The sequence below is a fragment of the Ylistrum balloti genome, unplaced genomic scaffold (genome assembly GCF_031769215.1).
Source record: "Ylistrum balloti isolate Yb309-2 unplaced genomic scaffold, AGI_CSIRO_Ybal_v1 Utg369640, whole genome shotgun sequence".
Classification (NCBI taxonomy): Eukaryota; Metazoa; Mollusca; class Bivalvia; order Pectinida; family Pectinidae; genus Ylistrum; species Ylistrum balloti.
In genome coordinates, this window is record NW_026781901.1 from 1,738,474 (window position 1) to 1,962,309 (window position 223,836).

General features: G+C 35.6%; 8 protein-coding genes and 4 non-coding genes across 12 annotated transcripts; 7 read left to right on the top strand and 5 right to left on the bottom strand.

Annotated features, from left to right (window-relative positions):
* The first annotated feature begins 9,230 nt into the window (after positions 1-9,230).
* LOC132553739 (uncharacterized) lies at positions 9,231-30,351 on the top strand. Its single transcript, XM_060218014.1, has 5 exons — positions 9,231-9,494; positions 10,074-10,164; positions 10,657-10,785; positions 29,990-30,147; positions 30,295-30,351. The coding sequence occupies exons 1-5, from the start codon at positions 9,231-9,233 to the stop codon at positions 30,349-30,351; spliced, it is 699 nt and encodes a 232-aa protein (XP_060073997.1).
* Positions 12,459-12,530, bottom strand: Trnac-gca (transfer RNA cysteine (anticodon GCA)). Its single transcript has one exon. It is a non-coding gene; the product is annotated as a tRNA-Cys (tRNA).
* Trnac-gca (transfer RNA cysteine (anticodon GCA)) lies at positions 19,372-19,443 on the bottom strand. Its single transcript has one exon. It is a non-coding gene; the product is annotated as a tRNA-Cys (tRNA).
* Positions 26,493-26,564, bottom strand: Trnac-gca (transfer RNA cysteine (anticodon GCA)). The gene has a single exon. It is a non-coding gene; the product is annotated as a tRNA-Cys (tRNA).
* A 2,507-nt stretch (positions 30,352-32,858) lies between the features above and the next one.
* Positions 32,859-32,930, bottom strand: Trnac-gca (transfer RNA cysteine (anticodon GCA)). Its single transcript has one exon. It is a non-coding gene; the product is annotated as a tRNA-Cys (tRNA).
* Positions 32,931-37,729: 4,799 nt separating this feature from the next.
* Positions 37,730-38,666, top strand: LOC132554383 (uncharacterized). The gene is made up of 2 exons (XM_060218693.1): positions 37,730-37,999; positions 38,544-38,666. The coding sequence occupies exons 1-2, from the start codon at positions 37,730-37,732 to the stop codon at positions 38,664-38,666; spliced, it is 393 nt and encodes a 130-aa protein (XP_060074676.1).
* A 13,876-nt stretch (positions 38,667-52,542) lies between these two features.
* On the top strand, positions 52,543-98,869 carry LOC132553769 (uncharacterized). Its single transcript, XM_060218045.1, has 6 exons — positions 52,543-52,951; positions 61,163-61,280; positions 86,040-87,251; positions 88,389-88,488; positions 94,376-94,495; positions 95,529-98,869. Exons 1-6 carry the CDS (start codon positions 52,544-52,546, stop codon positions 95,719-95,721), a joined length of 2,151 nt encoding a protein of 716 aa, XP_060074028.1. The 5' UTR covers position 52,543; the 3' UTR covers positions 95,722-98,869.
* An 11,493-nt stretch (positions 98,870-110,362) lies between these two features.
* Positions 110,363-145,756, top strand: LOC132554393 (atrial natriuretic peptide receptor 1-like). The gene is made up of 20 exons (XM_060218704.1): positions 110,363-110,475; positions 113,571-113,680; positions 116,967-117,329; positions 118,569-118,762; positions 126,666-126,779; positions 127,159-127,294; positions 128,538-128,662; positions 130,920-131,099; positions 132,684-132,869; positions 138,430-138,534; positions 138,870-138,941; positions 140,219-140,384; positions 140,610-140,759; positions 141,460-141,661; positions 143,008-143,148; positions 143,385-143,577; positions 143,834-144,023; positions 144,465-144,548; positions 145,278-145,369; positions 145,667-145,756. Exons 1-20 carry the CDS (start codon positions 110,363-110,365, stop codon positions 145,754-145,756), a joined length of 3,006 nt encoding a protein of 1,001 aa, XP_060074687.1.
* A 3,475-nt stretch (positions 145,757-149,231) lies between these two features.
* LOC132553786 (uncharacterized) lies at positions 149,232-154,856 on the top strand. Its single transcript, XM_060218067.1, has 2 exons — positions 149,232-149,252; positions 151,425-154,856. The coding sequence occupies exon 2, from the start codon at positions 151,452-151,454 to the stop codon at positions 153,648-153,650; it is 2,199 nt and encodes a 732-aa protein (XP_060074050.1). The 5' UTR covers positions 149,232-149,252; positions 151,425-151,451; the 3' UTR covers positions 153,651-154,856.
* Positions 154,857-161,120: 6,264 nt separating this feature from the next.
* LOC132554580 (amiloride-sensitive sodium channel subunit gamma-like) lies at positions 161,121-175,660 on the top strand. The gene is made up of 10 exons (XM_060218908.1): positions 161,121-161,929; positions 169,113-169,183; positions 169,451-169,608; positions 170,374-170,430; positions 171,147-171,255; positions 172,409-172,481; positions 172,592-172,708; positions 173,722-173,794; positions 174,706-174,847; positions 175,137-175,660. Exons 1-10 carry the CDS (start codon positions 161,121-161,123, stop codon positions 175,658-175,660), a joined length of 2,133 nt encoding a protein of 710 aa, XP_060074891.1.
* A 4,204-nt stretch (positions 175,661-179,864) lies between these two features.
* LOC132554550 (BOS complex subunit ncln-like) lies at positions 179,865-191,689 on the top strand. Its single transcript, XM_060218878.1, has 14 exons — positions 179,865-180,121; positions 180,526-180,716; positions 182,105-182,249; positions 182,580-182,674; positions 183,676-183,759; positions 184,019-184,211; positions 184,681-184,805; positions 185,457-185,647; positions 186,078-186,195; positions 187,331-187,494; positions 187,798-187,851; positions 188,219-188,297; positions 188,436-188,524; positions 189,227-191,689. Exons 1-13 carry the CDS (start codon positions 179,947-179,949, stop codon positions 188,499-188,501), a joined length of 1,680 nt encoding a protein of 559 aa, XP_060074861.1. The 5' UTR covers positions 179,865-179,946; the 3' UTR covers positions 188,502-188,524; positions 189,227-191,689.
* A 4,753-nt stretch (positions 191,690-196,442) lies between these two features.
* On the bottom strand, positions 196,443-207,541 carry LOC132553608 (uncharacterized). The gene is made up of 5 exons (XM_060217868.1): positions 207,512-207,541; positions 206,692-206,746; positions 205,912-206,010; positions 202,886-203,138; positions 196,443-196,992 (listed from the first exon to the last, which is right to left on the bottom strand). Exons 1-5 carry the CDS (start codon positions 207,539-207,541, stop codon positions 196,443-196,445), a joined length of 987 nt encoding a protein of 328 aa, XP_060073851.1.
* Between the last annotated feature and the right edge of the window lie 16,295 nt (positions 207,542-223,836).

Genomic DNA, 223,836 nt, shown 5'->3' on the forward strand with positions numbered 1-223,836 from the left:
CTTTAGGGACCATGTCTTACTGAAATGTTATGCTAAAATGACCCTATTGCATTTTTGTATCATTTATCATTTATTTTATGCAAATATCGTAGGCATACACGTGAAAAGCAGTTTTAAACAAAAATAAAGAAGAACTGGTTTTTCTTGTGTAGAATTTTTATGTCGTCATAGATACTAGAATAATGGCGCACCGTACTGAACAAGTTCATAGGGCTATCATGCTCAATGTTAAAAGTTGCCGTGATATTTGTAGTAAGTTGCTAGGACTATTATGTTCAATGTTAAAAGTTGCCGTGATATTTGTAGTAAGTTGCTAGGACTATTATGTTCAATGTTAAAAGGTTCTGTGATGTTTGTAGTAAGTTGTTAGGACTACCATGTTCAATGTTAAAAGGTTCCGTGATATTTGCAGTAAGTTGTTAGGACTATCATGTTCAATATTAAAAGGTTCCGTGATATTTGTAGTAAGTTGTTAGGACTATTATGTTCAATGTTAAAAGTTGCCGTGATATTTGTAGTAAGTTGCTAGTATCCCTATGGGATGTGTCAATGTTAAAATGCCGTGATATTTTAGTAAGTTCCTTCCCAATGGGACAGTGTCCCAGGTGTACAATGCTTAATAAGGCAGTGATCCTTTCTAATGGAACAGTGTTCCATGTGTACAGTGCTTAATAAGGCAGTGATCCTTTCTAATGGGACAGTGTCCCAGGTGTACAATGCCTTGATGAACCAATACTCCTTCCCATTGGGATACTTACACAGGTGAACAATGCTTGAATGAAGTAGCACTCCTGCCAATGGGACAGTTTCCCAGGTACACAATGCTTTAACGGGACAGTGTTCCTCCAAATGGGACAGTGTTCCAGGTGTACAATGCCTTAATTGGACAGTGATCCTCCAAATGGGACAGTGTCCCAGGTGTACAATGCCTTAATGGGACAGTGATCCTCCAAATGGGACAGTGTCCCAGGTGTACAATGCCTTAATGAGACAGTGATCCTTTCTAATAGGACAGTGTCTCAGGTGTACAATGCCTTAATGGGACAGTGTTCCTCCAAATGGGACAGTGATCAAGATGTACCATGTCTTAAGATGCAATGCTCCTTCCCAATGGAGAGCAGTGTCCAAGTGTTCATAAAGCGAGTCACCCCCCCCCCCCCCGATGTGATAGTGCCCCAGGAGTCCCCCCCCCCCGATGTGATAGTGCCCCAGGTGAACAATGCTTTAATAAAGTAGTGCTCCTTTCCAATTGGACAGTATCTCAGTTGTTAATAAAGCGAGTCGCCCCAAATGTGATAGTGTCCAAGGTGAACAAGGCTTTAATTAAGCAGTACACGTTCCCAGTGGGACAATGTCCAGGTGTACAATGCCTTAAAAAGCAATGCGTCTTCCCAATGAAACAGTTTCACACGTGTTGTTGAGGCAATATACTCTTACCAATTGGACATAATGCCTTAATGAAGCAGTGCTCCTTTTCAATGGGACAGTATCTCAGGTGAACAATGCCTAAATGAAGCGGTGCACGTTCCCAATGGGACAATGTCCCAAGTGTTGATGAAGCAATGTACTCCTACCAATGGGACATAATGCTTTGGTGAAGCAGTGCTCCAGAACTATTTACGAAGGGATTATAACTCAAAAGAAATGAACATTTATACACCAATAATTCCACTATATAAAGTCTCTTTGCAGTGTTGTTGAAAAATATAGGTTGCTTAAAGTGGACAGCATAACCCTGTTTCTTTAATGTCGATCTTAGTCAGTGTTCCGGCTTCAATACCATGATTATTATCAAATGGGCGCGTTTAAACAAAATTATGAAATAACCATAGTATTTTAGTTTTGTAGAGGAACTTTAATTGAATGTTTAATCTTGTTGCTCACTAACATTAAATCATGAAGAATCCAAGAGGTTTGAGCGATGATAATTTTCTCATCTGGAAAATAAATAAACAATAGTAAAATGTAAAATCAATGAAACAGACAGCTAAATGTCAAAATGTGGGACGTTATTAGAGATCGAAACACTCACCGTTAACGTAGAGTTATTACAGTTGTCAAGGGTTTTAAATACATCAGGATTTTACACTCACCGTTAACATAGAGTTTGTACAGTTGTCAGAGTTTTGAACAATGCCTAAATACACTCACCGTTAACATAGAGTTTGTACAGTTGTCAGGAGTTTTAAACAAGTCAGATTTTACACTCACCGTTAACATAGAGCTTTGTACAGTTGTCAGAACTTTTAAATACATCAGGATTTTACACTCACCGTTAACATGAACAGTTAGTACACAGTTGTCAGGAGTTTTAAACAAGTCAGGATTTTACACTCACCGTTAACATAGAGTTAGTACAGTTGTCAGGAGTTTTAAACACGTCAGGATTTTACACTCACCGTTAACGTAGAGTTTGTACAGTTGTCAGGAGTTTTAAACAGGTCAGGATTTTACACTCACCGTTAACGTAGAGTTTGTACAGTTGTCAGGAGTTTTAAATACAAGGATTTTACAACCGTTAACATAGAGTTTGTACAGTTGTCAGGAGTTTTAAACAAGTCAGGATTTTACACTCACCGTTAACATAGAGTTTGTACAGTTGTCAGGAGTTTTAAATACATCAGGATTTTACACTCACCGTTAACATAGAGTTAGTACAGTTGTCAGGAGTTTTAAATACATCAGGATTTTACACTCACCGTTAACATAGAGTTTGTACAGTTGTCAGGAGTTTTAAACAAGTCAGGATTTTACACTCACCGTTAACATAGAGTTAGTACAGTTGTCAGGAGTTTTAAATACATCAGGATTTTACACTCACCGTTAACATAGAGTTTGTACAGTTGTCAGGAGTTTTAAACAGGTCAGGATTTTACACTCACCGTTAACATAGAGTTTGTACAGTTGTCAGGAGTTTTAAATACATCAGGATTTTACACTCACCGTTAACATAGAGTTTGTACAGTTGTCAGGAGTTTTAAATACATCAGGATTTTACACTCACCGTTAACATAGAGTTAGTACAGTTGTCAGGAGTTTTAAACACGTCAGGATTTTACACTCACCGTTAACGTAGAGTTTGTACAGTTGTCAGGAGTTTTAAATACATCAGGATTTTACACTCACCGTTAACATAGAGTTAGTACAGTTGTCAGGGGTTTTAAACACGTCAGGATTTTTTTAGGTCTGTGTGATCCACGAATTCATACTGATACATGACTTCCGGGTCGTCCGGAAGGTTCTGGAACATGACACGGAAGGGAGGGCACACTTCTTCTACAACACCGAGGACAGGACTTCATTGTTTTGCATTATTTAAGGTCATTTAGCATTAACAATGATGAAATTACCAAATTATATAAGTATAAACTATATAAATAAATAAACTACACACACGCATCGAAAACATTCATTTGGAGATTTATAAGAGTAGTATTTACTGAAAGTTTCACACATAGCGAGAGTTTTTAAAAAGGTACAAAATGGATTTGCACACATATTCATTTATCTCGCATAAAAATAGATCAATACGTTTTAAAAGGCATGAAATAACATATACCTATGCTGACATCCATGACAACACGAACACCTGGGTAGGTAGGGCCATCATTTATTACCAAGATGTAAAGCCACCCAGATCTCCAAAAGTGTAGGCAACTGACGAAGCTGTAACATAAAATCATATCAAAGCCTTATGACAGTCCATTTTATACTGTGATATGGTGAAAAGATATTTTAAAGAACTCGCTGTATCAATACCAATTGTACCAGTATATACTCTAACTATATATCAATATCTAATGTAAAAAACTGCATTAATATATATTGTGTCAGAATACACTATATAGTATATATATCTACACACACTATATCAATATACATTGTATCAAATATCACTGAAATTGTTGTTTCTAAATTTACAGTTGGTATCACATCTCTAATATAGAGAGTAAGTTTGTGTAGTTTACAGCATGTTGATATGGTATATACTTGTTGATTTATCAGTAATTGACCGATCTGATTTATTGACATAATTAGTATTTTACGATACAGGTCTTCGAAGTAGTGAATTAATCATACAATGCACCGATCTGTTGCTTAACGATGTAACATTTTATAGTTTATATTTTTTTGAGAACTTTCTACTATTTAGATACAAGAATATCTACATCTAGTTTGTGTGGCCCTACCTCTGGTCAAATATATACTCACAATACCCGTTAAACCTTCCCACTGATGTCCTATATACTTACCGTGTACACCTTCCCACTGATGTCCTATATACTTACCAGGTACGCCTTCCCACTAATGTCCTATATGCTTACCGTGTCAACCTTCCCACTGATGTCCTATATACTTACCACCTTCCCACTGATGTCCTAAATACTTATCAGGCACGCCTTCCCACTGATGTCCTAAATACTTACCATGTACACCTTCCCACTGATGTCCTATATACTTACCACCTTCCCACTGATGTCCTATATACTTACCAGGCAAGCCTTCCCACTAATGTCCTATATACTCACCGTGTCAACCTTCCCACTGATGTTCTATATACTTACAACCTTCCCACTGATGTCCTATATACTTACCAGGCAAGCCTTCCCACTGATGTCCTATATACTTACCAGGCACGCCTTCCCACTGATGTCCTATATACTTACCAGGCACGCCTTCCCACTGATGTCCTATATACTTACCGTGTACACATTCCCACTGATGTCCTATATACTTACCAGACACGCCTTCCCACTGATGTCCTATATACTTACCAGGCACGCCTTCCTATCGATATCCTATATACTTACCAGGCACGCCTTCCCACCGATGTCCTATATACTTACCAGGCACGCCTTCCACTGATTCCAAACTGGATCTATGCCGTAGGTTATCTCACAGAATTTTGCGTCATAATCGATGTAGTAGGATGCTTGCTGTCAAACATTAAACAGAATGGTATTGTTTAAGTAATGATAAAACAGTGTCTTCCTGACATGGAACAAACTTTATGTAATATATTACGACAAATTTGTGTCTGTTTATTATACTATTATTGTTTGTGGTTCAGTATTTTGGCTTATTTAATTTTATTTGTTGACCAATTTAGCATACCCATTGTGCCATTGAATTTAACTTTTTGAAACGTTTTCAAACTGACAACCAGGAAAGACAAAGCAACCAACACGACATATTAACGCATCCATTTCGCGCATGTAAAGACATAACCTACTCTGGGAAATATGATGAAAATCACAGATTTACTCAATGGGGAAGATTCTAGTATGTCTAGTGTTTCCGTTTGTGTCAACCGTGTTCTCATTTGGGAACATGACTTATTTGGGTTGACCAAAATTTAGAGAACAGATGTAGTCTTTTGAGCGATAGACACTTTACTATCCCGGAAAAATGGCCTTATTTTTCTTGAACATTCCATGTGTCTCAGGGAGAATTTTTTGTTTGTTTTCTTTTGTTTCGTTTTTTTCTCTTTTTTTTCTCTTTAATTTGACATTTTGCGAAAGTTAAGATTAAAACTGTGTTAACATATTTTTATTTTCTCTTGTCTTCAGCAGCGAACATCTAAAAAGTCTTACCGTAGGTGAAATCGTCAGAAAACATTCATTCTCTTAAATTTGGATTGCCATGTCTAACACGTTGATAACTGGAAAGCACCAGTCTCATTAGACTGCTAAGGTAGTTCTGTTCTGATGAAGTACTTTTCCAAGTCTATGTCCTTTGTTAGTGACAAGACGATCGATATCATCGATATAAACTTCGAATTTTAAATTAAAAAGGATACTTCATGGGTAACATTTAATTTACTCTTTTGTATTACTTTCTATTTTAATTCCTCTTTTGTTTATATTTAAGTATTTTATCAACACATGTACTGTTTTCGAAACATAATGTTCACATTTATTTACTTACGATCTTGTAGGCACTTAAAATGTAAGTATTCAGGTGTATGTCCCTACGTAATCTTGTCCATCATATTTCTGTTTTGTTATATACAGTGTTATCCAGCCTAATTAATTGTATAGTTTGTGGTGTCTCAGAACGGAGGTCTGTCATTATCCTAGTCGCTTCTAATCGTATAGATTCAAGAAAATGTGTGTTTCTATAGAAACAATCAATCACAGAAAGAATATTTCTCAACAAGTGATTCACTGAAAATTGTAACTTTTGTGTGTTTCTACAGTTATCTTCAAAAGATATCAACGAATATCTATACATATATATGTTTTGATAGGGCTACATTAAGTATGTATTCGATGATCGTTAGTATGACTGATGATTTCCGTGTTTTTAACCTTGTCCTCATTTGGGAACGTGACATTAACTACTTTGATTGACCAAGGCTTTATCGTCAGTGAAGCCGAAAACGTCAATCCTTCCGGAAGACTTGATCTTATCGTTACACAGTATCAGACCCTGTGTATACATCTTTAATGTTTTGTCCTCGATTTGTCGACTTGGAGTCCGTTATCATAGTCGTATTGTCTTTTTGTTCTTGCCGTTGGTAACATAACTGAACACATGAATGTTTTTATTAACTTATATCCACTAACCTCATTAAAATGCCGCATGAAAGACACCGTGAGGTTTTGCTTGTCTGGAGCTTGTTCCGTACCTTTGAGATCTATCCTCATGCGTCTGTTCGGATAATCGTAATAAAAAGTTCCGGATGCGCGTGCATGTCCTGCTACACCGTAGATCAACATTCCGTAGTCTAAAAACACAGTGCTTTGCCATTGTGGAGGGAACTTACATTGTGTATCTTTATGTTCCGCCAAACTCCCAATTACAACAACAAGAATCCCTGTAACGAGCAGGCTGATTTTCACCGCCATCACTGCCGGATTTGATAATGTGTTGTAGTTAGATAATAGAACACACACATGACGTGGATTAGGCCACAGCGGTATAGTCGTGTTTAAACGATATATATACAACTGCACATATATTTTCTGACTTATACAATGTGTCTCAGGACACTCTGGCTGTCACCGCCGAACATTTTGTTGCAGATTTGTCACGTTTTATATTGGCCTGTTTGATACTCATTAGAAACGTTTTGTTTCATGAAATTAATTTCTTCGCAACATTTAACACCAGAAGCACAAAAGGTCGAAAATAAAAACCAAAGCTCTCAGAATTTACATTGAGGGTAGCAAATCTAAGAAGAGGACACAGAAAAAAGTCTCAACACTCTGTCGGAGACCATTGCCACAAAGTGAGATATCAATAGGTAGTTCTATCAATTCCATTCTGAGGTTTTCATTTGGTCAACCTCATGTATAATAGAAATCAACAACAAAACACCAACATGTCAACATCATCATAATCCAAACTCAAATGCAATAAATATATAGGGCTAAATATGAACACAAGAAAGATTTACACAGCGACTCCAGCGAATAAGACTATGTGTTCCTGAAGAGTAAGCGTCTTCAGCTTCATCTACGACACCAGTCATGTAAATCTTGGTCAATCCAAGTAAATAATGTCACATTGAGAACCAAGTATACAAAAACGGAACCAGCCGGCAAATTAACGAGCATCAAACACGTCCAGCTTCATATCACACAACGAAATAAAACATTTCTGAATGAGATCGCTATGACGACCGATGTAAGAAAAGATTGAGATATGCGGCTGATGTAGAAGAGTCTGTCCTATATTTGATTATCAATTCTGTTAGGTATATACAATGGACGTGGTCAATAAATATCTTGTCATTTCAAGACAAGACGTCATCAATATATCTGAAAATGAAATTGAAAGACTCTGTAAAGTCTTTGTGACATGCTTTGATAAGCTCTTATAAATAAATAAAATAAATTCAGCCTCGTATGAAAACAAAAGCAAGTCAGTCAACAGAGAGTTCCCATAGGTAAGCCAATAGTTTGTTTGGTTGATTTAGTCCTGCATGTATTTCTTCTTTAATTTGGACGTATATTTCAGGAACAATGCTTCAGTATAGTTCTTAACCTTACATTTATATCGCTGTTTACCTTTCTTGGAGAAGAAAACTTTCATAACAAGAGTACAAAGGCGTTCCTTCATTTAGAATGCGGTATGGTGGTGTACAGGGTGGAAAACTCAAATGCTCTTATCGAAGAAATGTTTTCGAGAAGAATGTGTTCAAGAAGCCCTTTGGAAATCTTTAAAATCATCATACTATTGATCTACTTCTTGAATAAACAGTATTACAATAAGACTGTAACCCAGATTTACTAGTGTTAAAAATGGTAGTTAGTAGTTTTGACAAAGGTTTGGTTGAGTAGATAGACGAGTCAGCAACAGAACGTTGTTTATATGGATTCTTGTGAAGTTAAAGAATCGAATGTAAACGGAGAATGTCCATCTCCTTTTGATTAGAAGGCAATCTAAATGTAAACACCATAGGCTGAGAATGGAGAATTATTGCTATCCAGAAATGGATAATTCAAAATAGGGAAATTGAAATCACCACGCTTACCATACAGCTTAGTGGAAAACTGACCATGTTTGTTGTAGAAAAAGATCGAGATAAGTGGCTGATTTAAAATAGTCTAGTATGACCCCTGGTGGAGAAATAAGTATATAGATTTTGACAGTTGGTTGGTTGTTTGATAGGTTTTTCGTCTCCGTGACTCTTCTTGTGTCCGGGTAACGTCTTATCACCGACGGACGTCTGTGTTCTGGCGTCATGAGGGAGCGACATGTATCCCCCTTATAGGGGTGGAACCGTCTGTAGCTAGTATGCTAGTTTTAGAAGACGGCTTCAGAGCCTACTGATGCCTTGTCCTAACCCCAGGGGAAAAGTAGACTTTAGGGCCTAAATAGATTTGGGTTAGGGTAATTTTGAAGTTCGTCAAATGCCTTAAGATAATTGTATAGCCTAACACTATCCCTAAACCCCTGGAGCGGCGTTATAACGCCTACTTTTTTTCCCTCGAAAAGCCACAGAGGGATCTGCAGCGTGCCAGAGTTGACAGTTTTCACACGGATTTTGACAATCTTTAATGCGATTTGCATACCAATTACCCTGGGTTGGAATCTGCGGAGGATTTGAGCAAAGTTAGAAATAATTTGTAGTCACTGAATATTTGTAGTTATACAATATGCTTTAAACAGGATTGTGACGACAGATGCTGACCACGGGAGTGTGTAACTGGTTCACCTTATCTGAACTTTGATGAGATTAGGGTATCCACTTAGATAACGTGTGTGTTAGAAGTAACAACATGGAGTTCGTTAAACTGATAGTACTGTTCTTATGTTTTGGAACTTTTTCTACCTCTAGTAAACTGCTATGTAAGTTTCCAGCTCAATGGCAAAGTTCTGTTTTCTTCGATTTTGGACTGATGTTCACTGTACCTACCCAAGCACGTGCGTCCGGGATTTACTACTACGACTACACCAACAACCAGACGAGACTGGACCTGAAGGGTATAGATCTGGCTTACAATCAGTCCTATGATTACACTTACCTGTGGAAGTTCAACGAAGTAAGGACATGGTGGCAAACATTGTATATAATTTTGAGTCAGTTTTCATAAAAACAAATTGAGCATATTTATCAGATAAAAAAACCCTGAAATATATTCTATAATTACATTAGTAATGGTGCGATCAGGATCGCTTTGGGTAATGTACCATCATTTATCCTGGGTTATTTCTGACATGCTTAATCTGGTTCTTCTACAATTTCATTTTCACTACGAATACTTGACAAATTCTATAGACGAGGAATTGTCACCAAAACTGTAGAAAATTATTTTTACTCTTTAGGAACATTTGGTCTTCATTATGTTTTCTCCTTGTACATTAAGTTTGTCCTTGAAACTTTTTGTATGTTTTGTTTTCATATTTAGCGTCATCTTTTTAACCATATGTGTGGTATTAGAGAGTAAACATCAAAGTAAGGGATGCGGTATGAAAGGATGTTATTCTCGATTCTAAATACTTGGGATTCATATGTTAGAATTGTTACAGAAATATATCCTGTCAGTTTACAAACGTCTGACACTGTCCTATAGGGACTTATTGTATCTATATCGACAATAAAGTTAATGCTCTTTGTCTAGGCCTCAGTTTACACTATCGACTATATCAACAAAAGCTGTGACCGAGAGGAAACCCATGGCGACTTCTGGCACCAGTGGCAAGGTGTGCCTGGTACGTACTGGAAACATCTTTGTACAATAGAAAATTGCTGTTAAATTACGAGTGTTGATTACGTCTGTAGATACAACCATTATATAGCGGTGCATTTGGAACATATGTTTCCTTATATGGTATAAAAGACCGACGTCTTCATTGGTCGTTAGTTTGTCTATTGGCTTGATGTTGATGGCCCTGAATAACTTTTCTCCTCAATCTCAATTGAATTAGGAATCATGTGACATGTCGATATTTTCTGTTAATATCGTTGTACTTTTAACTTATAGCAAGTGTTCATCTCAAGTTAAATATCACTATTGAATGAAGAATGTTCAAGATTGTGGTAATTGCTTGGAAAATTCTGTATCCCAAGTCACATTTCTCTGCGTCTTTATCCAACGAAAATATATGCTGGACAATCGCTTAGATTTCAATGTTTGAAAATTTTATGTTAATTGGATTGTTTAGTTTCGGATCAAAGCGATTATTTGATGTTTTCTTGTCTAGATAAGGCGTCACTTTCATCTCACGGAAATATAGGAGTTTCTCAGGAACATTTCCAACAGTACCAGTTTTTAAAAGATGTTGATCATAGTGACAATGAAATTGTGGCGGTGACTATCGATGTCAAAGATGGTAAGTAAATATAATCCTCAGACTTACACTTAAGTATACATACTTACACTAAACTAAACTATATAAACTAACATTAAACTATGTAGACTTACACTAAACTATATAGACTTACAGTAAACTATATAGACTTACACTAAACTATGTAGACTCACACTAAACTGTGTAGACTTACACTAAACTGTGTAGACTTACACAAAACTACATAGACAAACACTAAACTATATAGACTTACACTAAACTATATAGACTAACACTAAACTATACAGATTACACTAAACTATATAGACTTAAACACTAAACTATATAGACTTACACTAAACTATGTAGACTTACACTAAACTATGTAGATAGAGTTACACTAAACTATAAAGACTTACACTAAACTATATAGACTTACACTAAACTATGTAGACTTACACTAAACTATATAGACTTACACTAAACTATATAGACTTACACTAAACTATGTAGACTTACACTAAACTATGTAGACTTACACTAAACTATATATACTTACACTAAACTATACAGACTTACACTAAACTATATAGACTTACACTAAACTATACAGACTTACACTAGACTATATAGAATTACACTGAACTATATAGACTTAAACTAAACTATACAGATTTACAATAACTATACAGACTTACACTAAACTATACAGACTTACACTATAGACTTACACTAAACTATACAGACTTACACAAAACTATGTAGACTCATTAAACTATGTAGACTTACTCTAAACTATATAGACTTACATTGAACTATATAGACTTACACTGAACTATATAGACTTACACTAAACTATACAGACTTACACTAAACTATATAGATAGAGTTACACTAAACTATAAAGACTTACACTAAACTATACAGACTTACACTAAACTATATAGATTTACACTAAACTATATAGACTTACACTAAACTGTGTAGACTTACACAAAACTACATAGACAAACACTAAACTATATAGACTTACACTAAACTATATAGACTTACACTAAACTATATAGACTAACACTAAACTATATAGACTTACACTAAACTATATAGACTTACACAAAACTACATAGACAAACACTAAACTATATAGACTTACACTTAACTATATAGGCTTACACTAAACTATAGAAACTTACACTAAACTATATAGACTTACACTAAACTACATAGACAAACACTAAACTACATAGACAAACACTAAACTATATAGACTTACACTAAACTACATAGACAAACACTAAACTATATAGACTTACACTAAACTATATAGACTCACACTAAACTATAGAAACTTACACTAAACTATGTAGACTTACACTAAACTATATAGACTTACACTTAACTATATAGAATTACACTAAACTATATAGACTTATACTAAACTATATAGACTCATACAAAATTATATAAACACAAACAAAAATATATACAGCTAAAACATTTTGTTTCCATAGAATTATGTAGGTCTTTATTTATACTAGATATGTAGCAATAGTGTTATTTTGATATCGAATTATGATATGGATGTAGTGAGTTTGGTATAAAAAATGAATTCATAGATAGAATTACACACAGAATGGTAGAAATTACATCACAACATGTTATAAAACAGAAATACGCATATAATTGTTTAAAAGAAGATCTAAAATTAAAACATTAGGGGACACCCGGGTTCGAACCAGGGACCTCTCGATCTGCAGTCGAATGCTCTACCACTGAGCTATATCCCCACTTACTTCCTAATCGATCGATGATATAATACAAGAAAACCGTTGAAAGTTATAACGAGCAAATAACAGGTCTGAGTTTCGATCACAGCGTAGAATACTGAGTTTGAGACGTCGACCTTTTATATCGTTATAATATAGAGCATTGTTTAAAAAGTCATTGTTATCGCTCGTCATTTTTATCAGCTTCTGTTAGCGTGTGAAATGTGTATCTATTGATAACGGAAATTCTAGCGAGAAACGATAAGTTGTTATCATGTCAAGCGTTAACCTTACAACTATACAAGGCCACACATTCCTGATGATTACACAACACAGAACATATTTCCCTAAGGTTGCGATCTTTTGTCAAGAACATTGGTAGTGAATACGACATATTCATTTTACACTACTTTAAAAAAGAAAAAAAAAAAAAAAAAAAAAAAAAAAAAAGTGTAGGTGGGAACGGAATAAGGACGATTAAAAGTTTTTTCCCCTGTAAACAGTCCAACATACATGTGTGCAAAACTATAGTCACCACGCAGACAAAATATAAACATAGAAATTACTTATATCCTTTCACTTGTATAAAATACAGTTATATTGCATTCTAGAAACTTTGATTTAATTTGACTATTGCACTATATATTTGAATACTGATTTATGTCACTGTATTAAATGATGTAGATGTGGTGTTATATGGTCATCATCAAACTTTATTTCCTCCCAAAGGAGATATTGGTAATACAAGAAATCGACAGGGAAAAGGATATATAAATGTATATATAAACAAAAACAGCTCAATTAACGCGAGGAAGTAGAGGATTTACCAATGTAAATCCTCAATATCGCGTGGAAACGTAAAAAATAAGAATCATTAAGTTAAGGAGCACGTAGCACTTACAACGAATCTTGCGCCTTTCATCAGGAAAAGTTTCTGGGCAGCAGCATCAAGCAGCTGGAGGCCTGATGTCGTGGTCTCTGGACATTCGAGCTTTTAGAGACGAATTTTCAGCACAATTTATGGCAGATTTAACAGCTGCTTTCCATTGTATCTTGGAGGGGAATGACACGTGAAAGTTTCGAAGATACGAATTTTCAGCACAATTTATGGCAGATTTAAAGGTTCCAAGTTATATCTTTGTAGCACATTTACGATATCCGGGAAGTACCCTTTGGAGCAGTAGTTATCACAGTTGCCAGAACGCGCTTTCAAAAAGGAATATAAGCGAACGGTAAAAATACGCATTGCTAGGAAGGATTGATCCAATGATATAAGTTTTTGCAGATGAAGTAATTTTCTCTTGTCGATTTCCGCAGAATTGAGAAATAACCCTAGCATAGGTTTGACAATATCTGAACGAGCGCGTCGAGGGACTCTGAGCATGAGTTTAGCTCCGTAATGCTGGAAACGACTTGATAAAGTAAGTTCTTTTTGAGCCAAGACGACCCCAATGTTCACACCAATATAACACAGAAGGTAAAACTACTTTCTTGTAGAGGCTGGCCTTGACAGGAGCACTAATTAAACTGGACGATGGGTCAATCCCAATAATAGAATGCAGCTTGCACGCGTTCAACGTTCGACATCCGAGAGGATACTACTGTACCGAGGTGAGTTTGAGAAAGGGCGATACCAATGTGGTCGAGACCAAGCATCCAGGTGTGGCCTGGCTGACTAGGTATATACTTCCCAACCACAACAATTTTACATTTAGAGTTATTAAATTCAAATTTCCATTTTACTTTGTATCTGTGGCAGATGTGCAGGGGTCTTTGAAGTGAGAGTGAGGAGGTACTTATAAGAGCTATATCGTCTGCTAAGGTTGGGTTTCCGGTATTTAAGATCTCCACCTTTGCGCCGTGATTACTATTTTCTAAGAGAAAGAGCAGATTGTCGATGAACGTTTGATATAAAAACGTAGACAGGACCCCTCCTTGCCTTACCCCCGATCAAACAGGAAATCATTGTGACGTCATCCCAAGCCACATCACGGCACTTGTCATGTCATTATAAGAATCGCGGATTGTGTTGAAGAGGTGACCTTTGACTCCGAGATGGAAGAGTTTACGCATGAGACCTGATTGCCAGACGGTGTCAAAAGCCTTTTTTATGTCCAGAAAGGCCAAGAAGACTTCACTATTTAATTCGATATTGTGGTATATTGTCTCCTGTAATGAAAACGTTGCCGTCGTGCATCCTAAGCATTTACGAAAGCCGTTCTGTTGTGCGTTTGGAAAGGGTCGAACAGTAGTGTCAAGGCAATCCTGTAAACGAGTACTGATGACCTTTTCAAACAGCTTATACATACAACATAAAAGGGTGATTGGTCTGTAACTAGAATGGTCACCACGTGACTTTTGACCACCTTTGAAATAGGATGAATTATTCCTCTTTTCCAACTTACAGGCACATGTTCCAGCTCAATACATCTGGTGAAGAGTTTCTGTATACATAAGATAAGCGTACGGCCTCCGTATCGTAAATGTTCATTTTGGATACCATCTACACCTGGTGCTTTCCGTAAACTTCAAACTTCTAATAGCTCGCTCAATTTCAGAGAAAATCAGCGTCATATTCAGAATATCAGAGTCAAGACAATTAGTTGGAAAATCAGACATCTCAAGGTTAACTGGGTCCGCACAACCGGCATTTACTTGATATATATTCCGAAAGTAATTACCAAATGCTTCTGCGACGTCGACGGGAGATCTTAAAGTTTCACTGCCAACTTTCAATGGCGAACAGGTACTAGGTGAGTGACCTTTGAACTGCTTCAGAGCTTGCCAAAAGGTTTTATTGTCACAGTCTGCTGCATCATTTAAATTTTGCAGTTGGGAACGTAGGTATGCTTCATAAGCACCGCGCTGAGCATTTTTGAACTCGCGTTTTGCAGTCTTGTATTGTCGAAAGGCAGGATGCATGAAGCCACGCGGTTTTCCATTTTCTATCCATTCTTTCCGACGTTCACGTGCAAACTTGTGAGCAGCTTTAACATCCCTGTTCCAGCACGGTTTTAATCGTGGATTGAAACTCGATAAGGGAATATAATATTGCGCACAGGAGATCAAAGTGTCCGTGATAATACCATTGAATGTATCAATATATGACGGCACACTGATGACAAAGTCAGTATACGGCTGTAACATGTTATCCACTGCTAGCTGATACTGTATCATGCTATCAACATTGCATTTCCGCCAGTTAGGGCGCGAGCCAGGGATCGGAATCACTGAGTGTAGAATCGCTGGCGAACGGATAGAGCATACCAAACCAGCGTGGTCAGACGCTATGTCTGCATCGGGAGAGGAGAAAAACCTGATTGACTCAATACAGCCAATCATAGTGTCTTTAACTAAGATATAGTCAAAAGTAGTTTCAAGTGGTACGAAGGTGTATGGAAGACCAGTACACATATCCGATTTATTGAGAGCAATAAGTTTATGGGAGGAAGTGAACTCATAAATCAGAGTTTTCTTGCGGCGCGCTGAATGCAAGATTCGAATCGTATCATGTTGGGCGTTTAGATCACCAACTATCATAACATCACCAATATCAGCGTAGAATCGAACGATGTCTCCAAGGACATCGACAGCTTCTGAGAATTCTTGTACATTTGAATCATTTGGCAAGTAAACCCCAAACACAAAAAGAGGCGACGAATTGACACGATGGATACTCAAACCAATGACACGATTTGATTAACTGATATCTAACCCCTCTATAGAATAGCACAGATCCTTACGGACTAGAAATATAAGCCCATCATTGCCACAACATATGGAACTATAGTTCTTATCCATAAGCGTTGGGAAGGTATTGTAATTTTCATGAATACTGCATGGAAACTCGGCACAACTAACCGGGAGTCGAAGTTCACAAAGAAGAGCAATGTCACACGCGTTAGTTGACAATAGTCTATGAATACAAAAAGACGACGAGATTATCCCTCTTACATTCGACGTAAAAACAGACAAGGACATGATGAGCCACAGAGTTACCACTAACAGGAGAATGTTACAAGTTTTCCGGTTCATATATATCTCTGAATGAAGAAACCGATTGTTGCTCTACTTTATTGCACCATAGCTTGTTGCGGAGCCATCTTCTGCACTTAATTTTTCTCGGCCAGAAATCTTGATTTTCGAGAACATGCGCTTGGGATCTCGGTACGACAATTTTCGCAGAAAGCAGGCCATTCCTGGAATTGAACATGCCGATTCTAGAGACCGAAACTCCAGACGAAGATAAGTATTTAACAATACCCGATTCCGTGGAAGATTCACCAATGTTACCAATGTAAAACTGGGCCGCCTTGGACCTATATGCCCCAACAAAAATGTCATTATCCGCCGGGGTCCTCATGGATGGTGGGAGGCATTCGCGCTGACCAATCCTGACCGGAATTTTACGGACAATATCGACATAATTACGAGGAGGATCAGGCGTGACCAGTTTATTGTCTGTGCCAGAACTAAGCACTCAGTTACTAAGATTATGAGTACTAACTGGATGAACGTTTCCAGACCTATCGGCTCCGAGATCAAGTGTCATATTGGGGGCGTCATCCACTGGGATGTTACATAGAGCAGGTTCGTGATGGGGGATATTGTCGGGCTGGATATTGCACTCGCAGTTCACCGTAGTAAAGGATTCAGAGTTGTTGTGAGTTCGCGCGTATGCCTGGCTTTTGTTGGGTGCGAGTGACACAGTACTGGCTTGGTTTACCTGTTCGGCAGGAATATCAGGGGTACCAACTGGGGTACTACAAAATTGTCTCGAGAAAGATCTTTGGTTTTTCTTTAAATCACTTACAGTTGAGGAGAGTGAGTTCACTTTAGACGATATTTTTTTTTCGATGTCCTTTCTACAAATCACATGAGAACTTCCATCTGATGGAAACGTGGTGCCAGAAAGGGCCTTGTAGCTTGAGCTTAGCCATGTTAGTTTGGAACGCGATCCTTCTACATAACCTTCTAACTTTGTTTTAAGGTTCTTGTTTTCCAACTCTAGGTTAAGAATTTTTATCGAAGAGTCTTTTTCACGCTTAAGACATTGTTTCAGGTTAGTTTCAAGTGATGAAACTCTCTCGACTAAACTACTGAACGGTACTTGCTAAATCGGCCACGCTATGAATGACTAAGGCAGTGTCTGGTGTGGTGGAGTCTAACTTCTGTCTCTGACGAGTAAATATAGACCCAATGTCAGTTTTATCACCATGGAGGAACTGGTACAGTATGTAACAGTCTCTGGCATATTTTTTTAGCGCTAGAACCCCTTCTTTGGGTGCTTTTCCTGGCAACAAGATCTCCTTCGGGGCACCTCTCAATAGTTCTCGCTCTGTTCAATATACCAAGTAATGGAGTTCAATGAGCTATTTGTAAACTTCAAAAGTTTAGAAATGTACGAGTCTTTTGCCAAATTAAACAGACCGTCGTCCAAACTTTGAATAAACGCCTGATCAGGAATACACGAGTTTGGAAAGGGATCATCAGGAGACCGGGTCATTGAGCAGTCAAGTAGAGTACTATCCAGATCATTATCACATTCATGCATAGAGCTCACCTGTGTATCCGTATCAAAACAATCGGTAAATGCATCAAAGTCCTGAGAATTATTGTCACAACTAGGGTCCAAAGCACCGACAAAGACTTGTAAGGGAACTGGTTGGAGTTCATAGTACTCCTTCGGACTTGTATCTTCGCAAAACACAGAATTTTCAGGAGACGATGAATCGTCGGCGTCTACCAGGTTCGCCATCTTCTTTTCTCTCCATACTAACTAAACTAAATAGACTCACACTAAACTATATAGGCTTTCATTAAACTATATAGACTTACACTAACACTTAACTATAGAGACTTACACTAAACTATACAGACTTACACTAAACTATACAGACTTACACTAAACTATATAGACTCACACTAAACTATATAGACTTACACTAAACTATACAGACTTACACTAAACTAAACTATATATACTTACACTACACTATATAGACTTACATTAAACTATATAGACTTACACTAAACTATATAGACTTACACTAAACTATATAGACTTACATTAAACTATATAGACTTACACTAAACTATATAGACTTACACTAAACTATATAGACTTACTAAACTATATAACTATTTACTATATAGACTTACACTAAACTATATAGACTTACACTAAACTATATAGACTTACACTACACTATATAGACTAACAATTAACTATATAGACTTACACTAAATAGATAGATTTACACTAAACTATATAGACTTACACTAAACTATACACACTTACATTAAACTATATAGACTTACACTAAACTATATAGACTAACTTAAACTATATAACTACTATAGACTTACACTAAACTATATATACTAACAATTAACTATATAGACTTACACTACACTATATAGACTTACACTAAACTATATAGACTAACAATTTACTATATAGACTTACACTAAACTATATAGACTTACACTAAACTATATAGACTTACACTACACTATATAGACTAACAATTAACTATATAGACTTACACTACACTATATAGACTTACATTAAACTATATAGACTTACACTAAACTATATAGACTTACACTAAACTATATAGACTTACACTACACTATATAGACTTACACTTAACTATATTATGTACGTCTATATTTATACTAGATATGTAGCAATAGTGTTATTTTGATATCGAATTATGATATGGATGTAGTGAGTTTGGTATAAAAAATGAATTCATAGATAGAATTACACACAGAATGGTAGAAATTACATCACAACATGTTATAAAACAGAAATACGCATATAATTGTTTAAAAGAAGATATAAAATTAAAACATTAGGGGACACCCGGGTTCGAACCAGGGACCTCTCGATCTGCAGTCGAATGCTCTACCACTGAGCTATATCCCCACTTACTTCCTAATCGATCGATGATATAATACAAGAAAACCGTTGAAAGTTATAACGAGCAAATAACAGGTCTGAGTTTCGATCACAGCGTAGAATACTGAGTTTGAGACGTCGACCTTTTATATCATTATGATATAGAGCATTGTTTAAAAAGTCATTGTTATCGCTCGTCATTTTTATCAGCTTCTGTTAGCGTGTGAAATGTGTATCTATTGATAACGGAAATTCTAGCGAGAAACGATAAGTTGTTATCATGTCAAGCGTTAACCTTACAACTATACAAGGCCACACATTCCTGATGATTACACAACACAGAACATATTTCCCTAAGGTTGCGATCTTTTGTCAAGAACATTGGTAGTGAATACGACATATTCATTTTACACTACTTTAAAAAAGAAAAAAAAAAAAAAAAAGTGTAGGTGGGAACGGAATAAGGACGATTAAAAGTTTTTTTCCCCTGTAAACAGTCCAACATACATGTGTGCAAAACTATAGTCACCACGCAGACAAAATATAAACATAGAAATTACTTATATCCTTTCACTTGTATAAAATACAGTTATATTGCATTCTAGAAACTTTGATTTAATTTGACTATTGCACTATATATTTGAATACTGATTTATGTCACTGTATTAAATGATGTAGATGTGGTGTTATATGGTCATCATCAAACTTTATTTCCTCCCAAAGGAGATATTGGTAATACAAGAAATCGACAGGGAAAAGGATATATAAATGTATATATAAACAAAAACAGCTCAATTAACGCGAGGAAGTAGGGATTTACCAATGTAAATCCTCAATATCGCGTGGAAACGTAAAAAATAAGAATCATTAAGTTAAGGAGCACGTAGCACTTACAACGAATCTTGCGCCTTTCATCAGGAAAAGTTTCTGGGCAGCAGCATCAAGCAGCTGGAGGCCTGATGTCAGGCCTAAAAGCGTATTGACAAAAGTGGCATGATCCTCACTTACAAGCGATCGGTACATAATTGGCCCAAAGCCTGAGAGGACTTCTTGTAAAAAGCTTCTACGGAGCTCATTGGTATTACCACAGGAACAACAGAGGTGAGACAATACGTCATTGACGGGCTCGGAACAAAGAGCGCACACAGTACGGGCTGGAATAGCTGGTGTGGACAAGGTAGAGCTTAAGGAGTAAAGCACGCGAATGTCTGCTAGCGATTCTGCTGCAAGCCACATTATGTACGGTTTGTAAGAGGAATGACACTTGCTAAAGATCTTGAAATCGTGGTCTCTGGACATTCGAGCTTTTAGAGACGAATTTTCAGCACAATTTATGGCAGATTTAACAGCTGCTTTCCATTGTATCTTGGAGGGGAATACGTAGTTTCGAAGATACGAATCCAGGAAAGGTTCCAAGTTATATCTTTGTAGCACATTTACGATATCCGGGAAGTACCCTTTGGAGCAGTAGTTATCACAGGTGCCAGATTGCGCTTTCAAAAAGAAATATAAGCGAACGGTAAAAATACGCATTGCTAGGAAGGATTGATCCAATTATATAAGTTTTTGCAGATGAAGTAATTTTCTCTTGTCGATTTCCGCAGAATTGCGAAATAACCCTAGCATAGGTTCGACAATATCTGGACGAGCGCGTCGAAGGGACTCTGAGCATGAGTTTAGCTCCGTAATGCTGGAAACGACTTAATAAAGTAGGTTCTATTTGAGCCAAGACGACCCCAATGTTCACACCCATATAACACAGAAAGTAGAACCACTTTCTTGTAGAGGCTGGACTTGACAAGAACACTAATTAAACTGGACGATGGGTCGATCCTAATAATAGGATGCAGTGTTTTTTCTGCCTATAACACATGCAGCTTGCACGCGTTCAACGTTCGACATCCGAGAGGATACTACTGTACCGAGGTGAGTTTGAGAAAGGGCGATACCAATGTGGTCGAGACCAAGCATCCAGGTGTGGCCTGGCTGACTAGGTATATACTTCCCAACCACAACAATTTTACATTTAGAGTTATTAAATTCAAATTTCCATTTTACTTTGTATCTGTGGCAGATGTGCAGGGGTCTTTGAAGTGAGAGTGAGGAGGTACTTATAAGAGCTATATCGTCTGCTAAGGTTGGGTTTCCGGTATTTAAGATCTCCACCTTTGCGCCGTGATTACTATTTTCTAAGAGAAAGAGCAGATTGTCGATGAACGTTTGATATAAAAACGTAGACAGGACCCCTCCTTGCCTTACCCCCGATCAAACAGGAAATCATTGTGACGTCATCCCAAGCCACATCACGGCACTTGTCATGTCATTATAAGAATCGCGGATTGTGTTGAAGAGGTGACCTTTGACTCCGAGATGGAAGAGTTTACGCATGAGACCTGATTGCCAGACGGTGTCAAAAGCCTTTTTTATGTCCAGAAAGGCCAAGAAGACTTCACTATTTAATTCGATATTGTGGTATATTGTCTCCTGTAATGAAAACGTTGCCGTCGTGCATTCTAAGAATTTACGAAAGCCGTTCTGTTGTGCGTTTGGAAAGGGTCGAACAGTAGTGTCAAGGCAATCCTGTAAACGAGTACTGATGACCTTTTCAAACAGCTTATACATACAACATAAAAGGGTGATTGGTCTGTAACTAGAATGGTCACCACGTGACTTTTGACCACCTTTGAAATAGGATGAATAATTCCTCTTTTCCAACTTTCAGGCACATGTTCCAGCTCAATACATCTGGTGAAGAGTTTCTGTATACATAAGATAAGCGTACGGCCTCCGTATCGTAAATGTTCATTTTGGATACCATCTACACCTGGTGCTTTCCGTAAACTTCAAACTTCTAATAGCTCGCTCAATTTCAGAGAAAATCAGCGTCATATTCAGAATATCAGAGTCAAGACAATTAGTTGGAAAATCAGACATCTCAAGGTTGACTGGGTCCGCACAACCGGCATTTACTTGATATATATTCCGAAAGTAATTACCAAATGCTTCTGCGACGTCGACGGGAGATCTTAAAGTTTCACTGCCAACTTTCAATGGCGAACAGGTACTAGGTGAGTGACCTTTGAACTGCTTCAGAGCTTGCCAAAAGGTTTTATTGTCACAGTTTGCTGCATCATTTAAATTTTGCAGTTGGGAACGTAGGTATGCTTCATAAGCACCGCGCTGAGCATTTTTGAACGCGCGTTTTGCAGTCCTGTATTGTCGAAAGGCAGGATGCATGAAGCCACGCGGTTTTCCATTTTCTATCCATTCTTTCCGACGTTCACGTGCAAACTTGTGAGCAGCTTTAACATCCCTGTTCCAGCACGGTTTTAATCGTGGATTGAAACTCGATAAGGGAATACAATATTGCGCACAGGAGATCAAAGTGTCCGTGATAATACCATTGAATGTATCAATATATGACGGCACACTGATGACAAAGTCAGTATACGGCTGTAACATGTTATCCACTGCTAGCTGATACTGTATCATGCTATCAACATTGCATTTCCGCCAGTTAGGGCGCGAGCTAGGGATCGGAATCACTGAGAGTAGAATCGCTGGCGAACGGATAGAGCATACCAAACCAGCGTGGTCAGACGCTATGTCTGCATCGGGAGAGGAGAAAAACCTGATTGACTCAATACAGTCAATCATAGTGTCTTTAACTAAGATATAGTCAAAAGTAGTTTCAAGTGGTACGAAGGTGTATGGAAGACCAGTACACATATCCGATTTATTGAGAGCAATAAGTTTATGGGAGGAAGTGAACTCATAAATCAGAGTTTTCTTGCGGCGCGCTGAATGCAAGATTCGAATCGTATCATGTTGGGCGTTTAGATCACCAACTATCATAACATCACCAATATCAGCGTAGAATCGAACGATGTCTCCAAGGACATCGACAGCTTCTGAGAATTCTTGTACATTTGAATCATTTGGCAAGTAAACCCCAAACACAAAAAGAGGCGACGAATTGACACGATGGATACTCAAACCAATGACACGATTTGATTAACTGATATCTAACCCCTCTATAGAATAGCACAGATCCTTACGGACTAGAAATATAAGCCCATCATTGCCACAACATATGGAACTATAGTTCTTATCCATAAGCGTTGGGAAGGTATTGTAATTTTCATGAATACTGCATGGAAACTCGGCACAACTAACCGGGAGTCGAAGTTCACAAAGAAGAGCAATGTCACACGCGTTAGTTGACAATAGTCTATGAATACAAAAAGACGACGAGATTATTCCTCTTACATTCCACGTAAAAACAGACAAGGACATGATGAGCCACAGAGTTACCACCAACAGGAGAATGTTACAAGTTTTCCGGTTCATATATATCTCTGAATGAAGAAACCGATTGTTGCTCTACTTTATTGCGCCATAGCTTGTTGCGGAGCCATCTTCTGCACTTAATTTTTCTCGGCCAGAAATCTTGATTTTCGAGAACATGCGCTTGGGATCTCGGTACGACAATTTTCGCAGAAAGCAGGCCATTCCTGGAATTGAACATGCCGATTCTAGAGACCGAAACTCCAGACGAAGATAAGTATTTAACAATACCCGATTCCGTGGAAGATTCACCAATGTTACCAATGTAAAACTGGGCCGCCTTGGACCTATATGCCCCAACAAAAATGTCATTATCCGCCGGGGTCCTCATGGATGGTGGGAGGCATTCGCGCTGACCAATCCTGACCGGAATTTTACGGACAATATCGACATAATTACGAGGAGGATCAGGCGTGACCAGTTTATTGTCTGTGCCAGAACTAAGCACTCAGTTACTAAGATTATGAGTACTAACTGGATGAACGTTTCCAGACCTATCGGCTCCGAGATCAAGTGTCATATTGGGGGCGTCATCCACTGGGATGTTACATAGAGCAGGTTCGTGATGGGGGATATTGTCGGGCTGTATATTGCACTCGCAGTTCACCGTAGTAAAGGATTCAGAGTTGTTGTGAGTTCGCGCGTATGCCTGGCTTTTGTTGGGTGCGAGTGACACAGTACTGGCTTGGTTTACCTGTTCGGCAGGAATATCAGGGGTACCAACTGGGGTACTACAAAATTGTCTCGAGAAAGATCTTTGGTTTTTCTTTAAATCACTTACAGTTGAGGAGAGTGAGTTCACTTTAGACGATTTTTTTTTTCAATGTCCTTTCTACAAATCACATGAGAACTTCCATCTGATGGAAACGTGGTGCCAGAAAGGGCCTTGTAGCTTGAGCTTAGCCATGTTAGTTTGGAACGCGATCCTTCTACATAACTTTCTAACTTTGTTTTAAGGTTCTTGTTTTCCAACTCTAGGTTAAGAATTTTTATCGAAGAGTCTTTTTCACGCTTAAGACATTGTTTCAGGTTAGTTTCAAGTGATGAAACTCTCTCGACTAAACTACTGAACGGTACTTGCTAAATCGGCCACGCTATGAATGACTAAGGCAGTGTCTGGTGTGGTGGAGTCTAACTTCTGTCTCTGACGAGTAAATATAGACCCAATGTCAGTTTTATCACCATGGAGGAACTGGTACAGTATGTAACAGTCTCTGGCATATTTTTTTAGCGCTAGAACCCCTTCTTTGGGTGCTTTTCCTGGCAACAAGATCTCCTTCGGGGCACCTCTCAATAGTTCTCGCTCCGTTCAATATACCAAGTAATGGAGTTCAATGAGCTATTTTAAACTTCAAAAGTTTAGAAATGTACGAGTCTTTTGCCAAACTTTGAATAAACGCCTGATCAGGAATACACGAGTTTGGAAAGGGATCATCAGGAGACCGGGTCATTGAGCAGTCAAGTAGAGTACTATCCAGATCATTATCACATTCATGCATAGAGCTCACCTGTGTATCCGTATCAAAACAATCGGTAAATGCATCAAAGTCCTGAGAATTATTGTCACAACTAGGGTCCAAAGCACCGACAAAGACTTGTAAGGGAACTGGTTGGAGTTCATAGTACTCCTTCGGACTTGTATCTTCGCAAAACACAGAATTTTCAGGAGACGATGAATCGTCGGCGTCTACCAGGTTCGCCATCTTCTTTTCTCTCCATACTAACTAAACTAAATAGACTCACACTAAACTATATAGGCTTTCATTAAACTATATAGACTTACACTAACACTTAACTATAGAGACTTACACTAAACTATACAGACTTACACTAAACTATACAGACTTACACTAAACTATATAGACTCACACTAAACTACATAGACTTACACTAAACTATACAGACTTACTCTAAACTATATATACTTACACTACACTATATAGACTTACATTAAACTATATAGACTTACACTAAACTATATAGACTTACACTACACTATATAGACTTACATTAAACTATATAGACTTACACTAAACTATATAGACTTACACTACACTATATAGACTTACACTAAACTATACAGACTTACACTAAACTATATAGACTTACACTAAACTATACAGACTTACACTAGACTATATAGAATTACACTGAACTATATAGACTTACACTAAACTATACAGACTTACACTAAACTATACAGACTTACACTATAGACTTACACTAAACTATACAGACTTACTCTAAACTATATATACTTACACTACACTATATATACTTACATTAAACTATATAGACTTACACTAAACTATATAGACTTACACTAAACTATATAGACTTACACTAAACTATATAGATTTACACTTAACTATACAGACTTACACTAAACTATACAGACTTACACTAAACTATATAGACTTACACTAAACTATATAGACTAACAATTTACTATATAGACTTACACTAAACTATATAGACTTACACTAAACTATATAGACTTACACTACACTATATAGACTTACACTTAACTATATTATGTACGTCTATATTTATACTAGATATGTAGCAATAGTGTTATTTTGATATCGAATTATGATATGGATGTAGTGAGTTTGGTATAAAAAATGAATTCATAGATAGAATTACACACGTAGAAATTACATCACAACATGTTATAAAACAGAAATACGCATATAATTGTTTAAAAGAAGATATAAAATTAAAACATTAGGGGACACCCGGGTTCGAACCAGGGACCTCTCGATCTGCAGTCGAATGCTCTACCACTGAGCTATATCCCCACTTACTTCCTAATCGATCGATGATATAATACAAGAAAACCGTTGAAAGTTATAACGAGCAAATAACAGGTCTGAGTTTCGATCACAGCGTAGAATACTGAGTTTGAGACGTCGACCTTTTATATCGTTATAATATAGAGCATTGTTTAAACAGTCATTGTTATCGCTCGTCATTTTTATCAGCTTCTGTTAGCGTGTGAAATGTGTATCTATTGATAACGGAAATTCTAGTGAGAAACGATAAGTTGTTATCATGTCAAGCGTTAACATTACAACTATACAGGGCCACACATTCCTGATGATTACACAACACAGAACATATTTCCCTAAGGTTGCGATCTTTCGTCAAAAACCTTGGTAGTGAATACGACATATTAATTTTACACTACTTAAAAAGAAGGTGGGTGGGCAAGGAATGACGAACGGAATAAGGACGATAAATTTATCATTTTTTCCTGTAAACAGTCCAATATCCATGTGTGCAAGACTATGGTCACCACGCAAACAAAATACAAACGTATTAATTACTTGTATCCTTTCACTTTCCCTACCCCATCTCCCGAGATAGATTGATCTAGAAGTTAAAAAAGACTGTTCACTTAACATTTTACTTCGTATTATGCCGCCCTCCTGGTTCTCTCTGTTCTTCCTGTGGAGGTAGCGTGATTATTTTTGTTCTTGGAACATGTTCCATGTTTTGTAAGAATTACAAAAATAAAAAAAATATAGTCCCGGTGTTCTAGTACAACTTCGAACGTGTTTTTCTTCTTTCTTAAAGACATCTGATTAACAAACACTGAGAAATATTTAATGTCACGTGATAATGATCCTCTTTCAATGTGTTGTTTCTTGTATCAAAGTTTACTTTCGATTTCGCTTTGTGACGTATTACAAATAAGTTAATCAAATAAGGATTTCCATACTAATCAATTCAATATCCCTTGCTTATATGTTTGATAAAAAAAATTGTCATCATACATCGTGGGACGTAGCTGGTAGAATTATTGGGATGATCAAATACAGTTATATTGCATTCTAGAAACTTTTATTTAATTTGACCATTGCACTATATGTTTGAATACTGATTTATGTCAATATATCATATGATGAAGATGTGGTATTATATGATGTAGATGTAATGATGTAGATGTATTATATGATGTATTATAATGATGTTGTATTATATGATGTAGATGTTATATATTGATGTATGATGTTGTATTATATGATGTAGATGTGATATTATATGATGTGGATGTATTATATGATGTAGATGTGGTATTATATGATGTAGATGTATTATATAATGTAGATGTATTATATGATGTAGATGTGGTATTATATGATGTAGATGTTGTATTATATGATGTTGTATATATGATGTAGATGTGATATTATATGATGTGGATGTATTATATGATGTAGATGTGGTATTATATGATGTATTATAGATGTTGTATTATATGATGTAGATGTTGTATATATATGATGTGTAGATGTATTATATGATGTAGATATGATGTAGATTATATGATGTATTATATGATGTTGTATTATATGATGTAGATGTGATGTATTATATGTATGTTATTATATGATGTAGATGTATTATATGATATAGATGTATTATATGATGTAGATGTGATATTATATGATGTAGATGTTGTATTATATGATGTAGATGTGATGTATTATATGATGTAGTATTATATGATGTAGATGTATTATATGATGTATTATGTATGATGTGATGTATTATATGATGTAGATGTTGTATTATATGATGTAGATGTTGTATGTTTATGATGTAGATGTGTATTATATGATGTATTATATGATGTAGATGTATTATATGATGTAGATGTATTATATGATGTAGATGTAGATGTTGTATTATATGATGTAGATGATGTAGATGTGGTATTATGATGTAGATGTATTATATGATGTAGATGTATTATATGATGTAGATGTTTTATTATATGATGTAGATGTATTATATGATGTAGATGTATTATATGATGTAGATGTTGTATATATGATGTAGATGTTGTATTATATTATATTATATGATGTATTATATGATGTAGATGTTGTATTATATGATGTATGTATTATATGATGTAGATGTATATATATGATGTAGATGTTGTATTATATGTAGATGTGATATTGATGTAGATGTTGTATTTATATGATGTAGATGTAGATGTATTATATGATGTAGATGTGTATATATGATATGATGTAGATGTTGTTATATTGTATGTATTATATGATGTAGATGTATTATATGATGTAGATGTGGTATTATATGATGTAGATGTTGTATTATATGATGTAGATGTTGTATTATATGATGTAGATGTTGTATTATATGATGTAGATGTTGTATTATATGATGTAGATGTATTATATGATGTAGATGTGTATATTATAGATGATGTATTATTATATGATGTAGATGTTGTATTATATGATGTAGATGTGGTATTATATGATGTAGATGTATTATATGATGTAGATGTGGTATTATATGATGTAGATGTTGTATTATATGATGTAGATGTGGTATTATCTGATGTAGATGTTGTATTATACGATGTAGATGTTGAATTATATGATGTAGATGTTGTATTATATGATGTAGATGTTGTATTATATGATGTAGATGTGGTATTGTATGATGTAGATGTATTATATGATGTAGATGTGGTATTATATGATGTGTATTATATGATGTGTATTATATGATGTATATATTATATGATGTAGATGTTGTATTTTATATAGATGTGATATTATATGATGTAGATGTGGTAGATGTGTATTATATGATGTATTATATGATGTTGTATTATATGATGTAGATGTTGTATTATATGATGTAGATGTTGTATTATATGATGATGTATGATGATGTAGATGTATTATATGATGTAGATGTGATATGTATATATGATAGATGTTGTATTATATGATGTGTATTATTGATATTATATGATGTAGATGTTGTATTATATGATGTAGATGTGATATTATATGATGTAGATGTAGTATTATATGATGTAGTTGTATTATATGATGTAGATTTATTATATGATGTAGATGTTGTATTATATGATGTAGATGTTGTATTATATGATATAGATGTTGTATTATATGATGTAGATATGATGTAGATGTTGTATTATATGATGTAGATGTGATATCATATCTTTAATCTTGTATTGTATGATGTAGATGTGGTATTATATGATGTAGATGTATTATATGATATAGATGTATTATATGATACAGATGTATTATATGATGTAGATGTAATATTACATATCTTTAATCTTGTATTATTGGTATTGTGATGTTGTTGTTCACGTTTTTACATGTTATGTAAGTTTTAAATCATGTACTTTTATTGTTACCAGGTGATGTGTGTCCTCCCAGCAGGTTAATCATGGAGCAGTATGGATTAGATCCTTTAGGGACATTTGCGTATAATTACGAATTTTTAGACCCAACAGAGATGATAAAAAATCCTGCAGTATTCAACAATCCCTCCAATTGTAAAAACATAACAACATCGGTGTGTATTAGTTATTGTATTCATTATCAATCATTTCTAAATATTCCATAGGACATTTATGAAATTTTAATATGAGAAAATGAATTTTGTGGGTTTTTTTTATAAAATAATATATACTTTAATATCATCAGTATCTGTCTATTTTAGGAGAACGTCCGGAGGAACCATCTCATTCATAGACGTTTCGGACCGTTAATGGGATAGCCCGGCTGTAGATGAACACTAAGAAAACAGAAATCAGAAGAAAAAGTTAAAACCAGAATGAACAATGTAGAAATCCAACTAACGCGAAATTCGCATTATTAAACAAAATCTTATTGTTGTATATGTTTGTGTTCACTGGATGTTGCTGAAGACAACATGCCCTAATGTTCAATATATTGTTTGATGTTTTAGCCGTCCGTTAGTATACCTTGTTCTAATTTAGGACTGTGACTTTGCTTGCATGGATAGACCGAGATTTACATGGCGGATGTCGTTGATGAAGCAGAAAACGCTTCCCCTTCCGTGCCTGGTATTATTCTACTTGGTATTTCTCTCCTAGTTAGTCCTTTTTTTGTTCTTGGTTTTTGCGTCAATATCACAGTATTTGTGTTTGAATGAAGATTTTGTTACCATTTCGTTCATCATCGATACTCCAGGACTTACGGTCATTTTCGTTCTATGCACCCCTGGAACATTTCATGGCAAAAATGAAGGCACATGCAGACTGATACGCTCTATTGAAGATTACAAAAGAGCGACATCCAACATCAAAACAAGTACAACATACCGTTATGTGACCTCAAAATTCTTATAATTTACATTAAAAGATCAACCTAGTCTTCTCTATATTTCCACAAGGAGTCGCACATAGCACTTCGAACTTTACCATGCAATGTTATAATGGTGCAGAGAGCGATAGTTGGCGACCCCATGGCCTGGAGTATCGAGGATGCATTTCAGTATCATATTTGTTGCCTTTAACACAATTTAAACAGTTTTAGTTTTATATTAAGTTTTATAACACAAACAAAAGTCTCAATGAACACATTATTTCGGTTTGCATCCAGTTTAAAGTCACTATGTTGACTGTGCATTTGCATTCTTTTTTGTTTCTATCTAACTTTTTATATTTGTTTATTTTGCACAATGATGGGGTTTAAACGCAGGTTTTTGATATTCAAAAAGCAATAGAAATATCGACATATTAACATAAACTTAATTAAAATTAAAAATCGATGAAATAAGGGCAAAACTTGACCAAAAGAAAAAGCATAGACCGTGATCTCTGAGAATAGGACCAGGTGCTCTGGGAAGTAAAGCGTCTTCTGCTTCATCGACGACACCCGTTATGTCAATATTTGTCCAATCAAGCAGATAATGTCACATTTCCAAATAAGAACAAGGTTGACAACATTTGGAACACCACCCAACGTCATATCGCACAAGGAAATACCATGCTTTCCCGATGAGATCATTGTGACGACTATAATACTTAACCATTATCTTCACCAACTTACAAAACCCTGTGTCAGATATCGACATCTTGCATAGAAGTCGTGATGTTTGGAATAAGTCTTTGATTAGTAAATCAAAGGCGACATGTAAACAAGTTTGGAAATAAAGGATTTTACCATATAGAAATGGAAAATTCACAATTGGGAAATTGCCTTCGCGCGTATCATACAACTTGGTGGAAACGCTGTGCCTTTGTTTTCATTGTATTGAGATAAGCGGCTGATGTAGAAGAGTTTATCTTGTCCTTGATTTCTAAATCTGATGGGGATAAAATGTATGATGGATATGGTGAACAAATTTCTTGCTATCGAAGAACAAGGCATCATCAATATACAATGTATTTAAATAAGAAATGGAAGGACGTGGCACGGTCTTTGTGACCAGTACTGATAAACTTTCTGATACGCCCAGAGACTTATAAAAGCAAAACCACGTCAGTCAAGAGAGAGTACAGTTTGTTCACCAAATTCGACAAGATATTGTCAACCAGAAACTTTGTATGATATCCACAGCGCCTTGGCTTGTACTTTTTACACAAACGTGAAACACTTTTTACCTTTTTTGAAAGGAAACCAATAATAATCATAGCATGAAGGTATTCTCAAAGTTTGAAATTGGGCAAGGTGGCGCATAACGTGGAAAAATCTCATTCTCTTGTTAAAGAAATGCTTTTCAGGAGAGTATGTTTAAGATTGCTCCAAAATCCTCCTGAGTTCTTTAAAACCAACAAACCACTTCTCGAGTAAACAAAATCACAATAAGAGTGTAGCTCTGATTTGATAGTTAACACTCGTAAAAATATGCTTTGAAACAGGTTATCTTGAGCAGCGATAAAATGCTGATCATATAAATACGTGTGAAGTTTAGAAAGAAATGCAGGAGGCCCGGCATCAGAAAGAATAGTAATAATGAAGCATAATAAGTCTGTGTTTTTCCTTTACGATGATAATGCGTGGGTTTCATTCGTTACTGATAATGTAATAAAAATTTGCAGATAACCACTCGGGTTTGTTGTACGAGCATTTATGCGATTGCTATAAACATAATTTTTTGATTTGTAATCAGCGTTCATACATCTCATAAAACATTTTCTATTGATGATCATTTTATAGTTTGTGTAATGATAAAAGGAACAATACTTTTTAGTTTAGTGAAATATAACTATTTCAAACTGCCGGAGAGTAAAACGACAATAATATATATCAAAAGTTAGGGGACACCCGGGTTCGAACCAGGGACCTCTCGATCTGCAGTCGAATGCTCTACCACTGAGCTATATCCCCACATATATACTCTCACCTCTCTCGTGATTTAAGTCCCTAGTAAAATCTATTGGCAACCACTACAACAGCTGTCCACAAAAATATATCTAAGAAAATAAAACGATCATACAGCAAATGATAATGTAAATCAATAACCCACTGGCAACATTTGTACATACCGACGGACATGTAGACAGGTATCTACTAGTCCAGAGCGATAGTTAGATAAGGTAATGTACTGCTGGTGTAAGACTTCTATGAATAGATGGTCACATGAAAAAAATCCATTCATAGAAAACAAGTGGTAGGGTTTTCTTTTTTAGCACCCATTTAGGAAAATATATTTAAAGAGTGACCATCACTTCACGTTTCATTTTTTTAACAATCAGAAATATTTAGTGATGTTATAATAAATTTTGTGAAGTATATTCATGCTACATATCGTTTGTTTTTTTTAAAGGTATTTATTTAAGATATCCAAAATATTAATGGATAATATTATGTATTCGAAGTATTGGTATAAATGTACTGGAAATACCTACTGGTATAAATAGTAACACTTATGTACCGGGGAAAAATCATCGGTATAAATAGTTTGACTTACGAACTGGAAAAAATCTATCTGTATAAATGTTAAAGACCTGCATACTGGGATTAGTTATTGGTATTAATTTTTAAACTGTTACATCTTAAACGTTCATGAGGCTCACAAAAAAGAAATGTTTGGATATAAATGTAACACAAAAGGTATGTATCAATGTTATCATCAATGTAAAATACAGCTGTTTCACTACATTCCCATCTCACGGTCGCAGTATTTTTCATCAGTCATATCTCAGTATAGTTGTTATCTCCCCCTGATCGTGTTGGCTATAGATAATCACAGGTAAAAGTACATTTACATCTAGCCACACAACACTGGATAGTGATCATTCCGTGACCACAGATAAGTCCCTTCCTTAGTCACACATTAAGATAAAACGAAAGCATCGCTTAAATCACTTGTTCAATAAAAACTAAAATACATTGTAATCCAAAAATAAGATACGGAACGATTTTAAGAAATTTAACACCGATTTGACATAAGCGATGACACAGTATTGACCGCCGCAGCAAACAATTAGTTTCGGAACATGGATGGAAAATCAGTGTTTCAACAGAAAATAGCGTGAAGCCCAACGATCTCCAAAACCAATGTGTTAAATCCTTGATATTGAGCTGTAAAATTTGCTGTCCTCAACTATAACTGTTGGTGTTGCTTCTGGATCTCTCTGAACTAGAACTGATGTCGTTACTTCTGGATCTCTCTCAACTAGAACTGCTGTCGTTACTTCTGGATCTCTCTCAACTAGAACTGCTGTCGTTACTTCTGGATCTCTCTCCTCAACTAGAACAGCTGTCGTTACTTCTGGATCTCTCTCAAAAAGAACTGCTGTCGTTACTTCTGGATCTCTCTCCTCAAAAAGAACTGCTGTCGTTACTTCTGGATCTCTCTCAACTAGAACTGCTGTCGTTACTTCTGGATCTCTCTCAACTAGAACTGCTGTCGTTACTTCTGGATCTCTCTCTCAACTAGAACTGCTGTCGTTACTTCTGGATCTCTCTCAACTAGAACTGCTGTCGTTACTTCTGGATCTCTCTCCTCAAAAAGAACTGCTGTCGTTACTTCTGGATCTCTCTCAACTAGAACTGCTGTCGTTACTTCTGGATCTCTCTCAACTAGAACTGCTGTCGTTACTTCTGGATCTCTCTCAACTAGAACTGCTGTCGTTACTTCTGGATCTCTCTCAACTAGAACTGCTGTCGTTACTTCTGGATCTCTCTCAACTAGAACTGCTGTCGTTACTTCTGGATCTCTCTCCTCAACTAGAACTGCTGTCGTTACTTCTGGATCTCTCTCTCAACTAGAACTGCTGTCGTTACTTCTGGATCTATCTCCTCAGAAAGAACTGCTGTCGTTACTTCTGGATCTCTCTCAACTAGAACTGCTGTCGTTACTTCTGGATCTCTCTCAACTAGAACTGCTGTCGTTACTTCTGGATCTCTCTCTCAACTAGAACTGCTGTCGTTACTTCTGGATCTCTCTCAACTAGAACTGCTGTCGTTACTTCTGGATCTCTCTCTCTCAACTAGAACTGCTGTCGTTACTTCTGGATCTCTCTCTCTCTCTCTAGAAGAACTGCTGTCGTTACTTCTGGACTTCTGGATCTCTCTCTCTCTCTCTCAACTAGAACTGCTGTCGTTACTTCCTGATCTCTCTCTCAACTAGAACGTTAGAACTGCTCGTTACTTCAATAGAACTCTCTCTTCTGGATCTCTCTCTCAACTAGAACTGCTGTCGTTACTTCTGGATCTCTCTCTCAACTAGAACTGCTGTCGTTACTTCTGGATCTCTCTCTCAACTAGAACTGCTGTCGTTACTTCTGGATCTCTCTCTCAACTAGAACTGCTGTCGTTACTTCTGGATCTCTCTCAACTAGAACTGCTGTCGTTACTTCTGGATCTCTCTCAACTAGAACTGCTGTCGTTACTTCTGGATCTCTCTCTCTCTCGTTAATCTCTCTAGAACTGCTGTCGTTACTTCTGGATCTCTCTCTCAACTAGAACTGCTGTCGTTACTGCTAGAACTGCTGTCGTTACTTCTGGACTGCTGTCGTTCTCTCTCTCTCAACTAGAACTGCTGTCGTTACTTCTGGAACTGCTGTCTCTCTCTCTCTCAACTAGAACTGCTGTCGTTACTTCCTGGATCTCTCTCTCAACTAGAACTGCTGTCGTTACTTCTGGATCTCTATCTCTCTCTCAACTAGAACTGCTGTCGTTACTTCTGGATCTCTCTCTCAACTAGAACTGCTGTCGTTACTTCTGGATCTCTCTCTCAACTAGAACTGCTGTCGTTACTTCTGGATCTCTCTCTCAACTAGAACTACTGTCGTTACTTCTGGATCTCTCTCAACTAGAACTGCTGTCGTTACTTCTGGATCTCTCTCCTCAACTAGAACTGCTGTCGTTACTTCTGGATCTCTCTCTCAACTAGAACTGCTGTCGTTACTTCTGGATCTCTCTCTCAACTAGAACTGCTGTCGTTACTTCTGGATCTCTCTCTCAACTAGAACTGCTGTCGTTACTTCTGGATCTCTCTCTCAACAAGAACTGCTGTCGTTACTTCTGGATCTCTCTCTCTCTCTCTCAACTAGAACTGCTGTCGTTACTTCTGGATCTCTCTCTCAACTAGAACTGCTGTCGTTACTTCTGGATCTCTCTCTCAACTAGAACTGCTGTCGTTAATCTCTCTCTCTGCTGTCGTTACTTGATCTCTCTCAACTAGAACTGCTGTCGTTACTTCTGGATCTCTCTCAACTAGAACTGCTGTCGTTACTTCTGGATCTCTCTCTCAACTAGAACTGCTGCCGTTACTTCTGGATCTCTCTCCTCAATTAGAAGTGCTGTCGTTACTTCTGGATCTCTCTCTCAACTAGAACTGCTGTCGTTACTTCCTGATCTCTCTCTCAACTAGAACTACTGTCGTTACTTCTGGATCTCTCTCCTCAACTAGAAGTGCTGTCGTTACTTCTGGATCTCTCTCTCAACTAGAACTGCTATCGTTACTTCTGGATCTCTCTGAACTAGAACTGCTGTCGTTACTTCTGGATCTCTCTCTCAACAAGAACTGCTGCCGTTACTTCGTTGAACTGCTGTCGTTACTTCTGGATCTCTCTCTCAACTAGAACTGCTGTCGTTACTTCTGGATCTCTCTCTCAACAAGAACTGCTGCCGTTACTTCTGGATCTCTCTCAATTAGAACTGCTGTCGTTACTTCTGGATCTCTCTCAACTAGAACTGCTGTCGTTACTTCTGGATCTCTCTCTCAACTAGAACTGCTGTCGTTACTAATGATCGCTAACCACAACTAGAACTGCTGTCGTTACTTCTGGATCTCTCTCTCTCAACAAGAACTAGAACTGCTGTCGTTACTTCTGGATCTCTCTCAACTAGAACTGCTGTCGTTACTTCTGGATCTCTCTCTCAACTAGAACTGCTGTCGTTACTTCCGGATCTCTCTCTCAACTAGAACTGCTGTCGTTACTTCTGGATCTCTCTCCTCAACTAGAACTGCTGTCGTTACTTCTGGATCTCTCTCAACTAGAACTGCTGTCGTTACTTCTGGATCTCTCTCAACTAGAACTGCTGTCGTTACTTCTGGATCTTTCTCCTAAACATGAACTCAAAGGAGCACTGCAGACGCTATTTCCGGTATTCTTTCCTCAACAAGACCTCCTCTTGTCATTTCTTTTCTTTTTTTTTCTACCAGTACTTCTCTCAATGATTTCATCAAAGAACGTGCAATGGCTATAGTTTGTTGGGGTCATGCCTTTTCATTCTGGAAATCACAATCAGCTAGGCGATAGTTGTTCAGCTACTACGAGTGTTATCTGAAGACGATGGCGTAGATCAACATGGCACCAAGCTGACTTCATACTATTGTTTTGTGATCAAGACTGTATTACAAATCTGGGTTTCTTAAAGGAACCAAAAGGGTAGAGTGTAGACAAAAGCTGTTTTGAATCGCTGTAAGGGCTCGACTTTACAGTACATTAAAAGCTACAGATATGATGAAAAGGTTACAGTACATTATATTTTTATACACTAAAGTACAGGTTATCTTCTAGGTTGGAACGACCCTGGTGAGTGAACTTTTGATGATAATGTGTATACTACTGACACAGAAACTGAATTAGGTAACAAAATCTAGGTGTATCTTCAGATACAAAGGAAAATATCACTCAGCATTTTATGTAACCTTTTCCCTGTGTAATAGTAACATGGATATATTAAAACTACTTTTATTCTGCTATTGTGTCGTCGGGTTGGCCTACACTGCTGATGAGAAACCGAAATGTATGTTTCCAGCACAGTGGCAAAGCAACGTGTTCTTTGATTTTGGAATGATGATGGTTGTACCAGGACAAGCTAATGCCTCCGGAGTTTTCTACTATGATTATACCAACAGACAGATGAGGATCGACTTGGGTGGTAGAGAGTATACTAGCAATGTCTCATTTGATTATACCATAATATGGAAATTTAATGAGGTAAGACGCCTTGTAATGTAGGATTAGTCAACTTCCTTCATTCTTTGAGATTTTGTAAATAAAATACAGTGAGATTATTCGATATAGGGAGCCATATGTATGCTGATACATCGTACATAATAGTTGTTACACTGTTGTGCTAACACGGAAACTAATTTTTAATTAGCTGTACATACTTGTTATAAGCATATTTGTTATTACATTGTGTTTAATTGTTATAACCCTGTACATAATTGTGTTACAATGTACGTTCTACATCATCATTATGACGTTGTTTCTGATGTCCCCTCTACAACATGAAGAACGTACTGATGGTAGGTAAGGTACACCATCCCTATAAATACCAACGTTAATAACAGTGGAATCTAGTCACTATGTTTTGACAAGTGAAATAACACTAATAAACAAATGAGAATGTTCTAACCTCTCTATTTTCCTGATTTGATATCGATATTACCTGTAATTCGAGACGATAAAGACTTCAGGCTGTCCAGGTTTAATTTTTATAAGCGTCAATATTTTAAGTGTCCTGTCTAATTCACAGTCTGCTTTCTACACCGTGGATCACATTAACAAAACTTGTGATCGAGACGTTGGTATCAGTGATTTCTGGGAACAGTGGCAAGGACTGCCGGGTAAGAGGTGCAGTTATTATCTCATTTTCTGAAAGAGAAATTATAAAGATATACCAGATACGATGTTTATGTACTCGGTTTCACGGTAATATGAATGATGTGACGTGTATATCAGGATTCCTTTCATATGCATTCATAACGGTAAAAACACATCTGTTTTATATACAGTGACGGCAGTAACAGGTTTAGAGACTGTTTAATGTACGTCCAACACCTCTACTCATTAGTGTTGTTCTCTCAATCAGGTGACTCTTCGCCACAACATTTTGGGAATTTGGGAAGTACAAAAAAAGTAGTACACCAATACTCTCTGGTACGAGATATAGGAGAACCTACAGGAAACGTCTCCATTTCAATCGATGTCCTCGCAGGTCAGTGTATATTCTGTTAGTCTTAAGCGATGCATCGCTACAGTACAATATTATTCGGGTTCATCTGAAATGTAACACGATATGTGATTAGCCAGTGAAAAAATGTGCAACATTATACCCGAGTGTACCATCTGCAGAATATTCATTTGCATATCAAAGCCGTATGACGATTATTAATGACGTCAATGACCACAACTAGCCTCGCCACGTCAAGAAAATGACGTCAATGACAACGACAGGCCTCGACACGTCACGGAAATGACATCAATGACCACGACTGGAATCGACACGTTAAGAAAATGACGTCAATGTCCAAGACTGGCCTCGACACGTGAGGGAAATGACCTCAGTGACCACGACTGTCTTCGACATGTCAGGGAAATGACGTCAATGACCACGACTGGCCTCGACGTTGACGTCATTTCCCTGGCGTGTCGAGGCCAGTCGTGGTCATTGACGTCATTTTCCTGACATGTCGAGGCCAGTCTTGGTCATTTACGTCATTTTCCAGTCGTGTCGAGGCCAGTAGTGGTCATTGACATCATTTCCCTGACGTGGCCTCGACACGTCAGAAAAATGACCATGACTGGCCTTCGACACGTCAGGAAAATGACATTAGAAACAGTCTCTAAAGGTCTAAAAAATGTTATTTATGTCATGAATAAAAAACAAACTTATGATATTATGCACAAAAACGGTTCTGGGTCATCGTGTTTTGCTTGGTTGAAACTGTCTTGTTTCGGCGGTCTAGCATAATTAAACTGCTCAAAGCACACACAGTAAAGTAATCCCCTGAAAATATATCAATGGATGAGCATACACGCTTTTTTACCGATGTGATATTTTCTTGTCTCAACATATTGTGAAATGGGGGATTCAACTGTCATGACACAATGGTATGACGTCACAATTACAATTTAGCCTTTCTTTGACATCATTAAAAAAGACCAAAAAAAAATCCAACATTCTTATAATCATTGACACACAGGTTGGTGAGATCGATGTAGAAAACGATTAAGTTAAATTGGAGGTGAGGTATGGCTATTTTAGGAAACACGAAGCTTACCGAGTATTTGCAACTTAATAATTTTTTCCTGAGGGTAGAGATCCCCCTATCTGACCAAAGAATGGGCTAAAAGATTACTTTTCTCTCACCCTGTAGGGCTTATTACAAGTAGGTAAGTGTTTTATTGCCCAAGTGTTTGGCGACTTTGACGTGACGTCAAAGATTCGAAAGGGTTATTGAATTGTTGACGTCACGTCATGTCATTGTCTTGAAGGGGAATCCCATTTCTCAGTTTGGATTAATAGAATCTTTCATCCCCTTTAGAGTGAGATTAGGGTGTTTCTCAACCCAAGGTGAAAGATTATTAAGTTGTCTCACCCTGTTTGCCTTGTCCAAGTGCATGTGTGTAAACAAAAACATGTGGAGGCTTGTGAATAGTGACGATGCTCGCACCTCGGGCATTGTGAACATCCTACTCAAAATATAATTCTAGTGTACATGCCTATAAAAATTCAAATAAGATTATACTCTTGATATTTTACATACGTGTATATTTTTATCAATAATGTTGTGGATTAAGATGAGTTTAAATCTTGATGATAACACAAGGTTTTCAGGGGAAAGATTATCAAGCTCTCAAACACTCGGCAAGTCCGTATTTGACAGCTTAATGATCTTTCCCCTGGGGTCGAGATCCCTCAATCTCACTTAGAGAGGATAAAAGATTCTATTAATCTCGCACCTGAAAAAGGAATGTAACCCTGTGAAAGATTCTACTAGTCGCCTACATCACGCTACAGAATTTCTCCTTTATGGTCTAGGGGATGTTTGTCCACCTCTTCGGTTGGCCCTCAGCGATCTGGGAATCGCTCCTTTCGGAACATTTACATATTATTATGAATTTGTGGACCGAGCCGATATCAAAAACCCGAAAGTGTTCACACCTCCACCCCACTGTCAGAACATTACATTACCAGTAAGTACTAACCCGAAAGTGTTCACACCTCCATCCCAATGTCGGAACATTACATTACTATTAAGTACTAACCCGAAAGTGTTCACTCCTCCATCCCACTGTCAGAATATTACATTACCAGTAAGTACTAACCCGGAAGTGTTCACTCCTCCACCCCACTGTCAGAACATTACATTATCGGTAAGTACTAACCCGAAAGTGTTTACACCTCCACCCACTGTCAGAACATTACATTACCTGTAGGTACTAACCCGAAAGTGTTCACACCTCCATCCCACTGTCGGAACATTACATTACCAGTAAGTACTAACCCGAAAGTGTTCACACCTCCATCCCACTGTCAGAACATTACATTACCAGTAAGTACTAACCCGAAAGTGTTCACACCTCCATCCCACTGTCGGAACATTACTTTACCTGTAAGTACTAACAGGTATGTGTTCAAACCTCCATCCCGCTGTCGGTACATTACATTACCAGTAAGTACTAATTCGAAAGTGTTCACACCTCCACCCCACTGTCAGAACATTACATTACCGGTAAGTACTAACCCGAAAGTGTTCACACCTCAATCCAAATGTCGGAACATTACATTACCAGTAAGTACTAACCCGAAAGTGTTCCCTCCTTCTCCACCCCACTGTCAGAACATTACATTACCTGTAAGTACTAACCAGAAAGTGTTCACACATCCATCCCACTGTCGGAACATTACATAATCGGTAGGTACTAATCCGAAAGTGTTCACTCCTCCATCCCACTGTCAGAACATTACATTACCTGTAAGTACTAACAGGTATGTGTTCACACCTCCACCCCACTGTCAGAACATTACATTACCTGTAAGTACTAACCCGAAAGTGTTCCCTCCTCCTCCACCCCAATGTCAGAACATTATATTACCTGTAAGTACTAACCCGAAAGTGTTCACTCCTCCACCCCACTGTCAGAACATTACATTACCTGTAAGTACTAACCCGAAAGTGTTCACACCTCCATCCCACTGTCAGAACATTACATTACCAGTAAGTACTAACCCGAAAGTGTTCACACCTCCATCCCACTGTCGGAACATTACATAATCGGTAGGTACTAATCCGAAAGTGTTCACTCCTCCATCCCACTGTCAGAACATTACATTACCTGTAAGTACTAACAGGTATGTGTTCACACCTCCACCCTACTGTCAGAACATTACATTACCTGTAAGTACTAACCCGAAAGTGTTCCCTCCTCCTCCACCCCAATGTCAGAACATTATATTATCGGTAAGTACTAACCCGAAAGTGTTCACTCCTCCACCCCACTGTCAGAACATTACATTACCTGTAAGTACTAACCCGAAAGTGTTCCCACCTCCTTCATCCCACTGTCAGAACATTACATTACCAGTAAGTACTAACCCGAAAGTGTTCACACCTCCACCCCACTGTCGGAACATTACATAATCGGTAGGTACTAACCCGAAAGTGTTCCCACCTCCTTCATCCCACTGTCAGAACATTACATTACCAGTAAGTACTAACCCGAAAGTGTTCACACCTCCACCCCACTGTCAGAACATTACATTACCAGTAAGTACTAACCCGAAAGTGTTCACACCTCCATCCCACTGTCAGAACATTACATTACCAGTAAGTACTAACCCGGAAGTGTTCACACCTCCACCACACTGTCAGAACATTACATTACCAGTAAGTACTAACCCGAAAGTGTTCCCTCCTCCTCCACCCCACTGTCAGAACATTACATTACCAGTAAGTACTAACCCGAATGTGTTCCCTCCTTCTCCATCCCACTGTCAGAACATTATATTATCGGTAGGTACTAATCCGAAAGTGTTCACACCTCCATCCCACTGTCAGAACATTATATTATCGGTAAGTACTAACCCGAAAGTGTTCACTCCTCCACCCCACTGTCAGAACATTACATTACCAGTAAGTACTAACCCGAAAGTGTTCACACCGCCATCCCACTGTCGGAACATTACATTATCGGTACGTACTAACCCGAAAGTGTTCCCTCCTCCTCCACCCCACTGTCAGAACATTACATTACCAGTAAGTACTAACCCGAATGTGTTCCCTCCTTCTCCATCCCACTGTCAGAACATTATATTATCGGTAGGTACTAATCCGAAAGTGTTCACACCTCCATCCCACTGTCAGAACATTATATTATCGGTAAGTACTAACCCGAAAGTGTTCACTCCTCCACCCCACTGTCAGAACATTACATTACCAGTAAGTACTAACCCGAAAGTGTTCACACCGCCATCCCACTGTCGGAACATTACATTATCGGTACGTACTAACCCGAAAGTGTTCCCTCCTCCTCCACCCCACTGTCAGAACATTACATTACCAGTAAGTACTAACCCGAATGTGTTCCCTCCTTCTCCATCCCACTGTCAGAACATTATATTATCGGTAGGTACTAATCCGAAAGTGTTCACACCTCCATCCCACTGTCAGAACATTATATTATCGGTAAGTACTAACCCGAAAGTGTTCACTCCTCCACCCCACTGTCAGAACATTACATTACCAGTAAGTACTAACCCGAAAGTGTTCACACCGCCATCCCACTGTCGGAACATTACATTATCGGTACGTACTAACCCGAAAGTGTTCCCTCCTCCTCCACCCCACTGTCAGAACATTACATTACCAGTAAGTACTAACCCGAATGTGTTCCCTCCTTCTCCATCCCACTGTCAGAACATTATATTATCGGTAGGTACTAATCCGAAAGTGTTCACACCTCCATCCCACTGTCAGAACATTATATTATCGGTAAGTACTAACCCGAAAGTGTTCACTCCTCCACCCCACTGTCAGAACATTACATTACAAGTAAGTACTAACCCGAAAGTGTTCCCTCCTCCACCACCCCACTGTCAGAACATTACATTATCGGTAAGTACTGACCCGAATGTGTTCCCTCCTTCTCCATCCCACTGTCAGAACATTATATTATCGGTAAGTACTAACCCGAAAGTGTTCACTCCTCCACCCCACTGTCAGAACATTACATTACAAGTAAGTACTAACCCGAAAGTGTTCCCTCCTCCACCACCCCACTGTCAGAACATTACATTATCGGTAAGTACTGACCCGAATGTGTTCCCTCCTTCTCCATCCCACTGTCAGAACATTATATTATCGGTAAGTACTAACCCGAAAGTGTTCACTCCTCCACCCCACTGTCAGAACATTACATTACCAGTAAGTACTGACCCGAATGTGTTCCCTCCTCCTCCATCCCAATGTCAGAACATTACATTACTTGTAAGTACTAACAGGTATGTGTTCACTCCTCCACCCCACTGTCAGAACATTACATTACCAGTAAGTACTAACCCGAAAGTGTTCACACCTCCATCCCACTGTCAGAACATTACATTATCGGTAAGTACTAACCCGAAAGTGTTCACACCTCCATCCCACTGTCAGAACATTACATTATCGGTAAGTACTAACCCGAAAGTGTTCACACCTCCATCCCACTGTCAGAACATTACATTACCAGTAAGTACTAACCCGGAAGTGTTCACACCTCCACCACGCTGTCAGAACATTACATTACCTGTAAGTACTAACCCGAAAGTGTTCCCTCCTCCTCCACCCCAATGTCAGAACATTATATTATCGGTAAGTACTAACCCGAAAGTGTTCACTCCTCCACCCCACTGTCAGAACATTACATTACCTGTAAGTACTAACCCGAAAGTGTTCCCACCTCCTTCATCCCACTGTCAGAACATTACATTACCAGTAAGTACTAACCCGAAAGTGTTCACACCTCCACCCCACTGTCGGAACATTACATAATCGGTAGGTACTAACCCGAAAGTGTTCCCACCTCCTTCATCCCACTGTCAGAACATTACATTACCAGTAAGTACTAACCCGAAAGTGTTCACACCTCCACCCCACTGTCAGAACATTACATTACCAGTAAGTACTAACCCGAAAGTGTTCACACCTCCATCCCACTGTCAGAACATTACATTACCAGTAAGTACTAACCCGGAAGTGTTCACACCTCCACCACACTGTCAGAACATTACATTATCGGTAAGTACTAACCCGAAAGTGTTTACACCTCCACCCCACTGTCAGAACATTACATTACCAGTAAGTACTAACCCGAATGTGTTCCCTCCTTCTCCATCCCACTGTCAGAACATTATGTTATCGGTAGGTACTAATCCGAAAGTGTTCACACCTCCATCCCACTGTCAGAACATTATATTATCGGTAAGTACTAACCCGAAAGTGTTCACTCCTCCACCCCACTGTCAGAACATTACATTACCAGTAAGTACTAACCCGAAAGTGTTCACACCGCCATCCCACTGTCGGAACATTACATTATCGGTACGTACTAACCCGAAAGTGTTCCCTCCTCCTCCACCCCACTGTCAGAACATTACATTACCAGTAAGTACTAACCCGAATGTGTTCCCTCCTTCTCCATCCCACTGTCAGAACATTATATTATCGGTAGGTACTAATCCGAAAGTGTTCACACCTCCATCCCACTGTCAGAACATTATATTATCGGTAAGTACTAACCCGAAAGTGTTCACTCCTCCACCCCACTGTCAGAACATTACATTACCAGTAAGTACTAACCCGAAAGTGTTCACACCGCCATCCCACTGTCGGAACATTACATTATCGGTACGTACTAACCCGAAAGTGTTCCCTCCTCCTCCACCCCACTGTCAGAACATTACATTACCAGTAAGTACTAACCCGAATGTGTTCCCTCCTTCTCCATCCCACTGTCAGAACATTATATTATCGGTAGGTACTAATCCGAAAGTGTTCACACCTCCATCCCACTGTCAGAACATTATATTATCGGTAAGTACTAACCCGAAAGTGTTCACTCCTCCACCCCACTGTCAGAACATTAATTTACTGTATTTTTGTTCACGTAAGTTTTCCCTCCTCCACCACCCCACTGTCAGAACATTACATTATCGGTAAGTACTGACCCGAATGTGTTCCCTCCTTCTCCATCCCACTGTCAGAACATTATATTATCGGTAAGTACTAACCCGAAAGTGTTCACTCCTCCACCCCACTGTCAGAACATTACATTACAAGTAAGTACTAACCCGAAAGTGTTCCCTCCTCCACCACCCCACTGTCAGAACATTACATTATCGGTAAGTACTGACCCGAATGTGTTCCCTCCTTCTCCATCCCACTGTCAGAACATTATATTATCGGTAAGTACTAACCCGAAAGTGTTCACACCTCCACCCCACTGTCAGAACATTACATTACATGTAAGTACTAACCCGAATGTGTTCCCTCCTTCTCCATCCCACTGTCAGAACATTACATTACCAGTAAGTACTAACCCGAATGTATTCACACCTCCATCCCAATGTCGGAACATTACATTATCGGTAAATACTAACCCGAAAGTGTCCACTCCTCCATCCCAATGTCGGAACATTACATTATCGGTAAATACTAACCCGAAAGTGTCCACTCCTCCATCCCAATGTCGGAACATTACATTATCGGTAAATACTAACCCGAAAGTGTCCACTCCTCCATCCCAATGTCGGAACATTACATTATCGGTAAATACTAACCCGAAAGTGTCCACTCCTCCATCCCAATGTCGGAACATTACATTACATGTAAGTACTAACCCGAATGTGTTCCCTCCTCCTCCTTCCCACTGTCAGAACATTACATTACCAGTAAGTACTAACCCGAATGTATTCACACCTCCACCCCACTGTCAGAACATTACATTACCAGTAAGTACTAACCCGAATGTATTCACACCTCCATCCCAATGTCGGAACATTACATTATCGGTAAATACTAACCCGAAAGTGTCCACTCCTCCATCCCAATGTCGGAACATTACATTACCTGTAAGTACTAACCCGAAAGTGTTCACACCTCCACCCCACTGTCAGAACATTACATTACCAGTAAGTACTAACCCGAATGTGTTCCCTCCTTCTCCATCCCACTGTCAGAACATTACATTACCTGTAAGTACTAACCCGGAAGTGTTCACACCTCCATCCCACTGTCAGAACATTACATTACCTGTAAGTACTAACCCGAAAGTGTTTACACCTCCACCCCACTGTCAGAACATTACATTACCAGTAAGTACTAACCCGAAAGTGTTCACACCTCCATCCCACTGTCAGAACATTACATTACCAGTAAGTACTAACCCGAAAGTGTTCACACCTCCACCCCACTGTCAGAACATTACATTACCAGTAAGTACTAACCCGAATGTGTTCCCTCCTCCTCCATCCCACTGTCAGAACATTACATTACCGGTAAGTACTAACCCGAAAGTGTTCACACCTCCACCCCACTGTCAGAACATTACATTATCGGTAAGTACTAACCCGAAAGTGTTCACACCTCCATCCCACTGTCAGAACATTACATTATCGGTAAGTACTAACCCGAAAGTGTTCACACCTCCATCCCACTGTCAGAACATTACATTATCGGTAAGTACTAACCCGAATGTATTCCCTCCTCCATCTGACTATCAGAACTTACCCGAATATGTTCACTCCTTCGCCTCACTGGTACGTTGCTTGTAGGGTTCACTTAACTCGTCGCTTCCTCGGATTCTAAGTGTCTGTACTGATGTCATCCCATAATTGTTTTGTTATTTCCAACAGAATGTATGATACAGTATATAGATATGAATAAATCAATTATATAAAAACCTTTTACATTCGTTGTTATGTAATAATTACGTACCTAATATATTTGTTGTCTTACACTTAAATAAATTCTTTTTTCAGTATAACTCCCACAGGAAACGGAGGTTTCCAAGACATATTGGTCTTTTCATGGGATAAAGAAGACTGTGCCCTGATGAGTAGCTTATCACGGTGTACAAAGTTGTTCCTTTCATTAAACGATAATTGTAAATGAAGTTTTGTTGCTTTTTTATATATATTTTCAAGAGAAATACTCATTCAGTTTCTTCGGTTCTAAATTGATCATGTTATTGAGTGACTGTCCAACTGACTGACTGTCTGTCTGTCTGTCTGTCTGTCTGTCCGTCCGTCAGTCCGTCCGTCTGTATGTCTGTCTGTCTTATCATCAACTTTTCATAGATTGTATAATAAGTATGGCTTTTCTTATTATATAAAAAAACTTGTACAGACAGGACGGCAGATCGGGACAAAGCACTCAAAACTAAAAAAAATTACTAAAACTGAATCCTTAGTTCCAATCTTTAATTTCATATATAACATATACATTACCTTTGACTTTCAGTGTGTATTCACCTGTAAGTACATGTATATAACACGTGTAAGTACATGTATATAACACCTATAAGTACATGTATATAACACGTGTAAGTACATATATATAACACTTGTAAATACAGGTATTTAACACGTGTAAGTACATATATATAACACTTGTAAATACAGGTATTTAACACGTGTAAGTACATATATATAACAATTGTAAATACAGGTATTTAACACGTGTAAGTACATATATATAACACTTGTAAATACAGGTATTTAACACGTGTAAGTACATATATATAACACTTGTAAATACAGGTATTTAACACGTGTAAGTACATGTATATAACACCTGTAAGTACATGTATATAACACTTGTAAGTACATGTATATAACACCTATAAGTACATGTATATAACACGTGTAAGTACATATATATAACACTTGTAAATACAGGTATTTAACACGTGTAAGTACATATATATAACACTTGTAAATACAGGTATTTAACACGTGTAAGTACATATATATAACACTTGTAAATACAGGTATTTAACACGTGTAAGTACATATATATAACACTTGTAAATACAGGTATTTAACACGTGTAAGTACATATATATAACACCTGTAAGTACATGTATATAACACGTGTAAGTACATGTATATAACACCTGTAAGTACATGTTTATAACACCTGTAAGTTCACATTACTGGCCATGTTAATAAGTCGTTGTGTTAAGTAGTTTCAATGTTGATGAGTGGTCAGGGTTACCATGGATCGTGTTATTGATGCTCGTGTTATCTAGTGCTCGTGTTACCCAGTGTTTATTCGAATGACCAAGTGAACTGACTGATCACTTAACGCGTTTCCTGGTCGTGTTTCCATGTCACGCATGATTGACGTCATTACTTAGGTAAGCTATTGATAATATTAATTTACATACATATCATCGTCATTGATATTGTTTTCTTTTTTATTTTCAAACCACTGACAAAGACTTAAAATTGGTGGTGCTGACAACACTGTTTCCCGTCGTGTTGTACATGTTCCTTGATCCGTGCCATTCTAAACGAAAAGAAATGGTAGTTGTTGGTGAATTATAAAATAAGGCTGAAAAAGGATGTGTAATATACTTATAATTCAATGAAGAATGTAAACTATTACCTTTATTATGTAATTGTTTCCTCTGTTTTCAATATGGTTGCGAAACAATATATTTCAATGCCGAGGACATAGCAGAAAATGTATATTTAGAGTAATATCACTAAGGAGATATCTAATTACCAAAGGTTGGTTGAAACTGATTAAAACGTGATGTTGTGTTCTCAAGGAGGTTCGTGTAGAATTATATGAATGTAATTGACTTGAAATTAAGAAATAATCATTGCTGTACATGTATTATTCTTTAACAAACGATATCCTAGATACGTATCTACGGCGTTCGTCGTATCAGTTACTTATATCCCCATCCTCTACCTGGGCGGTGGAGGGTGAGTAAGGTGTCATGTCAGATTCTTACCTTTACTGATTATGTTTTCATCGTGATCTGTAACTTAACAACGAGTAATTGTTTCCCTCCAGGTTTACACATATCATTGTCATCCCTTCACTCCACACCACTGTATACAAATTATATGCCACTCCACACCACTGTATACAAATTATAAACCGCTCCACACCACTGTATACAAATTATATGCCACTCCACACCACTGTATACAAATTATATGCCACTCCATACCACTGTATACAAATTATAAACCGCTCCACACCACTGTATACAAATTATAAACCGCTCCACACCACTGTATACAAATTATATGCCACTCCACACCACTGTATACAAATTATATGCCACTCCATACCACTGTATACAAATTATAAACCGCTCCACACCACTGTATACAAATTATATGCCACTCCATACCACTGTATACAAATTATAAACCACTCCACACCACTGTATACAAATTATATGCCACTCCATACCACTGTATACAAATTATATGCCACTCCACACCACTGTATACAAATTATAAACCACTCCACACCACTGTATACAAATTATATGCCACTCCACACCACTGTATACAAATTATATGCCACTCCATACCACTGTATACAAATTATAAACCGCTCCACACCACTGTATACAAATTATAAACCGCTCCACACCACTGTATACAAATTATATGCCACTCCACACCACTGTATACAAATTATAAACCGCTCCACACCACTGTATACAAATTATAAACCGCTCCACACCACTGTATACAAATTATAAACCACTCCACACCACTGTATACAAATTATATGCCACTCCACACCACTGTATACAAATTATAAACCGCTCCACACCACTGTATACAAATTATAAACCGCTCCACACCACTGTATACAAATTATAAACCACTCCACACCACTGTATACAAATTATATGCCACTCCACACCACTGTATACAAATTATAAACCGCTCCACACCACTGTATACAAATTATAAACCACTCCACACCACTGTATACAAATTAAAAACCGCTCCACACCACTGTATACAAATTATATGCCACTCCATACCACTGTATACAAATTATAAACCACTCCACACCACTGTATACAAATTATAAACCACTCCACACCACTGTATACAAATTATAAAGCGCTCCACACCACTGTATACAAATTATAAACCACTCCACACCACTGTATACAAATTATATGCCACTCCACACCACTGTATACAAATTATAAACCGCTCCACACCACTGTATACAAATTATAAACCACTCCACACCACTGTATACAAATTATAAACCACTCCACACCACTGTATACAAAATATAAACCACTCCACACCACTGTATACAAATTATATGCCACTCCACACCACTGTATGCAAATTATAAACCACTCCACACCACTGTATACAAATTATGTACCATGATTTTTAAAAAAAAATGTTGCTGTTGTAATTAGCATTATTCTTAATTAAGATTTCTGTTGACATTTCGGGAGATTGTTGTTACCACATCTGTTATCAGATCCTACGTCTTTATGTCTAAATTGAAGTAATTGTACACTGATGTAGTAATTATACTAAATTTGTCTGTCCTCCTTCCGTCAATTTATCTTGTACGTGATAATAATTCTAAACATTTTGGTGATGCAATTATTCCTATATTTGGTAACACTCATGTTTCAATAAATCAAGTCGTAAAACTGCTAGTGAAGTAAACATTTGCACGGTCTTGCTAGTTTCCCTCTTTGACCATTACACGTCCAAAAGAAGCTTAGTACGCAATTAAAGGGGCATAACTCCGGCGGGCTTGATTTCTAAAGTAAACTAGACACACAACCGGGTTTGACGAAGATATACACGGATATTGTTTCCAGTTTCCAATGTGATATCTTTATAACTGATAGTCGATATCAGTGCATAATTATGATTAACTGCAATTGATAACTGATTCTGAATGCATTGACGAGGAGATCAATGTGTTTTTTGAGAGATGTAGAAAATGCATCCGAAAGATAAACTGAATTTAATTAGTTAATGAATGAGTGATCTGGTGGTCTTGAATGCAGACCTTCATCGCCAATTCTTCATACATCTACAGCGATCTCGAATTTCTATTTCATTTTCATGACTACATTATTGTTACTATTTTTAGAATTTTGAATCATTTGTAAATAAAAACGTAATAGTATATGTATGATAGAGGTACACGTCCATGTACAGGGGCGACGCACCATAATTAATGTTTCTAACGATTTAATTGACCGAGTTTCTATATTTATATCCCTCCACTTTCACTTACTTTATCGTGATGCAAACTCCTTCCGTATATCAAATAATTATACAGTATATTGTCCGTTTATATAAGAAACACGAAAAGTTATAAAAAGTGTCTTTATCATGGCTTCAAATTACAGACTAGGAGCAGCATTCTCTTATAATACAATCCATACTTTGTACACAGCGACTGAGCCTTATCGATTGTTATCAAGGGGAATAGCCCCTGTAATCCCGCCCCTGAAAACGGCCCCATGATAAATAGTGATTTTCTGCCAATCAAAATTCACAAATTTCTTCATGTGCGGCGACGAACCAGGAAGGAAAATGTTTGTCGTTGTATTTAATTGTGACTGACAAAAGATAGGGATTGGATAGGAAGATGATATTTGGCCCTTACCGCCTCATCCTGTCACACTCAGTACAGCCTGTAGCACGTGCGTGTTAAGAGGGAAATTGCAAACCTACTATTAATGATGTTAGCAGGAAAACACACCGAGAGCGATGATGTGTATTCCGAGCCCTTCAGTCGACTGGCTCCCGTGCAGACTGCAACACAACCGTTCTCAACAACAAGTGGCTCAGTTGGGCAGCCCAAAAGGAACTCTCAAACTCGCAAAGCTTATCGTAAGGGAACAAAGGACAGAACCGAGAACGTTAACCGTGAACACTTTCATTCACAGGCGGGATGTTTACATGACACTATGGGGAACAGTTACAGTGAACCTGTTGAGATATATAACCCTAGTTCTGGATCAGTGACTGCGGGGGAGTTTACACCTGTCAATTCGGGGTTACCCGAGCGTGACGTTACTCACGAACGTGAAATTATCTCATATGATTTGGCAAAGTCTCCAGAACAGGTGCCACCGAAACAAGAGGTAAATACCTTCTCTAATATTAAGGTTTGTTTTTTGTCACTTGTTTCTGAAGATTTATCAGTTATGTGATGTAATACCAGATAATATGTCGACGATTCTTGACGATAACATACCACATGTAAATAACACTTCACCAGACAACTGGCGTGATCCATGATCCGCCGATTTGTTTACTAACACGATTCTGGTGTTAATTAAGTTTTAACTGATACTGTAATGAAATTGTGACCAAATACCTTTATGTTTTCATGTTTACCAGGATAACAAGTTGACTGTTAACCACCGGAACTCGTTAACCATAATGACAAACTGTACTTTATATACCTTAGTTCATACTAAATTTAACATGTCACACAGGTCCCTTTGGGCGACCTGGTGAATAACACATTACCACAATCTGTAATCTCTGTGTTATAGTGCTAATAACTTCATGTTCAGCATGGAACATGCACACACAAACAGTCTGGTAAGTGGCAGACCTGAGATTATACAATATGTCTTCACCTGTGTGTATTGTACCACAGACTTATCTCTGGCGGTGATTGTATGAAAATGTTTATAGTTTACTTGCATAAGTATCACTTCTGTACATTTATAATCTATCTTCATATCTGTTGGAATGAAGTCAGGATAATGAATTTTCTATATCAACATTCAAAATGATAAAATGCTGACAAAGCTACTGAGCACAATAATTTATATACATTTCAATAAAGGTTGGATTTATTTTGATTTTTGAGTGCAATATATTTTTCTGTGTGTATTCAGACATCTGCAAGTTACACAATATTTTTTTCTGTGTGTATTCGGACACCTGCAGGTTACATACTATTTTTCATCTCTGTATGCTTTCCTGGTCAAATAAAGGGGAGTGATATAATTTTATAATGATAATGAACCAGAATTGTTCCCATATGTATTTATAACATTACATCTGTATATCACAGATGGATTTATTATTTGTCACAAAGAATGTGTAGATTCTGTCATTGAATCACACAATATTCACATGAATCATGCTTCCACGCAGAAGCAAAACCTTCACGTTTGGCCACCACTGTCGCGTTACAACTGCAGCCCAAGACAACCACTATAAGACCTCTGTGATGATGAGATTTGAATTTTTCACTGTATGATGATGTCTCTGTGATCTTACTGGACATTCCATGTTATGACTGTTTTCAATTTCAGCATAACGCTTAAATACTAGGTTTGGTTTTACACTCATTATAACCTGATACATTCTTAATACTCCTGGTCATAATATTATTGCTTATACAAATATATGATGAGGTACTTATAGTCAATATAGTTCCAAGATGCCCTACTGGCAGATCTTTAGGAAACCAACTAGGATGGGGAGGGAGGAAAGAGGTCCCCTGGGGAGGGGAGGGACGGAAGAGGTCCCCTGGGGAGAGACGGGAGAGGTCGCCTGATCCATGATTACTCGAGATATATAAGCAGGTTTTGATTTTATTGTTAACAATGATGTGAATATACATGTGTTCTGTTAATGAGGTCATTTTCATTATGTCATTTTAGGAAGAGGAATGAGACGGGGTAGCTTTAACAGTCAATAATATATGTTGTATGTCTATAAAGATATTATTTCTTCTTACAGAATATTATGTCCTGTGACTAATCTAACCTTTAACATGTTTTTTGCGTACTTACCTAACCGTTAAGTTTACCTAACCTTTAACATGTTTTGTCCTGACTTATCTGCCTTGGGCAGTGTGTATTTTTTACTATTGCGATTGTGGATTTTGATCGTGTTTTGTAATGACAGGTTTGATTAAGTTGTGTGTATATGACACACTGATGACCTGTTCCTACTGGTCATGTCTTACTTTGCCCCTAAGTAACCTAGTATCAGTATAACCATGGTGTCAGCAGTTCTCTCACCTCATGTGAGTGGTAAGCTACTAATGCAGGTATATTAAAAAGCTTGTGATTAAAAGTAAACTCATTCACCAATGATTATTAATGCAACTTTTTGAATTGGTAACAGATCAAATGAATTAGGGATAATTTCAAATACTTTATGGCGCAATGAAAGTGTGACTGATCAGAAGAAGTGTTGTGAGTTCTGATAGTGTTGTAACTAGAGAGAGAGATTTAATTGTTAATTGAGGAACAGTTTTCTTTCTAATATGTTGTCAAAAATTTGAGTAGAATTTTTTGGAGATGAAAAGCTATATTGGTCATAACTATTTAAGGATATAAATTCTAATGGTTATGAGATGGTCTTAATTGACACTGAAAATCTCGGAATCAGCTGTATTTGATATAATTAAGGCAGGATGTGATCTATTTCTATACTATAATATATTCCGACTTCACTTATATTGTTTCATGTAACAAGAATCCTTTTTCCTTTACATTTCATTTGTGATTTGTTTCTACCAGGAACTATTTCTTGTTTCCTCATTGCACAGTGAAGCAGTTGTTATGTTCAGGCATTTTATAAGGTGATATTTTGTCATGATCAGGTAGACAGAGCTGCTGAATGGAATAACTGCGTGATAGAAAGTCATAAAATTTAAATGATTTGTCTCGGTGAGCAGCTCATTGGTCTTAATTTGTTTTACCTGGAAGTATTTTCTGGATTGAAAATTATCTACTGCATTCATTAACTCACATGAGCCTACTACATGACAGATACTAGACTTCTGATTCTGTGAAAAGTTAGGATTACAAGACTGACTGTAATATTTATATTAAGTGATAATTCAACTTATTTAGATCAACTGTAAATTAATCAAAATTTATGAAATGAGAATAAACTTATAAACAAATACATAAGAAAATGTATATTAGTCTGCTGTAATGTCTGTTTATTCTATGTTCTGTCACTTCTAGGTACAGCCATTAATTATCTGTTCACTCGGACTGGAGAAATAAGATATTGTGGATACCATCTTTATTGGATTTTGTTAGAGTCGTTTTAAGTTTTTCGTTGAGTGCACTCAGAAATGTATTTGTGTCTTTGTGTCCCTGTCAATTCATTTACAACAAACCTTTATAAAAATCGTACTAACAGCCAAATTAATTTTCACCTTATGCAAAAACTTTCAAACACAAGTTAATTTAGTCACCGCTGAAACAAGGACCTTTTAATTGAAAGAGGCTTAATAATCATGTTGGGGAAAACCATAGATTTACTTATGTCAGCCAAAAAAAAAAATTAAATTGAAAAGAAAAAAAAGGATTTTCTCTTGAGAAAGTATGGACTTCCTGGGGATATGGACTTTTATTACTAGTTACAGCTACTATAGTGGTGACTGTTACCTCAAGTTTCTAAGTAGGCAGAACTTTCATTAAACATTTTTTTAGTAAGAAGTTATTTACCTTGTCATATATTAATGTGACTTTTAAAGCGGCTATTACCTTAGATTTCAATGTCGGGAAATGGAGAATTCAGCTTGTGAATGATAAAATATATCCATAATAAAGCAATACATGCGCCTATAATGTCAAATTTGTTGGGGTTTTTTCCACATGTTTTCAGCATTGGAACATTGTTTATCTTGACTATTGTTTATAAACATGTTCACGCTTGGTTGATTACGAAAAAAGCAGAGTGGGTCACATGCCTTGTCACGTGACGAAGTCATTAACTTCTGCCTCAAAGAAAAGACAGCTTACAAGGTAAACAAACCCACATGTCTTATGTGTGACACTTGCTTTTGTGCCTTTCTTCTAATTCTTGTTCGCAGTAAATGATTCTATAATGTTATAATATATGATTTTTAACAGTCAATTATGGCACTTTCTGTAAGGTAACTTTTTGGTCCTCGTCACTTTTTTGTATTTGCGTCTGCCATATTGCTTCTTTCTAGACATATAAGCATGGGCAGCATCAGGGTTACGAGTGTTAATGTATGAATTAGATCAGGACCGCAATATTTACATTTTTATTTTCTAGATATCAATAAAAAATGGTTGCAGTGACATTTAATTTTAGTAATTAACAGAAAGTCTTAGTTTTGTAACATACTATTGGAAAATAGAACGTTTTATAAAATTTTCTCGTCTTATTTTACATTATAGTCGCTTTCATGATGTATTGAAAAAGTTACTGCTAAAATGATTTTGGCTATTTTTAGTAACAAATCCAGTTGGCGTAAGATGGGCCAATTCGCATCTTATACAAATTTGTGGATTTCCTTGACCTGTTAATGTGTAATCACCAAAATTGATATGTTTTTCCATGTGTCCAATACTGAGTCAAACACCCCAACAATGTATATTATACAGAATACCAAATAGTGCAATAAGTTGTGATGCTTTCTCTGACCTTACCATGATGTTGAGGGTGTGTCCCCACATCCAAGTGTTTCTGATCATGACTCATCCCCTTCCACCCATAAACCTATCATATGCAGTCTCTCAGAATCACCTCTCCTTATCACACAGAATATACCAGCTAAAAAATTCAATAAAACTGAGTTCTAGAACCCTGCGCCCAATACCACCAACCTTCACTCGCTAGTAATTTGGTAAGGACGAAGTAATGAAGGCCAAATGTAGTAATGAGCTTGTCACTGGCATTTCTCGTCTTGTTAAGACAAGTGACTCCAATAAAAACAAGATTTATATAAGTGGCTGCCTGCAGTAACACCTCATTTTCTAATTCATCATAGCACTCTATATAGTATAGTTGGTAGTAGATGTGTTTTAGGGAGCCTCTGCATACTGATGCTGTAAATAATATGCCTAGGTCATCACTATTAAATAACTGAACACAGTATTAGCAGTCGATGTGCTTAACAATCAGTTTAGAATACTGTTATTTCAGGCATTTTTTTTTTTTCGTTAACTTTTTTTTTTCATTAACTATTTTTTTTCGAATGGCACAAATATTTTTATCTTAAAAGTGTGTGGTTGCCAGAAAAAATTGTAAACAAATTTAAGGATATGCACCTAATACTATCAACAGCTTGATGATAAAACGGAATTTTGTCATTGATCATCACTTCCTTTCTACTTTGATTGTCCTAAAAGTTGATATACCAGATTGAGACCTTACATCCAACACATGAACAGATCTAGTTCATGTTTCAACGCTGGTTATGGTATAAAAACAAGTATTATTCTTCCTTTTCCTAACCTTCCTAACTGGATAATGTTATGGGACATTTATTCCCATTTATCAATTATCGTGCTTTCCTTAACTTCCTGAAGCCTTTGCTCCTGTTATAGACTTCAGCTCCTCAGAGCCTCCAGTTATCTCCCTCCACTAACAGCTCTTCATAGCCTCCAGTTATCTCCCTCCACTAACAGCTCTTCAGAGCCTCCAGTTATCTCCCTCCACTAACAGCTCCTCAGAGCCTCCAGTTATCTCCCTCCACTAACAGCTCTTCATAGCCTCCAGTTATCTCCCTCCACTAACAGCTCTTCATAGCCTCCAGTTATCTCCCTCCACTAACAGCTCTTCATAGCCTCCAGTTATCTCCCTCCACTAACAGCTCCTCAGAGCCTCCAGTTATCTCCCTCCACTAACAGCTCTTCATAGCCTCCAGTTATCTCCCTCCACTAACAGCTCTTCAGAGCCTCCAGTTATCTCCCTCCACTAACAGCTCCTCAGAGCCTCCAGTTATCTCCCTCCACTAACAGCTCCTCAGAGCCTCCAGTTATCTCCCTCCACTAACAGCTCTTCAGAGCCTCCAGTTTTCTCCCTCCACTAACAGCTCTTCAGAGCCTCCAGATTTCTCCCTCCACTAACAGCTCTTCAGAGCCTCCAGATTTCTCCCTCCACTAACAGCTCTTCAGAGCCTCCAGATTTCTCCCTCCACTAACAGCTTTTTTCCCTGTGATTGTTGTCTCTTTCTTCCCTCCTTTCATTCAACATTGTCCTCATCCCTTCAACTTTGTCATTTAACATCCTTCTTCTTCTAATTGATAGTCTTTTACAAGTACTTGTTCCCTGGAACATTTGAATATATATATATATATATATGTGTGTTTACATGACCTTGAGTTTCTGTGAATGATATTAAACTGCACCACTCACACAACCTGAAATCAAGGATCTAGTCTAGACGTGCTGATGTAGAAACTGAATTTATAAAGACGTTTATAGGATCAGGTGTCATGGATATGTTACGTCTGTGATGCCAGCCACTGTATCGGTAAGAAATGGGTCATCAGTACACATCTCTGTTTATGACTAATGTTTGGGCACATTGTATTAATTGTCGTACATGAAAATGAACAGTCATTGCATTTGTCAGTAATTTACAATGTACAAGTGATAAAGAATGACTAATTCCATTTTGTATCAGGAATTTTTGATACATAGCAGATGCTTAACAACCCCAAAATTTTCTGTTCTAAATGAAAGTCATTTGTCATCTTGGAATACAGTCTAACATTACCCTGGTAACGTTGGGGTGCCCCCTCCCCACTGCTTTTATCTTGGTCTAATCATTTGTCCACCTAATTGGATGTTCATGCCAGTTCCTTATGCATTACATAACAATAGAGTAAAAAAAAAATTAAGGCTTGCAGCACTTTTGAAATTTCATAGCAAAACCTACAGATACAATCTTTGTACATGTAAATCAAAACCTATTAAGTTTAAGTTGAAGTGCATAGTTAAAAAGGTAAGAAAAAAAAGACAGAATTGCAGATTAAACTGCAAGGGGCATCATAATGTTATTTCTTTGGACTTTGTTACATGGATAAACTGACTCCAACAATCTTATACGATATACATGTATATAAGTCTGTCAAGGTAACCATCACTGGAAAGTTTATTTAGTAACTTGTCAATAATCTTTGATAAACTGATAAACTATAAACAGAATATTGCTAAAGTTACAACCAATGAAAATACGTCATCATATTCAAGCTTATACTTACGTTGAATAACATGTATTTGATTCCTGATTTATTTAAACTTTGATGGCCCTAATGACCTTTTGTGTGTTGGCAGGCCATTAAGAATGTAATAATAATAATAATAATAATAATTATTTAAACTTTGAAAATGAGAGTATCTGTTACTCATTTTATTTTTGATATGAAAATGAATGCATACAATACCTGTTTTATTTTTATTTTGAAAATAAAAGCATTAACTGGGAAATACTTTTTTTTTATTTACCTAAGCCTCATCATTATTTCAAAAATTGACTTATTATATTTACATAGATTTTCATCATATCTGGTGTTCAAGCTGATAATCTTGAATGTCAAGTGTCACCAGCATGTTTAAAAAATTCAAAATTTATCTGGAATGATCTGTAAAAAAACGAGATATCAATAGAGACAAACAAAACGTTGGAGGAATGCTTATATATACAAAAATCTATACCTATAGACACCACTGTGGCTCGTAAGTGTGTGAAGTATTTTTTGACACATTTATAGAGGTAATCTTGAGTTGGTATGGGGTCTTTAAATTTTTGTTGATATAAAATTTGATTTTGTGATTCAGAGGAAGTAGAAATGAGTCATACTAAATACAAAAACACTTAAGATGAAGAGGAATGTTCAGAGGTTGTGATTTATGTACATGTCAAATAGAAATGTGGAAGGATCTGATGTACACAATGGGTATTAGAGCTAGTCCTATTTCAGGGTGCTGAAGGAGCTGACAACAACAAAACAAAACAAAAACAAAAGAATTGTATTTGTTTAAGATTCAACATAAAAATGGTATGTTTATTTGAATCAGTGACTGAAGCTTCAGCATGCTTTAAAAGTATACACATATGAAATTAAATCCACATATATTATGTCTTTGTGTAGAAACACAACTTGGCAAAATAACAGTTGCTACATTTATGTTGTCTTGGTGAATTCACAAGTACCATATTTCTTACTCAGTTTTAAAATGGGTAAGGCTACAGACTAAAGCATTGTTTATACTGCAGGATATTTTTGTCTGATTCCAGCACAAAAAAATTAAGCAAAAAGGATGTATTTTTCACCAAAAAGAAAAAATTAGAAAAATGAAACTTGCAATAATTTTAGTTCAAGGTAGCTGCATATATTTTTCAGTTTAGTTCTATTGTCTAAAAAAAAAAAAAAAAAAACAGTGAAAAGAGAAATTACTCTTTCTTCACAGAACTAGATTGTAAATATTTTTACAAAAGTGGGTTTACATGTTATTGTACCGGTATACCAATAACATGTTTATCAGTATGTTAATGTACCTAGTTATAACTGCATGGTACAAGATTTTATCTGGATCCATTACAGATACAGCTAGGAGACTACACAGAACCACCTGATAGAAAAAAGGACAGTGTTGGAGGCATCCCTCGTCCCAAACCAGAGGAATACTCGGACCCCTATGATGTGGACAAGCTACTTCACGGTATATGTTACAGCTGACGACTAGGAATTATGTTGACATAATCCTAAACATTACATGCTTCTCTGGCTTGTTACTAAATAAGACAGGAGTTTAATTCAATTCCCTTCGATATTGATAAAAAGTTTTCACCATACGATATGCAGTTTGTATGTATGTAGTACATTTTTTGAAATCACTTCATATGTGATTGTAAGATAGTCAGGCTCCTGTCTAGACAAAGTGCTTTATTTATTCCAAACTTGTCTGCTTTTGTACCATGTAGTTGTATTTTTGATATTGACCTTTGATAAGCAGTATTATTCCACATTGATTTATATTAATTGGGGGTTTAAATGATTGTATATGTCACTGCTTTTTTCCACTCATTTGGGAATAGGCCTTTTTATCTCATTTCCGGGTAAAATGGTCATTTGGAAAGGAAAGTTTTAGGAGTAAATTATATATTTCGTGAATTTAGCAAATTATGAAATAAATTCAATTCAGAATGAGGCCCATGTTAAGCACAGAGTTGAGAAAGAAGCTTTCATGTATAGTATACAGTAGTCTTTGATAACATGACTCTGGATGTCTGAAAAAGTTTTAGTAAAATAAATGTACATTAAGATTAACAGAACAAAACAATAATACTAACATCCCCCACAGAAAGGAAGTATAATGACAAAGATTTAGTAAAGAAAGCATCATGTAAGCAGTATTTTAATCAACGATAATTCTGGATATTTCAAATTTAATTGTCTAAAATTTTGTAAATGATATTACTGTAGAAAAGTTGACAATCCAGGATAGCAAAGCACCTGGCATCAGACTAATACACAGTTGGTATGAATGAGAAAACGTGGCAGCTAGTGCTTGTTATGTAAATGTTTGTTTGTAAATGATAATATAAAATGGACACCTGGCACCTGCTCTTAACAGTGTATTTACCAATAATCAGATATTACACACCCCCTCTCCCCCTCCGTTACTAACCCATCACATCTAGAGCTTGAACTTCTCTTCCCCTGTTTTCCAAACGATGTGCCATATTGTGTAGAGCATCTCTTTACATGTATTAATTAGCAATTAGACACTGAAGTGGTTCACTAATGAGCTATTGTGTACAGACTGTTTTGTTTTACAAGTCTGAAGTGCTACACACATTATCTGAAGCGCTCTGTCTAGAGTACATGTAACATTGTAGTGTTATTTATGTAGACTGGCAAATCCAATTACACCCAGTACAAATTTCCTCCAGGATCTACTGCTACAGAATCAAGGGTAAGATCTGTTTCTTACTCTTACTGAGTCTGAAATTTTCACATTAAAGATGTATGATACACCTGTTCAACTAAAAAAAAAAAAAAATGAAAACAAACTTGATATTGCTAACAAGTTTAACGAATTAACATAAGCTAGAGTTTTTAGTAAACCGCTGCTGATGGCAGTAATTTGTTGTGAAGGAAATAATTTTTACACGTTGTAAAAGGAAGCAGTATCTAAGCATATTTAATAAAACTGCAGGATGTTACTTTATTCAAATTCTGTCTTACATGATAGTTACTTCCTTAAACATAATGACATTCGGATCTGCAGGCTTATGTTTGTAGATGAGGGAATTAAGTGTATCTTTCTCAGTTCTGTTTGACATTTTCTTGATTAATCTGGTAATCAGTTGCACCTGGAATTTATACTGACATGTATGAACTAGAGAAATATACATTAAAATAAGACCAAGTGAAGTAATCATTGTTTTATCACTGATACATGACATGAAAATCTATAGATATACTCCATGTAGGTAGATAAAGGGGTGTTAGTCATTCTTGTTAGGTCACGTAGCACTGGGTTTAAATAACAACGTCACCAGACATACTAACAAACATCGATCAAATCTAACTTCATGTTGCATGAACAGGTAGAATATTTCTCAAAGAGATCTGATGGTTATGACAACCATTACACTTTCCTTTTAAGTCTTCATCAACCTTTATCTCTTGCAACCTTGTCTTTGAAATTTTTCAGTAGCTGTCTTCACCTATGAAATCGTTATATGGCAACAGTTAAGCCTTAAGAATGTCCACCAGCTGGGACTTTATAACACAATAGGTTTAGAAAGCAAGAAGGAATGGAATAAAAATAGAAAATACTCCATAGAGAATTCCTACATTTGTAAGTGGTAATGCAGTGTATTAAATGCCAGGTCTATATCTAGACAATCAATCTGGAATCATGTTGTCCGTCCTTCTGACCGTTCTTCTGTCTGTCCATCTGTAAACACAATGATGTACTGGCTACTCCTCCGAAACTGCTAAATTACTATCAACAATATTTGCTGGCTATAATCCCTATAAACATTGTAGATGTGCATAATTTATATCATGTTGAGTTATTTTCCCTTTTCAGAAGGTTATGCCCGTTTGAGAACGTAATGATGTACTAGCTACATCTCCTATACTACTGAGTGGACTTCAGTGAAACTTACTGGCAATAATTCATATACATTGCAAATGTGCGTCATCAATATCGAGATGAGTTATTTCTCCTTTTTACAAAGTCGTGCCTTTTTGCAATGTTTTTGACATTTACAAAGGACTCTTTCCATTGACAATTTCTTACACTGCTGAATTGGCCAAACATAAGTTGCACAATGACATCAGCTTTTTTTTATGGTATCGGGAGATAACATAAAACAATTGGCCAATAAAAATATTTGTCTCATGTAACATTCAGTTATATTTATATAAACAGACAAACTCAAATTATCATACACTATGAGTTGGTCCCCAGGCAACAGTTTATTGTTACTATAGTTATTATAAATGGTAGAATTCAATGGTAATTTGCCACACGTTTTAAGGGTTGAATTTGGGCAGTAGAAAATGCTCATAGTACATATGACCTAACTATGTACTGATATACTGAGTATACATGATTAACACTATATAGTGTATATGGTAGTGTACATGATTCATCTGCTGTTGTACTTTGTACAAGATGTTAATTAACTTTATAGGTCCACCTTGATGATAGTATGGTGATGTAAACACCTACAGGACGGACAGGACATGAGGCCTGTTCCTGGCGGTGTATACATAGGCGGTTTTAAGTGTTTTATAAGATCACATGCCTACTAGGTGCTTTATCTTGTGACAAATTCAATAATCTGTGATCAATTGAACTTTGTTGTTTGTGGGATGATTGTTGTTCTGCACTGTTTGTACTGGATAATCATACACACAAAAAGATACTTGTGTTTACTAAATGAAATGGGATGGGTTATCTGTAACACAAATTAGACAGGACTGCGAGGATGTTAGTTACATCTTCTGATTTTCTAACCTATTGACGTAAACAAATTTGTAACAGGATGTGATTATTTATGAGGTTTGTAAGAAAGTCTTATTGTGCCCCTACAGATAATGAAACTTGAGATTTATTTTTCTGTTGAATAACTGACACAATGATAAATCTATGATACTATTAGAAAAACCTTGCCTTTAATCAGTATTTACAGATTGTAGGGAATTATATATTTAATGACCTCTCCCAATCTCTCTGTTAATTTTTTGATTGGGAAAAAATCTTGTATACAGTTGATATATCCTTCTAAAACATAGTATTCATAGGGTTATGAATGTCATTGAATTAAAAGAATTTTGTCTTTCCTACCATAACCCTTTCTGGTGTAACATGAGACCATCATGCAGAAACAACATTTGAGATACATCAAATTGTATCTAGGAGAGGGGCCTGTGTAGTATAATATATCAGCCCCAGAATATCTAGTTGCTCCTGGGCTGATTCAGAATAAAACTGATTGATGATAAAGAGAGACTTATGGGTTAGAAATTATAGCATCATGTTTAGAGGTGTATGTAGTTTGTATGGATGTATAACAAGAACTCATCTAATAATGTAGTATTATTTCCTTATCCAACAAATGCCATTATACAGATTGCTGCCTGTCTGTTTTAGTGTAGACATATACTAAGGGAAATAACTCTTGCTGATGATGCATTGTTATTAGTTAAAATGACTTTAAATATTGTAGTCAAGACATATGCTAAGGGAAATAACTCTTACTGATGATACAACATTTCTTTATACATGTGTAAGTGTGAAATGGGTGATAGATAGGTGATTGACTTTTACAAACATTTGGGAAACAAAATCCTGATTTCAGATTGTACATTGTATCAGGTGTCACAAGATGTCACCAGATACTGCAGGACCTATACATGTATATCAGAGGTCACAAGATGTCACCAGATACTACAGGACCTATACATTATTTCAGGTGTCACAAGATGTCACCAGATACTACAGGACCTATACAATATATCAGGTGTCACAAGATGTCACCAGATACTACAGGACCTATACATTATATCAGGTGTCACAAGATGTCACCAGATACTACAGGACCTATACATTATATCAGGTGTCACAAGATGTCACCAGATACTACAGGTTCTATACATGTATATCAGGTGTCACAAGATGTCACCAGATACTACAGGACCTATACATTATATCAGGTGTCACAAGATGTCACCAGATACTACAGGACCTATACATTATATCAGGTGTCACAAGATGTCACCAGATACTACAGGACCTATACATTATATCAGGTGTCACAAGATGTCACCAGATACTACAGGACCTATACATTATATCAGGTGTCACAAGATGTCACCAGATACTACAGGACCTATACATTATATCAGGTGTCACAAGATGTCACCAGATACTACAGGACCTATACATGTATATCAGGTGTCACAAGATGTCACCAGATACTACAGGACCTATACATTATATCAGGTGTCACAAGATGTCACCAGATACTACAGGACCTATACATTATATCAGGTGTCACAAGATGTCACCAGATACTACAGGTTCTATACATTATATCAGAGGTCACAAGATGTCACCAGATACTACAGGACCTATACATTATATCAGGTGTCACAAGATGTCACCAGATACTACAGGACCTATACATTATATCAGTTGTCACAAGATGTCACCAGATACTGCAGGACCTATGCATGTATATCAGAGGTCACAAGATGTCACCAGATACTACAGGACCTATACATTATATCAGGTGTCACAAGATGTCACCAGATACTACAGGACCTATACATTATATCAGGTGTCACAAGATGTCACCAGATACTACAGGACCTATACATTATATCAGGTGTCACAAGATGTCACCAGATACTACAGGACCTATACATTATATCAGGTGTCACAAGATGTCACCAGATACTACAGGACCTATACATTATATCAGGTGTCACAAGATGTCACCAGATACTACAGGACCTATACATTATATCAGGTGTCACAAGATGTCACCAGATACTACAGGACCTATACATTATATCAGGTGTCACAAGATGTCACCTATACATGTTTATCTAAATAGTGGATATTTAGTGGTGTCCTCAATCATAACAAATATATTCAGAAGTGTGGCTAATATTTCAGTATCTATCACGAGTGAAAGATACAAAAAATGTTAAGACACACAAATGAAATATATTTGTTATGACTGAAGACTATAAGATATTCTTGTATTATATTTTCACATGTAAAATAACCAGATTACTGGCATATTTAAAACAGATGTGAAACAAAGAAGGTGACTTGGCTTTTCATGGACAATACTCGCTCGTTACAACAAGTTAGTTTTTTTTTTAGATCATTAAAAATATGTTGACACAAAAATAGATTCATGGTGAATCAATTTTTATTTTCACTTAGAAAATGTTCCTTATTCATGTCACTAACAGACAAAATCTTTTTTTATAAAAAGTTCAGAGACAGTTTAACCTGTGTCAAATTACTGCTCGACTGAAAATAGGACTGTAACCTACAGCTGTCACAATGATTCTTCATGAAATGTCTTATGTACTTGCTTTACATCAAAGACATTCAGTTGGGGATTGGGTTTGGTTTCTGATAAGGTAATCTGCATTACATTGCTTGCTGGTTTTCATGGAAATGAAAGTTTACCATGGAATTGAAGGTCACATTACTAGTACACAACCCCTTCAGGTTTCTGGTTTTGTGTTTTTTGTACCAGACATTCCAATATGTCAATTTTAAGTGCATGTTTTTAACAGTGAAAAACACCACTTTTATCAATGAGATATTTCTCTATATCTTACTGGCTTAAATGTAATACAGTTTACTTAAACCAGCGGTTCAATAAAATCTGACAAATTGATTTGTTTTTTTGTTGAAATGTAGAACTCATTTGAACGTAAAACTATATATCTATCAAAGTAAAACACAGGCAAATACTCAATATGTAAAAAAATTAAGCAGAACTAAAGGCTGTTTTGTCATTTATCATTACTGACAAAATGAATATGGATGAGATTGGCTGACTGTGTATTAACAGACTTTGGTGGTAATAGTCTGTGCTGACAAGTCACAATTTGTTTGTCTATTACTTGTAGCAGTCAATAAAACAGCAGACGTTCTTACAGTAATGATGACATGATATCTGAACTACCTTGGGGATCCTTAATATTCTAACCATAGAAAAAATCAACTCTATTCTTATAACTGTAAATATATGAAATGGGAGATAACTCTTACTGAATTAGAAACCATGGCTTGTGTATCTATTTTGAAGTAAATCCTTGTGATCTGTATATGGATATTTCTGACTTGGCTCTCCCTACTGCTCAATCACCCTGCATAGTCCTTGGTATCCAGCTGAAGAGTACAGGAATCTACAACCGAATCTTATAATATGACCGGCATCGGCTCTACTTCCTCAATACAGGATTTTATCTTATTAGTTCAATCTTGCTTGTTATCTTCTGATGTCAGGATATGATAATAGATATTCATGACAGATTGAAAACAGATGTAAATGAATCGTACAGTGTATAAAACAAAAACGATACATATATACATGTATTATGAAAACATATTTCAAATTATGAAAAACATATTAGATGTACATGTATTAACCAAATTCTGTTGTTATACATGATATAATTGATATAAGATTCCTTCACAGTACGTTAACTCTTCATTTCTAATGCCAATCTTCATGAAGACTTATCAGTATTGTATGTATGATCTGTACTTTCATAAAGATGGATATCTGAATATCAAATATGTTGAAAATTACCATGATAATTCCATACACAGGCGATACAAATTATTAATAACAGGAAGAACACCAATGATTAATAGGACACTTAACCTTGAAAATGCCACATTCTATTTTCTAGTCTTACATCTTGGTTCTGAAAAGAATTAATTGACACATGTCTTGTTAGAAGTGGAGTAAAACTCTACCTTTAACACAGACCAATATCAGTAGGCTGTTGATGTGGCAGTGTGTGTGGTCGGTACCAGATAACACTGTATTTGAAGTAAATTACAATAACACGCCTCTTTAAAACTGGATAAAACACTAAAAGGATTATTGTTTCAGCTATAAAGCTGACAGTGTGTTATAGTTCTCTGCTGTTGTGTATGTTTAAAATTCTGGAAATAGTTGTACACCTTACAGTTTAATAGGAGAAGTTCATGCATGAATTTTGAATTGCATCTAGTTACACGATACAATGATAATGGTGGTTTTATTGGCAAATTGACACAGTGCTTTCTGTTTAGACGAAGGCAAAAGCACATACTTGAATTAATTATCCTTATCTGAATTTTGATTGGATAAGTTAGATTTTCACTTATCTGTTAGCCCATGTGTGAATCTCTGGCAAATGTTTTTGGCTCTGTATCATAAGAGCAGGGCAACTTGTTGGAGCTGTCTTATCACAGTACTTAAACACATTCCCTTACACAGATCAGGCCACTAACTTGGGCAGAATCATCGTAAGGATGCAATTTTAACTTTCATCATTCAATTTATCTGAGGATATACATGTATATATGTGTGGTTCAATTTTGCAATGTCCTTGAAAATCGTTTTACCTTGATCAGCCTGCTGCACTGTGGAATATATTAAGAATATTTAAGGTAAGCTAGCAATTTTTGTCAGTTTGTGAACATCATTTTGCTGAAATGCTGTATTTCACAATTATGATATTCTGTTTTTATTAAAAAGCAGAAGTTTAAGACTGCAAAACATATCTTTAAAGTTTCAAAGTAATTTCATGAAAAACTATAATTTTGAAATATTCAAATTGGTAACAAACTGTTCTCACTTCAGAAGCTTACCTCCATCATTATTATGTTTGCTGACAAAGCTTTGTCATTTACAACATCAATAAATGCCATAACAAGAAGGTTCAATGCTTAATGTATATTATGTACGGCAATTAGTACAATCTGGCCTAGTGTTATTACAACCTTCAATCAACATTGAAGTCAGAAGTAACAATCTATAGAATGTCAAATATTACCATGAGAGACCACAGAGACTACCAATATGTCTCATTATATGGTGATGAACCTGATGGTTCTTGCTGTCAATATTACTGCTGTGATTTTCCTGGTCAAAGAGACTGTAGCGTCTGGTGAAAATGTTTTTCTCAGATGAAAACCTGAAAGGTGTGCTTCATCCTCTATGATATGGGGAAGTTAAAAATGTGATTCTCTGGTGAAAATCTTAAATGTTTGACTCATCCTCTGTAACCCGGGGCAGTTAAAAATGTATTTTCTCAGGTGAAAATCCGAAAGGTGTGGTTCGTCCCCAGTAACCTGTGGCAGTTAAAAAATGTGATTCTTAGGAATGTAATTAGATCAGAGACAATACCTTATTGTATCACTTCATGTGTAAGAAACTTGGTTAATGCTGTTGATTTACATTTAGTGGTCCTTCCGTATGGTGTTCAGTAAAGTAGCCACCAGCTATTACATGGAAACCCCTCCTCAAAATGACCCTGGCTTGGATGTTACATCCAACAAATAAACCCCAATGTTTTGCATTTACCATTACTGTACTAGCTTTCCTATCCAGCTGAGTGTTATATAATCCAGAGCCTTTCTTTCATCATTCAGTGTACGGATTAGTCTATTCTGTGACTGGAATAACTGGAATCTTCTTGTAAGGAGATTTATTTCTTAAGTTTATTTGAAGGAAATGGTTTTGTATAGATCAAGATGTCCTGAAGATCCTGTTTCTTCTAATGGAATGTCTTGGCTTACTGTAGATGTTCTGGGTATTATCTTTATAATTCTGCTCTATCAATGCTTTTAAATGGTAAGACTTACATTTGTGTTAGTTTTGTTTTTTATGTACACTTTTTTCTAGCCCTGTTGCTTTTCGTGTGTCACAGGGAACAAGGATTTGGTTTTGTAATGTGTTAATTGTGTGACCGATGGCTCTGTATTACTTCTGGTGTTATTTGATAATTATGGTCTTCAGTTATGGAAACATTAATGATTTGAGCCAGGCATTCTGTGCTAAGTCATCAAGGGTCTGTTGTGAATACAACTTCATACATGTCATGGTTCTGGTCAGATCAATACCAGATGTACTATTTACATATCGCAAGTGGTAGCAAGAAAGTGTTGACGGTGCGTTAAAACAAAGCTGAGGGCAACAACACCTAAGAAAGGAAGTGTTACACTCCGCGTGCTGTAGATGAGGGCCAAGTTGTTTCCCTATATAGATGGATTTTAAATGTGCATAATATAACATGACACGGGCTGATACAAAAGGTCACAATATCAGCTGAAAACTATATTACTCAGGGCATGGTTTCAACAGGATTATAGGACAATTCAGTTATCATGGTTTGTATTATTTTTATAGTCATTATGACCAATGGATAATGCTAAAACACAATATCATCATTTTAATTGTAACTTGAATATTAAAAACACAACGTCATTCATTTCAACTTTTATATTTTAATTTCAAATTGAAATTGTTTCATATTTAAGAGAATAAAAGGGTAATATTTCTGTAAACTATTAATTACTTGTGTCTGATACATTCTACAGTGGTTTATATGCAAAGCTAGATATATATATATGGGAGTCATTTGATATTCAATCCAATATGTCATATTCATTTATAATTCTACTGATTGATGGAACACTTTTCACATAGAAGACGAGGTTTTTGTTGAGATGTAATTGTGTGGTTATAATGTAGGAAGTAAGATGGCTACTTACTAAACTTGTTATCATAGTGATCTTAGTAGTGAAATGTAAGTAACACTATAGAACTTAGATTTCTAAAACAGTACACAACAAAGGTTAATGATCCATACTTACACTGCTGGAGAAAACCATCACTTAGTAAAAGATCCATACTCACACTGCTGGAGAAAACCTTTACTTCAGTAAAAGATCCATACTTACACTGCTGGAGAAAACCATCACTTAGTAAAAGATCCATACTTACACTGCTGGAGAAAACCTTTACTTCAGTAAAAGATCCATACTCACACTGCTGGAGAAAACCTTTACTTCAGTAAAAGATCCATACTCACACTGCTGGAGAAAACCTTTACTTCAGTAAAAGATCCATACTCACACTGCTGGAGAAAACCTTTACTTCAGTAAAAGATCCATACTCACACTGCTGGAGAAAACCTTTACTTCAGTAAAAGATCCATACTCACACTGCTGGAGAAAACCATCACTTAGTAAAAGATCCATACTTACACTGCTGGAGAAAACCTTTACTTCAGTAAAAGATCCATACTCACACTGCTGGAGAAAACCTTTAATTCAGTAAAAGATCCATACTCACACTGCTGGAGAAAACCTTTACTTCAGTAAAAGATCCATACTCACACTGCTGGAGAAAACCTTTACTTCAGTAAAAGATCCATACTCACACTGCTGGAGAAAACCTTTACTTCAGTAAAAGATCCATACTCACACTGCTGGAGAAAACCTTTACTTCAGTAAAAGATCCATACTCACACTGCTGGAGAAAACCTTTACTTCAGTAAAAGATCCATACTCACACTGCTGGAGAAAACCTTTACTTCAGTAAAAGATCCATACTCACACTGCTGGAGAAAACCTTTACTTCAGTAAAAGATCCATACTCACACTGATCCATACTCACACTGGAGAAAACCTTTACTTCAGTAAAAGATCCATACTCACACTGCTGGAGAAAACCTTTACTTCAGTAAAAGATCCATACTCACACTGCTGGAGAAAACCTTTACTTCAGTAAAAGATCCATACTTACACTGCTGGAGAAAACCATCACTTAGTAAAAGATCCATACTTACACTGCTGGAGAAAACCTTTACTTCAGTAAAAGATCCATACTCACACTGCTGGAGAAAACCTTTACTTCAGTAAAAGATCCATACTTACACTGCTGGAGAAAACCATCACTTAGTAAAAGATCCATACTTACACTGCTGGAGAAAACCTTTACTTCAGTAAAAGATCCATACTTACACTGCTGGAGAAAACCATCACTTAGTAAAAGATCCATACTCACACTGCTGGAGAAAACCATTACTTCAGTAAAAGATCCATACTTACACTGCTGGAGAAAACCTTTACTTCAGTAAAAGATCCATACTCACACTGCTGGAGAAAACCTTTACTTCAGTAAAAGATCCATACTCACACTGCTGGAGAAAACCTTTACTTCAGTAAAAGATCCATACTCACACTGCTGGAGAAAAACTTAGTAAAAGATCCATACTCACACTGCTTCAGTAAAAGATCCATACTCACACTGCTCCATCAGTAAAAGATCCATCACACTGCTGGAGAAAACCTTTACTTCAGTAAAAGATCCATACTCACACTGCTGGAGAAAACATCATTTAGTAAAAGATCCATACTCACACTGCTGGAGAAAACCTTTACTTCAGTAAAAGATCCATACTACACTGCTGGAGTAAAAGATCCATACTCACACTGCTGGAGAAAACCTTTACTTCAGTAAAAGATCCATACTCACACTGCTGGAGAAAACCTTTACTTCAGTAAAAGATCCATACTTACACTGCTGGAGAAAACCTTTACTTCAGTAAAAGATCCATACTTACACTGCTGGAGAAAACCATCACTTAGTAAAAGATCCATACTTACACTGCTGGAGAAAACCATCACTTAGTAAAAGATCCATACTTACACTGCTGGAGAAAACCATCACTTAGTAAAAGATCCATACTTACACTGCTGGAGAAAACCTTTACTTCAGTAAAAGATCCATACTTACACTGCTGGAGAAAACCATCACTTAGTAAAAGATCCATACTTACACTGCTGGAGAAAACCTTTACTTCAGTAAAAGATCCATACTTACACTGCTGGAGAAAACCTTTACTTCAGTAAAAGATCCATACTCACACTGCTGGAGAAAACCTTTACTTCAGTAAAAGATCCATACTTACACTGCTGGAGAAAACCTTTACTTCAGTAAAAGATCCATACTTACACTGCTGGAGAAAACCTTTACTTCAGTAAAAGATCCATACTCACACTGCTGGAGAAAACCTTTACTTCAGTAAAAGATCCATACTCACACTGCTGGAGAAAACCTTTACTTCAGTAAAAGATCCATACTCACACTGCTGGAGAAAACCTTTACTTCAGTAAAAGATCCATACTTACACTGCCACAGAAAAACATAACTTTTACCCATAAAATATTTGAATTATTTATCATACAGTTAACACCACTACTCTGAAACTGAGTTAACTATTAACAGTGTTATGGCCCTTTATTATTTCTGATTCAACAAAATTGAACTATAGATCATCAGCAAAACATCGGTTTATGAAGGATTATTTAAGATTGAAAAATAGGGTTAAAACATCAGACTGGATTCACTGATATAAAGGGTAATGGCTCCAGCAGTTTTGATTGCAGTTTGAATTGAATACATATATATAGAGTTGAAAAAGGTCCTGTAGCAATAGGGTTATTGTTCATATGTTTATGATAGTTGCCAGCCTTTGTTTTAATATTACTGTATGTATCTGACAATAAGCCCTTCCATGAACAAACACTTTTTCATTTTTCTTGTAAAAATTTGTATATTGGTTTCCTTGGCTTATTGCAGAACAAACATAGGTTGAATTATACAGACCAGTGCTGCTAAATATTATTGTTAATATACCTAATGAATAGCCATATGCTGTACTCTCCACCAAAACTATTACGCTTTTTTTTACAACCACTACAGAAAAGATACTGATACATGCAATTTAAGTGTACAGCATACCTCTGAGAGTTTAACTTCAGTTCCCAATGACGCCAGTACTTTACACATCCTGAAATGAGATTTTTAGCTCTTCAGATGATGGACTATTTAAATTGCCCTGCGTCTGGATGGATGTTTCTCAAATTTCATATGTAGGTTCCCCTTTGTCCCTAGTTGTGCCCATTTAAGTTTTTGACTGATCAGTTAAAAAACAAAATGGCCAACAGGTGGTCATCTTGGATTTTGACTTGGAAAATTTGTCATGGCCATTTCTTGAGAAATATTGCATCGATCATTCTCAGATTTCATGTATAGGTTCATCCTCTTAGTCCCTAGTTGTGCCTGTTGGAGTTTGAGAGTGATAAAAAAAATCAAAAAGGTCAACAGGCAGCCATCTTGGATTTTGTCATGTAAAGATTGTTATCCCTATTTCTTAAGAGGTACCCAATGGATCTCTCTCAAATTTTATATGTATGTTCCCTTTCGTCTCGTCTTCGGTCTGTTTGATTTTGGGACTGATCAGAAGAAACAAAATGGCTTTCAGGTGACCATCTTGGATTGGGCAGGTATAGATTATCATTGCTATTTCAGAAAATGAATGTTTAAATTTCTTATCATTAAGAGCAAAACAAAGAAGAGAAGAGAAAAGAAGGGAAAAGATCCAACAATTAGAGAGCAAATAAAAATCAAACAATGGTGGGCACCAAGATCCCTCGGGGGTCTCTTGTTAATGCTTTAGCATTGTACTACATTGTATCAAGGTTTGTGACAAAAAGAACTGAAAATACTTATTAATTTTTATGCCATATTGGCACTTTAGAATTTCTTTAAATCTAGAAAAAGAAAGAGGAAAATGTGTAAAACAAATTGTTGAAAAGCTTAAAATTTGAAAACAATTAACTTCATTGTAAATTGGAATTCCACCCGTTGTCTTTTTCATCATTTGTCCTGTTTACTTGATGAACTTCCTTGTCGTGTGTGTCATGCCACGACGGCCATCAAGAATTTTGATCTACCTACCCTGTTGTCTTCTTAACGGGGTAGGTGTTCACTGATTCATAGCAATCTAATCTTATATGGAAGTATATGTTGGGTATTAGATCATTTCAATTTTTTGCTCTTATCACATGCAACAATGACTGTTACCACACCCCTGGGCTAATTGGCGGAGAAATACGGTAGTATATTGTATCACTATACAACATGAACTATGTAAGCTACATAAAATGTCAGGAAGGAAGAGGTAAAACTCACCTTTGAACCTTTTAAAGCTTGGGTATGTGTATATAAGATGAAATGTTTCAAGTCACGTCCCAGAAGAGAGAGAATCACTTTGTGTAAGATGTACATGACTCCTGAAGTGTATGTGGATAGAGGAGAGATTTACGGTAAATTCATGGTAATATTATGACTAATTGTGAAACACTTTGTTAGTGTGTAGGCCTATATACACTGTACTACAATATAAAGGTCTTGTCCGGAGGCCCACTGGCCAGGGATTTTAGAGCAACCATCCAGGCTTACACACAAGTACTTCATACAAGAGGTTTAAATTCGTCGTGGTGTTCTATAACTTGTAGTGAATGTGGTGGTAGGATTACCACGCTGTTGTTGTGAGGACACTATAAGGACAGTGAATTTATGTTCCTTGGATCCAGTGGGATTAAGTTTTGTTTTTGTTTCAAGTCTTCCTACATGTAAGTAGTCTTGATATACATCATTCTGAATTGAACCTGTTATAAATTGTTCAGCTGTATGTGTGGTGATGTGGAAAGAATATCTGTAAATCTGTAACATAGTTTCTAGTATTCTGGAAGACAATAGAAAATAGTTTCTAGTATTCTGGAAGATAATAGAAAATAGTTTCTAGTATTCTGGAAGACAATAGAAAATAGTTTCTAGTATTCTGGAAGATAATAGAAAATAGTTTCTAGTATTCTGGAAGATAATAGAAAATAGTTTCTAGTATTCTGGAAGATAATAGAAAATAGTTTCTAGTCAGAAATAGGAATACAGGAATAGAGGTTGTTTTTCTTTAGGAGTAGAAATAGATTGGCAAAAGTTGTTCATATTCAAAAGTAGAAATCTACAGACAAAGGTTGTTCATGTTCATTAACAAAAATAGATGGACAAAGACTTTTACAACTCTTTATGTTTTGGTCAATATAGCACACATTTTTACTGATAGATATACTTTAATGGATTGTGATTTGTAAGTTTAAGTAGGTTCTCATGTGTATGATCTTCAAGATGTATGGGGATATTTTCAGAAGATTGTTAAAAGAATGCAGATGTAAAGTAGACACTTGACATCACTTAAGTCTGAGGATAGGATACACCAGTGTGTGTTTATCATATGTCACATAGCCCTTTGGTAACCAATTAACTGGACATGCATGTAATCTTCCATGTTTGAAGCTGAGGTATACAAGGTTGTTTTATATATATATTGTTGTCAAATAAAAAGTTTTAGGGGTTAAGTTTTTGAAGTTTTGCAGAGAAAAGGGCTATTTTGTGAACATTTATTTTCATGAACTAACACGAAAAAGAAAGGCCGGGTACACTAAATATACGACAAATGATTTATTGCTTGGCCTAGAATAATGACACTCGGTCAGGTTGATGTGTTGTTCGCGGTCCGTGCGAGGCACGTGCTAAAATACAAGAATCCTGTGCAGGGGAAGGTCATTGAGTTCGCCAATGGAAATTTTAAGTCTATTTGATACTGTTCAAGTATTCGGATTGATTTTTCAAAGTTTGATTCGAATTAAGCAATTTACATCCATGCCACGATTGACGGGAGTCCAGCGGGGACAGGCTATAGGAATGCTTTTGCAGGGTTAGGGCCAACTTCAGGTTGCTGCACATTTTGGTGTGCATATTCGGAAAATTCAACGTCTTGTCCAACGTGTGTGAGTGACGGGGAGGGTCATCGACAGACCGTGAAGTGGACGTCCGTGTGTCACGACGCCACATCAGGATCGGTTTATAAGACTTTCTCACTTACGTAATCGCCATCTCACAGCTACCGAAACTGCAAATAACACTAGGCAGTCATGACCGCCATATTCATCCTGATACGGTTCAAAACCAATTACATGTCAATGGCCTAAGAGCCCGACGTCCCTATGTTGGTCTGCCCCTAACTCCTGCGCATCGCTAACGCCGATTGGCTTGGTTACGAGCACACTTACCCAGAAATTTTCCTATGAGGCAATGGAGACGGGTATTCTTCACTGACGAATCCCGGTTCACTCTCTACCGTTTGGATGGGTGACGTCGTGTATATCGACGTCGAGGGGAACGTTACACCGACGCGTGCGTCGCTGAGCGGGATAGGTTTGGCGGTGGTTCAGTATGTGTTTGGGGCAGTATCTCCTATGGGTTTAAATCACCCCTGATTGTGATTGACGGTAATTTAACCGGCGTAAGGTATAGAGACGAAATCCTTCGCCCAGTTGCCGTGCCATGTGTGCAAGCACAGAACCTGATATTCCAGCAAGACAATGCCCGGCCCCATGTCGCTAGAGTTTGTCAGCAATTTCTTGCCAACAATAATGTAATCCCAATCGATTGGTCAGCATTCAGTCCAGATTTGTCTCCAATTGAGCATTTGTGGGACGAATTGGATAGGAGAGTTAGGAGACGTCCAAATGCCCCCACTAATCTGGTCCAGCTCACACGTGCCTTGCATGAAGAATGGAATAACATTCCCATTGCAAGGGTTAACACCCTGATGAATTCCATGCATAGAAGAATCAGGGCTGCGACAGCTGCGCATGGAGGACACTCAAGATACTGAAATGTCCGGCCATGTTGTGCAATACAAGTAGGGTCATCGCTAAAAGGGGGATATTTTTGGCATAATTAGCATTGATAATCGAGAGAACCTTCAACAAATGGTTCCAAACAGATGAAATTGTATACAAAAATGAATGAAATAATGTTTAAGGTTATCATCGCTATTTCTGCAAAGGAATGTTCAAATTTCTTAGCAATAAGAGCATAACAAAGAAGAAAATTAGGGAAAAGATCCAACTGTCAAAGAACAAATAAATATCAAACAATAGTGGGCACAAAGAACCCTCTGGGATATCTTGATTTGTATATATACAATACAGGATATTATCGGAATTACGAGGAAGTCATCTTTTATCTTCAAATAAAAACTGTACAGTAACAGGAAGATATTAATAGTAGACCTTATGTTTACTAAAAATTACCCCTGACCTTACCAGGAAGCCGGATGCTGGAAGCCAACGTCATCAAAAGATTTGAAAAGTACAGAATTTTTTATTGTTTTTGTGGATTTTTTTTCATGTGTATATTTCTCTCAAATACAAAAAAGTATTTCACAGCAACAGAGGCACTGCAACTGTTTAATTCAATAAACAAATAATTTTCAAACACAAAATGTTTCATGAACAAAAATGCATATAGATGTATGCACCTGCAAGAAAACTGCATTTAATAATAAATTAACCATAGAAACTGATTGATGGTGAATAGAAACTGAGAGATGGTGAATAGAAACTGATTGATGGTGAATAGAAATTGAGTGATGGTGAAAAGAAACTGAGAGATGGTGAATAGAAATTGAGTGATTGATGGTGAATAGAAACTGAGTGATGGTGAATAGAAATTGATTGATGGTGAAAAGAAACTGCGAGATGGTGAATAGAAACTGATTGATGGTGAAAAGAAACTGAGAGATGGTGAAAAGAAACTGAGAGATGGTGAATAGAAACTGAATGATGGTGAATAGAAATTGAGTGATGGTGAATAGAAACTGATTGATGGTGAATAGAAACTGAGAGATGGTGAATAGAAACTGATTGATGGTGAATAGAAACTGATTGATGGTGAATAGAAACTGAGTGATTGATGGTGAATAGAAATTGATTGATGGTGAATAGAAACTGATTGATGGTGAATAGAAATTGATTGATGGTGAATAGAAACTGATTGATGGTGAATAGAAACTGAGTGATTGATGGTGAATAGAAATTGATTGATGGTGAATAGAAACTGATTGATGGTGAATAGAAACTGATTGATGGTGAATAGAAACTGATTGATGGTGAATAGAAACTGATTGATGGTGAATAGAAACTGATTGATGGTGAATAGAAACTGAGTGATTGATGGTGAATAGAAACTGATTGATGGTGAATAGAAACTGATTGATGGTGAATAGAAACTGATTGATGGTGAATAGAAACTGATTGATGGTGAATAGAAATTGAGTGATTGATGGTGAATAGAAACTGATTGATGGTGAATAGAAACTGATTGATGGTGAATATGGTGATGGTGAATAGAAACTGATTGATGGTGAAAAGAAACTGATTGATGGTGAATAGAAATTGAGTGATTGATGGTGAATAGAAACTGATTGATGGTGAATAGAAACTGATTGATGGTGAATAGAAATTGAGTGATGGTGAATAGAAACTGATTGATGGTGAAAAGAAACTGATTGATGGTGAATAGAAATTGAGTGATGGTGAATAGAAATTGAGTGATGGTGAATAGAAACTGATTGATGGTGAATAGAAACTGATTGATGGTGAATAGAAACTGATTGATGGTGAATAGAAAATTGATGGTGATAGAAATTGATTGATGGTGAATAGAAATTGAGTGATGGTGAATAGAAACTGAGTGATGGTGAATAGAAACTGAGAGATGGTGAATAGAAACTGATTGATGGTGAATAGAAACTGAGAGATGGTGAAAAGAAACTGATTGATGGTGAATAGAAACTGAGTGATTGATGGTGAATAGAAACTGAGTGATTGATGGTGAATAGAAACTGATTGATGGTGAATAGAAACTGATTGATGGTGAATAGAAACTGAGAGATGGTGAATAGAAACTGAATAGAAACTGAGAGATGGTGAATAGAAACTGAGTGATGGTGAATAGAAACTGAGAGATGGTGAATAGAAACTGATTGATGGTGAATAGAAACTGATTGATGGTGAATAGAAACTGATTGATGGTGAATAGAAACTGATTGATGGTGAATAGAAATTGATTGATGGTGAATAGAAATTGAGTGATGGTGAATAGAAACTGATTGATGGTGAATAGAAACTGAGTGATGGTGAATAGAAACTGAGTGATGGTGAATAGAAACTGATTGATGGTGAATAGAAACTGATTGATGGTGAATAGAAATTGATTGATGGTGAATAGAAACTGATTGATGGTGAATAGAAATTGAGTGATGGTGAATAGAAATTGAGTGATGGTGAATAGAAACTGATTGATGGTGAATAGAAACTGATTGATGGTGAATAGAAACTGATTGATGGTGAATAGAAACTGATTGATGGTGAATAGAAATTGATTGATGGTGAATAGAAACTGAGAGATGGTGAATAGAAACTGATTGATGGTGAATAGAAACTGATTGATGGTGAATAGAAACTGAGTGATGGTGAATAGAAACTGAGAGATGGTGAATAGAAACTGATTGATGGTGAATAGAAACTGATTGATGGTGAATAGAAACTGATTGATGGTGAAAAGAAACTGATTGATGGTGAATAGAAATTGATTGATGGTGAATAGAAATTGAGTGATTGATGGTGAATAGAAACTGATTGATGGTGAATAGAAATTGAGTGATGGTGAATAGAAACTGAGTGATGGTGAATAGAAATTGAGTGATGGTGAATAGAAACTGATTGATGGTGAATAGAAACTGAGTGATGGTGAATAGAAACTGAGAGATGGTGAATAGAAACTGATTGATGGTGAATAGAAACTGATTGATGGTGAATAGAAACTGATTGATGGTGAATAGAAACTGATTGATGGTGAATAGAAATTGAGTGATTGATGGTGAATAGAAACTGATTGATGGTGAATAGAAATTGAGTGATGGTGAATAGAAACTGAGTGATGGTGAATAGAAACTGATTGATGGTGAATAGAAACTGATTGATGGTGAATAGAAACTGATTGATGGTGAATAGAAATTGATTGATGGTGAATAGAAACTGATTGATGGTGAATAGAAATTGAGTGATGGTGAATAGAAACTGATTGATGGTGAATAGAAACTGATTGATGGTGAATAGAAACTGATTGATGGTGAATAGAAATTGAGTGATTGATGGTGAATAGAAACTGATTGATGGTGAATAGAAACTGAGAGATGGTGAATAGAAACTGAGTGATGGTGAATAGAAACTGATTGATGGTGAATAGAAACTGAGTGATGGTGAATAGAAATTGAGTGATTGATGGTGAATAGAAACTGATTGATGGTGAATAGAAACTGATTGATGGTGAATAGAAACTGATTGATGGTGAATAGAAACTGATTGATGGTGAATAGAAACTGAGAGATGGTGAATAGAAACTGAGTGATTGATGGTGAATAGAAACTGATTGATGGTGAATAGAAACTGCGAGATGGTGAATAGAAATTGAGTGATTGATGGTGAATAGAAACTGATTGATGGTGAATAGAAACTGATTGATGGTGAATAGAAACTGAGAGATGGTGAATAGAAACTGATTGATGGTGAATAGAAACTGAGAGATGGTGAATAGAAACTGATTGATGGTGAATAGAAACTGATTGATGGTGAATAGAAACTGATTGATGGTGAATAGAAATTGAGAGATGGTGAAAAGAAACTGATTGATGGTGAATAGAAACTGAGAGATGGTGAATAGAAACTGATTGATGGTGAATAGAAACTGAGAGATGGTGAATAGAAACTGATTGATGGTGAATAGAAACTGAGAGATGGTGAATAGAAATTGAGAGATGGTGAATAGAAATTGAGTGATGGTGAATAGAAACTGAGAGATGGTGAATAGAAACTGATTGATGGTGAATAGAAACTGAGAGATGGTGAATAGAAACTGATTGATGGTGAATAGAAACTGAGAGATGGTGAATAGAAATTGAGAGATGGTGAATAGAAATTGAGTGATGGTGAATAGAAACTGAGAGATGGTGAATAGAAACTGATTGATGGTGAATAGAAACTGATTGATGGTGAATAGAAACTGAGAGATGGTGAATAGAAACTGATTGATGGTGAATAGAAACTGAGAGATGGTGAATAGAAACTGAGAGATGGTGAATAGAAATTGAGAGATGGTGAATAGAAATTGAGTGATGGTGAATAGAAACTGATTGATGGTGAATAGAAACTGATTGATGGTGAATAGAAATTGATTGATGGTGAATAGAAATTGAGTGATGGTGAATAGAAACTGATTGATGGTGAATAGAAACTGATTGATGGTGAATAGAAACTGAGAGATGGTGAATAGAAACTGATTGATGGTGAATAGAAACTGAGAGATGGTGAATAGAAACTGAGAGATGGTGAATAGAAACTGATTGATGGTGAATAGAAACTGAGAGATGGTGAATAGAAACTGAGAGATGGTGAATAGAAACTGATTGATGGTGAATAGAAACTGATTGATGGTGAATAGAAATTGAGAGATGGTGAATAGAAACTGATTGATGGTGAAAAGAAACTGATTGATGGTGAATAGAAACTGAGTGATGGTGAATAGAAACTGAGAGATGGTGAATAGAAACTGATTGATGGTGAATAGAAACTGATTGATGGTGAATAGAAACTGATTGATGGTGAATAGAAACTGATTGATGGTGAATAGAAACTGAGTGATGGTGAATAGAAATTGAGTGATGGTGAATAGAAACTGAGAGATGGTGAATAGAAACTGAGAGATGGTGAATAGAAACTGAGAGATGGTGAATAGAAACTGATTGATGGTGAATAGAAACTGATTGATGGTGAAAAGAAACTGATTGATGGTGAATAGAAACTGATTGATGGTGAATAGAAACTGAGTGATTGATGGTGAATAGAAATTGAGTGATGGTGAATAGAAACTGATTGATGGTGAATAGAAATTGATTGATGGTGAATAGAAATTGAGAGATGGTGAATAGAAACTGATTGATGGTGAATAGAAATTGATTGATGGTGAATAGAAACTGATTGATGGTGAATAGAAACTGAGAGATGGTGAATAGAAACTGATTGATGGTGAATAGAAATTGATTGATGGTGAATAGAAACTGATTGATGGTGAATAGAAATTGAGTGATGGTGAATAGAAACTGATTGATGGTGAATAGAAACTGATTGATGGTGAATAGAAACTGATTGATGGTGAATAGAAACTGATTGATGGTGAATAGAAACTGAGTGATGGTGAATAGAAACTGATTGATTGATGGTGAATAGAAACTGATTGATGGTGAATAGAAATTGATTGATGGTGAATAGAAACTGATTGATGGTGAATAGAAATTGAGTGATTGATGGTGAATAGAAACTGATTGATGGTGAATAGAAACTGAGAGATGGTGAATAGAAACTGATTGATGGTGAATAGAAACTGAGAGATGGTGAATAGAAACTGATTGATGGTGAATAGAAATTGAGTGATGGTGAAAAGAAACTGATTGATGGTGAATAGAAACTGAGTGATGGTGAATAGAAACTGATTGATGGTGAATAGAAACTGATTGATGGTGAATAGAAACTGAGAGATTGATGGTGAATAGAAATTGAGTGATTGATGGTGAATAGAAACTGATGGATGGTGAATAGAAACTGAGAGATGGTGAATAGAAACTGATTGATGGTGAATAGAAACTGATTGATGGTGAATAGAAACTGAGTGATGGTGAATAGAAACTGATTGATGGTGAATAGAAACTGATTGATGGTGAATAGAAACTGATTGATGGTGAATAGAAATTGATTGATGGTGAATAGAAATTGATTGATGGTGAATAGAAATTGAGTGATTGATGGTGAATAGAAACTGATTGATGGTGAATAGAAACTGAGAGATGGTGAATAGAAACTGATTGATGGTGAATAGAAACTGAGAGATGGTGAATAGAAACTGATTGATGGTGAATAGAAACTGATTGATGGTGAATAGAAACTGATTGATGGTGAATAGAAATTGATTGATGGTGAATAGAAATTGATTGATGGTGAATAGAAATTGAGTGATGGTGAATAGAAACTGAGAGATGGTGAATAGAAACTGATTGATGGTGAATAGAAACTGATTGATGGTGAATAGAAACTGATTGATGGTGAATAGAAATTGATTGATGGTGAATAGAAATTGATTGATGGTGAATAGAAATTGAGTGATTGATGGTGAATAGAAACTGATTGATGGTGAATAGAAACTGAGAGATGGTGAATAGAAACTGATTGATGGTGAATAGAAACTGAGAGATGGTGAATAGAAACTGATTGATGGTGAATAGAAACTGAGAGATGGTGAATAGAAACTGATTGATGGTGAATAGAAACTGAGTGATGGTGAATAGAAACTGAGAGATGGTGAATAGAAACTGATTGATGGTGAATAGAAACTGATTGATGGTGAATAGAAATTGAGTGATTGATGGTGAATAGAAACTGATTGATGGTGAATAGAAACTGATTGATGGTGAATAGAAATTGAGTGATGGTGAATAGAAACTGATTGATGGTGAATAGAAACTGAGTGATGGTGAAAAGAAACTGATTGATGGTGAATAGAAACTGATTGATGGTGAATAGAAACTGAGAGATGGTGAATAGAAACTGAGAGATGGTGAATAGAAACTGATTGATGGTGAATAGAAACTGAGAGATGGTGAATAGAAATTGATTGATGGTGAATAGAAACTGATTGATGGTGAATAGAAACTGATTGATGGTGAATAGAAACTGAGAGATGGTGAAAAGAAACTGATTGATGGTGAATAGAAACTGAGAGATGGTGAATAGAAACTGATTGATGGTGAATAGAAACTGATTGATGGTGAATAGAAACTGATTGATGGTGAATAGAAACTGAGAGATGGTGAATAGAAACTGATTGATGGTGAATAGAAACTGATTGATGGTGAATAGAAATTGAGTGATGGTGAATAGAAATTGAGTGATGGTGAATAGAAACTGATTAATGGTGAATAGAAACTGATTGATGGTGAATAGAAATTGAGTGATTGATGGTGAATAGAAACTGATTGATGGAGAATATGCTTTCCAAATTACTAACTGCGTCACTGATTTTTCATAATTAGATTTTAACTACAAATCACATCATCAGCTGGTGATCACTTTCAGTGAATATTTAAAAAGAAAAAAAATAGAACAGAAATGTAGAATGTCTGTCAGCTGCTACTTGTCACCTCAATGACACATACAGGTAATACACCATATAAATTTACACTTACATATCATAGATCATCACACCATCTATTAGTGAAGCATCATAAAGAAAATAATTCCAATCTAGCTAATTCTATCTGGTCAAAAGGATGAAATTATATATAATCCTGACTAAAAAACTGGATCTTGTGGTATATGGCAAGTTTAAATTTCTCATTATACTGTATTTTCCGTTTGAATTTGTATGTGTTTTTAATCAGTCAAGACACAAATTTTTACAGAAGAAAAATACCCACATCTTTCGTATGACTGACAGTTTGAATAGTATTGAACAGAATCATTGGTCATTAGTTCTTTCATTATGCTAATTATATATAACACTACAAGATGTAATCAATTTATTGTTTGTTGTAATAATTATGTTTTTTTTTTCCTAAGCTGGAAGAAACCGGAAACAGGAAGTTCAGAAATTAAGATATTCAGCACCTGCCAAGGGAACAGAGGAAAGTGTATATGAACTTGCTCAGGCTGCCCCAGATACGAGTAAACATATTTCTTCATCAAAGGGAAACAACCCTGTGAATACCAAAAAAGTGCCATTACACCGAGCACAATCGGAAGGATTGACTTATGATCATGTGTTTAACATAGCTGGAACAAGCTTTGATTCAGGTGTTGACACTGGTGTGGAGACTACATGTGAAATTCCAGAATCAGAACTGGATGATTATGATCATTTAAGTACGTGGAAAGGTAGTAATCCGTCCAGTCCGCTGAAGTCCCCTAATCACACACACGGTCAAACTTTTGAAGTAGGTGAAGAAAAAGTAAAAAGTCCCAAAATGAACACAGTATCCAGTGCTTTTACTGCAAGAGGTGCAACTAGGTCCTCTCCAAAACAGTCTGCAGGTCGAGTAGAAGAGATTTATACCGGTGCATACGAAGAACCATGGGATTCCAAGCAAAGTCAACAACATTTTTCAAACATTGTTGGGAAGGCAGAAAGCAAATACCCAGAGAGTAATGATGATAGAATCATTCCAGGAGTAGTTATACAACCGAAAGTGAAACAGCCGGAGGTATCTGTATATGAGGATGCGTGGGACACAGAGGAAAAACAAAAACAGTTTGAAAACAGAGTAAAGGAAGCTTCAAGGAAGCAAAGTGAAGGGGTTTTACCGAAAAGTGATGAAAGTGCTTCATCAAGTGCAACTTATGATGAACCATGGACAGACATAAACTCTATGCGAACAACACAACCACCAAAGTCAATACCAGGACAACCGAAAATGAGAGTGTCCTCTTCACCAAGCCCTGCTCAGCGACCTCCGCAAGGCCTGCCACCTTTGAATAATCCTGCTCATCGACCACCTCAAAATCTACCCGGTGCCTCAGGCTCTTCTGTTCCAGCTGAGTCTAACACATATGAGTCCCCATGGGACACAAAGAAACGAGAACAGGAGCTGGAAGACAAAGTCCACATGTTAAGACACAGTAGCCCTGTTAACCAAAGAACAGTAGTAGACTCACCTCCTCCACTGTCTCCAGGATCTCCTCCCAACTTTTACCCTCCCCCACCCCCTGTGTCACAGACCTATGAAGAAGCGTGGGATAGGAAACGACCACACCTCCTTGCTAAAGCTCAATCAGGTCAGTCTTTAATCTAGTATAGATAATACTATGAAGATCTCTTATTTAAGATATTGTACAAATGGCAGATATTTCCATCGTGTTAGATTATTCTGCATGTATTTCAAAATGGTTAAAACAAACATTGGAGAGTGTAAGTAGTAGACCAGTATTTTTTTTCATTGGAAATGCTTTTCCAAAAGAAATTGAATAGCTTAATTAGTAAAATGAGTTTGATTATTTTAGCTGCATGATAAAGTTATAGGGACTTTTTTCATGGTTATCACTTTGTATAAGTTCAGCTACATTACAAAATTAAAAGGAATTTTTTCATGGTTATCACTTTGTATAAGTTTAGCTACGTTACAAAATTAAAGGGAATTTTTTCATGGTTATCACTTTGTATAAGTTTAGCTACATTACAAAATCATAGGGAATTTTTTCATGGTTATCACTTTGTATAAGTTTAGCTACATTACAAAATCATAGGGAATTTTTTCATGGTTATCACTTTGTATAAGTTTAGCTACATTACAAAATTATAGGGAATTTTTTCATGGTTATCACTTTGTATAAGTTTAGCTACATTACAAAATTATAGGGAATTTTTTCATGGTTATCACTTTGTATAAGTTTAGCTACATTACAAAATCATAGGGAATTTTTTCATGGTTATCACTTTGTATAAGTTTAGCTACATTACAAAATTAAAGGGAATTTTTTCATGGTTATCACTTTGTATAAGTTTAGCTACATTACAAAATTATAGGGAATTTTTTCATGGTTATCACTTTGTATAAGTTATGACATTTGCAGTATTTTTATTGTTGTATTTTTGTAACAACACATCGAAACCCTATTCTGTTACAGCTTCCTTGTTGGAAGTTATAATAACTTCCTGAAACAAGTGATTGGTTAATCGATTGTTGATTCAGGTAGTTACACATATTACACTGATGAGACAGGAATTTCCACATACAGGTGTACCTTTGGTGAGGGGAACAATTTCTAAAAGGTTATATATTGTAAATGATAATTGTACATCGTTATACATTTTATCAGGTATGTGAGTGGAATAGTATGGAATGACATTACAGATTCCTTGTTTTACGTTTTTCTGCACTGTTTATTTCATTTTAAATACTCTTCTCAATCCAGAGGGACACAGTATCGCTTCTGGCCAGATCAGAATGCCAGAAGTTCCAGGGAGGGAACGTGCTGAGCCAATAGACTCTGGCCTGCCATTGGATATACAGAAGTAAGACAGAGATATATAAAACATTGTGTCGTTCAATTTGTTTGATTTGATTAATTTTTCTTGTCCTATGTTTCATGTGTAATGACTGATTAATATGTTCTCTAGTAGACACTTCATCTTTGGAAAAAAAACAGTTAATTTTGATTTCTTTAGATTTAAGATAGTTTGGTGAATTTTTAAAAATTTTTTGTTTATCTCCAAAACAATTTCTTGAGAACAAAACTTTTGAAGAGTTCTATCTTCTTTGTGATTACTACACCATGAACTATAGGATTTGGCTGACGGAGTTCCTAATGTTAAATGTATTTATAACATGCATGCCCCCAGAGTAATAGAGCTTTAGAAAGGAAACATTAATATTGTAATTGGTAATAACTTCTCTCTGAATTTTTGAAATAATATTTAAGTTAAAAGAGTAATTAAGATGTGCAAGGCATTTTTATTCTATAAATAACTTTGATAATTGGCAGATATGTAAATGGGTTTTCATTTTATGTCACAGTAAATCTGTTTGCCCAACACTTTGACTAATTGAAAAATGATTGAACCATCACACTGATATTGAAATGATCTGTGTAATGATAGTTGGTGTGAATAAGTATGAAGACCAACACAACAAACTACATATATGTTTTGGCCTGCAGTCTTTAGGAACAGTTCGTTTGATGAAATCTCATTACATGTAATAACAAAGTGATAAGTCATAGTTGTGAAACTATCACACTTTGAAGGGGTTACTTTAAACTCATGCACATAACTTTTTCTCTTAGCTAACCGAGAGATGTCAATGGCCACGGTTCATCTTGTTAAATCTAGTGGTAAACACTGTCGGTGATGGAGTGTATCTTATACAGGACTGGTGTTAACAGTGTGTGGTACTGTAAACATTTACTATAGGAAGTGATGATATTTGATGCACACATTGTTCTAATAAATTCATGCAGATGACTGTTCATAAATATTTCCAAGTAAATTTCAGTCACAACACACATCAAAAAGTCACCAGTAAGTGCGATACTTAGTGGCTGACGGGTTTTTCCTCTGACGGGTTTTTCCTCTGATGTTAATTTCTTCCTTTTTATGTCAAGATCATTACTTGTGATATATAACTATTGCTGTGATTGGAATAGCTTTCCGTACAACAACAAACTGATGTTGACTGATGGTTATATGTTCAGCTGACTATTTGAATATTTAATTTTGTAAGTTGTCATTATGATCCGTCATTAATAATCAACAGACAATCATATTGTATAGTTCTAGGTCTGTTAATATTTCTATGTTGTTAAATTTGTTAAAAATTACATTCTCAATCAAGAAAGAACAAATGTAATTTGGTTTCGTAAATATTGCTGGCATGTATAATTGGATAGGTAATGAGATACTTCTTTTGATTAAATCCTACATCTACAGAACTAGAACTCTCCACAGTACACTATCACCTACATCTACAGAACTAGAACTCTCCACAGTACACTATCACCTACCTCTACAGAACTCTGCACAGTACAGCATCACCTACCTCTACAGAGCTCTGCACAGTACAGCATCACCTACCTCTACAGAACTCTCCACAGTACAGCATCACCTACATCTACAGAACTAGAACTCTCCACAGTACACTATCACCTACATCTACAGAACTAGAACTCTCCACAGTACAGCATCACCTACATCTACAGAACTAGAACTCTCCACAGTACAGCATCACCTACATCTACAGAACTAGAACTCTCCACAGTACAGCATCACCTACATCTACAGAACTAGAACTCTCCACAGTACAGCATCACCTACATCTACAGAACTAGAACTCTCCACAGTACAACATCACCTACCTCTACAGGACTAGAACTCTCCACAGCACACTATCACCTACCTCTACAGAACTCTCCACAGTACAGCATCACCTACATCTACAGGACTAGAACTCTCCACAGTACAGCATCACCTACATCTACAGAACTAGAACTCTCCACAGTACTGCATCACCTATCTCTACAGGACTAGAACTCTCCACAGCAAACTATCACCTACATCTACAGAACTAGAACTCTCCACAGCACACTATCACCTACCTTTACAGGACTAGAACTCTCCACAGTACACTATCACCTACCTCTACAGAACTCTCCACAGTACAGCATCACCTACATCTGCAGAACTAGAACTCTCTCCACAGTACACTATCACCTACATCTACAGGACTAGAACTCTCCACAGCACACTATCACCTACATCTACAGAACTAGAACTCTCCACAGTACACTATCACCTACCTCTACAGAACTCTCCACAGTACAGCATCACCTACATCTGCAGAACTAGAACTCTCTCCACAGTACACTATCACCTACATCTACAGGACTAGAACTCTCCACAGCACACTATCACCTTCATCTACAGAACTAGAACTCTCCACAGCACACTATCACCTACCTCTACAGAACTCTCCACAGTACAGCATCACCTACATCTACAGGACTAGAGCTCTCCACAGTACAGCATCACCTACATCTACAGAACTAGAACTCTCCACAGTACAGCATCACCTATCTCTACAGGACTAGAACTCTCCACAGTACAGCATCACCTACATCTACAGAACTAGAACTCTCCACAGTACAGCATCACCTAATTTGGTTTCGTAAATATTGCTGGCATGTATAATTGGATAGGTAATGAGATACTTCTTTTGATTAAATCCTACATCTACAGAACTAGAACTCTCCACAGTACAACATCACCTACCTCTACAGAACTAGAACTCACCACAGCACACTATCACCTACATCTACAGAACTAGAACTCTCCACAGTACACTATCACCTACATCTACAGAACTAGAACTCTCCACAGTACAGCATCACCTACCTCTACAGAACTCTCCACAGTACAGCATCACCTACATCTACAGGACTAGAGCTCTCCACAGTACAGCATCACCTACATCTACAGAACTAGAACTCTCCACAGTACAGCATCACCTATCTCTACAGGACTAGAACTCTCCACAGTACAGCATCACCTACATCTACAGAACTAGAACTCTCCACAGTACAGCATCACCTAATTTGGTTTCGTAAATATTGCTGGCATGTATAATTGGATAGGTAATGAGATACTTCTTTTGATTAAATCCTACATCTACAGAACTAGAACTCTCCACAGTACAACATCACCTACCTCTACAGAACTAGAACTCACCACAGCACACTATCACCTACATCTACAGAACTAGAACTCTCCACAGTACACTATCACCTACATCTACAGAACTAGAACTCTCCACAGTACAGCATCACCTACATCTACAGAACTAGAACTCTCCACAGTACAGCATCACCTACATCTACAGAACTAGAACTCTCCACAGTACAGCATCACCTACATCTACAGGACTAGAACTCTCCACAGTACACTATCACCTACCTCTACAGAACTCTCCACAGTACAGCATCACCTACATCTGCAGAACTAGAACTCTCTCCACAGTACAGCATCACCTACATCTACAGAACTAGAACTCTCCACAGTACAGCATCACCTACATCTACAGAACTAGAACTCTCCACAGTACAGCATCACCTACCTCTACAGAACTAGAACTCTCCACAGTACACTATCACCTACCTCTACAGAACTAGAACTCTCCACAGTACAGCATCACCTACCTCTACAGAACTAGAACTCTCCACAGCACACTGTCACCTACCTCTACAGAACTCTCCACAGTACAGCATCACCTACATCTGCAGAACTAGAACTCTCCACAGTACAGCATCACCTACCTCTACAGGACTAGAACTCTCCACAGCACACTATCACCTACATCTACAGGACTAGAACTCTCCACAGCACACTATCACCTTCATCTACATAACTAGAACTCTCCACAGCACACTATCACCTACCTCTACAGAACTCTCCACAGTACAGCATCACCTACATCTACAGAACTAGAACTCTCCACGGCACACTATCACCTACATCTACAGGACTAGAACTCTCCACAGTACAGCATCACCTACCTCTACAGAACTCTCCACGGTACAGCATCACCTACATCTACAGAACTCTCCACAGTACACTATCACCTACCTCTACAGAACTAGAACTCTCCACAGCACACTATCACCTACCTCTACAGAACTAGATCTCTCCACAGTACAGCATCACCTACCTCTACAGAACTAGAACTCACCACAGCACACTATCACCTACATCTACAGAACTAGAACTCTCCACAGTACACTATCACCTACATCTACAGAACTAGAACTCTCCACAGCACACTATCACCTACCTCTACAGGACTAGAACTCTCTACAGTACACTACCAGACATGGCTTTAGTTAATGTGATAAAAAAAACCAAGTTCAGACAGACGTATATATCACATATGTGTTGTATGTCTCTGGTTCAGATGTATGTTTACAAATGTTTCTAAATGAATGGAAGAAATGGTTTATATTGCTTAAACTTCAGTGTCAATGGAACCTTATTTTAACGCTGAATCTTTTCAGTAGCAATTAGTTACTGAATAACAATCAAATATTATGTACGTATTTTTATTCTTATAACACAGTTTCTAAGGATGGACTCGTCTGATGTTTTGTCCGGAAGTAATTCATACATGTAATTCAGTATAAACTGATTTCCAACATACTATCTCACACTTTTTCTGTTATATACTTCGTCATATACTTTAACCTTCACTGGTGTGATTGATCTGGTTTGAGAAGTAGGGTTAATTAATAGAAGTGACAAACATAACATATTTTGGAATCTTAAACCAAGTGTATATTGAATTAGAACTGTCACTTTATTGAAAAAAATTCTCTTTTGATAATGAAACATTTACTTAAATACAAACAAAAAAAACATGTTTATGAAACACTATGTTCCTGGTAGCAACAAAATTCTGAGGTGGGACATTAAAGCTGTACTATGTAAGGCATGTGCCAGCTGCATGCACACTTTGTGAAACACTTATGTCTTCATTGTGATAGTAACTTGACACTTTTATTTCAATAGTTATGGCCATAGATAAAATTTTTCAAATGTAGGTCAAAGGTCAAAGTCAAGGTCACATGATCAAAAATTTTGGTTCCACCACAAAGGTCTTGTCACGAGGAACGCATGTCAAATACAAAAGCCCTACCTCTTACAGTGCAATAGTTATTGGCAAGATTAAAGTTGACAACAAACAAACAGAGCGCAAGAACAATGTGTCTCTGATCATTCGATCCGTGGGCATAAACAGAAATATGTACTTATATATTATAAACAAAAATATGTACTTATATATTATAAACCTACAATATCCTTATATAATTAATGTCTATATATATGTTACCCGTCTATCAATATGTCTTTGTACATGTGTATTTCAAGCTTATATATCTGTTGTTCTGAATCTATGTATATATCTATGTACTTGTATATCAAAAATCTATCATGTGTAATTCCTTTTTAATATATCTATGTATCTGAATATTAAAAGTCTATAATATGTTATTCCTTCTAATATATCTATGTATCTGAATATTAAAAGTCTATAATATGTCATTCCTTCTGATATATCTATGTATCTGTATATTAAAAGTCTATAATATGTCATTCCTTCTAATATATCTATGTACCTGTATATTAAAAGTCTGTAATATGTCATTCCTTCTAATATATCTATGTACCTGAATATTAAAAGTCTGTAATATGTCATTCCTTCTAATCTATCTATGTACCTGAATATTAAAAGTCTATAATATGTCATTCCTTCTGATATATCTATGTATCTGTATATTAAAAGTCTATAATATGTCATTCCTTCTAATATATCTATGTACCTGTATATTAAAAGTCTATAATATGCTGTTTGTTACAGATTCTATCATGGCAGCATTACAAGGAAAGAGGCAGAGGAGCTGATGCGTATACATAAGGAGGGTAGTTACCTGGTGCGGCGCAGTGAAACACAGAAGAATGTCTTCTCCCTTTCTATAAAGTATGTTTCACTAGTAAATACTGATAATTTGATAAAATTGCTAGTAAATTGAATTTCGTTGTACTGCAAGAAGCCCATTCCCTATGTCAAGGGAACATACTTTTTATTGACATCCGAAATTTCCAGATATAGATTCAGGGATATGGCAAATTTCTGGTTTCTGGAGACAAGGTGGTTTTTTTTGGTTTATTTATTTGTTTGTTGTTTTTTTTGTTTTTTTTTATTTGCATTCTAATAATATCCCCTTCCCCTAGAGAAATTTGTATTTTTCCGATTTTGTGATCATATTTTCCCAATCAGAAGTCATTAAAATATCTGTAGGTATCAATTGATGTGAAAAGTCATACAGAATGAAAATGCAGAAAAAGTGTTGATAAATGATCAGTAAACATTAAACAAAAACCTGTTGATGTTATCTTTTTGGTTTTCAAGAAAGAACATACTTCTCTTATTAGCAGAAAAATACTGCTGTATTTTCCAAATGGAAAAAGTGCAGGTCTCTGTTGAAATAAGGGGTTAAAAAATCACTGTCCTGGAAAAAGTCCTAGGGTGGGGAACCGTCAAATTGCTTTAGCCATCCATCTCCACAACTTTATCTGTTTTGTGGAACCGTTTGAAACTGGAGGGATAAATTTTATCTGAGAATGTTTGCAAAACTTCAGATATATGACTATGCCCCAACTGTCTGTTTGATGGTAACATGACTAAATGCTAAGATTAACCAAAGACACTGCATCAGAATTAAAAGAGAAAGTATCATCTGCACGTTACAGGCCAGTTTGGTAACGTAGCTCACTCTACATCCAAACTCACTTACCCGTATGAGCAGGTCGCCACATACATTGTAAATATCAGATCCTATATTGAATAAGAATGTTTTATTGCTGGAGAATGCCAGCACAGAAACAGAATATATATAATTGCATATTTGCTATGATACACATTTTTGAGAATGATTTTGATGATTACCTTCATATCCAGAAAGTTCGTCCAGGATCACATAAATGGTACTATTTTGTTTATCTTTTTACAGAGGTATAAGGGGCATGCCAATGCATATAAGGATTGGATTAAGTAACGGAGAGTACATCCTGGGAGAGAATAGCCAGCCATTCCCGACCGTTCCTGAGGTCATAGACTACTACACCCGACATGAACTCCCGGTACAGAACGCAGGCCGTCTTCGACTCCTCTATCCCATCATGCGCAACAAACATACAAACTAACTTTAATAAGTTTTAAAAAGGATTGGATATTATACATGTAAATGTACGATATATGTAAAATGTTTCGCAATTTGTACATTAATGACTGTAAATGATACTTTTTTTGTTTTTAATCAGACATTTGTGTACATGTTACATGAATAGAGTTTGAAATGGAATTATGTCTGTGATTGGTTTAAGAGAGAGACACATCCTGAACAGAGTTGTTTCACTGCACATAGATTGTCTTTCATTACAATACTTATTGATGTATTTAATACCTTGTAATCAACAGATTTTGGATTAAATTCCATTCTCTGTTAATCTCCTTTTACTTTGATCAAAATCTGTAAAATACAAGTAAAAGCATTGAGGGACCATTTTATAATAACAGAAAACAGTACTTTTTTCGTGTCTTAAAATCCTGTGTGCTGAGTTGAAAGATTTATGGTCCGAAGTACATAACAGTTTTCATATTATAGGCGGACATTATCTCCTCGTACTCTATAAGTGATGATTAAGATTCAACATTTGTAAACCGGACTCAGATGATCCGAAATATATGTACAGTGCTGGAATATTGATAATCTTGTTTAAAAATCTACACAATTTCAATGTAGCTGTTGATATTATAGATACTTGTAGTTGTATCGTTTTAATTCTGTGTTCAGATGCTGAGTCTGCTGTATAGTGAGGTTAGTTTGATATGAACTAACATTTTGATGATGTTACTATCCATGGATATGTAGATGACAATCATTGTGTTGATAGTGTAACCAAGGACAACCTGAACACTTATCTCCCTTTTTACCCACCTGTTTGTGACAGTGTTTTCATCACTGTAAAAAGTCTTTTTTTCGTGATTTTACCAAAAGCATGAAAGACATGGTTTTCTCAATTGAATTAGATTTCTCAGAATTTTGATTTTTAACAATTTCATGCAATCTTTAATATGAATGAAAAACAGAAGCCGTAAAAAAACCAACCACTTTTATTATAATTTTCTCTCTCAATCTTATGTATTAACAATCACTAAGTTGTAAACATTTGGATTAATACAAACATATTGGTTGATATTGTTCATTTTTCTTAAAGTCCTTTTCTGAAATACCACGATGATGTAATTAATTGATGTTGAAGTTGATGCAAAATACATTGTTATCTATGGATATTGAAACATACATGTACATAATCATTATATGTAATATATATCAGAGGCAACCCATATTAAACAGATATGACTGTACATACTATTTATCAAACTGTATATTGACTCCTAGTTTGTCACATATGTTGAAGACAAATGATGTTTTGAATTTGAGGCTCTTAAGCCTGATCATGAGTAAGTTCTGTGATAATTTGCACTTGTTTCAAATTTTCACAAGTGTGGGAGAGGCAACAAGAGTTATTCCCCTTCGCCCTTATCATTGGGAATGTTTTGTATGTGTACATCAATCACTTGCTTTAAGTTCTAATTAAAAAGCTTAGTTTGAGCTACAATTAACAATTTCATCAAACACATCCTAACTGTACCATTAACAAAATGGCTTTACTTCTTCATGAAGAAAAAAATCTAAATGTTGGAAGCTTCATTTTGAAATCAAAGATAATTTACCAAAGAAAAATACAACTTGTAAGATTATGTGATTAGTATGTACTTGTCCATTTACTCAAACAAAATAAGTATAGATGTTTTAGTTCTGTGTGTGATTCTCCTTACAACATAGATGAAGTAGAGCCCAGTGATAATATTACTTCTCCAGGTGTGGCTGATTTCTTATACAAGTTTATATTTACATTAAATCTGCTTGAAAGCATTGATTACTTTTTCATTCATACAAACATAACAAAACTGGCATAATCATAGTATTTAGTGATACACAACCACATCACCTAGCTGTACCTGTCCTCTTAAACTGATGTTACAAAGGACATGACTGTAAGAAGTAAAAAGAATTTTTTTTAATATCTTGTCCTGAAACTATACTTCGGTAACAATGTTTGATATTTTAGAAGAGAACAAGTGTAAACATGCATGTCTATAGATATTACTAAATACATTATTATATATGGTATGTTACACAATGTAACATTACTATTACAAAGATATTTATGCAATCACTCTTAACTGGACTTGTTATATACACTTAAGTATTTGATATTATTTAAATCTTTGCAATATTTCAGATTCATGTGTTCCTGTATGAAATAACAACACCTAATATGGTATGCTGTACTGTATACATTTGTAATTTGATACTCTTTCAGTTATTGAACAAAAGAATGCATTTTATACAGTATCTATATAAAACATTATTTAGTTACCTGAATATAGCATAACTATTAACATTTGTGACACAACACTTTAAGATACAGCTGTATAGATATTATGATATATAAAACACACTTTTTTAAAAAGCTGTTTACAATCTTAAATGAACTTTTCTCTGTTTCTTGATTCATTCAACTGTTTCAATTTGCTCAAATCTGTCTATACAAACTCTTTACAGCAGTGTCTTTTTTTCTTTGGTGTATTTGTGTGTGGGTCCTGAGCAGAATGTATGTGCTCTTGAAGTGTCCTACATCTAGGTAGATATAACATATGTAAGTTTTGTTGAATATCTGTATATGCTGGTGCTAAGCCTGTTATTTTTCAGAAGGTGCTGTCTGTATTTATGCTTGTATGATTTCTGTGATAATGGATATAAGTTTTTGCAAAGTTAGAATATCTAAACTTTATCATTTAAACTGATGGATATTGGGACAGACACATCTCTTGTAGTGGGACAGGGAGATTAGTGATGGATAGTGGGACTGACTGATTTTGTGGTTGGACACCAAGAGTAGTGATGCTGGATAATGGGACAGACTGATTTTGTGGTTGGACACCAACAGTAGTGATGCTGGATAATGGGACAGACTGATTTTGTGGTTGGACACCAAGAGTAGTGATGCTGGATAATGAGACAGACTGATTTTGTGGTTGGACACCAAGAGTAGTGATGCTTGATAATGAGACAGACTGATTTTGTGGTTGGACACCAAGAGTAGTATGCTGGATAATGAGACAGACACATCTCTTGTAGTGGGACAGGGAGATTAGTGATGGCTGGATAATGGGACAGACTGATTTTGTGGTTGGACACCAACAGTAGTGATGCTGGATAATGGGACAAGAGTAGTGATGCTGGATGAGACAGACTGATTTTGTGGTTGGACACCAAGAGTAGTGATGCTTGATAATGAGACAGACTGATTTTGTGGTTGGACACCAAGAGTAGTATGCTGGATAATGAGACAGACACATCTCTTGTAGTGGGACAGGGAGATTAGTGATGGCTGGATAATGGGACAGACTGATTTTGTGGTTGGACACCAACAGTAGTGATGGCTGGATAATGGAACAGACTGATTTTGTGGTTGGACACCAACAGTAGTGATGCTGGATAATGGGACAGACTGATTTTGTGGTTGGACACCAAGAGTAGTGATGCTGGATAATGAGACAGACTGATTTTGTGGTTGGACACCAAGAGTAGTGATGCTTGATAATGAGACAGACTGATTTTGTGGTTGGACACCAAGAGTAGTATGCTGGATAATGAGACAGACACATCTCTTGTAGTGGGACAGGGAGATTAGTGATGGCTGGATAATGGGACAGACTGATTTTGTGGTTGGACACCAAGAGTAGTGATGCTGGATAATGGGACAGACTGATTTTGTGGTTGGACACCAACAGTAGTGATGCTGGATAATGAGACAGACAGAAATTTGTGGTTGGACACCAAGAGTAGTGATGCTGGATAATGAGACAGACTGATTTTGTGGTTGGACACCAAGAGTAGTGATGCTGGATAATGGGACAGACTGATTTTGTGATTGTTTTGATACTTGATACTTCTTGCGGCTTTAAAGCGGGACAGTTGCATTAGTTTTGGCAAGTGCTAGCTGGTAGTGTACAGAGTATCAATGAATGTATGGTTGTGTGGACGGATAAATAGTGGATGGATGTGGAGATGTTAGCAATGGATGGATGAATAGAAAAATGCTGGGTTAGACAAATAGTTAATGGATGGGTGAACAGAAAAATGCTGGGTTAGACAAATAGGTAATGGATGAGTGAACAGAAAAATGCTGGGTTAGACAAACAGGTGATGGATGGGTGAACAGAAAAGTGCTGGGTTAGACAAACAGGTGATGGATGGGTGAACAGAAAAGTGCTGGGTTAGACAAATAGGTAATGGATGGATGAACAGAAAAGTGCTGGGTTAGACAAATAGGTAATGGATGGGTAAACAGAAGAAAATGCTGGGTTAGACAAATAGGTAATGGATGGGTGAACAGAAAAATGCTGGGTTAGACAAATAGGTAATGGATGGGTAAACAGAAGAAAATGCTGGGTTAGACAAATAGGTAATGGATGGGTGAACAGAAAAATGCTGGGTTAGACAAATAGGTAATGGATGGGTGAACAGAAAAGTGCTGGGTTAGACAAACAGGTGATGGATGGGTGAACAGAAAAGTGCTGGGTTAGACAAATAGGTAATGGATGGGTAAACAGAAGAAAATGCTGGGTTAGACAAATAGGTAATGGATGGGTGAACAGAAAAGTGCTGGGTTAGACAATATGGATTGAAATTTAGACAAATAGGTAATGGATGGGTAAACAGAAAATTGGGTTAGACAAATAGGTAATGGATGGGTGAACAGAAAAATGCTGGGTTAAACAAATGGCAATACAGAAAATATTGTTAGAATTAGAAGCTGAGCTTGATACTGAAAATAGAAAAGTTGAAGTGAATGTTCACACAATTGATAACACATGGTAGATTTAAAAGCTGATGTGGTATGTTTATTTCTGTGTGAAGTCAAGTCGAAGACTGCAAATTGACCTGAAGAAATATTGGAGATACAAACCATAGTGTTAAAAAATAAATACAGAACATCATTCAAGCTTCTCCTCATGTTTTTAAACAATAATCTAACTCAAGAAAAGGGAAACACAGTAGCAATATCATCATAACAGGACTATTTTTTATAGATGAATCTTGTTACGATATCAGGTCTCCATTACACATCATTATAAAATGATTGAGAGGGTTCCTAATATCAGACATTATTACCATTGTGGCTGTTAACAGAGGTACTCATCGGTCAAATCATTGTCGCTTCTGTTTTAAAATTTAATAGTGTTCAGGTTCTATTTAACCGAGGTACTCATCGGTCAAATCATTGTCGCTTCTGTTTTAGAATTTAATAGCGTTCAGGTTCTATTTATTTGTCTTGTTTTGTTTATGAAAGTGAAGCGACTGTGATGAGGTTCTGGCAGTACACCTTTGTTTTAGCACCAATCAGAACATGTCATTATTCCTTATAGTCAGACTTGTTTCATTGTTGATTCCATGGTGGAAGAACTAATTGTTTTATAACCAAATGTTTAAAATTTTATGCGAGTAGAGAGGAACAATAAATTCCAGCAGATTATATATATTTGTGTTTGTTTTTAGTTCACCTGGTCCCAAAGATTATTAAGGTTGCACATGGAACGGCATCCGTCCTTTAACTTTTTTTTTTTAAAAAAGTTAATACTTATCATCAATGTCTGAGTGGATTTTGACCAGATTTGGTCAAAAGCTTCCTTGTGGGAAGAGGGTTAAAATTTGTATGACTTAATGGTCTCTGCCCAAAGAGGCCAAGGAGGCAGGATACAAAGTGGACAATTGAGCAAATTTTTCACAATCTTTTTTCATCAGTAGGAGTATTTGGAGTTTGTTCAAAGTTGGTCTGAGCACCCTTGTGGAGAGGAGAACCAATTTTAAATGAATGGATTACCTGGCCTCTTGGGATCAAAAGGTAAGAACCCAGATGAAGATCTAAAGAAAATTCTGAAACATTATCCTTCTTCTGTTGGAGTGACAGTATTATTGTTGACATTTATTCAGAGGAATCTCTGGAGGCAAGGGAGACTAACTTGGTGTAAAAAGGGGGTCTGAGCCCATTGGCAGGGCCAGAACAGGAGATAAATGAAGAACTTCAAAACCGTTCCGTTGGGATGAAGATATTTCAATCGAATTTGGTCAGAAACAGCCTAGGGCTAAGAGGAATAAGCTTTGTATAAATTCTAGGTCTTTGCCAAGTGGTACCGGAGAGCTGGGACGAAGAGGGGAAATGTAGTCAATTCTGAAAATTCCTTCATCTTCTGGTGGAATAACAAAAATTAGTTCAAACTTTTCCCGAAGAATCCTTTGGTAAAGGGAACTCAATACTGTGTTAATCATGGGATCATCCTACTGAAAGTAGAGACATTTTCATGTCGGTAATTTTAAAATAGGAATATACAAAATGTTTTTTCTGTGCTTTGAAATGTAAAAAAGTAGGTACTCTATTTCAGTAGATTAAAATGAGTTTACACATCATGCAAGTTCCATGTAGTTAGACTATCCATTCTATAACGATAAAACACTCTACACGTAATCACTACAAGTCGTTACCTCGCCAAGATTTCTATACCTAAAGGATAAAGGACTTCTTTAATTTAAGATATTTTGTATTGACATAGCCGTTTAAAAAGTAAGAGGAATAGAAGGGCACCTTACCTAACCCCCAATGGATTTTTTAAATCCGTCATCCATGACAAAAAACTTGTCTACAGCTAGTGCGCCTAAACTACCAACAAACCGTGACAGAACAAATGCATGCTTTTTTTCCCATTCAAACTTGTGTCAATAGTAGCTGATGGCCAATGTATTTGCAATCTATCTTTTTCATGTCACGCTTATCCCAACTTGATAGAGGACGGTCTCTCAATGTTCATGGGAGGTAGCACTCAACAGTAGGTCGGTAATCACTTTGGAGCTCTCACGGGAAGAAGAGTTGATGGTAGACTGAAATCCGCATCTCCATGTGTACCGTCAGGACGTCAAGTCTGGTTCATTACAGGCGATTAACGGCAGCCGAAACGGCACGAAATATCGTTAGTAATGGAAACCGTCGGATCCACCAAAACTGTGAGAAATACACAGCGAGAGGCAAATTTATGCCCACGTCGCTAGTACGTCGATTTGCCATTTACATCTCAACGTGTGCCCAGACGTGACCCTATGAGGAATGATTCTCGGTTCATGTTATTTCGATCAGATTGTCGTCAAAGTGTGTACAAGCATCGAGATGTCTTACAGCCGCTTCAGTGTTTGAGTACGACAAATTTGAAGGTGGATCGGTTATGGTTTTTGCGGAGAAAAGACACCTTTAGTGATCAGAAATGTGAATTTAACGGTCATACGCTATCGAGATGAGAAGCCTCATCTCGTGCCTTTCATTATAAGACACCATTTCACCTCTCAGCATGATAACACTAAGCCACATGTTTGTATGGACTTTTTTGCAACCAATAACATCGTCCCTATCGATTGGCCTCCATATAGCCCAATCGAACACTAGTGACGCTATAACTGTTCGGGGAGGGCACGCACGAAATATGGATCGCTCTGACAACTACCGTTATTTCAACATTGTGTTAATTAGAGTACCCAAAGTCATGGCGGCCTGATAAGGACCTCATTTGTTTAAAGTCTCAGAAAACAGTCAATTCGAATTCACTATTGCATTTTACATTCAGGCATATTGTACATAAACGACATTTCACTGAAGTTGGCGTTGTATCTCCTTTTCCACTTATTATACAACTTTATAGTAACACCTGACATAACGTTATACCTTAAGTGACGATATCTCGTGTCCATTCTACAACTGTATACATACACCTTACGTGACGTTACCTCGTGTCCATTCTACAACTGTATACATACACCTTACGTGACGTTACCTCGTGTCCATTTTACAACTGTATACATACACCTTACGTGACGTTACCTCGTGTCCATTCTACAGCTGTATACATACACCTTACGTGACGTTACCTCGTGTCCATTCTACAGCTGTATACATACACCTTACGTGACGTTACCTCGTGTCCATTCTACAACTGTATACATACACCTTACTTAGCGTTACCTCGTGTCCATTCTACAATTGTATACATACATCTTACTTGACGTTACCTCGTGTCCATTCTACAACTGTATACATACACCTTATGTGACGTTACCTCGTGTCCATTCTACAGCTGTATACAAACACCTTACGTGACGTTACCTCGTGTCCATTCTACAACTGTATACATACACCTTACGTGACGTTACCTCGTGTCCATTCTACAACTGTATACATACACCTTAAGTGACGTTACCTCGTGTCCATTCTACAACTGTATACATACACCTTACTTGACGTTACCTCGTGTCCATTCTACAACTGTATACAAACACCTTACGTGACGTTACCTCGTGTCCATTCTACAACTGTATACAAACACCTTACGTGACGTTACCTCGTGTCCATTCTACAACTGTATACATACATTCTACAGTCCATTCTACAACTGTATACAAACACCTTACGTGACGTTACCTCGTGTCCATTCTACAATTGTATACATACACCTTACGTGACGTTACCTCGTGTCCATTCTACAACTGTATACAAAGACTTTACGTGACGTTACCTCGTGTCCATTCTACAACTATATTCAAACACATTACTTGACGTTACCTCGTGTCCATTCTACAACTATATACAAACACCTTACTTGACGTTACCTCGTGTCCATTCTACAACTGTATACATACACCTTACGTGACGTTACCTCGTGTCCATTCTACAACTGTATACATACACCTTACTTGACGTTACCTCGTGTCCATTCTACAACTATATACAAACACCTTAAGTGACGTTACCTCTCTTCCATTCTACAACTGTATATAAACACCGTACTTGACGTTTCCTCGTGTCCATTCTACAACTATATACAACCACCTTAAGTGACGTTACCTCGTGTCCATTCTACAACTGTATACAAACACCGTACTTGACGTTACCTCGTGTCCATTCTACAACTGTATACAAACACCTTACGTGACGTTACCTCGTGTCCATTCTACAGCTGTATACATACACCTTACGTGACGTTACCTCGTGTCCATTCTACAACTGTATACATACACCTTACGTGACGTTACCTCGTGTCCATTCTACAACTGTATACAAACACCTTACGTGACGTTACCTCGTGTCCATTCTACAATTGTATACAAACACATTACTTGACGTTACCTCGTGTCCATTCTACAACTGTATACATACACCTTAAGTGACGATATCTCGTGTCCATTCTACAACTGTATACATACACCTTAAGTGACGTTACCTCGTGTCCATTCTACAACTGTATACATACACCTTACTTGACGTTACCTCGTGTCCATTCTACAACTGTATACAAACACCTTACGTGACGTTACCTCGTGTCCATTCTACAACTATACAAACACCGTACTTAACGTTACCTCGTGTCCATTCTACAATTGTATACATACACCTTACGTGACGTTACCTCGTGTCCATTCTACAACTGTATACATACACCTTACTTGACGTTACCTCGTGTCCATTCTACAACTGTATACAAACACCTTACGTGACGTTACCTCGTGTCCATTCTACAACTATACAAACACCGTACTTAACGTTACCTCGTGTCCATTCTACAATTGTATACATACACCTTACGTGACGTTACCTCGTGTCCATTCTACAACTGTATACATACACCTTACTTGACGTTACCTCGTGTCCATTCTACAACTGTATACATACACCTTACTTGACGTTACCTCGTGTCCATTCTACAACTGTATACAAACATCTTAGTGACGTTATCTCGTGTCCATTCTACAACTGTATACAAACACCGTACTTGGCGAATAAGCGAAAAAACGCTACGTTAAAAAACGTAAAAGCGCCAGGCGAAAAGCGCTAGGCGAAAAAGCGCCACGCGAAAAAGCGCTAGGCGAAAAAGCGCAAAAAGCGCCGAAATTTTACGCGAAAAAGTTTTAGCTATGTCGTTTTTTATATTTTTCGCCAGCACTTTTTCGCTTTTTCGTTTTTCGTGCTGTAATAAATACGCGAAAAAGCGAAAATGGAATGCTTAATTTTCGCTTTTTCGCGTTTTGAACTGCGAAAATGGCACTGATCAGCCACCATAGGCATCTGATACAGACTTAATGGACAGCATGAACCTCATCATTATGGTAATATCAGTGATTGGATAGCATGTTCACAATGACAGAAACAAGATGGATGTCTGAATTCGACATTTAAATTAACAACATCAGAGACGTTTAATAAACGTCACTTACATGTTGTGAGGCTGAAAGTGAATAAACAGAACAATACATGTTCGATATCACCAGGAGTCGATTATACATCGTAATTACCTGAGCTGTAAGCTGAATCCTAAACAGCTGTACATGTGGTGATTAATCAAAAAAATTCCAGGTAACGTGTACAGGATAGACGCGTTTCTTGGGGAAGCAAGCAGGCATCATTGCTATCACAAAACATTTCTATTTAATGCATACAATTTTGGTTTGACATCGTTATTTCGTGTGTCTCTCCAATTAGATGCTTTCTGACTTTTAAGTACAAACTTCTGTATCAAGCTGTAAATCAAGCATTACATTTATAATGAGAACAATTTCTACGAAAACACAAACTGTAAAACTACAGACAGGTATATTTCTTGTAAAAGGCAATCATATTATGCATACAAAAACATAAAAACAATATTAGATATACAAAACACTTTATTTTAAAGAACATACAAACGGAACGGCACAAACAGACAAAAAGCCATGTATAAATCACATGGACTGTAAGCTTAGGTGATCACTGCAGGATTCTAACGATAATGTAGGTTGATAAAGGATGTCTACTGTCGGGTAAAACGGGCTTCAACTCATGGGACTAAAACATATAGTTAAAACGTTGGATTCAAAAGACAATTATCAATGCAAAAAAAGGTTATTAAAGCAGTCAGGAATGAGTGATTTCGCGATGATAACTCGAGGCGCAATCAGATAAAAGGTCATTGACAAAGAACATCCTTCTGCCAGTGTCAATATAAAATCTAGTATGTGTCTCGGCCTTGGTCATTGATTGTTTAACTGTATGATTAAACATCTACAACTCTACGATACATGTAGGACGGGTTGTCAAGGTATCGCACGGAAAATACCAGGTATACAAGTAAAAAGAAATAGGTGTGATTTGGTTTGGTTTTATCATACTGACTATCCTATAACGATCATAGGACTGTCTCCTGTAAGCGAGTCTTGTGAGAGACTGCGATATGTTTGTGTAAGCCTCTTTGTGATAGTGCACACCCAAAGCCGAGTTTATAGTGTCAGCACAATGAAATGACAATGCTTTGCTGCAATAGTTGTTGCTAAGATTACATTGCATATCTTGACACTAAGATGATATAGACAAAAACAACGATGGATGACCATAATACATTTATGAACTCATACTATCCTTTGGGAACAGGTGTTGGGCGAGTGGATGGACACATGTCAAATGTCATTTAACGTGGCCAGGGAAACGAAATGGATCTGAACGAAACTGAGAAAGCAGGAATAATAAAAAAAACCATCAACAATTATCATTAAGTAAGCTGTACATGACCGACTTGCTAACAGGAGTATAGATGTATCTTCGGTTTAAGTCCCTCATGGGAATTTAAACCTAGACGACTTCAATTATGTCATCCAACGAAATCCCAATGTCCCAGTACAAGATTCAATGTAAATATAGCGACCTTGGAACAGCCAAACAATCAATATTTCAGTCTAGTTTTACATTGGCAAAATCTGTATCCTGAATTTTGCGAAACATTTCCAATGTTTCGGTTGGTAGCGATTGGATGCTTGAAATATCTTTTTGGGGAATTTCTAAAATTCCAATACCAGAGTCTGGTCTGGAGATGTTGCTAAGCAATGCGTTCAACAGACAATGCATGTTTGAATTGTGTCGTAACGTAGAGGGAACCACAGCTAGGCCACTGTTGTTATATACTTACTGACACCCTGGTATCACTGTGATGATTATATGATATAGTTTCTTGTTCAAATTAACTTATTTAATGCTGTTATAGTATATACAAATACGTGAAACAGACGGGTGCTTATAACGTTTAGTAAATAGTACTGGAAGATACACGATATCAAATAATTTGTCACAAGGCTTCTATTACGGTGAAAATAATGATCACATGTACCCGGAGAATCAGATGATTGTGGCACTATAGATAAAACTGTTCTTATTAAGAGTACCTTTAAGACCAGAATTACCCTGAAAGGCGTGGCGATTTGAATTAGTGTTTCTATATTGCGTTTGATGACATCAATTAAATAGGTAACGAATAAATGAAGTGTCAACTTGGCACGCGAGTACAAGATCAATGACTAAAGAGATTGAAGATTTGAAACCTGACATTGCAAGACTGATTATCAGCAAATTGTATGACATGACAATGTATTCAGATCGTGTCTTTTTCCGAAATATGATATTCTAAATGAGTAGTTAGTTGCTAATATCTTCCATAGAGATAGAAAAATATAATCAGTACCTGATACTTTCTATTAATAAGAATTAATATCTATAAGTTAATTCGGTTTATCATATGAAGATCAAATCTATAGATAACTTATTTTTGAGTTGTCTCCCTTGTTCAATCGGTTTTGGAAATCTTCTATAAGGAGAATGGATAAGTTTCACGCGCCATACTGAGGTCACGGCGACCTTCAACCAAGATCTGAGCCTTTTCATCCAGGAAAAGTTTAAAAACCCAACCCTCCCACCCCTTATTCAACTTAAATGTTGTTTATGACTGTCAGTGTCTGCTGTCCTTTTTCTCCTTTTGTCTTTTCAGATATGGTCTTGCCAGCTTTTCCTTGTCATGGCTTCAACGATTAGTTCCAGGCAGATTTTTGCTTACCACAACATATTAGGCTGTCTGTATCTTTGTTGTTAGTAATATCAAATAATATTTGGTGGAATTTTCTGTTCCCAGTTTCCATCAAATTTTCAGGCTATATATATTTTTGAAGCCTTGGCCAATAAATGCCAATCACTAAATTAATAAATCAAGTAGAATTCTATGTCTGTGTGTTTGTCTTCTGTTTGATAAGTGATGGTTAACAGAACGTCCACACAGGAAATATCAAAAGATCACCACAAATAGACAGACAGAGAAGTCACACAGATAAACATTCTACAACACCTGTTCAGTTCGAACAGAAGCGACCTCTGGATCCTCTTCTATCATTGTCTAACCTTTCCATCACACTCAATGATACTACAATAGCAAAACACGGTTAAATTCCGAGAGTGATCGGCGATTCATGGCGATATCTGGGCAGTAGAGTCTAAGAATTTTTTTACAAGAAACCAAACTGACAGTGAAGATCAAACGGTTCCGTCTGTCATCTATCAGTAAATCAATGAAAATATAGCAAATAGTGTGTAAGGCCTGTAGATATATTTAATTGGCAGTAAGAATACAGTGTACTTAGTCCGTATTTAATGTATAACAAACAAAATAAGACAGATTCTGATACATTTCTGGATGTACGGTGGACAAGAAATATTACAAGGTTTCAACGAGAATTTTACCGGGATAAGTTATAATCATTTTTCTGCGATTTACAGCAGACAACCGTTTAACGATACCGACACACATTATTACGGTATCAGATTTGATACAAATACGCTGAAATTAGTAGCATTTCGCGGTATCGTCTCTGGTGACATATTGATCTGACATCTATCTAACGAGACCAAGTGTGTAGATTGGTGAAGTCATCACAGCTGTAGGACACCATAACACCTGGACATTTAGGATAATGAATACCTATACAGCATCCCACCAGGAGGTATAGGTCTGAGTATATATATACACCATCACACCTGGAGGTATAGGTCTGTGTATATCTATACACCTGGTGGTATAGGTTTGTGTATATATATACACCATCACACCTGGAGGTATAGGCCTGTGTATATCTATACACCATCACACCTGGAGGTATAGGTCTGTGTATACATCATCACACCTGGAGGTATAGGTCTGTGTATATCTATACACCATCACACCTGGAGGTATATGTCTGTGTATACACCATCACACCTGGAGGTAAAGGTCTGTGTATACATCATCACACCTGGAGGTATAGGTCTGTGTATGTCTATACACCATCACACTTGGAGTTATAGGTCTGTGTATACCTTTACACCGTCACACCTGAGTGTGTAGATCGCTGTTGTATACTTGTTCATCATATCTGAATATACAGAGAGATGTTTACCGATATATCCCACACGGCTGTTACCGAAACATCACTATCTCAGGCATCAGCAGGGGAGTTCACATAGAACAGTCCAATGGAACCCATTGTAGGACTTTCCAAGAAAATCCAGATCTAATGATTTATTGTATGGATTCTACAGAGAAAAATCATTACATTAACTTCATTAACAGGATCTAGATGTTTCTTATTTTTACAATGCGTTTCATTTCGCAAATTCAACATATATGGGATTGTTTGGCGCTTACTTTCAGAAACTCAGTGATGTGAAATTACGATACAGACTTAGACACTACGCAGGTATCATTGACATCTAGTGGATTATGAAGATACTTATTTCCATAATTACTTTACAACTAACCATATGTGGTGGAGCGGATTACCGCTTAGGGATGCTGAGTCCATTAAAGCACCCTCGTTTAGGATGGACCAACAATGCAGCCGCCGCGACCATTGCTATAGAAACAGCCCAATCAGAGGGGATTCTGACAGGTCATAACATAACGTAAGTTTATTGAACAAATGTCTGTTGTCTTAGAGCCGTGTGTAGTTATCACTTTGTCTGATAAAAATATCAGTTGATTGACTATGATAATGATGTCCGAATTTCATCATCATGGTAGACTATGGTGGTAAACTTGTTACAAATCTTATCAAAAACACGTGACTGCACTTGTTCTTTTTTCAGTCAACAAAACTCGGGTGCATTTTTCTAGTTATGTTTATATATGTGTTAAGCCAACATATTTTGCCATAGGTTCTCCGATCATGTCCTGGCTCTTTATCCATCACACACATTATATATAGAACAAGAATGTCTATTAGAATTTTTGAAATAATATGTAATATGTTAGAGACGAGGAAAGTTAGGGAAAATGACGAGAACTAATAAAGATTTGTGTGGCTATGTAGGTGTGTATCTTCTCTGTGTAATATTATACCAATATTTTAATGTACTTTATAATTAGCGGGCCTTGGTCATATGTGTGTGCTTTGATTTTCGATTCTCTGTAATATTGAACAATTTTTAAAAAAAAGTTCAGTTCAAAGCCAAACTGGTTATATCACAGATTTATATATAAAGAATAACACATTCATTACAAGGAAGATATTTTACATGAATGTAAAACATCGGAACAGTACACACTTTACATACAGATATTGTAGGGTACACTAAGGCAGTAGTATACAAAAAGTTCAAAAACTGAATAAAATGAACTTACCACTATCATTTGAACGACCCGGATGATGTGGAGAAAGTGGAATTAGCACGCCTAATAATATCTAACACGAAGAAACTTTACAGCATCAATACTGTAAATAATGGTATCAGTCCACTAACAGACAAGCACCAGTCATTTAATCAAAATATCTTTTTATTCTTTTTCCTAAATTTCATTCAACTTTGTTGTTTAAGTATATTTATTTTTGATCAAGGTAACACAATGGATTAGTTGCAAGTAATCACGCCTTAGAAACGTCCCGGAAATCAAATTATATATTAAATATCAATAGTTTTAAAGAAATTAATTCAAACTCACATTCGATGAAACTAGTTAAAATAGAAAAACAAAAAACAAAAAAGCAAAAAAAAAAAAAAAAATTCTTCTGCGTCAACGACGATACCCAACGTGTAAATCCTGGCCAGTCAAAGTTAGTGATATCTCTTTCCCTAATAAGAATAGGGTAAACGACAATGGTCCAGTAGACATTCTCACGAGCATCAAACAATCCAGACTTCATGTCGCATGATAAAGTAGAGAATTCACAATCGGGTATTTGTGACAACATTCAACCTTAATTTGTATAGACATCTGTCAGTTTTTGATATCTTAATCCGACATTGTGATATCGATAATGAAAATTTAATCATCGAAACATCTGCGCCATGTAAACAACATAGATTGGGGAAGCTAGAATGTTACTAATAAGAAATGGCAAAATTCACAAAAACGAAATCGTAATTTATGTTCCGTAGAAAGTTGTTTTTGGTTTCCTTGTATGAAAAGATCGGGGAGAGCGGCTGATGCAGAAGAACACATTTTATCGCTGATTTCTGATTCTGGTGTGTCTATGCAATGGACATAGTCGGTACCTTTCTTCTTATTTTAATACAATGCATCATTGATATATCTAAAGGTGGAACGGAAGGAAGTGTCATGGTCTTTACGGCGTTTTCATAACTTCATGTTATGAATACAAAAACCGGTAAGCCATAAGAGAGGCACAGTCCTTGACGAATAAATTGTCAACAAGAAAATCAATCATTTTTATTACATCCTCCATTTCTTTCTTTTATATATATATATTTTTTATTTTCATTGTTACCGCCATTGATCTTTCTTTGAGCAGAAAAGGAAAGCTTCTTTAGTTTGGAAATAGGTATGATGGTGGGCAAAATTCTGATAGAAAAATGTTATTTAAGACGTTCTAGATTGCTGAAAATTTTTTAGAAGTCTTTAAACTCCACATGGCGTTAATTTGATGAAGAATAGGTGAACAAATAGACGAGCTAGCAATAAAAAGCTGATTCTAGGAAATCTTGTAAGGTTTACGAGTACTTTAAATAAAATCATTTATTATTCATAAAATGGTATTCTGAATAGTTGTATTACTGAAACGATTTTGTTTTCATTTTACATTTCAACCTCCTAATTCTTTGCAATGATGATAAATGACTGGATTTAATCCACACTGAAAGTGAATCAAACGCAGCGTACCCTCATTTTACTCATTCTCTCGCATACTTTTCCATGCAATCTACAATTACCTTACACTTCATATTTCTATCTATCAATGTAGGAAGTTTCGTGATAGTTTCTGCCCTTCTTAGAAACCTCTTATCGTGTAAATACGACTTCTCTTTCGGATTTAAAATATGACGGTTGTGTAAGACAAGAGGCCGTGTGATACCGTTTCCTATATGCATATCTCCCCATAATGTTAGATATGATATTTATAATGTTAGATATAGAGGATATTTGGTTGTTTCATGTTCGATAACAATATTTCACGAGTGCGAAGCCCCGATTAATGTTTAGTGACGGAAAACAGCTGTATTTCAGCACGTGAAATGATTCGACAGAATTAATTTCTCATTTACTTAATCGTTTCATTCAAAATTATATATATCTATAAGTTCACTTGTTTGTTGCAACAACGAAATTTATTTTCGAAAATTTAAGAAATTGCATTTTATATATCTATTGATGTATGGAACTATATTTCCACGCGGAGCAATTATTTTGAATGTGAGTCATTTGGTGCCATTCAACTTCAACGTCAGGTACACGAATATTACATATCCCTAACAAACCATAGAAATTTCAACAATCTGAATTTTCATTTAGTGTAGATAGAATTTATAACCAATGTCATAGAATATAAGCTGCATTTTGGCTCGGTACAGAAAGACAACCATTGCTCGCCAATGGCTCGCCTCTTGTGTCTTTTGTCACCATCATCAAAATACAGCTTATCTTTTAAGACACTAACCATGAATTCTTCATACAACACGTAAATATGATGGTGGTATAAACACTTTCTGTTGACCGATTCTCTCGTGATGCATGACTTGACGGTTGTTTTAATCTGTTGTAGCGTTGTATGGCGAGACGACAAGTGTAGTAGTCTAGGTGGTGCAGGGAATGCAGTGTTGCTGAGGGACGTAGATGATGTGGATGTTTACATTGGACCGCCGTGCTCAAGTTGTAGGTTACCCACAGAATCTTGTTGTCTAGAGAATGTCATTTGCCATGTTATTAAAAAAGGAAATAACATACTTGGGGATTTGTAGAATTATAGTTTATTTACAGATTAAATAATTAAACACATCAACAACATGATTAATTTAACTATTGAACTATCGTATTCAAATGTCAGACATCAACTGAAAATATTAACGAGTATATTTTATCAAATTATGAAGTTTTTTCCCTGTTTTTTCATTATTAGAAAGAGTTTTCCGAAAATCACAAGCATCTAGGAGATCTATTTTTTTTTATAATTTTTTATTTTTCAAGATTTTACACGTTGAACAGGACAAATACACTCACACCCTCTCACACATCCAACCACAGGTGCACATATAGTCATTGCGTGTCAAACAAGTACACTCCATTCAAAAGAATCATCAACATCATCATCAACATTCAAAAATGCATGTGATCATTACTACTATTATTATTATTATTATCACCATACATGATAATCCTCATATATCACAATCAATATTATTATGTTACACACTAAATAATGCATCATCATCATCATCATCATCATCATCATCATCATCATCATCATCCTCAAAAACATGATAATCTTCCTCATCATCCATTTCAACATATATATCATGATCAATATTACTATCATGATTATTGTACATACTAAATAATGCATCATCATCATCCACATTCAACAATTCATTATCATCATCAAATCAAGATTAATACTTTCATAACCATTATGGAACCTTCTGATTCATAAATATCACAGTAAACTTTTGTTTGAAATGCACCCATGCACACATGCATAAACACACACACAACCATAAATTGACATCAACATACAGAAATGAGGAAATGAAATAGAACTTTATTAGGGATAAGAAATTTAAAGAGAAAGAAATTGAAGAAAATGAAGAAATAGTAAAGTGGATTGTTGGGTGAGATGGTAAAATAGGTTAGAGTAATTTAATCTTTTAATGTTTTTCTTTCTTTATATCTGATTACTCGGTATGTTCAAGGACTGTTATGTATATAATTATAAAAAATTATAGAAAAAAAAAGAAAAAAAGAAAAACTAGTAATGCGATGGGTAATAGATCAAAGTGTGTAGATCAAAACTGTATTAATTTTTCCCATTTTTTCCATTCATTCTCAAATTTACGTTTTACTTTATCATCCTTACCATTAGCTATATATTTTTGTATCATATAATTATCTTTGATTGTATTAATTAATGCATGCAAGTTTAGTGAACGGTGTAAGCATCTCATTTTATAAATATACTGTTTGATAATAATTATAATCTCATTGTCTACTCTGTTACTCGGAAGGAAGTTTTGATGTAGGAGACCAAGAATGAAAGTTTGCTTGTTTACTGAGAAAGGGATAAATAGAGCTTCTAACAAAATATCAAGACTCTGTAATAGTCTTTGTACTTCCTGACATTCCCACAGCAGATGACTGATTGTTTCGTGCTCAGAGTTACATAACACACAAAGAGGGGAGATAACTATTCTAATTTTAAAAAGAAGGGAATTTGTTGCTAATGCATGGTGGATTACCCTATACTGGAACCACTGGAACTTTGTATTTTTTGTTACATGGAATGGCATTAAATAGTACTTATCCCAAGTTTGTTTATCTATATTATCAAATATACTATTCCATTTTTTGGTACCCGATGGTAACACGTTACATTTAATTAGAGTATTATAAAACCTTTTTGACCCTTTTTTGTCTTGAAGAAAGATACGTAAGGTGATTGGTATGCAAGGATAGATTATAGAGGGGTTAGATATAGTATCTGATGCAATAAATTTTTTGACTGCAGAGACCAGACCCTGGTATTGTAAAAAAATTGTATTTATTTGATATTTTCGAATAAATTCTTCCCTTCCATAGAAAACACATCTGTTGGTATCTTTGATTAAATTAGCTATGATAGTTATATTCTTCTTAAACCAACTCTCATAAAATACTGTTTTACCTCCTATCTTTATTTTATTGTTATATCAAATTGGGACAGATAATATATTACTCTGAAATAGCTTATCCTCATATTTTGTGCTAAGTGTACCCCAAGCTTTGAAAACATCACACCAAAATTTGTTTTTGCACTTTTTTATGCATAAATGAATATAATTATTACCACAGTTTGCAAGAAGGTCAGTGTCAATATAGGTTTTTAGAATTATCTGCCATTTCTCAGTACTGCGATAGAGTCTCCTTATCCAAGTCAGTTTCAATGCATTTATAAAAGCTACAAAATTGACCATCTTAAGACCACCATTAGCATAGTTTTGCATAACTGTATCCCGTTTGATTTTATCTGGTCTTCCATCCCATAGAAAGTCAAAAAGTAGAGAGTTGAGTTTAAACAGAAACTTCTCATCTGGATTAGGTAATGAAATAAAGAGATGATTAAATTGTGATATAAGCAACGACTTTATAATGTTTATTTTTCCTATTGGAGTTAATGATCTTCTATTCCATATTTTTATTAGCGATTTCAGTTTAGTGAGTTTTTTTATCAAAGTTTAGTTTCGGTATTTCATGTAGATTCACACTAAAATCAACTCCTAATAATGTAAATCTTTCTTTGCCCCACTGTAGGTTAAGTTCAGGTAAAAGTTTATCCTCATTATATTTTTTACTTCCTAGGAGATCTATTTAAGGCTATAGCATGTGATATAATAAAGCGTCGACGTAACGTTGTTATCAAGATACCATAGTGACGTTGTGTTATTGTCTTGTGATCTAGACTGTATCTATACTCTTATGAGTATCAAGACCGCATCATTTTTTCTGTTCCGTTTATCCGTGTAAGATAGATACCAACATTGGTACACATACAGCTACAAAACTAATGACGGCGTTATATAGTTTCTGGTTTGTCGACATTTCTAGGATCATATTGACTATCGTCATATGAAATTATTGACAAAAAATGCATGAAAATGTTCATTGTATTCGAAATGGGCCCGAGTTTACTAATTATGTATCAAAGTTTTGATATAACTACACATTTACAGTTTCAAAAGTAATGGTCCAAGTATAAATTATTGACTTACTTGGCCATGCCATCAGTCCTACCTCATCCCATTCTACTGTATTAAGTACATTTTTACATCTAGTTAAAATCCATGTCCATGGGAAAGAAAGATCCGTTACTTTATATACTGATACAGCCCCAACTCAATCGGTCTAGTTTTTATATTACCCGTTCCATATAGTTTAACATGCATGTTTTATCACTGTATGTTTATATCAGCCACAGAGCCTGTCGGATTGCTGGCATCGTTTTGGAACTTTCCGATTCTTTCTCAAGCGTCTTCTGATCCAGGTCTTGCTGACAAAAGTGTATACAAAACTCTTGTAAGACTAGGACCTCCTTTTAACAAACTTGGCAATGCAATGGTAGAACTTTTCGAGTACTTCCAATGGAGAAGAGTTGTGGTTATTTCCAGGCGAAAAATTGACAACAAAAAAGTCTTCTGTGACTTCTCTTCAAGATCCTACGAGATACCGTTCCGCGCGAACAACATCACGATTGCTGACAGGATCATAATCGATGACGGGATATCAGAAGCCGAAATAAACGATTTACTCATCCGAGTAAAGCAAAGGGGGAGAAGTGAGTATACACCAGCGTTATGTCTGGTCAGTTAGACAAAACGTAAGATGACTGACATAGATTATGATAATTATCTTGTAAGGCATTGCCTTAATTTGTTGATTTTATCAACCAATGAAATTTAATACACTTCTGCCAGTTTTGTTTTTTAGGTTGTTTGCATATAACTGTGAATACGATTTAAAAAAAAACTATACTATACATTTCAGACTGACTCACAAAATAAGAAAACACAAACAGTTTGAGGGGAATGAATGTTGTAAATACTCGATTCGATGATAAGTATCATAAGTGTTTATATCTAAACGAAAGGTGTCCTACAGACGGGGACCTTCACTAAATTTGTTTACGAGAAATATAAACTAGAATTACCATCCGGAGGATAACTAATACTTTCCGCCCCTTCAGGTGAATAGAGTTTATACATCAATCAGTTTCCAATGATCCATATGCAACTATTTGACTAATATCACCGATATAGCGGTATAAAATTTGCAGGCACATGTACATAATACTGGCGTGCAGTTTCATTGAATTCGGTCCACAACTTACAATTTCTTCCGTCGCATTTGGGCATAATCGGAAAATATCACAACCTGTGTATAATGACCTGGTCACTATGGCGATCAAATGCAATTTGACGGTTCTGGAAACAATTTGTTAAGTCAATTCATAGGCTTTCATGAGTGAAATCATTCGACCAGGTTTTATTAAAGGGAATCTTTAACGACTGATCAGCTACAGTGTTATGGGTCATCACAGAGAAAAAAAAACTTGTGTTTAGAGAACTGATTACTATGACAACCATTTTTACACGTCAGATGTTTTGGGAAAATACACCATTGTAAATTCCATTCTTCAAAGCCCTTACGTATTTATTTCATCATAATCTGACTATATCTCAATTTTGACCAATCAAAAGTATACATTATATTTCCATAGTTTCGGCTCCGGAAACAAATGGATTTGATACAGTACACCATTTGAATAAGTTTACTAAAGCTGATGTAAGGCCATTTGAGTTGTAGGATACACATAGACTTGTGTATAAGGACCTTGTTATCGTGACTACCGAACTTTCTGGAAAAAAAATCTGTAGACGTATCTACACAGGGTCTTTAACATTCGTAATAAGGTATGACAATAAACATATTTTATTGATATTGCAAAACAGATATATTGGTGAAAAAGTAAGACAAACTATTGAGATAATCTTCTATCTTACTATCATATCTTCAGTTGTGATCCTGTGCTCGGAGAATTTGGAAGATAAACGTCGTATTCTGGTGAAGGCCTATCAGAAGGGTATGATGAATAGCGAGTATGTCTATATCACACCAGATCACCTTCCGCCCTCAAACGTGGAAACTCCATGGGTACGAGGTGATGGGCTGGATGACATAGCAATGGAGGCTTACAAATCCGTGTTTCAGGTATGTTATTCACTTCGTTTTTACTACTGATATAACGAACCATTGGTTGTGTTCACTGCTGAGAGAGCCACAAAAATAAATATTTACATACGGAACATTTGTATACTTACTGCATTATTAAAAACATGAGATATGAGTGTTGTAGAATTATCTCTTAATGTGTAATCCCAGGAGGAATATGGTATGTTAACACTTGTCATCATAGTAGGCTTATCTTTACACATGTAATCCCTGTAGAATCATCTTACCTAATGTAACCCCTGTACAATTATCTTACCTAATGTAACCCCTGTAGAATCATCTGACCTAATGTAACCCCTGTAGAATTATCTTACCTAATGTAACCCCTGTAGAATCATCTGACCTAATGTAACCCCTGTAGAATCATCTTACCTAATGTAACTCCTGTAGAATCATCTGACCTAATGTAATCCCTGTAGAATCATCTTACCTAATGTAACCCCTGTAGAATCATCTTACCTAATGTAACCCCTGTAGAATTATCTTACCTAATGTAACCCCTGTAGAATTATCTTACCTAATGTAACCCCTGTAGAATTATCTTACCTAATGTAACCCCTGTAGAATTATCTTACCTAATGTAATCCCTGTAGAATCATCTGACCTAATGTAACTCCTGTAGAATCATCTTACCTAATGTAATCCCTGTAGAATTATCTTACCTAATGTAACTCCTGTAGAATTATCTTACATAATGTAACCCCTGTAGAATTATCTTACATAATGTAACTCCTGTAGAATTATCTTACATAATGTAACCCCTGTAGAATTATCTTACATAATGTAATCCCTGTAGAATCATCTTACCTAATGCAACTCCTGTAGAATTATCTTACATAATGTAACCCCTGTAGAATTATCTTACATAATGTAATTTCTATAAAATTAACACATATTATCCCAATCCCTTACAACACCAACGAAAGGAACACATGTAGACTGTTTAGGATACCATCATTGTAGCCAAATTACCAGTATTTATTACTGACGTCACATTAAATGTACCTGTACATCGAGAACACGCCCATAGTTGAGAAGTGAAAGTAACATTTATATCCATAAAAACTCATATAATTATTTTCCGGATGAACAAACACTAATACAAATAATAGAACAGAAAAATAAGGAAATACCATCTTGTTTGACAACAAATACCTTTTTCTTCCAAGAATCTGAAAATGGCGTAAGCTATTTATAGAAGTGCAATGTAGAATACCACACTCAGGAATAGATTGGTTTTCAAGCGTAACGTCAAGCTATCTGACGTCATAAATAATTTCCCGAACGTTTTGTCCATGTAATTGATTAATTAATTATCATATGTATTTCACTTCATACTCGTGAAAAAATATATATTCTGTCACATTCGTGAAACACGTGAAATGCGTGTAATATTAAAAAGGAGCCATTAGATATATCTTGTATAACATATAAGATTTATACTTTCTTATTCTTGTTGTTAGATGTTGTTAAGGATTTTGTCAATCAGTCTTGTTATTAAATGCTATTCTTAAATGAATATTTTACGACTTACTGCTTATATTGGTGAACCGTGATAATGAACTGAAATTAATTATGTTTCCTGCTACAAGACTGATGTCCGACTAATTATTAAACAGAATACTTCATTATCATCACGGAAGGCATCGTTAAAATGATTTGTATACATTAATCTCCATAAAGTTTACAGGCCAGAATGCCCAATATCAGGTATCAATATAACCATGACTGCAGTCATGATATCAAAGATAGTTTGATTTTACAGAGTAAATGGCCATCGTCTTTATATTTCGCATATTTGGAACAGAATTTTAATAATAGATTAATAGAGGTTACACATCGAATGGCTGTTTTTATGGTTTTTCTTTCAATCGTGTTAGTTATTTCTCAAAATTACAAAAAAACACGACCTGTTTCTTCTACCATGAAAATTATATTCTGAGGATGAGCTGACATTTTCTTCACCAATACGTGTTTCAACCAACCGTCAGCGTACCTACTGCAATGGTATGAGAGTGAGAAAGCACAAGTATTGTGGTAGAAATACAACTCTAGATGAAGCTCCACTGCGTATGATCGTAATAAAAAAAGTCGCGATTGAATCATTTTATTTTTAACCCTAATTCAGAAATACCTCCGTCGTCCATACACTCACCGGCGGTTTCGTCGTCGGTTGAAGAGAATGGTGTCAAAGACACACAGGTGTATAACACTCTGCAATGCAATTTTAAATCGAGATACAGTGCAATCAAATAATTAATGGAAATGCTTGATGCAGCTGTTTTGTCCTTCTAGGACTCGTCATTAACGCGAAGACCTGTTTTTAAATTCTAGAGGTGACTGAGGACAATCAAACTTGGTCGAAAGAAATGTAAGATTTTTCACAAACATATATATATATATATGTGGATGAGGAGGCGTACTGGTCCAAAAATTCCGGGGAACTTAACGTCCAGCAGTGTCTACCAAATGTACTCTCAAAAATTGTACAAAAGGCACGAGAGTGAATTGCACCTTTCAATACAGATCAAGTATTAGATGGAGTAGATTTACATAATTAATGAAACTGTATTTCAACTCTTCACACTGTATTTCAACTCTTCACACTGTTTTACTTAACCACTTACAAATACCAAATTAAATGACTATTTGACATAGTTCTCACTGGAAATTCCTTACTTCAGCCTTTCTGATGATTAGCTTAATTTTCCTGCGTGGACCCGTCACCGAACCGAATCATAACACCTAGACTTATTACAGGTATCGCAGCCAAGCCTACCTCATTCTTCATTATCGATTTTATGAATATTTCTTGGTAGAACATCTAATGACGGATAATTATTTACGTTAATGCAGACTTGTAAATACGATAACGGATATGACAGTGCACTGTGGTTTGTTTCACAGGCTATATAATGTATATCCTTCAATCGGATGTGAGTAGACATCTATTTGGGTTGGTATAGGAAACATTTCCGGAGGGATCCATTCCATTATATGAACATATGATTCCGTAAAACATAATGGAAACAAAATCAAAACACATTAAGAACTTCTATCAAAAACGATTATGTCCCCAACTGATAGATTAATGTTAAAGCTTGATGATATGTTATGGGCATGTTGTTAGCGTTAAAACTATTAAAAATACAAAGCTTAAGTTTTGTATCGATATTTCATGATATAACGACTTTAGTCTAGTGTTGGTAAATGGAGTAAGATCCATGCCAATTAAGAGGTAAATAACGATATTGAATATTAATGATATAAATATTGATAATATAAATATTGCCCAATAGTGATATTACAGACCAAGACGGAGCGTCGTTGATAAAATTGTGAAACGGGGCTGTCAGCATTATTTAGCATCATACATATTTAACATTACTATTCTTCATGTTCCCTAATTTAATTATAAGGTATATGTCATACGTTATCAAACTTACTGTTCTTTATGTTCCCTAATTATAAGGTAAATGTCATACGTTATCAAACTCACTGTTCTTCATGTTCCCTAATTATAAGGTAAATATCATACGTTATCAAACTTACTGTTCTTTATGTTCCCTTATAAATATCATACGTTATCAAACTTACTGTTCTTTATGTTCCCTAATTATAAGGTAAATATCATACGTTATCAAAAACTAATTATAAGGTAAATACATGTTATTCTGTTTTATGTTCCCTAATTATAAGGTAAATAAATATCATACGTTATCAAACTTACTGTTCTTTATGTTCCCTAATTATAAGGTAAATTTCATACGTTATCAAACTCACTGTTCTTTATGTTCCCTAATTATTAGGTTAATATCATACGTTATCAAACTTACTGTTCTTTATGTTCCCTAATTATAAGGTATATGTATCTAATTATAAGGTAAATATACGTTATCAAACTTACTGTTCTTTATGTTCCCTAATTATAAGGGTTATCAAACTTACTGTTCTTTATGTTCCCTAATTATAAGGTAAATATACGTTATCAAACTTACTGTTCTTTATGTTCCCTAATTATAAGGTAAATCATACGTTATCAAACTTACTGTTCTTTATGTTCCCTAATTAATTATCAAACTTACTGTTCTTTATGTAATTATAAGGTAAATATACGTTATCAAACTTACTGTTCTTTATGTTCCCTAATTATAAGGTATATGTCATACGTTATCAAACTTACTGTTCTTCATGTTCCCTAATTATAAGGTATCATACGTTATCAAACTTACTGTTCTTTATGTTCCCTAATTATAAGGTAAATATCATACGTTATCAAAATCACTGTTCTACATGGTCCATTAAAAAAGTCATAAGTTATCAAACTTACTGTTCTTTATGTTCCCTAATTATAAGGTAATCATACGTTATCAAACTTACTGTTCTTTATGTTCCCTAATTATAAGGTAAATCATACGTTATCAAACTTACTGTTCTTTATGTTCCCTAATTATAAGGTAAATATACGTTATCAAACTTACTGTTCTTTATGTTCCCTAATTATAAGGTAAATATACGTTATCAAACTCACTGTTCTTTATGTTCCCTAATTATAAGGTAAATATACGTTATCAAACTTACTGTTCTTTATGTTCCCTAATTATAAGGTAAATATACGTTATCAAACTCACTGTTCTTCATGTTCCCTAATTATAAGGTAAATTTCATACGTTATCAAACTTACTGTTCTTTATGTTCCCTAATTATAAGGTAAATATCATACGTTATCAAACTTACTGTTCTTTATGTTCCCTAATTATAAGGTATATGTCATACGTTATCAAACTTACTGTTCTTCATGTTCCCTAATTATAAGGTAAATATACGTTATCAAACTCACTGTTCTTCATGTTCCCTAATTATAAGGTAAATATACGTTATCAAACTTACTGTTCTTTATGTTCCCTAATTATAAGGTAAATATCATACGTTATCAAACTTACTGTTCTTTATGTTCCCTAATTATAAGGTAAATATACGTTATCAAACTTACTGTTCTTTATGTTCCCTAATTATAAGGTAAATGTCATACGTTATCAAACTTACTGTTCTTTATGTTCCCTAATTATAAGGTATATGTCATACGTTATCAAACTTACTGTTCTTTATGTTCCCTAATTATAAGGTATATGTCATACGTTATCAAACTTACTGTTCTTCACTGTTCTGTTTTCATGTTCCCTAATTATAAGGTAAATATCATACGTTATCAAACTTACTGTTCTTTATGTTCCCTAATTATAAGGTATATATATCTTATATGTTCCCTAATTATAAGGTATATCATAATCAAAATTACTGTTCTTTATGTTCCCTAATTATAAGGTATATGTCATACGTTATCAAACTTACTGTTCTTCATGTTCCCTAATTATAAGGTAAATATCATACGTTATCAAACTTACTGTTCTTTATGTTCCCTAATTATAAGGTATATGTCATACGTTATCAAACTTACTGTTCTTTATGTTCCCTAATTATAAGGTAAATATCATACGTTATCAAACTTACTGTTCTTTATGTTCCCTAATTATAAGGTAAATATCATACGTTATCAAACTTACTGTTCTTTATGTTCCCTAATTATAAGGTATATGTCATACGTTATCAAACTTACTGTTCTTTATGTTCCCTAATTATAAGGTAAATATACGTTATCAAACTCACTGTTCTTCATGTTCCCTTATAAATGTCATACGTATTCAATCTCGCTGTTCTTACTGTTCTTCAATTATGGGAGTAATAATTTGTTTTGTTTTAGTTTGTTTTAGACGATATAAAGTTTTCCTAGCGATCATTTCATTTTGACTTCTAGCTTCACTAATATATATATAAAGACGGAAGAGCTGTTTGATAAATTTTATTCATATATGTATGGGTGAGAGAGAGAGTGCATGTGTGAGTTAGTGTGTGTGTAGTGGTGGTGGTGGTGGTGTGTGTGTGTGTGTGTGTGTGTGTGGTGGGATGTGTGAGGTCTGTAACTATGTTTACACTGCAGCTTATCATTCACGTTTGTGTATTTTATACATTGAGTAACAGTTATTCATATTTAGTTTTTGTCAATGCTTTTATCGGGAGACACATACTTGGATGTTTGTAAAGTTGCTTAGTAGGTGTGTACGCGAATTTAATATTTTGATACATGCGCTGTAAATACTATAACGACGAAGAAACAGTTTTCTTCAAAACATAAAAAAGTAACCAATTCATTACCTAGAATAGAAAACGGAGAATTTTCTATTTTTCCAGGATTAGCATGGAAAAAATCTACATTTGTAATTTATGAACATGGAGTATGTATGACTATTCCTTTTTAAAATCTTTTATATTTGTTGTAGACTGAAAAAAGGCAGTTGTAATCATACAAGTCATGAAATGATACCAAAATAGATTGTATTTCGACATCTCGTCCAATGATATCAACGTCGATTGTATCTAGACATCTCGTCCAATGATATCAAAGTCGATTGTATATAGACATCTCGTCCAATGATGTCAAAGTCGATTGTATCTAGACATCTCGTCCAATGATGTCAACGTCGATTGTATCTAGACATCTCGTCCAATGATGTCAAAGTCGATTGTATCTAGACATCTCGTCCAATGATATCAAAGTCGATTGTATCTAGACATCTCGTCCAATGATATCAACGTCGATTGTATCTAGACATCTCGTCCAATGATGTCAAAGTCGATTGTATCTAGACATCTCGTCCAATGATGTCAAAGTCGATTGTATCTAGACATCTCGTCCAATGATGTCAAAGTCGATTGTATCTAGACATCTCGTCCAATGATGTCAAAGTCGATTGTATCTAGACATCTCGTCCAATGATATCAACGTCGATTGTATTTAGACATCTCGTCCAATGATGTCAAAGTCGATTGTATTTAGACATCTCGTTCAATGATACACAATAATACAAAAGTCGATTGTATCTAGACATCTCGTCCAATGATGTCAAAGTCGATTGTATTTAGACATCTCGTCCAATGATGTCAAAGTCGATTGTATCTAGACATCTCGTCCAATGATATCAACGTCGATTGTATTGAGACAACTGACCTGACTGATACGAAAAGCTCTTTGGATTTCATTGCAATCGCACATACTATCGATTTCACTTATTGAGTAAACTATTTATTAATATGACGTAACTGAAACCCTGATTTGCTACCTGTAAGACTATTAGTAAGTTCATTATACATTTTATTGTGATGAACATCTAGACTAGCAAACAATCAAACGCTGCTTGCATGGACTTTTTGTGATGTTCAAGAATCTGATATAAAAGATAGAGTTTTTGACATTAACACTAACAGGCAGTCTAAATGATATTTATACTGAAGTATGATTAGACGATATTTCTTCTTTGTAAAATTGGTTTATGTGAAGGTAAGGTTCCTTCGTTAAAGAGCTAACCTGGTTCTTTGCGTATACAGGTAAAGTAATAATGTCTGCAGACAAGGATAAAGTGATTGGATGCCATGTGTTTCAGGCAAGATCAAGAAATACAGAGCTGTGTTCTTTTTTTGTTATTTATTTATTTATTTTTGTAAGAATGATAGCTCTAATGGTTTTAATTCACTCTGAAAGTGAATGCAATCCAGCATGCTCTCTTGTTACAAATTCCGAAATCTAAAAAGTATCTTGAAATCAACAAGGCAAATGGTGGATTTCACGATAGTTTGAGTTCTTCATAAAAAACTCTCGATGCTTAACGTTTTAAATAGTGATTAAATCGCAAGTAACTATATTCCCAGGCGGACCATAATTACAGGATAAGAACATATTCCGTTGTAGCATATTAACCTGGCTGAGTGATGGGAGAGTTTGGATAGCACTTTTATCGATATTTAAAATGATTGTCCTATGTTATAGATAACAGTGTCTGATATGGGTAGTGAGGAGGTGGAACAGTTCCGTAACAATGTATCTATTAAAATGGCGGAACCTCCGTGGAATTACAATGAGACACTCGTGTCAGGCATAAAAGTAAGTAAAAAAAAATGAATAAATAAAAATTTACATGTCAGAAGAATCTTAAATTCATGTCAAAATCGATGTAAAAAGGTCAAAATATATCAAAAATATAGATTGGAGAAATATCTACTTACAGACCTCGGCATAAAGAACATGATGGTGATGAACATCTTCCAAATAGTCCCCATCAACCTGCATTCCATGCAACCATATACTGTGTGTTTACCTGTCAGCTGTTCACCTATTGCATCCAATTCATGATATTGGGTACTATTTAGAGATAATTCATTGTAGGGAAAACGAAACCATCAGGCTTTTTGTTTTGTTGTTGTTTTTGATATTGTAACATTGTAATGTACAACAACCTGTTTCGTCAATTTTATGTATGCAGGGATCGGAATATTCACCTTTTCTACATGATGTAGTGTATCTATACATGTTGATACTGAATGAGACGGTAACAGAGGGCAACGACCATCGTAATGGAACTCTCATCTTCGACAAAGCCAAGGGCAAGATATTCAGAGGTAGATACCAACATGTTGTTGAAGCGAGTAAACAAAATATATCAATCAACATATTACCCATCAATTAAACAGAATAATTAGTTTTATTTATTTTCCTGTTGTAAAATATATCTGTAATCTCATTGTCTGAAAATATATGAAAAAAAATGTAAAGATAAATATATATCTGCATGGGTAAATAGACGTAATATAGACCGTGTGTATAAGGAAATCATTAGTTGTGGAGGACAACATTTGTAGCCATTCTTGTAACTGCTTTGTTCAAGAATAGTAACCTATTCATTTGATAGCCTATTTTCTCCGTAATTAATTACAACTACTTTGTTCCTATATAGAAACCTATTCCTTTGATTGCCTATTTGCTCCCTCATTAATTACAACTACTTTGTTCCTATATAGAAACCTATTCCTTTGATTGCCTATTTGCTCCCCCATTAATTACAACTACTTTGTTCCTATATAGAAACCTATTCCTTTGTTTGCCTATTTGCTCCTTAGTTAACTAAAACTACTGTGTTCTTGTAAAGTAACCTATTCCTTTAATTGCCTATTTGCACCCTAGTTCACTATTTTACCTTGTGACTGATACAACTCAATTATCGATTTATATAGTTACCCATTACTTAAAGGTTTATTGTGTACAGCCAGAATGCTCTGGTGTCTCATCATTGTCTTCAGTGAAATCGTCCATGAAACCCTAGTGGATTTCATGACATTTGTCAATAGGTCATTTGCAATTTTATCGATAACATTCAGAAAACGCTTCATTGTTTGCATTGAGACAAGGAAGTGGGCGAAATTAATTTGTTATAGCTTAGTTACCTTTGATTATGTGTTAAGTGCATTTTTGTTGAGAATGTTCGACTTGTTGTCGCTTTTAAAGACAATACGTGTTTCAATGCCGAAGAATTCCATTTTTATTGCGCATGTAACTTGTAACTGATTATGTGCGAAGAATTCCTTTATTGATGCATATGTAAATTGTTACTAATTATGTGTGAAGAATTCCTTTATTATTGTACATGTAACTTCTTACTAATTATGTACGCATCAACATTGAAAATAATTAATCAATAAACCGTTAATACCTCTAGATATAAATACATAAGTATAAGTACATTTTATCTCTGCTGATTAAAATCGATCGTAACTATAAGAATAGATATAAGATATAAGTAATTTGGCAGTTTTCAGTGCAAAGCTTAATTAAAATCATTATGAATAATTAATCTACAACATCTAGGTATTACCGGGAATGTGAAAGTAGATTCTAACGGAGACCGAGAGCCCGATTATTGGATCTGGGATATGACTGACACTCGGTTCGAAGTGGTTCTAGAAGCTCAAATGACCAGCTCAGATATACAGGTAATATTGATTAAGTACATTTCAATAATACATCGAAAGGTTTATTCCAACTATATCCTGTTTTTGTATTTCCATTGGTATTAATGATGGCTTAAGTTCAACAACAATAAGATTTACAAATACTGTAGTGATGTCCTCGACTCCACGATAAGTACATGCTTCGTGATGAGAAGAATACTCTTACTACATGATATATATATACCACATGCATTGGTAAAATCTGATTTTGTTTGAAGACATTTTAATGTCTTCTGGTCAGCAGTAAACTCTCATTTATCTTGTCTGGTATCCAGTAGGCTTGGTGATATAGTAAAAACGTAAGAAAATAAAAAAATATTGATTAAAGGAATATTGGGTCTTTAATGTGATGTCAAGGATTATGGAAAATATCTTTATTGTGTCATAAGGATATCAAGAACATGGTGACACAAAAAAGGATATTTTCCCTACATCCTTGACAACAAAATAAAGACACTATTCCTTATATCCTTGACAACACAATGGAGATTCGACAGCTTGAGTCATATTCCTCTGTTGGTGGATTTTTTAGGTAACATGTTAATCACAATATTTGAATAACATTCAATTTAAAAGCATTTCCATGTAAATGTCATACAAATATATTTTTATTAAGATGTACTGATCTATCGTAGAAAATTCGCACATTGAAGACGATACGATGGAGTACAACAGACGGCCTACCTCCTAAAGATAGTCCTGTGTGTGGTTTCTTCGGTGAACTATGTCCTAAATCAACAAGTGGTAATGCTACTGCTGTATTGTTTCTTGGGGAGGGAACGATGTCTAGTGGTAATGATATTGTTGTATTGTTTCTTGGGGAGGGAACGATGTCTAGTGGTAATGATATTGTTGTATTGTTTCTTGGGGAGGGAACGATGTCTAGTGGTAATGCTACTGCTGTATTGTTTCTTGGGGAGGGAACGATGTCTAGTGGTAATGATATTGTTGTATTGTTTCTTGGGGAGGGGACAATGTCTAGTGGTAATGATATTGTTGTATTGTTTCTTGGGGAGGGAACAATGTCTAGTGGTAATGCTGTATGTATATATTAGGCATACAACATGCTGTATTGTTTCTTGGGGAGGTCAGATAGTGGTAATGATATTGTTGTATTGTTTCAGGTAAAGGTATATATATACAACATGCATAGATCAGGTATATTATGGGTTTGGAGGATTTTACTAACTTGGAACGATGGTGAGAGTACATTGAAAGTGGTTGGTTTGGAGAATGGAGTACTGTTTTAATTAATAGTGCCTTGTGTGAACTAGAAGTAATGCTGAAAAGTATATCATGCTTAATATACGAATTTGGTTTGGAGAACGACCACTGTGTCAACTAGAGACAACACGTGTAACGCAAGCAATTACATTGTATGTTCTTTAATTAAGGTTACTTAAATGGGTTTTGAGGATGTGGATATATAAATATATGAGCATCTGTTTTTACTCTGTTCGTTCGCTGAAAGGCCGAAAGGTCGTCATAGTAGACGTAAAAAGCAGTTAAATGAACAAAATAATAGTTTACTCTTACATGTTTGTTCTCCCTTTGAACTATTATATTGACTTGTCCGAGTGTTTCTCTTCAATTTCTTAAGTATCCATTTTGTAACTTAAAAAGACTGGGGATGGAGTTTACCGAATTCTGACAATTGTTTGAAATGTTCCATCTGCTTTTCATAGAAGAGAAGAGAGATGTGTAGACTTATTTGATTGTTTTCTTTCTGTGATAGTTTTTCTTCATTAACTGTTACTTGAATTTATTTTATTTCCTTGTTTATTACTCTGAGAATCTGAAATGAATATGATTTTTAATTTCAATTGCCATGGAGTCTGCAGTCGATGAAGTAAAACACTCATTTTATTTGTACTTACATTTTCAAAAGATTTTCGTAAACCATAATATCATTCATATTTTGTAGTCCTTGTATCGTCGAATCGGTTTTTTATAACATGGAAATTGATTTAATTCTCGGTTTATCTAATCCCCAGGTACTACAGTCTATATCATTGCTGGTGTGATAGTGGTTTTGTTGGCAGTAGCTGGCTTAGGACTTGGACTTTTTCTATATAGGTAGATACTAAAATATCAATACAATGTTATACAGGGAAATACTGAAATATCTTGTCCAGGTATATACTGCATTATCAATAATAAATTTTTATAGTTAAATTATGAAATATTAATATAGTCTTATATATCTAAATACTTAAATATCGATCATTATCTGATACAGATAAGTCAATGCAATGTCAATGTCAATTATCAATCAAGTGTAGAAAGGTATTGTATGAAAACCGTTTTTACATTTCTCAGACGTGCTCGATACGAGAAAGAGCTTGAACTTCACCTTTGGAAAGTGGATTATGAAGAAATCAAAATCACCAAGTCGCGAGTTATTGGAAGCATTAGCCAGGTAGGCACGTCTTCTATATACAATCAGCATGCTGTACAATCAAATTGTCAAATGAGCCCCTAATGAAGTCGTATACAAGATCCCGAACCTATAAATGCATGACCATTTCGTACACTCACACATCAGACATTAGCACCGACTGTTGAGATTTAGTTTTCTGCGTTGACATCCCTGGTGAGAATACTTGCTTTGATTTCCACATGTCGTGGTAATGGCTCAAAGTCTTTTGCGGAACATTATTCGTGGCATAATTTGAACATTTTATGTATTTATTTATGTTGCGGTAAATTTTGCTCTGTAATATATTCCTATTAACCCATCATTAGAGCTTTTCATCATGATGTCATTGGACAAATTCTACAACCATCCAAAACTCAATAACTGTTGACTATACATCATGTCATTAAATTGTTTGTAGATTACCAACGAGGTAACTATATGTTATCACGAAAAATGTCAAATAAAAATCATCGCTGTTGGGTTAAAGACTACAATTTGAAAAAAAACCTTTAATTTTCAAAATTTTTCAAAATTTTTACTGCAATCAATGGAGGACGCCAATGAATTGGATATCTTCAGTTTTTTGTGCTTTTTACTTTTAAGATTGTATACCCATTTTGATTTTTCCTTTGATCTTTGTTAATTGCCGAACATCAACCACGTTTATTATATTGAATCATAGTATAAAGTGTTTCCTAGATGTCCTTTAACGTATGGTAGCAATTTTGGATTTAATTTTCAAAACCGAAATGGCCGCTATGACGCCATTTCAGGTTTACCTGAATTGCCATAGCGACTGTTGAATTCAGCTTTGGACATGTTTTGTACATTATAAAGAAAATACTATTTACAAAAGAGAAGTTTATGAATACATCAACTTTTGGATTCTGGTAAGGTTCATAGATGAAAAGTGCTATTTTGGGTAGCTTTGAAATACTTCTCAAGTTCCATCAGTGAGATTCAGTTGAATTTGGTTTCCAGTAGGGGCAAAATTCAGAAGTCCTATTTGGATAGCAAATTAACAAAAAGTCTAAAGATATACAAAGTCTAGAGTCTTGAAGATAAAATATAAGATTTCTAAGATTACAAAATTGTGAAAATGAATAACACAATAACAGAGAGTCAAAGGATGATGCCAATGGTTATAAATTATGTCAATGGTTAATTTTGAAAATGTTTCTTCGGGTAAAAAAAAACCGATATAAAGTTCTAGCTAGAATCTCGATATGTAATTGGTAGCTTGTTTACCACGCTGATGGAAAAATTTATTTTTTGAAATGAGGTCGAATTGATGGTCAACGATTTCTAGTTTGTGTATCTGTTTTTGTGACCATGGTTATTATCTCTATTGAATCCGGTTTGCTTCATAAGATATGTTGTATTCCTTTTTGTCTGTAACAATACCATTTTCCCCGAGTAAGCAAGGGATGATATGATAACAACGTTTTAATAATTAGACGTATAACTGACTGCTGAGTTCCTTATTTTCACGTGTGCATTAATTAACATTGACTGTGTGGTATATCTGGTCCTTTTGATTTGCTAATGACAATACAGAGATATAGGTCTCGTCTCCTTTTTCAGCTCAGTCTCAATACGATCACCTCCACAAACGTTTATACTAGCCATCCATCGGAGTCCTCATTAGTTGTTGACCAGCAGGTGTTCTCCAAGATCGGCATGTATAAGCACACTGTTGTCACTCTCCGGTCTCTGCCCAACAAAAACGTCATCAGCCTCGAACGTCAAGATTTAAAGGAACTGAAAGCTGTAAGAGTGATTTCATATTTACCGCACACTGTTTCGTATTTGCCGCACACTGTTTTGATTTTACAGTACACTTTCGTATTTACCTCACATTATTTCGTATCTACCGCACATTGTTTCGCTTTAAGCGCAAACAGTTTCGGGTTAACTGCACACTGTTTTTCATATTTCATGTTCACGGTTTACATGGTTTCGTATTAACGGTACGTTGCTTCGGATGTAATATACACTGTTGAGTTGCATATTTATTGTGGCAAACAGTTATGATTTGCATGTCACTCCAGCTTATTTTGACATTTTGTAAGATATACAAGAAGAGTGTGTGTGTGTATTAATGTATGTATGTATGTATGCATGTATGTATGGATTGTATGTGTGTTTGTGCGTGTATGTACGTGCGTATGTATGTATGTATGTATGTATGTATGTATGTATGTATGTATGTATGTATGTATGTATGTATGTATGTATGTATGTATGTATGTATGTATGTATGTATGTATGTATGTATGTATGTATGTATGTATGTATGTATGTATGTATGGCTGCTCTAGAGGTAACTTGATTACATGGTTGCCTAATGTACTTCTGAAAATAATATTTAAAACCTTAGACATTTTGTTGATTTTTCAACCTGTTTTAAACTGGACACTTATAAGACCATTCCACTCAGCAAGTAATGATCTGTCAGAGAACGGACATAAACTTGCTGGTTCTTGTCCTAATCTCATGAATCTTCTTTACCTTATGGAAATTACTTAAAATAGCCCTGAGGAAAGCATTATATAACTTAAAGAAATTTCCTTGAATTGCTTTTTTAAGTTAACATACTAATGCTTTCCAGTGGTATTTTAGATCCTTAAGGAAAATTAATGAATACAGGGCCTAGCCTAATAATGGATAATTGTAACATATAGCTATTTCTGAAGATTTTTAAAGTGTCCCGCCAATCAATAAATACAATCAAAATAAAACACAATTACAGGTGTCATGATATACATTCAAATGGCCGATTTACAGACCGTCGCCCGGGGTAATATCAATAACATTCAATTCTACTTTGATGTGATGATTGAAAATGTTTCTGTATTGTCAGGCACTTAGGAAATGCGACAGAAGACCTTTTTGTATATACATTATACGCGTTTTTCTCTAATGATATACCTTTCTGACATAGCACAACGACTTCGATCACATTGGATTAAAGACCACCACTTGACTAGATATTGCGTGCATTATAACAACCGCAGAATGGTAAAAAAAGGGACAAAATCAAAATTTCATAAATTATCGAATTAAGTTATTTTTACACCGAAAACATTGATATTGTGCTATTTCAGACGTTGGTTTGAAATTTTCTAACTTATCGCAGTGGGTTTCCGTCAACAGAGATGTAGTTTTGGTTCCTGACTGCTTCGTCCTTGTAATAGTATTTAAAAAAATACACTTCAAGATGAAAATACGTTTGTTAATGGGAAAAGCCTAAATCTGATATTAAACACCACCACCACACAAGGTTGAAACTTTATTGATAGGTTTGAAGGTTCCATGTGTAGCTACATGAATGACTATACCAATGTACCGATGAAAACATGCATTGAAAGAAATTCTATAGAATAGAAAACTTATGTGTTTCGAATGCTATTTGGCAGGTGTCCTCGCTGAGAAATTGGACACTAATTCCTCTGGAACACCTGGTCCTATTGTCCCTATACTTTTCTTAATGTCGTCCGTGTGATTTTGTCTGTAGTATTTCCTATGTGCAATCCATTGCTGCTTTCTTCCTAGACAGACAATGCTATAAAATTACTCACCAGCTTTATTTACGGTATGATATCAACAATGCTACAGAAATAAACTGATAGAAGTAAACATAGCATGAACAGTTTACATGAATCGGAATCGGAGAATAATTCTCTCTAAAGCTGCAAGAAAACAAGAAAACTTTACCAAAGAATCACACGGATCGAATATTCTTGTAATCTGTCGGTAGTCAGTATTTGCCTCCCAGATATATTCAAGAAAAATTATTGCATTATCTTGTCTAACATGCAATAATCACGAATGACAGTTCTCCAACAAGATTCAAAAATTATAAATTTTCTAATAATTCTTAAAAACGTTGCATGTCCTTCTTTTAAGACATAATATTTATTGCATTTTCTCGACGCCGGGCGCTTGATGGAATCCACAAATTTCTGAAGCATAATTGTTTTTCAGTATTTATCTTTACTATTGATCCGTAACCTTTTTCTGGGTTTGACTGAATTCACCATTAAAATTCAGTGACATACAATCGAACTCATTTTTTCTACTCTTAACCATTACGAAAATCATTCTTCATTTTCTTAAGAATACCACCTTTTCTAAAAACTAAAACTTTTGGTTTTATTGATATTGATCGTTAAAGCCCGTTTACTTGTCTAATAATGTAGGGAATAAGATTTGTAAACTTTCTGGACATTGAGCTAAAATAACAGCATAATCAGTGTACATAAGCAGAAACGGATTTACCTCTTGTAGTTATAGACTTTATAACTAACTTGCATTTAAAAATCGTTACCATTTAAAGAGTATAAAATGGGGGTTATTGCTTCTCCTTGAGATAATCCGTTTTTACATTCAAAGAAACGTGTAATCAACCCATGTATTTTACACAGTATCAGATATTTCCACATAATGATCTAGTTATCGTAAACATTTGGCCGTCTGACGTCTTTGATTAACTACAGTCATACTTATTGTCTATGAATCAAGTCGAAAGCTATTTGCTGTAAGCAATAAAGCAGTAATATAGTCTTTTCTATTTAATTAATCAATTATAGTGTGTAGGGTGAAAAGGACATCCACACTCCATAAGTCTTTGCGAAAAACAAACTGTGGGTCTATTATAATACTACAGTACAACTCACTTGTGTCGAACGTGCTTGAATTTAATACATCGGATATGTCGAATGTTTTGTTCGTTCCCGAATTTTTCTCTTCTTCATCTTAGTAAGTTAAACAAGGCTGATACGAACACTGTTGGGTCGAATACTGCACTTGTGTCGAACATATGTGGTCCATCCCTTCTAAATTCTACCAACATTTCCATTTTTGTGTCGAACATTCAGGCGTCACCTTGTCTCAGGTAGAAATTTCCTGTATATGGTCTATTATAGATGTAAATACCTTTCTAACACAGCTTACCAATGTGGTCCCCCGATCATTATTGGTTTCATCAAATATACAGTAAATCAAACATAATGAGATACAATACGTACCGTTATCATTGTTAAATAAACAAACAATAATGAACTTCTGTCAACAGTTGTTACCGTTACAAATATATGGTGTAATTAGGGAGTTAACGGTGATGATCCCATTGTATGTGATTATTGATATATAATGATCTTATCTATAACATCATGTTTTCTGATTTGTGTAGTATTGACTTGTCCAGTCATTAATGAGTACATGAATACTAATAAAACAGTATATTGTGTATGAGGTCGGAGTTAACTAACACGTAGAGAAGCATGAAGGGACATATCTTATCTAAGTTGCTAGATCTCCTTCACACAAAATTATATACGTTTAATTATTGCTGGTTTACACAAAAGGCGAAGAAATGACAGCATCCCATCATTTCAGCGTTAACAATGTCATTAATTGCGAACATCCCAACATCGTTCTAGACAATTTGTGTTTGGCGTCAGTTTAGTATAATCAAATGAGATATCGTGATGTAATCAAGCCACCTAAACGAAGTCATGTGTATCCTTTCAATTTAGAAGTTTGTTATTTAGTTGAGACTAGATTAAAATGTGTAGGCGTATTTTGTTTGTTCACTTTATTGGTCGTGGCGCTCTTTTATCGTGTGTCAATGTTATTAAAAGAGTATGATTATTTTGTTTCTTTATATTTTAAAGTAAGTCACTGATTTTAAATGTGTAGGCTTATTTTGTATTTATTTATCTTTTTTATGATATTTGTTTATTGAAATAGTTGAGCGATTTTTAAAAATATGTTATATCATGAATGTAGCATTGAAATGACAAGGCCAGATTGATTTTGTTTATCTTTATTAATGAGATACTGTTAACACATTTGTATATATATTATTTGTCCTGATGTGTCCTGTCACACGGCCTCGTCATAAATGTCTTAAGACACGTGCATAACAATACTACTGTGACGTCATTCATACGTCACGTCTTGACGACGTCACATGGTTGTATCGGTTGTGAAATACCTTCGAAATGAGGCGGGCTTATCGGGAAATTTTATTGAGAGTTTTCCCTTATTTTTTCAGAAATACGAATAGCATGATAAATAGAATATTTCACTTGTCCCGGTGTTATATTGAATTTATGAAACTCGTTAAATTATTGGATGACATATCAAGTGATTAAACTCGTTTAGCAAATCCCACATTACATCAACTCTCATGTCAGATCTACTAATTTTACAAATTGGAAAGAAAAAAACACCTCACAATATCATACATTGCGTGTAATCTATACTACTTCTCTCTGCTTTGAGTAAATCCAATGATAAATTGGATCATTAAACTCACTTAATTCTAGAACATATTTCCAACATGTTATATTCCGGTATGTCTTAGTGTGCCCTAACATTAACTAGCTTTTACATCATTAGTGAAAGCCAATTGATATTTAATGTCTATACTTAATGTTGGTCGCTTTTGATATACTGGTTTGATGTAATCCTGTTTTTGTGTTAACGTTGTCATGTTTGCTATCTCACTTGACATATTATGTTTCCAAACACAAAGGAGGTTTATTGAAGTGACTGATTAGAAAGGAAGTTGATTCCATAAAGACTTATCAGATGGCATTAGGTCAGCGAATAAGTAGAGAATATGATCATCTAGCAGTACTTTCTAGTAAACAGAAAGTGGTGAGATCATGTAGAAATTCTGATTAGCCGCTTTCTTAAAATTGATTGAGTTTTTGCAAAATGAATAAACGTTTATGTGGTATCAGGGGACAGCTATACAATCTCGATACATTGAACAATATAGAATCAGTCGATGTCGTTTAAGACATCAAATAATACATACATTTGTAATAAGCTTTTATTTAACGTTTGATTCAGGACAAACCACCTGTGTCACGTGACCCTGACTTAATGTGAAGCCACAATTTAATGTTAGAATGTAGTACTACACAATGTCGTTTTACTTGACGATTTAATGTTACATTTTGATGCCAGGTCACTTGATTGCATCATTTTATTTGATGTAATATCACCACCAGATGTTATTCCGTTTATTCCATGATGTCATTTTACTGCGTGATGTCATGTTACGTCATAACATAATAACATTATACAATGTTATTACAATATTTACAAAATGGAATTTTATTCTATGAAGGGTTATATTTTATGATGTAAGAATACTGATAACATCATGTGAATAAATATAATGTAACTCTGTGGCACCACGTGACTAAAGATAATGTAATTATATGAAACTTTAATGTAATCACAATACTATGGCGTAAATCCCTTATATACAGTTTCTCCTCAAATTAATTCATATATTCATTTGTTTCAGATGTGGGATTTAAGACAGGAAAACGTCAACGCTTTTGTCGGTTTCTGTCTTGATGAGAGAGGGCCTTGCCTTCTGACAGTTTACTGTAGTAAGGGCAGCCTTCAGGTTTGTGTGACAAAACAAGTCTCCGTTGGTGGACAGAATTTAGACATTCATTCGAAACTCATAAGACCATTTTGGATAGGCTACAACAACCTTTTTTTTATATTTCTTTAGTTTAATTTAGATAAACATGTATCATTTTCAATTTTTTTCATACTTGCTCAAGAAATTGTCAGAAAATTTGGTGTTAATATGCAAGATATAAAACTAAACTTTACATAGTTACATGTTACGTTTTAAAATGAAAACCCGTCAGTCTGGAATGATTATGTTTTCCTTATTTTCAAACTTCTGTAACACTTATCAGTTGTAAATGTATGATGTAATTTTCATTACAGGACATCATTGAAAACGAAGACGTCAAACTCGATTGGATGTTTAAGGTGTCACTGATAACGGATATAATCACCGTCAGTATCAGCATCAGTACTGTATAATACGTGGTTGGTCTTGAAATGTTCCGGTTTTTGTTCCCTCTGTGTTCTTATTAGGTGTACTTACAATATAGATGTATTTACAATGGAGATTTTGGCAGAAGCCTTTTCCGTAGCCGTAGGGAAAATTCACAAACAAAACAAAAACAAAAAAAAACCCAAAAAAGACACACACGCACACACACACACACACACACACACACACACAAAGTTGCCGAAAACAACAGTAGAGAACATTAACGTTATACATTATATTTTTTAAAAAATAAGATATTTATAGCTAGGTTTGAAGCGCTTTTGTTCATTCATAGTCAGCAATACACAGACAAATGATATCTGCTTTGATTTCATGTGCCCGTGACTAGCCTGTCAATCAATCGTTAGCTTGGAGAGAAACTATTGATTTTTTATGCACATTGATCAGAAATAGGAATTGAGAAATAAGACGATAACCTTGATGAAGAATGGTTGTTACTTTCCACATGTGTATACTAACGTGCTTACGTATAACGCTTATTGTAAACACTTCTTATAAGTGGTGTTCGTGTATACATAAGAATGCGGATATGTATTTATGCAAGCTCATCAGGAAATAAAAAACAGATAATACCAGTAGATGTCAAACGTCAGATTTACCAAAACCAATTAAAAGTTTCCTTCCAATTTTTCCTATCAGAGCTCTTGTTATCGTCCCCTAAGTGCTCGTATCAGAGCTCCTGCTATTGTCCCCTAAGTGATCCTATCAGAGCTTTCTTTATCGTCCCCTAAGTGTTCCTATCAGAGCTTTCTTTATTGTTCCCTAAGTGTTCCTATAAGAGCTCATGTTATCGTCCCCTAAGTGCTCGTATAAGAGTTCCTGCTATTGTCCCCTAAGTGCTCCTATCAGAGCTCCTGTTATTTTTAACGCTCCTATTTTTGTCCCCTTGGCGCTAATATTGTTTTCCTGTAGTTCTTAGTATTTTGGTACTTTTGTCTATTCAGTTTTTCTGTTGATGTGTCCTCTGTCACCTTTGTTGTCCCCTATATTTTCAGTATCCTTCCTATCATACCCTTCATCCATGAGCGTACCGACTCTGTTTCTTAACTTTTAGGCTGCAGTTGCTTTAGACCCCTTAACATTACCCTAGATGTACTTGTTATTTGTGTTTCTTAGGTGTAATATCATTTCCTCCATTGATTACTTCGACTACGTTAATCAGAACATGATTTATGATTTTTAAAATTGTAATCTAGAATGTTTTTCTCATCACAAGGGGATGCAATATATTCATAATTCGCCATTGAAAGTTCACGGAAATCTGAAAAGCAGTAACTGTGTGGTGGACAACCGGTGGATGCTAAAGATTACAGACTTTGGAGTTCTCCGGCTTCGATCGTTGTATCAACAGGCTAATCTTTCGGAATACCAGCAGTACAGCAGTAAGGATATAACTTCCATATATATATATATATAATCTTTGTACAGTGTTGTACGCTTCCTAAAACGTAACAACTCTCTACCATGATTATCCCTTTGATTAAAATTAATATAAATAAGTCTATTATAAAAATTAACGTCTAAAGCACTGATATAATTGACTTCTAAAGAATGGTGCTTTTTTTCAAATACCAGAGCTATCGTGAATTCTATTCTGTATATTTCAGGGAAATTTTGGACAGCACCAGAATTTTTAAGGTTGCCCGAAAACCAATGTCATTCTTCTCAAAAGGGAGATGTGTTTGCCATTGGAATCATCCTATTTGAAATCCTGCATCGATCTCAGCCGTACGACACCGCTTCCGATACTCCACAAGGTTTGTCTGATGGAACTGGAATGATAGGTTTGATGTCAAAGAATCTGTTATAGTAGGTATAAATATAATACCATTTAGGCTTTTGGAACAGAAACAGAAAACACGACAATACACTTACACGACTAAAGAGATTTTCTTCGTTCCACTTAACCGTAATCAATTTGTATTGCCATTCCTGACTTAAGGACAGAAGAGAGATATTAGTATTTCACGGTGGATCAATAATACAAAGTTCAGGGGATTATTTTATAGACACGTTAAGTCATGACCATTAACAAAAACTTAATAATTGGAAGAATTGTTTTTAGAGATAATAATATACCTGATTTTCTCAAGATTATGAGTGGTAACCTAAATGGACATGATGTAGGCGGCCATACATTTTAAGCCGATAAAATTTTTACCTGAGTGTGACATAAATTAATGAAGGTAGGTCAAAGTGAGACTGCAAGATACTGCAAAAGCAGCAGTTTTGGACACTTGAATATTTTGGATAATCAAGCTGAAAAAAATATTTAAGTTTTTATAAAGCGACGAATCAGAAAGCTGCATTTGCATACACGCAACGAAAAATCATTAACATACTATTTCATAGATTAAGTGTACCCACAAAGTCAATGAAAATTAAAACCCCACGAGTTTACAGTACATATTATGTATATCAAAGCTAACACTATGATATATGTCGGATTTTCCTCAGAAATTGTTGCACGTATCAGAAAAACGGAAAACCCGCCATACCGACCACATGTAGCTTATCAAAAGGACAACATTCTGGAAAATATGGACGATGTACCTTCGGAAATAACACAGATCATGACGTCATGCTATGAGGAGGATCCTGATGACCGTCCCAGTATCTCCACCATTAGGAGTTATGTATCCAAGATAAATAGAGGGAGGTATACATGAAACTTTATTGATATAAATCATGATTAACATAACTGTATGTAATTTGGTGTTATTATACTAGTGTATATCATAAATGAGATCAGGAATGAAATTATGTCTCAAATCATTTACATGAAAATGAAGGTCGAATCCGATTGAAAACATCTAATGAATGATGATAGCAGAACACAATGAACATAATAATGCACATTTATTAACATAGTGGAGACCTAATTTGGTACATACACATAATTAGCTTTGCTATGCTTAAAAGAGTGCTATTATAGATCTTGTTTTCATGTGAAAACATGGCATTACTTATTTAAATACACTATGTAAATCAAGATTTACATCGCTGGTTTCGTCTATAAAACAGAAGACGCTTAACCACCTCGTTGACTCTTTGTACTTTTTCATTATTTTCCATGTTAAGTTTTCGTCTGTTCGGATTTTGCTCGCGTTTTTTGAAAAGAATAGATAAAATTTTTTTAAAAATAATTTATTCGGACTTCTAGGTAGGAGATTAAAGGTAATTTACTCGCAAACAAAACCTAATTCAAGATACATTATTTTTATGTAAAGGTTTGATTCGTATGTCTCAGCTGAATAAAAACTCATGTTTCATCCTCTGTTTTTGCTTGATTGAAAAATGAACATAGAACTTCTTTCAACTAGATAAAATTGACGATTCTATAAATCATTTTATTGTGATAAGATTTTGTGAAACTGTTAAATAACAATTCAGGAGAGTGTACTTGAATGAAGTGACATATCTTTTCCTTATTTTATTGATTTTCATTTCATTTTGAATCGGTCTATTCGTGATTATCGGTATGAAAATGAAACATGTTGTCCTTATAAGGAAAGAAAAACAAAACTTTACTGAAACTTTTTAATAAAAAATCGAACAAAAATAAGAGGAATATTTCAATTAGTCAAGAGGAGAAAAGACAATGTATTCCTGGAAAACCTTTCTTTTGTTTTAACGGCTGAAATAGTTCCTAAAACAAGACAAAAATCAGTTTAGTAATTACATGAGATAACGCATACCTGATATGGCCAATGCGAGCAATGTTATGAAAGTCACGTCACATTGTAAAAAGATACATCTATGTAGTTGATGCGCACTGCCAAATTACCCGACTGATAGGTCAAATTTCTATCTTGCTGTTTTATCAGTGTAATACCTCTCAGGGTAACCCATTTGAATATAAGTCTTTGATATTAGGAAAATAACGTTATAGAATACCATGTCCAAAACCGTTTATCTTGTACGATAAATGTTGTGCGATTCTGATATAATGATATAAACTATAAAACATGTTGCTGATACCGTTTTGTCTTCCATTTACTACAGACGGACCAATATTGTTGATAACATGATCACTATGTTAGAGAAATACGCCAACAATTTAGAACAAGTGGTGGAACAAAGGACATATGCACTTCTTGACGAGAAGAAAAAGACTGACTCTTTGCTTTACAGAATGTTACCGCGGTAATTATACACCGTTAGGCATATTCTCCAAGTAAAAATGATAGATTTGGTTCCGGTTTAAATATCATTTTCTGTTTACCTTATCACTTATTGTTCCTCGCACAAAATGAATTGACAAACTATCATTCCAAATATATCTCTAATGTGGATATTATTACATCTGTAACATGGAGAAGACATTCTTTTTATTTGTTAATCTAATCAGTCATTTCAATTGTGCCTCATTTATTTGACAGAGTTGTGGCAGAACGACTTAAATCTGGTGAAAACATCTATCCGGAAATATTTGAATCGGTTACTATCTTCTTCTCGGATATAGTCGGTTTTACGTCACTTTCCTCCAACAGTACACCAATCGAAGTGGTGGACTTTCTAAACGACCTCTACACTAGCTTCGACATGATCATAGCCCAGTACGATGTATATAAGGTAGGCTTGTGATATGCCAGGCAATATAAGTAAACACTTACAAACCATAAAGACCTTATTTCAATAAAAACAACACCAATGAGTAACACTGTAAAATAAACATTAAATTTCGTACGGAACATTAGTTTATCATTTTAATTTTTTCATGATAAAGATGCAAATAGCTTAATTAATATATATTTATACATATCGAGTTTTAAAAGAAATAAAAATGCAACACTATTATTGAAACTGCTGTCTTGAATGCTGATAATAGGTAGAAACCATTGGAGACGCCTACATGGTCGTGAGCGGACTTCCTGTAAGAAACGGTAATCTTCACTCCAAAGAAATAGCCAACATGGCGCTATCTCTGTTGGCGTCCGTGGATACGTTTAAAATAAGACATCAACCGGACATGAAACTGCAACTGAGAATCGGCATCCACACTGGGCCTTGTGCTGCAGGTATGATAGAGAACTAATACTAAAAAGACAGCATAAATATCCAAAACATCTAATGTAGAAAGATTAATTTTCGTGGGAGATTTATATCAATTTGTTTTGTTTGTACTCTTTATTCACGAATTAACATGTCCACGTACTAGGAAAATAAATATGAGTAGATATATCGAGCTATATCTATCAACGAAATCAAAGGTCCGCTAAAAAGGATTTTTTTTGAAAACCCACGAAAATTAAGCCCCGTAAAAATATAAGATATATTTTACATACGCAGTTCGACAGCAGATGTTACAACTGTGTCCTTGTATGCATCAGGAAACATTTCATTGTCTGTCCTCGCATCTTATAAGTGGGAAAATATCGACTTCAACCACCCCGTGTGGTCGATTCCATGACACTCTCTCTAGATAAATGTTAATGCCTGAGTGTGGTCTACTCCTTTAGGGGTTGTAGGTCGTACCATGCCAAGATACTGCCTGTTTGGGGATACAGTCAATATGGCATCCAGGATGGAATCAAATGGAGAAGGTAAAAATGTTGTTTCTGAACTATAACATAGGAAAGTTAATCTGTTTATTCGAAAATTCAAATAGGAAATTTAAATATACTGCTTTTTCTTATGAACCAATGTTCAAGGTCAATAATGTTGGGTTAGAGTCCATTATGAAACTACCAGCGTTGGTTCATTTCTAAGAAGTCAAATCAGGCAGGCTTATCGTCAATCTCTGTATTGTTTTGGAAAAGGTATTTGATGTTCTTATCTTTTGGATTACATGAAGACTACTAAGATGTAAACTTAATGTTCTGTGTTTGCTAAATATCTTAAAAGGGTTTAAAATTCCAAATATAGTGTACTAATATCTATCACAACACTGTGTCTACAAATAACACAATGTGCAACCCCGTAGTATCACAACAAACACCTGGTCTATTCAAAAGTTAGAGAAAAAAGAGATTATAAAAGGAAAATTGGTATCTGTATGATTCCGTATTTTAAATGTTGCTCCGGGGATGTATGATCCAATAGGATTGGAGTTTCATGCATGTTATACCTTTGATATATTCTCATAATTGTTATTTGTTTCGTATGCAATTAATGGTGTTTTTTTATCTATAGATATCAAATTAATCATGATCCTCCTAATTCGGTACACTGTACAAGCCAAAAATATAACTTTTCCTTTTCAGTATAGATTCCATATCAGGATGATTATCGATTATTTGTTATTTTTTTCTTTTTATACATTGATTTATCAGCACTAAGAGTGCACATGAGTAGCGCCACATACAAGTCGATGTGTGAACACCAAGGATATGATATTCAGGAGAGGGGTAACATAGAGATCAAGGTAAGGATTGGTAGATGATAGTCAAAGTTACTTATTTCTTTAGTTAAACATAAATATCCCTTTTTTCTTCTGTTTTCGAAATGAAACAGTATTGATTATGATAATTCTCTTCTTTATTCGATCATTCCACCCTCACATAGCCCACCCCTTCCAAAAAGAACAATTAATGAATAAAATTATATAAAGCGTGTGAAGTACAACAGTTCCAATCTTACACATTTTAGTTTGACAATTTGAACAAGAGAACTGTATAAGTTGTAGAATATAATGAAATCTAATCATAATAATGTTTTCCAGGGGAAAGGGACGGTTAAAACTTACTGGCTGCTGGGAAGGTCGTCTACGAAATCGACACTACCATCACCATTATGTAATGGGCTTGCGTAAATTTTGTCGCTTTACTTACCAGTGTTGTGAGTTTACAAACATAATGTTACTTTACCTGGATACACCATCTCAACTACATTTCTATGGCGTCTGTATAGCGTTTTATCATTGCGTCTTAGAAAAGGTGTCTCACACAATATGAAAACCAAATATATTTATGTAAATATTGATCATATTGTGGGTAAGGTATTGTAAAAAGCTTACTTTTTGCTTAGTTAGAACGACTATATCAATCAAATGGCTTAACTACTGGACACCAATCAAATTTTGCTCAATAGACTCGTTGGCAATGTTAATCATCACTTGCTGTGTTGACCATAGTATTGAAACATTTATTATGTCATATTAATGTCTAAACATTTTTTTAAATGTCAATTTATATAACAATGGGCTTTATCAATGTCATGTGAATGCTTTAGGACCAGTAGAACTTTTGCATCCTCGAGGACAAAATGAACAAACATGAACACGTTTGTTGTAGTAATATGACCCATTGTAGAGGAGTTACTTGTATTATGATAGTATGTGTCGATGTAAGAAGTCATGGCTACCATTTTCATATTATCAAGTTTGGTTATAAACAATTGTGTTCAACGAAAATGTACTGTGTATGAATTATAGGCTACCGAAATCAATTGATATTCCATTACAAGACGACACATATTTAGATAAAAAATATTTCAGACTTTAAATTATTACGTATAATCTAAATTGTGTAAATATGAAGCTTTTGTAAGATAAACAGGCTGGTCAAGTACATGATGTGATTTTACCGATGATAATGGTATAATATGTATGATTATCATTCTAAGAATGAATTTGCTTTTTTATTAATATTTCACCTATGATATTACCAAGAATGAAGATAGGTTATGATTGGGTTAAAGTTTGATTTTGATCAACAGTAGGGATGTCAACATATTTTTTCTTTTAATTTTAGACAAAAGAGATATAAGTTATTATCTAACGCATCCAGCCACACATTCTGTGGTAATGCCTTAGGACTACATGGCTGCTAAAACTATTTACTCTATCAATAAAGACAGAAATGATTTTACAGTTGTCATCACATGACACACAGCCATGTTTGAATCCCTGAACACTCTTCGAAGAAACTCGGTAATATCTGACAACTTTCTTTTCTTTTTGCCCTTTTAATGAGTTTCGAAACGAAATGAGTTTATACATTTTCAGTGAATAGTTTGTATTTTGTTATGTTCCTTGCCAATAGTTTGCTCAACTTTCTTCAGGTTTTAAACATTTGTCATATACTGCTAGTATAGAGCTACAACGGTCTACCGATGTATGGGCAGAATGTGAATGGCCATTGGTCTGTACACAATTATTTGTTGTACTTCTTCGTTGTCTTGCAGAAAATAAAGAAAGCTAACATAATTTGGTAGTATTATTTTTTTATTTGATATAAACTTTTCCTTGGAAATAAAGTCAAAGGACTAGGTTAGCATGTCTATTACAAATATAGTTACAACATAAACACGACAAAGAAAATACCAACATTGCAACATAATCATTATCCAAACTCAAATTTATTAAAACTAGGGAAAATTAACAAAAGAAATATTTACACAAAGGAGACTCCAGAAAAAGGTACAAGGAGAGTAAGACAATGTGTTCCGGAAGAGTAAGCACTGAGCATCAAACACGCCCGGATTCGTATCGGCACTCGAAATAGAATATATTTTTGTATTTCCCATCGAAAAAAATGCTATGGTGCTATAGAATATGTACTCAATCGTAATTCAATTTATAGATATTGCCCATTTATAAGGCGAATTCTCCGTCAAACACGTTGCATTCGGTGCCCCTTTCCCGTAATTGATTGGTGCTGAATTAATTATGACTGGGTTGTTTTATACCTGATGTATTTCTACCACAAAACAATGTTAAATGCTTAAAATACAGTGACGTGCCAAAAGTATTCGGTCACAATGACATTTGCGTTATTTTTTAATATTAGCTAAAGTTATTCTCGTAAGAATACGTGATATCAATTTGTCAGATGCGTGTAAAATGGTCATATGGTACCGCGCGTAATTTTCATGACACAATGCTTGCATATTACAATTTCACTGAAAAAGGGCTCCGAATGCAACAAAACTAAAAGTTCATACAACACTGAAAGTGACTTAAATATAGAAACAACACGAAAATATCATACTCTCCTCTAGTTTTACTTTATATATCAAAATACTCCATTAACAGTATTCAATGTTGAATACCCAGAAATTAAACGTTATATTTTATGATAGAGGCTCCCTGTATGATAATGAAAATCTACAAATAAAGATACCACGTTAGAAGAAAGTCTTTAATTATCATACAATAAATATCCCTGTCAGATATGTACCTATTTAATACTACAGAGACTTTACAAGTAGTTATAATCAATTTACTGATCGAGAGATGTTTTCATATCTAACATGCCCAACAAACTCTGGAGAAAGTGCAACACCATTGACTGTTGTAGGCTTTGGAGAGTTAAAAGATATGGCAAATATTCGATTGATGAAAAGGTCGTCTCTTCACCATTTTCGGAATTATTCTAACAAATACAATTACCTGGGCACACAACAATCCTTGATTCAAAGTTGAATGTTCTGGCTATTTTCAAGAGGAAATTCACGGAGGCGTCCTCTTCATGGATCAGCATAACTCAGTTGTTGGATTAATCTTCCTTTCTCTTATAGCATATCTAATATATTCTGTTGTGAAATCTGGGGCGTTTTCCCACCTTTCGCTTGGACACAGCGATGGTTTAGATAGTGTCCATCAGATATACCGGCAATGATAAATGTATCTACCAAGGAAGCGTGTCTCTTTTGTAGGACCTTTCGGCATTATCCCATCACTAGGCTTGTAGCTGTCCATCATTCAACAAGCCTATTATGACAACTGCTGTTCAACCATCCCAATCCGATATAATCCAATAATATCCGGATCTGGCCATCACCGTCACGGTTTTAGTATTTAACTTCTATTCAAAGGGGAATAACTCTGAAATAGATAAACAATGTCACGTTTGAAGCACGTTTTTTTCTGTTACATGGAAATGAAAGAGGTCATGTTGGATGTTGTTTTTTCTTTCTACATGCTGAAGTAGACCCACCAAGGAGACACACAGGTAAGATTAGAGAAAAGAAACCTTAAATCGGTAGAAGTGTCGAACACACTTTTGATAATTAAACTGTGAAGCATGTTTAACCCTGTCGATGTGGTGCCAGATGTGTATATAAAGTCTATGTAAATCATATGAATACCGTTGTATCTATTGAATACGTCTTAATTCATGCGATTGAATAGTTCTGTGCTGTTATAGAAGCTCAATAATATATGTATACACAGTCCTACAGCTTTGTGTGAGTAGCATCTGTGTTCGTGTAATTGGGTGGTCGGTTACACAGCTGGTTACAAAATCTACCGTCTCCCCAGTTGTACCGGAGAAGGATGGCCGGGCTACCAATGGAACAGCGACGTGGTAATGTATAAACGGATGTTTATCAGATAAGAATATCGGTGACATTCCTTTGTAAATAGTATATAACTTTTCTGGATATTTATATACTTTCGTTTTAAACAACAGTGTAGTGTATTCCATGTATTTGGTTCACTGCGCAGTGAATATGTAAATAATTCTCTGCAGACCCAGAAGTTTATTACACGGTGCATGCTCAGAGCAACTCACGCGGTTAAGAGTAGTCAAAGTGATAGACCGTTCAGTTTCCCTCTCAAAAACTATAAAATTAGTTCTAGTAAAACAAGTACAGAAACCAGACCTAATGCACACTTATAATATATATTTGTATATTTCCAATCTTGTAATACCTATGTTTATCGGGACACGCCCACGGCTGTACTTCTAATCCTCGAGTTTCTCGGATTACATACACGTATTACATACACGTAACTTTCGGTTCGACATTCCTTTCTTTATGAAAATATAAAATTTAGATGGTATCGAAATGTTTTATATGTCCCAACATTATCCTAGCAGTAGAAAGTACTGTACGTTTTATATAAGTGTCTTAGCTATCATTTACAGACTGATCCCCCCCCCCCCCCCGACCCCCATGTACGGGTCCTTCAAATTCCGTTTATGTATTTATTTGTTTATTTTTGAGAAACACAGTCCTCGATAGAGCATCAGAACCTTTCGACAAATCAGAAGTTGGGACAAAACAGTATTATAATAAGATAACCCTTACACAACATAAGAAAGCGATGATGTCCATGTTCTTGGCCACTAAGGACCAACAGATACTAACAGTGATACACCGGTCAGGGGCGTAGCTTCCATAGAAAGAAAAAACCCGGGGTTACACATAAAAAAATCCGTGCATGAAGTATGTCGGACAAAGTTACAAAACTAAGGTTGAAAATAAATATTAGGGGTTGAAGTTTGTTGTTAAATAAATAAATAAAAACTGTCTCAGAAAACGATTCAAAACATCTTTGAAATCATGAAATTCAGACCCCTCGCCTGGGCTTACACATTTCTGCTGGGCTTGCTACGCCCCTGCCGGTAATGTCACGCGCTGAGATAATGTGGATATAGTGACCATCGTCTGTTGGGGGGAAACCAAGAGGGTAGACTTATCGGTAGATAAAGAGTAACGGATTTACTGAATGCTGAATACCTAAGTAACCTAGGCGAACTCAAGAGAAAAATATTGTATCGAATCAGTGGTTTACATCATTGTTGTATGTAAAACAATACTTCATTAGGGTGATCATCCAAATTATATAATGCACTGGGACACTTTAATTACTGAACGATTTTTTTCATTGCTGTACTAGAATGAATGACCACACTCAGGTTGGCCTTAATTAATTACGAGACAACCTCCAGGATTATGTTAACGTAAAACTCCAGCCACAACATATGGGTAAAATTATTTGATTTTGTTGATTTTCAACATATTCCCACGTCATATACATGCTTTAGGTTAATAAATTCTGTCTGCTGTTAACAAAATCCTCAGTCATGTTGGCACTGTTGTAATTCACCAATGAAATGTTTAAATATAAACTTTTGTCAAAGTATGACAGAACTTGTATCTTTAACGATCCTGTCTAGCATCCTTATAAAATTACACCTGATAGCTATATAACTATACACATTGTTTAGATTGTTCCATGGTGTTATAGGTATCAATAGTGCTTCGTAAACAAGTGTCGACAAAATATGTAAATTTGAAATCATAAAAAATATTATAAACTATTTGGTTTTCAGCGTGTGTAATTTGGTTGGCAGGGACTTTCGTGCTTCTGGGGTTAACAATACGTAAATCATCCCCAATTTTTGCACGTTCTGGATGAAAAAACTGATCCTGACATCATCTCATTACGTATTCTGAGTGTCTCGACACGATACATTTTTGACTTTATATGAATATAGCACATTTCTTTCGAAAAATGAAACACATGCGTATGTACTATATTGTTTCTAAATTCCCTACCAAATTGTGTATAAATCAATTTGCTCAAAACTGAAAACGATGATTTTTTTTCCCCGGAAACTAATCGATATCACTATTACTTTTCAAAACAAACGACATGTGTTTCATTCCGAAGACGAAGGGAAAGTCATTAAAATTCATAGCGCTTTTGATTGATTTAGTGTTTTAAAATCGTTTTGTTTTGATTCTAGGGCACGGTTGCACAAATAGAACAGGATATGATACAAGACATCAGCAGAGGAGTTTTCAACAGCACCAACTTCTACAAGGTATTTTTCAAGGTCAACCTCTGGTTCTGTACAATAAACCATGATTCACGCCGACATATGGACAGCGGTCAACAGACCAACAAAACGTCATTTTGGGATGTCGGAAGTCAGTATTTGGCGGAAACCATTCAATATATGTTTTCAGTCGCGCAGACTACATCTGTGGAAGGTCCACGGGCAAGCGATGACAACACATACTGTGAGAAAACGATTGACTCTGTGATAGAGCATAGATTACCTGTACCCCTCCTATTAGCCGTAGTCATAGCAACGCTTTGTGTTGTGTTTACGACCATACTTGTAGGTTGTTGTTGGCGGGTGCGGAGGAATCGCTCGGGAAATAAAACGATTGTGAGTACTTCCGTAATACAGCACGACAATGACCAAAAAGATACCACAATTCTTAATGACGACTCGCATACGGAAAGGGACCAGCTTCAGACCAAATGTGAATTGTATGACGAATACCGAACAGGGAAATGCAAAGGGGTCCTTTTGATATCTCCTACCTGTATTCATCCGCGGAAGAACGGTGTAAATATATATTCTGCCGATTCAGATATAAGTTGGTTCCTGAAAAACAGCGTGGATTATGTGTTTTCTGAGTTAGATAAATACTTACTTGACCGTGCTTCTCTTAATTCACCTACATCTAACGGACCAAGTACGTCACTGCCCGAAAACATGACGTCACCACGGTTGAGCACACGAAGAGTCGTACCTCGCTCGCGCCAGGGAAGAGGGAGTTCACCATTGTTAACCAACCACGATCGCGTGGACGAACCTAGTGAACGAAGAGCTTGGCAGGAGTTCCAACAGAAGGTTATCCCCCTTGGGAAATTCCCTTACCACAACGTGGCTTATCGGAACACCGATAAGATTGCAGACGTGAAAGTGCGAAATCTTATTCAGTTTTATAATGCACAATGCATAGTGCGTTTTGAACAATGGAATGGGGCGTGTCTAATAGCAAACTACACACTTGTTCTTTTAGAAAAGGCGATGAAGACCTTAAACATCGATACAAATGGGGTAAGTTTTAACAGACTCGAAATGACCGGAAGTATAATGAAAGGCTTGAAATCTTCTACCGCTGGCCAGTTTGATGTATTGATGATTTTTCAAGGTTGTGGTTTCAAGGTTACTCATGCTCTCGATCAAATAAGTAACACTGGTATACCCCCGGGTAAACTGGTTCTCACGGCTGAGCAAACACGCGGGCAACAAAACGAATGTCTGAAAAACTGCAATCTAGACAATAGCAATTTCCTTTGCGTTTCTTCTGAAGCACTTACCAGTGTTACAGAAAGTATGTTAGAACGGGGCATACAGAAACTCTACACTGAGACTCGTTCCCTAATTGACAGACTGCCATTCCGTATTCAAAGATCTGCTACCGCGTCTCTAACGCTCTCGCTAGATACAAGGAATGTGGTCGGTCTAAACCTGCCTGAAATTAAGATCCAGATCATCCCAGCCATCCCTCTTCACGCTGGAGGGTGGTACCAACTGGCGACAATCTACGCCGTCCCACCATGGCATGTTCAGGATGTGAAAAGGAAGACTTCAACAAGGGGCGAAGGAGCGAATCAAACGATTTCACATGACCTGCTCTGGGGTCTGTCTCTAGGCGAGCTCGAAAGAGTATTTTTCACAGGTGTTGATATGAAAATGAAGGCAGCTGGAGTGACAAGCTGTCATATTGTCTGTTTGGTGATTCTGAAGACACTGTTCACAAGTGTAACGCGTCGATCTCTTTTAGATCGAGGAGAAATTAACTCATATATATTGGAGACGGTTTTATCGTTTCTTCTGCTAGAAAGTTCGGCGAATGACTGGACTCTTGACAAATTAGCCGATCGGTTTTCCGATTCAATCCATTTCTTGAGATCTGCTTTGGAGCATGGGAGATTACCAAACTTTTTTCTCCACAACCCACACTTGTTGAAGCAAATGCCTGCTTTGAAAACATACCCGTTTCTAACAAAAGGGCGCCAGGAGAATCTCTTGGCCGAGATCAGACAGGATACAACAGAAAAAACATTCAAGTTCATGAATCACAGACTGAAAGAAATGAAGATGGAAGATTGTGTCAAGGGAGACTACTCCGAGGAAATGTGGGAATACGAATTCTTTGTGTTCAACTAATGCCACAATTGTTTCTATACAAACCTGACTGGTATTTGTTCTTTGTTTAATATAAAACATTCGTACCTACTATTTCATTAAACACGCATGATGTTTATATTAAATGTGAAATGTGATATCGTCATTGTGATAAATTAGCATTATGTAGGTTTCACAATCTATTTCAAAAGTTTTATTCTTTTCAATTGACAAAGCAGTAAGACGATGCCACAGCTTAGTGATAATGTCTGAACATGATACGTGTACCAGTTCGCCACACTTTTTTTGTATACGCAAACTGATTTTTTCGCCATTATGAATGTTAAATAAGAAACCCTTCTAAATGCCTTGTACATATATTTAGTTACGGAATACACCCAAGTATAATGTAGATATTTAAAATATAGATGGAATAGGCAGGTAACACACCAGGAAACTATAAGGGAAAATGGTTTTGAAGTGGTTTAAAGCAAGAACTTGTTACAGATTTATTTTTTTTCTGTTTTTCCAAGTTTCATCATCATACCTGAAGCAGTCGTTCATATGTTACATGTAACTTCAAATGCTTGTAGATCATAATACAGTGTATATCCTCCCAGCGTGTAAAAAATGTTCTACATGTAAATATTTATCAACTATACTAAAATCCAAAAGATATTTTCGATATGAAGTTATTAATCGATGTGCCATATATTTAAGTTGAAATTTTCGTAATCAGTATTGAAAGTTGACTAAAAATTTCCCGCTTGTTAGTTTTACAATCAATACTAGTATATTATATATAGTTATATCTTTTGAAGATTTTTAGATGTTTTTTAATTTTAACACTATTGTGCACCCGTGTGTTTTCGAGAATTCCATTGGATAAGTATACTGCTTTCATCACATTACAACATTTGTGCCATTCTGTTTCAACTGTATTTAGTGTACATCATTGAACCCCATGTGTACTGTGTAATTGTAAAAACAAAAGGTCTCTTTTTACCATGGACTACTCCATGTTAGTACCTTACCTTAACTCTGTGGAGTGCAATACAAAAAGGACAGTATTTTTCGAGCTAGTCAAATGTCTTTTTTGTAGGTCATGTTAATTCAGTTCTTAATGTCTTATTCTTCGGCATCTTTATATGTAGACCCTGTACATGTGTGACGTCAGATTGTGTTTCAGACACAGTCTGAAGTCCCGTGTAACACAACTTTATATGTAGACCCTGTACATGTGTGACGTCAGATTGTGTTTCAGAGACAGTCTGAAGTCCCGTGTAACACAACTTTATATGTAGACCCTGTACATGTGTGACGTCAGATTGTGTTTCAGACACAGTCTGAAGTCCCGTGTAACTCGACAACTTTATATGTAGACCCATGTGTGACGTTTTAATGTTTTTTTAGACACAGTCTGAAGTCCCGTGTAACTCGAAATCTTTATATGTAGACCCTGTACATGTGTGACGTCAGATTGTGTTTCAGACACAGTCTGAAGTCCCGTGTAACACAACTTTATATGTAGACCCTGTACATGTGTGACGTCAGATTGTGTTTCAGACACAGTCTGAAGTCCCGTGTAACTCGACAACTTTATATGTAGACCCATGTGTGACGTTTTAATGTTTTTTTAGACACAGTCTGAAGTCCCGTGTAACTCGAAATCTTTATATGTAGACCCTGTACATGTGTGACGTCAGATTGTGTTTCAGACACAGTCTGAAGTCCCGTGTAACTCGACATTTTTATATGTAGACCCTGTACATGTGTGACGTCAGATTGTGTTTCAGACACAGTCTGAAGTCCCGTATAACTCGACATCTTTATATGTAGACCCTGTACATGTGTGACGTCAGATTGTGTTTCAGACACAGTCTGAAGTCCCGTGTAAGACGACATCTTTATATGTAGACCCTGTACATGTGTGACGTCAGATTGTGTTTCAGACACAGTCTGAAGTCCCGTGTAACACGACAACTTTATATGTAGACCTTGTACAGGTGTGACGTCTGTAAAAAGGTTTGCACTGTTTTATGGTTTCAGTGTTCTATCTACATGGCGAAGGAAAAATTGTTTTTGTTATTCTATATTTACATAAAATGAGGAGTTAATATACAATGTTAGATAAACAACAAGAATTATAATTGGAAGATCTTTTTCATGTCCTTGTATTCTGATATTACGTTTATGATAGTTAAAATGGTATTTTTTCAAATTATCTACAGAACGCATCATGTCTTTCTATATTCCGTGTTTATACTGTTTTATGCTATTTATTATTTTAAAACATCTCTTTTCCCATCACTTTGTACTGTATTTCGTGACTTTTATGATAGATTGTAGGAATTGAAATCTGACTCGACGTGTACTGTACTGGTGACGTGACGATAATATTTACAGATGAGACGGATAATTATATATTTCGATGACTTATAAGTACCGAAGAAAGAGACCTGTTTCTGATACCGCGGTTTTGTCCTTGGACGAAACGGTTTACTTCAATTGCTCTTGATGGTATGCGACAGACCCCGCATGTTGTTCAGTGAGGTGGTGACTGCTGGCCTACACTAACAAATAATTTGATAAATAGTGATATCGACTCTACTGTATTCCAAGCAGTAGGTTTCATATGTTTCGCTATTTGAACTTGAAGCTAATCAGAGTTCACCACTCTACACTATGTACGATGGTGGTGAAATGACAAAGCTTCATTTCGGATTCAGAGTAGTCCATTTCGGTTTCGACTAAAGAGAATATGATATTAATATGATTTCCTCGTGTCATCTCTAAGACAGAGGTCGTCCATGTCGTTGTTGATTCATTATCTAGATGGTCCATATTCAGAAGCATTAGATCCTCTGTCTGACAGATTCATAGGTAAAGTGGTGGTTTGTGCCAATTCTATGCGTTGTATTTTTAAAGGGTTGAATTAAAAAGAGTGCTTTGTTCATTTGCGTTTTGTTGTAAGTTATGACTGCAGTCGATATACCAAGGGAGACAACCTCTGTATCATCAGTGCTGAAGTGAACTACCGATTATTTCCACTGTAGGTTGTCGAAGATCTGGTAACTATTTCAACAAACGTTAATTTCTGTTTAATTTTTCTTTTTTTTTAGAACAAGTTAAAAGTTTTGAATGACAGAGGCCAACGTTCGGAACCTCTCGCTTTTCACACTGATCCCCGTGGTCACCATAATCCGTACTTATTTTCCTCAGGTGTTCTGATTAAAGAAAGGAGGGAGAAGAAAATATCGAAGTATCTGTAAGCAAAATTTCCAAATTTAGAATCGATAAAAAACGAAGGGAATATAAGAACTTAAGAACGATTTACATGGAGACTCCTGAGAGCGCCTTCTGCTTCATCGACGACACTCGTCATGTTAAATATTGCTCAATTCAACGATAGGTATAGTCATATTCTCAAATGAAAACAAGGTTGTATACGTCTGTATTAACGAAAAACACTAGACATACTAACGGGTATATAACATATCTTATATCATATCGCACAAGGAAAGAGAGTATTTCTCAACAAAATCTTGGTAGTGAAATTTCACCAAAGTCTTCACCTTTGCCCACGTGGTCACATGGGACGTTGTCATTACATGCCGCCCCACGTGACAGCAGCCATTTCTACAATCTGCAAAATTAAAATGCATGGACGTGAAATTAGGATTAACATTTATTACTGTAAGTGTTTGTAACGTTTGCTTCACATAAATGTACATAGTGGTGTACCTGTACCGAGGCTTCACGCCCGCGTGTGGTCGAGTTATAATGAAGCTAAGTCTATAATCAGATAATGAAGACGAAGATCAATTCCCTTATGAGTGATAGACACTACCAGAGTGTTATCTTCAATAGGCTGTATTGATTTAATTTAAACTTAAAGGCGAAAGTACTATATACAGTATCAAAACACGTGATTGTATGGATTATAAACGGGATAGACAGTGAGTTCGTGTGGAATAGACTTTCCAGGCGTGCTTTACGATTTAGCATGTTACTGTTACGAAGAAAGTGATTACCATTTCAAACAACTTCTTTATGTAAACAATGAAATATGTACAAACGCTGGCTTTGTTAAAGTATTTCGGTATTGTTTAATGATTTTAAAACCGTACAGAAATCATTTTACATGTTTATAAACAAACTATTTACACACGTTTATGATAGGGAATCACTTGTGATAAATCAAACGAAGTTTTAATTACTAATAATATCAGGCAACCAGGTCGGTTTTCTATTTCCAGTATCACAAAATTTCGGTGGAAAAAACTAACAATGCTTTAAGTGATGAACCCGTGCATGATTCAAACACATCAGCGGTGATCGGTTTTAACTAATAATACATGTAGACTGCAAGAACAGCCGCCTACAACGAATTTATACGTCAATCAATACACCATTTCTACCAAGTGGTACATGTACGCAAGATTTAAGTCTCTTAGATTTAAATGAAACGATATGTATTTTGGCGCCTAGATATACCAGGCCTTTGCCTTACCGAGTACACTGATGTAAGATACGCTGTATCGTAGTATCATATGACCTGTTGGAGATATTGTCCAAGCCATATCAATTATATAATCCTTATATTTCCCTAAGGATGCGTGTTAGAGGAAATAATATGAAGTGTTTTCTGTACTCTCCAATAAATCTGACTCGCTACCTCCTTTACAAAAATCGCACACACCGAGTATGCCATTTTTGATGGTAAGAATGTAGAAGATTAGGAAAGGTAAATGAATACCGTTAATTAAGGTGTTTTGACGTCCGGCTTAAAAGCACCAAAATTAATCACAACACTTTAGTGAACATCAAAAATGTATGCATTGACATTTCTCGACATGAAATACGAATGAATATGCTATCAATTCGTTGGTAAAAATCTGACAAAAACACAAATCTACAAATTATAGAATAATAGTATTGCTTGAAAATAAATAGGAGCCATTTTTTTATTACTGTTTTTTTTCTCTATTTCTTGATTATTTTCGCTAAAGATCTTGCGATGTGTATAATACTTACCAGAAACTCGTGAAATCTCTACCAACAGAAATGATGACGTGTAGAACGATATACAGAAGACTAACATTATTATTGTTGATTTTGTGTACGACATTCAGTGGTACCAGAGAACAGTGTCAGCCTGTGTAATAATCGTTATCACAGGTAAATCTTATCAATCTGACTAATCTGACTACCTGTTGGTAGATATAGAACCATACAGTGAAACCTAGACACACAATGGCCAGGTAAAAAACAACTAGCCGTGGTTATGTAATATGAAATAATGGAGTGACTCGAGGCAATATCGGACTTTCGTTTGAATGCTGTGATTGTTCATTTTCCAAACAATGATGAAGAAAACAACTTCAAATAAACAACACCAGTATTCAGGAACGAGAACAACAAACGAATACGGACGTATATATAAATTCCAACTGAAATTCAATAAAACCCAGACAAACTGGAGAAATTTTTAAACCCTTGACAAATAACAAGGGAAATAAGATCAGGCCTGGGTGGTAAAGACTGATTAGAGATCACCTGTGTTTAATGAAATTAAACAAAATTGAGAATAACCTTTATCATTTTACAGCTGTAACTTTGTTGGAACAGGTCAGATTGATGCACATTGTATAATGAGCGTTAATTTGGCCTTGAACACTCAGTGGCAACAATTAACATTTTCATTAACCCACCATTTAACTTAAACTAACCTTTTAGCAACCGGGAACAAATGTCCCCAAGTGTTAACATTTTCTCTCGCGATATCCAACATTTACGTCTAGGTCAAATTCCGATAATGTCACGCTCTCAAAATTATGACGTGGAAGTGATAACGGCACCAATAGCCGTGTTAATGTTAATGCAGTGGATGTTTGTTCTCGGGAACGTTATTACACCAGATAATCTTATCACACTCTGAATTATAAATGAAGGTAAGCTCATTTTGTTTTAGACATGTGTGCATTGCATGTTAGTGTGACGAAATGCAGTTAAAAGCCAAAAGACAGATGGATTCTGACCCACAGCCAATTCTGTCAGTTGGTTGAGACGTATCACCGAAGGGCACATGTACTGAAATTACATGTCCTAGGAGAGTCAAATGTTCTTTTAAAGCCTTTCTATCCATTTTTCAATAAGCCAGTATTGCCTGGCATCGATATAGTGTACATGTGTAGATTGTGTCATTTCAAGGGGAGGTAATTATAACTGTTTGATGGATCACCGGGCATTATGAATATACCACGTACAGAATAATACATTCACGATCGTATCGCCTAATAATGCTCTAATGGTATCCCTATGATGATAGGAATACTACAACGGGTTCAGCTGTGTACATCAGTCCTAATTTCACTAAAGGACAAGAGGTGAGTAGATGTTGCCTTTCTACCCACTATTGCATATGTACCTTACATTTTCCGATGATGTACTGTTAATGCATTTCTCCGAGTATATATTATTGAAATCTTAAAACTGCGAAGAAACCTACCTCAAATAGTCTACCAATGTATACGATACACCATTGTATGAAAAAAAGTAAACAAAACTTTAAAAAAAAAAAAAAAAAAAAAAAACGAATCTTTAAAATGAGTGAGCATTGGCTTAGTTTTGAAATATTGATTCTGGCATGCTAAAATCAATATCTTCCGTTAGTCGGCCGAAACACGAAATATCAAAGTGGTTAACTTGATAGAGACCTTAGGATATTTATGGGCTTGTTGGACTTCTAGTCACACTAATGGATATCTATATAATAAAATGCTAAATAACGAACTTTAAATTACACTCCACCAAAGACAGTACATTGCATTACATGTTACGTTATACCTACAAAGTGTACGTTCCCAATAAACAAATTTCTCTTGTGATCTATGTATGTTATTACTCCTTTTGATCCACAGACATCAGAAAACAAATTCGACTCCCAGACAGAATCACCCGTGATTGAACTCCAGGACGAAAGTTTACGTAAACTTACATCGTAATAAATGAAATCAGAACAGGAGGAGATGCCGACAAATATTAAACCAGCTTTATGAGAAATAAGATGAAAACCTGACGCAATGTTGGGGAATTCAACTTGCAGTGAACCCCCTTTATAGCGACAGCCAGCGTACTTTATTGTTCCGTTATATCACCTAGGTCTGACAACAATGAAAGTCCACCCGAACAACTCGTTAACCTTGCCTTGACCAGGTAAGTATTACGTGTTGTGATTTAGCTGCGGCGAGCACCTAAATGTGCCATTATATTTATACTTGCCTGTGGAATTAACAGGTATATACTACAATTGTGTTATAAAGACCGATAGGTAAAAAACTGTCCAATCAGATACCACCATGGTCGTTGTTCCGCACGTTGACTTTTAAATGAATAGTATAGCGATAGCGCGCCCATTTTTATTAGATATCTACTGTGTACTCTGCATTAGACCATACGACTTCTACACATTGGTAGGAAAGGCAGCACACAAGGTGAACTTGATTTATAATGGATGATGAGTCTAATTCCTGGCAGCACAGGTGCGAACGCTACTTTAACTCAATATCAGAATCCGATGAAAGGAGAGGAGGATATAAACGGTCACAAGAGGGAGCAAACATGGAATGGAAACATCTAACAGGATTCACAAATGAAGCAAAGAAACGATCGTCTGCCTTTTCCCGCGCAAAGCGATGGATGAGACAGTTAGACATTCATGGTTGCAGTCGAATAGGATATGCTTCTGTCCTAGAGAGCGTGATTTGGATGATTATTGCTATTTTAGCATTCGGTGCCTTGACATATGTTGTGTATTTATATGCAGTGATTTATCTCAAATCAACACAGTTCAAAACCTTGTCATACAAAATTCCGCCGTTTTCATCTTCATCTCCAAATATCACAATATGCAATAGCAATATACTACGAAAATCAGCATTACTAAGATCTCAGAACCGTTTTCAAAGTTTGTTAAACGTTTCCGCAAAGACAAATAAAATATTGCAACAGCGACAACAAACTCTGACAGCAAAGGAGCTTTTAGAAAGGTCAAGTTTACATGGCGAGTTGACGAAACTTCTGCCGCAAGATGAACTAGCATCTCTTTACAGTGAGCTGGAGGAGGAGTATTTACCATATTCTTACATGTCCTCACCAAGTGATTACGGATCGTTGTATCTCTGGGGTATACAAGAAGGCGTGGAGATTCTCAGAGAGGTGGTAACTCCGACCAAATCTGAGTTACTGACGTATGGCCATCGGAAAGATATGCTCATTGTTCATTGCTGGGCTGATGGAAAAAACTGTAACAAAAACAGGTAAGCTGGAAAATACCTATCACGCGACTGGTAAATGATATGTCCTTGTTTGTTCTTTTACAAAATACCAATACTGTCATGCATGCATTAATTGTACTTTCGATCGTTAGCAAAAGGATATATTGTTATGATCCAAAATTTAATATTCGAGAAGCAATTTTAGTTTTAAAAGCGTGTTTGATACAAGATTTGAATGTTTACACATTTATTTGATGACAACAATATCTTTTAGTTTAACATACACACGTCGCTTTAAAAATAGCATGTTATGTAGATAGATTTGATTTTAATATACAACACAAGCAAGTAGGGAAAATTGTTCGCCAAGTTGTATTCGTTTTTTTTCAATTACCAGATATTAACAACATCGAAGCTTTACCAAGTTACAATGTAGGAATGATATTAAATAGCTTGCTACAAATATCAAGGTATTCGTACTTGCAACACAGGCTTTCTAAAAATGCAGGTTGATGAAAATTAGGGAAAGATTTGATCAAGAAATACTGTGTCTCCTTGAACATTATCGTATTCAAACTACGCCTAGTAGTTTGTCTGTTATTTTAGAACGTGGAATTATATGAATTGACCTAGGTTAACCGAGCTGATGCTGCCGATGAAGCAGAAGACGTTTACCCTTTCGGAACGTTTGGTCTTGTGTCATTCGTGTTTTTATATTTCACACTATCGATTTTATGTGTGAATCATGCTATTGTTGATATTGGTTATGATAAGTTTGCCTGTAATTTTGATGTGTGAGGTTTAGTGTCTTTTGTGGATATTTTGAGATTGCTGGATAATGAATGTGGGCATAGTGGATTTTAAACCCTAATGCTGCACGTGCATGTGGATTACATATGAATAGTGGATGATTCAGAATAAACATTTAATCATCCCATATTAAAACTTGAAGAAATTTCGTCAGTTGTGGGTCGGCGCAACTGCTCATTCATATTTAAACCTATGTTTCTACATATTTTGATCTGCGTTTACGATTCACACACCTCGGCGGCTAACATCACTGTACTGAAAAGGCTTAAAATGACGAAATAGGATTTTGAGAGATGCAGGTTGATAAAGATTATAGGGAGTTTTACGGTCGTCATATTTGTGCTTCTCATTTTGGAACTTGACATTATTTCACCAAACAAATTTTTCATGGGTCACTGTATAAATATTTCTGTTAGCTATGTTTTGTCCAGATTTCATCAAATTTGAGTTTGAATTAAGATTCTCTTGGTATGTTGGTAACTCTTTGTTGGTTTTGTTGGTAATCTGACAGAAACAAGGTGTTAGATTTAAGTATAATGAAAACAATCACAGATTAATAAAGATCTGGTACAGACTTTATTGTAATGCTTTTGGCACTTCAAACATAGGGTCAATAACTCTACATTGTTTTCTGTTTCATATATTGAGGATGTGCCAAACAATGCGCCAAGCTCTTGAAATTAAAGCTAAAATATATATGTCTTCTAATGAACAGTATCATTATATATCAAACTTGGTTGATATTGTGATCGGCAGTATTTCATAAAGGTCGACACATTCCATTCCGTCGACTGTAACACCATATTTATGCGGTTTGGCACATTAACACGTTTTTTTCAATATTAATCGTATTAAATTTCTACACAACGATTAAAATGTTTGAAATAATTAACATTCAGCTGTAAAAACGTGCACTCCTTAATGACGAGAGTACCATGTCACTTTAAACATTCCTAACGTGATTTAAGCTTCGCCCTATGTATACCTTAAAAATTACTGACTAGATTAACCTATATTGATTTGAAGTGATATTTGTTTATAAATACTGCGTCTGTGTTATGGTCTCTTATGAAGCATCAGATTATCAACCAGTCTAATTGTTGAATAGTTACATTTAACCTACAAGTCCTCGAGAAAAAAGTTTATAAGTTTTTTATAACCTTTTCAACATTTGTTTATCTTATATGGCGAATATTCAAAACAGGCACACGGCAGCTGTCAGCCTAAAGTTACAGTCTAGTTACTGTATTGACCACGATCGGTCGCTGGAAAGATTGTCCGAATTATCAGGATTGTCTTAGTGAACATAAGATATACAGAATAGGACCGATACTATTGCGCTGTTTTCAATTTATTGTCATTCAATTGATTAGCGGGTTTTTTTCCAAATGTCTTGCAAAATGCTTTACCAACAGGATGTATATATTTTCCACCTATTCCGGCGTGAGTACATATTTCATACGTACAAGTCATTGAAAACATATCTTCTTAATGACAATACGTTAAAACCAAAACTATATTTTGCTGAAAAGACCTGGATAAAATCGATATATGTCAACAGAATTTCAGAATTCCAATTAAGAAACGATGGTAAAAATTGAAGATTTTTTTTTTAATATTAAGACCAGGTGTTTCGGAAGGGTAAACGCCTTCTGCTTCATTGACAAGCCTTGCCACGTGAATCGTTGTAAGCAAAACTTAAAAGCGGTTTACAAGAACGGAAATACATATGTACCAGGCATCCTATCAGAAAATCAACCATATCTCACTTTGTATATTGCACTTAACATTTTATCGATACCAAACTAAATGCATGAAGACTTGCAAAATTCTTTATGATTTTTCGTTTATCAATCATAATGTTCTGTCTGTCATGATTTTCTCTGTATCTAAAGAGTATATATGTATATATATATAATAAATGCGACTTTGAGAGAGGTCTATCGTTATAGTATCACATGTCTTACCGAGACAGTTTCAGATTAATGTAAACCATTATCTGGTAATTCCTACTAAAACGGGAGCTTTACCGGTAATTAGCGCTAGAATGTGTGTCATTAAGGTGGGTATTTAACAGATAATAGGTGGCCAGATCGACATGATAAACGTAACCAAGGTCATGTTGTAAGTACTTGGTCAGTCTAAATCTGTCAGGTCGACCAATTATAGTTATTTTAATCCTTGATTAAACTAGACCGTGATAATGTTTTAAATATCACCAATGTCCTTCGATTTCTCTAAAATATCTCATACATTATTTCATATGTAAAACAACATATGACATTGTAAGTAAGGAATTTACTTGTAAACATTGTAAGTTGAATAAGACAGACGTTGCTAAGCACACATGTAATGTATTATGTGTGAATACAACACAGGAAGCTAGACTTTCCCAACATGTTTAAGGACACCTACAAATAAATGGTGGGCATTGAACAGGACGACACAATAGGACGTGACTACTTACACAATAACATAATTCAGGTTTTACATTTCTCCACGGAATCACACATAATGGTACATTGTTGTTCATGCCGATGATTCGACAAATTTCAGAAAAGAGAGGCGATTTAAATTAATCAGGATAGAAAAGACATGTATGCTAAGTAAATTTTTAAATTTTAGAAGTAGACCTTAATATTAAGTTTTAAAAAGAGTATGGTTTTTGATGATATAGCCACAACAATAAAACCGAGTTTGATCTAAGTGAAGGGCACAATTATCACCAAACGGTGGCGTGAGAGAGCACCAAGTCGTACAGTAGGCAGTAATAGACATCTTATAACATCATTGTCTGCATATAAAGAATGGGTTAAGCAGAAAACTAGTCCACGAACCTTCCTGTCTACACTGACAGGATTACATCTAATATCCATTTGTGTAATTATCCATTTATTTATTTAAAAACAGTAAGTCGCACGACGCGTTGACACTGAGCTGCAATTGTCTCACTCAGATTCTGTGTCGTTCATCTCCTACAAAAATGTATCACTGTCTGCCTGTACCAATGTATGTTATACCACGCCAGGGTTCCAATATCTTCCACTAACTCACCCTTTATTACAGCCACAATACAACTGAAAGAATAAAATATTACTTTACATTTGCCCTCTGCACAGCCCTAGAAATGATTACTGTGTCATCATAATATGATTTATCATTGTCATCGTATGAATCGTACTTACTGTCCACTTAACATTACAAATCGTAATATAATCACTCTGTTATTGACTTAGACCATAATAACAATGTACTAGATTTGCCTGTTTTATAGGCGTTTTGAATCATTAAACAGTATCCCAGGCTAGTTATATCACATTATCACTGTCACCTTCCAAACGAATTCACAACGGAAGATCCGTGGATTTTTCTCATTTAGACAAATATCTTAGTAGTCGGTTGGCAGTACAACCAAATTGAAGTTAAATAAATGAATTGTGAATTATTTGTCTAAAAAGTTATAGAATAATTTAAACTATAATTGTACATGTAAATGAATATTCTTCGAAACATCCCAAATTTAATTGGATTAAGTTTAGAGTTGATGAAATCACAAAAGAGCGACTTTTCTTTATATCATAGCACCCAAGTGGACAAAATATTTCCCGTAATTGAAAAATCAAAATCACGATTAAATAAGAAACCCCCCGCAACCGCAACTGATTTCAACACCTGGCCATCTTTTACCCAGATGGATACAAAAAGTCACGGATCAATCGATAATGGTATACCTAATTTACCTATCGGGCTCGTGCTTAGTGCACCCATGTGGTTTAATGACGTATTTAGCTTTATCGAAGGCTTATGCATACGGAAAGTCATAATCACTTTAAAGAACATAACGGAACTGTGGAAAATTTTGTTTAAAGGTGTCATTTGATGATCAACTGGTGCTTCCTTTATTATGATTACGGTCAATATTCAGCTACATGTATTGATGAACTAGTGAAGGACTACAGATCTGATGTAATTGATAAACAATGAAGGAGTAATTACACGGATGAAGACTGTAATAACTAGCACCAAAGAATTCTGAATTACATTTCGATATTTGCGATACGAATATTTCTTTTAGTTTACACGTGTATTTATTTCTTTCATACCAATTATTAATTATTTTGTCTGGGCTCAAAGGAAATAATTTCAGCAGGACCAGCAGAATTTGTTAGGGAACCACATCCACATCATATTCTAAATCTTAAAGAATAACAGATAAAGGCTATATGCAAGTGAAAATTTCCATATTAGAGGGGTGAATAAACATAAAAATAAAACAATACATTGATTAGGTTTCCTCCTCATGCAAGTAAACAAAAATGGGGTTAGCGTGCATGATTTTTCAGTGACATCGCTAACCTGACTTACAGGTAACTTAATATCGTATTGTTAATTGACAAGAAAACAGCCATAACTATCCCAAATAAAAGACATAGCTAATTATGATATACCCTATAAAATACTGAAATATATAGCTAAAGCTGTCGCAAGTGTCTCTTAGTGATCCTATACATCTACATTTTTACATTATACACCTGAGACAGTCTGTTTTTCGCACACTGGCCTGCTTATAAAGGTGTGTCAGATCCAAATTTCTGTATCACAGAATCAATGTCTTTATCACTCAGTAAACAATTACACACCATCAGATATGTCTATTGTGTTTGAGTAACCGTTTAATTACAAACGTTCTTAGTTGTAGAATCTGCTTCATCCATATTTATGTTGTACATACAATGATTTATCATGTATTCTCGAACGCTTTAAGGGTATTATAGAAAGATAGATATCCAGTCACCACAATTGGTGACTGAGTATTATGAAGATTTGATATAAGAGGGGACATAAATTGGGCCTTGTATTAGTCATAGTGTTGAGCGAACCGTGACAATCAACTCTTCATTGTTTGTGTCCAAGAACAATAACGTATAATTGTCAATAATTCATACCCGGCGTCAAAAAAATCAGTAGATCATTTGTCAAAAGACCGATAAATTCTTAAATGGAGATGTGATGTTAAAAGGGTCATTTTGTGTCATCGGAATCTGATATGATATTGTTATTGATACATAAAGTATGATAATATATATTTATCTCATCAGTCAATGTATATGTATACGTATACCATCAGTCAAAATCCCAAATCGAACAACTCAACAAAAGTTTAGGGTCGGCAAAGTAAACCAGACAGGGGCGAAAATCATTTCGTAAAGAGGAATAATTCTAAATGTTAGATATGACATCTATTCTGGCTGGTTTTTATTCATTCATCCATTTTTGTTTTTTTTTTAATGCATTTATGATACAACAAATATATCAACAATCACATAAAGCACTAGATTATGATATCGGGATAAGAAAGAAGTGATGACACAGCTTGTTCCCCTATATTCTTTACGAACATGAAAATGTTAACATGTAAGAATTCAAACTTCAAATCAGTGAAAAGACGGCGAAAAATATTCCTACGGAAACTAACAAAGAGAGTAGGAGTCATTGTAAGAAAATTAATTAATAGAGACGTGGCAATCATTTTCCATTGAAACTCGAAAGAGGCTCGTTTTTACTTTGAACTGTTCACATATCTCATCTAAATTTGAGGATAATGTTAGTAATATTGTGTAATAATATATTTTCTCTTTTGAATCACAATCACTTGCATTTAATGAAACTTTTAGTTTTCTCTTACGATTACTCTTTCTACGCTCTGTGCAATATATTTGAAGTCTACAGACATGTAAAACATTAAAAAACCGAGTATATTCTTTACTTTATAATAAAATCCTGAAGTTCTGTCAACTGGCCTGTTGTTGCATTCTTATACGTAAAGGCGACCTCTAACTGATTCCAAATAAAGAAATTGTGAATCGTGTTATTGTGAATGAGTATTTTATTAATAAGGTTCTGATAAAATGGCTTGATATATATATCATTATGAGTAGATGCTAGATCAAAGAAACCGAAATGTTCCTTACGGTTGTAGAAAATGACATGAAGGAAGTTTCTATCTCTGACAGATGCGGTGGTGGCAGAATCCCTTTGCATTATTCACGAGAAAACATAACTTTTTCTTGCCAGGAACATCATACAATGGAATGAATTCTTGGTAATAAAATGATCTCATGGTCAGGCCTGAGGTCATTGTTTGTGCATGTTAACGATGCTGGTGCGTGGTTTATGGTTCATGTACATACAAAATACGCGGTTTATCTATACCAACGCCTAGAGATGTCCTACTAGACCAATACTGATCCGTCTCTAAACCATTCAACCATGACTAAGCCATTGTGGATTTGAATTATTCTACAAGCCAATATAATACATGTTGTGTCCCTATTTGCTGGCAATATATAACGACAGCGAAACATCTTTAGTTTTATTTACACATGTATCACAGAATATTCTATTGTATTTTCAGGTATTTCACTGAACACCAGGATCCAAACCTAGGAAACTGTGTGACGTTTTCAAATCCAGGCAACAATATAGGTACATACGTATGCATATATGTTCATATCTTCAGAATCATGAGACAAATATGTTCTTTACTCAAACAAGTACTACCGATTAACAAAATACAAAAGAAAGGATGTGTTGGAATATATCAGAAAGAGTAAAGGATAACTCATTTATAGCAATGTATAACAAAGCGTTTCACAAACCTTGAAAATTGTATATATATTGCCCAATGTATTGATGTCGTTTTTCATAATTGTCAATAAATGCTTGTCGAATTAAAACTTATTCTGTCCCCAGAAACCGTAACTCTGATATTAAACGCCGAGCCAGAGGAGTCAGTTGGGGAGCTGAACCCTTCTGTTGGTGTGTATGTGTATATTGGCGAGACAGACAGTGGTCAAAAAACCCTCACACTCGCTCAACCCGGCAATGCAGTCTTCATCAACATACAAAAGGTAGTGTTTGTATCGATATTTTTAACTCCAAGCTCTTGCATATTGTTACTTTTGGTTACTGACGAAGAAACACCGGTATGATGCGGTTTAATTCATTATTTGTCTCGAACGTATTGAATGTATTTATTGCCTGTGTTGAGATCTATCAGTTTGGTATAGATATTTTTTGTATTTTAGATGAAGTTATCTCTAACACAAACAGCACTTTGAACTGTTACCTACATAATTTCCTAAACTATCAAAGTACAAAAGCGACATTTTATATCATTTCAAATAGCCTAAATTGTGTGTAAACCTACACTGATGTACTATTACCCTTTGTGTTTTTATCGCTGGCACCGTCATTATTTTTATCAGTTGATCATAAGTTTATATAGGACCCTAAGACACAACTGCTCTCAATTGCTCGAAACTATACGTACTTGTGCCATCTAATCTAGTTTGATTAAGCGTTGTGATGCCGTATTGATATTTAGCTTGTGTATTGATTGTCCTTAACTTTCCGCCTTTTTTGTCTGAATATCTATTTATCAATCATGTTTGTGATCAGTTTTCATATATTTTTTTCAATACATTCTGTAACATAAAAGTCAATATTAGTTGTTTGATGTAGTGTACAATAGGATTGTGAGTAATGCCAACATATATAATTTAGAACGATTACTATGATTTCATGACGGAGAAACCATGTTTATCTTTATAGGTAGAACTTATCTCCGGTCATTGATGTTGTTTGATATGAAAATATTATTTCATTTTATTTAGAAATCCAGGATTGACCGAAGCAACGACTGCAATCATCAAGAGTTTTACTCTCAAAAGGTACAACATCTCATTTAAAATTTATATAGAGGTCAATGTATAAGTATCATTACTTTTAGAACGAAGCAATTAAGGGGGTCAAACAAAGGGAGCAGATTACATAGGATTAGCACATGCAAAACAAACGAATGGGACAGATTACATAGGATTAACACATACAAAACAAACGAATGGGACAGATTACTGTATATACACATACAAAACAAACAATTAAGACATTTTAAATAAGAGTACGACAAAAAGGTAAATAAAGAAATAACACCCAACATCGATTTAAATTATATGCTAAGCAATAGAATAGGGCATTATAGTAATTGAAACATATTGAACAAAAGCTCTGTTTAAGTAAGAGTTTATGTTGATATTGATCAAATCTCTAAACGCTCAGCTGGAAATATAACGCCCTGATTGTAACTGAGTCACCGTATCAGAATTCGATATAACCCACTAGATCACATGATAAAACAGTGGATTACGTGATATAATTGTCTTTCAAATTTGACATTCTAGTGCGATTTAAATCCTGATGGAGGAACTTCAAAATGATGTATCATACAATTTCCCATTGTTGTTCTGATCCGAGTGCTGTATTCTTGTATAATAAATCATTGTAAAGTTTAAATATTTAATGTAAAACGTCGATTTTTTTTGTGAGGCGTTGGCGCGTTTCTAGTGGCATTATTCACCAAGTATTTTTTATACTCGTTGTTTTATAGGCATGTTTGAGACGATGTGTTGATGATACGATAGCAACTTTCTGTCAGTGTCAACGCTCTTATGACGTCATGGCAACAGAACAGTGTCGCGTGGACGTCAAATTTGAGAGTAAGTTTGCTGACAACATTACAGAAATGCTTCGGTGGTCGATCGGTGCTAGAATAATGTTGTTTTTTACATAGACGACATGGATTTGATGTCTTGATCACGTGTGCATTTTCTTCGCGGTTCCTTCCACAATTTTTCCACATTGAACTGTCTCGTTGATCATCTTTATCAAAGATTTGAAACTTCAATTCTATAAAGTTGAATTTCCCATTTTAATAAAGAAATCACATGAACAGAAGTCAGTCGTCGTCATTGTAAAAGTTTCGCCTCGAAGCAAGAAGGTAGACAACATTCTGCTGTTGAAGGAATAGCATTGGCACCGACAGTACAGAAATACTAAATATTTAGATACACGCATTGAACGGATTACGTGAATTAAATGCACGTTCATGTAGGAACGCAAATAAGGCAACTTGTACGGTTTGGAATATTATTATTGTACTGTAAGTATTCGTTAGTGTGTGTTTCGGCAGATCGTGGTTCACCGTCACTAAACAACAAAGTTTGAGTAAATTACTAGCAACTTATATGTCCAGGTCTTTTAATTTTATCGAGTTTATCTTACGACCAATGGCGAACATCTTTTGTCTGTGGTCGTACGTACCTCTTTGTTTCTTCTCAGAAATTTTGTAGAAGCATTCCATGGTCAAAATTGACAAAAAATTGTGAATTATGTCGTCCCTAAATTGCTCATTTTCAATGCCGACGGTAACGACATTAAAATTCAATCTGCAACGAAGGTACATATGTGTTCATTCAATACAGATTGGCGTATATTAAGATTATTTCTATCAATTATTTTCTTAACCATGATACAATACATATATTGTGCTGTCATTATGTACATTATGTCCTGTTAATATATTGTTTCTGTCAAACATTCTCTTAACCATGATACAATACATATATCGTGTTGTCATGTACTGTTTATTCTGTCAATATATTGTTTTTCTGTCAAAGAGTCATAGTCATGATACGGATCAGGACGATAACACATAGCTACGTTTTATTATTTGATGGTTGCTTTGTGAAGTAGATTTCGGGATAACCATATTGAAGTGGCAATTAGTGAAAAAAAACAGTATAATCATTTCCATGCTGCTTAGTCACACTTTCGCCCTAAGAATAATTATGTTTCATTATCTTTCCCCAGACATCTGTGCTCGAACAGTACAGAAGCTGTATTCACTCGGCAAGTTGAGTTGTGACTGTCTTCAGAAGTGCAGGTATGACATCATGATCACTGATCTATTATCTTAAATATGAGTATTCTTTAGAGATGTTATATAACAACAGACTACATTACTGTGTTACAAAGTACAAACTTTCTTTCCAGCCAATCTTTGTACAATGTAGAGGCGTCCTCTACGTATTGGCCTTCTCCAGGGAACATCGGTTATATAGAGCAGTTTTTATACCAACAAGGACAAAACAGTTCTCATTACTTCATCAGGTAAGTATTTTGTTGTGTTAAATCGAACAATGATATAAGGTGGAATATAAAACCTATCCCTAAATCGAAAAATAGGTCACAATAATATATAATGTCGAGTAGAATCAATAAGAAATAGGTCACAGGAATATATAGGGTCGAGTAGGATCCATCAGGAAATAGGTCACAGGAATATATAGGGTCGAGTAGAATAAATCAGGAAATAGGTCACAGGAATATATAGGGTCGAGTAGGATCACTCAGGAAATAGGTCACAGGAATATATAGGGTCGAGTAGAATCACTCAGGAAATAGGTCACAGGAATATATAGGGTCGAGTAGGATCACTCAGGAAATAGGTCACAATAATATATAGGGTCGAGTAGAATAAATGAGGAAATAGGTCACAGGAATATATAGGGTCGAGTAGAATCACTCAGGAAATAGGTCACAGGAATATATAGGGTCGAGTAGGATCCATCAGGAAAGAGGTCACAGGAATATATAGGGTCGAGTAGGATCACTCAGGAAATAGGTCACAGGAATATATAGGGTCGAGTAGGATCCATCAGGAAAGAGGTCACAGGAATATATAGGGTCGAGTAGGATCAATCAGGAAAGAGGTCACAGGAATATATAGGGCCGAGTAGGATCAATCAGGAAATAGGTCAGGAATATATAGGGTCGAGTAGAATCACTCAGGAAATAGGTCACAGGAATATATAGGGTCGAGTAGGATCACTCAGGAAATAGGTCACAGGAATATATAGGGTCGAGTAGGATCAATCAGGAAATAGGTCACAGGAATATATAGGGTCGAGTAGGATCCATCAGGAAAGAGGTCACAGGAATATATAGGGTCGAGTAGAATCACTCAGGAAATAGTTCACAATAATATATAGGGTCGAGTAGGATCACTCAGGAAAAAGGTCACAGGAATATATAGGGTCAAATAAGAACACACATCATGATAAATGCATATCCTGATGTTATTTGCGGATTTTTATTGTTATAAATACATTATCTCCATACAGGAATTCCTTGACAAAAGTAACAGTAAACTTTAAGGATATGGTGGAGGAAACAGTCACAGAATCATCGCTTTCGGTAAGACCATGGTATCTGGTAACGAAGTTAACCATCTCGTTAATTGTCTTAAGGAAATCAGTTCGTTGAATAAGTGTTTATCATCAAATCCCTCTTTATATGTGATAACTATTCGTTCCCCTTCAAATTGTAAGGGAGGGGACATAACTCGAAAATAACTCGTATGATGTTCAGTCTGCTAAATGCGTATGCTTTAAAGTCCACAAGTCACAACTGAAAAGTAATCCTTGCAAGAGACGATTAAACGTTCTTTTTTTTCACTAAGTCGTCGGATACAGACAGTCAAAGTTTTACGCCTTGGCACACACCGAATGTCAAAAAATAGCGCCGTGAGAAAGATGACCTCATCATTAACTTACAATCAAGGGGGATAAGCGAGTATACTTTGACCATTTACGGGATATAGAAATTTGAAGATAAAGATATTTTCATATGTGTTGTACAAATACGTGTTATTTTTCAAAAATATACACATCAAAAATGTTACTTTAGCTTGCTTATTGACTTAAAATCAGGATTGTGAAATATCTACTGATTACTTTGATTTTGATAGAATTGATACCTTATACATTGTCTGAACTCAGTATTGTAATTTTGTTCATATTGTTGGACATTGTCTGAACTCAGTATTGTAATTTTGTTCATGTTGTTGGACATTGTCTGAACTCAGTATTGTAATTTTGTTCATGTTGTTGGACATTGTCTGAACTCAGTATTGTAATTTTGTTCATGTTGTTGGACATTGTCTGAACTCAGTATTGTAATTTTGTTCATGTTGTTGGACATTGTCTGAACTCAGTATTGTAATTTTGTTCATGTTGTTGGACATTGTCTGAACTCAGTATTGTAATTTTGTTCATGTTGTTGGACATTGTCTGAACTCAGTATTGTAATTTTGTTTATGCTACCAGCTGTTGGACCTGATTGCGAAGATTGGTGGTATATCGGCTATACTAGTAGGGATATCGGCTATCAGTATACTGGAGGTGCTGTGGTTCTTAGTACGGCTAGTAACTTACGGGTGTCGACAGATGATCAAACGGTATTTTCTTTAACATGTTTTAAGTTGTAAGATTTTTTTTATCAAAAAAACTTATTAAAATTGATCCGTATTGGCGTTTCCAGGTTTCATTGAATAACATCGTATATGGTATTAATGATGTAATTGTTTCACAGATTGTTATCTGATGATGCTTAATAAGCTATAAATATGTGTTAACACACAAACTTGATTCATACCTTAAGAGACGTCACAACAGTAATATTGACCAATATGTTCTCGTCATTATTTCTGTAACAGCTTGAAAGCTGTTACATTTAATTTGCTAAATCGTTTGTTCCAGGTCTAAGCAGAGAGATACTATTCACCGATTGGCAGAGTCTGACGTCACTTCAATCACGTGGCAGGCGTACCGTCAAAAACGACGGGAGGAAGTGAAAAACAACAACTCAGCTCTTACTACACAGGCCGTACGACGGAACAGCAGCCGGCAAAGTCGACGATCTCTACCCACAATTACAGAGGAAAACAAACACCAGAAACTTCCGAACGGCCATCTTGAGAATAATTTGTACGCACATCCATGGGAACGCACAGGCCATCGACGTGTATACAATAACTTAATCAAAGCTGACCACTCACCTGGGTCAGAGTTCCCTGTTTTTAATTCCCTGAATGAATTACGCCCTCCCCGGTGTTCCACGCCTGATAACTCTGATCATATCAACAGTCGTCTGCTTCAAATGGATGGCGGGAATGCACATCATTATCCACATCGAGGCAGGATCGTGACCCCTGCTGATGCAATCCAACGATACGGGCATTCAGCATCTAAATACATATGTAGTGAAGGCATCTATTTGTAAAAGGTTAAAGGTCATATTTGACAATGCTGTTATGTACTTAGTTTTACGTCATTGTGTGGTCTTGTTTTTTCAGACAAACCAGTTTTTAATTATTTTTCGGTCATTGAGATTTTATTGTCATGTTACATAGTTAGACATTTTATCACGTTTTGCTGTTTACAAATTATTATGAAGCCTACGGACATGTGATATATATAATGTGTACATTTTCTATGTTGAAAAATAAAAAATCTATATAATTTGAAAACATATTTTGTGGTTTCGATATAACTTACCTGATGTACCTGTGGTATTGCTGTTCCTATTTGCAGAAAGTGACATTGTCTTGCATGGAAGTATATTTATTATGTCAGTTATATACAGTTAACAGTATAATACCGGTAAGTTTTTGTTCCCGTTTAGGTTTCGCCCATGTACAGGGATGGGGGCGAAAATGTGTTACATTCATACAGTGTCTAACACGTTTATATAATTCTCAAATAAACATGAAGCGAACTGGTGTACAATGGTATAAAGGCATAAATATCCCGGTATTACAATAACTGTTTCTTACAACGTCTTCTTCGTAAGATCTTAAATACAGAGGAATTACATTCCGAATGTCTTGTGATCTTTTTAAAGAATTTAATAAGTAATGACGTCACAGATGAGGGATTAAGTTGTCTAATACATGAACAAGCGATTCGTAACCGTAATGTAACATAAGACGCTGTATTCCACTTGGTTATTGGAAATTACTGTCATTAATTCCACAGACACAAAGACGTTTGTAAGATTCGCGAAGTGTCACCCATTGCCTGTTCATTAATGGACAGCATTCAGCAACGAAGATGCTAGTATTTTAATATTCCTTTCGGAAACCACAAAAAAAGCTTCGTCAGTTACATACATCAAAACGTCAGGCCCTTTTCTGACCGAGATCCACAAGTAATCTAAATGTGTCTTTTTTTGATTCCCTGATCGGTCCATTGTATATCTTGTTTACATTATCAAGATATTGTATTACAGTTCTAAACAACAGTGACGAACGAGACAAAAATATTTTTTACACTAAGTTCGATAGCACCGTTTCTGAAATTGTATGATACGAGACTATGAAAACGTCTGTTTTGCTCTTCAGCTTTGCATCCCATCTTTCGTTTCCAAACGTCTATATGGTATGATTGAGGATGTAAACATCAGATCTCGTCCTCCCGAACATATCAAGGAAAGTTTATCACTAAGAAATGCCAACGTCAATTGAAACAATTTTTTACTCTCGTCTATTTCATTATACATTAATAAAACACTATTCGGGATATTGATGAATGGACACTGATGTTTAAAAGCTATTGTTACCAGTGTAAAAAATCTGTAACAGATAACGATATGTCGTGATACGGAAATAGGTTCATGTTATATTACATGCGTGTTAAAGACTTGTTAACAAACTATCGTTAACAACCAAACACGCACTGCTCGGCCTAATCCGGAAATAGGAGGAGAGTTTCAGCATCCTGTTAACTATACAGCACACTGTCCTGTACCGGATTTATTTAAATATGACTGATTTTAATCAGAGTTAGTACTCTCCTCTTTAAGATGAGTTGGGATTCAAGGTGTTGATGTATATAGAATACTTTGGTCATTACATTTTAAGTCATGAGTGAAAATATTCATGTAATGTGTTCAGTATTGCAGTAAGACTCCAGCATGAACTGTGATTCTAATTAACTCATTAATTATATCAACAGGTGCGTTCACTACTCGTGAGAATTAATACTATAACGGTAATACTATTACAGTATCGTGTGTATACAGAACAAACAGGGAAATCAAGCTAAACGTCCTTCGTTTTATATGTCTATTTTCAAAGAAACTATTCATTGCTCTGGAAAATGAATATATAACAAAATAAGAATGCCTTTACAATACACAGAGAGAAAATGGTATCTATGACTACCATACAGATGGAAAGTTTACACAAACCACTGTCTTTGCTTCCTTGTACCTATGTAAACCGCTGTCTTTGCTTCCTTGTACCTATGTAAACCGCTGTCTTTGCTTCCCTGTACCTATGTAAACCGCTGTCTTTGCTTCCCTGTACCTATGTAAACCGCTGTCTTTGCTTCCCTGTACCTATGTAAACCGCTGTCTTTGCTTCTCTGTACCTATGTAAACCGCTGTCTTTGCTTCCCTGTACCTATGTAAACCACGGTCTTTGCTTCCCTGTACCTATGTAAACCGCTGTCTTTGCTTCTATGTACCTATGTAAACCGCTGTCTTTGCTTCCCTGTACCTAAGTAAACCGCTGTCTCTGCTTCCCTGTACCTATGTAAACCGCGGTCTTTGCTTCTCTGTACCTATGTAAACCGCTGTCTTTGCTTCCCTGTACCTGTACCTATGTAAACCGCTGTCTTTGCTTCTCTGTACCTATGTAAACCGCTGTCTTTGCTTCCATGTACCTATGTAAACCGCTGTCCTTGCTTCTCTGTACCTATGTAAACCGCTGTCTTTGCTTCTCTGTACCTATGTAAACCGCGGTCTTTGCTTCTCTGTACCTATGTAAACCACGGTCTTTGCTTCCCTGTACCTATGTAAACCGCGGTCTTTGCTTCCCTGTACCTATGTAAACCGCTGTCTTTGCTTCTATGTACATATGTAAACCGCTGTCTTTGCTTCTATGTACCTATGTAAACCGCTGTCTTTGCTTCCCTGTACCTATGTAAACCGCTGTCTTTGCTTCCCTGTACCTATGTAAACCGCTGTCTTTGCTTCTATGTACCTATGTAAACCGCTGTCTTTGCTTCTCTGTACCTATGTAAACCTTTGCTTCCCTGTACCTATGTAAACCGCTGTCTTTGCTTCTATGTACCTATGTAAACCGCTGTCTTTGCTTCCCTGTACCTATGTAAACCGCTGTCTTTGCTTCTCTGTACCTATGTAAACCACGGTCTTTGCTTCCCTGTACCTATGTAAACCACGGTCGTTGCTTCTCTGTACCTATGTAAACCATGGTCTTTGCTTCCCTATACCTATGTAAACCGCTGTCTTTGCTTCTCTGTACCTATGTAAACCACGGTCTTTGCTTCTCTGTACTTCCGTAAAGTCCTTTCTTTGCTTCTCTATATTTCCGTAAAGCTCTGTCCTTGTTTCTCTGTACTTCCGTAAAGCTCTTTCTTTGCTTCTCTATATTTCCGTAAAGCTCTTTCCTTGCTCCTCTATATTTCCGTAAAGCTCTTTCCTTGCTTCTCTATATTTCCGTACAGCTCTCTCCTTGTTTCTCTGTACTTCCGTAAAGCTTTGTTTTGCTTCTCTATATTTCCGTAAAGCCCTGTCTTTGCTTCTCTGTACTTCCGTAAAGCTTTGTTTTGCTTCTCTATATTTCCGTAAAGCCCTGTCTTTGCTTCTCTGTACTTCCGTAAAGCTCTGTCTGAGAGATAGGAAGAATGATAAAGTATGTGTATTTGTATAGAAAATACGTCCAACAACCACTGAGGCTGTTATATGTTTTATGTCGCATGACTACACAAAGTGTACCATTCTACACAACAGTATCAAACAGCTGAGGTGGCGCTCACCAGGACCGACTGAAATCATATCAAGTTCTAATTGTAGCCCCGTAATACTTACCACAAATCATCGTTAAAATGAATAGACATGTACAATGTAAGCAGCGACGGGAACAGCTTCAATTTAGTTCTACCATATCGAAAGGAGCCAAACATCTATGAGGATCCGAGTCGTCAGGTATTCTCAGAAGCAAAGTAAAGTGACTTCATGAAGCTGAATTTTTAAATTATTGCAATAAAGAATCATATAAATAAGTTATTCTATATTATTGTAAACGATCCTATTTGTATGGCGCTGTCAGCAACTTCTAAAGAGTTGTAAACACACGTTCTCATATTCAGGTAACAGTTCCGCTTTTGCATTCCAATATTGTTTAATAGGTCTACAAATAGGAAAGCGTCCCTGTGAATATATATTGAATTGTTTTCATAATTTCAAATAGGAATCTATTAACTTATTCATTGTAACTTTAATTAATAGCTATTTTGTTCTTTATAACTCACATATTTATTCACATATATCTTTGTACATTTTAGTACAGTGAGGATCCATCGACAGATATTTGGTGTTTTGCAACCTCACACTCGGTGAAAATGAAACAGTTAACATGAGTTGTTTCCCTTCGTAACGCTCTTCCGACCTCGTTCTGACACACATGGTCATCTTTCCACTTAGATAGCTCAGTGATATCCGACTCTTGTAACCGCTTGTAAAGCGGTTATTCAACCTTCGAAATGGTTCTGGACACCATAGGAGATGTTCTGGAGATGTTTAAGAACAGTTTTCCATTATCGTTTCTATTTTTCATCCCGATCTTCATAATAATTTCCCCAGTGAGTCCGGTGAATGCAGCACACGAATTTGCGGCTTACCGAATGCAACAGTACGACATCCACGGAACACATTACGGTAGGGGCCCAGGGGCTGTCGTGGCATTGTTTATTTAGGGTGGGGCTATGTTTTTTCCTCGTATTTTTGACATGCTATTGTATTATATTTCTATGTTATATTTGATTACAATTTTGACACAGGACGTTCTATGTAAAATATAGTATTGCTGGGGTAAGATGCAGGTCGGCTGACGAGTGTATGAAGGCCATACAAAACGAGAGATGATATTAGGATTACTTATATATAATTTCATCATTAAGTTATACAGTTGATTTTTTCACCAAGTAAAGCTTTCACGAAAGAAAAGAGGATGAATGCACCCTATATTCTTCTGCATGTGTAGAGGTCATAAATAGCAATCATTAAACAGAACATCATTACGGTGGAAATTAACTTGTAAGAATGTTGGTTGTATTTGATAGGCTGTAAGAGTGCACTTGTGAACATGGAAGCCAGACCAATTGATGCTAAGATGATCACCAGGCGTTGCATCATTGTCCGTCTTCAAGAAATCTCCATCTCTAGGTACCGTGATTTGATCCAAGAGAATGCTGGGGCTTTGATGATCCTCCTCCCCAGGAATCTGACAGATATCACAGAGCAAGAAAGAAAGGTAATCTTTGTAAAGAACTATAGATTACAAGATACATGTATTCTGGTGAGAAGTAGCTTGATCTCCATAGAAGTTACTCAAAAGAGGAATGTCTTGAATATTTTTGTGACTGTTTTAATTTACCAATAACTTTTTTTGTTTAATACTATTGGAATTTTGAGCAAAGAAAGACAGTTTGATGGTATGCATATATTGATCCTGTCTGACCCCACGAGAGCTGATGGGTGGGGGGTCAGAAAAGGAGTCAGACTGACTCAGATTTCAAAAGCTTCTCCTCAACATCCAGATATGGTAGAATCAAATGCTCTTCATGGATGGAAGTGTCTTAAAGTGCTTACCAAAACTGTGAATTTTATGGCCTTATGGTGTCACATTTCCCCTTTGGAGAGGGAGTAAAGATTACTATGTTTTATACAGGAAAATACATTTTTGAGCATGATTTGTTTAATTTCTATCGGAAATAACTGTAAGAATCTTTAGTTAAGGATGACTGTTTTATTGGTATGCATAAATCATCACTGGCTGACCCTCAGGAGCTTAAATCATGTCTCTTTAAGTCTTACTCTTATCAATGTCACTATTTCTTTTTTGTCACACTTGAAAGGTATTTACAATATAACCTTTATTTTCAATATTGCTTACCACATGTGACTGTCAGGGCTTCTAGGCTTCTTGTCTTTGTTAAACATTGTATAATGTATCTAGTTTTGAAATGGTTGTTGTTTTATTGTAGTGCTAGTGATGGCAAAAACTTCTATTCTGTATCAATACATTACACCATTAAAATATTGGAAGTTCTTTTCTTATGAAATTTTCTGATTCATTTTGGGACTGGTTTTCTCAGACTTAAATTCTGTAAAGTCAAACAAGTATAATCCGTTTAAGTCATATTTTTTTTGTCATATATGAAATACCCCTTGGTTAGACCTGATATCAGTATGCTAGTTTTCCTGTACATTAGGTCATGCATACTATACGTATCATATGAAAATTCCCTTAAAGATTAGACTTCAGGAGAGTTTGACTCCGAGCCAGATCAATGACCTGGAGAGGTGTTAAAAGTTACCTACCGTCTGAAGTGTTTCCATATGTTGATGTGATGTTATTAAACTTGGTAATTGACTTGGACAGTGATATTTGTGTTAAACAGCTAGGTTTGAAAATTGTATCATATATACATTTGTACCAGACTTGTTAAGCTTGAATCTGGATGCATTGATTTACTGAGCAAATGACATCTTATTAATGCAGTTATTTGCATGTGACAGTTTGTATGGAATCCAGTAGTTATATATCAGTACTGTAATATCTGGTTCCAATCAGATATCAGGTACTAGTATCATAACATATAAATATATGACTAACTAGTGTTTATTTTGTTTCACCAGAACTTGGAGGTCCTTGAAAGGGACATTCTGTCCGAGGATACTTCTGTCCCTGTGTATTTTTCGCCAGAGACAGATGACCTGATCCAGATCCATGCTGATCTACAGACCAGCAGTTCTGGAGACCAGGCAAATACTGCAGTTGATGGTTGGTGGATTTATACTAAATCAATCAAACATGTTTTGTGTCAATGTAAAAATAAAGACATCAAAGTTCTCTGGTTAAACACAACAAAACATTTTGTAATTGTCTTTTAGTTCAAATGTGAGAGTCCTATACAGCCAAACATTGGAAAAAGGTCAAGTTTCTGCTGTATTTTTTTGTTACTAAATTATTGGTTTATTTGACAGGCCATTAAATAATTAATTAGACATATATTTTTCATTATTTCTTTTTTAAAAATTGTTGATGTTTCACTTCAGTATCCAACATCTTGGTTAGTTTATTTAAGACTTACCTGTTTTATTTCTGCTATAGCTTTGCTGGGTGCTGCTACTGCCAATGGTTTCCAGATTGTTGTCAATGGTGCTCAGTCTAAAAGTCTTCCAGACTTTCAAATCACAAACCTACAGGTAAAGTATTGTTTAAAACTCTGGTGAAATTAACATAGTGATTCAGTATAGAAACCCACCCATTCAGTTGATTTGAGATTAATCAAAAGATTGTCCAATGATCAAGATTGCTTCCTGCAAGTAATTGCTTTGTTGATTCATCAGTAGCATTTTGCTATTACCAGCAACCTCTCTTTATCAAATCAATGTAAGCCCACTGCACAGACTTCTTTTCTCTAATGAAAAGGGCCAGTGTGCTGATATTGGGCCTGTAGCCTGCAGGGGCAAAGGGCTACCAAGTTAGTTCATAATATTGATCTTGGCATACTGTCAAGGTTACATGGGACAAATGTGTAGAATCTTTAAACAGCTTCTTCTCAATAACCCAAAGGGCCAGGATACTGAAATTGGTCCTGTAGCATGCTGGGATGAACAGCTACCTATTTGGTCCATGTAATTGACATTTTCTCTTTTTAAAGCTCACTGAGGTCAAATGTGTTAAAATCTTCAAACGATCTCTTAATAATAAAAAGGTGCATATTGTTGTTATTGGTTCCTTAATATAAGTGGATGAAGGCTGCTGCTTTGTTCAAATAATTGACCTTGATAATCAAGATCTATTCAGTTATTTGAGATCTAAAAATTACTTTTTTGACTAGCAATAGGTTCAGAGTAATGACATTAATGTAGCAGTATGTATAAAGAATATGATTTCAAGTTTGCAGAAATGTTTCTATGACCCAACAGTGTCTTCTTTGTAAGCTATAGAGTAACTGAGCAATTTATTTTATTTGGCCTCTTTCATATATAGGTCTTTATAGTCATATGGCTTTTAAGGCACATGAGCCTTTTGTTTAAAACATTATTGTCATTACCTTGTCATAAAGTAATGTTCTTTGTGCTCGTTAAACATAGGTGGTTTCAATTTGAATTTTATTGTAAGCAAAACACTCAAATAATCATATTTGAATATTAATGTATGATTTAAATGTTTTACATTTGTGTCTGGTGCTATTTTGCAGGGCCACCTGTCTGGATTTGGGATAGAAGAGCAGCTGCCCGCTATAGTAATTGTAGCACACTATGATTCGTTTGGTGTGGCGCCTGTAAGACATGTTTTTTATACCCTACTCTCAGACTTTACTGATATTGTCTATTGTAAATGTAGACTAAGCCTCCCTTATCAGTATTTACTGTAGATAATATGTACTGATATTTTTGTAATAATTAGTCTTCTTGACAGTTAACAAATTCTTTAAAAGAAAGTGCTGAGAATGATGATCTTATGTTAAAGGTAGGAAGTTAATAGTTGTCAGAATTATTTATATCTATGTTTAGAATGTCACTTATTTTGATTTTATACAGAGTCTCTCTCAGGGGGCTGACTCCAATGGTAGTGGTGTGATCGCACTTTTGGAGTTGTCAAGGTTGTTTGCCAAGTTGTTTACAAATTCCCGTACTCATGCCAAATACAACCTCATCTTCCTTCTGTCTGGAGGTGGAAAGTTTAACTACCAGGGTACCAAGCGTTGGATAGAGGACAACATTGACTCTCCAGGTATATATAATATGATAGAAGATCAAGTTCTGCCTTCTGTCAGTTCACTAGATTATGAGTTCTCAATATTGTCAGTTCACTAGATTATGATTTCTGTAAATTATTTGTATTCAAGTAGGAGTTAACATTGTCAAAAAAGTCTATTAATGAGACATGTGCCATTATGTTACAATTGAAGACCTTAGTCAATGAGAAAAATTAGAGTTGTGATGCGTTATTGATTTGTTTTACAACTTAAAACCATGTAAATATTAAGCATATATTCTTGATCTTAACTATTTGAACAAATTCTGTGAAAGTCTTGATATATATATATGTGCTAGCAAAACCTGGTATAAAAGACACAAAGGATAAGGTGAAGCTTACCTCTCTTTCCAGATACATTTTCATTTTGTTCTGTAGATATTTAAAATTCAATTGAAGGATAAACTTGTTTTTAAGACTTTGTTGTGATGATTTGCTCCCACAGACAGTAACTTATTAACAGATGTGGCATATGTGCTTTGTCTGGACAGTGTGGGGGACTCTGATGAGCTCTTCCTCCACGTCTCTAAACCCCCAAAGGAGGGCACACCAGGACACACCTTTTTAAAGGTATGTTAATCTGAAAGTTTAGTTGATACACAATGCAGTATCAGGCTGTGATTGATAGTAATTGGTTTCTGATAATTTCTTTTTCCTTTGGTCGTTTGGAGGCATATGTTAGCTGACTACACTTAGTCACATTTAAAGAATTTGATCCATGAAAAATTATTGAGCTATTTTACATGGTATCAGTCTATATCCTATTGAGTAGCCCACATTTAGTAGGAAAACAGTCCACAAAATGTTTCCATACAGATGACAAATAAGCTGAAATGTAACCACATCCAAAATATCCCAATTCACAAATCGTATACTAATATTGTAGTTGTTATTATTAACATAAATTATTTGTGTACTTGATTAGAAACTTTATGTATGTTTGTATATTATTTATGTATACAACCCAATTGATTTAACAAAAACATTGTTGTGGGAGGAAGTAACTTATCAGATTGGATCTTCAGTTACAGTTTTTATACTGTTCTTGTTACATTACAATAATAGTAAAGAATTTTCTGACCAACTGCAGATAAATTATAGCATCCAATGGCACATTACTCCTAGAACAATACAATTTACAATATCCCATAATCAGCTGATAACATTGCAACCACAATCTAATTGGAAATATGTTTTAACATAATTCTTAAATGTTTACAGAACCTTGAGGATGTCATTAAGACCTTTTTCCCAGAAACATCCTTCAGAATGGTGCACAAGAAAATCAACCTTGCTGATGAAATGCTATCTTGGGAACATGAACGGTTCAGTGTTAAACGTCTTCCAGCATTCACCGTGTCACATCTGGAGTCTCATAAATCACCAGAAAAGACTACCATCTTAGATACAAGGTCAGTTGGAGAAGGGGCTGTGTTATATCAGAATAGTGAACAGCTATTTTACACTGAAGAGTACTTAAGTTTGAAAGAATTTGATAGAATATGTCATAGACCGCGAATCCCATTATATTCTTCAATTGGAATGGATCATGTACTTTTCCTCATAGAAATAATCTTGTTTACTAATATGTAGTGATTTTTTTATTTTGTAACAAAATGTTGTCAGTACAAAAGAAAGAAACAGAAATTGAAAAAGAAAGAAACAACCTAGGGGAAAAAACTAGAGCTGATGAAGAAAGCATTGTTCAGGTTTCTGAGGAGTAATGGAAAAATAGTGAATCAAAAATCAAGGCAAAATAGCAATTATTTCCCAATACTCACACACAGGTATTTTTCTAAAAGAGTGTTTTTTTAAAGAGTGCATGTTTTTTGTTTATTTTAGAGACAAGATTGACAGCCACAAATTAAGCCAAAACATCCGTGTGATAGCAGAAAGCCTTGCTAGACACTTGTATAACCTGACAAACCAGTCTAACCTCAGGCTGTTCACAGACGCACTGGTTAGTGTTTAGGTGTTCTGTATTCTGATGCCAAGCACTTCTATGTCATTGACCTTATGGTCACTTAGGCAGTGGTAAAAAGTATTGAGACAATGTTTCAAATTATTTTTCTCTGATATTTTTAAGTAAGATTAATATATCCTTATAATTATGAACTTTTAATTTTATTTTGCTCCTCCTAAAATTTTCAGATGGGGGCATGGGTGGGTGCCCACAGTTTAGTAAGGATCATAAAACGTGGTGTATTCTATGGTCATGCTAAGGGGATGTGCATTGTACAAAATTGAGAACCCTCCACCACTTGATTACAAAATTACTGCTTTTTGTGATAATATCGTGTCAGGAGCATAACTTGGCTTACGTATACACTAGAATAGCAAAAATTGGTGTTTACATTGATCATAATTAGACAATTTGCAATGTAGCAAATTCAGGGCTCACAACTCCTTAATTAGTCAGTTATTGCCCTTTTATTAAAAATTTGTGTCCAATAAAGTTAATTTCAGGGAGCATTCATCAGTTTCACTGACACTCTTCTTTTATTTGAATCTGTTGTTTAGTTTGCCTTCACCTTACTCCCTATTTATAAAAGAGCAATAAACATTGAATTGACTAGAAAATAATTTTCCTCCCTCTTTTAAGTGGTGAATCTTTCACTATTTTGGAGGAAATCTGTTTATACCTCACAATAGTGCATGATGTGTCTTTGGTGTTTTTCACATAAGATAACAGTTTATACCCAACAATAAATTTTGTTCATATTTACCCCATAATACTGTTCTGGTTTACATAGGAATAGCTGTGCTTACGGCATAGTTTGATTATGAAATACTGGTCCAATATTACAATTACTGCTAACTTGATTTGTCAGGCAGGGTACATCCCTTCTGTAAGGATTTATGGGCAGGGAAATCTCTCACTGGATAAGATGTTTGAGGTTCAGAAGTATGTGTGGTTTTTCAAAGGTCTTTTAGATTTTATTATCACACAGGAGTGATAGATTTGTGCTGTAAGTGAGCATGAACAACTCAAAGTATAGACTTATACTTGAGCTAGAAAAATACTTAGCTGTTGATCATTTTTCAAACCAAAAGTGACCATCTTAACATTGATAGGTATAATTTGTGTCTGACAGGATGTCCAAGAGAGTCTGGTGTCTGCCTGGCTTGACCAACTCACTGCTCAACCTCGGGCCATGCAACTCCTCGGCAAGGACAGCAGTTTGCTAAGTACACTGGAGGAAACAATGAACCGCTATCTGAAGGATGTTCGTCGTACAACCATGAAAGCTGATAAAAGGTTTCAAAAAACTAAGATTTCATTTGAGTTGGATAAAATTAAGAATGCAACTAAGGCTATTGCATTGATTTGATAATAAAAACAAGAAAAAATGTATGAATTCTCAGAAATAAACTACTATTAAACAAATTTAATGCTGATATTACTTGCCTTATTTTACTCAGTCTTCACTTCTACATGTAATAAAGGAGTGCTAGTCATAATCATTTGATAGCTGAAACAGTCATTGTTGAGTTACAACTTCAAAAGCCATTGTAGATATTGATATTGTTGATGTTATATGGCGGCCTTTTTTACCTACAGAGATCCAGAATTTATGTTCTATGATGGTGCTACCTATCAAATGAGTGCATATAAGTAAGTATACCTGGTTATTGTTTAGTAAAATTAATTTATTACATTTTCAATTCATGTATAGATAGAACAGAATCTGAAATGTTATTCAATTTGTTTTTAAGACTAAAATGTTCAGAATTTTAAATTTTGGAAAGAGTTTGCATAAATCATAGTTTCCATGGACAGGTAGTAGATGCTTAAATATATTTCCCAAACACCCCTTTTAATTAAGGTCCCAGTTTAATAAATGAAAAATAAATATTACACACTTACATTTGTTTTCTTGGATTACCTTCAGGGATTCCAAAAACTGGTTTGACTGCTCTGATAGAAATCTATGTATATCATGCTGAATTTGTAATTATGTTCAATTTTATCACTTTTACAGTGTGAAACCAGCCATTTTTGACTTGTTCCTTGCCATGGGGATAGTTGGTTACCTAGCTGTTGTTTACTTTGTGGTATTGGTAGGTTTCCATTTTTTTTTCTGCATTCAGTATCTTTAACGTTTGTTTATATTTGTTTTGAAAAGAATTCTGCTGTGCTCGCTTTTAATTTGGATCTGTATTTAAAATATTAATGTTCTTGTATTATTTCTTTTTCAGAATTTCCATTACTTTTATGGAGCTTTACGTAGTGTGACAAGTCCAAAGAGAATGAAAGTGCAGTAAAGATCAGAGGTGTGAGAGAAGAGGTAATAATATTGGACTGTAAAACAAGAAGTCTTGTTTCCTTCTGTGTTAACTTCAGTTGTCGTTTTAACAAGATTTCATCAACTCAGGAAACAAAGCCAAATCTTAATACAAAATCACAATAAAAAAGTTCACAGAACAATTATGTTCCTTTCATTGTGTACATTGTCATCTTAAATCAGTACATTATATCTCTGATATAAGGTAAATCATTATTACCCTGGTATATTAGATATTTAATTTTAGTTTTATCACAATCATTATCATTAACTGTCGTGAAATACTTTATCATCCACTTTACTTTGGAGTATGACCCTGTCATTTAATATTGTCTGGAGGACGGGATATATAGTGTTACAGATGTTTGCCTATAAGTCCTGTCCTGTCACTTCAGTGCCATATCTAGAGAACCTCTTAATATTGTGTATTTGGTTCATATTTACCACAAACTATCATCACATCAAGTCCTATACTTCATCATATTAATAAGTTGAATATCAGTCAAGGTTAAAAAGGTCAGAGGTCACATTTGACAGCTTCTTTGAATTAATTAAACATTGGAATGTTTAGGCTCGGAAGCATGGGATTCATGTTTCATGGCCATTTTCTTGTCTTTAAGAGTATGTACTTGCTAAATGAAAATTGTTCTGTTAATCATGTTTGCTGAAAACAATCGAGTGATATTTGAAATTCTTCATTTTCAGATTCATCAGAGAGTGAGATCTTCTTGAAAAGAAGATGTGGACACAAGAATCTTTACAGAACAAAAGGTCTTATGCAAAAGGTTTTTTATACTGTTTCTAGATGATGTATTTAATGCAAAAAGAAATTCCATTTTTAATGTGATATGTTTGATTGTTTTTTCACCCAAGAATATTATGCCAAAACTTTTGTGTATATTCAACAGGCATGCTTCATAACAAGGGAAAGTTTGCTTTCTTTAAAAGAAGTCAATATGAAGACTTTCACACATATGGTGTTTAAAATTTAATTTATATGATATAAAAAAATGTTGAGCAGAAAGCACAAAGTTGCAAAATGAATTGATACAAATGACAGTTAGAACTTGATCATATTTGTAAGTATTCAATTTGAACTATATAATAATTAACAAAATTGAACATCAAAAATGCTGTAGTGATTATAGCTTGGTCACTTTTTGGTAGGAATGGACTCATTCATTTGATTGCTATTAAATGCCTTGGAAATAACAAACTTTAATTGCGATTTGATGCGATACAGAATTTTCACTGATTTTGGTAGTTGGATTTTGTTTTGTGTAACAAGTAGGTGTTGTTTGTTAAACAGTTGCCATGGGGAAATATATATTTGTGAATTGTGAATACTCCAGATCAAAACCAATTCTGAAAATTGTGTCAAGATAATTAGGTATTGTAGATGGAATGGGTTTGATTATTAACCAGTTTTATGATGTGTATTAAATGTAGTTAATATCACTCACTCGTTACTTAATATTGCTACAGTTGTGGGATCGCACAATGTTACACAATATACTGTGTGCGCATGACATATGCATTATAGGAAAACTGGACATACTTTGCTCAGTGCACACATTGTGCAGTGTTATTGCACAGATGTGTGATTCTATTGTGGTTCATAAAAAACAGTCATAGCGTACAGATGCTCATTATATATATCATGTTAATATGCAAACATTGAATGAATGTCTCTTTTTGTCACAGATATGAATTCTCTAAAATATGATTCAGCCAGAAAGGAAATTTTATTAGTGTTACTCCAAATTTTCTATCATTTTGTAAAGAAACATATACCCAGGTAAATTTTAAGTGTTGTGTTTGTCAGTACCCTTATACAGGTAATTTTTGTTGCCCTGAGGTACACCACTCACCACTGTTTAAGTGTGAAACTATAAGCTAGAGAGACTAATCGATGCAGGGTCCTGTTGTATTTTCATAATTGTCAAATAAAAATGACTTTTGTAATTGCTGATCAACATTTAATATGCCTATGATCTTTATTTAGTCATAACTACACAAGTTTTCAGTTTAATTTGCAATCTGTAATATTAATTAAGTGTTTTTACCTAAGGTATAAAATGTGGGATGTGAGATCCCATCGCTGTATGACAGACAATGTATGCATAATGTACACACAAAGTATTTGTTGTGTTGTGCGATACCAAAACTGTATGTCCATGTTAAAGTTACTGAACACTTTTTGTACTGAAATGTACAGTGGAATTACCTTGGTTATTGAGAAGTTGAAGTGCTGTAAAAGTCTGAGAAATTAAAATGAATTTTTATCAAGCTCATATATTACCGTTTACTTTAATTGTAGTCTTTATGAAAATGATTGGGTGAATTGAGACTTTACAAAAAAAAAATAAACAATTTTACATGATTGCAAAAATGTTAAAATACACTGCATCATGTTGCCAATTGCATTCCTTGAATTGTATATTATTTCAGTTTTGAAGCCTACTCACACTAATTGTATCACAGTCTTCAGCTGGCAGCTCAAAAATATCTTGGCTCTGACAGAACACTGACATAGCTACCTTTTTTATCATGACATCTCTGATGACGTTGTACACTTTGTCATGTTCTAATTATGCAGGAACAGGTTGACTGGAAAGGTTGAGTCACGTGATCAAAACCAAATGACTTGATATTGCTGAATTAAGCCAAGAATTAGTTGAGACTTTTTTTTTGTAATGTTGAAAATGTCGCCCTAGAAATTTGCTCCGTTACATGTAGTTTTTATGTTCGATATAGCAATCAGTGCAACGAAAATAGAAAACACAACATGCTCAACACATGTTCATTGTGAAGTATTCACTATACACACTGCTACGCACAGGCATGAAGATTCTACCATAATTGATCTCTGTTCAGGTGTTGGCTTAAACAAACTGTCCTCGATCATCACTTTTATTCAGAGTGAATTTTGAGAAACAAAAGGACAAACTGTGTTATTCCCTGTGAAAAGTGATGCCTCCCACCTTTAATTTTGAGTGTCTGTGTGTTTTGTTTGTAGTATGTAATATCCATCATTTTCCAGAATGTCATACTTCAGGGATTGTTACCGCTGTACTTTCGATGTCCTGTAGACATTTTGTATGTGTGGTATGTTTATGAGTAGATGTTACAATAAAACGACCTGGTCAAGATCATGTCTAAAGTACAGTACACGTGTTTTCTTCTTCATTACGAAATTCTAGAAAGTTAAAGATTCACAAGTGCTGTCTCTCCAGCAAAATTACAGATTCATTAGAGCTGTCTGTGCAGAAAGTAAAATTTCGATTAAAGTTACTATCGTTAATGCATGTAAGTAAAACCAAATGACAACACTATTCATACTAAGTAGGGACGTTATTTAATGGGTTGACCAAAAATGTCGATAACATTACTAGACAGGTACACGGTAGGACCACATGATCATTGTCGGTCACGTCTGGATAAAATCGTCCAGGTCACATTCTATTACCTTATGATTCTTCTGATTAATACGTCGAGAAAAAAAGAATGTCATCCATTAAATTATACTGTAGATGTTCACGGTAGTATGCTTATTGTCCACGACTTTTATAATGACTTCAGTCCATCTATCAATACAGTAACTATTGAGTCCAATACCAGTGTACTGAAAGGGGGAAGGGGTTTGACACTAGAGGGGATAGCTATTCTAAGAAGACGGCTGACTGATCTCAGGGCTATATCGATGCGTATTGCACCATTTTCCTAACTGTACTGTACATGGATTTCAATACGATATCACAGAAAACTAAAACTGTAGAGGCCTACTGGACAAATTCGGCCACGAACTCAACTAGTTATCCTAACGCCAGTTGACCTCTTTCTATGGAACACAAGGACTGACGCTAACGTTAAAATCAGAACCACCCACGATTACCTCTGAAGATAATGGTCTCGGTGGTTAACAGATAGTGAATGGTGTAACTTCGGAAGGGGATTCACTTCATTTACCCGGTTTTTTAGCGAACATTTATGACAATACCGATTGATATGAATATGAAACTTACTGAAGTGCACGCAAATTTAACAATGCCTAAGGCCATTGCGTATTAGGATGTTACCGACAGCACCGTTAATTACTAGTTTTCTGTTCCCTAATATTAATTGTTCTTGCTCCATGTTACTGACCAGAGGAATATTCTCGCTAACAGCAAGTCGTTTGGTTTGAGATACATTAGTACACAACAGGGTATGTCCAACTTGAAAACGCCTGTCTATAAAAGTTATAGAATAACGAAATTTTCGTCGATACGCGCATAGATCACGTGGTTCTCTTACCTGTTCAGTCATCAATAATTTGCTTACCTCCCCTATGACGGCTATGTTTATGACTAAGATGTTGTAACCAGTAGAGTGGGATTTTGGTATAAAAATGTAGATTATAGTTGTGGTCACAATCAAAATTAGCAACAATATCTAGACTCCGTACTACTGTATACTTGATGTAAACAGTCGTGCTAGCTAGGAGAATACCGATATATTCAGCTTAAACAGACACACAAGATGATTGAATTAAACCTCCTCTCTTTCTTACCAATGCTTAAAGAAAAAACAATGACAATATATGTCTGTACTTTACAAACAAATCCGCAAAACACGATTTCAGAGATCAGTTATTCTGAGTCATTTTTACGGTGTTTAACGTCCGTACAAAAGCCAGGGTGATACGGGGACGAGTGTCGACCGAATGTTCTGTTACGATATTAAACGTTCTCTTAACAGGTCAAGTGGGGAGAAACAGAAAGGAAAGAAGGAAACTTTCTAGATCTCTATGTTGCCATAGAGACAACAGATTTACTTTGGTCTATTTCCGTTTTCCGATATCTGGTGATGAATGTCGACACTTGAAAGTGAGTTTTTGTATTTGCCATAATGGGGATATTCTACTCAATTACTTTCCTTAACACTCTCTCGCATTCTCTCTGTTTTTGTTACGGAGGGATATCTTGTTTTTGGCTGATTACCAATAGAGTTATCAGCCCATTCTCTCTTGTTGGCTGTTCAGTCTTCATTTAATGCTGTTGGAAGAAATTCCAATTACATTTTGTAGCATTACTTTGGACACTCAGACGCCACGAAACTTCTCGCTAATCCTTGTAAAGGAATCGTATTTGTACATTACCAGACGATACACGTTATCTATAGTTAGATACATGGTCTACTTGTAATCCCTAATCTTAACATTATCTGTAGTCAAATTATTTGTGATACATTGTCTGTAACTGTATTACATTTTTCTTGTACTATATGGATCATTCTCTTATTTCAGATGTACGATGCTCCTTAGTAGTGAAAGTCAATTTAGAGACTTCTAGGGTTTCATAATTGTAATCAGTTCTTGATATTTTTGGTCCGCAGTTGTGGCCTTTTGGATTTGGGACTGATAGGGAAAACAAAATGGAAGACAGGCGGCCATCTTAAATTTTTCCTGTGAAAATTTTATGGGAAATACTGGAATGGATTTTATGATATTTCATATCTAGACTCCCCATGGTCTTGAGATATGCCCTTTTGATTCTAAGACTGATCAGGGAAACAGGTTGACAAACTCCCATCTTGGACTTTGTTGTTATCTGCATGGAGATTTTCTGTTGTATCTGATCTGTGATTGAAATGCGTTTTTATGTAATTGTCTATTTCGTATCAACATACCTGTATGAACTTGTTTCACTTGATGACATTGCATTTCTTATGATTAACGAAGCTAATATGATCCTAAAGTACTTGATAAATGTGCCGATTCAAATCAACATGAAAAACCATTAAAACTCAAGGAGATAATACATTCCGATGGATATCGGCATATTCTTTAACTTAGCCTGGAAGTGAGTCATCATTTACAGTTTGTTAATCAAATCAATATTATTTTCCCACTATGTATTGAACTCCTTAAATAGTGTTTGATTAGAACAAAGTAAAAAAATAAACACTATGTGGACGAAAGGTATGACTTTATTTTCGAGGCAAATAATTTGCGCAGTGATATAGTTACATTTCAAAAATGACCGTTTGATGTACATTAATGATTTTAAAAGGAGGTAAATATATGCGATAAGATATCCACGCATGTCCAACATGTACTTCCGGTAATACAGAATATGGATAAAATTACAACATTCGATATCAAATTTTTGATTCGTTTTCTAATTTAGTATATGTGCTACATAACCTATCATATCTGTGAATTGTATTGGAGCCATGTGGTTGTAATTTTTTAAACTGATATTACTGTCAATTCAAACTTGATGAAGTCGCATTACATTTAAAACTTTAACAACTTTTTACAGAGACAGACCTATCTATCTATGCCTTACATCGAAAGTTACAATAAACCAGCTGTACTTTTACATAACGGAAATATGAGCTTTAAAGTTAGTCAAATCTTACTTTGCGTTTAAGTAACCAAACATTAAAGCTAAGTTTTAAGTATTATTAGATCATTATAATTAAAGTTCAAGTTGAATATTAATTATAAAAAAAAACTGTTTCTGTTCTGTAGAAGTATTCAAACATTCATTGTTACAGAAAAAAAACAGATAACGCCCTATACTTAGATTTGTGAGGTTTCATGATAACACAGTCGCCCCTACATTCCCTATTGGTGACACAGGTGATGGGATGAGAATATTGTCGTGACCGTGATAAGGACACTTGTTTACCCTCGTTATACCAGCGTACTGAAAACTAATCCTGAATGTTCTCGTTTGTTAGTTATCATAACCCTCGTTATACCAGCGTACTGAAAACTAGTCCTGAATGTTCTCGTTTGTTAGTTATCATAGCCCTCGTTATACTAGCGTACTGAAAACTAATCCTGAATGGTCTCGTTTGTTAGTTATCATAACCCTCGTTATACCAGCGTACTGAAAACTAATCCTGAATGTTCTCGTTTGTTAGTTATCATAACAATATATAGATTATGAATATTAATAGGTTTACATCTGTTGTAAGTACGGTGTTTAATTTCTAAAGGTTTAAACCTAACAAAAATAATTAGCAGACCTTGCTAGTTTTAATATCAGTTTGTCTATTAAAACGAAGCAGTCGTATTTCATGAAGTAATGAAAATAACTGACAGGGATATTTTTATCTAACAAGAACCTAGCTGTATCGTTTTGAATAATCGATATTGATCCTTTCCATGCACGTGTTTTTGACATCTTCCTACACGTTAAAATACCGACATTAGAATCAGATGTTCAGTGTAGCCCCGGAGTTGCCCTGTATATATATACGTGTTGGTTACGTCAGCGATCTTAGTTCGGAAAGAGATCCAATCAGCTGATGGACTGAGAACTGTTTATGTCACTGTCTCCTCAGACGTGGTAGATGCCATGACACATTACAGAGAATACTTTCATCGTTCCTGATAACATTACTATACACAGTGATGACAAAAGTGTACCGTCACTGGTCAGTCCGTTACTATACATGTATACCCACATTTCATGACAGGGAGTCACATCGACTTCAATATAGCTGGTATCATTTAGCCCATCTAGTGTATGTTATCAGACCAAACTTACAATGTCTATATATCCAGCGTCTAGACTGGTGACCGTAACTGAAGACGGATGCCTTCTATAAATCTTACCCTTGTTACCTATATCAATGCCTGTATGTTCACTAACTGATCTATATCCGAGTTCTACTTGACGGGACATTTCACATACAGCTATATAATCCACTGCGTCCATGCGTATAGCAACACAATATGTAAGCAAGAAGAGCGATTCGCGCACGATGATCAAATCCACGAAGACATGACCTTTGAACTTCAGTACAGAATTTGTAATTCGTTTGGTTCTTCACACAATAAACTCGGCAAACCCAGGAAGCCACGATATGAGTGCTGTCGATCACCACTGATTATATCTTTTAATTCAATATTTATATATTTTTTTCAATATTTACTATCCTCTCCATGTACAACGTCCCACGTGATAGGGTTACGAAGTTTGGGAGGCGGGGCACTTTTACATCGTCTGCCGGGCCACGTGCCAGTTCTGCTGACAGGGCGGCGCTCCTTCAGACTCAGTTTCTGTATGGACATGGCTTCCGACACCCAATCTGGGTGAATCACAAAGTAGTCATGTTTGGGTTTGTTAGGTACAAATATACCTCCATCATAAGAATAATTTGTCCTTGCAGATTCTGGTCTCTTTTTGGGAGACGAGTCAGTCTTTTTCTTGAGTTGGGGTGAATACGAGGCTCTGGTCGATGCACCGGAACCGGAATAAGATTTACTTGAGGAGGAGGAGGCCGGACTAGCGGAACCACTGGACTGGTACTGTCGCATCATGTGGTTGTGGAGATAGCTGGTTGAGGGACAGCTTTGGCTGTACCACGACTGGCTGGTCTGTTGATTCCTTCTCATGTACGAGCTGGACATGGATGGGGCGTCCATTGACAAGGTCACACGTTTCACGTCCACGGGCTTCTTCGGTTCCGTACTGCAATCATAGAAAACAGTTATTACAAGTACTTCAACTACAAAACAAAAAATTGTAACAACCTGACAATCGTAAAGGAATACTAAAAGAGGTTCTCCCAATGGGCAAATATTTTGTATATCAATGCTATTGAACAGAAAGGCATGTGTAGTGTATGGTGAGAGCGCTAATTTCTTTGCTGTTCAACACGGCAGTCATATTAACAAAATAGAACAAAAACTATATAAGAGAAAAATGATGGCGATTCAGAGATATGTTAAGTTTAATTATAAATGAAGGAATTTCTGTAAACTCGAAAATTCTGATTGGGGTAGGATAACACCGGCGCACCATGTAGTCTTCCTTTGTCCCTGTAACGATAAGACTGGAATATCCATATAAATGATGACTTATACTACACGATACATATGTCTGTAGTCATTACATTCCTACGATATCAAAACTCGATCATCACTATAATATTCAGAGGCATTACTGTTTACGACTGTTGAATAAAGATGTGTGAATATAATTTACTGATCGGGCGATTATAATATAACAATTATTTGTCCTCAATGTACGAGACTTCCAGTAGATACTGATCAAATACGAAATAGATGTGGTTCGAGCTGTAAGCTTGGTATATTCAGTTTAAGATTTACATACATTTTTATACACCTCGTAGGTCACATGACACGTCAGGTGGACGTAATTGCTAAAGCACAATACTAAAAAAGGGATGATAAATTCGTTGAAGGTTGTAGTGTATACTACAATGTGTTGTTTTTAATGAAAATGACAAACATGTTTGTATTTATAAACACACGTTTTGGTATGCTGCAAAGCGTTTAAATCAACGACTTATTGTTAAAACATTAAATCAACATTTCGAGAGTCGACATGGCGACTTGCACAGCAATAGATTTATCACGTTGTACATGAACATCTTCCTGACAGGATAAGGACAATCTAAAAACAGGCGGATATCAAAGATTTAACTGGCATAGAGAATACTGCCCAGGCGACAGTAAGATATCATATTATGTAACAATAAATGCACCACGTACATCCATACGATAATTCAAGACTCTAGGAATGCCAATAAAGATATATATCATGTATGTGTTTAGACCTTAGCCTCAGGACAACTCGACTCAACTTGTTTGGTTTTACTGTTTCCAATCATAGCATTGCGGCATAGTACAGCCAGGCATCCTCTGATATACAAATAACTTATAATTCAAAGACTACAAATTACAAAATTAGGCAGATGTTGGCTGCTTAAACTATAACCCTGTATATCGAATGACTATTTACAAGAACTGAGGCGTCAGATTTCCAAAGTAGCAAAAACACCATTCCCATATGTATACATAGAAAAGGTATCTTTACATCAGTAAGATTTGAGAACGGTAAATATTTGAGAACGAGGCTATATCATAATCCAATTGTATTCAGTGACTTAAGACTGATGAAAAAGCTATGTTGTATGCTTCGTCTATTAGTGTTTGATTTAATGCAGAAATTCGGCATTACAAGTACAGTCAAGATACCACTTTTAGAAGACATGCATTTTTTAAATATTAGTTCCTGTCTATACACGATGATGAGGCACCAGCTTAAAAGCACCTGCCTGAATAACATTACTTATTTATCACTTTGGCTGTGTGATTGTTACGTACATTAGGAATCAGAGAGCATCACCTACCCGGTTAGTTCCATAAGCATTTTCAGAGGTAAGAATAATTAATTGTAAAGAAAATGCTGCGGTTTATGAGAAAACAAGGCGTTTTCCCTTATGTTTTCTTCAAATTAAAATGTTCTCAAACTATAGACCCCTCCCAGACTTCCGAACTGACCGCGCCTTACTCGGAGAAACATGGAAAATTGTGAATATATCTGTTACAGTGTGGCAGCAGCCAACAAGGTGGGGGAGACCGACATCTAAATAAGTAACCTGTTTGTACTGTTCGAGAAAACCAGACTCGTAACTAATAGAGACTGAAATTATTGATACATGTATTTAGATCTGGAGAAAACCGGCCTCCTGGTCGTGACATAGACGGTACAAAAGACACAAAGAAACAACACAGAATCATTACATAAAACATACGCCTTTTCCTTCTAGTCGTCTGTTATTACAGCAGCTATATTTCTGTACAGCTGTCACCACTCACAAAGTCGTTTGAGATAGTGAATATTGATTAATGACTTCACAGAGCACTTGTTTTAATATTGAACTTTAGGGACACTGGTGACGTTTTTTCTGTTCACAATGCACGCGCCGTTCATACAGAACATCACATCGGCACACTTAACAGATATATTCACAATTTTCCATGTTTCTCCGTGTAAGGCGCGGTCAAGACGGGAGTCAGGGCGGGGCCTAGAATTTGAGAACATTTTAAGGTGGAGAAAACATAAGGGAAAACGCCTTGTTTTCTCATAAAACGTAGCACTTTCTTAACAGTATATGATTCTTACCCCTGAAAATGTTTATGGAACTAACTTGGTATGTGATGTTCTCCGATTCCTTATATACATAACAATCACACAGCCAAAGTGATAAATACAGGCCCATAAGACATATTCAGAACTTAAGGACTGTGCACTTTGTACTGCATCATACATCCTAAAACGACGTGTATTACAGAAGGAATATTCAATACGATGTGTGTCGGTATCATTTGCTCATTAGCATATATTGTTACTTACAGTATATAAAGTCAAATATCACTATATATATTATATGGTAGGTTATGCCACAAGAATGGAGAAAGAGAGACATGTTTTGTTTTGAACAACAAATAGGAAACGGCAACTTTCGATCGAAGCAGCATTTGAAAATTGTGTCCTAGGCATAAAGATTTGTAATAATTTTTATTACATAAGACAGGCCCACATGTATCTAACACATTGTATTGTTTTTCTTAAAAACAAGAAGAAAAATACTGGATCTTTCTGTGTTAATTAGCAACCTCTGAATATAAGTTGTTCAGGAAAATATACTGTTTTGGTTAATTTAGACAAAGTGTTTTTTATTGTAACCACTGTTTGGCGTTGAATGCATGTAAGAAGGTTATAGTTACTGACCTATGCTGTTATAGAATAGGTTTATGGCACTGTGACCACGTGTAAATATCTCACACTTACCGGAAATAATTTATCACATTTTATTGATCCGACAAATGGACGAGACATAGTTTTTAGCGCCTGACATGCTCGTGACTGGCGTGCTCCAAATCAATTCTATCAATAAGGATGAAGCTGGTTTATGAAGGAAAAAACACGAGTAGTCCTACGTGTTAAAGCAAGCTCTGCTCGAATGAGTAAACATATATTTCATTTGATCCGATATATACATGTTCATTTCAGTGCTGTGATATCGATTTGTCGGTACAACTCTATAAACAGGTTTTTACAGGTGCCACTGCTTTCTGTGATACCCTCGAGTAATTAACTTAAAACATATCGGCGTTTAAACAGAATATAAAAACATTCATTTAAATTCATCATATTTTCGTAAATATTTTACATGTTTATGTATGAATCACGTACATTGTAAAGACTCTACCTACGTAAATATTATTATGTTAGTTTTAAATACATTTTGAAACAAATGGTTTCCACCTACTCACCACCAAACCCGGAATGAACTTATTGCTATATGTATTTAGTTACGGTAAAACTCGGCCTGCTGATTGTGATAACGACGGTACAGATGGCACAGAAGCATTAATTACGGTTAAAATCGGCCTGCTGATCGTGATAGAGACGGTACAGAAGGCACAGAAGCATTAGTTACGGTAAAATCGGCCTGCTGATCGTGATAGAGACGGTACAGAATGCACAGAAGCATTAGTTACGGTAAAAATCGGCCTGCTGATCGTAATAAAGACGGTATAGCTGATGTTTTACTCGTAAGAATCTGCTGTCGCCACTCCCAGCGTTATATTATGTATGATTGTCATTGACATCCAACAATAGTCTGATTATTGGTACCAGGGTTGTGTAACAATGCGACGAAGAGTACCTTATCATTTGATGTGTTTGTAAGTATAGGTATATCTAACGGTATAGTTAGTGTAGGGTTTAAAGCCTACAATACAGGATATCATTTACATGACAAGAGTGATATGACGTTAACACAATAGATAAGGCTTTATATGCTTTATAAAACATGGTATCCAATCAGAGTCAGATAACCCTAGTTACTACAGTAACCATCTTAGCATGTCTTAATGGAAGTTCTGTTTACCTGGTAACGACAGAAAACACCTTGTAAATATACCTACGATAAACACAGCAATATATAATTTTTTAGATATACTTTGCCGAAATATCCCCAGGTTATTGTTGGGGACAGAATTATCAATGATTTACGGATGAACTGATCAGTATTTTCTACAAAAATATGGAATATATTCCAGAGTGTGTCATTTTTAACTATATCGTTAGCACTGCTTAACTCCAGGGCATCAAACACATTGGTAGGTGATAGAATCCTCATCTACCGTCACACTACTCATCTTTACAGACTATGAATAATTAAGTACCATTGCGTAAGGCGAGCCAATATTTCCAGTTCTATTTCGCATCTCGCAGTGTTTTCCTGTTCAGAAATTCACACGAAAATCACTTATAGAAACTTTGATTTAAATATAGATTTTCGTCGACAAGTGTGCCAGACATGATTGATCAAATATCCAAGTTTCTGCTGTTTATATGCAGCTCAGTGTTTGCCTTTAATTTATTGCATTAGATCTGGCTCTGTCTGATTCCCAATCCTATGTATATATATTATGTCAATAACATTGTTTGACATTGATTTTGAATGGTTGAGGTCTTGTGGTCCTCCAAATAAAGTTTAATGTTAAGAGTGTAGCTCGTGTCTTGTAGGTTTGGTTACTCGGGAAATATGTAAAACGATATTGGAATTTATCAGATGAATGTGCTTACTTACATAATGGAAAACCTATTAAACAAAACAGTTGCAGGTATAAGCGTATTCAATGTATAAAAATGTAGATAATTAATATCAGCTGTAAGCTTGTTTTCCATCCCTGACGTATCACATGTATGTGTTAAACTGTTAAATACCGGAAACAGTCATTATCTAAACTAACTAAAATGCAGGAGGCTTCCAGTGTTTTGTTTCCAATGTATCTAATTCCCAAACGCGTGGGGATCTACACTCCAATTTATCTTTCATCACGAATTATTTCGTTCCGGATTATTGACAAACTCCTCAACGATATCGGCATCAATATTTACAGCATGTCTGTCAATCGATACAATCCCCACAACGTCCTGTCTTCACGGCAAAACTCCTACAACACTGCTTCCCCGTTGATTGTATATCTGTTTTTGTGTGTGAGTTGAGACCTCGCACGGAGGAATGGCTACCGGTCACCTTGATATAGTACCATCACTGATACCAGATATGGAGTGTCATTCAGGTTTCACGCAGAAATTCTCAGTATGTTGACGACTCATTGATACAACGTAATTGAAAAAAAACCTCCAAACTGTATACTTTTGGAAATTGTTGAAATATATATATGGTAAAATGCCAATTTTAGACTATTGAATATAAACATTCGCTGAGCTGTAAATCATGACATTCAATGCAAGAGTTTTAATTCCCCTGATGGTATTTCATAATTATTGATGTTGCCTGATCTACTGTTCCATGGATTTTCAAAGGTTTAAACAAACTTCAATAAAACATAATTAAAGAGTTTTCAAAGTGTGAAATATATCAAAACATATAGTGGAGATCGATAATTGATGTACTCCGAAATATCCAGGCAGATGACCTTTCTGATGCACAAGTTGAGAGCACAGGTCACGTTTCTAGGACTGACGTGTGATTAATTACTCCATCATATTACACTTATATAGAAAACATTACCTGTCGTAACTTCCGTTGGTTGTATTTGCCTCTAAAACCTCCTTGATGGCGTCCATCTTAGGAGGTAAGGACGATTTAGGGCGTGGTTTCCGGTCGGGAGTAGCCGGCCGTGATGGGGCGTGGGGCACATGCCATCGCCTTTTATAGGCGGTTTTTAGTAGTTTTTGTCGAGTGTCTGCCCGCTCTTTGTCCCTATGTAGTTTATAAGACCGCAAAGCCTTATTCATAATGTTGTCATATTCATTATCCACATCTGTCAACGGAACGAAAACAAAGCGAAATAATTATCTCAGAAACATACAATCATCAAATAAATACCTACCTATACCACATGTGAAGATATTATTCTGGAAATGTGGCAAATATTACACACATACTGTAGGACTCTCTAGGATCGACATGGAGGACGCCATTATCACTCTACACACTTGTAGTAAAGGTATCGATCAGGAGATGTTCTGGCTCTCAGACTCACGCGTACATGACCTACAGTACCGAGGCACCAGTGCTGACTATCATCATGTACATTTCTAACACAAAAATAGCTGAATGTATTTCTTGTCAATTAGAATACTGAGACATGAATGGATTTAATCTGAATGAACTTGGAATGGTTTGCGGATTTGGAAACCATTCGAGCAAAACTGGATCTCCAACAAGTCTAAATGTTGCCATTCCTAAGGTCGAATCTACTGGCACCGCACCACACCATTTGTATTACGTCTACACAAATCATCTCATCTCATGCTATTCCCAATCACACATAATTCTTACTGCGATGGTGGAAATATTAACATGAATCTTGGCACGATACACTCAAGCTCTTTTTTTTATTGATTATATGTGAAATATCGAAGGAAATGCATCTCTTCGCAAAACACTCACCTAACGATGCAAATATCTTTTTCTAATTATTCGATTCTGACGCCATTTACTCAGTACAGTGCGCGTGATTGTTTAAATTAGAGAGAAAAAGTTGCCCACGCTGAACATCACTATTGATTCATTTGATTATGTTTTCAGTGTTGCAGTAGAGGATCTTTCTTTGATCAATAGTATTATCCAATACAGAATCTACTGATAGAATGAATCAATGATGTTTCACTGATAACAATGCTATGTCACACGCTTTACATAAAGAAACACGAAATTCATCGATCGTTTTCTTTACATTAATTGGAAAAAGTTTTTATCGATTACATTTAGTCCCCGACTTGTAATAACATTATGAAATATTTCCACACCGTTGGCATGGTGACACTGAATTTTGCTGATAGAAAATGTAGCACAACTTTTTGTATCACATGTAATGTATAGATGATGTGTGTAATTAATGAACAATTTCAGCATTTAAAAAAACCTTTTCGAAAACATAATCTTTGAAAACTCACAAAAACAAAAACCCTTTGATGAGACATTTTAAATCAAAGAAACAAAGTCACTATCAAATTATGAAAGAAAAAAATGTACATGCAAGCATTGCAATAGTAAACCAAACCGGTGGTATCTGTTTTAATAAATGTTGTCTTCAAGTCAGACCTTGCATCCTGTCGAGTTTTATTAGTTTTGTCTGCCAAAACAATTCGATTATTCAAATTAGTACATGCAGTTAATCTGTGTCATTGTATTTCAATGTCATGCAATTATCAAAAATGTTTTGGTAGACATGCAAATCCTCTTTTACATTTTGAAAAGGCATTACTTGCACACCATCGGTAACCAGCTATGGGCCGTGGGGAGATCAGACTGGGGTAAACCGTGTCCTACTTACGGGGAACTCTGATTATCACCTTGGTAAGCTATTAAGTTTATCATAACTTATGATGCCTAACATTGATCTAACTTACAACATTCAGAAATAGTACAACTTTGACCTTGAGTGACCATGGAGTCAAGGTCCTAAATCGGTGTACCAAAGTCGAGTGTGTCACGTCTGCAAAGTTAAGGTACGTTATGTCTATGTCTTTAACAACACGAAAATGATAAGCTTGTTTACATTGATTCAAGAGCCAATGACGACAATGGTAATGATAGTAATGTATGATATAAAATTATACAAATAATGTTAATACATCATATTTCATGTCAGGTTATTTAAGAATATTGTATTTCAGATATATATTTTAATCATACAGTTTATTTCCTTTTATTAACTCACACTAACATTTTAATGGGACGTGCTGTTATTCTTTTGTATAATAATTTAAGTGGAACTTTCGAGCTGCTAATTACTGGTCGTCAGCGAAATAATTTGATATCCAATGGTTTGACAGGGACTTGGACGACCTCGCCATGGGTCAGTCATATCTCTATTAAATTTTGTCTAGCCATTCGGAATTTTCACTGATACATAAAGCACCCGTTGCAGTAAAATCACTTCAGGGCTTAACTGCTTTGGCATTTGAGCAAAATTGGTATATCTAATTGTGTTATGTATATTCGGAAGGGTTTTCAAAAGACTTACAAGAGAACACATGTAGCGAATTTCAAAAAAGATTTAGAGTAAAGAATTTAGAGCTAAAACAAATTAAATTACATCATACAATTACTTCGTCCCTCTAGGACTCGTAAGCGAGACTATGGGTCTATATTGTGAAAACCTTGGAGGCTATTCAAAGAAAACCAAAATCGATCCCAAGTCAAAAAGTAGATGGAAGAGATGTACGTTTAAGTCGCAAAATTAAACAAATTAAACATTTTTTCAAGATTGGGTTTTTCTGTAAATGAATTATATGAATAAGTGATAAAACGTCAATGAAGACAGTTATTCATTCACGTCTCGCCATTTATGTGGAGGAAGATATATAATTAAGGTAATGCTAACGATTGAATAGAGAAGCTCCAAGATATAGATGAAGGTGTCTATTGATAACAGTCATATAGTGTAAATAAACAAAAGATATTTATATAGTATATGTAGACAGGGAATAAGGACAACGAGTCAGATCTCTCCACGGACAGATGATGAGGAATTAGATTATATTTATAGTGAAATAAATGACATCCCACACATCCAACAATCTTACCGGTCTGAGCAATGCAGATCTTTGAGTACTCAGGGATATCATGGAGGTGGACATAAAATGGTGAGCCCAACTCCACGTTGATTTTACCCTTCTCGGGACCTGAATGGTGATTGTTTGATAACACTGATAACGCCATGAATCATATGTACCACAAATTCACGGTATCGTATAGATATAGATGAAAGTTCATCCCACCATGCATCTTTTTATTCAGGTATTTGACATTTTCAGAACATCATTAAAACTATCACGGCTCGGCTGTTTTACACAATTCACTATCGTTCTGTTAGATATATTCAGTTCTATGCATTCCTCTACATAGCTCTGATCCTCAATGCTGTTTTATGTTTTTTATCCAAACAAAAAGTGTACAGCATATAACTAAATCCAAACACCGCTTGTACACTGCATAACACAAGGTTCTATTATATTTGTTCTATGACCACTCACTGTTTACTTCAGTAAAACTTTGACCAATACACGTGAGGTTTTTACTGTATTCTAACTTTTACTTCATTCCCCGAAATATCAAACTGCAACATGACATTTTCCCCATATTTTATCTCATTATACCGCCCCCTGAAAAACTCTCTAGATTGTCATTTTGATCTGTCCCATCAAAAACAAACTACGACAAAAGATAACAGTGGGAAAGGAATTAATATAAGCTCTAAGCTTGTTTTCCCATACCATAAAATTATCCGTATCTGTCAAATTGCTGATTATTGAATAAAATATTGTTTAAACTAAACTGAAGATAAAATTGGATAAACAACTTACCGTATGTGTTAGCCACCGGTACCCTGATAGGTCCTATCTGTACTCCATTGGGAGTCTGTAAAACAACAACAGGACAAGTTAACATGTCTGTAGTGTATGTAGCTTCTGGTGGTCTATACACAGCAGACAATTCTTAACGCGGGGACAACTCTTAGATGACACCTCATTCACAATACGTTGACTTTTAATCTGATAATAGGTTTGTCCGATTCTATTTTCGTGCTTTGAATTTTGAAGTATATCTTTTGATGTAAACATTAAACGTGTATGTTATTTCGATGTTCTGTACCCAAGGATTTTATACACAAATTATCATGTTCGAAACTGATGTTAACACACGTTTATATATTCTCTGCCATTGATACAAATTGTACAGACCTAAGAAGGTATAACATTATATGGACGTTATGAAAGGAGTAAGATTGTTAGACTAGGGACGTTTTTAACTACCATTTACCAACGGATACCTGACACATCGCACACATAATTTCTCCAATTAGGAATTCCTAGGTAAATCCACTCTAATGTGGATACGTTCAGTCTGAGGGGTATTGGTTGTGAAACATTTTAAAGTGACAGTCGTAACTCTTAAAATTAAAAGCATGTTACATCACACTGCAAGATAGCATTCAGACAAGGGTTATCAAAAATGCTCGACATTGGGCGTGAATTAACCAATCAAAGTTTTTTTCAGTGGCCCCCAGTCTTTATAAGGGCAAGATCGGAAGTCCCCCTCCGTGTACCTTGTGTTGTACGGATCAAGGAACGATTGTAATTAACTTAAAGGTAATTTAAGGTGTGTGTATAAGCTGTTATATACCCGTATACACATGACGCTTTCGTCGTACATAATACCGTCCGTAATAATGAGTATGAACCGCCCAGCTATGGCTACATGTAATCCTTCTAACTGCACTTGAAGGTCTCAGAGTACTCTGGATCAAACAGAAGTAAGCGTCCATTCAACACATTTCCAGAATTAAGCACATTTTCATACTGTCATAATCCTAAGGCTCAAACAGGGAATCACTATTCCAATACAGCTGTAGAGGCATGCAGGAATCAAACAATTTGCAATTAAATATCGATGTTGTCATGTACTTGGTAACATTGTACAGCGCGATGTCAACACACCAATAACACTCACTTTGTCTAGATGTTCAATTCCATGTCATAGATAAAAGATAGATTACTCCCTCGGGAGCTTATCTTCAAGTGATCGATATTTCTTTGAAATGGTCGTCAAAACACCAATGAATAATTTCGAATCAGTATAAAGTCGAGTTTTCAATCACCAATGTTTTCTATAGAAATTCCATCAAATAGTTTAGTACAGGTTTTCCTTTTACGACATACACAATTCCACTTTCTCGACCAATATTGAAATATTCATGGTCGAAGACATTTCGTTGTCGTTTTTGTACGATACCATTATAACTGCCACAACGTATGATCGGGATGCAAGTAAACTGACATTCAGATATTTTAAGCGTTCCTCTTATCTATTCCGGGGTCAGAGTTCCAAAACGAAAGTTAGCCGCGAGGTTTATAGTGTCTTCCAGGTACATCTAAAATGACTGCGTTTCTAAATCAATGTACCCCCGTACTCCAGATGTTTGTGTTGGTAGAACAACTTGTTATGATTAGATATTACACTCCAATAGGCCTTGTTAAGTCCATTGAAGATGTCCATACAAGCTTAATGTGTAATCACGTCAAAAGTCAAATAAATACATATAGTTCGGAGACATTTGTAAGCTATACACAAGTATACATTAAGTAAGTACTTTAAACTATGAATTGATACGTTGGTTTCTGTTCGGGTGATTTTATATAGGGCAACAATAAGCTTCAATACACTATATGGCCAAATCTATATCAATACTTTCCCCGGCCAGACAAAACAAATATTCTTGCTTATGTATTAGCCTACGGGAAAAGTTGCCAACAGAACCCCGTCATAATATTGATTCATATTGTCTTATAGGTAAACCAGGTATTGGATCTAGAAATTCTTTACAACGAGTAGAGGCTTTTCAGAAATTGACATACTCATTGTACCAAGATACACACGTAATTAGAATCGATGACCAGTACTTCAGATGTCAGTAATGTTTTTCTACGTTACAAAAGACACGTCGTGCAGGTTTTATTATTATGTTAGCGTTCGGAACAATGCAAACATTTGACCTGAATTATAAGTTATGTACATATATTTGCTTTTCTGTTTTAAAGACCCAAGATATCTCCACCGACCTAAGGTGTTAATATTATCATGACAGGATGTCAAATTAAATATACGATCGGAGTCCTCAATGGTTTACGCTTTCTATATTCGACGATGGTCGGAAGGCTTACTATGAAAATATTGCATGTTACTAAGATTGTGAAATAAAAGAAGTTAAAAATAGTTGCAATATGTAGAGCAAATTAGAAGTCATAAGAAATCAGAAAAGGTAGTGGGCATGCGCAGTACCCTTTCATGGGTATCAGAGCATGGAAAAACGTAGAGATAAGATGCTTACGACAAGACTTAACAAAACGATAATTTTATTGTAACTGTAGAATGATGTCAACGAAAGATTAGGATTATCAGTTCATAGGACATGGACGATCTAGTTCGATCAGGATAACTCATTTACGTCTGGATAATTTTTAAGAAGTTCACGACATCTCTTGGGTATTCCAACCGTGTTATCTTATTCAAATATTTTGTTACGACACCGAATCTATTTACGTGTAATGTAACCCTACCCCAGGCACTTTAATATTAATGCTAGCTATTGATTCAAATATTTTTTCGTTTAATTTCGCAATAATCATGACAATGTACATTTATGTTTCCGGAATCCATATTCATCTACATTTTATAAAAAAAATATTTGTGAACTGAGTTTAAATGCATTACAGAAATTGTGGATGTCCCTAGATCTAAATAGAAAAAAATATTAGCATTTCACAGTTTAAAATACATAGATTCATCTCAATTAGAAAGGGTGACAATATTTAATAGAACTATTTCAAAGTGAAATAGATGAAGCGTATTCTGACTGATTGAATTCGATTTTGGAGCTAGAATTTAAATTCTAATTATTAGGACGTGTACACATTCTGTTTGGGCTATTAAATCATACTCCCTATTTTCAACTAACGAACACGAGTTTTGTTGGATCCAGTGACGATACTGAACCATACTTTTTCATCATTAAATAGAGTTTCGTAAACATCGTCAACAGCTGTCAAACAATATATATCTATTAACGCAATGATAAATATTTTATACATACCGGCATAACGACATTGGTAAGGATAGTTCCCTGACGTCGTCCCCAATATCCCCAAGGATAACCGGAATTAGAATGACCCTCCATATTGTCTATTTATTTATCTGTACAGCAATCCCTACACTTTGTCAGTTGTTGGTCATGTTCAGATGTTGTGTTAGATATATTCGGTATTACACTTAGATATACCTACAGGTATCTCGGTCATATCTGGGATAAAATCTGTTAATTAATGCTAAATGTAAATCCCCTATCTCAGATGAAGTAACACACTATCGTCAGACTCGTTATTAATTCTCTCGATCTCCTCATGAACACTCTAGCAGTTATCAATAAAACATCTTTATAATCCTTGTAAAGGGAATGTCCAGCTGATCATCGTGTTGTTGTCCTGAGTATTATCCTCTGTGACTCGCGCCCGCCACTCTCTGTGTGTGAGAAAGGGATGCTAACGCGCATTAATTAATTAGATACTTTAAGCATCAGCATTCCAATAAGGTTAAATAAGACATGTACAACACTAAACAGGATATACACGACCATCCTATAGTTGTTTATAGCACTTCTGTTTGGTAATAAGAGAATTGCGAAATATCATATTTTGGTTAGGCACGATCTTCTCAAAACGGTTTCCGTGAACACGAGAAACGTTTGCTGCAGGTCACAAGGTCTTCACTTGCTATGTATATCCGACCTTTTAACATTATCTACAGGTCCTACTGTCGGACAGATTCTAGTTCCATAGAAACTAAATCTGATCACTATCAATTATTCATTTAATTTCAAACGACCAACGTGGATTCCTTACATCATCTCGCTCACATCAGATTTCCTATGAAATAATAATCTGTAAGGAGTTATTACGATCATGTCCATTTCATCTGAGGAATTAACTTTTCTATTCATCATTCAATGTCGTCAGTAAATAGTGAGAACTAGATTCGGAGAAAGATATTTCGTAAGAGAAGACAGCACTTTGATGTCAGTAATTATCATCAGTCCTTTTGGCTACCAGACCTCACATCACTGTTATCTGCAGATAATCGGAATCAGCCTTTATCTGAAGATTTTCCACTTCCTCTTCAAGATTTTCACTAAGCTCAGTTCCTAGACAAAACTTCAACATGAATATCACATGATCCAGGTTTTAAAGAGTTAATGCCGTTTCCGTACCATCATAAAATAACAAGAAATGTCTCATAGTAAACGTAATTTAGGTGTTAGAGTCTCGCTTATGGAGACTATATTTCCATCTTAACAATAATCTTTTCTTAACATGCTCAAATATATGGTTTCTGATAACTAGAAGGCGTTGTTCGGCGTTCCCTGGACTTCTGTGTCACATGTTATATGCTTCACCCTCACATCCCTTCAAAATCTTGTCAAAACACTAGGAATCATCTACGTTGGTTGGTACTTGGTTATCTAAGGAACGTGTACCTACATTGAGACAAGGTACCAGGAATCTGGCGGATCTAATTCCTACAGTGACAAGACATGTCATAAACTGTTTAGTCATTCTATATCTGTCACAAAGACAAAAGAAGCAAACGGAAATAGTACACACACAAATGTACCAGAGTGAGCATGCTTGTTAGGGGGGTTCGTGTTCTCAGCAGATCCTCGTGCAATATAGATGAGACAAGAATTAACAAAGTACTATCACGGAAGCCGGTAATTATTCACACTGGGAATGATTTATATACCCCGTTTCTCGTCCAGGACACTCATGGCGAGAGTTTATGATTTCGAGTCTTCATTCAGTGCACGCACACTAAATATGTTTCAGACCAATCATCGGTCAGTTGTTCTGTGTAAATATTTATTTGTGTACTATTATTGATGTCAAGGGTTGTAACAACTGACCCTATACAGGTACTGTTGTCTACCTGATGCACGGTCAAGCTCCAAGGATACAGAAGTGTGGATGAATCACGAGATTACCAGGGGAGAATGTGTTCTTTTATAGTTGATGAAATGCCCGTTTATGAGAAATATTACTTTAGCTCACTTAACTCTATCTGTGTGGTTCTTTGACGTACAAAGAAAACCCACAAATACTCAACCCTTCTGCACTTTTAAAAGCAGCAAAGTCAATTAATGTTACCTACACCATTCTGATAGGCACATCATAGGCACATCAAATTATACTATCTACACCATTCTGATCGGCACATCATAGGCACATCAAATTATACTACCTACATCATTCTGATAGGCACATCATAGGCACATCAAATTATACTACCTACACCTTTCTGATAGGCACATCATAGGTACGTCAAATTATACTACCTACACCATTCTGATAGGCACATCATAGGCACATCAAATTATACTACCTACACCTTTCTGATAGGCACATCATAGGCACATCAAATTATACTACCAACACCTTTCTGATAGGCACATCATAGGCACATCAAATTATAATACCAACATCATTCTGATAGGCACATCATAGGCACATCAAATTATACTACCAACATCATTCTGATCGGCACATCATAGGCACATCAAATTATACTACCTACATCATTCTGATAGGCACATCATAGGCACATCAAATTATACTACCAACATCATTCTGATCGGCACATCATAGGCACATCAAATTATACTACCTACACCTTTATGATAGGCACATCATAGGCACATCAAATTATACTACCTTCAGCTTTCTGATAGGCACATCATAGGCACATCAAATTATACTACCTACCCCTTTCTGATCGGCACATCATAGGCACATCAAATTATACTACCAACATCATTCTGATCGGCACATCATAGGCACATCAAATTATACTACCTACACCTTTATGATAGGCACATCATAGGCACATCAAATTATACTACCTACACCTTTCTGATAGGCACATCATAGGCACATCAAATTATACTACCTACACCTTTCTGATCGGCACATCATAGGCACATCAAATTATACTACCAACATCATTCTGATCGGCACATCATAGGCACATCAAATTATACTACCTACACCTTTCTGATAGGCACATCATAGGCACATCAAATTATACTACCTACACCTTTCTGATAGGCACATCATAGGCACATCAAATTATACTAGGCACAACATCATTCTACACCTTTCTGAGGCACATCATAGGCACATCAAATTATACTACCTACACCTTTCTGATAGGCACATCATAGGCACATCAAATTATACTACCTACACCTTTCTGATAGGCACATCATAGGCACATCAAATTATACTACCTACACCTTTATGATAGGCACATCATAGGCACATCAAATTATACTACCTACACCTTTATGATAGGCACATCATAGGCACATCAAATTATAAAATTCCTCTTTCAGAGGAATGCATTCTATGCATGGAAATTGAATATTCCTTTTCTACATGAGATTATCAACATAATTCTGGAACAAGAATAGAACTACATATCAATGGAGAGACGCCAATAATTCTGCATCAGATTTGTGTGTATGCAATAAACTGCATTGTACGTATTAATATTTGATGTTGTTTGTTGTTGTTTCGTGTCATCACAACACACAATTACAGAAATGTAAGGTTAACTAGAGAAGGTTTGTCTCAGTAAAACAGAGAAATTATCCAGGATGACAATGTGGCTTAAAAGGACAGCATTCGCCAAAAATAATTTTTTCATTAATGAAGATATTTCCCCTTTACATTCTACAGTCAGAGGAAGTTGTGATCGGAACAGCTGTAAATAAAATAAAAAGCGACCCGAACAATTTGTCCACCTTTTAATACATGATACAATGACGTCCTCTGTTCTTAGAATGTCTTCATACGATTATAAGCCTATTGATCGTAGAAAAAAGTGATTGGCGGATCTTTGCTGTGGTCAGATTTGTATCAATGCTATTTAAGAAATAACTTGTTTAGATGATAGGGTGTAATAACATGAGTCCAGTTATATATGTTTGTTTACTACATACAAAATCATCGACTTTGTACACAGAAAGAAACCTTTATCGTTCGATGTAGTGATGCACTTAATGTCTATCCGAACTTAATTCATTTTTGGTGATATATAGATTACATCATGGCATTGCAGTGCAGCAGTGGTCCTACGGCTCACTGATCCTTTCAATTCACTTTATTTGATTTTAAAATATTCTATCCTTCCCTTGTCATAAGTTGATTGAATTAAATATCTTTTCTGAAGAAATTATTTATGAAGCGCAAAAACTCTTTTGATGCGACCAAGTAGTTTTACTTTAAGATTTGAATATGAAGATCACATTAATTCACACTTTACAAGTTGATGGAATTAAATTACCTATTATCACCAGTCATGCTTTCTGTTCTGACGTTATCTCACCACCCTCATACTTACCGGTGATCTCAGTCTTCAAGTGTTTAAACTAACTAACTCTCGTTAACTTGTTAACTTTTGTAAACTTACTAATTCTTATAAACTTACTCATTCTTGTAAACTTGCTAATTCTTGTTAACTAAGTAACTATTGTAAACTTGCTAATTCTTGTTAACTAAGTAACTATTGTAAACTTGCTAATTCTTGTTAACTAAGTAACTATTGTAAACTTGCTAATTCTTGTTAACTAAGTAACTATTGTAAACTTGCTAAATCTTGTTAACTAACTAACTCTTGTAAATTTACTAACTCTTGTAAACTTGCCAACTCTTGTTAACTAACTCTTGTAAACTTACTGACTCTGTCCTGTAAACATGCTGACTGACTTCTACACTTACTAACTTTGACTTGTAAACATACTAAATCTGACTTGCAAACATACTAAATCTGAGTTGTAAACTTACTAACTCTGACCTGTAAACTTTCTAATTCTTGTAAACTGACTAATTTGTGTAAACTTACTAAAACTTACTAATTCTTTTTAACTTACTTACTAGTATGGCCTGTCTCAGTTTTTAATGTTCTGTTATAAACTAATTTTACTCATTTATAAAATCAAAGTACACTATATTGTACATGATATTGAGACGGATTAATGTTGTTCAATCTATTTTGAGTAAGAGTGAGATAAGATACCTAATATCAAACATTTTAATCCTCAAATCAATATATAAAAAGACTATAGTTTAACATACATATTAACACTGTATTAATTAAGTGTATGTTACACGTGACAAGAAGATGTGAATATAATTACTTCGGTTTTAAAGTAAATTGATAAGACCAGATATTTAATATATAAATCAATTACATTGCTGGTCCACAGTTTTTTTCTCCTGACATATCGAATACTGGTTCCGATAAAAAGGAAGGAGAGGAGATTGATTGAACTACATCAACGCAGACTAATTCATATTTATATTAGTGGTGTTTACTTGGCTATCGGCTGTCTTCAGGTTGTCGATAAAGTTATTGCCAATTAAATTTGATTGAATGAATTTCCCAAGTCTTGTTAACTTGCATGTCTAGAAAGTATTGCTGAAAGTCTTTGTATACTGACGTGCATCTGATAGCAATTCTTGCGAAAGGACGTAGATCTTACAATGAAAAGTCCCACAATCTAGTGATTCGTTTTGCATTACGCTAATCTGACTACCTGCTACGTTCCTATGTAAACCCTATTTATATTGTGTAAATAGGTAATTTGTATACGCGTTCAATTAATCGTGTCAGAATACATAGAGGTCAGACTGGTTGACGAGGACAAAGTTCATACCAATGATATAGGTATTATCAGGTTTCAGTGGAATTACAGATCCATGTATAGGGACCATTGATGTAAGTTCTGTCGGAAATATTGATTAATGGATTGTCGACCTGTATTAAAATATAGCTGATAGTGTCTCAGGATCCGCTAGTAACAACCTTGTTTAACCGTGTCTAACATAGTATATATCATGTACTACTTTATGTTGTTATAATAGTAAATGTATATTCAACATTTTGACCTTTTATGACCTTCACGTGATTGTTTGTAGTTATTTCCTACCAATTAACCAGTTAGAAACCTTGACCAACGTTTTGACCTTTTATGACCTTCGCGTGTTTGTTGGTAGTTATATATTACCAATTAACCAGTTAGAAACCTTGACCAACGTTTTGACCTTCCTCAGATTGTTAGACATAACTTTGTTTATACCACTTTCGCATTTCAGGTGCTAAGGGATTCTCTTCTGATAACTGGCTTTCTGACTTGTTAAAACCAGCACTATGTATAAATTTATGGTGATGTTGTGATGTTGTCTGCTTATTCCATGATTTAGGAATACAGATCATCAGAACAGAGGTATAACAATATATTCTATCAACGCCAAGGGAAATCACTCCGGTGCTGACAGGTACATAATGATTTAAAAGGACTAACATCTATTAAATTATTTTATGTAGAAGAACTACGTTTTTTCATTGTTAAATAATAGTTGGGTGAACTAAAAGAGTTTTGCTATCGAAGTTTTACAATACATCTATATGTTGGAAATACTTGAATGGTTTTTATTATTACAACTTACCGTGGTAATTAACCACATACTATTATATCGGGTAAACTTTACAGTACATTTTATCTCTGTCTAATGACTATTAAATATCTGCCGATGTTTATGGAGTGCTTACGACACGATCCGTGATTAGGTTTTCCATGTTTAAGGTTACAATATATTTACATTTCTTAGACACAAAATGGCTGTATTACAATTATATTCCAACCAATTATAGCAATATCAAAGTCTTACCAGAGAAACCTTTTAGCGACGACATATAAATGAATTCCCGACAATACATGACTTTCGTGTGTTGGTTTTTGGTCAGTAATTGAACAGCAGAGGCGATTCTGATCTGACGCCATATTGCGAATGAACACGTACATAGTAAGACTGAATGAGCGTAAAAGGTTATTAATGAACTTCCTGTGTCCTTCAATAACGGGTATTACGTTTACATTTCTTTTCTGAAATTGCTAAATGTACATATTCTTTAAACGGTTCTACTGTCGTAATAAAGTGATCGACCCTTGCTGGCCAGGCAAAATGGATACTCACCCACGAGGGTTACAATCACTTTTGCTCTCCTAATCTCTGAACATCTCGTGGCAAAATTGGATGCACAAGCGAAGTAATTTGATTGCTTCCAGGAGAAAAAAATCCCTGGCAATTACAGACTGGTGCACTCATTTTGAAGATTAAAAAGGAAGCGACACCTAACATCAAAGCCATTACAATCTACCGTTATGCGACATCGAGATTCGTCTGATGTACATGAAAGGATCAAACTACATGCAATCTTTTCGGTCTTGTCCACAAGGTGTCGCACAATGAACCGTTATATCTTATACCAATAACAAGGATCTACTTTTCGACATTTACTGGAACAATTTGTGTCAATAACAACAATCTACTTTACGACACTTTACCGGTATATCTTATACCAATAACAACGATCTACTTTACGGCACTTTACCGGACTATCTTTTTCCAATAACAACGATTGTTCTCTATACTACCTCCTAACAATGTATCAGCATCATCATCTTGTAAATAACACAAAAAATAAATTTGTGTTCGAATCAAAAAGTACATCTTACCAGTGTTCCAATGTTGGTATGAAATACTGTTTAATTGTGCGATGTAAAGCATTTTCTATTAAATCATTGTACCTCAAAGGTTCAGTCGTTTCTATACAAACGTGCAATGTAAAGTATTTTCTGTTACATCATTGTACCTCAAAGGTTCAGTCGTTTCTATACAAACGTGCAATGTAAAGTATTTTCTGTTACATCATTGTACCTCAAAGGTTCAGTCGTTTCTATACAAACGTGCAATGTAAAGCATTTTCTGTTACATCATTGCACCACCAAAGGTTCAGTCGTTTCTATACAAACGTGCAATGTAAAGTATTTTCTGTTACATCATTGTACCTCAAAGGTTCAGTCGTTTCTATACAAACGTGCAATGTAAAGCATTTTCTGTTACATCATTGTACCTCAAATCATATACAAACGTGCAATGTAAAGTATTTTCTGTTACATCATTGTACCTCAAAGGTTCAGTCGTTTCTGTACAAACTACTAATGCATTACGACTAAAACGCGCGGTGATATATCTGGTAAATGTTTAGAGACTTTCTGACGACAGGAAACCTTATATGATCATATTTCGTTGACTTATTGGAACGAAATTGGATGAAAATGTTTATTATATGATTTCAGTATGTTTATTGCCGTAAAGCAATAAGATAAAGCAAAGGTAAGAAAACCTCAAAGGTTTCTGTCTACATATAATTATACTAGGGTAGAAAGCACCGGTAAACTGATAGTAGTGGATGACATGCTCTAGTCTGATCAAAACAACCATAATGAAGTGACGGACATGAGTAAATAACATAGAAGTTTGCTCTCTTGTATATTTTTATTTTCTGTTAAAACACATTTAACGGTAGATAATCAAAGAGTTTCGTGAGGTTGTTTATACGGAATTTTGTAAATGTATTTCCTACAAAGAAAAGTTGATGAGAGTTTTTGATTGCTTGTTTACGGATACACGAGTCTATTAGGTTAGTTTTAAATAAACACAATTTACAGAACAACATTGATAATTACTTTGGTGAAGTCTAGTTATCGGTTTAAATCAAACCAAACTTGGTTGTATGTCTCTCTTGTCAAAGTTTTAGACTTAATAGCAACATTTAAACCATTAAATAAAGTTATGGTTCGAAGGAGTTCACGGATATTACAGTTTTACAGTAGACGGTGTTTGCAATGACTGTTAGATAGTCTGTTGACCACTGATAATTTGATAATGAGGTAGGGATTTTTTTTTCATCGCCAGTACCAGTAACATGCCATCATCCCTTGTAGTACTACAGTAGTGATAGGATAAAAACAATTAGTAGTTATGTAAATGATTTGTGTCACGCGCTGTTAAGCTACCAATGCCTAAACGTTTTACGTTGTGTATGTAATAAGTTTAAATCTCACACTAAAATACATTTGGTGAGAAATTTTAATCACCAATTTGTATCATTACTTCTACTGTATTATCATTAGATCACACAGAAACGTCACGGGTAATATGTAAGGTCAGTGTTTAGATTGATCTATGTAATGATACTACTGTGTAGATCACGATGGTCTCGGTGACATTGAAATTTTTATAAACATATAGATAATGATTTTCAAATATGCTATACAAAACGTGAGATTTTTCCCTAACGTGTAATGTAGTATTTATATATAAGTATACAGGCAAATTATCTCTGGCAGGTACTTAACTGTTGTTGACAACACTATAAACCTGCCTGATGTCTTCCCGCAATCCTCGATTAGGGGTATTTCCTAGATACTGACAAAATTATAACGATATATTGACTTATAACATTGTACGGAAGGTTGACAGGATCAGAGTGATTATTATAGATATTACAAAACCAGTCACCATCAAGAAATCCAGATCCAGAGATATAGAAGATATAAATAGAATTACCCAGATTATTCCAAACATCAAATATAATAAATGGGATAAAAACCAATATAAAATGCAAACACGAGTGTGAAACAAAACAAACATCATGATGACGTTGTAATAATTAGTGTGTAACAAACATCATGATGACGTAACATTTGGTGTGTAACAAACATCATGATGACGTAACAATTAGTGTGTAACAACCATCATGATGACATTGTAACAATTAGTGTGTAACAAATATCATGATGACGTAACAATTAGTGAGTAACAACCATCATGATGACATTGAAACAATTAGTGTGTAACAAACATCATGATGACGTAACAATTAGTGTGTAACAAACATCATGATGACGTTGTAACAATTAGTGTGTAACAAACATCATGATGACGTAACAATTAGTGTGTAACAAATATCATGATGACGTTGTAACAATTAGTGTGTATCAAACATCATGATGACGTTGTAACAAATAGTGTGTAAAAAACATCGTGATGACGTTGTTACCGGTGTGTAACAAACATCGTGATGACGTTGTTACCGGTGTGTAATCAAACATCATGATGACGTTGTACTACTAAACAGTTTTTTTTTTTTACATTGTTGACAAAGTGTAAAAAAACAAGATGGCGGCGATAGGATCACACAAACATATTTATAATGTTATGACCGTTGATGAATCAAAGAAAACAAAGAATAACAGAAGAAAGATCGACGGAATAACTGTTACCATTAAACCTCGTTTATCACGATTACAACCTAGAATGGAACGTTCGTTACACCAGCTTCCTTCGCATTTTATTTGCAAACAATGTTGATATTTGACACGTACGTCTCCGATCATATATCCTTACATCAAGAAATGACTAGTTTGCAATTTAAGTGTTATAATCGCCCAGTCCAAGAAATGATAATATATTATATCATATTAACCATGCAATATGATTAAATGTACAGTGGTGACTGCCTCAATGCGTACTGTTCACGTGCAAGCTTTCCATGTGAGGTTTCATTGACGCAAGTTCATATCACCGACGTCATTATTTTGCATGACAATGACCCAATTTTCCTGATGTGATAGCGTGACATGGTTATGATAAGGATGTGTTTAAATTTGTTTGTGAAAGAGCATTGCGCGAGCAGATTCTTTGGAAAATTATGCATGCCTACGTCGTATCATCAACAATGAGATAGAATTATAATTAAATCACTATCGTTATTGGCCTACCTTCCATTCTTCATCACACAGCGGACATGGCCAGTCTGAACTAAGAGATGCTTCCACTTCCTTTGGAACATGTTTCTCTTCGTTTGAATCATTCAGTGTCGACCTAACTATGTCTGAACTCCGCGACTTTTTCAAAGAAATAATGCTAGGCTGTAGCAAAGCAAGGTTCTGAGCTGCCTTATACTTCATGTTCATTATAATTGTTAGTCAAGTTTTGTCGGTCGTCATTTACAGTTACATTGTAATTCCGTGTAACATCACTTAATAGTTACACTGTTATTCCGTGTATCGTCTCTGATTAATAGTTACACTGTTATTCCGTGTATCGTCTCTTAATATCTACATTGTAATTCCGTGTAACATCACTTAATAGTTACACTGTTATTCCGTGCATCGTCTCTGATTAATAGTTACACTGTTATTCCGTGTATCGTCTCTTAATATCTACATTGTAATTCCGTGTAACATCACTTAATAGTTACACTGTTATTCCGTGTATCGTCTCTGATTAATAGTTACACTGTTATTCCGTGTATCGTCTCTTAATATCTACATTGTAATTCCGTGTAACATCACTTAATAGTTACACTGTTATTCCGTGTATCGTCTCTGATTAATAGTTACACTGTTATTCCGTGTATCGTCTCTTAATATCTACATTGTAATTCCGTGTAACATCACTTAATAGTTACACTGTTATTCCGAGTATCGTCTCTTAATATCTACATTGTATTTCCGTGTATCGTCTCTTAATAGTAAGACTGTAATTCCGTGTATCGTCTCTGATTAAAAGTTACATTGTAATTCCGTGTATCATTCCGATGTAGAAATTTCATAACACAATACACCATTGCACCTGGTGCATGTCCAATACATCGATTGACTAAGGGATCACCAACTGCATGCTGTCCTTTGAACAGCACAATGTCAAAGGAATTGCGATCAGCTCGAGTAATTGTCTTGAAAAAAATACTTGTTCATATTAGACACAAAAAGAAAGTGTCCTGCTAAACCTCTGACTAAGCTCTTGATATCAGGAATTCTCCAGACAATCTTTCCACAAATCGCAAAGTAGAAAACACATCTTTTGACTTATTGATCGAGGAGACTTTTCGAAGCACACATATAAAATCCAATCAGACGACCACTCCAGTGTTGATTTAAAGATAAATAAAATTCACGAATATTTTTATAGAATCTTAGCAGCAGATGTACATATGTGACACAATAATATAATCATCAGCTACAATACCTAACACAGACAGACCGAAATGTTTGTTTCTCCAAACACATAAGGAGACAAGCGATCAGATCACTGTCACATAATCACAACCCGATGTCGAGTTTTACTGAGTGGACCTGATCACTTTCCTGTGTTTAGTCTCCCCCGAACAAATAGCGTGTAGAAGGTGTATCGATTGACCAGGCAAGTTAACTACAACACAAGTATTGAGAGATATTACGTACGGATCTCTGTCAGTAGACCACGACATTAACTTAGTGTCTCTGTCAAACAGGGACAGTCGGTGGCAAAGATCGACTTTTAAAGAACTGGATAACTCGACAAAATGTCTCTTTGCATAAGTTGAATAGAGACAAGGTGTTTCTTTGTTACTAAAGTAGTGATATATTGTTACGTTGTTAACTCATTATACGACAGAGCAGTGCTAACTACATACCATCACTTAGCGTCATAACTAGGCCAGTTTTTAAAAATCCAATTAACTTAAGTGTACTTTTTTAATTGTTGTGTTCAATATCAATAAATTTAAAGTGAATCAAATCGAAATATTTTCATGTGAGACTCCATTACACATTTAAATTTACATGTAAAGCTGTGAAATTTATGTAAATATTAAATCGACAGTTATCGACTTATCTTCAGTCAAGCACAATAAACTACGTTTTTTTGTGATCGAGTCTCTTCAACTTAAACACTTAAAAATAATGCTTGGTAGAGTGTATCAACATATACTCCATTTAACTTTTACCTCGATATTTAAATGATATATTAATTTAACCTCCTGTTAAGATGCCTAGTACTGCACACGTTTAAACCACTCTATTTAAAAGGTATATTTAGTATGCTAAAGGGGTATATTTCAGAGTCTTCCTGCTGTAGTAAAGATTACCTCAATCTTAGCGTAAATAATTTTACATCATATGATAATTTCTCTATAAGTTATGTTAACTGGTACAAACCATAGATGTTAACAAAACAACTTCATATCATTAATTCATTTGGCTACGATTGATAAAAAGTGCCAGTGAGAATGCGGACCTGAATCTTTGTAACCTGGGATATGAAATAACAGTTATATGCTGCAGTTTAATTCATCGTTTGACTCTACTGTATCTAAATTTGTACTGAATGGTATGGTAATGTTTACTGGTGTCTTTTGTGGGTAGATCGTCGGCTGTAAATCTGTATATTAGGACGTGGTAGGATCTTTTCAGAGTACATGTATGAAAAGTCTAAGGCGTTGTAGAATGTCACAGCAGACAGAATTACTGAGATAATATCGCTATACGATACTGTTTTGGTGTGGCGCTGTATATTACATACACCAGGTCCGGATTTAAATTTTAGTATTGGGTAACGGGACCATGTTTGAAAGCGCAAAAACTTTGTCTTTGATAACTGGAACAATGGTTGTTTTAATCCAGACACATCAACAGGCCAATGTCGGTTACAAAAGATAGGTCACTGGTTATGTTAGCGCTTCATAATCAGGCATTATGTGTTGTTACGGTATATCGTGATATCATTGGTTAAATCAATTACTGATATTGATGATATTAATTATTTCACAAAACTAATGTTCATCCTGTCCAGCCATGTATTATTGTCAACAGGTTGTTTATATGTCTTCTCTACACTGTAATATTTAAGAATACAACTATCATTGTACTTTTTTTTATCTACCTTTATGTTTGCTTTCGTTTCAAAGAAAGTTGTCCATCGGTATAGGTATTGGTTGTATATTTCATGAAAAACTGAGGATTGACCTTCGGTATTTTCATCCTTCTCGGACACGTCAGGGAATAGAAAGGACGTAAGTGTTGAAAACAAGGAATCAAGAGAAAAAACTCAATATTGGTCGAACACATAACGATGAATGTACGTACCAAAATCTAGACGGAAGATTCATTAACCCAATATTTCGATATACGTCTTAATTTTCAATATTACAAATCAAAATAACATCAA

What these genes read in the sequence shown, in the direction of transcription:
- LOC132553608 (XM_060217868.1), bottom strand. Translation starts at nt 207,541, where the DNA reads ATGTACGACGAAAGCGTCATGTGTATACGG. An exon ending in AAAGCGTCATGTGTATACGG is followed by an intron (nt 206,747 to 207,511) that starts GTATATAACAGC and finishes GTTGTTTTACAG; the next exon opens with ACTCCCAATGGAGTACAGAT. An exon ending in ACCAACGGAAGTTACGACAG is followed by an intron (nt 196,993 to 202,885) that starts GTAATGTTTTCT and finishes CTATGATTGCAG; the next exon opens with TACGGAACCGAAGAAGCCCG.
- LOC132554580 (XM_060218908.1), top strand. Translation starts at nt 161,121, where the DNA reads ATGGATGATGAGTCTAATTCCTGGCAGCACAGGTGCGAACGCTACTTT. An exon ending in TCTTCATCAACATACAAAAG is followed by an intron (nt 169,609 to 170,373) that starts GTAGTGTTTGTA and finishes CATTTTATTTAG; the next exon opens with AAATCCAGGATTGACCGAAG. An exon ending in AAGAGTTTTACTCTCAAAAG is followed by an intron (nt 170,431 to 171,146) that starts GTACAACATCTC and finishes GTTGTTTTATAG; the next exon opens with GCATGTTTGAGACGATGTGT.
- LOC132554393 (XM_060218704.1), top strand. Translation starts at nt 110,363, where the DNA reads ATGCTGAGTCCATTAAAGCACCCTCGTTTAGGATGGACCAACAATGCA. An exon ending in ATTTAAAGGAACTGAAAGCT is followed by an intron (nt 132,870 to 138,429) that starts GTAAGAGTGATT and finishes CATTTGTTTCAG; the next exon opens with ATGTGGGATTTAAGACAGGA. An exon ending in CACTGGGCCTTGTGCTGCAG is followed by an intron (nt 144,024 to 144,464) that starts GTATGATAGAGA and finishes CTACTCCTTTAG; the next exon opens with GGGTTGTAGGTCGTACCATG.
- LOC132553739 (XM_060218014.1), top strand. Translation starts at nt 9,231, where the DNA reads ATGGAGTTCGTTAAACTGATAGTACTGTTCTTATGTTTTGGAACTTTT. An exon ending in ACCTGTGGAAGTTCAACGAA is followed by an intron (nt 9,495 to 10,073) that starts GTAAGGACATGG and finishes CTCTTTGTCTAG; the next exon opens with GCCTCAGTTTACACTATCGA. An exon ending in GTAAAAACATAACAACATCG is followed by an intron (nt 30,148 to 30,294) that starts GTGTGTATTAGT and finishes TGTCTATTTTAG; the next exon opens with GAGAACGTCCGGAGGAACCA.
- LOC132554550 (XM_060218878.1), top strand. Translation starts at nt 179,947, where the DNA reads ATGGTTCTGGACACCATAGGAGATGTTCTGGAGATGTTTAAGAACAGT. An exon ending in TATCAAATGAGTGCATATAA is followed by an intron (nt 187,852 to 188,218) that starts GTAAGTATACCT and finishes TCACTTTTACAG; the next exon opens with TGTGAAACCAGCCATTTTTG. An exon ending in TTGTTTACTTTGTGGTATTG is followed by an intron (nt 188,298 to 188,435) that starts GTAGGTTTCCAT and finishes TTTCTTTTTCAG; the next exon opens with AATTTCCATTACTTTTATGG.
- LOC132554383 (XM_060218693.1), top strand. Translation starts at nt 37,730, where the DNA reads ATGGATATATTAAAACTACTTTTATTCTGCTATTGTGTCGTCGGGTTG. An exon ending in TAATATGGAAATTTAATGAG is followed by an intron (nt 38,000 to 38,543) that starts GTAAGACGCCTT and finishes TCTAATTCACAG; the next exon opens with TCTGCTTTCTACACCGTGGA.
- LOC132553769 (XM_060218045.1), top strand. Translation starts at nt 52,544, where the DNA reads ATGATGTTAGCAGGAAAACACACCGAGAGCGATGATGTGTATTCCGAG. An exon ending in CTGCCATTGGATATACAGAA is followed by an intron (nt 88,489 to 94,375) that starts GTAAGACAGAGA and finishes TGTTTGTTACAG; the next exon opens with ATTCTATCATGGCAGCATTA. An exon ending in GTCTTCTCCCTTTCTATAAA is followed by an intron (nt 94,496 to 95,528) that starts GTATGTTTCACT and finishes ATCTTTTTACAG; the next exon opens with AGGTATAAGGGGCATGCCAA.
- LOC132553786 (XM_060218067.1), top strand. Translation starts at nt 151,452, where the DNA reads ATGATACAAGACATCAGCAGAGGAGTTTTCAACAGCACCAACTTCTAC.